Genomic DNA, 277,831 nt, shown 5'->3' with positions numbered 1-277,831 from the left:
TCTGCCTTCAGCTCGGGTCATGATCCCAGGGTCCTGGGATTGAGCCCCACATCAGGTTTTCTGCTTGGTGGGGAGACTGCCTTGCCCCCTCTCTCTGCCTGCCTCTCTGCCTACTTGTGATTTCTGTCAAATAAATGAATACAATCTTTTTTAAAACAAAAAGATTGTATTTACTTGAGAGGGGAGGGGCACAGGGAGAGGGAGAAGCAGACTCCCTACTGAGTAGGGAGCCCAATGTGGGCATTCAATAGACTGAGCCACCCAGGTGCCCCTGTTTTTATTTTTTGATGTGCAGTCTACGTGGGGATTGTGTGGGCCACAACAGGCTTCCTCTTTGTATCTTGTGCCTGAGTGTGGGTGGACTGTTGTGGGTGGAGAATCTCCTCTGAAGAATTCATTTCATATCTTTCTATTTCCTGTGAAATGCCTTCATGTTTCTCTGCTTTACTCAGACACGAATCCCCCTTCCTTGGGTCTCTGGGAGTGCTGCTTCCTTTTATGCTAATGTTGCCATGGCCGTCTTCAAACTTTTATTGGACTGTGGGCCATATTTTCTGACCCACCCATGAGAATCTCCATGGTCCCTATCCCACAAAGTTCTTTTAAGGCTAAATGAGATACTGATAGAAAATCACTTACCCCAGCACCAGGCACATTAGAGCTCAAAAAACACAGTTATCATTCTTATGGGGACCCTAGCAGAGATGGCATGACATCTGGAGGAAGGGCCTTTCTCCTTGTATGTGGGAGGGTGACAAGGCCTCCTACTCCCCTCCCGGGGGAAGACCCCGACCCTGGCTCTAGAGGGCCTGGCTGGGGTTGGGCATAGCCCTTCCCTCAGAAGCTGCTGTCACAACACCCCAGAGGCATGCTGGAACTGCCCGTGGTGCTGCCAGCCTGGGTGTACAGCCTTCCCATCCAGGGCGATGCTCACGGGCACGGGTGGCCCAGATTCTCCCGCCTCTCTGACAACAGGGCTCTCTGCTGTCTGCTGCACCCGGACAGGTCAGACGGTCACTCAGGCCATAACCAGGCCCCCTGCTACTGCCAGAGCACTGACTCTGGTCCTAGGCTCCGGGTCAACTGCACCCAGGAGCACTTTCTCAGGGTGTTGCCAGGGGACCCCGCAGCTCAGGGACAAAGCTTGCTGGAGGCTCCAGCAGCAGACTAGCGAACAAAGATCTCCCCCCTCCCCTTAATTAAGTTCATTAAGCTTGAATTTAATGCTGAGCTCAGGAGCCCTGGCTGCTGCTATTCGGTTACTATGGATGCCCCAGGCAGTCCCCGGCTTTCCTGCACCTCTCCAAGGGGGTTCTGGGCCCATCTGCCTGTCCTCAGGGGTCTGGGCAGCCTCAGATCTGAGTGGAAAGAGAGCTCTATACAGCAGCCACAGGTTTGGGACACCCCCAGGCCCCAGGAGGGTTAGGTCAGAGCAGGCGTGGGGGTTGTGGCTGTCCCTTCTGGGCAGCTCCCGTCTCCGGAGGTTGGTTATGCGCTTGCCTGCCCTCATAGGCATCCCCCCTCCCCGCTCTGCTCTGTCTTGTGGGGAGAACATTTCCCAGGGGCCTGTCCTCTGGTGTCCTGGCAGGAGATAGGAGGGGAGAGCCCAAGGTACTTCTCCGCTTCAGGCAGTCTCTCTCCTTGTGGCGGCCTCTGTGGTCCCAGCCCCCACCGACGGCCCCACCCTCGTGGTCCCCTGACCCCCTGGACAGGCCTGGCTATGCTGCCACTTCCTGTGGCAGGTGGCTCCCGATCCCGCACACTCGAAGCACGGCCTCTCCCCAGTGTCTCTCCTGCCTGAGGACTGGAGGGTCTGTTTGCTGTTGCAAGTCTCTGGGCTGTTTCCTGGGTCTTCGGGCACTTGTGTAGCCTCCTCCCTATATTAAATTTTTCAATTCAAAGCCCACTCCCTGACTGGCTAGTGACAGATATGTTGCTCAGTAGCTAGGCACTGGGCAGTGGAAATATGGGGCTCCCAGCTGCCCCTGCCCCTCAGGGAGTAGGGGTACCATCGCCAGGCCTCAGGGGGCTGGCCAGCTCTGGGAACTGGAGTTCTTGGGACTGCCCTCCAGCAGCCAGCAGCCAAGTGGGTGATGCCGCAGGGTCAGCGTCGGTGAGGGTCTGCTGGGCCGCCCCTAGTCCTAGCCAGCTGGGGCTGTTCCTGCAGGGCCAAAGCAGACAGAGACCCGAAGGCAGCTAGCTGCATGAGAGTAAAGCCAGGCTACGGGCGGGCAAGTGTCCCCTCCCTCCAGCCACAGTGGCTGGGGTCCCGCCCTGTCTCAGGAGGGGCAGTGAGCCCCAAGTCAGGGAGGCAGGAAGTGCAGGTGGGGCCCGTGGTTGGGGAAGAGGCTGCTTATCTTGATTCTGGGGTCCCAGGGCTTCGGGTGTCTCAGCAGAGTCTCTGACCTGGGGAAAGACCAGGGCCTGAAGAGAATCCCAGCAGCCTCTATCCACGACTCACACGGCTGCTTGAGGGCTCCACGAGGGAGTCCATTGTACATGATTAATTCCGTGCCTGGCACGTAGCAAGGTCTCACATGCTGTGTGCTAAAAACATACAAACAAACAAACACAAACAAATCTCACCAGCAGCCAGCACAGAAGAACTCATTCTGGAGGCATTTCATGAGACATGCTGGTGTCCTAGTTAGCATTGAGCCCCGAGCTGCTCCCCTGGGACAGAGCCAGGCTGGGAGCACAGATCCAGCTGCCAGGGCAAGGAAGAGGGTTAAGTCTGCTGAAGGAGTTGTGGGGGGGGGGGGGGGGGCGGGGGAGGGCGCAGGTGCTCCCAGCCTCCATAGGGCACTTGAGGACAGCGATCTCCTAGCATCCTGGCAGGAAAGAGATCAAGATCGGGTCAGAGACAGGGGCAGTAGGGGTACAGGCTTTGGGTTGAGGTTCAAGTCTCAGGCCGTGGGGACTCGGGGATCAGGCCTGATACGGATAAAGAGATCCTGGCAGGAGACAGGACTAAGAGCTGGGCTCAAGGTCAGAAGCTTGCACCCAGGACTGGATGTTGAACCCTGGGGTTTGGCCTAAAGCTGCTTGAAACCCCCCTGAGGGCAGAATTGGATCTAGTGAGCACAGTGAACTGGACCGAGGAGAAGGAGGTGCGGCCATCAGGAGCCCAGGCTTCCTGTTACAAAATGCCTGAGTTCAAATCCCAGCTCGATACTTAGCTGCTGTGTGACTTCCACGAACAAGTTACTCCATCCCTCCAAAACCTCACTTCCCTCTTTGTGGGCAAATAAGGAAATGGTGCTACCTCAAACGGTTGTTGGGATGTTGACATGGGAAAAGGCATGGAAGCATTGAGGTATGTGCTGTCTTGAGTGTTTAATGAGTGATTGATCCCTGAGCATACCAGCCCCCCACCATGGGATCCCTTCCAAACTTGGCAGGCAGTGACCCGGCGCCCAGGTTTTCTTTGTTCTGGGCTCACACTCCCTGTGCCTTCACCTCTTCTCTAATGTCTGTGTTCCTGACCCTTCACCACCTCAAACTCTGAAAAATACCCCTTCACTGTGTGAGCTCTTTCAAAACTGAAAACAAGTGGATGTCTTAAGAGGCCAAAGGTTGTTCCCCCTGGGAAGGTAACTGGGACCGCGTCCTCAGATACTCTGTGGTGATTGGAGGCGGCCATCTTGAATTACTTCCCGTTCTGGGGAGGCTTCCCCAGCAGCCGTGGGAGCTGTGGCAGAGAGCCTTGCTGATTCAGCCAGCAATGGCAAGTGTGCCTTCCCCTGACTTCTTTTTCAAATTCCTAAATGTTTTTACCTCAAATTCTTTTCCACACTCCTCCCTCTGGACCCCCACACTCCTCCCCCCCCTCCCCCCGCCAAAAACAAAGGCTGTGGGACAGAACACCAAGCATAAAATAAAAATACAAGCACAGTGATACACACACACACACACACACACACACACACACACACACACACACGAACACACAATTGGGAATAATCTCAACATCCATCTTCTCCTTTACACCACACCCCTGGCCACCTCCCAGGACAGAGATTCCAAGCAATGGCACACCCCTTAAGAGTCATGCCTTCCCACCCCCACCTGGAGAGTCACAGCCTCCAGCCAAAAACTCTTGGTGCAAATGTCCTTTCTGCAGTCATATTGCCATGATAATGAGCTTTTTGTTAATGTATCACCATATGCAGGTACCATGTTATTTTTAATAAAATTGAATACGGAGTTTGAATTGTATCACTTTCTCGCCCAGAAACCGTCATACTTCTTTGCATCCTTATGAGGTACAGAAGCAACACATACCTAGCCTGCAACCGCCACCCCAAAGCCCACAGCCTTGTCCTCTCAGTAAACGGCACCACCGTCCATTGGGTTGTTCAAGCCCAACCCCTGGTGTTCCCTCTGCTTCCTCTCTTCCTCTCAGCACCTTACGTTCCACTCCCGTCCACCCCTCTCTGAGGCCAGTCAGCCCTCCTGCTGTCTCTCCTCTTCCAGTCTCTACCACACTCCAGGTGACACAGCAGCCGCCAGACCCTAGCAGGAGCCTCCTAGTGGCCACTCCGTTCCCACCCTTGTCCTTTGCCCTCAGCCCACTCTCCACAGAGCAGCCAGTGGGATTCTTCAAAAAAGAAAATGAGAGAATGGCATATGCCCCTGCTTAAAATGGAACAAAGTCCCAACTCCTTACTCTGACGTACAAGGCTGGGTGTGATGGGCCCCTGTCTGCTTCCCAGCGTATCATGGATCGCCCTCCCCTTCACTCACTGTACAAGGTCACACTTGCCTTCCCTCTTTCTGTTCCTCAATTATTCTAAGCTCATTCCTGACTCAGGGCCTCTGCACTGGCCCTTCCCTTCTCTGGCCCCTCTTCCCCCAGATCTGCCCACGGCTTAGCTTCTTGCCAGGAAGGGCAGCTCCTTGGCGATGCCTTTGCTGCCCACACTCCATCTGGGTGGCCTCCAACCCTCCCCAGCCCGAGCCCATCACTCACTCCTGCATCATCCCTCTAACCATCATTACAGACTCTACCACTCCCTTATTTTCTTGGTTTGTTTGTTTGTTGTCTGATTCCCCTGTCAGAAAGTAAGTTCCTTGGGGGTCCTGGCTGGCTCGATTTGTAGAACACATGGCACTTGATCTCAGGGTTGTAAGTTCAAGCCCCATGTAGAGACTGGGTGTAGAGAATACGTAAAAATAAAAATAAAAACAATATTAAAAAAAGTAATTTCCTCCAAGGTAAGGATTTTATTATCCCTCTTATTTGATCCTAAATTAAAACACATGTCAGTGTGTCCCAAATAGGATATGCTTATACTAAAAAGTTATTTCTGTTTATATACAGATTAGATTTAACTAGGTGGCCTGTGTTTTAGCTGGTAACCCTACTTAAGGCCTGTGGTCCCACATCTTGGGAACGTGGTCCCATGAGAATGAAGCTGACATGTGAAGGGAAGAGAGAAAATGTACAGGGATTTGCCGAGGGCCACACAGATGTTAAGAACAGAGCAGGTTCTATACCTCCCTTCGTCTGACTCCCAGTCCAGGCTCTGTCCCCTGCACTCACCCTCTGACCTACCAAGAATCCCTATCGAACACAGATCTCCCAGAGTCACCCACTTTCCACCATCCCCACTGCCATCAAACCCTGCCCTTGGGGCTCTGCGGTGCTTACCCATCATCTTGTACTGGCCCCTGACGGGGTCTCCTGCCACCAGTTCCTTCTGTCTTCCTTCTCTCCCTCACAAGGCCACTGCAGGGGCCAGCCTTCAGAAACATGGATCTGAATCCAGATCCTTTGGGAGGTCCTTCCCTGGTAGGTTCCCAACCAACCGTGCCTTCATGGTATGGCCACCGTTTATCCCTTCCCCTCCTTGACCTCTGCACTCTTGCTGAACTGGATACGTTGCCCTCTCTGGCCTCCTTTGCCCTCACTCTTTCGTCTGGGTGATGCATCCTTCCCCACTCTCTTTCACCGTGCAAAATCATTCTTCAAGTCTCAGTGACACGTCACTTCCTCCATGAAGGCTTCCTTGCTTGGTTCGGGGGCTTCTCCCATGGGTAGCTCTAACTGGGGTCCTTCCCCCTCTCTGTTGAAATTGCCTCTTTACTTGAGGGTCTCCCCCACTGAGTTAGCTCCACGAGGGCAGAGGCTGTGTCTGCCTATTGGCACTGCAGCCCTGGAACCTCAGTGAGGAGCTGGGGAGTGAACGAGGCTTCCCTGAGTTATAGTTGATTGCACTAAGCACCAAGCTCAGTTTGCTGGTGCACAGTAGGCTCCTAGTACGTGTCTGTTCAATGATTTCTGGGTGAACGAATGAAGTAATCAACAACAGGACTCATCTCCTCTCTGCTTCTCCTCCCCCCCACCCCTCAGGGCACACTGGATTCAGTTCATCTCTCTGCTTTGCAGTCTCAGGCAGAATAAAAGGGATCTCGACTCCTGGTTTGAATACGATGGGGTTTTGAGTAGGAAAAAAAATAGTGCTCCTTCCACAAGAGGAGTTTCAGGCCATCCAGGCTTTTCTTCTTGGCGAAGGGAGGAGGGAAAGAAGGGGCCTCGGCCCCATTTCCGGGTGGCCTTAATTGGCCCCAAACTGCCTAATAAAGTGTGAAATTGGCTTTATCCTACACCATGTCTCCCCAGCCAATGTGTCCCCGTGGCATCTCCCTCTGCTACGACGGCTGCGCCCCCGTCTCCAGCCCCTCTGTCCCTGGCAGGCAGGTGGGTCATCATGCCCACACAGCCCCACGGCCCAGCGCTCTGCAGAGCCAGAGAGGCTGTTTGGCCTCGGGCCAGGAGAAGCTTTCAAAGCCAGAAGCATCCGATGTGGCATGTCTGACATCTGACGCACCTCCTAAGCCAGCCCCTGGCCTCTCCTGTCCTGATTTTCTCCTCTGGCACACTGGCTTCTAACTCAGGAGCAGGGGCTGAGGGGGACAGTGCATTAAGCGAGCTCTTTGAGACTCCCCCTAGCCTCCCCTGTCCCCGTTGCCTCAGATGCGAGGCTGGAGAGTCAGAGAGTGAAGAAATTGGGGAGCTCAGAGGAGCTGCTGGGTGCCTTAGGGGCTGCTTGGGGAATAACCAGAGGCTATTGAACCCCTCCTTCCACTAAGACAGGGCCGTTTTGGGGTCAGCCTTGTTTATTGGCTCCTGTTGAAGAGTTCCTAGGCAGAAAGGGATTCCGTGACTTTAGTTAAGTCCTAAAACCAGCAATCTATCCAGCAGTCATTCGCAAACTTGCCCATGAATCCAAATCAAGGGGATGACTTGATCAGAAATGTGGATTCTGAGCCTTGTAGCATGACTGCGCACTCAGCACCCATTCTCTCTTCCCCCAAGGAGAGCCCCTGTGTCACCTTAGAGAGCCCTCCCTGCCCCACATGCAACCTTGTGTGGTTCGGGTGGAGACCGCCCCCTGGATCTCTGGGGGAGAGCATGTTCCCTGGTCAGTCACGGACAGTGGTCAGCCCAGGGTCAGAGTGTGGCTGCTCTGGCAGCCCAGGATTTGGGCAGAGCCTTAAGGGAAGAGATGCTCTCTTTCCTCAGAGTCCCTAGGCTGTAGCTATCAGCTTAGAGCTGCTAGCTGAGAATAAAGGCAACACAGAAGCAGATCCTGATGGCAAGCGATCAGAGAGAGACAAACATTCCTCGTGACAGGTTATGAGCACCTGGATGCAGCCATGTCTGAAGTTTATCCCCCTGGGCTATTCATATACATGAGCCAATAAACTGCCTATTATTTTATTTATTTATTTATTTGTTTGTTTGTTTGTTTGTTTGTTTATTTATTCTGCTTTAGCCAGTTTGAGTTGGGGTTTCCGCTCCTTGCAACAGAGAGTTCACCCTACTACATAGACCTAGACCTCCGTCTCAGATCTACTGAATCATGAGCTCCCTGGATGGATTCCAGAAATTCAGATTTTTCAAAAAGCTTCTAAAGGAATTCTGATAAAATGTCACCACTTTGTAAGTCCTTGTTTGGACATCACTGAGATCCTGGTCTAGTGGTGCACAGATAAAAGTGATCCTGCCCTAAGCAGCCATTGATTCGTATGTCAGAATGGTGTATGTGGTCTCAATCCTCACCACACCGCAGTGACAAATGAACGTGTCATTCTTCCCATTTTACAGATGAAAACACTGAGGCTAAGAGAGGTGAAAAGTGTTCAAGGACACACAGCTAGTAAGTAATGGCTCTGGGAGCGTGAGCTTCTGAAGCTCATCCTCTCTCCAGGATTCCATACTTCCCAGAATAGTTTTTCAGCTTGCTTAGAGCCTCAATGGCTGGTGTTGAAAACGTCCTTTCTCTCCAGAAACTCCCTCAATAAGCAAAACCTATCAGAGTCACTTAGTGTGCTGTGGCTACAACAGGAGAAGATTCCAATGTGACTGACCTAAACAGTAAGGGAAATGTATTACACTGCATTCTCTTTTCTAAGATTTTAATGATTTATTGGAGAGAGAGAACATGAGAGAGAGTATGAGCAGGGAAGAAGGGAAAAGGGAGAGGGAGAAGCAGACTCCCTGTTGAGCAGGGAGCCTAATGCGGGACTCGATCCCACGACCCTGGGATCATGACGTGGGCCAAAGGCAGAAGCTTAACCGACTGAGCCACCCACGCACCCTACACTACCTTCTACCATGTCCCGATGGATCCAGGATTGTTTAATTCAGTGACTCAGTGCCATCATCAAGAATTCAGATTCCTTGCATTTTTCTGCTCTGTTCTTTAAGGGTGTCAACTGCCCTTCAGGCTGGCTTTTTTCTTGGTCAGAAGATAGCTGCTACACTTCAAGACATGGCAATGCCGGGGGTGCCTGGGTGGCTCAGGCGGTTAAGTGTCTGCCTTTGGCTCAGGTCACGTTTACAGGGTCCTGGGATCCAGCTCCAGGCTGGGCTCCCTGTTCATCAGGGGTCTGCTTGTCCTTCTGTCCCTCCCTGCCTTGTGCTCTTTCTCTCTCTCTCAGATAAATAAAATGTTCAAAAAAGAAAAAGGGGAAATCAAAAACATGACAATGATCGGGGCGCCTGGGTGGCTCAGTGGTTTAAGCCGCTGCCTTCGGCTCAGGTCATGATCTCGGGGTCCTAGGATCGAGTCCCGCATCGGGCTCTCTGCTCGGCAGGGAGCCTGCTTCCCTTTCACTCTCTCTGCCTGCCTCTCTGCCTACTTGTGATCTCTCTCTGTCAAATAAATAAATAAAATCTTAAAAAAAAAAAAACCTTGTATTAAAAAAAAAAAAAAACATGACAATGATCAGCACAGGTGGACGGTCTGTTTCTTCTTCTGAGGGTCCTTTCACCTGTGGGGTGGGGGAGGTTCCCCAAAGACCCCTCCTATCATTGGTCAGAATTGCATCACATGTTTATACCTAGTCCAGTGGCTGGCAAGAGGGGTGGGAGCATCTCGATGGGCATGGACCAATCACGATTCACCCTCAAGCTAGGCTGTGTAGATGTCGGAACAACACAGGACTCTTCCAGAAAGAAGAAGGGGACAGAGAAGGTTGAGCAGTGTCTGCCACACAACTCCTCTCCTGCTCCCTGAGTCTCCCTCCCTGATTCTAAGCCCAGAACGCTCGAGAACCATCTGTCTTTTCATTAGGCATGATCCTTGCAGGAAAGTCCATTTTCAAAGTTCAGAATCCTCCACATGGCTTCCTCGTCCCTTCTTCCAGACCTCTCACACAGCCTGTAAGACGTTCTGAGGAAACACAGGACTTTCCCTCCCACGTCCAGAGCTACTCTGCCTGGCTTTACTTCCCTCTGTCTCTGCTGGACTGATGCCAGGTGGCTGGGCTGCTGGGAGGATGGATGGGGCATGTGTACTGGTAGGCAAGTGCTATTTCCTGCCCATCCCCCATTTCCCCTGATTTTAATTAGAGAATGCCCATTGTTCCTTAGGGACCCGCCCTCTACCACTCCCAAACCACGTGGTGTAAGCCCCGCTGATCCTCAAGCTAACCCCAGCTCTGAGGAGTCTCTTCCCCTGCATCCTGGGGCAGGAGACTCAGGCCTGTGCAACCACTGTATTCAATGCCTCTTGCCACAGGACTTGATTTAGGCGGGATAATAACCCTAGTCTGCTCCAGGAGAGTACATTCCTGGGCCTTGGGCTTCAACTCTTGAGGTGAGAGAAGTTTTATTTCTACCAGGGTTGCTGGGCTGCAAGCTTTCAGCAACCATTTTGCAACTTCCTGGGGGAAAGCTGGCCTGAGAATGAAGCTAGCTAACACCGGGCCAAGAGATGGAGACGAGAGACCCTCAGCTCCTGGATCTACCTGGGCCTGATGCCAGACAACCCTGTACATCTCCTTTCTTGGTCAACCTGGTCTCAGCTGGCATTCTGCCCCCTTGTAATCAGAAAACAGCTAATATAGCATGTGTTTTTGAAAAGCTGAACTGTGCTCGCCTTTGGCTGAGTCATAAGTGTGTAAAGGGGAGTAATGGGAGATGAAGTTGAGAAATGTGGCCAGAGACACCATGGCGTGGGGCCTGGAAGACGTTGAGAATGGCCACCCAGTCTCTGTGATCACTGGGGAATGCAGGATCTCCTGACCCAGGAGGCCGGGTGATCCCAGGAGTTGCCAAACAGGCTAAGCTTTGCCCTTGGGATCAGAGTAATGTTTTTGCAGCTGCTGATAAAGTAGGATTCTTGACCTGCGCAGGACTCATCCTCCAGGCACACTTTTATTTTTTATTTATTTATTTTTTAAAGATTTTATTTATTTATTTGACAGACAGAGATTACAAGTAGACAGAGAGGAAGGAAAGCAGGCTCCCTGCTGGGCAGAGAGCCCGATGCGGGGCTCGATCCCAGGACCCTGGGATCATGACCTGAGCCGAAAGCAGAGGCTTTAACCCACTGAGCCACCCAGGTGCCCCTCCAGGCACACTTTTAGCAGGGGACAGTTGGGAGAGTTCTGCATAATTGAAAATGCTTGGAGGAAAGGAACTGTTTGAAGATCATCAGCGGCTCCTGGGGGCCAGGGATGATGAGGGTGAGGAGAAACCCAGTACAACTGATGAGAAGGTCTGGGGATGCCACCAATGGCGTCCACATCCCTGTTAAATTGCCTGGAATAGAATATGGGCTGGCCAGAGGAGAGGGAAAGACATCTCCTCCTTCTTTCTACAAGACCTACTTCTATTAATGCAACCTGGGATTGTACTCACTTTGGGGACAGCCCATTATGTTTTGCACGTAAATGGATAGCATATGCTGTCAGTATATTATATCCCCCCCCCCCCACCAGTCTCCTCAAGTCCTCCAAACCATCTCCCACCTGGGGAGAACTCCTCTACCCTCAACTCCTTTTCAAGACTCCATGAATCAGAAATCTTGCCCTGCGGGTGAGGTGGGATGTCAGGGCTCTACTACCACCAACAGGAGCTTGGAAACACAGTCAACACTACTGTAGGCCCACCCCCAGACGCAGTCCCTACTCCCTAACAAGACCAGTTTCTTGGTCAAGGTGCATTCCATTTGGCTGGTCCAGCAGGTGTTTCTCAGGGGGACCAGGGAAGGGTAAAGATATCTCCCACGTGCCTATGGCCGCTCCGTGACACAAAGGCCTGGACATCCAGTGTTGTGGCTGTTGCTTTATACACAGATCCTCAAACGCAACTGGTTTCTTTCCCTAGGTACACCAGCAGTGCTCTAGGGTAGCTGGGTTGGAACCAGGTTCCAGTTGGAACTCAGCTACAAACTGTCCCTAGAAGTAGCAGCCCCAGGCTCTTGCCCTCTCTGGGCTCGCTAGAGGGTAGCTCTTGGTTTGCAGCTGAGCCTGGAAACTGGGAAACCCTTTCCCTCCTTAGTTGCCTTAAGGGAAGTTGCCTCTCACTGGCTCTCTTGGGCAGCCATGATTCTTGGCTCCATCTTCCTACCATTGGCCTCCTCCAGTTAAAGCCAAGGGGTTCACTCAGCTGGGTGAATCAGTGGAGAACATGCCATCTTTCTCTGGACTTTGGCTCTGACAAGGGCCAGGGAAGAGTTTCTTTGGGCAGTGGCAGTGCTGGGGTCACCAAAGCATCCACACCCCTGTCCCAATGAAAAACAATGGCTGCTTTTCCTACTTCCTGCTTCTTGGACCTCAGAGTTCCCTTCATTCCCACTAACACAAACCTACTCTTGAGTCTTTCATCAACTGAGTAAGCTTCCACTGGCCTTCCCCCAAAGCCCCGGTTCTCTAAACCAACAAACCCTGTGTGACACAACCCCCAAGGAGGAGCTATCTCTTCCCCTCTCTCGCTTCCAAGACTCACCCCAAGTCCTTCCTCAGAGGATAGTTTGGGCCAGGGCAGGCCCCCATACTGCCATGTAAATCCTCATAGAAACAGCAAGCAAACACAAAAGGATATGCTCCCGAATGTTGTCACCGGTAGTGTGGGGCGCTGGTTACTAGAGGGCTTCATTTTCCCCTTTCCGCTCATCTTTTTTAACTGAAAAATCATTTCCTATGTCCCCGCGCTCCATTTATGGTTTTCATCATGACAACAACACTCATGCGTGTGTTTGTTCGATTGCAATCAGAGGAACCGAGACACGGAGCAAAGGGCAAGGAAGCCCTTTCTTGTGCTGAAGGAGTGAGCCCTGTCCCAGAGCGGGTGTCCTTGAGCAGGGGACTTGGTCAGCGTCCTGGCATGGCCAGCTGTTATCGCCCCACTGGTATGGGTGGATTTATTGACAGAGTCGAGTGCTGATATCCTGTTGGCTTTGTTGTACGCATGACTCAGGACCAGTCCTTGCCCGTCTTGGCCCCCAGGTCACCCCACATCAACAAGGAGAGGATGGGACTAAATGATGAGCTCCGCTGTTCAGCTCTGGGGTGTTTTTGAAGGTCATTGCCTGACGGAAGCAGCACCCAGGAAAGATTCTGGAATCCCACTCTGGGCAAGAAGGCACTGTAGATGTCCCATGTTTGGGCACTCTTGAACTGCACGTGGCAAACACCCACCTCCAACTAGCTTAAGTGAAAAATTGCCTCCTGTAGCTGAAACACTTAGGTCTAGAGTTGGGCTTGGCTAGATCCAGGGGGAAGAGGATGTCAGAGTACCTGGTCTCTATTGGTCTCTTCTTTTTTTAAAAGATTTTATTTATTTATTTGAGAGAGAGAAAGACTCATGTGAGAGCAGGGGGAGGGGCAGAAAGAGGGGGGAGGGGCAGAGGGGGAGGGAGAGACCATCTGAAGCAGACCCCTGCTGAGCATGGAGCCAATCATGGGGCTCATCCCATGACCCTGAGATCATGAATTGAGCCAAAGGCAGACACTCAACCGACTGAGCCACACAGGCGCCCCTCTATTGGTATCTTCCGTTCCCCTGCAAACGCGAGCTACAGCAACCCCAGGCTTGCATATGCCCACTTAGTGCCTTTTCCCAAGCCCTCCAGCAAAAGTCACAGGGCTTTTGTCACTGGACTCTGTTAAATGACATGCCCATCGCCGAACCACCCACTCACTGGCGCTGGGGTATAGATTCTGCTGATTTGCCAGATCTGGCCGTGTCCCTGCTCCTAACATTGAGAGGCCAGGTGACCACCACCCCCACCTATGGCCCAAGAGGTGAAGAGGGGTAGGGTAGTTCACTAAGCACAAGTCAGGGGCTGTTGCTAGAGGGGGAAGAATGCTGGCAAGGAAAGGACCTCAAGAGGTCCACTCAAGTTCATCTACATCGGCTGTTATCAAGTGGTGCCCCCACCCCCAAAATCGGCAGTGCGGACATCACACGGAAACCTGTTAGAGGTGCAGATTCGCAGGCCTCACGCCAGACCTACAGGACACACAGCACCCAGCCCTCCAGGGGATTGATTTGGAGGCCTGGTGCGGTTTGAAGACCACTCCCATAGACCAGTGGATCTTGTGTCCTACTTCAATTAGAATCACCTGGGCAGTTTGAAGTGGCGGGACCCCATCCCAACCAGTGTGATCAGGATAAGGGAGGGGATGGCGTCCAGTCCTTGGGGTTTTCGAAATGTTTCCCCAAGAGATTCTAATGACAGCTTAGATTGAAAGAACCCTGCGCTCAAAGGAACACTTGTTTCTGCTCCTCCAGACTTCTATAGCGACGATCAACGAGGATGTGGACAGTCCCTCCGCTGTGAACAGCAGTTTATTAAAGCCGTGACTCAGGAGGTGACAGCTCAAGCCAAGCCAAGTGAAACGACAGTGTGCAGGGGACATGTGACCCAGGCCACTGCGTGGAGTCTGAACCAGGAATGCCCTGCCTGTAATAAATTAATCTTTACCGTGTTCCCACCCCCCGACCCCAGCCCGGCTGATTGACACAAGAGGGGGAGAGCTGGAGGGAAAACATAGCAGGCATATGGTGGACTGAGTCCTTGCTGTGTGCCAGACCGTGTACTTGGCTCATTGAAACCTGACATAACCCTGTGAGGTCGGTCATACGAAATAGAACTGTAAGCCTGGGAGGTACGTATTATAGAGAAGAAGAGTCTGAGGGTCAAAGGGTAGAGTAAGTAGACCTCAAAGGCTGAGAAAGGATTTGAATCCAGAACTCTCTGATTTGATAACCAGGACCCTAACCCTTAGTCTGTGCTGCCTTCTGGGAGAAGCTATGGTGTCTGGTTAGGAGTAGAGGAGCTTGGCATAGGGTTTAGAGGGGAATCCTCGGATTCCACATGTTTTCAAGAAAGACACTGACCTGGAATCAGAACCTGAGCTACATTCGTAGTTCCACTCCTGGTTAGCCATGTGACCTGGAGCAAGTCACCTTCCCAGCTGGAGCCGCCTCCTCCTGGTCTGCAATGGGATGGCTTTAGCTGACCCCTAGGGGTTGGTTGTTTCTTTCTTTTTTTTTTATAAGATTTTTATTTTATATATTTATTTGAGAGAGAGAGAGAGAGAGAGAGAGCTCACACAGGGGGAGGGGCAGAGGTGGAGGGACAATCAGACTCCCTGCTGAGCAGGGAGCTGAGGTGGGGCTTGATCCCAGGATCCCCAGATCCTGACCTGAGCTGAACGTGGACACTTAAGCTTAACCAACCGAGGCACCCAGGTGCCCCAGGGTTTTGTGGAGTATTTTTGTTTTTGGTTTTGTTTGGTTCCGTTTGGGTGATGGTATCAGAATGTTTCCAGCAGAAGAACCTGCTTCCCAGGATCCTAGGACCTGTTTTGAAACGCATGCCAGTGTTCCAATACGACCAGATGTTCTGACCAATCTGACTAGTCATTCTGCTGGTTACCAAAGAATTTCTCCCCAAGCCAGTCGAAGACTTTTGATTTCTTTAAGGCTTAGAAGACAACACAGCTTAGACAGAAGCTCTAACCTTCACAATGAAATCTTGAAGAACTGAGCCACTGTAGAAATGTTGTAGGGTCTCAGACACAATTTAGAGGTGCCTGAATGACTCAGTCACTTAAGCATCTGCCTTCAGCTCAGGTCCTGGTATCAAGCCCCGCACGGGGCTCCCAACTCAGCAGGGAGACTATTTCTCTTTCTCCTCCTGGCTCCTGCTCTTTCTCTCTGTTGCTATCTCTCAAATAAATTAAATCTTTTAAAAAAGCCACACATGGGGCACCTGGGTGGCTCAGTGGGTTAAAGCCTCTGCCTTCGGCTCAGGTCATGATCCCAGGGTCCTGGGATCGAGCCCCACATCGGGCTCTCTGCTCCGCAGGGAGCCTGCTTCCTCCTCTCTCTCTGCCTGCCTCTCTGCCTACTTGTGATTTCTCTCTGTCAAATAAATAAAATATTTTTTTAAAAAACGCCACACACATTAGTCATGTAAGACTGCAAAAAATCACAGTTCCTCACTCACATGTATCAGCAGCTGTTGCTCTCAACTCCATGCCAGGCAGCATGGAGGATACAGAGACAGAAGGGGCTGGCCCCTAGCACCAAAGAGGAGGACAGCCATGTGCTAGGATGTGGCTTCAAGTCAACTTGACATTGATGAAGGAAAAGGCTTCTGGAACCAATGAAAGGGTTAATATCCAGGGCTGGCGTGCAGTAGTGAGATGAATACTGGAGTATACATTGGTGGAGCTTTTGCAGAGGGTAATTCATAAGATATTCAAGAATTTTAAATGTGCATGCTTCTTAATCGGGCAATTCTACTTCTTTGTTTTTTTGCTTTTGTTTTTTTTAAGATTTTATTTATTTGAGAGTGAGAAAGAGCGAGTGAGCATGAGAAGGGGGAGGGGCAGAGGAAGAAGCAGACTCTGCTGAGCAGGGAGCCCAACATGGGGCTCTATCTCAGGATGCGGGGCTCCATTCCAGGACCCTGGGATCATGACCTGAGCCGAAGGCAGATGCTCAGTCAGAGCCACCCAGGCACCCCCAGCCGTTCTAAGACTATCGTCAAGAAATATGTGCTCTGTGCACTGGGAGGCACAACAAGAATGTTCATTGCTTTGTTCTTTGTACTGGTAAATGGTTGGAAACAACCTAGCTAGCCATCACAGGGAATGGATGGACCAGGCTCCAGCTGCACTTGGCATTCTACATGGCATTTGCCAAGCACAAAGATCTACATGTAATCCCATAGAGAAAAGTCCAAGATCTAGAAATGATTTTTTTAAATCTCAGAACAATGTATTTGCTAAAAACACACATGCCCCACCATGAGATCCTGCTTTACCCCCAAATGGGGGGGCGGGGAGAACAGATGATGACAAAGGTTGGCGAAGTCGTGGAGAAATTCAAACCCTCATACATTGCCTCTGGGAATATAAAACGGTGCAGCCACGTTGGAAAACATGCTGACAGTTCCTCAAATGATTAAGCATAGAGTTACCATATGACCCAGTGATTCCACTCCTAGATGTATAACTAAGAGGAATGGAACCATATGTTCACACAACAGCCCATGCATGGATGTTCATAGCATTATTCACAATAGCCCAAAAGCGGAAGCCACCCAAATGTCCATGAGCCAATGGATACACGAAATGTGGCCCAGCCATACAGCAGAGTATCACTGCGCAGTAAGAAGGGATGACACCTTCTCCAGCATGACACCAGCTGACACCTGCTGGGGCAGGGATGAACCTTGAAAACCTCATGCTAACTGTCATAAAGACCACAGATTGTGTGATTCTATAGAAATATCCAGAAGAGGGGCGCCTGGGTGGCTCGGTGGTTTAAGGCTCTGCCTTTGGCTCAGGTCATGATCTCAGGGTCCTGGGATCGAGCCCCGCATCGGGCTCTCTGCTCAGTGAAGAGCCTGTTTCTCCCTCTCTCTCTGCTTGCCTCTCTGCCTACTTGTGACCTCTCTCTCTGTCAAATAAATAAATAAAATATTAAAAAAAAAAAAAGAAATATCCAGAAGAGGCAGAGAGACAGAGAATAGATTAGTAGTTGCCTACGGCTCGGGGGAGCTATGAGGCTATGAGGCTGATCGCTAAGGAGTGAGAGTTTACAGTGCCTGAAACTGATTATGCTGCCATGTCACAGCTCTGTGGACACACTAGAGGCCATTTAATTGTACACTTAAAATGGATAAATTGTATGGTATGTGAATGAGACCTCAGCAAAGCCCAAAACACACACACACACACACACGCGCGCGCGATTGGCTATGGAAATTGTGGAGTAAAATGTAATTTAGTGTACCAAAGGTAACAATGGAGAAGCTCAGTAGGGAATGAAGGAGTGTGATCTCGAAGACATAGCACAACATGAGAAAAATGAAGGTACAGGACAATGTGTGTTGTAGGCTCTCCTTGTGGAAGAAAGAGGGGGAAGAATATTCAGGCATATTTGCTTTTTATGTGTGTAGCCCGGGGTTGGCAAACTATAGTCCAAGGGCCAAATCCAGCCTGCTGCTTGTCTTGGAGTAACCAGCGAGCCAAGATTAGTGTTTAGATTCTTAAATGTTTGAAAAGCAATCAAAAGAAGAATACTGGGGCGCCTGGGTGGCTCAGTGGTTAAATGTCTGCCTTTGTCTCCGGTCATGATCCCAGGGTCTTGGAATCGAGTCCCACATCTGGCTTCCTGCTCAGCGGGAAGTCTGTTTCTCCCTCTCCCACTCCCCCTGCTTGTGTTCCCTCTCTCACTTTGTCTCTGTGTCAAACAAATAAAATCTTTTTAAAAAGAAGAAGAAGAGGGCGCCTGGGTGGCTCAGTGGGTTGAGCCGCTGCCTTCGGCTCGGGTCATGATCCCAGGATCCTGGGATCGAGTCCCGCATCGGGCTCTCTGCTCAGCGGGGAGCCTGCTTCTACCCTGCTCCCTCTCTCTCTGCCTGCCTCCCTGCCTACTTGTGATCTCTGTCAAATAAATAAATAAAATCTTTAAAAAAAAAAAAAGAAGAAGAAGAGGAATACTATTTCATTACATGTGAAAATGATATAAATTTGCAATTCCGGGCACCTGGGTGGCTCAGTCAGTTAAGCATCTGTCTTTGGCTTGGGTCATGATCTCGGGGTTCCGGGATTGAGTCCTTCGTCGGGCTCCCTGCTCAGTAGGGAGTCTGCTTCTCCCTCTACCCTTCCCCACTAAAAATTTGAAAGAAAGAAAGAAAGAAAGAAAGAAAGAAAGCTAGCTCACAATTCCATGTTCTTAAATAAAGTTTTATTGGAACAGCCATGCTCATTCATTTATGTATTGTCTATGGCTGCATTCTCAGTACAGTGGCAGAGTTGATTAGTTGTGACAGAGACGGTAGGCCTACAGAGCCTAAAGTATTTATGATCTGGCCCTGTACTGAAGTGGTTTGGTGACTTCTGTCTTAGCTTATCTGGAAGAAAGCACTGGAAACAGTGACCCTGGAGGCTGTTCTGGGAGGGCTTTGAGCCGCTGGGGGAGGGCGTCTTCACCGTGTGATAGCTTGGATTTAGTTTTTTAAATGTCAACAAAGCAAAATCTATACATTTTTGCATGTGCCCGTATTAGGATGTATGTATGCAAAAAAGACTTCCCAACTCTGTGCTATGGAACAACTGAGGAAGTAGGCAGGGCCCGTCTGGGAAAAGTCAGGTGGTCTCAGTAGCAAATATATTGTTGGAACATTTTACAAAGAGAATCACTTCGTGCATAACTTGTACGATTAAAAATAATGCAACAACACTTTCTAGATGGGTGCACCCTGTGAGGTTGTGGGCGATGCCTGCCTGGGGATTCACTGCAGCTCCAGGCAGGGGGTGTGGCCCATTGTAGGCGCTAATCTAGTTACTGAATGAATACAAAGGCCCACAGAGACCCTAGAGATGTGTATCTGGAGCTAAGGCGTACTCTGGGGAGGAACGAAGAGTTCCTCCACGGTTAGTTGGAAGGTGTTAGGTTGGGGATGGAAGGTGACCTAGGAAGAAGGGAGGGGAAGGGCCAGAGTGGCTGAGCTGCGACTTCCTCCCTGATGCCGCCCTTGCCCAAGGCCTCAGCTTCCCCTGGTCTTCCGCACGCTGGCTGAGGAGTCCCAGCCTTCTGGGGAGCTGGGGGCGTTTGAGCATCTCTCCCTCCCTCCTCCCCTGAGAAGGTTCCCCCACTTTTTGTGCTTTACAGCCTCTCTTGAAGGACACTAGAGAAATCCAGCTGGCAGCAGCTTGGACAAGCTCCCTGCGCCTGCTGTTCCCTAGACGTGCCTTTTCAGCGAGCACGGGCAGTGGCGTCGCCACCCTGAGAAGAGAGACTCCTTCCAGGGACCAAGCCTGTGATGGCCGCGGCTCAATAACATGCAGGCTCAGGTGCCCAGCTCTGGGGACAACTGGCCACAGGGATGTCTCACACGGATACACGAAGGACACCCCTGGTACCTGTCCTCACGCCTTCTTCCAGAAACATGCCCCCTATCTTACTCCAGGAACCCCTTATGCTCAGTTCAGGTGGCTTGGAGACCCCCGTGGGCAGAGGACACAGGCCTGGCCAATCAGAACACGCCATTTCCCTGGTCACGCTGATTGGTTCGTTGATGGGCGTGTGATCCCAGCCCGGCCTCAGGATTTCTGCCGGAGTTGGAGCTGCCTCCCAAGGGATGCGGAGTCCCGGTTGGGGTTGCCTCGTGCCCAGCTGTGCTGAGAGCTGCGGGCGTGACTTTTCGCCACAACGGAGCAAGCGTGCCTGAGAACAAAGCTAAGACAGAAAGAAGTCGAGCGGAGAGCTGGAGACAGGTTGATGACATTATTGAAACTGGATTCATCTACCTTCCAGCCTTTTCAGTCACATGAAGCAGAAACTCCTTTTTTTTCGCTTGGGCTGGCTTGTGGTGGCGAGAATCGTGACTGCTACCCCAAGCTGGCAGAGCCAAGATTTCCACCAGATTCTCCGAACTTTTTACGGAGAATTTCATTCCCAGCCCGGTTGCTGTGCGCGCAGGACCCTCTATGGAGGCTCTCTGGGCCGCCCCCAGGCTGTCTGCTCATCTCACCTTCCTCTCAGGGTCACATGTGGGCGCACCGAGGTCTCTTCTCTCTCCCTTGCCACCAGCCCACTCCTCTGGGTGTGTTTAGTGCTAGATCCCGCCCCTGATTACCCAAGCCTGCGGCCCTTAACCTTCATGCCCATTTGTGACTGAAATGGCATCCAGGATGTGACTGGTTCTGTTCTTTACATTTTTCTGAGCACTTCCTGCATGCCAGACTCGGTGCCAAGTACCTTGCATGCATAACCTCAACTACTCCTCTCAATAACCCTCACGGGTAGGTTTTGTGATTACTATTTTTTTTTTTTAAGTTTATTTATTTTCTTTAGGCATCTCTACACCCAATGTGGGGCTCAAACTCACAACTCCAAGATCAAGTCGCATGCTTTTCCAACAGAGCCAGCCAGGGGCCCCTACTATTCTTCAGAAGAGGAAGCCATGCCCTAGGGAGATGAAGGAACTGACCTAAGGTTAAACAGCTGAACCATGCCATGGCCTAAGGAGATGAAGGAACTGATGATCTAAGGTTAAACAGCTGAACCACAAGTGGGTGAGGCAGGCCTGGGACTAACGGTGGAGGGAGCCGGCCCTAGAGCCTGTGCTCTATGCCAGCACTTCCAACCTGAGCGAGCAGCAGCGCCACCTCGGACACTGGCAGTGTCCATTCCAGGGCCACCGTACTCTAAATGAGGGCAGCACAGACCTGTGTGGGATCTGGAGAGCACCTGCTTAACAAATGCCCTGGAGAATGCTGAGGCAGGAGGTACCCAGGACCTCACCCTGAGAGTAGCCCCCATCTCCCCATCAAGGACTGACCCTCGAAAGAAGTTCGGCATTGCCAGGCCTCTTCTTGCTGGAGCTGAAGCTCTACCCTCGTTTAGGAATGACTGCAATGCAAGACAAAGGTTGCCGACAGAAGGAAAAGAGAGATCCAGGGCATGTGGGATGAGCCACTCATGCCCAGGAGGAAAACAAAAAGCCACATAATAGCACCATGCTGCTCTTTGGGTATGGGGGTGGGGGGCGGCACAGGAGGCTGGTGTGAGTCTGTGGACTTTAAGAAAGAGAGGTGTGGGGCACCTGGGTGGCTCAGTGGGTTAAGCCTCTGCCTTCATCTCAGGTCATGATCTCAGGGTCCTGGGATTGAGCCCTGCATGGGACTTTCTGCTCAGCAGAGAGCCTGCCTCCCCCTCTCTCTCTGCCTACTTGTGATCTCTGTCAAACAAATAAATAAAATTTTTAAAAAGAGAGAGAAAGAGAGAGAGTTGTAAGCCAGGGCCTGGGGGAAATTCAATTCTATGGGCTTTCTTAATTTTTCCCCAAGAAGAAATGGCTTTCATGGCTTAGGGGTGACATTCAAAGTTTTTAACAAAGCTTAAAGCCCAGTTAGAGCTGGTTGTGTACTCTTGACACCCAGCTTTTAGGCACACTGTTCCCTCCACCTGGAAGGCTGTCTCTTCCTTTCCTCTCCTTTGCTTAAAAATCTTCTACTTTTGGGGGCACCTGGGTGGCTCAATGGGTTAAGCCTCTGCCTTCAGCTCAGGTCATGATCTCAGGGTCCTGGGATCAAGCCCCACATCAGGCTCTCTGCTCAGTGGGGAGCCTGCTTCCTCCTCTCTCTCTGCCTGCCTCTCTGCTTACTCGTGATCTCGCTCTGTCAAATAAATAAATAAATAAATCTTAAAAAAAAAAAAAAGCTTCTACTTTTTTTCTTCAGGTCCCAAAATCAGTTGCACTTCCTCTGGGACATCTTCTCTGACCACCAAATCTAGCTCTATGTGTCCCCTTGGCAGTGCTCTGTTGGCTCCCTATGGTATGTCATGATCTTACCCTCATATTGTATTTTATATGTCATCCCCCCACCACTAGATTATGAGGTTCCTGAAGGAAAGGCTATATCTATATTCTTCTCTATCATATTCTCAGCATCAGACCCCCAACAATGCATTAAAGGAATAAGTAAGTGAATGAAAGTTTGGGGTGCCTGGCTGGCTCAGTCAGTAGAGCATGCGGCTCTTGATCTCAGGGTTGTGAGTTCAAGCCCCACCTTGGATGTAGAGATACTTAAATAAATAAATAAATAAAATCTTAAAAAAAAGTTAAGGTGTAATGAAATCAACAGAAAGCTCAAGGCTGTTATTGCAGTAATCGTTATGACCACTAGATGGCACGCCACCATGACGTCTTCATTGAGCTGGTCTGGGAGTGGGAGTCACAGTGAAGAGTGAGCGAGTTGATGTGGTGAGGCCCGACCTCCCCAGGGGGCCTCCAATCTCATGCAGACTCACAGCTGGAGACTTTTGCAAGCCCTAACTGTGTATTTATGGTGATCTTTGCTCAGGTTTTTGCATCACTCCCAGTTTCCATCACCTGTTACAACCACACTTCAGATGCTTTTTCAAGTTCTCTAGGTTTCTTCTCTTGCTTACCAAAGAGTTGTTTTCTGTTGTTGTCATTGTGGTTGCTGGTGATCTCTTGATGTGGTTTTATGAATTGTTTTGTAAAGTTACCATTTAAAGAAAAAGGTGAACTTCACCACTTTTTGAGTCATACCCCCCCCCCCCGCCCCCGAATCCTGCCCAGATCCAATTTTCCGCTCTGAAGTTTATCCACAACTTCTTTTTCCTGGCTTAAAGATCAACATGAACTTAAACTTACTTCTCTTCCTCTTCCCTTCTCACACCAACACAAGTTGGCTTATTTTTCAAGGTACAATTTTTTTTTAATATTTTATTTATTTATGTGATATAGAGTGAAAGAGAGCATGCCCGTGCCTGTGCACATGAAGGGGGGGAGGGGCAGAGGGAGAGGGGGAAAGCAGACTCCCCACTGAGCAGGGAACCAATGGGGGACTGGATCCCAGGATATTGAGGTCATGACCTGAGCTGAAGGCAGATGCTTTACTGACTGAGCCACACAGGTGCCCAAGGAACGCTATTTTATAGAAGTCCAAGATTTGTTTCTTTGTTGTTTTTTTTTGTTTTGGGGGGTGTTTTTGACATCACTTCCTGAAGATTTCAGGATACCTGACAAGTGACAACAACAAAGTAATGTTGAACTGGAGCCACTGGGCAGCAGGTTGGGCTTATTACTGACTGGAGGCTAAGATTTCCAGTACACCAGCCTCTTGGGGCTGCGATGTCAATCTGGGCTTAGCAAACGCCACACCTGTACTTGCCAGGAGCATTCTGGTTCACTCAAATAATTAAAGCCAAATTTGGGGCTCCTGGGTGGCTCAGTGGGTTAAAGCCTCTGCCTTTGGCTCAGGTCATGATCTCAGGGTCCTGGGATCAAGCCCCGCATAGGGCTCTTTGCTCAGCAGGGAACATGTTTCCTCCTCTCTCTCACCTGCCTCTCTGCCTACTTGTGATCTCTGTCTGTCAAATAAATGAATAAAAATCTTGAAAAAAAAATTAAAACCAAAAATTTAAACTGAACGACATTAAGAGTCCAGAGTACCAAACTGGTGAGGACCTAGTCTGACCATAAGCCCACCAGTCCCGATATGGTGGTATTATGTGGAGAATTGTTTTCTTCTCGTACTGAAAACCTCAATTTGGCAGGAATTAAGTATCGGCCTAATGGGGTTAATTCTTGACTAACCTATTGATGTTCACATGACTATATTGACCTCTCTGTCTTTGCTTCCTTATCTCTCCGGTGGAGGCAGCAAGACGGCCAGGCCTGCCCCGTGAGGTGGGGTTCGAGCCTTCTCTTTGTACGAGTATTTGACCTGGAGCTGGTTCCAGACCTACAGCAGCAGTAAACAGTTACAAAGGCCTCTGGCAATCTCTCTTCGCCCCGCTCCCCCACTGATGCCAGTCTCTGCTCATTACAACCTTCGTATCTGAACAGTTTGGGAATTATTTAGAAACTGCCCTATTTGTACTTTCTACAATCCAGCTAGAATGACAGCCATAAAGATTGCTTCGTGGTTCCTTGAGTTGTTGATTGAAGGGTGTGGGAAACAAAAGCTGAGTTAGTCAAGGGCTTTTCCCCAAGGGTGCTCCAAGCAACACATGCATGGTGGGGGCCAGCCAGACTAAAGCCCAGGACTCCTGCCAGCCCAGAGGGTGCCTTCACCCTCCCCTGGCTGTTTCCAAGTGGGGTGTGTGTGTGTGTGTGTGTGTGTTGGGGGTTGATTTATTGATATGATATGAATTATTCAGTCACGATCCTCTCTCAGTGATGATGTCATGAGCTGCCCCCAAAATGGATTCAGTGCCAAGCTCACTGTTACTGGCAGGGGCGTGGGGGATGGAACAGAATGATGAGAGCCACTCCCTGGCCTCAGACAGCCTATAGTCTGGCCAAGGATGCAGGGTGTTAATAAACAAAAAAGATACTAATATAAAGAAAGTTCCTTGTAATTCTAGTATTAGCTGAGGTCATATGTCCTCTGTGATTATGTAAAGTTAGCTGGAGTCCTAGCCCTCCTCTATGGGAAGTGTGATGCCCTCTCTGGGTGTCCACAAGTTCCCAGGGGCTCAGTCGTCCCCGTGTCCCCATGCTCTGGGTTCCTGCTCTTTCTGAGACTATTTGTACTGCAGACAATGAAAGCTATCTTTCCTTGTTTGCCCCCAAAACTCCCTCCAGGGCTTGGGTGCAGCCAACTCTACCGATGTCCTGGTGTGGTCAAGAAGGCCAGGCAAGCAACAGTAATGCAGATCCCGGCCAGCTCTGGGCCTAGAGGCCCTTAGGCCACCCAGCCCAAGACCTCCTCTCTGGACACCACTTTCATGGATCTTGGAACTCCATTTGAGTGCTTGTCCCCTTAGTTCTCACCCTGGGACGCCCCCAGAAATGCAGTTTCCCTCATTGTATCACTGGGAGCAATGGATTCTCCACTCTCCCTTGTACCTACCTCCCTGCACACTCACAGGTTCATTAATGCACGGTGCCAAGGACATACCGTCCGTCTTCTGGATTTTATACTACATGCCGCTAGTATTACTCCCCTCAAACCAAGTACTTTATCAAAAGAGGCCTTCTTCTTGGAATCTCACCTTTACTGACAAGAAAAAAAAAAAAAAAAACAGAAGAAAAGCTGTGTGATTTCAGCCTGTTGTCTCTTCTCCCACCAGCCTCTCCAAAGAAATAAACCGTTTAAAGATTTATTTTTCCACTGGCAGGAATTAAACTTTCCTTCTTAGAAAAACAGAAGTCATACAGTGAGCTTGAGTTTTAAATGACATTGTTTTCTCACTCGGTTCCATTCGTAATATGCCCCATTCATTCATTCAGCAACAACACAGATATTGTAGGGGTTCAATAGAAGGGAGGAGTTCTTTCTGCCTAGAGCAATCAGTCAGGGATGACTTCCTGGAAGAAGTGGGAACTGACCTCAGTCATTAAGGCTGGGAGAGGCAGAATTTAGCTAGATGAAGACAGAGGGCAGAGCAGGTGGAAAGTGGAAACAGGGATTGCTATGTGCAGGGACTCAATCACCCTCCATTCAGCCAACAGGTGTTTCTGTGGCTCTGCACGTTTCTGGTCCTGCGCGGGGCCCTGAACCACAATGGCAAACGGGCACAGATAATTCCAACTGAGTGTGAGGAATAGGAGAAACACAGGGCTGGCGGGGCCCAGGGTCTTGGTGGGGGGCAGGGTGCTGCCTTGAGGGAGAGGGAGAGACTGCCCAAAGAGAGTGACATTTACACAGAGACAGGAAGAATGTGTGGGTGACGGTGAGAAGCACTGCTTCAAGCAGTGGGAACACTGTTGATGAAATTGCAGTCAGGGAGGGCCTGGTAAGGAAATGAAGCAGTCCAAGATGGCAAGACCCTAGGGTTGGAGCCGGCAACCATGGGGAGTGAGGCTTGGAGATGTGGGCAGGCAGGGCCTCATGGGCCCTCGAGGGAGGAGGGCTGGGATCCTGGGGGCTGTGGGGGACAGGGAGGGGTTTTCAGCCAAGAAGCACCAGGATGGGATCCAGGCTTTAGAAGGCCCCTGGGCTTGGAGGAAAGATTAAGAGGGTGGGGAGGGGGCAAGTGGGAAGCAGAGGGAGCTCTCAGGAAGGGCGGGGGTGGGGCACCAGGCTAAGGCGCTGGTGGGTGAGAGGAGCAACTTCCTGCTAGGGTAGGAGGGGGCAGTGGAGGAGCCCGGGACCTTACCCTAGGGAGACAGAGACCAGGGCGCTGCAAAGATGGCATCTGAGACAGATGGGGGGGGGGTGGCTGCGGGTGGGGGTGTTTATGGGGGTGGACCGACCTGAGGGTGGCCAAGGGTAAAGCCTCAGCTCAGCACGCAGGTTTCCCCAAGAGCAAAGTAAGCCCTGAATGGAGGTTCTCACAGTGAGAAAGTGCATCATTTTCTCAGTCCTGCAGCAGTCTTTCAAGGAGAAAGCCTCCTTTGGGAGCTGCCCCGTCTTTCACACCTCGGACACGGCCTATCCTCCCTTTTCACAAAGAGAGACCAGGCCTCGGGCTCAGAGCCTTCAGCAGGCGACAGTGTCTAGCTGGGGTTTGATAACGTTTCCTTGCCTTTGTTTTTAATGGCTGCCTTCCATTTATGGTAAGTGAAACCAGATTTCCAATTAGGGCAGTGAAATCAAGTTTCATTTTTAAGCAGAGGCATTTAAGCTAAGGGGAAAAGATGGGCCACCTTCAAAAGTACACTGATGGTCCAGGTGGCATAGGAAAGCGGCAGAAGTCAGACGGAGGACTTGCGAGACGGGAGGTCGGGAAACCCTGTGATGGCGAAGGGGGCCCTCGGTTTGCAGTCACGCCGCTATGGCTAAGCCCCATTCAGCAAAGGACCGGCTCTGCCTCTCAAAGTAGGGGTGACAACCTCACCGATTCCTGGTTGTCATGAGAACTGGTTGACATCGTGGCCAGGAAACTAGCTTTGGGACTCTGAGGTACAGCCAGGGACGGACGGCTCTTGGGACAGTCCTGGCATCAGGCTCGCAGAAGACGGTCCCTGCCCCAATCCTCCTGCCCAAGGCAGCTGGGCAGGTGCAGGCGGGAGTAGATACCTGGCAGGGGAGACGAGGGTCATTTTATTCAGGGCTCCGCGAAGAAATGTTGCTCCTGAAAAACAAATCTCCCCGAAGATCAAATATTAAAGATAAGGTGTCCCAACACTCCTAGGTAGACTTCGCCCTCCCAAAGTCATGTCCAAAACCAAGCCAAGCCGTAGGGAAGTTTTGAATGTCAAGCCGTCGTCGTGTCCACCTGGTTCAGTTCCCAGGCACCGAGGGCAGGCTGACCTGGGTTTGGGGCAGCAAGGGGAAGTGGTGCCTCTGTGGCTGGGGGATGGCCAGGATTGCAAGACTCAGCACTCCTGAGTCCATAAGAGGAAGGGGGCTTCCTCTTATGGACTTTCAGTCTTGGTGGTGGTGGGTGTGTGTCTGCCCACTCCCTGAGCCCCAGTGGCCAGGAGCTGGACGGGCTGCTGACCTTGCCAGACCAAAGTGTAGGGTTTCCCTCTGAGCACTTATACAGTCCCCATAATTGAATTCTTCTCTGTGTTTCCTGGTTCATTCTCATCACCCACTGGGAGGTAAGCAGAAAAAGGACAGAGCCCTGTTCTCACCCAAGTTCCCAAGGTCCTGAGTTCCCAACCCCTTTCAGGGTCTAACACTCCATACATGTCAAAGTAAATGGGAGGGGCCGGAAACATGGTCTTTGGCTGCTTCCCCATAGTGTCCCATGTAGACTAGTTAGAGCATCCTGAGAAATACAGAGCTGGGAGGGGATTAGGACTTGGTTGTTTCCTACCCCAGTGACCTCATTATCTATAAAAGGAACTGAAGAAAGAATTTTTTAAAAATGAAAATTTAGGGGCACCTACCGGGCTCAGTTGGAAAAGCATTTGACTTTTGATCTTGGAGTTGTGAGTTCGAGCCCCACACTGGGTGTAGAGATTACTAAAAATAAATAAATAAATAAACTTTAAAAAATCAAAATAGATAAAATGAAAATTTAAAGAATGCAGGGGCGCCTAGGTGACTCAGTGGGTTAAGCCTCTGCCTTTGGCACAGGTCATGATCTCAGGGTCCTGGGATCGAGTCCCACATTGGGCTCTGTGCTCAGTGGGGAGCCTGCTTCTCTCTCTCTGCGTGCCCCTCTGCCTACTTTTGACCTCTCTCTCTCTGTCAAATAAATATGTAAAATCTTTAAAAAAAAATAAGGAATTTGCCGTTGCTGTAAGTTCAGAATCTAGAACAGTGTTTTAGAAGCCTTGGTGTGTGTGTGTTTTTATCAACCACTTAAGTCACAAAAGTGTTCATGTTATAGTGGGATCTGGGATGAAGAGGGTTCTGAGTGGTTCCAGGGGATGATGGGGCTGGAGAGGGGTAGTTTGCCCTGTTTCACTTGGAGGAGGTAAGTTGACTAAACTCGGGCTAAACTCGGGCTCACTGGAGCCTAATTTTCATACCAAACCACCCATCGCTTTGCTTTAAGCTACGTTCAAATCCTGCTTCTGCCACTTGGCGGCTATGGGACCTTAGACAAGTCACTTGGCTTCCTAAACTTGGGTTTTCTCATCTGTGAAATGGGGATAATAACAGTACCTATAACATGCGGGCTGTTATTGGGATTAAATGAATGAGTGTGACGCCTTAAGAATAGTGGCTAGCAGACTATGGAAAGAACCTAGATGTCCATCAACAGATGAATGGATACAGAAGCTGTGGTATATATACACAATGGAATACTATGCAGCCATCAAAAGAAATGAAATCTTGCCATTTGTGACAACATGGATGGAACTAGAGGGTATCATGCTTAGTGAAATAAGTCAATCGGAGAAAGACAACTATCATATGATCTCCCTGATATGAGGATATGGAGATGCAACATGGGGGGTTAGGGGGATAGGAGAAGAATAAATGAAACAAGATGGGATTGGGAGGGAGCCAAACCATAAGTGACTCTTAATCTCACAAAACAAACTGGGGGTTGCTGGGGGGAGGTGGGGTTGGGAGAGGGGGAGGGTATGTGCTATGGTGAGTGCTGTGAAGTGTGTAAACCTGGCGATTCACAGACCTGTACCCCTGGGGATAAAAATACATTATATGTTTATAAAAAATACGAAATATAAAAAATATATATATATATACAAGAATAGTGGCTAACTCTCACATAGTAGATACTCAGTACATGTCAGCTTTAATAATCAGCTCCCCAGTTTTCCCTTTCTGGGATAGAGTGAGCCCAGTTCCAAGAACCCAAGGTACCGTAAGTTGTTCTGAGGGGAAAAAAAAAAAAAACACCCTGTGATTAACATTCACATAAAACCTACTCTTACAACAATGAGCTAAGTTTCAAGGGACAAATGTTGTCATCAGTGAGTTGGACTTTTTCCTCCTACAGTCTTGGCAACTTTCTTAAAAGACGTGTGGTGTCTCTTTATTAACCCTAAGCTCCCATAGCATTTGAGACTTTCTTAAAGTCAAGGGCGGGTGACTTCTGCTTCTCCACAGCCGGCGAGCTGAAGGGACCTTAGCAGCTACAGCTCTGTTTTTTTAAAAAAAATTCAATGAATTAAATCACAGATTTATAATTATTGCCTGACAATAAGGATTATGCTTTGAAATGCAATATGCTAATTGCGATCATTTGTGGTGAAATCAGCTTGTACATAATATATTTTTATGTCCCTCAATTAATAAAATGATTTTTGACCTAAAAAGGGATGGTACGTGTTTTGGTTTCCCTTTTCATTTTCATCTGTCCCAACCCCATCTCTTCCAAACGCAGCAGAATGCTTTCCCCATGGTGTCAATAGTAGAGGAAATTCTCATTTCTACCCTGGAAGACCTCCCACTTCCTCTGGGATTTGTTTCCCACGACTACCCGCATACACAGGCGTGTCTCCTCTCTAAAATTCAGCTTCCAGCTGGGCAAATCAGGAGAAACCAAAGTCCCAGGATGTGAGGATATTGAGCGTCTGGTCTGGGATCTTCTAGGTATGAGCTCTACCCATGTTCCTGTTAAGAGACACTTCTTATTCTCCAGAAACGACCAGCTTTTGGCTCTCCTCTAGGAGAAGGGGAAAGGGCTTGGTGCCCATGCCTCCCTCCTGTTCTGCCCATTCAAAAGGCCAAGCCCTACCATGAAAATGAATTCTAGAATTTGAACTTCTTGTGCATATCCTACAACCTCAATCCCCACTCTACGGGTGAGGAAAAGGTTAATGGCATCCTACGTAAGATTACACTGTCTAGGTCATTTTTTCCAAAGGGTTTTGCATTGTTTTGTTTTGAGTACCTTCTCGGGGCCAGGCCCTGGGTCAGGCGCTGACCACACAATGGCAAGCAAGACCCATCTGTGTTTTTCTGGAGTATGAATATCCTGATCTGTATAATGGGGTAATACTCATACAAGAATGACTTGGCCCTTCTAAGGGGGTTGTGTGGGGATCAGAGGAGCTAATGGATGTGAAAGTGCTTTATAAAATATTAAAGCATCCTATAAATATAAGAATGATCAGGTTGAACATGAAAGAAGAAGATGTTGGAAAAGAAGACTTGGTTTTCCGCATCCTTTCTTTGATGATGATAAAATGACAGTGAGTAAGCACCTACTACGTGCCAGCCATTTGACTTCTAGACCTGTCAGTCACGCCAACAAGCCCACTGACAGCTGGACAACCTCTTACAGGGGCAGAGCACCTTGCCCTGGATCCCAGCAACTATGTGGTGGGGCCAGACTGGGACTAGCTCAGCCAGATGGTTTCCCCCTTTGCCAGACTCTCTGTGGGGCAGGGCCTCGGTATCCAGGAAAGAAGGGTCAAGGGAAACCTAGAGGTGGAATTGAAAAAGAGGGGGTGGGTGCCTCTCCCCCTGGATCCCAGAAGCAAAGTTGAGGCCCAGGGGTTCCAGGGAACTTCTCAGAAAAAAAGACAGGAAGTAGCAACCAGGGACAATGACTTAAGGGTTTTGTAAGTTTCTGAACCACCATAACTTCCCCTTTTATTAGTTCTTACATTATTCAGGCCTCTTGCCTTTGGGAAAGAGCAGTGAGACCCATCCTTCAGTCTATACGTATTTATCAGGCACCTACTCTGTGCCAGGCAGGCCCAGGAGATGGGCCTGGGACATCTCCTTAGAGGCAGGAAGAAGGGGGGGTTGTCGACCAGTCCTATTCCACACCCACTATGGCTGAGTATGAGAACCCTGAAGGACCAAGAGTACAGGGGTGGGTAGAAAAACCGAGGGTCTCTGGGGTCCTCAGGAAAGAAGAAAAGGGGAACAGGGGCATAGGACCAAGCTGGTCCTGAGATGGGCTGGCCCAAGAAAGGAGAGGACTTGGCCCAAGAAAGGAGAGGACTTGGCCCTGTCCCTACAGGAGGCTGTCACAGGGCTGAGTTAAGGGCCTGGGCTGGGCTGTGTCCTCCCTGGCCCTCCAGGCCCTGAAGTTCCTCTTCCTCCTCCCTCTTCCCTCCCCCTGCTTCAGAGAGGCCCACCCGCATTCTTGGGGAATCATAGGCTAAAAATAAACAGTTGCCACCAGACTCTGGGCCCAGGGAATAGGTTCAACAGGAGCCCTGTGGACAGTGGGTTGGGGCTGGGCCAGGGGATGGAAGGGAAGACAGCTAAAGTCCTAAGACCCCCATCTGGTGATGCCAGTAATTCCGCCCACCCCCAAGCTGGCCTTTTGAGAGCCAGGCCTTGTAGCCTTCAGCTCCGTGACCTTCTATGGCTGAGGCTATTTGATCCCAAGTAATGTCCCTGTGCCTGCCGGAGAGATAGAACATGTGGCAAAAAATAGCTTCACCCCCTTGCAATATTCCTACCCATAACAGGATAGGGTGAGTCTTTATCAGTCCAAAGGCATACTCCCACGAAGCAAAGGTGCTTTTCTGGGAAGGCAAAACCCGTGACTCCTCAGCCCAGAGAGGACTTTGGAGGGTTCTCATTACTGACGGCATAGTTGAAATCCCTTAGATGGGAGTCCTGCTTTGGGGTAGGAGGCGGGATGGGAGTGGGCTGAGGCCAACCAGCAGCCCCAATCTGTCAGTTAAAGAGCCTCAGTGGGTCTTAGCTGTCCTCTACCCTCCAGCCTGTGTCACTAACAAATGTTAAGTCCACTCCCAAAACAAGCTTTATGTATTCAAGGAATGTCATTCCATCTGAGTAACCTGGATTTTGCCCACAGGAATCCCGAGGCTGGAAGACCCTCCCTGGGTCTGTGTGAACTCCATATTTAACTATAGAGAGACGGCACCTCCAGGGCCAGGCGCCCTGGTGTCCCTAATAATATTAATCACAACACAAGCTACCATGAGCCAACACCGCCAAAGTACCACGAGTCGTGATCATGACTTTGTGTGCATGACCTCATAAAACCTTCATATGTGAGCACCTGGGTGGCTCAGTGGGTTAAACCTCTGCCTTCAGCTCAGGTCATGATCTCGTGTCCTGGGATCGAGCCCCGCATCGGGCTCTCTGCTCAGTGGGGAGCCTGCTTCCCCCCCAACCCCTGCCTGCCTCTCTGCCTACTTGTGATCTCTCTTTGTCAAATAAATAAATAAAATCTTAAAAAAAAAAACCTCATATGTTGTCATTTTACGCCCATTCGACAGGAGGATAAAATGAGACGCAGACAGAATAAGTTGTTGCCCATTTTAACACACATAGTGAGCTCATAGGAGCCCAGGTCTGGTGGGTTTTCATTGATCTCACTTCTGATCCCACACCCTGAGCTCTCCAGGAAGTGTTCTGTTTCTCCTGCAGGGAGAGGGGAAAGGAGGCCACAAAGCCAGTGGCAAAAGTCCCGGAAACATTTTCTTGGAGACCTGTCATCGGGTCCTGTCCACTGCTGTGGCTCCAGCACCTCCAGTCTCCACCATACCCAGGAGCCACCCTGATGCCATTCCCTCTGCCTGGAATGCGCTTCCCTCCCCTCTGACCCTGGCCCAGTCCTGCTCACCTGCCCCCACAGCTTCATCACAGCACCCCCCCACCCACCCCCCGCCCCCCCGGGAAGCTGGCCTGGCCAGCTGCGTTCTCCCCACACCATGCACCTCTGAGGACTAGGCTTCAGCACAGTTGCTGTTGAATCGGCCGTAGAACCATCTCCAGTTAGTCACCTTCTCTGACGAGAATGGAAGCTCCGGGAGGGCAGGAACTCTATGGGTCTTGCTCACCAAGGTATTTCCACGGCTGGGCTCAGTGTCTAGCACAGGTGAGGTGCTCAGTAAGTGTTTCTCAGTAAGGAAGCAAGGAACAGACGAATGAATGATTTATTGAGTGTTGACTGAATGAGCCCAAACAGTGATCGTGAATGGCGGCCGGCGCAGAGCCGGCTGTGGGGAAGAGGCCACCATGACGGCAGCCTCCTTGGGGGTGGTGTCAGCGAGGGATAGCGAGGGCCTGGAGGATGTTTAATGAGCCAGATCACTCCGTCCCATCCGGCTGTGAAATGCTTTGACTTGATGTGAGGATGGCTGGCTTCCCGGATGTTAACCTTTCAAGGTCATTCTCCCCAGGGTCCTCCTTGTTTTCCTTGAACAATCAATCAGAGTAAATCCCACCATATGGGTTCTGAACCTTGTGAGGAAACAACTGTATGAAATTGCTTTGAAATGGTTCTGGTGGAAGCTTCTGTCAGTGGTTAATTCTGGAAGGTGGGATTCCTGAGGGCTTTTGCTTCTACACATATTTCTGTAATGATTGAATTCTTCCTGTCTCCCTCCCTCTCTCCCTTTCCAACAGAAATGCGTTACCTTGTGTGTAGAGCAACAAAGCCAGGTTAATAAGAAAGCCTTCTTTTAGGTGGAAGGTGCCTCCTCTTTAAGAAGTTTCTGGTTGCAGAGAATGAGAAAAAAGGAGGGAGGAGGGACCGGAAGTGAGTGGCTGAGTTAGAACGACAGTATCAAGGATCACGATTTATTTTTTGTTATTTTTAAAATTCACATGAAGGCAAATTGACTTTTGGGGTACATTTCTATGAATTTTAACATACGTGTAGATTGGTGTAACCACCACGGCAATCAGCTACAAATCCATTCCATGAGCTCCAAACCCACATGAAGTTGACCCTTTGCAGACCTAACCCCCTACCCCTCGACCCCAGAACCACTGATCTGCTCTCCATCACTCCGGTTTTGTCTTTTCAAGAATGGCACCGACGTGGGGTCACGTAACATGGGACCTGTTGAGGCGAGCTTATCTCCCACTCCCATTCACATGTGTTGCATGTTATCGATCGTTTGCACCTTTTTCTTTTCTTCTGAGCAGCTTTCTAGTAGAATAGACTTACACTGTTTACCTGTTCATCCTTTGAAGGACATCTGGATTGCCTCTAGTTCGGGGCGATTATAAATAGGGCTGCTGGGTGCCTAGGTGGCTCAGTGGGTTAAGCCTTGCCTTCAGCTTGGGTCATGATCTCAGGGTCCTGGGATTGAGTCCCACATCGGGCTCTCTGCTCCGAGGGGAGCCTGCTTCCTCCTCTCTCTCTGCCTACTTATGATCTCTCTCTCTGTCAAATAAATAAACAAAATCTTTTAAAATAAATAAATAAATAGGGCTGCTACACACATTTGTGTGCAGGTTTCGTATGAACCAAAGTTTTCATTTCTCTAGAGTAATCACCTAGGAATAGGGTCGCTGAGTCATATATCAAGTGTAGGCTCAGCTTTTTTTTTCCCCCCTTTTTAGGCTTAGCTTTATAAGAAAGTGCCAGACTGTTTTCCGGAGTGCCTGTACCACTTCACATTCCCGCCAGCAACATATGAGGATTGCGGTTTCTCCGAATCTTGTCAGCACTTGGTTTTGTCAGGTTTTTTTAAAGCCATTCTAGTAAGTGTGTGGTGGTGTCTCAGCATGGTTTTATTTTACATTTCTCTGCTAGCTAATATTGGCATTGTATCTTCTCACGGGCTTATTTGCCATCATGTATCCTCTTCAGTGAAGTATCCGGTCAAGCCTTTGGTCTATTTCTTAACTTGGCTGTTTGTTTTCATACTGTTGAGTTTTGAGAGTTCTTTTTATAGTCTGAATATAAGCCTTCTGTCAGATATGTGATTTACAAATGTTTTCTCCCAGACTGTAACTTGTCTGTTCACTCTCTTAACAGTGTCTCTCACAAAGCAAACTTCTCGAATTAAAAAAAAAAAAAAAAAAAAGATCCTTGAAGCATAGTTCACGTACATTGCTTTTTAACTTCAGGTGTACAATATTGTGATTCAAGAACTCTATCCAATACTCAACGTTTGCCGTAGCTACCATATGGCATTATTACAGTATTATTGACTATATTCCCTAGGCTGTACTTTTTATCCTCTCAACTCATTTATTTTATAACTAGACATTTGTACCTCTTAATTTCCTTTCTAATTCTGATGAAAACATCTATCAATTTTTTTTCTTTTATCCATGGTACATTCAGCTTTTCATCTAAGGACTCTTTGCGTAACATTATTATATTGTCTTAGCATTCTCATTTTTTGGATCACTTTCTTTGTGCCCGCCTGAGAAGCCCACATGGACCATCCCACTTAATCCTCACTGTGATTCTATGAGGTTGGTGCTATTTTTATATAACCTCACATTACAGATGAAGAAACTGAGGTAGCAGAGAGCTTAAATAATTTCCCCAAGGCTCACCCAGCAGAACTGGGATTCCAACCCGCATTTCCAGGACTTAAGAACCCACCCTGTTCACCACTTGGATCAGATTGAAATTCTGCCTGTGGAATCTCTCATTGGAACATCATCAGAGCAAGGAAACCAGTAACATTTGCTCCTACTTGTCATTCAGTTCTTAGCTTAAATGTCACCTCCTGAGGGAGATCTTCCTTGGCCACGCCATCTAAAATAAGCTCTCTCCCCATGTCCCCTCTTCTTTCCACCTCTCCTCCCTTACCCCCTCTCTTAACGGAGAATGAGGATCTTCAAGTCACGTCCCAATATCTCTAATGTGTTCGTTTTCTTCACTTATGTGTTTTCTTCTGCATAATTTATTTCTTCCCCACTAGAAGGTCAGTTGGGTGAGAGCGAAGACTTTATGTTTTCTCTGCTTTATCTCCAGCTTCTAACTTAGTGTCTGGCACAAGTGAGTGCTCACCAAATACTTGTTAGAGGATGTTAGTGCATGGATGGATGGATGGATGGATGGATGGATGGATTGACTCGGTTGGGGAATTTTGGTTTCTCAAGAAGAGAAATGTGGGGCACCTGGGTGGCTCAGTGGGCTGAGCCTCTGCCTTCGGCTCAGGTCAAGATCTCAGGGTCCTGGGATCTAGCCCTGCATTGGGCTCTCTGCTCAGCAGGGAGCCTGCTTCCCCCTCTCTCTCTGCCTGCGTCTCTGTCTACTTGTGATCTCTCTCTCTGTCAAATAAATAAATAAAAATCTTAAAAAAAAAAAAAAAAAGAAGAGAAATGCAACCTTGGAACTAAGCAGGTTCTGACTACCAGAAATCAAAAAGTGTTTTCCATATGAACATACTTTTTTTGTATATAGACATTATGGAGAGCATTTGCTGTTTAAAGAACAGAATATATACATGTATATACTAGTATATACTTTCAATATCTGGGGAAAGATACATAAGAAACTGGCAAGCTGTGTGGTCAGGATATCAGAGATAGAATGAGGCTCACTTTTCACTAATATACTCTTTCGTACATTTTTTTTTTTACCTTGTGCATGTATTGCATATCCAGAAAATACATATCATTTTAGAATAATCATGTTATGGGATTTCTTCCCCTTGGAAGGTTGGGCAGCAGAGCAAGTGAAGAGGTTAATCAAAGGAAGTTGTTCTGAAGACAATTAACACCTTTTCTGTCACCAGCAGCTTATTTGTAGGGCCTGCAGCAAGGTAAGTGTTAGAGCAGGAAAGGTTTCATGAGAATAGACCAGCGGGCAACTTTTATTGAGTCATTATCAATGAGCAAGGCTTATTATTTAATTTTTAATAAAATACATGCTCATTGTGAGGTGCCTGGGTGGCTGGGTCAGTTAAGCATCTGACTCTTTTTTTTTTTTAAGATTTTATTTATTTATCTGACAGACAGAGATCACAAGTAGGGAGAGAGGCAGGCAGAGAGAGAGGGAAGCAGGCTCCCTGCTGAGCAGAGAGCCCGATGTGGGGCTCCATCCCAGGACCCTGGGATCATGACCAGAGCCAAAGGCAGAGGATTTAACCCACTGAGCCACCCAGGTGCACCTAAGCGTCTGACTCTTGATCACAGCTCAGATCTTTATCTCAGGGTTGTGGGTTCGAGCCCCGCTGGGTGTGGAGCCTACTTAAAAGAAAAAAAATGTATGCTCATTTCAACAACTCAACTGCCTATCTGAAGCAAAACTAACACCCTCCAGTCTACCTCCTTTGACTCACTGTAATTAGAAATTTGGTTTTCCTACTTTTTCTTTGCTTAAATGAGTGTTCAGGGTGGTTTGGATAGGCTTACTCTGTTTTCTATGAAACTAGACATTATTCGTTCTCATTGTTTTTCTCTTCGTACATTTTGGAGAGAATTATAATCTGGCACACATGAATCTACCTCATTGGTTTTATAGATTTTATTTATTTGACAGACAGAAATCACAAGTAGGCAGAGAGGCAGGCGGAGAGAGAGGGGGAAGCAGGCTCCCTGCTGAGCAGAGAGCCCAATGCAGGGCTCGATCCCAGGACCCTGGGATCATGACCTGAGCTGAAGGCAGAGGCTTTAACCCACTGAGCCACCCAGGCACCCCTACCTCATTGGTTTTAATAGCTACATAATATGCAACTGTATTGATGCAATCAGAGTGTTTCTAAGTTCTCATTATTATAAAAATGTTGTGATACCTATTCTTGTGTCTGTTTCATTATGTATTATTGTTTTCATGTCTGAAAATTGCCACTTTTTTGTTTTTAAAGTAAACTCCATGCCTATTGTAGGGCTTGAACTCACATCCCTGAGATCAAGAGTTACACACTCTACTGACAGAGCTAGCCAGGTGCCCCACATATTTATTTTTTGTCATAAAATTTTTGAAAGTTTTTCCTAAAAGGCTGTAATTTTTTTTTTTTATGATGAGTGTAGTAGTATTGGTTTCCTTCTGCCTTCAACACCCATGAATGTCACCAGTATTTTTCATGTTTGCTAATGTTAGCAGATATGTGGGGGCTCACTATTTAATTTTCATTTCCCTGCTTATACATATGTGTGCTGACCATTTTTATTTCTTTTACTATACACCTTTTATGTTCTTTGCCCATTTTCCCATTGGGTCGTTTGTATTTTTCCACTTTATTTGCAGGAGCATTTTCACTCCAGGGATAGTAAGCCTTTGTTATGTGAAGTTTAAATATTTTCTCCTACACTCTCATTTATCTTTTGACCTCATTTGTAATGTCTTTTGTTATACAGAAGTTAACATTTTTTCCTGTAATCAGATCTTTCTATTTTTTCCTTCACAGTTATTAATAACCACAGTTGTTTCCATAACCCAGTGGTTTTTGTACCATACTCCTGACCTTGGAGTTTGAGGGAGGAGGGGTCGGGGGGATGAATGGATGTCAGGGGTGGGGTGAGTGGGGTTGCTTGCTGTGAGGGGCTCGCCCGCTGTTCCTTCCCCCTGTTGTCACTGATGGTTCATATGCTACCTCCTGTCCTGTAGTGGAGGAGGGCGTGGGATCTGGAGCCAGAGGTATTGGGCAAAATACTGAACCTCCTTGGGCTTGAGTTTAATATCCTGAGGATTTAGAATAGCACCCGCCCCAGTGGTTGTGCTGAAACTCCAGTGAGCTGATCCATGGAAAGCTACTGTTTCATTAGCACTCACCATGTGCCCCCCAGTGTGCTAGGCAAAGGACATACACGTATCTATCCTTACAAGCTGTCTTAGAGGCCAGCAGGATTATCCTTGTCTCACAAAGCAGGAAACTGAGGCCCAGACTACTTAGGTTACTTGCCTAAAGGCACAAGAGTAGCAAGAAATGGAGCCAAGATTTGTTCCTTGGTTTCTGGGTGACTTCAGGTCCTTTCTCTTCTCTTACCTACTCTCTATACCGCATAGATATTGACTGAGCCTCTACTCTGTTCCCATCTGGTGTTGGGCACTGGGGAGTCCAGCAGTGAACATGACAGTGTCAGTCTCTTGTGGCTGACAGTCCACTGGGAGGGGTAGTCGTGAACAACTAGACAACTTCAAATTGTGGGTCCGTGCCATTACGAGCCTTGCAGTGAGAGACAATATGGTGATCACTCTTTTTGACTGGGGGATCAGAAGAGGACTTCCTGAGAAAATTCTATTTGCCCTGAGACATAAAGAATGAGTAAGAAGCTGGCCAGTTGGAAACTGCATCGTATGGAGTGGGTAGGCTCCTTGGCAGGCTCCAAACATGGAGTCGAAGGTCCATATGGTGAGAAAGCAATCTGTTCCAGGTCTGAGGTGGAGAGGGAGAGGTCAGGGGATGCCACAGTGTGTGAGTCCTATGTGGGTTGAAGGAAAAGTTTGAATTTTATTCTAAAGGCATTGGGAAGCCATGGAAGGTCTAAGTGAGGAAATGGTACAATGTGGCCGTGCCCTAAATAGACCACTTTGCAGACGTGTGTACGCTCTATGATGAAGTAATTCTAATCCTAGGTAGGTACCCAACAGAAGTGCACAATTACATGCACCAAAGACAAAAATACTGACAAGTGCACCTTTGTCATAGCTGCAAATTATAAACCACTGAATTGCCTTCTGGTACTTGATCAAATAAATGTTGTTATAAGCCGATGCTGGAATACTATACAGCAATGAAAAGGAACATATTAGGATGGTATGAGATGCTGTGGGCGGGTCTGACAAAAGCAGGATGTGTGAATTAATGCAGATATAAAATAGTACCTGAGGTATCAACGCATGTATAGAGTGCAGAGGCAGACAAAACTGCTCTGCGGTGCTAGAAGTTGGGGGAGTGGTTATCCTGGAGGAGAAACGTGGGTGATTAGGAAGGGAAACACAGGGGCTTCTAGGATGCCGGTGGTGTTCTGCTTTGAGCTGGGTACTGGTTACCCAGGTGCATTCAGTTCATCAAGCTTAGCACTTATGATTTGCACACAACTCTGCATGGGTGTTCTACTCAGGCCAGTTTATGAGCCTTGAACTTGGAAAGGGGCAGGTATGGTCTGGGGGAGATCAGGTAGGGCTATTGCAGCAGGATCCAGGTGAGCGATGGCTAGTCTGGAGGCATGGCAGCGGTCATGGAAGCCCCAGGATGGGTTGGAGACATGCACTGGAGAGGAGCCCACAGGATTGGTGATAGTGGGGGAGAGTGGTGCCCCCAGAGCAGTGGGGATGGGGGTATACCAAGGCTGACTCTCCAGCTCTGAGCACGAGCACCTGGGTAGGAGGAGGTATCAGACTAAGACAGAGAAGGCAGGGAAGGAGCAGATTGAAGGAGGATGGCAGACTCTAGGGCTTCTTTCTGGACGTGTGAAATCTGAGATGTTCCCCAAAGGCAACATCATGGGAGCAGATGGATATATGGGTTTCATTTGGAGGAAGAAAAGACCTTCTGCTGCTTAAGAGAATGTCCTTTTACAAAGCACGTTCAGTTTCCTTACCTCATTCCACTTAACTACATGACAAAAATTCTTTAAAAAATTCTGAGTAGAGTTGACACATAACGTTACATTAGTTTCAGATGTACAACAGTGATTTAACGTCTCTATATGTTACGCTATGCTCACCACAGGAGTAGCTACCATCTGTCACCACACAACGCTGTTACAGTATCATTGACTGTATTCGCAATGTTGTGTCTTTTATCCCCCCCAACATCTTATCTGTATGTGAGGCATGGTGGGGTTGGGTGGGGGGTGGGGAACGTTTCTTTATGCAGAAAGCAGAGATCTATTTATGTGTCTGCTGCTACACGAGCCTGCTATATTTATCTGTTTCAGGAGCAGGCCCTGGAGGAGGGGCCTGGGCTTGACCGCGGAGGGCATCGGCCATGATGCAATGGCGGCTTGAGGCCCTGGATTTGGCTCTCCCTGCAGGGAGACTGAGCTCAGAGGTCTAAGACCCAAGCGTCGTGCAGAAAAAAGCTTTCAGAGAGCCTTGGGGCCCTGAGACAGGCCACCGGGCCAGAAACACGGGCCCTGTTACCTTTTGATTCAATCTGTCCCTGCCTCCTCCTGAAGAATGTGGGTCACACCTTTCCCCTCTTGTACCTTCCGAAGCTCCCCCAGGGCCCTCAGGCTAGAGTTCTTGGGCTAGCCAGGAAGAGGCCTTACCATGCCTGCAGCCTTGTCCTTCGCTCTTTCCTATCGGATTCTCCACATTCCAGGCCCGAGGGACTTTCTTTCCTCCTGCCAAACCCTCTACGTTCTCTGCTATTTCCAGGCTTTGGTATCATCTGTTTCCTCTGCTGGGAAACTTGGCCGCTCTCGTTCAGTCTTCATCGGACAGAACACTACACATCCTTCAAGTGTCAGCTTCATTGATTTTCTTCCGGAAGGCGTCCCCATTGTCTGAACAGGATGAGCTCCTGACCTGTTCACCCTAGGGATCCAGCGCTCCAGGATGTGACTCTCACTGCACTTCATGGGATGTCTCATTCACTGTCTTGCCTTTGTCACCAGGCTGTGAGCTCCAGGGTGGTGGGGACTGTGTCTGCCTTGCCCCCGTAACCAGGAACCAAGCTCGGTGCTCAGCACCGGGAGAGTTGACTGATTTGTCCCACGACCTCCCAGACCGAGGACCATACCCCGATCCCTGGCAGCAGGTGTCAGACCTGTCCTCACACTGACGATCTTCCCTTGCCTTCTGGGATAAACCTTCAAGACCTGGCCAGTGACTGTGAAGCAGGCATCCTCCATTTATACCTCCAGACCCAGCATCCACTGTGCACTCAGTGACTTGTCCTTGTGTTTACAAAATCCTCTGAAAATGCTCATGACCGTGACTGACCCACACCTACTTTTTCCAACAGGAAGCTTGGACAGAGTGTATGACCAAACTGCAGCCCCAACCTGGACCCGACTCAATGCAAGAACCACTGAAGGTCAAACTCACTGGGGCCAGTTCAATCTCACATAATGTAAAACCATGAAGGCGTCCAACAACCCATTGGATAAGGACACTGGAAAAGGCAATGGTCACAGAGCATGAAGAGGGGAAAACACTGTGTCACAAAGCCTTAAGAATACGAACACCTTTTGCTGTAGCAATTGTACCTCTAGGAGTTCATTGTAATAAAATGCTGCATGGAGCAGAGATGCGTTTAGGAGGATGTCTACTACCGTGTTTCTTGCAACAGTGAAAAAGTGGAAACAATCCAGAGAGCCAACAACAGGAGATTCGTAAGTAAAAACTCAGACAGTTCCCTGTCACCATTAAAAGTGATGTTGTACACGTGTGTTACTGGCGTGGAATCATGTCCATCACACATGTGTGTGCCAGGAGCTGTTCAATGACAAGTGACAGAAATCCATCTCAAAATGGAAAAAGCAAAGGGAGGATTTACTGGTTTATAGAATCCAAAGGAGAGGTGGACCACCGAGGTTCGGGAAGGACACGGTGTGACCAAACCTTAAAAACAACAGGAAGGTGGGATTCAGCTCCAGGGTTCCACATCTGTCTGCTGTGTTTGCCTCTCCCCATGTCCAGACTCACTTTCTTTCTGCGGACCAGATAGGGGGAAACAAGTTTTGGGTACAGGAAAGAGTCTACCCGAAGCTGTCTCTAGCCCCAAATCCAAAAAAATCTTAAGCAAGGAATATATTGGCCACTTTAGGTCAAGGATCCAACCCAGAACCAGTCCACTATGGGCAGGGTCCCTTAGCACTGTGGTTGACCCAGCTGGGGTCAAGACCTACCTCTCGGTCAATCAACTAAGACCAGGGGAGGGGACTCCTTGACCTAACAGGAGAGCTCCAGAATTAAGCAGGGAATAAGAGCGTCCCTAGGAAACGGAACTGGCCAACAATCTCAGTTAACCTCTCCTTAGTGTTCAAGGAAATGGTAACAAGACAGGAAGCACAGTGAGGCCCTATTTCTGTAAAGATGATGGAGGCTGGGCAATGGGAGAAAGAAGTCTGGAAAGGTATTCTAGTGTTGAAAGTGATTTTCGTGCAGCTGTGCTGTGTTTTCTATAAGGAACACCAATGATTTGTGAGATTAAAATTTTTTTTAAATTTAAATTCAATTAGATTTTTAAAAATTTACGAGAGAAAAGACATACTGACTCTGAGTATTCAGAATGTTGACTTCATCCTCCCTGCCTCTCCAGGGAGGCAGGATTTGAAAGGCCATGCTGGGTTTGAAACAAACAATTCTGTGACCTGCACACCTCACTTGTGTCTCCCGTCACCCATCCATCCAACTAAGGGGTATTGACGAGGGCTCAGTGAGTGCCAGGTAGCAATGCCTACTGGAAATGCAGTGACCAGTAAGGGCCAGAACCTGCCTTCAAGGAGCTCCCAGTCTGGAGGAAGAAACAGAAGAATGTGTATCAGTTATGTTTTAAGAAGCTCAAAACTGGGGCGCTTTGGTGGTTCAGTTGGTTAAGCGTCTGCCTTTGGTCATGATCTCAGGGTACTGGGATCGAGTCACGTCGGGCTCCCTGCTCAGCAGAAAGCCTTCTTCTCTCCCACTCCCCCTGCTTATGTTCCCTCACTCGTTGTGTCTCTGACAAAAAAAATAAATAAGATCTTAAAAAAAAAAGAAGAAGAGGCTCAAAACAAGGGCGCCTGGGTGACTTTGTCAGTTGACTCTGACTCTTGATTTTGGCTCAGGTCATGGTCTTCGGGTCTTGGGATCATGGGATTGAGCCCCTCTTGGGGCTCTGTGCTCAGTGGGGAGCATGCTTCTCTTCCTCTCCCTCTGCCCCCGCCCCCAACTCACTTGCTCTCTCTCTCTCTCTTTCTCTAAAATACATAAATGAGTCTTGGGGCACCTGGATGTCTCAGTTGGTTAAGCGTCTGTCTTCAGCTCAGCTCATGATCCCACCAGGATCCTGGGATCGAGGGCCACATCCAGCCCCACTGTGGGCTCCCTGCTCAGTGGGGAACCTGCTTCTCTCTCTCCTCCTAGCGCAGCCCTCTATGCTATCTCTCTCTGTGTCTCTGTCTCTCTCAATTAAACAAATAAAATCTTAAAACAAAGAAGAAGAAGAAGAGGCTCAAAACAGAAGCGTGAGCAACGTGTCAGGAAAATACAGACCAAAGAGCAACACCTCCTGTTTATGGGGATCTTGAAAGGTGGTTTGAGGCACTTGAGGTCTCTGGGCGTGTGCAAAGGTACAGGGTTCACCAGCCGTTGGCCAGTAGCTGGGTGTGGCCAGAAGTCTGAGGGGGCAGGCAGTGAACGCCACTCACTAAGCATTTAGTGAGCATCTATCCTGTGCCGCGCTTTTGCCTAAGGGCTTGCTGAGGAGATAGGAAAAGCATTTGGGATTCGATTCCAGAGGACCTTGAATGCCCTTCTATCTCTTCCAGTAAAACAAAATGGAAATTAAAATGTGGGCTTATCAGGCACCTCGGTGGCACAGTGGGTTAAGCGTCTGATTTCAGCTCAGGTTGTGATCCTGGGGATCCTGGAATGGAGCCTGGTGTCTTGTCTAGGCTCCGCGCTTAGCGGGGAGTCTGCTTGCCCACCCCACTTCCCCCTTCCCTGACCCCCTCCCTAATAAATAAATAAAAATCTTTAAAATGTGGGCCTGTCCGTTCTCCCCCAGGAAGGACAATGTTCCCGCCCACCCTGGGCACCCTGGAGTATCTTCAGCTGGTGCATCTCCACATTTGGGAAGGAACTGGGTGTGTGTATGGTGGGGAGGGGTGGGGAGGGCTTCCCAACACCCTGCTTCTGGGATCTGTAATGATGTCCAAGTGCCAGGGGCATTGGAACACACTATTGGGGAATTCTCTCGGGAAAGGTTACACAAGTTGAGCTGTGTTCAGAAGGTCCTTACTGGGCTTTGCAGTGGAGGCCTGGAGTCACCATCACGGCACTCAACTCTAAGCTCTGGGTCCCTGGAGGGGTTCTGGGGAAGGGGGATTGCTGCCTCTGAAGTGTCTTTCCCGCACTAAGCCAAGTGACCTTGGCCTGAATCTGGCTGAGGGTTATGTAAGATTAGGTAGCCACTTAGTCAAAAATAGCTCTCATGCTGACACCAGCCTGCGGAACAGCATCCAAGCAAAGGGGGCACAGATGGGCCAGAGCTGGGCATGCATGGGGAAAGTCCCTTCCTGGTCCTCAGCACTGGAATATCGTTGGAGGGTGTCAGATGGAACGTCAGAGCTGCCGACAGGTGATGTCACATGCCTGTCTGTTGGGCAGCAGCAATGTGGCCATTTTGCTGAAGCCCGGAAGCCAAGGACCACAAAGACAGAAACTCAGAGCAAACATTAGAATAATTTGAGTAAGAGAGGACAGCAAACAGAAAGAGCACTGAACTAGGAGTCTTCAGATCTGCTACTACCGCTGACACTCTAGAGCCGGGCACTTTCATTTATTCGCTCAACAAATACTGAGCAGTGACTACATGCCAGGTACTGTCCCAACACTGGAGACACAGCGGCAAGGACAGATCCATTCCTACTCTCATGGAGCTTCAGTTTGCGGTTATACCGTCCTGTCCCCCGTCCTCCGAGGGCTAACATGTTCTGAGATCTTCCCTGTGCCAGGTGCTTTGCAAGACATCGCCATTCCCGTGAACACAGTCCCTGGGTGCGCCATAGCTTATAGTCTAGCGGAAGAAATAGACAAGTAACAGACAAAACGAGGACCATAACACTCAGACAAAGTATCTTTATAAGGACAATTTCAAGATTTGCCAAGGGCCCTTCCAGATCTAAGAGGAGGACCTCTCTATTGAATGAATGGGCCTGTTGCTGTATTCTTCAAGGGTTCTGGCTGGGGAAGAGCACGCCAGAGCCCTTGCCCTCTCCCTCTGGAAGTGACAGTGGGGAGAGGTCATCTGGACTGTGCTTGAGGTAGAGATACCTTGTCCACTGATGTTCAGGGTGGCCGTTGCTCTGAAACTTTCGGGGGACAATTTGGCAACAGTCATCACAGCTTTAGGAGTATGGCTGTCTTCTCACCTAGTAAATCCACTTCTGGGGACGGATCGAAACGAAATAATTAGGTAAGTGCACAAAGATGTACATTATAATGAAGCTCACTGCATCTTTATTTATGGTTAAGAATTTAAAATAACTATGATAGCCAATATTAAGGGATAGGAACAAATTGTAGGATAGCCATTAAATGTGGTAAAATAATTACGTGGCCCTCTATGCCACTGACATGGCAATGTGGCCATATATGACGTTTAAAACATTGTGTGCAGAGATCAGACTCTTGTCCACTGTTGGTGAGAATAGAAAATAGTAGAGTCCCTGTGGAAGACAGCGTGGCATGTCCCTAAAAAATTAAAAAGAGAATTGCCGTGTGATCCAACAATCTCACTTCTAGGTGTGTACCCAAGAGAACTGTCAGCAAGTTCTCAAAGAGAAATTTGTTGGGGTTTTTAAAAATTTATTTATTTGACAAAGTGCACAAGTAGGTAGAGCAGCAGGCAGAGAGAGAGGGGGAAGCAGACTCCCTGCTGAGCAGTGAGCTCGATGTGGGACTCGAACCCAGGACCCTGGGATCATGACCTGAGCCGAAGGTAGACGCTTAACCGACTGAGCTACACAGGTGCCCTCAAAGAGATATTTGTATACTCTAGTTTAGAGCAGCATTATTTATAATAGACAAACCATGGAAACAACATGTGTCTATTGACAGGTTAATGGATAAGCAAATGTGACACACAGACACAATGGAACATTACCTGGCCTTAAAAAGGGAGGACACGGGGCGCCTGGGTGGCTCAGTGGGTTAAAGCCTCTGCCTTTCGCTCAGGTCATGATCCCAGGGTCCTGGGATCGAGCCCCGCATCGGGCTCTCTGCTTGGCAGGGAGCCTGCTTCCTCCTCTCTCTGTCTCTGTCTGCCTCTCTCCCTACTTGTGATCTCTATCTGTCAAATAAATAAATAAAAATCTATAAAAAAAAAAAAAGCTTAAAAAGGGAGGACACTGTGGGACGCCTGCGTGGCTCAGTGGGTTAAAGCCTCTGCTTTTGGCTCAGGTCATGACCCCAGGATCCTGGGATCGAGCCCTTCATGGGGCTTTCTGCTCAGCTGGGAGCCTGCTTCCCTTCTCTCTCTCTGCCTGCCTCTCTGCCTACTTGTGATCTCTGTCTGTCAAATAAATAAATAAATAACATCTTTTAAAAAAAAAAGGAGGACATCGTGACGTGTTATGACATGGATGAACCTTGAGGACGGTAGCGTCGATGAAATAAGTCCGTTACAAAGAGACAAATACTGGGTGATTCCATCTAGGAGAGTCACTTAAAGCAGTCAAATCATAAAGATGGAAGGTAGAGTGGTGGTTGCTACAGGCTGTGGGGAGGGGAGAATGAGGAGATACTGTTTCATGGGCCTAGAGCTCCAGTTTAGCAAGAGGAAGAGAGTTCTGGACGTAAATGGCGCTGGTGCTAGCACGTTTTGAATGTATTGAACGTCACAGAACTGTACACTTAGTGTATACTTACAGTTATGTGTAATTTACCATCATAAAAAGGTTAGAAAAAAATGGGTATAATAGCACTGAAAAAGATTAAAATACTTTGGAATAAATTGAACCAGAGGGATGCTATATACTGGAACTACAAAATGTTACGGAAAGAAATTAAAGATATGAATATGTGGGCATCCATGTTCATGAGCTTAAGATTTATTTATTTTAAAGATTTCTGTTTATTTATTTGACAGAGAGAGAGAGATCACAAGTGGGCAGAGAGGCAGGCAGAGAGAAAGGGGGAAGCAGGCTCCCTGCCAAGCAGGGAGCCCAATGTAGGGCTCAATCCCAGGACCCTGAGATGATGACCTGAGTGGAAGGCAGAGGCTTAACCCACTGAGCCACCCAGGTGCCCCAAGAGTTAATATTGTTAAGGTGACGGGGCACCTGGGTGGCTCAGTCAGTTAAGTGTATGACTCTTGGGGCGCCTGGGTGGCTCAGTGGGTTAAGCCTCTGCCTTCGGCTCAGGTCATGGTCTCGGGGTCCTGGGATCGAGCCCCGCATCGGGCTCTCTGCTCGGCAGGGAGCCTGCTTCCCCCTCTCTCTCTGCCTGCCTCTCTGCCTACTTGTGATCTCTGTCTGTCAAATAAATAAATAAAATCTTTAAAAAAAAAAAAAAAGTGTATGACTCTTGATTTTGGCTCAGGTCCTGATCTCAGGGATGTGAGATGGAGCCCCTGATCTCAGGGTGGGCTCCACACTCAGCTCAGAGTCTGCTTGAGAGTCTCTCTCCCTCTCCCTTTGCCCCTCCTCCAGATTGTGTGCATATGCTCTCTCTCTCTAAAATAAATAAATTTAATTTAATTTAAAAAAATTGTTGACAATAATTCCCAAAGCAATTACAGATTTAATACAATCCCTATGAAAATCTCAAAACCCCACAAATTCTACCTTTCAGAAGTGGGAAAACTAATTCTGAAATTCATGTGGAATCGCAAGAAATCCCAAATACCCAAAACAATCTTGAAAAAGAAAACTAAGTGTGAAGACTCACACTTCCTGATTTCAAACTTGCTACACAGCTACAGTAATCAAAATAGCGCAGTATTGCATAAGAATAGTCTTACACATAGAACAGTGGAATAGAATCAAGAGCCCAGAAATAAACCTACCTATTCCATTCGACAATGGGATTTCAATAAGAATGCTAAAACCACCATTCAATGGTAAAAGAATAATCTCTTTAATAAATGGTGCTGGGACAACTGGATATCTTACATGCAAAGAATGAAGTTCAACTCTTACCTCACACCATATGAAAAATAAACTCAAAACATACAAAAGTCCTGAATATAAGAACTACAAGAAGAAAACACAGAGTAAGTCTTTATGACCTCAAGCACAAGCTACAAAAGCAGAACAACACAGATAAATTGGACTTCATCAGAATAAAAATCTCTTGTGCATTAAAGGATACAATCAAGAGAGTGAAAAGAAACCCACAGAATAGAAGAAAACATTTGCAGATCACATATGTGATGAGGGTATTGTATCTGGGATACAGAAAGAAGCTGCACAAGTAAACAAGAGAAAGGCAAACAGCCCAGTTTTTTTAATGGGCAAAGGATTTGAGTAGCTATTTCTCCAAAGAATATAGGCAAATGGTCAAGAAACACATGAAAATATGCTCAATGTCATTAGTCATTAAGGAAATGTAAATCAAAACCACGATGAGATTTCACTCCACATCCACTAGGATGGCTATAAAACAAACAAGTAACAAAGAAACAAGTGGGAAGTTGCTAATGTTGCGAAAGATGTGGCGAAACTGGGATTTTCTTACATTGCTGGTAGGAATATAAAACAATGCAGTACAAAATAGTTTGTGCACTGTACAAAATAGTTGGGTATTTTCTCAAGAAGTTAAACACAGGATGACCATTCAATCCTGCAATTCTACTTTTAAGTATATATCCCCCCCCCAATCAAAACTAGGTGTTCAAACAAAAACTTACACGTGTGTTCATAGCAGCACTATTCACAGTAGCCAAAAGGAAGCTATAACCTAAACTGATGACTGATTAATGGATAAACGAAGGATGGTATATCCATTTAATGGAATATTATTTGGCCATAAAAGGGAATGAAAGTCCTGATAGAAGCCACCACATGGGTGAACCTTGGAAATATTATGCTAAGTGACACAAAAGATCATCTAGTATATGATTCTATATATAAGAAATACCTAGAATAGGGAAATCCATAGAGACAGAAAGCAGATTAACAGTTACTGGGGGCCGGGGGAGTGGAATAGGGGGTGACTCCTTGATGGGTACAGGGTTTCCTTTTGGGACAATGAAAACGTTCTGGAACTAGGTAGTGGTCATGGTTGTACGAAGCTGTGAAAGTACTAAGTGCCACTGAAATATACACTTGAAAATGGTGAAAAAATATGGTGTGCATTCCTGAAAAATAACAAGAACAGACACTAAAATGCTCACAGTGATGATTTCTGGGTAATGGTGAGTGACTTTCCACTCTCCTTTTTTTTTTTCCTGATCATTTTACGATTAAGCATGTTTTGTGTTAATAATCAGAGTGAATGAAAGCCACAATGAACTGTTTCATTTTAGAAAGCAAGAAGAAAATATAGAAGCAGGGGTGGGGGGTGGTGGAGAAGGAAGGAAAGAAGGAAGGAAGTTGAGGAGGGAGGGAGAGAGGGAAGAAGGAAGAAAGGGAAAGAGGAAGGGAGGGAAGAGAGAAAGAAGGCAGGAGTCTTTGAAACTCCAGCTCCTTGTCTCTCCCATCTACTTGGGGCTGCAGGCCTTGCTAGAGGGGCTGAGAGTTGTCTGGATTTCTGGTTAGACACCAAGAAGGACACTTTAGGTCAATAGGGGTGAGGTCACAGCTAATAGAACTCTTTACATGTGCCATAGAAAGATCCCCCAGATGTATTGTGTAAGAAGCAAGGTTTAGAACAGCGTATTTCAATTACTGTAAATACGCACACAATCACTAAAGAATGTAAACACATACATTTGCATTTGCAAAGCTACTCTCTGCCAAGATGGATTAAAAAAAGAAAACAGTAAAATCCAGTTTTCCTCTGAGAAGGGAACTGGTTTGGGCGCTCGCTTGGGTGGCTCAGTTGGTTAAGCCTCTGACTCTTGATTTGATCTCAGGGTGGTGTGAGATCTAGCCCTGCTTTGGGCTCTGTGCTCACTGGGGACTGGGGACTTTGCTTGGGTTTTCTCCCTCTGCACCACCACCTCCATGCCCCCCGACTCCCTTCACCCTGGGCCCTTGCACACGCTCTCTCTAAGAATAAATACAGCAAGAAAATGTTTTTTTAAAAAAGAGAGGGGAACTGGGTAGCTCAGAGTGGGCAGGAAAGGGAGCTGACTTTTCACTGTGTTACACCTTTTCATCTCTGTACCTTTTGAATTTGGTGGCATGTACTTTCAAAGACATACACTTATTTCTTGAATACTTCTTTGCAACATAAAAACAAGTTTTGGGAGTGCCTAGGGGGGCACAATCAGTTAAGCCCCAGACTTGGTTCAGGTAATGACCTCAGGGTCATGAGATCAAATCCGGTGTCTGGCTGAGCACTCAGTGTGGCGTCTGCTTGAGACTCTCTCTCTCCCCCTGCCCTTCCCTCCCCAAACTCTCTCCCTCTCTAAAAAATAAATAAATCTTTGACAAAAAACAAAAAAGAAAGAAAGAAAGAAAGAAAAAGCCCCAAACTAAGAAAACTAAAAAATAAAAACAAAACAAAAAAGCCAAGTTTCTAACACATAAGATAAAAGATACTCAAGTTAAAAAAAAAGTTTGTGGGGGCACCTGGGTGGCTCAGTGGATTAAGCCGCTGCCTTCGGCTCAGGTCATGATCTCAGGGTCCTGGGATGGAGCCCCGCATCGGGCTCTCTGCTCAGCGGGGAGCCTGCTTCCCCCTCTCTCTCTGCCTGCCTCTCTGCCTACTTGTGATCTCTCTCTCTGTCAAATAAATAAATAAAATCTTTAAAAAAAAAAATTTTGTGTGTTTGTTTCAGCCCTGTTTTATGTTTACCAGATTAACAGCAGACGTTACTTAACATGAGTAATGCAGATACTCCTTAAACATTCAAACAACACAGGAGTGTTTAAGGTCAACAAAACACTCCTCGCTTACTTCCAAAGAGAAAGTATACTTAATGATAAAATATAGCTGAAAATAAAAGAAATGTTTCTGAAAAATGGTCTTTTTTTTTTTTTTTTACTTCTTTTTCTTTTTTGTCTGAATTTTCTATAGTGATATCTATTATTTTTATTTTGGAACAGGTCTGTAATTAACCAAATTCTTGAACATAAAACCACTGGCTTTAGGCAGCTGGTAAAGCAGTTTTGGCCTGACCTTGACCTCCCAGCAGCCCCAGACCCTTCTCTTTGGCCCTGTTCTCTGCAGCTTTCTTGGCCCAAACCCTGGGCCTTCCCCTTTCTGCTGCCCTCAGATGGCCTGGCCTGCCTGCCAAACCGTTCACTCTGTCCCCATCTTGGGCTTCCTTAGCCCTCAGGACTCCCTTGTGGAACCAGGACATGGCAGAGGTCAGGTTGCTTCCGGATTCCTCTCTAGGAGGGGCGTGGGGGCTGATTTGAAGGTGTTTGTCCAAAAAGCACAGCATTTTCACTTGGATAGTATCTTATAAACAAAGTTTCCAAAAGAATTTTTTATCCCTCCTCTAAGTTAGGTTAAGTAAAAATTGTCCAGTTTTTAAAAATGGGCGTGCAGGGCGCCTGGGTGGCTCAGTGGATTAAAGCCTCTGCCTTTGGCCCAGGTCATGATCTCAGGGTCCTGGGATCGTGCCCCACATTGGGCTCTCTGCTCAGCGCTTCCCCCTCTCTCTCTGCCTGTCTCTCTGCCTGTCTCTCTGCCTACTTGTGATCTCTCTCACTCTCTCTCTATCTGTTAAATAAATAAATAAATAAATAAATAAATAAAATCTTTAAAAGTGGGTGTGCATATGTTAGTGGAGAGACCTGACCATTTTCCCCAGACCCCTGGTGTGGCCATGATGGGGAAAGCTTGATGTCTGCCGGCCCATCCCCACACTGCAGAACACAGAGGCAAGCAAATATGCCTCCAGCCTCCTTGTCCCCAGACATGTCATTGAAAATGCATCCTGGGCTGCCCCCATGGTCTGGGACCAGAGGTTTGGAAGTTTTCTCCTGAGGCTTGGTTTCTGAGCCTTAACCCTGCTTGGCTTCTCTGCTCTACTCTTCCCTGCACAGTTTTGAGGTAATGCGAGGTCAGACCAAAGTGGGCCGGTCAGAAACTTCCAGCCTTCTCTGGTGGCTGCTCTGGCAAGGTCCTTTTTACCCTAGATAACTCCTCCATTGCCTATCCTTCCGTTTGAGCACCATTCTCTTGCATTCTCAATTCTAAATACCTACTCAAGAACAAACAAAAAGTTGGGGCGCCTGGGTGGCTCAGTGGGTTAAGCCGCTGCCTTCGGCTCAGGTCATGATCTCGGGGTCCTGGGATCGAGTCCCACATCGGGCTCTCTGCTCAGCAGGGAGCCTGCTTCCCTCTCTCTCTCTGCCTGCCTCTCTATCTACTTGTGATCTCTCTCTGTCAAATAGATAAATAAAATCTAATAAAAAAAAAGAACAAACAAAAAGTTCATTTTCTCCTCTGAATTATGAAAATGTATAACTGCGTAAAATAGAAAAAAGTAGAACCTTCCCCACCAAAAGTCACAAAATAGCCATACATCCACCCAGTACCTAAAGAGAACCGCTATAATATTTTGGAGTATTTCTTTGAAGCCTTTAAAAATAAATCCCCGAGTCACAATGATGATCATTATTGCTTTATGTAGTTGTGATCAGTCCATACATAAACTTTGATCCTTTTTTAAAAAAAGATGTATTTATTTATTTATTTGACAGACATCACAAGTAGGCAGAGAGGCAGGCAGAGAGAGAGAAGGAAGCAGGCTCCCTGCTGAGCAGAGAGTCCCGATGTGAGGTTCGATCCCAGAACTCTGGGATCATGATCTGAGCTGAGGGCAGAGGCTTTAACCCACTGAACCACCCAGGCGTCCCAACTTTGACCCTCTTTAATACAAGCCATTTCAACAGAAGCATTTTTTTTCTTGTTATCGTAAATCCTGGCTCTGCTGTGCTTTTAACGATGAAATCTTGGGCACCTTATTTAATCTCTCTGTGCCCCGGTTTGCTTACCTGCAAAATGGGGATAATACTACTATTTTACCTTACAGGGCTTCTGCAAGGATTCAGTGAGACGATGCAAGCAAAATTCTTTATCAATAGGGAAATGCAATAAAGGTTAGCAATTCATCTATTGCTAGCATAGACATGGTTGATTTCATTTTTCAATGATCATGAATAACGCTACTATGAACACCTCTGTGTTTGGAACCTTGTCCGTATTGAGGATTAATTCCTAAGGAGAGATTCTTGGAAATGGAATTCCTGGACCAAGGGTTAAGATCTTTTTCAAGTTCCTGATCCAGATTGTTATTGACACTCCTGCGGGGAAAGACAAGAGTCCTGGTTTGATTTACTCTTCATTTATTTACTTGCTTATTTATTTCTAGCTTTCTGGAGATATAATTGACACAACGTTGTGTAAGAGCAAGATGTACAATGTCATGATTTGATGCACTACCAGTCTGCAAAATGTTTTCCACTATATGGTTAGTTAACGTGTCCTTTGGCTCACATAATTACCATTTTGTTGTTATGGAGAATACTGGTTTGAAGTGGGAATCTGTGCTCGGCTGGACAGGTAGGCAGGACGTGAGCTCCCGTCCCTTACCCCAGCACACACAACTTTAGTGGGTGTGAGTTTAGAAGCCTCTCTCTGAACAAGCCTGACTGCAAAGCCTGGTAAGTCATCTCAGAATCATTCAGGGACCTGGTAGAGTAACCCTCAGTCGAGCTCTTTGTAAAACAGAGGCAAGGGGAGCACCTTGGTGGCTCAGTGGGTTAAAGCCTCTGCCCTCAGCTCAGATCATGATCCCAGGGTCCTGGGATCCAGCCTGGCATTGGGCTCTCTGCTTAGTGGGGAGCCTGCTTCCCTCTCTCTCTCTTCCTGCCTCTCTGCCTACTTGTGATCTCTGTCTGTCAAATAAATTTTTAAAAAGGAAAAAAAAAAACAAAAAACACCCAGAGGCAAGGATCTGGGGATCTCACCCAAGGTGTGGTGAGGAATAATCAATGGCTAATGGCTGGACTGGACTTTTGTCCTGCAGGTCATAAAAGACCTTTGATTTGCTTGGCCACTTTTGAGTTTCTCAGGAAAAGTGATAACATGAGGCCAAAGTTCGTGCCAGTTGGTCAGACTGCCTCCCTGCAGCACCCACAAGGCTGCGGGGAGACAGGGAGGATTGCCAGCCCACGAGTGTTGGGCCAGGTTCATTGGGGTTGGGGTCACCGGGGTTAGGAGACGCTTCCCCATTGACCCTCCCACACATCATACCACAGGAAATACCCCATGTTTCCGCCAGTCTACACCCAGCCCTGACACAACAGAAGGAGGTAGATTTGACACACGGTAGACAGAAGACTTAGAATGAGATGAGGCTCTGCAGGGAGCCTGCCTCTCTCTCTGCCTGCCTCTCTGCCTACTTGAAATCTCTGTCTGTCAAATAAATAAATAAAATCTTAAAAAAAAAATATATATATATATATATATCTAGAGAGGGACTAGCCTCAATCAATACCCATGGGTATCCAGTGCTATCTGAGTATCATAAGGCAGAAGAAAATTTAAGGACATGGAAAAATGTTCACATTATGTTGTTAAAGAAAATAATTGGGTGCAGGAGGAAAAGTGTAATTGCTATCCCATTTTGGTCAAAACAGGAAAACATCTGTTTTGTCGAAATGTGAGGTTAAGGAGGGGCGCCTGGGTGGCTCAGTAGGTTAAATGTCTGCCTTCAGGTGAGATCGAGATCAGGGTCCCAGGGTCCTGGGATCAAGTCCCTTGTCGGGATCTCTCCTCAGTGGGGAGTCTGCTCCTCCCTGTCCCTCTGTGCTTTCCCTTTCTCAAACAAATAAATAGAATCTTTAAAAAAATTTTTTAAAGTAATGTAAGATTAAGGAATATATATACATATATATTTAGTTATTCATGCTTTATATTTTCTCTAATGAACATGTATGGGTTGGGAAGTTTAAAATACTGTGAGATGTTTGATAAGATGATCTGTTCTTACCAGGATTGACTGGTTGGTAAAGAAATGCTAGAAGTGAAGTGACATTGTCAAGGTCAAGCCAAGACTGAGTGATTCATGGCCAGTTCTGTGACCTTTCCATTTGACAGGGAAGCAAATACCTCCCCAATAGCGTATTGAGTGCTTTCGACACACGGCATCTGAAAGATCTGATGGCCTGGACTATTCTCTCTCCCACTCAGTCGCTTTTACTGGATTCCAGGGACCGGTCATTGTCTGGAGAGTGTCAGTGGCTATAAGCGCATTCTTTCTCCCATTTCAAAGTATGCTCACCAGGTTTTCTTCCGCACTTCAGGTCAGTAACATGACCCTCGAGCTCTTCTGGGCAGAGAATCATGTCAGGAGGACGGGCTGGGAAGCCTCCCGCAGATTGAGCCAGTAATAATCTGTGACTCATATCTGCAGATAACAGATTTCTAGAAAGGTGTCTTTGGAGTGAGAGGGACACACCGAGAGACAGAGACAGAGGGGCAGCAAAGCAACATGCCTAGACTTACAACTCTGGGACTGGAAGGACCCCTTCCGATCACCTGTCTCATTCCTGCCTGATCTGGGAAACAGGCCTGGGCTGTACAGGCCAGAAGTATAGCCAGGGCCAGAAACAGCTGGGGTTGCTTCCTGAACATCTGTCCATGCCATCCTTTGCTGTCCTTGCTCCCCACCACAGTGCGCAGGGATGACACCACTCCTCCCTAGTGATCTTCCTTCGTCCTGCAGCTCTGTCACCGGGGCCCCTGTAAACCTGTTGGCGGATTTGCATGTTAATCTGGGTCAATGAGATCCATGGGAGGATCTTTAGTGGGAGAACAGTGGGGTCAGATCTGCATCTCAGGAGGTCCCTGAAACCCTCTGACTACCATGGACAGACAGAATGGGTCATGGAAGCTAGAGTGGGCTCAGGGAGCTGCTGTGATTGGTCCTGGTGGGAGGCAGGGTAGCCTGGGCCACGACTGGGGCAGTGGAGATGGAGAAGAGTGCGTAGTCTCCCCACATCCTTTGAGCCCTCACTGATCTCCTCCTTCTGCGTCTGTAGTCAGTATCAGCTAATGTCATACCCATTTATGGGCTTCTATTTGTTAGGACTCTTTTAGGGGTGATTGCACAGAAACCTGACTTGAACCAGTTCAAGCTCAGCACCGTTGAGCAGGGTCAGGCGCATGGTAGTCTTCAGTAAATGATGAATGAATGAGTGAACGAATGAAGGCGTGAATGGCTCTTGACTCCTGGACCATTGTTCTTTCTATTACACATTAGGCAATACTGACCTTAAGCCTAGATTCTATAACCCTAAGTACTCCAAGGCCCTCTCTTCTGGGCTTCCCCCCAACTCAGGAATCCCTCTACAGTGAGCCTGACACATCCATTTGGCCTGTCTTTGGAATTCTCCAGGGACAAGATACTCACTGCTTCAAAAAGCAATCCATATTAATAACCAACCAACCAAATAGTAGTTTAAAAATCAGCTATTTGAGTATAATTTATGTAAAATAAAGTGCACAAACTTAAGTGTAAAATTCAACAAGTTGGACAAACACACAGTTCAATAACCTCCAGCACAATGCTACTTAGAATATTCCTAGCATGGGGTGCCTGGGTGGCTCAGTGTGTTAAGGCCTCTGCCTTTGGCTCAGGTCATGATCCCGGGGTCCTGGGATCGAGCCCCGCATCGGGCTCTTTGCTCAGAAGGGAACCGGCTTCTTCCTCTCTGCCTACTTGTGATCTCTCTCTCTCTCTGTCAAATAAATAAATAAAAATCTTAAAAAAAAAAAAAAAAAGAATATTCCCAGCAGGCCAAAAAATTGTGTCTGTCTTCTTTTATGGCCATTCTGGTCTCCCCACCCCTGGTCTCAACTTGCTGTCACTGTATTTTTGCCTTTTCTAGAATTTCGTTTAAATGGAATTACAGTTGGCTCTTGAACAACATGGGTTTAAACTGTGAGGGTTCACTTTTTTGCAGATTGTTTTTTTCGATAAATACAGTACAGCATTGTAAACCTGTTTTCTCCACTGTACAATTTTCACTGAACACTTTATTTTCTCTAGCTTACTTTTTAAAGAATATGGTACAGGTTGCATGTAACAAACAAAAAATGGTCTTAATTGACTCTTCCTGTTATCAATAAGGCTTCGGATCAACAAAAAGTTATTAGTAGTTAGGTTTCGAGGGGGTCCAGGGTTATATGCAGATTTTCAGCCACCCAAAGAATTGGTGTCCTTAACCCCTGCATGGTCCAAGTGACAACTGTACATGCTGTTCAGTCGTTTGAGTCTGGTATATTTCACTCAGCATAATGCATTTGAGAGTCGTCTATGTTGTTGCATGCATCAGTGGTTCGTCCCTTTCTATTGCTGGATGTAATGCCATTGAATGCATGTTACCATGATTTATTTGTTTATTCATTCAGTTGGTTTATTCAACCCACCCTTTGGGTTGTTTCCAGCTTTTGGTTATTGCTTTTTTTTTTTTAATATTTTACTTATTTATTTGACAGACAGATCACAAGTAGGTAGAGAGGCAGCCAGAGAGAGAGGGGGAAGTAGGCTCCCTGCTGAGCAGAGAGCCCAATTCGGGGATCGATCCCAGGACCCTGGGATCATGACTTGAGCCAAAGGCAGAGGCTTTAACCCACTGAGCCACCCAGGCACCCCTGCTTTTTTTTGTTGTTTTTTTTTTTTTTAAAGATTTTATATATTTATTTAACAGAGAGAGAGAGAGAGAGAGAGAGAGGGAACACAAGCCAGGGGAGTGGAAGAGGCAGAAGTAGGCTCCCCACTGAGCAAGGAGCCCAATGCTGGGCTGGGATCATAACCTGAGCTGAAGGTAGTTGCTTAATGACTGAGCCTTCAGGCGCCCCCAGCCCTTGGTTATTGTTAACAAAGCTTCTATGATAAGTCACATGTCCATCGTTACGTGGACATATTTTTTTAAAATGTCTCTTATATAAATGTGACGTCTGGGTTGCATGGGAGGTGTATGTTTAACTTTTTAAAAAGCTGCCGAACTATTTTCCAAAGTAGTATCTTGCATTAGTATCATTTTGTACTCTTACCAATATGTTATGAGGGTTCCAGTTGCTCCACAGTGTGGCGAACGCGTGGTATGATCAGTTTTTGAAATTATGGTCACTGTAGGGAATGTGTAGTGGTTTTGCATCGTGATTGCCATTTGTGGTTCCCTGATGACTGATGATACATGGGCTTGTTTGCCAGACACAGGAAATAGACGAGGTAGGGAACACGGGAGAACTTCCATGTTGGCTCTGAACTCTGCCTTCACAGAGATGCAAGCATGTTGTCATTCGTCCATTACACACTTATTGAGCACCGACTGTGTACCGCACGCTGTGCTGGCTCAGGGGATGGCCGTGAACCAGACAGACATGGTCCTTGTCTCATGGATCTTACAGAGTCAGGGTAACACATTCATTTCTTTTCCTCATGGCAGCTTATACCAAAAGTAAGTATCTACTTGTCAAAGAATTGCTGAGTGATTAGGAAACATCAAAACAGATAGGTTTATGCTAATTGTATATATTATATAATTTATGTTGATGTCTCATTAAGGTGTCTTTCATTTCAGATACAGGTACTTATTAAATATTTGGTTCTTTCACATGGGTTACCTTCAAGGAGGGATTCCATGTGGCCATCGAGGGGAGTTGGGATTTCTACTGCCTTTGGGAGTCAGAGGCCTGGAAAACTGGCCCAAAGTCACTCCAAAGGAGAGCCAGTCTTTGAACTCAAATCTTGGGACTTTAAGTCCAGATGATTGCTTTGAATAGTATCTGAGTACTGTTGGCATATTTTTAGTACATTTTTAGGACTAACATACTAACTATAATCAGTTAAAATTAAAGTCCAAAGGATTATGGTCTGGGTTATTTTCCAAAATGTTCTAAATATCTCTCCAAATCCCTCATTTAGCCTGTGTGTCCCCAGAGGTCCAGAGGGAATGGCCATAGAGTGAGTGGGAACCCAAGTCCATGCTGTTGTTTTGTGAAGCTCCCACCTCTCGGTGCTCACCTGTTTGCTTGGTCAGTCTCTGTTTATTTTATTTATTTATTTTTAAAGATTTTATGTATTTATATTTGAGGGAGGGAGAGAAAGAGCACGAGCCGGGGAAGAGGGAGGAACAGAGGGAGAAGCAGACTCTCTGCTGAGCAGGGAGCCCTACATGGAGTTCCATCCCAGAACCCCGGGATCATGACCTGAGCTGAAGGCAGATGCTTAATGGACTGAGCCACCCAGGTACCCCCGTCCCTGTTTATTTAGGCCATAAACATTTAAAGCAGTCTGTGCTGCTGTAGGGAGAGGAGTGAGGGAGGGTGGGGAAAGAGCTTTAAGAGACCGGGATGCAAACCTCAGCTCTGCTACTTCCAAGCGGAATGATTCTGACAAGGAACTAATCTCTGAGTCTCAATTTCCTCATCTGTGAAATGGGAATAATAACAGCACCGACATTAGAGAGTTGCAGAGAGGCATCACACTGTAAATGCATGGAAAGCCCTCCCCTTGAGCTCTGGATTTTACTATTTGTTGAATAAATGAAGGAATACAAGCACTTAGCTCCCTGCTGAGCTCAGAACAGCACTGGATAAATTACACAATGGCCAGCTTTTCTATTTAATAATTGCACTGAAATTACTTTTTATGAAGACAGAATTAAAGGATATTTTAGTAGAGAACATTTTTGCTAAAATCAAAATTCAAATACACTGTTTCATTTCTCTGTGTTTTCTCCAAACCTTTATCCCCTATTTGGAAATTGCATTAAAGTGATTTATTATTAAGAACCTGACAACAATAAAAAGGAAATCCTAATGGTGCATTTTTATATAAAACCCATGACTCAAAACACTAACACTTTTCATTTCTCCACATTGCCTTCCAACATTTATTCAGAAAATTTTTACTTTTTGGAATCAGAATGGCTCTCTTTGTGTCACTCTTTTTTGAAGACATTTTATTACTTGATGTTTGCTTCAAATTATTTAATAAATAAATCTGTTCGTGAAATTTATGCTGGTGATTTCTAATGGTTCTGGATGATTTTACCCAGTAGAGTGCATCCAGTAACCTACAGAACCTCAACCCCTGCGGGAAATTGTATCATATCGTCATATCATTATATTCCACAAAATCACTAAATACATACTATGCGACATTTGAGCATCACCGCAACCCATAAAATTTTAAGTGTTAAAATTAGCCCACTTCATTTTATTTTTTCAAAAATTTTATTTATTTATTTGAGAGAAAGAGGGGGGAAAGCACAGAGGGACAGGGAGAAGCAGACTCCCCACTGAACAGAGAGCCCAACGCGGGGCTCGATTCCAGGACTCTGAGATCATGAACTAAATGCAGAGGCTTAACAGACTGAGTCACACAGGTGCCCCATCCCACTTTACAGATGAGGAAACTGAGGTTCATATAATTTTAATAATGTGCCAGAATTCATACAGCTAGTGTTGCAGTAATCTATTGCTGTGTAACAAATTGCCCCAAATGCAGGGGCTAAGGCAATGACAGCAGCTTTTTGGTTCATGATTCTGCAATGTGGTCAGGGTTTGGGGAGGTCGACTCATCTCTGGTCCAAATGGTACTGACTGAGGCCACTTTACTGGAGCTGGAGGATCCATGATGGGTTTATTCAGATGCCTGGTGTCTCTGCAGGGAGATGGAAATGGGGGCAGGGGGATGGGTAGGCAAGCTGGTTTCTCTCTTCGTGGTCAGCAGTCCTCTAGGGCCTCTTTGCTTGCACAAGGTGCGTCTGGCAGGTCGGCTGGACTTCTTTATGGGTATGTGGCTTCCTAGAGACCGAAAACAAAAACTCCAAGGTGTCTTAAGTCCTAGGCGGGATCTCACGCAGCACCCTCTCTGCTGCATTCTTTTGGTTAAGACAAGTCACAGTGCCAGTCCAGAGTCAAGGGGTGGAAGACAGCCCCATCTCCTGCTTGGAGGAGTACCATGCATGGGGACTGGGGGGACTGTTGGCTGCCATCTTGATAGTTATGGAGCAGAGCTTCCAAACACAGACCTGCCTGACTCTAGGCTCCAAACTCAGCCGCCCCTTCCTCATTCTACCTCAGCGGATGTTTTTCCCTCACTAGCTCTTTCTCCTACTTTCACTATTTTTAGGTTGAATTCCTAGGAATGGGGAGATCTGGCTAAAGGACAGGCACATTTTTGGGTTCTACATTGAGACAAGTCACCATCTGCAGAGCAAAGCATATAGCTCAAGCCGCTCCCCTCCATCTCTTCACAAAGGGGATCCAGGTTTAATTTTGTTCATTCTGTTGTTGCATCTGCTTTGACGGAGGAAATCTGGGTCCTGCTATGGAGAAGCTCCTCGGGACTTTTGGGCAACAAAGAAGTTAACAAGGAGTTGTGCCAATTGGCTCCTCCTGCGCCATGCAGGATAGTGTTATCCCTGTGGGCCAGGGCCCTTGGGGGAAAGTAATTTGCTGACCTTGACTTTTCACAGAACTTGGGATGTGACAGAAAGAACATAGCTTACACTCGCCGGAGTTTAGCTCCCTTCTGAAGTGCAACCTGTGTGTCTTCATTTGCTGCCTCAGTTTACACCTGTTGTCACATATCCTGTCCTGTTTAGCATTTGTCTGGGGCCCAAACCTTCCAATGTGGACAATAAATTTTATATATGCCCTATATGCCACAGAAACTGGGGCAAGTATTTGTCTTCCCCAAGCCTCAGCTTCCTTATCTGTACAAGAGGCATAGCTCTCAATTTCAGAGACGTAGACCACCCTTCATCTAACCACCCTCCATGTGACAGGAGCTGTCCTAGGCTCTGGGGAACTGTGGGGGCATCAAGACACTCACTGTTCCTGCTCTCCTGTCTTGCTTGTCTTACAAGTTGACAAGCAATACAATTTCAGAGATTGAATTTAGATCAGATAGCAGATCTCAGATAGGGAGGCCTTCTCTAAGAAGGTGATATTTGGGCCAAGATATGAAGAATGGAAGCAGAGCCCAAGATGAAGTGAGGGTAGAACATTCCATGTCAAGAGAACGGCAAATGCGAGGGTCCAGACTCAGGAGATAACTCATTACAAGGAACAAAATGGAGCTCCTGGTAGGGTCATGTTCTAGAAACTGTGAAGAGTCCCAACAGTAATTATTCTACACTGGAGAGCTTTAAAATGCTCTCAACATCGTTATGATCCTTAAGTGATCCTCAAAATGATTCTAAAAATGTTGGAGAGGTGGGACAGTAAAATATGACTACTCCTGCTTTACGGAACAAAATATTCTCATGAATTGTCTTTCTGTATTTTCCCAAAATGATTCCACTATACTTCTATGCTTAAATTTAATTTCATTTATCACCATTATGTTGTATTGCTTTTGATGATGGGAACCTTCTGGGAACTAGAGACATCTTTATAAATCTCTTCCCATTATATTTAATTCTGTGGTTAATTCCTTAAGTGTACTGCTTTTGCATCTGTATTCCCAAGAGATATTGGTCTGTAGCTTTCTTGTGATGTCTTTGTCTGGTCTTGGTATCATAGAATGAGCTGACAAGTATTGCTTCTTTTTCTACTTTTTGGGAGACTCTGTAAGGAATTGGTATGGATTCTTCTTTAAATGTTCAGTAGAATTCACCAGTGAAACCATCCAGGCCTGCCTTTTCTATGTGGGTAGTTTTTCTATTACTAATTTCACCTCTTTACTTGTTTCAGGTCTGTTCAGATGTTTTATTTCTTCTTAAATTAGTTTTAAGAGTTTGTGTCTAAATCTATAAAGAACTTATCAAACTCAATACTCAAAGAACAAATAATCCAATCAAGAAATGAGCAGAGGACATGAACAGACATTTCTGCAAAGAAGACATCCAGATGGCCAATAGACAGATGGAAGTGCTCCATATCACTCGGCATCAGGGAAATACAAATCAAAACCACAATGAGATACCACCTCACACCAGTCAGGATGGCTAAAATTAACAAGTCAGTTAACGATAGATGCTGGTGAGGATGCGGAGAAAGGGGAACCCTCCTACACTGTTGGTGGGAATGCAAGCTGGTGCAGCCACTCTGGAAAACAGTATGGAAGTTCCTCAAAAAGTTGAAAATAGAACTACCTTACAACCCAGTAATCGCACTACTCAGTATTTACCCTAAAGATACAAATGTAGTGATCCGAAGGGCCACATGCACCCAAATGTTTATAGTAACAATGTCCACAATAGCCAAACTATGGAAAGAACCTAGATGTCCATCAACAGATGAATGGATAAAGAAGATGTGGTGTATACACACACACACACACACACACACACACACACACACACACACACACACACTGGAATACTATGCGGCCATCAAAAGAAATGAAATCTTGCCATTTGCAACGACGTGGATGAACTATAAGGTATTATGCTAAGTGAAATAAGTCAATCAGAGAAAGACAATTATCATATGATCTCCCTGATATAAGGAATTTGATAGGCAACGTGGGGGGTTTGGGGAGTAGGGAAGGAAAAAATGAAACTAGATGGGATTGGGAAGGAGACAAACCATAAGAGACTCTTAATCTCAGGAAACAAACTGAGGGTTTCTGGGGGGAGGAGGGTAGGGAGAAGATGGTTGGGTTATGTGTTATGGTGAGTGCTATGAAGTGTGTAAGTCTGACAATTCACAGACCTGTACCCCGGGGCTAATAATACATTATATGTTATTAAAAAACTAAAAATTTAAAAAAAAACCAAAATTTTAAAAAAAGTTTGTGTCTTTCCTGGAATTTGATTATTTCACCCGCGTTATCTAATTTATGGACATACAATTATCCATAGCATTCACTTATAACCCCTTTTATATCTGCAAGGTATTAATATCGCCTTTCATATCTTATTTTAAAGATTTTTTTTTTTTTTATTTGACAGAGAGAGAGATCACAAGTAGGCAGAGAGGCAGGCAGAGAGAGGAGGAAGCAGGCTCCCTGCGGAGCAGAGAGCCCGATGCGGGGCTCGATCCCAGGACCCTGAGATCATGACCTGAGCCGAAGGCAGCGGCTTAATCCACTGAGCCACCCAGGTGCCCCCATATCTTATTTTAATAATTTCAACCTTTTGTCTTTTTTTTCTAGATCCCTTTAGATAAAGTTTTGTCAGTTTTGTTGATCTTTTCAAAGAACCATCCATTGGTTGTATTGATTTTCTCTGTTGTTCTTTCATTTTGTTAATTTTGGCTCCAAGTCTTATTCTTTCCTTTCCTTTGCTTGCTTGAGGCTCAGTTTGGTTTTCTTCTTCCAGTGTCTTTAAGCGGAGGGTTAGATTATTGATTTGAGATCTTCTTTCCTGACACAGGCATTTAGTGCTTAATATTTCCTTCTCTTCTGCGTGCAATTGTTTCACTTCGAGTCTGGGGATCCCTCTAACCTTCTCCACCGACCCTGAAGGGGCCAGAGCAAAATAACCAGGCCTAGAGTCAGGAAGCCTTTGCCTGGTCTGGATACTGACACTTGCTAAGTGACCTGGGCTAAGGCCCTGCTTCTCCTGGGTCTTAGTTTTGTTTTTGTAAGACTTTATTTTTTAAGTAATCTCTATACAGAGTGTGGGGCTCGAACTCACAACGCTAAGATCAAGAGTTACACGGTCTGCAACTGAGCCAGCCAGGCACGCTTGTTGTTTCTTATCTATAAAATAATGAGGCTGGACCCATAACATCTCTGGGGCTGCTCTAGTCTAAAAGGCTTTGAGGGCAGGCTCATATCTGACCCATCTTTATAGGTTTTTGGAGTGGATATGTCGGCATAGTTGGTTTGATACCTACCATATTTCAAATAATGATGAACATAAATGAAACTTTGTTTTGAGATACCAATAACAACTGGGATGTGGTATGAAATGCCCGTGATTTTGACGGGTGACAAAGTTATAGATACTTTTAATGCTGCTGTGATATGTTTGCTACATTCATAACGGAAAGAAATGTTAAATTTCAATTAGAGGCTAGTGAAAAGAGAGATATAATTTTTTCCTATACAAATTAACGGTCCCTTGTTAAGAAATCTTTGTTTAGAAACTGGTTGACTCCCAGATGCAAAGGTAAGCATGTAACCCAGTACTGGGCCGTCAGAGCAGAGCCTGGCTTAGCGATAGGCATTTGAACCAAACTGATAGAATCCGAGTGAATCCTGGACTTTTGCTGGAAGACTGGGGCAGTTCCTTCTGCTGGATTTGCTAAAGAGGCTTGGGTACAGTCCTGGTTCATACACACCTTGCTTTCATTGGGAGAACCTGCCTCAGATGAAGCCAATACAGAGGAAAGCAAAGCTGAGAATGAACATTCACAACTTCCTGGCAACATTCCTCCTTTTAATGTGTTAATTACGGAAGCCAATACATTATCTGTTAAAGCTGGTTTGAATAGGGCTTTCTGTTCATTGAAATCAAAGCAGTCATAACTAATACAGTCCCCTAAAGCTTAGCAGAGTGCCTGGCACAAAGGAGGTTGCTCATGAAGGAATGATGAATGAATTTCAAACAACGTGGCAACATGATTAATATTATTTGCTAAATTCATCTGTACAGATCCGGCTTGATTGTGTATAAGAAGATGAAGGGTATACTTAAAGTAAGCATTCCATAGGCTTTGGTTGGCTGAAGGAATAAAAAACTCATGCATTGCTATTACTTTCTATCTTTAGCTTTGACTATTCTTCAGTGACGTAACTGGGACCATATAAACACCTGGAGACCACAAGTCTAAAGTCATGATGGGCCACAGTTACAGATCAAGTCTGTGGGCCACTCACTCTGGGGTGATACAAAAGAATAAGGTAGATCTATATTTGATGATATGGAAGTACATCTAGACACATTAAGAAGGAAATTACAAAATAATAATTACAGTAAGATTCCATTTTCATTAAAAACAAAGTCTCCCAAATAAAAATTGGGGGTTCTCTGTGAACATAACGAGTGCATAAATCAAAGAACAAAGTCCGGAAGGCCACTGTGAAACACTACCTTTGGGCACCTCTGGGGAGGGAGTGGTATTGGGTTGGGGTGGCCACGGAAATGTCTTTTCTCTCTGTTGTTTCCAATTTTTATATAAGGATAACATCATTATGGGTCACTTGTGCAATTTAAAGTAGTTTGTAGGGGCTCCTGGGTGGCTCAGTTGGTTAAGCTTCTGACTTGATTTTTGGCCCAGGTCATGATCTCAGGGTCGTGGGATTGAGACCCGTGTTGGGCTCCACTCTCAGCTTGGAGTCTGCTTAAGATCCTCTCTCTCCCTTTTCTTCTGCCCCTCTCCTCCATCCCTCCCTTCCTCTCCCCTCCTCACTCTCTTAAAAAAAAAAAGATTAAAATAATATTCATTTATAATGAAAAAATAATAAAACAACTGTGACAGAAGGTGGAATATTTCCTTTTTTTTTTTTAAGGTTTTATTTACTTATTTGACAGACAAGCAGGCAGAGAGGCAGGCAGAGACACAGAGAGGAGGAAGCAGGCTCCCCACTGAGCAGAGAGCCCGGTGCAGGGGCCCCATCCCAGGACCCTGAGATCATGACCTGAGGTGAAGGCAGAAGCTTTAACCCACTGAGCCACCCAGGCACCCCTGGAATATTTCCTTTTAATCTTTCTCCCCTGAGGTGTCTGTCAGTATTCTCAGGGAAACTGAAGATAGCAGGGCTGTGCCCATGATGCTCTGCTGAGCTCATGACATTGTGCCCATGATGCTCTGCTGTGCCCATGATGCTCTGCTGTGCCCACGATGCACTGCTGTGCCCATGATGCTGTGCCCATGATGTATTGCTGTGCCCATGATACGATGTCCATGATGCTCTGCTGTGCCCATGATACTCACTGTGCCCGTGATGCTCTGCTGTGCCCATGATGCCATACTGTACCCTCTCTACCTTGCCATGTTTGTGAGGCCATGCCCTTTCCCTGGACCTCTGTAGTTCTGGCTGCTCCAAGAGCCAAGGAGATTCCACCCCATATAAAACCCTCCTGGGGTGGCCTACTGACCTGGATTCTCTTCTCAGTATCCTGACTCCAACTGCCTTTGCTGCCAAACTACACACGGCCAGGATGATTTCTCCCGCAAATGGGAGAGAGAATCAGAGCATCTCACAGTCAGGGCAGAGGCCCCCCTGCGTTCGGGATGGCCAATCAGTCTATGTCTGTTGTGCAGAAAGGGAATCTGAGTCTTAGAGTGGGAAGAGAGTCCTCTGAACGTGAGTTTCTTGCCAGAGGGAGACTGACCTGTCTCCCAGTTCCGAGCTCAGTTTAGGGAGCGTGCCAAAACTTCCACCGTCATAGCTCTCCTTTATGCAGAGATCTTGTCTCCAAAATGTCCCCGTCACAATGCACATCTGGTACTTAAAGAACACATTCAGCACTTGGCAACCTAGTTTCCCAGAGGAGCTGGTTTTTTGGTGTAGAAAGCAGATAGCTAGTTATATTTTATTTATTGTAAAAACAAAATTGCATCAGCAGAAATGAAAATATTAAAATAAGTGATTTCTGCCAACCTCATCCTGTTTCATGTGTTCAGAATTCTTATGTCCCTCTAACCTATAGATTTTACATGTGCATTTCTGCACAGAGCTATAAGCATTTCATAAACATTTTTATAACCTTGTTTCACTTAATATTATACATTTTCCCCATACATTTTCCATATGGCCTTCTTCTGCCTTCTGCAGAGCATTTCATCATGTAAATAAACTGTATATACATAAATGCCTCTTCTGTGTTGTTATAAAATATTTCAAACATACAGAAAAGCATAGAAACAATACGCTGCGCAGGTTTAACCAACACTGACACTTTAAAAGAATACTTTGAGATTTTTTTTCAAGAAAACAAACCATTACAGGAATAATTGGAGCTCTCTTCTATGCAATGGACTCTAATCTCCCAAGACAAGCTACAGAACCTGCAATGCCCGGTGCAAAGTGAAAATGCAGGGACTTTTATTCAAAAATCAGAATGAATTTTGAGACCATGGCAGCGGAGCATTCAGCCAAGTGCAGAGTCTCTCTAAGCAGGTGGCACAGTGAGATTGCACGTGTCGCACGCTCCTGAACCCAGTCCCGATGCCCCCTGATGCCCCCCGTCACTTTCCTAAAAGCCATCTGTGTCTTTGCTGTCCCCTGTTTATGCTCTCACTGCTTATACATGTATTGAACAACATTATGGAGTATTATTTGATGTACTTCAAAATATTATGTAAGCGGCATCAGACTCTATCCTTAGGCTGCTTCTCTCCCTTATTGTTTTTGTGATTAATCTGTGTGGATTCATGAAGACGTTATTGATTTTCACTATCGTCTAATACTCCATTATGTGATCTCACCGGCGTTCATTTTTCTAGAGCCCTTCTCTTTTTACCATAATTACTAATGCTGCAGGGAGCATCCTTGGCCACAGCTCTCCATGCATGGGTGAGCTTTTGTCTACTCTTGGTGACGGTGATGTAGAATTGAATAGACACCGCCCCCAAATCCCCCCTTGGGAGACTTCCCTCTGAGTTGCCTCTCCTCTAAGATCCATCACCCACTGAAGCCAGAAACTGGGTATCCTACAATTTCCCCATCATTTCCTACCTATGACTGAAGCCTATTGGTCTAAAATACGGCTTTCACCCAACCACTCCTTCATATCCCTCTTGCTACTTTCATTGCCTTGGTTCAGAGTCCCAGCTCTCCCCCAGCCTCTTCTCCCAGCCCCTCCAGTCTCCAGCATCCCTATTTGTTAAAGAACCTATCACACCCTGGCGAACTGCAGGTTGACTTCTCTCCCCTGCACATGGTGGAGATCAGAGCTGTGAGTTATACAAGAACAAGGACTGTATCATGGTTCCCGTTTGTGGGCCTGTAGCACACTGCCTGGCCCCTGGCAGCTTCTAAAAATATCTGTTGAATCAAAGTATATGTAAACACCTTTCTGTAGTTTTCCCAGCTTTTCAATCAGACCCCCGGAATAAATCCCAGAAAGACCCCTATTCATGACTTAGGATAATGAATATAACACACAAAGTCCTTCGTAAGTGAACTTGATCTTCACAAAATTCTACGTTAGGCAAGACAGATAGGATGATCCTCGCCAAAGGGTCATTTTCACAAGGTCCCAAAGCCAGTAAGTGACAGAGTGTAAAGAACAGGTCCTTGGGTCTTGCCATCTGCTTGCCTTATTTGAGAGGGATACTAAATTTAGATGGTGCCCTTTAGTGTTGGGCCGCTGCCTCTTTAAATGCTGCTGTTCTGCTACACATATAACATGCTGGTAGAATTTACATCTCTGTAAAAACAAAACAAAACAAAGTAACCTTCACATTTATGAGCCTTTGTTTTAACATCTAGCAAATGGGCGTAAGGATCTTTTTACTCTGTGGACAGATGAGGAGGAAGCACATTTCTATCCCTCCCCTGATCTGTTGTTCCCATGCTCAGTGCCTATTTATGAGACTGAGGAGGGTGAATGAAATACAGCCTTTGCACGTGAGAGAGACAGCAGTAGCTGACAATATATTGACCGTTTAATGCCCCACACTGGTTGACCTGGAAGCTCTTTAATCATCGTAATACACAAAAGAGAGGTCCAGGCTCCTGGGTGGCTCTGTTGGTTAAGCAACGGCCTTGGGATCCAGTCCCACATTGGGCTCCCAGCTCCGTGAGGAGTCGGCTTCTCCCTCTGACCTTCTCCCCTCTCATGTTCTCTCCACTGTCTCTCTCTCAAAATAAATAAATAAAATCTTAAAAAAAAAAAAATCCTCTTTAAAAAAAAAAGGGGGTGGGGAGAGGTCTGCTAAATGTAGCCCCAAAGCGTACTGGCGAGTTTACAGGCTACCCCTACAGGAAGAAGAGGGCATCTACTAATGCCGGAAATGCCTTGCTTATGATGGATTTTCAAGTGCCAAAGACCCGCACCCCCAGCCCTGAGACCTGAGAAGGACACCATCTTGGTGAGGTCTTTATAAGCGGACCCCCCCCCCCCGCCCCCGCCGCCCCCGAGGAGAAATCCCCTGGGACACAACACACAGTCCGCAACCCTGGCTTCCAGTCCTGGCTCTGCCACTGAAGGGCTCTGTGGCCTTGGCCACGTTCTCCTACCTGAACAGTGAAGCAGATGGATAACACGCTCTCCACTGCCCCGCCGCAGCTCTAAAGTTCTATGTTCAGTGAAAGGTGGAGATGGTTCTCAGAATTAACAATACAAAGCAGGTAACTTTTTAGTTCCTGTTGGCTCTAGTTTCTGCCTCCTGGACAGAAACTGGTAAATAGGTGTGTTTCTAACTCCCTGGTCTGGTTCATAGAATCACAGAGTTGTGGGTGGCTGGCAGGAAACCTCAGTGATTATCAAGACCCACGTCCTAGCTCCCTTGCTCTTTCAACAAAAATTCACTATTCACTCATCGTGAATAGAATACAACCAAGTTCACTGATTTATCCATGGTGCCCAGCACAGTGGCTGGCACATAGTAGGTGCTCATTAAATATCGGTTGAGTGATGGGCAGGAAAGTCATCTAGGAGAGCCTCTTAAATGCAGATTCCTGGGTCCATGGCTGACCTACTGTATTGTAATCTCTGGTAACAGAGCCCAGGGGACTGTAATGCCCTCCAGAATTTGAGACATGGTTATAGCATCTGAATAAAGCGTTCTTCTACTATCAGAAGGGAGAAAATGCTGATGTTTTTAATTTGGTGCATTTGTTAGTAGTGACTGTAATAGTCAAGAGAAAAGGTTCATTTTTGTGGAGCCATTTCTGTGGAGCCTTGGACGAACCTGGGCTTTGCCTGGTGTGTGTGCAAGGCAAACTTTCACTTATCTCGGGAGAGGCAGGGCCAATAAAAAGGCAGAGCAGATAGGAGTGAGCCACATGAAGTTCAAGTTTGGCATTATTATTGCCCTTCATTTGGAAGTCATAAAATAAGAAATGTGCCACTGTTCCAGCTTCTTGGGAGTGGTTAACTGGTGGTGGTGGTGGGGTGTTTCTCAATTCCTTTCAAGGGTCTGTGGCTTGGACCAGATACAGGCTTGGGTTTAGATCTCAGCTGTGTCCCTAACTTCTTGGTCAATCACTTCAGTCCCTTGGTCAATCACTTCAGTCCCTCGTAAGCTTTAGGTTCCTCTGCTAGAAACTGGACATGAGAAGGCAGCCTCCTCAGGGCTGTTGGAAACAAGCTAAGACCAATACACATTCAGCACCCTGCACCTGTGCAGTGTGGAAAAGCTCAGTTCGGGTTGATACCTATCAACTACACTGTATTTGGGCTGGAGGGCTTAGTAGAGGTTCATTTAGCTCAGCTCTTTTGATTTAAAGGGAAACAGCCTCCTTTGCTTAAAGGAAACAGCCTGACAGAGGGCAAGGGAACTGCACAAGGTCACACCTAGCTCCTTAGGTTTCTGGAAGACTTCTATATTCAATGAAGAACTTGACATTCCTCTGTGGACCAGAGAGGGTGACGAGGCTGAACTCTGTAGGTGGCCTCTGATGAAAGCATTTTGAAATACTTTTGAAAAGAAAGTGACTTTATCTCAGGTGGGACGCCTTCTCACCTGAGTTGCTTGCCAGCCAGAAGCCCCTTCTGAGGACACAGGGATTGGTGAGAAAGTCCCTGAAGCTGGTCCATTTGTGGCTGTTCCTTCAACACCAGAGTTTTAAAGACAAAAGCTGATCTGGGTGAGCGGTGTTGAGGCCTTCCCTGGGAGGCCCTGTCTGGACTGCAGCTTTGCAGCCTTGGGGACTCTCCAGGTCTGGCTTCTCAGAGACAAAGGGCTCAGTAGTAGTCATGGCCATACTGGATCTGGTAGGGATATCTCAGGAAACTGGCCTGCAGGGCTCTGACTGGGGTCCATGGGCAGTAGCAGCAAAGCCATTGTGCTAATAGTGATGACCTTGGTGATGGTGGTGATGATGATGAGGAGTGAGGAACTCTCCTAATCGCCAGGGGCAGGGCCTAGCCACTTGTTTTATGTGCACAGATTCTGGCGACCCTCATAGGAACCCTACAGGGAAGAAACTGTGGCCCAGAGCAAATAGCCAAGGACACATTTTGAGGGAGCACCAAGATTCAAATCTGGATTTACTGGAGTCCAAGGCAGCCCGCAGCCCATGAGTGCTGGAAGAAAGGAAAGGAACACTGGCCAGTTCCTTCAAGGGACATGCATGTTACCCTCATTTTTATAGACAAAGAAACAGAGGAACAGAGTGTAGCTCTTTTTTCCGTGAGGTCAGGCACTGGGCCAAGCATTTTACATATATTACCTCTTCAATCATCATAATATCTCTATGAAGTAAGTAATTCTATGATCCTCACTGATGCAGATGAGGAAATCGAGGTCTGAAACTAGATGACTTGCAAAGGTTCAAAATTGGGCAGTCTGACCAGGGGGCCCATTCTCTTGACTTCTTGAGTTGCCCAATATGGAGAGAAGTTATAGCAGGGCTGGCCCAGGATCCAGGACGCCTCACTCCCAGGCTAGTGGTCCAAGGCTAGATGGAGGCTCTCTGTTGGGAATCATTGTTCCTTAAAAGCCCGTTGGCCTAAAGCCCAAAGAGTGAAATCACGCCCTGCGGTTCTGGGAACCTCAGACTGGAAAAGAAGGAAGTTCTTGCTCTGGTGTTCAAGTCTGAGCAGGTGGACTGAGGACTCTCCCCGTTTCCTCCTCTGGCTGGGAGGGAGCCCACGCAGGGTTGGCCGGGTGGGGCAGCCCTCCAGAGTGCCAGAGGGGAGGAGAGCAGGAGGCAGGCGTGCCCAATGAAACAGGCCTAAATCTTCCCGCCTTTATGCCTTTATTCAGGCGGTGCCCTCATCTGCTGCCTGGCAAACAAACAGGAGGGCATGATGGTGAGAGTTCAAGGTTGCAGTCAGGAGTCTGGTCCTGGCACCACTGACTCTGGGCAGTTTTCTTATCTGTTCAGTGTGTGGTGCCAGTGGTGGGGAATCCTAATCCTCTGGGTTTTACAGTTAGCACAGTATTTATTAAGCACCTACTATGTGCTGGGCACTGGAGACACAACAAATGCAAAGCAGATTCAGTCCCTGCTTTCACTGGTCTTAGAGTCTAGTAAGATCTAATCTTTATGGGAACAAATGTAAAATGGCAGCTGTGGCCTGTGTTTTAAGGGAAAGGCCTGCAGAGCTAAGGGAGCCCATGACAGCGGGTGGTGGGGGACGGGAGTAGAGAAGGAATGGGTTGACTGAGTGGCAGTGGGGAAGGATGCGCTGAAGATGTGGTTACTAGGTGAATGGGCCCTGCGCAAGGGACAGAACTGTGTGTGTGTAAGCCGGTTGTGAGATGGTTCATCGAAGGAACTGGGAGGCCAGGGGGCCTGGGGAAGCCGGCATGAGCCTGGGCACCTCAAGGCATTGTGGGCCACGGTAACAGAAGTCATTGAAGTTTGGTCGGGGGAGGGGGGGGTAGGGGAATGAAGGAAAACTTGAGGGAGACGGTCAAACTTAACCGAATATGGATCAATGCGTCCTTCGAGGTAAAGAAAAAAAAAGGCCACCCCCTCTTTGAGTCTTCCCTGATTTCTCCACCTTTGACCTATGGTGTTCCTCCCTCTCTGGGCTTGCAGCTCAGGTAGAGAAACTGGAATCGCTGGGGCAGTCAGACCTGAGCTTTGTCTTCCTGCCACTGACATGCACCGTGACTTCACACAAAGTCTACCTTCTCGGGCCTCAGTTTCCCCAGCTGTGCAGAAGCAGGTTGTCTCAAAGGACCCGCCCAGCGCTAACGCAACGTGATTCGCTCCGGCAGGAGCAGGGGGCTGCCCGCATTGCTGCGCAAGCATCGGGCTGCTGTCTGGGGCATCGTCACCCGGCTGCGGGCGCTTTCCTCCCGGCCGTGGGCTGCGGGCGAACACAGCGGAGCCAGACGTGGCGCAGGAAAGTGGGGGCGCGACCCCCGGCTTGCGCCGGCACCGCGCGGCCCCGCCCCCGCAGCCAGCGGCCCTGCGGCAGCCCGAGCCTGAGCTCCGCCCTCCGCCTCCCGCCGGCCTCGCTCCCTCCTCCCGCCTCCCTCGCTCGCTCGCTGGTTCCCTCCCCCCCGGCCGGCTCGGCGCTGACTCCGCCGCACGCTGCAGCCGCGGCTGGAAGATGGCGGGGAACGACTGCGGCGCGCTGCTGGACGAAGAGCTCTCCTCCTTCTTCCTCAACTATCTCGCCGACACGCAGGTACGGCCAGCAGGGGCCGTGGGCCCTGGGCCAGGGGTGCTGAGCTGCGGGGGCTGCCGCCGCAGCCGGGAAGGCCGGGAGGCAGCGGTGGGCGCACTGGGGGGAACGGGGGTGCCCGCTGCAGAGCCCCCCTTCCATGCGCCCTGCGATGCTCTGTTACGGAGACAGGGAGTCAGAGCCCCCCCTCCAGCACCGCGCAAGCCGGAGCGTGGGGGCCGCTACGGCCGCCGGGGAGGGTCTAACCTCGCTCGTTTGGAGTCCGCTCCCCCCGCCGGCAGAGGTGGGGGGTACCGCGTTTCCTTGGGGAGGTGGAGCAGCGCCAAGGTGTGGGGGACACTGAGGCTGGCCCTGGGTGCCGGAGGCGCGCCCTCAGACTCCCGGCACTTGCTGCCGTACTTTCACGTGGACTTGGGGCCCGGGCTCAGGCGCCTGTCCCCTGTCCCCGGAGTGCCCTGGTCCTCGGGTCTCCCGTACCCCGCGTGCTGCTGCTGGCCCCCCGCTGCTCCCGGTCGGCGCCCGCAGCGCGGAGTTTCCTGCCAGTTGCCGGCTAAGGGCTTAGGGGGCTGCGGGGCACGTGGACATGCCGGCGGAGATAGCACCTTCCTGGTTTCGCTATCGGCGGAGCCCCCCGGGAGGAAAGCACGGCAGGATGGGGGTGGAAAGACTGTCTGGGGGCGCCTGGGTCCCCCTGCGGCGCGCGGCCCCGGTGCGCGCTCGGCGATGCTGGGGGAAGGGAACGCGAGGCGGGGTCCCGGGCTCTGGCTGCGCCTGGGAGCCCCACCGGCGACACGCGCGTGACAGGAGAGGGTGCTCTGGTGTTCCGGGGCGGGGGGGGGTGTGTTTGCGAGGGCGCTGATGACTTAGAGACGGGGTGGGGGGGCTGCTCCTGGGACAAGCCGCCACGGAAAATGCCCGCACTAGGCGTGCGCGCCCCCCACCCCTTCCTTGGTTTTCCCCACCCCATGCCTGTTGCAGGCATAAAGTTTGGCCCCATAGTTAGGGTTTTCTCTCTGGGTGCCTGGCTGCGGGTGGCCGGGAGGCTGGGGATGCGTCGGAGGCGAGAAGGAGACCCCGGATGCGGGCGCACCTCTGGGCGCGGAGAGGGCTCGCCGGGCGGAACCGGGCGCGGCTCGCGAGGGCTGGTCTGGTACCTGGAGTAGGAGCGCCGGTGCCGGCTCGTTTTGCATAACACTGGAAGGGAGGGGGAAGGCGGAGGGGGGGGCGGGCGGTGGGAGGAGAGAGAGGGAAACTTTGCTTCTTGTTATAATCTGCCTGTCTTTGGGCGGCAGCAGCTGTCATGGGACCGGGTGGGCGGGGAGAGGCTTGCAAGCTGACTCCTAGCCGTGAGACGCGACTTGGAGGGGACGCAGCAAACCGAGACGTTCAGCTCCGGGCGGTGACTCCCGGCTGGCGGCTGGGACGGCGCGGCGTGGCGGGTGTCGCCGAGAGGAAGCCCGCCACGCGCCGGAGAGGGCCGGCTCTCGCTCGCTGCAGACATCCATGCGTCAGGGAGCCGCGGGGCCTCGTGGTCGGTGGCGGGCGTGCTGGGGTGGTTTCGGGGCGGGGGCCGAAGGGGTGGTGGCGTGTGATCGCGCATTCTTCGGGCCGGGGGGGGGGTAGTGTGTGATGAGCGGTCTGCGCGCGCGGGTGGTTGTTTGTGTGCACACGCCGCGCGCGCCAGGCGCGTACCTTTACCTCTGACGAAACTGCAGTGGAGCTCCCGCGGCGGTCACCGGGCGCCGTCGCCAGCCCCGCGCCCACGTCTGCTCGGATGGCAGATCCCAGCCCCAGCACCTCCACCGCCCTGCAGCCCGTCTCTCGTCCCGCGTCCCCTGTGCCCCCACCCCCCACCCCCTACCCCCGGCCGGCAGCCTGGGGCTAGAGGGACTGGGTGTGGGTGGGACCGAGTTTCCCCTGGGAAAGTTCTGTCTTCAGCCCTCCCACCTGCCTGGGGGGTGGGGGGGAGCTCCAGACCTCTGGACTGAAATTCGGGTGAAGGAGGCCTGAGATAGCTGGAGACTCGTTCAGGGACCCCTAGCAGGAGCTGTCCGTTCTGGACCCTGGTTTTAACTCCATCTTTGGCGTTCTTTGGCTCACCAATAATTAACTATTTGTCCTCTTAGGCGCCCAGCGGGCTTACTCTGCAGGGATATTTCACCCAAGGAAACTAGAAAATTGGGTAATCAGGTGTCAGCAGAAGCAGCGCAGTGAAAGTTAATCTGGGACGTTTGCTTTTTTTATTTGACCACGTGACGGGCTGAGGCTCCTCCGATCTTTGCCGGTGATCTTTGCCGGCCCAAGTTGGGAAATGTAATTGATAGGGGAGCTTTGCAGCCACCCCTAGAAGGTTCATAGAGCCCAGCCGGAAGAGGACCTGGGCGGGCCATCACGTGCCTCCTCATTTTACAGTTGGGGATAGAGGCTGCGAGGGGTGAGCGGCTTCGTACAGGACCACGCAGCCAGTGGGTGACAGAGCCACCCAGGGCTCCTGACTCCAGGTCCTGTGTGTTACCTCGAAATAGCACTGGACTTGGAGTCAGAAGGCCTGAGTGGAGTCGCCTTCCCCACTCTCTGGCTGGGTGACCCCAGAGCAAGCCATTTTAACTCTCCGAGCCTCCTTTCCTCCATCTGTCAAATGGGGCTGGTATTGCCGAAGAGAAGACCAGGTCGAGGTGGTGGGGGTGAGCAGTGCTTGCATGCGAGATGTCTGGGTGTTCTGGTGACTCCTCCAGGCCCTCCCTGACCCTCCCCTCCATCTCCCCCTGGGAAGTGGTGGGGAAAGTGAATAAAAAGGTAATTTATTGTCTTTATCAGAAAGACTTGTCTTCGGTGGCTAATCCAGAGTCAGATAGAGCGAGGACTTCTGTTTAGGAGACTTAACTTTTACCCATTCAGGCCAAAGTTCAGAAATACTGCAGACCAGGGATTGTGAAAGTTTCTTGGACAGGTTTGGGGCATGTCTCCCAGAGGACTTTGGGTTGGCTTCACCTTTACCCAGCCTGTGCCCCTTGCCTCCAGTGCCCTTACCCCCCATTGCTGCATGGCCTTCTCGAGCAGGCCTTCCTTTCCCGGCTTGCCCTGCTTTCTCTTTCTTTTGGTTTTCTTAGTCTATGTTATGCAACCAAGTACTTTTTTGTATGTGAGTCCTGTGGCTCAGTAGGATTCTGGAACTAGAGTTGTGCCTTTTATCTCTTTGTGCCCCCATAGCACCTGCCACCATGCTGAGTTCCTTTGCTCAGCCCTTGGCTAGGCATGAGAATTACAGACGGGAAGAGGCCAGGGTAGCCCCTGAGACAGCTGGGCAGTGAGTAATGCAGAGAGCTATAGCTGTGGGCCATGACTTCAGCTTCAGAGGCCACACAGTAAGCCCACACTAAATACGGGTTGTTTGAAGTCACTTGGGACATCAGCCATAGATGCCCCAAAGGTCAGAGTTGGCAGCAACTTTATAAATCATGTGATCCAATCTCTTATTGCTGAAAAATATTTAATAGTAGAGTTAGAAAATACTGGCAAGCATAAAGAAAATATTGAAAATATGTAATCTTATCCAAAGGTAACCACTATTAATTTTTATATATATTTCCAGACTTTTCTTTCCTATCGATTCCTATGGATTCTATTGGTCGCACAAAAATGAAGTCTTTCATTATATATTCATTGTAACTTGGAATCATACTGTTGTATTGCTTTTTTTCTCCTCCAGACAATATGCTGTGATTGTCTTTCCACATCAATAAATATTCTACTTCGTATCTTAATATCTGAATGGTTATATAGTATTTTATTGAGGGTTCAACCACAATGTATTTTAATCAGCCCTTTGATGTTAGTCATTTAAATTTGTTTATAATTTTTGTTGTTGTGCTTGTAAGTCACGTTAAATGAATGTCTCTGCATATGTCTTCTTTCCTTCATTGAAATTCCTAGAAGTGAAACTACTCTGTCAAAGGAACTTTGCAGGCGTTTGGTAAACACATTTCTGGATTGCCTTCTAGAAGGATTGTGCTAATTTACACACTTAACCAGCGTTGTGTGGGAATGCCTGGTTCCCCGTAGCCAAATAACTCTTGGTATTTTAATTGTTCTTCATTTTTGCCAGTCTGTTCATCAATAAATTCTTTTACCCTTTTGTTTTAATGTGCATTTCTTTGATCACTTGGGATGCTTCCCACCACCCCCCTCCCCCACCCCATAATTATGGGCCACTTCTGTTCTGTTCTGTGAAATGTCGTGTTTGTGAATTTGGCCCATTTTTCATTTGGGATCCTGTCCCCCTATTATTCTAAAACTGGATCTGAGTACTCAGAGGGGGCCCCATCACCCAGAGAATTGGGCACGTGGCTTGAACATCTAGTGTCCAGTTCCTGGGTCTGCAGTGCTGCTGTTCCCACAGCCCCTGAAGCCGGGGCTAACTTATATTCCAAGCCAAAGTTCCCGGCTCTGGAGGGGCAGGTTGAAGGGTAGCCTTGGCTGGCTGTCTTTGCCCACCCTCCACCTGTGTGAGAACAGGGGGAGTAACTTATTCAGACCTGAGCCCAGAAGGGGACAGGTTTGCTGGCCTCTTGTACCTGAGGCAGGGGCTCCGCTCTCACTGGGGCTCCCTGGCTGGTACTAATGGTGAGGATGAACCCAGAGAGGTGATGGCCCAGCAGCAGGGCCCTGGGGGCTCCTACTTCCCCTTCACCTTGGGGCTCTGCTCTCCTCAGCTGGTGCAGGCCAGCCAGAAGCTCCACCGCCATTGCTGGGGGATGAGTCACCCTTTTCCCTCTCTCTCTGGAATAATAGAAGGGATACTGGTTTGAGTCAGAAACAGCCTTGCAAATGGGGGCTTGGGTTGGAAGTGAGGTCATAACGTGAGCATTGCAGTGTTCACAGCTAGGTCTTCCTGCATAGCCCTCCACATTAGAGCCCCCTTTAGATGCCATGCGCACCGCCAAGCCTTTTTGCATGGCTGCATTTTATCCTTGTAAAGATTCTACAAAGTAGATGTGCCACGACTGTTACCGTTTTAGAGAGGATGATTTGACAGCTTCAGAGAACTCATTGTCTTGCTCAACACACCCTACTTGCTACCCTGCTTTGGAGTGAGTAGAACAGCCAGGATCAGAGGCCCGGTTCCAGGACCACATGACTCCAAGCTCAGAAGGCAGGGGCTACTCTGTTGCTGTGCACCATATTTCTAGCACCTCTCTTGCCCAGAGAGAAGACAACTCATAGGCCCTCTGCTTCTGTAGGCCTTGGTGTCTCAGTCTCTGAGATGGGGATCATAGGCGCTAACTCTCAGGGTTGAGACTTAAATGTCTTGTAAAATGAGGAGCAGCCAGCCGGCTGCTGAGGAAACTTGAAATTCTCTTCGAACGCCCTTTAGAAGGGCAGGATTAAGTATAATGCAAACTCCCCTTCGCGCAGTCTTTTTTATGCAAAAAAGGGAAGCATAATTCCTTGCAATCTTTTTTATGTAAAAACGGGAAGCATAATTCTTATTCTGTGAAGGTGAAGGAAACCCAGATAAAGTCATTTGGAAGAGAATGAGCTGGGCCATTTCCTATTTCTCTTCCTAGGTACTCAGGTGTCACTCATTGATGCACAATCAATTGGATTGAATGGCTTTCGGTTCCTCTCCTCTTATTCTCGTCTAGGTCCTTGTCCTTTCACGACTATGGGAGTCCTGCAGTTACTAGAGTGTGTCTGATGTCACTCCCTTTCTCACACATCACCCATGGCTCCCCAGTACTTTTACATTCATGCCTAAACTTGAACCATAATGTTCAAGGGCCTTTGGGTACTTGAAGTCGGGAGAGTTAGGCACTTTATCCTGATGGGTCTGCTTTCTCTTTGGGATGCGCCCACCCCAGGGGTGTCATGAATATTCTTCCTGGAAGTGTGGGCTTCTCTGTCTCTCTCCCTTGTGTCGGCCTCTGTACTCCCTTGGAGGGCAGCCTCTCAGGGTCTGCTATCTGCTGGCTGTGAGAGCTTTGGTGGGTCACATAACCTCTCTGCCTTTCTATTATTTAAAACTTGTGAGAAGTTCATGCAAACCCAGTGGCGACTGGATTTAAAGCGCCTAACACAGTGCGTGCCATGTAATAAGCACCAAATAATAGACATTTTTCCTGAGAGAGTTCCTGTGAAGTTTAATCATTTAGGGAATCGCTCGGGATTGTCAGGCTCCACAAGGGCGAGGGTAAGGGTTTTCGTCTGGTTTTTGTTCTCCGTCCCCCCCCCCCCCCCCCCCACAGTGAATAGACAAGTGCCTGGAATTCAGTCATTCTACGTTCTTGCTGAGTGAATGAGTGTTGCCCCCCCCCCCCCAGTCCCTTCAGGGCAGACACCGCTCCTCCTTTTGTTATCTGTAGTCGGCTGTATTCCTGAGAAGGGACAGTGTGATAAATGTTTGTGGAATGACCTGGAATATGCGCCCCCCCACAACTCCACCTCTACCATTTAAAGGCATTTGTAGCTCACCTGCACTTGAAGCTCCGCCCCCTCCCCATCCCCACACCTGTCCTCTAGGGAGAGCCTAACACCCAAGTGTTCTGCCTCTGCCCCTCACGTGGACGGCCCTACTTCCTGTGCCCCTGGGGTTTGCGTGCTTTTTCCCTACCGCTCGGTTGACAGCCCTGCGAGGGCAATGAAGTAGAATTTTTATCCTGAGCTGACTCTGTGGTTACCCATTAAGTAGATGATTTTGGGGGCAGAAGAGTGTTATAGATGATTAGATGTCAGGCTCTCTGAAGAAGAGTTCGTATGTGAAACACGTTCCTGTGGCAGATGCCCAGCACGTAGAGAAGGAGTGGTGGGGGTGGGGGGGCGGCAGTGTGCAGAATGGTGTAGTGAGTCCCCGTGCTCCCATCACCCGGCTTCAGCCATTTTGGACGCGTGGCCACTCTTGTTCATCCACCCACACACCACGTCGTGTTATCCGTGACTGTCTCGGCGTGTATTTGTGGAGAGACTTTTTAGTACCAGCACATGGTCTCTCTCTCCCAACAGCCGGGAGGTTGGTTCTGTTGTCCCCATTTTGTAAGCCCGCAGGGATTGGGTCCGCACATAGGGTTTTGCAGCACGTGAGGGTCTAACCTGGGACACTGGCCCCTGAGCTGCTTGGGAGGCTGGCTGGAGAGGATCCGCTCTCCCCTTGCCTTTTCCAGAAGAGGGTCACTGAGGCACAGATGGAGAAGCTATTCTAGCTGGAAGAGGCTCAGGTGCCAGGCTCTCAGGCCCTTTCTGTCAGGACTTTTGGGGGTGGTGGGGGGGGGTAGTCTCCACTTTGGGGACAGACAGGTGGATAGTCCTCAGAGAGACACTGTTGCCCAGGTGGCCTGGTCAGAAGCCTGGATTCACAGGACTGAAAGGAGGTATCTGACCTGAAGCCCATAGCCAGGCGGGGCTGTAGGCCCAAAATGGCAGCTAGACTTCCTGGGCTCCCTACCCTGCCCTTTCTTTTTTCTGGGCTCCCTACCCTGCCCTTTCTTTTTTTTTAATTTTCCCCCACCCTGCCTGTTCTTCAGGGCAGAGACTGATTTGCTGCCTAGGGGTAGGGTAGGAGACTGGAGAGACTTTTATAAATGGGAGGCTAAGGTCATTGATTAATTATCCCCAAAGGCCTGTAATTACTGCTCGGTCTTTTAGGTAAGAAAACAAACATTTGCTCTAATTATTTGTTTAGGTGGCTGAGAGGGCTTTGAGCCCTGGGGTCTGGTCTGGCTCTGCTTGAGGCAGTCCTGTGTCCTTGACACAAGGCTTCTTTTTGTCTGGGGTGTCCCTCCTGGGAAATGGGACTCAGGAGCGGAGTTTGGAGGGCTTCAGGGCTAGTTGAGATGATGCCTTGTAAAGTGCTTAGGAACGTTCAGTCAGGAGGGGCCATTGTTAGTAAGAAAACGGACACACACCTCGCAGAGCCTGCCATTTATCTTCCCACTGAGCTCTAGGTGTTGAGGCCCTGCGGTTTCTCATTCAGAGTATTGTGTTTTCTCTCCCCCTGTGCTTCTGGGGGAGCTGAAGAGGAATCCCATCCAGCCTTAACAAGGACGCAATATTGACTTTTAGAAAACCAAATCCAGTTAGATGCTACTTGAAGAGAGAAGTATCAGAAAGTGGTTAAGAGCTCTCTTACCTTTGGAGTTTAACTGCCAAGGATTTAAATCCAGGCACCTACACTTACTGGCTGTGTGACCTTGAGCAAGTGTCTTAACCTCTCTGACCCCAATAGACAATGTAAACACCCATGTAAAATTGAGCTCTGGGGGAGCTGGGTGGGCCTTTCAGACCATCTGACTCAAGTGCCCTTACCTTGATTGAAGTGAGGAAACAGGCTGGGAACAGACCAGGATTGGCTTCAGATCACCTACCCGAGGCGCAGGACCGGACTTCTAGCTCCTGTCTGCGTGGGCAGGGCTGACTCTGGATGGCAGACACTCAGCTGTCTGGGACCCACTGTCTGGGAACTCAGCCGGGCGAGCCCTGCTCGTCTGAGATGGATGTTCCTCAGCAGCTCTGCGGCCGTGTTTTTTCCCTGTGCTTGCCTGGCAGAACACAGCCATTTAGCAGAGGGAGAGCAAGGAGACGTTAGAAACCAGGCCCTGAGCAGTCGCGGCAGCCAGCCCACGAGTGGCTCCCTGAGGTTGCCATGGCAAACAGCCTTGGCAACGTGGCTGCTGGAGCCTTTATTTCTGGTCCCAACCTCCTCCCAGGAAGAGTGGTACCCAGGACATCAGGGAGGGCCCTGTCTTGGCTCCTTGACACCGAGGATGACCCGGTCTTGGTGCTGCTGGCAATCCTAGGCTGCAGCCCCGACAGCGGAAAATGTCTGTAGGCCCACCCTGCACAGCCTGCTGAGGCGAGCTCCTAGGTCTGGCATTCAAGGCCTCAAATGCCTGTCCATCTGTCAGTCTATTCTTCAGCTAGTGGGAGACCACACAACACTGTAGCCCCTGCTGCAGGGACAGACCAACACCATATTCTCAACATGGGCCTGGGATCAGAGGCTGGCCTCAAGGTACTTGGTCTGGCCCTGAGCTAAGTTATTCCCATAAATTATTCATAGTCACACGTCATCTCCAAGGAACCCCACGAGGTAGCCCCCACTCTTCTGTCCATCTCACAGTTGAGTAGGTTGAGGCTGACTCTGGAGGTCGTGCTGTTGTGCCACTCTGCAGTTCCTTCCCTGTACCAGGGGGCCACTAGGACTCCTCCCATGACGTATCTGTCTCCTCTCCCCACCCCTTCCCGGCCCAGCTCGAGTGCGTCGGCCTCTTCTCCTTACTCCTCTTGCGGGTGTGCCCTTTCTGCTCTGCGATCCCGACAGTCTGTTAGAGACCTCTCGTGTGCCCTCCCTGTGTACTCTGTCCCCCTGCTGAGTTTGACCTGCCCTCCCACCACTCCAAAGGATAGACAGGGAAGCTGGCCCAAAGGGAGAGCTTTGACCATCCTGGTCAGGACTTTACACCTGGCAGGCAGTGAGGAATCAGCTAAGGTTTTCATTAATATTGTTATTATTTGCAGTACTCATAGAAGACAGCTCACTTTCGATGACCGCTTGGTACATGCCAGGTGCTAGGCTGCGCCCTTTGGGGGCATCATCTTGTTAAGTCCTCAGGTTGAATCCATCCGGTGAGGTTGGAACTATGACAAAAACAAAAATGAGTGACTTGCCCTACATCCCTCAGGCAGAGAGTTGCAAGGCTGGGACTTGAGCCTCAGGGCACTGTCTTAACCTCTCTGAGCACTCAGTCTTAACCACTGCAGTGTGGCTAATCCTGCTCGGCCCAGAGAAGGGGCTGGAATAGGGGGCATGGGTGACATCTGCACTTGGCCTCAGTTGGGGGGGCTGGGTGGAAGTGATGTGGGATGTGGGAGAGACGGCATGGAGTGCAGGGGGCTCTGCGGCACCCCTACAGTTGAGGTGGGGGTGCGGAAGAGGAGTCACTCTGGGGGAGGATTTGTGTGGGGAGTAGACATTTACTCTCATTCAGGGCCCACTGTCCCCACCCCTGGCCTTCCCCAGAGCCTTGGTAAATGTGAAACTCTGGTCCCAGCTTGCAATAACCTTTGTTTATGGGTTTATTCTTGACTGTTCTCTATTCTACCCGCTAAGGACCAGAGATTGCTAAGGAAAGGAACCTCATCCATCTGGGTCGCCATCAGATCCCCCACCACCCCATCCCCCGGCTTAACGGTTGCAGGTACACTGTAGGCCCCCAGGAAATATTGGTCGACTGACTGTCTGAATGAACAAAATGCTATTTGCTCTTTCAGGAAGTTCACCAACCGTTTGCTCGGCCCCAGAGGCCTTTTCTCTGCTTGCAACAGTGCTAGGACATGTGGGTGAGGGGAGTTGAGGGGGAGAGTTTGGTACCAGTCCCCACAAGGGGCCTACTGCCCTTGTCTCCAAGATAAGCCTTGCACACAAAGAAATCAAAGGCAAATATTTTTTGGAGCCTCCAGAATCCCCTATCAGAACATGCCTCCCGGGGACAGGTCTTTGTAGAATGTTAAACTGCTGTTAGGAATCCAGTCTGTTCCAGGGCATTGCTCTGGTTCAACTGGGGAAGGCCTCAGAGACTTAGAATCTGCAGGGAGGTGTTTGCTCAAATTTTTCCGCACCTTCCGGGGAGATTGAAACCAGCACCTTACACTGGGCCTTATGTCCCTTGCCCATCTGCTTATTCCAGAGGGCCTGGGGTGGCTGGCCTCCACTCTGGAGGAAGAAAGGAAGAAATGCAGAGAGGTAAAGGACGGAGGGCACACTTGGGGACCAGGGACCACACTCTGCCCAAGAGGATTAATTAACTTGATGTCATATCAATCTCGCCTGGCTCAGAAACCACTCAAGGATCCTATTCTATATAATATCACCTCTCACACTTCCTACTTAGGGCCAACTCACTCTTAGCTTACACACAGTTCTTACAGGCTTGGCGGTCCTGTCCACACCTCATGACTTCGGGAGCAGTAAGCCGGTTCTGTTACTGTGTGTCCAGGCAGGCATGGGATGGGTGGGGGGTAGGGGGATACAGTTCTACCAGAGGCAGAAACACGTGGACTGTAGCACTGGGGGGCAAGGAGGCCCTTGTTGCTGAATATCCCTTATGAAGTTACAAATGAGCTCATGGGTCATAGAGACAGGGTCATCCCCAAGGATAGGTACATTCTGTTCAGTGTTCTCTTTTGGAGGAAGCAAGGGAAAGTGAAATAGATTTTGGTGTTACCATCTATAACAGGAAGTCAGTGAAAAACAGAAAGTTCCAGAGTTATCTACAAACTTCGCTTCCTGTGAGCATAAGTTATTCCCCCCTTCCCCAATAACGCCAGGTGAATAAGGAGTTGGTCTAGCAAAGCTTCTTTCAAAGCTTCTATGAAAGTTAATGTCGTCTCTTAATGTGAGATGTTCTTTTTTGTATTTACAGGACTGTATGGGGTAGCAGAAGTATGTAAGACTGGCTTCAAGAAATTATGTAGCCTTGGGGCACCTGGCTGGCTCAGTCAGTAGAGCGTGCAACTCTTGATCTCAGGGTCGTGAGTTGGAGCCCTATGTTGGGTATGGAGATCACTTAAAAATACTTAAAAATTGGGCGCCTGGGTGGCTCAGTGGGTTAAGTCTCTGCTTTCGGCCTAGGGTCCTGCGATCCAGCCCCACTCAGGATCCCCCTGGGGTCTGGCTCTGCTTGAGGCAGCCCTGTGGCCTTGGCACAAGGCTTCTTTGTGTCTGGGGTGTTCCTCCTGGGAAATGGGACTCAGGAGTGGAGTTTAGAGGGCTTCAACTAGCCCTCCCAACCTGCCTCTCTGCCTGCTTGTGATCCCTGTCTGCCAAATAAATAAATAAAATCTTAAAAAAAATACTTAAAAATTACTTAAAAATAACATTTAAAAAAAAGATTATGTAGCCTTGTGATTAATGAGAGCAGACTGCTTCAAATCTTAGCTGTGTGATCCAGGAGTTAGACGGCCTCTCTGTGCTCAAGTTAGCCAGCTCACACATGGGAATACTAATACGTCCTACCTTCCAGGGTTGGTAGAACTAATCAGTGGTTCTCAACCATGAGTGCGTATCAGAATCAACTGTGTAATTAAAAAAAATAATAATTATACGTCTGGAGCTGTCCCAGACTTGGTGAATGAGAATCTTCGAGAGCAGGCCCTTAAGCTTCTGTGTTTTTAGAAGGCTCCCTCTCATGACACCCCTGCTTTGGTCCTAAGCAATCAGATACTATTTGTAAAGTATCTGGCATTTACTCTGTCATTCCCTCCCGTCTCTGTCCTTTCTGCTTAGGCCCAGGCCACAGGGTAGCACTTAGGATACAAATGACCCAGAAGCAGATAGAAGCCCATTTCTAATGCCTGTATAAAGCAGGGTGGCTTCCCTATCTGGCATTTCCATCTATCTTCCCATTAAATTCTGCGTCGTAGGCAAGAGGAGGAGGAGAATATTCCCATTTTACAGATGGGGAAATGGAGCTTCAGAGAGTGATTTGATAGGATCCTGCAGCAAATCAGCTTTCACATATTGCCTTCATCCCTGTATCTGTCTTCCTTGATCCCCAGCCACCTACCCACTCATGGGGCCAATTAGGGAGTGGGGAGTTGGGGAACTGGAGGAAATCATGATTACTTTGAGAGGTGGGTAGGTTGAAAGAAGGAGAAAGGAAGGAGTTTGAGGGAGTGTAAACCAACTCCAGACCCTCAGATCAGGGATCTTTTGATTTATCAGGATGCTTAAAGATCAGAATGTTGGTCATGGTCCCAGACCATATGGTATTTAGGAGAAGCAGTGGGATTTGAACCCACTTCTTCTGATGCCCAGCTCGCTGTCCTCCCAGCTGTATGTGCTGCTTCTATGGAGTGGACAAGGTGTGGTTTGAGTGATAATAAAAGTCATCTTTGAGTTAATGTAGTGAGGCCTTCGCATAGGCTGTTCCCTCTGTCAGGAATCTTCTTCCCAGGCATCATGGCTTGCTGTTCCCTCTCCTTCAGATCTTCAGAGACATCATGTCCTCAAGAAAGACCTTCCCTGACCCTCCAGTCCTATCCACTTTCTATCCCAGCACCATGTTCTCTTTTCTTTAAGGCATACACCACTCCCAGATACTTTCATGTTTATAAATTTGTACTTGTTGGTGGCCTGTTGCCCCGGTGGGAATGGAAGGCTCCATAAGGCCTGGACATCGTCTGTCTGGTTCCCACTGTATCCCTAGCACCAGGGCCTAGCACGTGATTGGCACTTACTGAGTATTTCTTGAATGAATGAATGGATGGATGGATGAATGAATTTGTACCGGCCACTGTGGTAAGCTCACTTAAGTCTCCCAACAAACCCTGGAGATGAAGCCCCATTCTTCAGGTGAGGGACCTGAGGCTCAGAGGATGAGTGGTGGGGCTGGGGGATAGAGCGCCTTTACTGATCAGGCCCCGCCCCACCTGGGGCCAGCAGATAGGTGTGACCAGGGCCCTGTCCTGCAGGAGTCAAGCCTGGTGTTCCAGTGACCTCACACCACTTTCTCCCTAGGGTTGGGCAACAGCCCTTCTTTGTCCCATGGGTACGGCCATGTGTACCTGCTCAGCAGTGCCCTCAGCCTCCAGCCTTCTCCAGCACTTGCTCTTTGTTCCAGTGGCCGAGGGAATGGGCTGCCTGGCTTATACTTCGTGGACCAGCCACCAGCAGGAATGTGGTGGTCTTCCACCTCGGGGGATGGGGGTGGGGTGGTTTGCACCCTGGGCAGTGTAGCAGGTGGGTCTAGAGGACAGTGGTGGTCTCTTGCCAGAAGCTTCTCTCCCTAGAGCCACAGTTGGCCCAGATTAGTGGATCAAGTCATGGGGAGAGCAGAGTGGGCTCAGGGATGAAATGAAAAGCATGAGAGGGAGGAGGGAGGTTTAGAATCCACCCCAGAACCAGGAGAAAGGCCTCCTTTGCTCAGATGACCTCACAGTAAATTATTAGTGATCCAGTTGCAGGACAATGAGAGAAGGAGCAGTACCAGCTGGTTCCAGCAGATGGACTCAGCCTGGGGTTTGGGTTTGGGGGTCAGCAGAAGGCAGACTTGAACGGAGGTTAGTTAAGACTACAACTTCCAGTCAGTCTGAGTGCAGGATCTTTAGCAGCGGAGCTGCCTAGAGCATGTTCCTTAATCCGCCTGGGCCTCAGTTTCCTTACCTGCGCAATGGATCAGACAAAGCATTTCAGTGGGTGGTTGGAATGAGAAGGTGGTGATGTTTGAAGAGAGTGATGGGCCCGGGTGGTGGTGGTATCAGTAGTAATGACAATCAGTGACAGATTGGTGGAGGAACCTGGAAGACCCCCTGAATTACAGACCGTAGGTTATCATTTGATGCCTCTTTCTTTTTCTATCAGTGCGGCGATCACTCCCTCTCTGTAGGAAGCTGGGATCGCAGATTTGCATAAACCCTGCTCCTTGGCCTGGGGAGAACCGATCTGCAGATGGCCAGTGCAGAGGGAGTGTCCAGACAGCCTGTGTGGCAGACGGCAGAGTGTGGAGGGGTGAGCTGGAGCTGGCTGACACGGTGGGGAAGGGCATCCCAGGGAGAGACCAGCTTGTCATAAGGCCCAGCGTGTCCTGTGGCTGGTGAATGATCAGTGAGTGACTCGGGGGAGACAGGAGCTCCCTCCCCACAAGTGGAGGATTTGAGTTGGCCAGAGGACTCCTGGGAGGGTGAAGAGCATAAGGGATGGTCCAAGAGTCAGGAACAGTTAGAAGTGGGAGCTCTGAGATTTCCAGTCTGGAAAACTAGCGGGAGGCTGCTCAGGGGCATGGGGAAGGTGCCTAGGGCCTCCCAGGCAGGATGGATGAGCGGTCTCACCCTGTGGTCTGCAGGTGTTCAGGTCCTAGGCATGGAGCGGAGACGCAAGGAGAGATCCCAAGTAGGCAGAGAGGCAGGCAGAGAGAGAGAGGGGGAAGCAGGCTCCCTGCTGAGCAGAGAGCCTGATGTGGGGCTCCATCCCAGGATCCTGAGATCATGACCTAATCTGCAGGCAGAGGCCTAACCCACTGAGCCACCCAGGCACCCCACCACTAAAAAGGTTACCCCTTTTAGCATATTGCTGTGAAATTCTCAGTGCATTTCACATGCATAATCCATGTCCTCAGGAGGTTTTCGTTTCCATTTTACAGATTAAGAGCCTGAGGCCAGGGATGTTGAAATGTCTCGCCCAATAAGGTCACCATTGCAGGAACTTGGCAGGAATGTGGGACTTGTGTCCCCCCCAAGGGGAAAGTAGACTCGGGACCACAAGACCCACCACAAGACCCACCTGGTCGGGATGGGATGGTTTTGGAAAGGGCCTCTCAGCGCTTCCTGTCTGTGCCTTGTCTTGTGAGTTCCCAGGATTGTTTTGAATTCTCCCTGGAGCAGTGATCCCCAGTCTTCTCAGAGTTGCAACATCCTTCCGTGGTATGATTTTGCAATAGTTGCAACTCCCCCAGAAAAGTGTAATTTCCATTGATTCCTCTAAGTTAGAGTTAGGGAAGAGAGTTGTTTGGAGAAGTTTGTACGGGTTTCTGGTTGGCTCAGTTGGTTAAGGGTCTGACTCGATCTCAGCTCAGGTCTTGGTCTCCTGGTTGCGAGTTCAAGCTCCATGTTGGGCTCCATGCTGGGTGTGAAGCTTACTTTAAAAAAATTCTATATATATATTAAATAATTAAAAAATTTTTAAATTAAAAATTATATATATACACATATATATGGGGAGAAGTTTGTAGCTGGAGATTAAATGCCATTGTGACAGCATTGTACTTGGAAAAAGGTCTGGGCTCCATCCCTGCCCATCCGTTTTTGCTATGTGACTTGGACAAGTCTGGCCTCCTCTCCAGGCTGTGAGTTTCCCCATCTCTCCCATCTCTGCCATGCTGTGACTCATTATTTTTCTACTGTGGGGGCTGTCTTACCCATTCTGCTTGGGGTGGAACTGCCAGGTACTGGAGAGAGAGGGAGAAGGTTTGTTCCTGGAGACAGATGGAGCTAGGCAACTGTCACGGTGGGCAACATGATTTCCCTACATCCATTGAGCAAAGCCTGGTGCAGGTTCCTAACTTCCCAGGTTGTGTCCCCTTTCTGGGTGACAGGTGCTGACTTCTCTTTGAACTGCACGTTGGAAGAAATTTATCATGGGATCATGTGCCTTAAATGAGTGGGTTTGGAAGGAGGAGAAGGCGGAGGAGGAGGAACTCTAGGCAAGAGAATCCCCGATTTCCAACCTCCCCAGTGAATCACGGAACATTGGGCTAAGTCACTCATGGGGGTGGAAAGATGTGGCGAAAAATTAAGGAACTTCGGGCCAGGTTTCTTTTTTTTTTTAAAGGAGCAAATTATTCAGAATCCTTTACTGATAGATTATATCTAAAATTGATGTCTTCCTTTCTTCCAGAGTACTGTTTTATCCATCTTGAATGATTTCGTAGTCTATAAAATTGTCTTTTATCTCTCTTGGTTTCAGTTAAGAAATATTTTAGTGGGGAGGGAAGGTGCTGGTGAGGTCTGAGATACTGTGGGGGTCTGCAGACATGGCCGTGGGTGCTCTTTGAGGCTGAGATGGCCATCTTTGGGCCCTGAGCCCTGGTGTCTCTCATGCAAGCTCTTGCCTGGCTCTACCACGAGGTCTGTAGTTATTTAAGGAAAGCTCACATCAAGTGGAAAAAGAGCGACCACACTAACCATACCATGTGGCCAATAGGCAATTCAACACCAGAGCTACCCAACCCCCTCAGGCCCTCACCAGCTGCTGGATTTTGCAGCCGCATGGATTAGGTGACTGTGGGCCTGACGGGCAGGACCATATGCACACGCTGCGCGGGCAGCCTGGCCCACTTCAGCCCAGGAGACAGGATCTGCCTACATCCAGGGGAGGCTCTCTTCTGAGCCTCACAGAGCAAGTTAATGTAAAAGTTGTTTTTTTCAGGTCATAAAGGAAGCTAAAAATTCCGAGACTTAAAAACAATGATTTTATGTTAGTATAACTCAGATTTTTGTTTAACTGCTCCATAATTTGCTGTGAACCTCAGAATGTTACGAAGAGCTAACTTCCTGCCTTAAAATTCCTTTTTTCATTTTATATTTTGGTTGTTGGATCTGTTATATATATATATTTTTAAATTATTTTAAAATATATATATTTATAATTTTAAAATAATGTATTTAAAACATTTTTACACACCATGAATTTATAAATTATATTAAAATACATATTTTTCAATGAACGTTAAAATTTTTTTACTTAGAATTTTTTAAAAGCAATATTTAAAAAATTTCTAACATTTGGAACTAACGCGTCAGAAAAAAAGTCACTGCCATCCTGTAATCTCTTAAGAAACAACCAGTTTTATCAATTCAGAGTGTTTAAATGCCTTTCAACCAAATATGAGATTATCTGTTTTAGTTTCATATAAATTGTATTTTCTTGTTCTGAATAAGCTGCAGGTGTTAATTTATTGAAACTTGAGAGAATACAAATAGGCAAAAGAAAAAAAAAGTAATCCCAGCACCCAGAAATAACCAGTCAAAAGCAGTGCCTTTTTTTTTTTTTTTTTCCTTTAAAGTAACATTGTAGGTTCCCACCTCCAGCCAAGCTGCCCTCTTTGGGCATACTTTCCCTGCCTTTCAGCTGGCGTTTGTGAGCCAATTTCTGCCTGTGACCTTGAGAGGGGGAGAACCTCAGCTCCAGGCCTGGTGTGACTGTCGCCCACCATGTGACCTCTTTCAGCCTTTCATAAATGGGAACAGTCCCTGCATTGCTGTGAAAACGCACGTATCATGGATTTCAAAGCTCGTTGCAAGTGGTGGAGGCAGGCCACAGCGATTGCCTTTGTTTTAAGTGCAGACCGTGTCAGGTTTGGACAGTATCTGATCACCTCTAAGTATTCCACAGGACTGAGAGCTCTTATCCCAGGATTTGATCACTCCTGAGGTCTGGCTCTTGGTCCACACGACGTGCACCGCTTCTGTCCATCTGTACGTTTGTTAATATGAACAGAGCACGATTAACACCCTTGCTGGTATAAGAAAGGTATTCCAACCCAGCCTTCCTGATTTAGAATCTGTTACTTAGCTGGGCTGTTCGAAGTGTTAACTGATCCCCCTTGTGATTCGGGCTGCAGTTGGATCCGGGGCGAGGGGAAGGGATTGGTGGGGGTCCCTGGGAGCAGGCCCCGGGAAGATCCTGCTCCTTGACAAGTTCATTTCGTACTTGACAAGTTTCATTTTCATTTCAACATTCAGCGGTGTTCAGTGGGAAAGAGACAATAGATGTGCTTTTGTATTTCTTTTGAAAAGGTAATGCTCAAGCCTCCTTGAGGAAATTGTCAAAAGTTACAAATGGAAGGATCACTCCTGTTTTGGTGTTCCTGTGCCCTGAGGAGCCCCATTACCAATTTCTAACATGTTCTTCCAGAAAGAAACTGTGCAGACACCAGTGTACGTAGGGTCTGGCTTCCTGCCTTCATTTTTTTGCACCAGTGGTAGCAAGCTAAGTGCATCGCCGTGCAGCTTGCTTGCTTCCATTTATTTTTTTATTTGTTATTATTATTATTATTATTATTATTTTAAGATTTTATTTATTTATTTGACAGACAGAGATCACAAGTAGGCAGAGAGGCAGGCAGAGAGAGAGGAGGAAGCAGGCTCCCCGCTGAGCAGAGAGCCCAATGAGGGACTCGATCCCAGGACCCTGGGATCATGACCCAAGACAAAGGCAGAGGCTTTAACCCACTGAGCCACCCAGGCGCCCCTATTTGTTATTATTTTTAAAAGATTTTATTTATTTATTTGATGAGAGAGAGACAGGGAGAGAAGGAACACAAGCAGGGGGAGTTGGAGAGGGAGAAGCAGGCTTCCCACCGAGCAGGGAGCCCGGTGCGGGGCTCAACCCCAGGACCCTGGGATCATGACCCGAGCTGAAGGCAGACGTTTAACCGACTGAGCCACCCAGGAGCCCCTTTCTTCCACTTAATATTGGATCCTGATGATCATTTCATATCAGTATATTTAAAAAGATCTGCTTCATTTTTTTTACCTCGAATGTAGTTGATTTAACCAATTCTCGGTCAAGCATTGAAAGCATTCCTAATTTAGGCCTGCTGCTAGTCTGCGGGGAGCATCTTTTTGTGAGCGTCGTTTTGCACGTGTGTGATGGATGTGTGGGAAAAATACCTCCCAAGGGCAGTTGCTGGGTTAAAGGGTGTGTGCATTTAAAATTTGGACAGCTGGTAACGCATTCCCTTTCATGAAATTTTATCAGCTTTACATTCCCAGAGAGATGAATAAGAAATGCTTGTTTCCTCACACACCTTACAGCCTTCAACTTTTTTGATCTTTGCTAATCTCATGTTTCTTTGGAGTTTTAATTGCTGACTTTCTCTCCTGGTGAAGAGTCACTTGTGTTTCCTCTCCAAAGAACTGCCTGTTGTGTTGCTGATTTTTTTCTTGATTTATATAGGTCTGCTTGTTTTCCCTCACTTACCCTCACAAGACCCTGGGGTCTTCTTGGGCTCCAGCTCCACCGGAGCAGAATTGGGATCCGAACCCTGGTCCTGCTACCTTCCTGCTGTGTGACCTTGACGGAGTCACTTAAACTCTCAGAGTCACGGTTTCCCACTCTGTAAGTGGGGATGTTAGTTCCACAGCAGGGTTGTTGGATGAGTGAGATGATCAGTGTAAAAGTGTTTTACAAACTGTGGAAAGCCATAAAAACACAGTCCTACATTCATATTCACTTAGTTTCAAGGGACTGATAAGAGTTGAGATTCCTAAAACTTTGGAGGCAAGTCATCTGGTTAAACAGGTGGGGAAAGGGAGGCCCAGGGAGAATGGACCCGTCCCAGTCGTAAGGCAGAGGTGGGCCTGACTGGGACTGGGGCCCCAGGTTGTCTTGCTGTCGTCGGAGCCACGGGCAACATGCAGTTTCTTGAAGAGCATTCTGATTTTTATAGAAAATGATCCTGACTCTCGTCAGAATGCAGTGTGGCACAACCCTAAAAGGCTGCCCTTGAGAACTAAAAATACCTAGATTGGACCCCGGTTCTGCCAGCTCTTTGCTGCAGTCCCTAACGCCAGGTGACTTCACTTTTTTGGGGCCGCCATTACCTTCTCTGCGGAGGGCGGCGGAGGGATTACCGAGACCGTAGTGGTTGAGCCCTGCCCGTCTGGCGCCTGATGGGACTTGGTAAATGGTGTCATTATCTGTTGTTTGGCTTCGCAGGAGGCTTTGCAGGAGGCGTGGCAGCTGGGGAATCAGGGGGCCAGGCGCTGACGCTGGACACCCGGGTTCAAGGCCTTGCTGTGCCCTGCCTTGCTGGTTGGGCCGATTACTTCACCTCTGACGTCATCACCAGAGTCCTTGCTGCAAAGCTTTGATTTGAAGAATTAGTGGACTTTGAATACAAAGTGCTTATCACGTAGGAGGCGTTTCTAAATCGGTTATGAAGAAAGGACTTACCGAAGCGCCCGGATGTGGCAGGCGGTGGCCCAGATGTTGGGGATGTGGCAGGAAAGAAGCAGGGTGGTTGGCCTCGGGGAGCTTGTGTCCCAGATTCTTGTTTATGCTGATCGTTGTTCTCGGTCATGGTAACAGCAGTCTGGTCAGTGTCCGTAGACGCTGCCTGGCCTCTGTCTAGGAGATTTAGAACACACACTCTGAGGGGATCTGGGGATTTCCCCTGCTCCTGTAGACTCTGGATGACTTACTTCCTATGAGATGCTCTTTTTCCATAACTCTAGGGAACTTGACTCAGCCTGTCCCCCTCACCCCCCGACAAGGTCTGGGGGCTGAAGCCCTGTGGTCCAGTGGCTCGTTTGATGTTCCACCAACCCTGGACCTGTCTTCCTGTCCTCTCAGCTTGGGTCTCTTTGTTTCATGCATTGTTGGGCCATGGGCAGCTCCCCTCTCATCCAGCCCCTATTTAAGGGGTCTTGGGTCTGGGACACAGCAGCAAGCTCAGTCCTGCCTGCTGGGAGCTGGCACGGTGGCAGGAAACAGACGAGATGATTTCAGCTCATGATGCGCCCCAAGAGAGAAGCAGTAAGGCGAGGACCTCACCCTCGCCTGGATGGGGGTGTGTGAGCTCCGGTGGGAAGGGTGGTCTGAAGGCCCGTGTGAGTGACATTCATGCTAAGGCTGAGAAATCAGAAAGAAAGCAGGTTGCTGGAAAAAAAGATGTCCTAGGCAGTGGGGACAGCAAGGGCTTGTCACTCCCAGAATGCACTCACCGCCTGTCCAAACAGGATCCAAGGGGGAGGCCATGTAAAGAGAGCTGGTGTGCTTGAGCATCTTTTCAGAGCAGGAAGTGAGGTTGGTATAAATCAGAGCAGACCCTGTCTGAGGGCATCGCCACGTCCGGCTGGGTGCGGTGAGTGAGCAAATGCATTCTAGGCTGTGCCTTGAGCTTCAGTATTTGGAGCCAGTAGAATCCGCAAGGCCTTCGGAAGTGGCAGAATCGAGGCATTCCTGGATTCAGAGCAGCCCTGGCAGGCCCTCCTGACAGATGAGGACTTCCTTGCCTGCTCACCACCTCATGGTGTCAGCGCCCACAGCCACCGTCGGCAAAGTCAATTTCCACTCTTGGATCTGCGATTTAATGCCCCGCTCTGCGGAGAGCTGAGGTCAGGGAGCTAATTGGGGTGCTTTGTAGGAGGGAGGTTCTTAGAATTGGAATATCTGGGTCCCGGGCAGGGTCATGATGCAGAGAAACCAGCAGGGCTAGACTGGAGGCTGGGCTGGCCGGAGCCACTGGTAACAGAGCCAAAGTGACAGGGAATAACATGGAGGCTTTGGATTCCCCAAGGATGCCACTGCTCTGGGAGGGCGTCCTGGTGCCCTGGGAGTTTCTGTTCTAGAAAAAGGCCAGATGGGCAGCTTGGGGTATTTTCTGTCCTGGATTAATCTCTCCCAGTAACAGCCTGGGTGGTGGGGACATCTTTCCCTTCCTGCCCCCTTAGACCATGACCCTCATCCCTCATCCTGCACACGTACTGTCTGTGGTCATCTCCAGCTGCTGTTGGGGATAGAGCTACCGCATAATGGCCACGTGAAGGTACAGTTCGTGGTAAGGCTGAAGGTCACTTGGCCAACTCCTATCTGTATCTCTGTGGGAGGACTCTGTCTGGTCAGGTAATCCCGCCCTTGTTTTAGGTTCAGAATTCACTTGTTCGATCCATTCATTCATCCATTCATTCATCCGTTCCGCTGGTCTACCTAATCAGTCATGCATTCGTTCCTTTGTTTATTTGCTGTGGAGCCATAGTTCGAGTCAAGCTCTGGGTTGGGTGCTGGGGGCCCAGCCTTGACAGGGCAGACTGCCCACAGTCTCAGAGCGTAGAGTCTATGGGCTGAGAAAGAAGCAGATCCGTGCCTTGCACACACCATCATCATCACGGTTACCATTGTCACTGAAGCTGCATGTCAGTGACTGCTGGGAAATACACCTGCAGAGACCTGCAGTGGGGCCTGGCCGGGGGATCTGAATCCATGTGGGGCATCTCCCTGTGTTCCTGGGCCCTGGGCAGCTGCTGCCTTTTGGGAGCTCATTGCCGTGGGATTCCAGGATGACCCCAGGCCGGTTGTGCCCATGGACTTGGGCCTTCCTTCCCGTACCAACAGTGTCTTGTGTTTCTCCTATGAGTTTATATCATGCTTTAAAAAATTCACCCCTGGGGCGCCTGGGTGGCTTAGTGGGTTAAGCCGCTGCCTTCGGCTCAGGTCATGATCTCAGGTCCTGGGATCGAGTACCACACCAGGCTCTCTGCTCAGCAGGGAGCCTGCTTCCCTCTCTCTCTGCCTGCCTCTCTATCTACCTGTGATCTCTCTCTGTCAAATAAATAAATAAAATCTTAAAAAAAAATTCACCAGCTATTTAAGCATTATACTTTTTTTTTTTGCATTTGACTTCCAGTTTTTTCTTTAAAGCAGATATAATTAAAGAATTGGCTATTAATTTTATACCTTCACATAGTTCCTTTGGGTTCACATAAGGGTAGCTTGCCCTGCTTTGTTTTAAATTTTTTTATTTATTTAGAAAATATTTTATTTTACTTATATTTTTTAAAGATTTTATTTATTTATTTGACAGAGAGAGAAAGATCACAAGTAGGCAGAGAGAGAGTGGAAAGCAGACTTCCTGCAGAGCAGAGAGCCTGATGTGGGGCTCGATCCCAGGACCCTGAGATCATGACCTGAGCTGAATGCAGTGGCTTAACCTACTGAGCCACCCAGGCGCCCCATAGAAAATATTTTACTTATTTATTTGTCAGAGAGAAAGAGAGAGAGAGCACGTGCCCACACAAGCAGGGGGAGTGGCAGGCAGAGGGAGAAGCAGGCTCCCCACTGAGCAAGGAGCCCCGATGCAGGGCTCCATCCCAGGATCCCAAGATTATAAACTGAGCGGAAGGCAGATGCTTAACCAACTGAGCCACTCAGGCATCCCTCCTGCTTTTCTAAATATACAATAAAAATTTATGTGAACATTTTTTATTATGAAAGAATAAAATCTTTATTGAAGAAAATAACAGAAATAGACACACCCTCCCAAAGGTTTCACTGTCTAGAAGTGACCACCATCAACATTTCTTTTTTCTTTCTTCCCCTATACATTTATCCTTTAAAAAAAAGAAAAATCAGATCCTGTTGTCTTTGGGACTTTTTCAGTTAGTGTTATATTGGATAATGTATTTTCATTAAGGTCTTACTAATCTTTATGAAGGTTTATGGAAGGTGTTTTCCATGGCCTTAAATTTTTTAACTCACCTGTTTGATGACAGCAGTGTAATTTTCCTCGTGGCTTTAGCTCGAGATTCTGTTTAGGGTTTGTTCTGTCTTAGAGAGCCTGTTAAGTTTTACTCACAACTTCACGCAAGTGGTTGAGTTCTGTTTGCCTCTTTGTTTCTTGGTCAAAGTTGAAACAACGGTTTCTCCCTGTTGGCGTGCATGTCCTGGTGCCTGGTGTGTGCCCAGACCACAGCTGCTATGGGGGAGCGGGTGAGGAGGGAGGAGGGCTTGGTGGCTGGGAGCAGAACCTGCCCTAGACAGACGACTGCTCAGCCGACTTGAACTTGAGCAGCATAGATAGGGCAGTTCAGTTTAAGGATGGAACTCCTCTACTTGTCCTCACAAACCAGAGGAAGTGCATTTGGTTAAGAATAACCCAGTACTGGGTTATTTTCTGTCCTGGCATGCTTCCAGCAACTGTGTGGGGCAGCTGCTAGGCTGCTCCTTGGGGATTGGTGAGGGGCCTGGCCTGCAGGGGCCCCCCAAACCCAGGGCCACCCACACCTCTCCTGCATATGAAGGCTCAGAGAGACAGAGCTGTCCAAGTCAGGCAGGAGGTTGGTGGCAGAGCTGAGATTTGAACCCAGGATTTTCCTACCGTGCCTTCCATTTTAGGCTCCTTCACCCGCTGGGACGGCACATGTGTTATATGCAAGGAGCTGTGGGGGGCCAGAACTGGCGCACACATCACGCTGGAGATATGGCCAGGGTCAAGGACCCAGTAGGGGTGTCTGCTGGCTCGTTGCTTCAGCGTGAGCTGTGCCAGGCCCTGTGCTCAGCTCCGTGGACATAGCTGTGAGCACACCGATGGCACTGACCAGTAGGCAGCAACCTGTCAGCGGGTCGAGGCTGATGAGCCCAGTGAGGGAAAGAGCGCTGTGTAGACGGCAGGAGGCTCTGGGCTGCTGTCCCTGGGAGGAATTGCTGGAGGTGGAACTTCAGCTTGGGGTACTCTTTTTTTTTTTTTTTTTAAAGATTTTTATTTATTTATTTGACAGACGGAAATCACAGAGAAGCAGGCAGAGAGAGGAGAAAGCAGGCTCCATGCTGAGCAGAGAGCCCGATGCGGGGCTCGATCCCAGGACCCTGGGATCATGACCTGAGCTGAAGGCAGAGGCTTTAACCCACTGAACCAACCAGGCGCCCCAGCTTGGGGTACTCTTAACGGCGGTGCCCCAGCAGCTAGGGGAGGACCTTGGCATTGAATGCCAGCCGGTGGTAGCTGGGTCTGAAGATGCTGTTAGCTGACATGCTGTGTCACCCTAGGCAAGTTGCTTGGCCTTTCTGAGCCTCCTACCCTGGTTTCAAAAGGGTGCAAGAATGAAATGATAATAAATGGACCCAGTGTATCTGCAGCAGCCGTGCTCGTTATCTCCAGCTTCGTGGCCGCGGTTCCTCGTGGCCGTGGCAGCAGGTGTGCAGAATGGACCTGCCACACCAATAAGAGAGGGACTGAGGCCTGCTCCACTTGGCTACCCCTTGCAAGATGAGGAGGAGAGGAGTCATTTCGGGAATTTGCCCTGAGGTCTAAGAGGATTCCAGAGAATTCCATTTGACCTGGTCCCACAGTGCACACTGAGCATTCCAGGAGAGCCTGGCGGTCCTTGAAGTAAAGGGCAGGGGGCGGGTAGGGAGACACGGGAAGGCTTCTGGAGCCAGGCAGTCTTCTGCTGCTCTGGTTATTAGAGCAGCGCGGGGTCGGGAGTGTCTGGGTGAAATCGTTAGGGACTGATGCTGGCGGGGCAGCCAGCCCCTACCCACGCTCCGCAGCGTGGCTCTGCTCTGTGGGCCTGGGAGGGACCCCTTAGGGTCCTGTCCTGCTTCTGTGACCCATGCACTCGACAGACTGTGGGTCCCCGCTGTCCGGTCTCCTCACACATAATCAGGGGAGTGCGTGTTATTCTGGGGACAGCGGCAGACACATGTCGGTGGTTCCGTCCTCATCAGGGCATGGTGAAGCTCAGAAAGACGGAATTGCTTAAAGGACAGAGCTTAGTGCCTGCCTCCGTGAGCCCGAGGGTTTGCTCTCATGGGTAGGATTTGTACCCCGACCCTGCTGCTGCCTCCCTAAGCTCAGTCTGCTCTCCATTCTTACTCTGGCCAGGCCCTCGTCCTCCCTGGGTTCCCGTGAGGACTTCTGTGTGGGGGGAGGGGAGGGGGGTAAAAGGCAGGGGCAGTGACAACCCTGGGCGGTGGGGTGACTCTTGTCTGGGGTCCTCTGTGGCGGCCCCTGCATGCTTCCCTTTGGACCCTTCCCTTTGGCCTGACTTGCCCACAGAGGCCTCTCTCTAGGCGGCTTCCCTGCCTCCCCGGGCCCCGGTCTTTGCTTTTGTCCTGAGGAAGAATCCAGGGCTCTCAGGAATGGAAGAGATTGTTTTATTTTATCCTATTTACTTATTTATTTGAAAGAGAGAGCGTGAATGAGCAAGTGCATGAGCAGGGGATGGGGGCGGAACAAAGGGAGAGGGAGGAGCAGACTCCCTGCTGCGCGGGGAGCCGGAATTGGGGACATGGGACTCTATCCCAGGACCCCGAGATCGTGACCTGAGCCGAAGGCAGACGCTTAACTGACTGAGCCAGCCAGGCGCCCCGATGGGCGAGGTTTTAGAGGGCGTCTTATGAAACATCCTCCCAGGCGGGGCTTGGATCTTCTAGCTGCCGCTTGCGCACATGGAAGGACGGGGTGCTCGCTGTCTCTGGAGGCCCCTTTTTTGTTCGGAGGACAGTGTTGGTGATGTGTGGGTGGGTGCTGAGCCGAATCTCTTTCTTTTGTCCTCTGTCTCCATGGACTCGTGCCCCAATCCCCTGGGGTCCCTTCTGAGAGGCGAATGGCCCTCTGGTGCTCCCTCTCCCTGGCTCTGCAGCCTCCCTCCCTCTGGCCCTTGGCCCTGGTCCTGCAGTTCCCATTCTGGTTTCTTGGGGGGAGCTGAGCCCTCACTGGGGCCCCATGTCCTGGGGTGACTCTTTTTTTTTTTTTTAAAGATTTTATTTATTTATTTGACAGAGAGAGAGGTCACAAGTAGGCAGAGAGGCAGGCAGAGAGAGAGGAGGAAGCAGGCTCCCTGCGGAGCAGAGAGCCTGATGCGGGGCTCGATCCCAGGACCCTGAGATCATGACCTGAGCCGAAGGCAGAGGCTTTAACCCACTGAGCCACCCAGGCGCCCCGTCCTGGGGTGACTCTTGAACTTTGCTTCTTTTCTCCTATTAAGGATAACTCGCTTTGGCTCTTCTGTTGAATAGAAGGCCTCGAACACTTGGTGTGATTCTTTCTTTTCTTGTGGCAGGGGATGTTGGTCATGGAGTTCAGGGAGAAGTGAGGGTACTTTAAATCTCTTATTGAGGCCCCCGTGCTCTGGGTCCTGAGTGTGAGGATTCTGAGTGTGTGAGAGAGAACCAGAAGGCTTTCAGAGACCATCTCCACCTGGGGCTCTGGCTGTTTTGGGGCAGAGCCCCCTTCATTCTTTATGTAAGAAAGTCAAAGCAGAAAGGTTGGCATGTGATTTCATGGACCCTGAAGGAATGCCACATACGAGCCTGAACTAAGAGCTTCCTTCCACTTTCATTGTGCAGACAGAGAAACTGAAATTCAGAGAAGTACCCCCACACTTCTACTTATTAGTCGGCTGGCAGAGGGGGCCTGCGTGGGAGGAAGCACTAGGGTCCAGAAGTGTGGGATCAGGAGCAGAGGGGAGGTGGGGGGCTCAGCTTAGCCAGAGGCAAGGGCTCGCGGGCGTGCACACACAGGAGCAATATTCATGGGGAGATGAACGAGGAGGACTTGAAGGGACAGAGGCCCCACAGAGGAGGCTGGGTCTGTGCTGGAGGCTGGAGAGGGCTGGTGGGAACGGGCCAGAGATGTGGAACCAGTGAATTCGTGGTGGAATCAAGACAGGCTCCAGTACAAGGATGACGTGATCCTTGGCCAGTAAAGGTGCCAGACCCAGGGAGACCAGGCATTGGGTTGGAAGACCTCAGATGCTACTGTTCAGAATTTTCCAGGGGAGGAGCTGAGGACAGCAAGGGCAGGAGGCCGGGATATGCCTGTGAACGAGTGAACTCAGAGTCTCAAAGTGTGTGGCATGGGTGGCCTGCTTGGTAATTTGGGGTGGCATGTGAATCATGTTATTTCTTTTTTTTTTTTTAAGATTTTATTTATTTATTTGATAGACGGAGATCACAAGTAGGCAGAGAGGCAGGCAGAGAGAGAGAAGGAAGCAGGCTCCGTGGGGCTCCATCCCAGGACCCTGGGTCATGACCTGAGCTGAGGGCAGAGGCTTTAACCCACTGAGCCACCCAGGCACCCCTTTGTTATTTCATTTTTATAGCTAGGGTACTTAGGTGCACATTTGAGAAAATATAGCTGGTACATGTAACATACCGCTAAGGATAAATTTAAGGAGGAAACAAATGAGTGGATGTAAAGACATACCAGGTAAGAAATAGAAGAGCGGTACAAAGACAAGGTGGAACTCAGGCAGCTGGCGTGGGAACCTAGCTCTCTAGGATGACAGACGGATTTGACTCAGGCTGACCCCTGAGCCCTGAGGATGGGCTCCTCTTAGGGCAGAGGGTACAGTCTAAGTAAGTACATACACTCCTCCTTTCTTTCGGGTGGGCTGCTTCCCAAGAATGGTGCTGAGGAGGGACTGGGCAGATTGGAGCTACTTAGGGACTTTCCTCCAGGACCTAAGCCTAGGCCACTTCTAGCCCGTTGGTGCACAGTGGGCTCCGACCACAGATGTGGGGGCTGGGGTCCAGTCTAGGTTGCCCCTAGCTCTGCCGCTGAGAAGACGGGAAGGATGGGGCCGCACCCCCTGCTGATCTGTGCCATCTGGTGGCGGGAAGAACTGCCTAGAGCCTGTCCAGTGATGGGCTCAGGTTGGTCTCCGCTGTCTGGGCGTGGAGGGCACAGGCTGGCCACCGGATAGATAGCAGAAGGTGGAGGGGCTCTGCCTCGGAGGTCTGGTTGGTTCAGGGGGTTGATTAATTAATCTTTAAAAATATTTTATTTGAGGGAGAGAGAGTGCACACACACATATACACGCACGCAGAGGAAAAGGGAGATGCTGACTCTCCCTTTCCCCCACCCTTAGCAAGTAGCCCTGTGCCCTGTTGGGTGACCCTGAGATGGTGACCTGAGCTGAAGGCAGAAGCTTAACCAACTAAGCCACCCAGGCAGGTGCCCCCAGGGTTTTTTTAATTAAAAAAATTATTAGTATATTTTGTTTTTGGCTTGAAAGGGGTTGGCAGAAAGAAGGAGATCAGCTGGAAAATCTAAATTCTTAGGATTACAGGGTAGCCAAGAAGGACGGACTGACATATCTTTCCCAGGTTAACTACAGAATACCAGACCTGAGAGAGACTTAATGATCCGCTGATTTGTGTACTTAAAGGTACCAGTTATTACGCTTTCTCTTAATAGGCCAGGCAGTCTGATTCCAGTTTCCTTCAGACTTGGCTCTAACGGCCCCTCAGAGAGGCCTTGCCAGGCCGTCTCTGTGTGCCTCTGACTCGGCCACATCACCCTGTGGGTCTCCTTTGCTGCTTCAGGATGATGTCTGACTTAGTTGTGCATTCCCTGCTCATCATCTCTCCCCCCACCAGAAGGGCCGCTTCAGGGGGTGATGGGGGAGGGGGCATGAGAAAGTGCCGGTGGTTGGGAGCTCTGAATGGTAGAATCATGGTTACTGATAGCCAGAATGCAGGGGAGGGAGTTTCCTTCTAGGATCTGATAGAAGGAAACCAAGTCAAATCTTGATTCGAGAAGTAGGGAGGTACTAAGGGCGTGCCCTGAGATAATCCAGACATTCCTTTTTAAGGCAAAGGAATCCTAGGTACAAAAAGGAGGGAAGAGCCTGCTTTTTCACCTCTGTTTCTGAAATAAGAGGAGACCTCCTTTGGACTGGGAAAGGACAGACACGGGAGGCCTCACATCATCCTGGCCTGTGTTGCTTCCCACCTGGAAGGCACCGAGGCAGCCCACCAGCATCTCTGTTTGGTAAATGGCAAACCAGGAAGGCCAAAGGATCTTGCCTGGGGCACTTGGGATTGGCGCCACCCAGAGCTGAGGGCAGACCCTCAGGGCAGGAGGGAAAAGGTGCTCTTTGTTACCTGAGTCCTTTAAGCAACACAGGGTGCAGTGGCCTTGGGCATGTCTCTGAACCCCTCTGAGCCTTTAGTTCTTATTTCTAAAAGATTTCCAGAAATGGCAATAATAATGCCAGCTTCTACAGGATTGTTTTTAGGATTAAATGAGATTAAGCACCTGGCAGTATCTACCAAGAAGTTGCTGGGTATATTTAAGGCTGTTATTTTAATAAAGATGTTTTAATGAATGCATGAAGAAATTTCATGATGACTGATGGGTGTTATGTGAGCAGAGCTTTACCTCTGAATCATCAAGCAAAAATTGGGCCTTATAGCAGACCTTGCCATTGAGAGATCTGCCACCTTGTGGCCACTTACCCAAATTGCAGGTTCAGTGTTTTGTTTTTTAATTTAAAAAAGCATTTTTTATTATTATCATTGTTATTATTGTATTTTGGTTTTGGTTTGAAAGGGGTTGGCTTAAAGAAGGAGATCAGGTGGAAAAATCTAAATTCATAGGTTTACAGGGTAACCGAGAAGGATGGGCTAAGGTATTTTTACCAGGTTAACTACAGAATACTGGACCTGGCAGAGACTTCATGATCCACTGATCCATAGACTGAAAGTACCAGTTGTTAAGCTTTTCCTTAATAGGCCAGGCAATTTGATTAGCACTTTGTGTACATCCTTTGTAGTCCGTTCTAGATGGCAAGGATCAGCATTATTGGTACCATTTTTCAAAAAGGGAAACTGAGGCTCAGAAGTAACCGAGTAACTTGCTTGGCAGCACAAAGCCCACGTAGAGCAGAACTGTTATCTGAACCAGGCAGTCTGATTCCAAAGCCCTTGTGTGATCTGAGCCTTCGTACTGTCTCTCAACCAAGAGCAGGCCAAATCCCGGTCGTGCTTCTGGACCCTACAGAGGTCAGGGGGTTGTGTTCTTGGTTTCTGCCCACGGCTGAGCTCAAGAAACAGTATGTCACCCCAGCACCTGGGTTTTTACCCTATAGTCCTGTCCCTGTGCTTTACAGAACACCCATCAGGATTTCACTGGATACCACGAAGGCAGATGTGAGACGATGGAATGATCTGTTCATCTACTAGCCCCCACCCCTCCACCCCCCTGCCCCCACCCCCAAGTCAGGTGGCTGGTCTCTTCGGGAAGGTGGGTGTTCTCTGCAGGTTTTCTGCTTGTACTTTTGAGAACCTGAGTGTGGAACCCGCCCACCATGAGCGGGGAGGTGGCGGGAGGGTGAGGAGGAAACAAAAACCAGTGTGTTTCTTTCCAAGTCTGTTTGGTGGACGGTGCAGGCCTGGCATAGCCGATGTGGAGATGAGGACCTGGAGATGAGGACCGGTCCTGCGTTGAGTGGGTGGAGAGCTGTCCTGGCAACTCCCTGGCCCCCGGCAAGGATATCCTCCTGGGCCAGGGGAGGAAGTCTGCCCCAGCTAGGCGACAACAGGCTTCTTATACTAAAGTTGGACGCCTCTGCCTGTTTCCCACGCTGGCTTGGCTGGCAGGGAAGGGTGTGGGCTGGGGTGTAAAGTTCATGGCAGTGGGCTGGGACCTGAGGGGGTGTTTGTGCAGAGAGGTTCAAAAGCCCAAGGAGGCAACGCTGTACCTCCAGCCTTTGCGCCTGCTTCAGGAGACGTGTCTGGGTGAGGCTGACTGGAGATTCCCTAGTAATAAAGTAATTGTTTAGAAATGATGGTGTATTCAGAGCTCCCAGGGGAGGGGTCGTCTTCCTGCTATTGCTCTGAGTCCTTCGGATGCTAGAAAGCTCTGAGGATGTGTGGAGAGGTGGTATGGGGTCTCAGACTTTATCGAAGGGGAGAGTCAGATTTTACAACTTCAGGGGAATATAGAGCCTTGTTGTCAAGGTAAAACACCTAGAAATCTAGACCCTCTTAAGTCATGAATTTATGGATCTCCTTTGGTCTGACATTCCTCCCAAAGTGAGAACACTTCTCTTGGCATTCCTGGAAGACGGTGTACCCACTCATCTGTGCGCCTCCAGGGAGAGAACATTCACTCCCATGGGGGGAGATCCCATCCTTTTTGGACATCTGACAGCTTAGCTCTTCCTTTCATGGAGCTGAACTCTGATCCCTGGAACTTTCTAGCATTTGTTCACTCTGCTCCCTGGAATTTTCTAGCATTTGTTTCTAGCATTCTCTTACATAACAGCTCATACTCCACTCCCCCTCCTGCCCCTACCACGTGGGGCAGGTGGGTTCTTACAGGGACCGGAAGCTCGTCGAGGATGAGGAAATCACTGTGCTTCTTCTCAGGTAGCTCAGCTGAGCTCAGCTCAGCTCGCTCAGCTGAGCGGCCCTGGGCCTCTTCTTTCTCCCGGGTTTCAGTTTCTGTACTTGCACATGGATTGGGGCTTGAATCAGTGTTCTGTGCCGCTCTAACAATTTCACACCAACTTATGTCTTAATGCAATACACACATATTGTCTTCTCGTTCTGGGGGTTAGAAGTCCAGAAGGGGTCTCACTGGGCTAATACCGAGCTTTTGGCAGGGCTGTGTTCTTCCTGGAGGCTGGAGGACAGAATCCATTTCCTTGCGTGTTCCAGCTTCTGAAGACTGTCCGTGTTCCTTGGCTTGTGGTCGCATTGCTCTTCTTGCTTAATCACGCCTTCTGTGACTGTGACCCTCCCCTGATTAGGTGGGACCCACCAGATAATCCAAGATAATCTCCCATCTCAAGATCGTGAGCTTCTGTCTGCAAAGCCCCTTTGGCCCTGTGAGGTAACCACATTCACAGTTTCAGAGGAGGAGGACATGGACATCTCTGGGGGATGTTGCTTGCCGTAGGGATGAACTCCGTCCATCCTCTCCAAACCCTCCTCAGCTCTGCGCCAGCTCAGCGCTCCACCTCAGCTGCTCCTTAGCCTCCTTCCTCTCTCAGGGTTGTGGGAACCCCCTTCCTTTTGCAGAGTCTGGCTTCCTAATGGGGAGAAGTGCTACGGTCCTGCAGGTGCCTTCTCCAGCTGTCAGATTTTATTCAATTTCTTATGACTCAAGCCAAAAAAGGACTGCCTTCTTACCTTCCTTCCAGGAGGCTGATTTCTGTTGTCTGGTAGCCCCTCAAGGTTCAAAGAAATACATTATCTCTGCTCTCAAAATAAGCTGTTCATTCAGTTAGGAGGAGACGTAGGCCCCCATGCAAAGTCAAGGCCATTATTCGCTATGTGACCTTGGGAGGTAACTGACCATCTCTAAGTCTCAGTTTCTCCATCTGTTAACTGGGAATAGTAGCACCTTCCCTTCGCCCAAGGGCTGTGTTAAGATAAACATCAGAAAATATTATGGAAATAATAAGGGTTTATCGGAATGGCGTGAGATCCTCGAGTGATATTGGAGCAGTCGTTAATGACTTAGTGATTAAATGTGACACAGAATTACTCTAGGGAAAGCCAGCTGTGGTTGAGGTTAATGGGGCCCCCCTTTTTTTTTTAAGATTTTATTTATTTGATATATATAGAGAGATCACAAGTAGATAGAGAGGCAAGTAGAGAGAAAGGGGGAAGCAGGCTCCCTGCTGAGCAGAGAGACCGATGTGGGGCTCGATCCCAGGACCCTGAGATCATGACCTGAGCTGAAGGCAGAGGCTTAACCCACTGAGCCACCCAGGCGCCAGTGGGGCCCCCTTTGAAGATCGTCATCATTGCCAGATTTCATGTTTTTGAACCTTGAAGAAATGGGATGGCAGGTTTATTGAGGCAAAGACGAGAGTACAAATGAAGGTCCCCTGCCTACATATTGGGGGGGGGTCACGGGCACACGCATGTGGTGCCCTTGTGTGTTCAAGCCCCCATCTGCCTTTCTCCCCGTAGCCAAGCAGTGATTAGTCACCCCTTGGGCCTAATGTGTGCTTGCCATGCAGTTGTCCCCTAGATGGTGGACCCAGGGCCTTCTAGGCCTGCACAGGGCCTAGAAGCAGGCTCAGTGCCATTTAGGCAGGGCATTTGGGGTCTGGAGGAGGGCCAAAGTGATGCCCTCCAAGCAGCGAAGCCCAGAGCAGGGCCCCTGATTGCCCTGGTCTGAAGAGCTATTCAGGGGGCAGGCTAGTGGGCCTAGGTGTAGAGGTGGGCACTAGCTGGGTGTGGTCTCGGGCCTGTGAGGTTGGATTTTGAGGGTGGGGAAGAACCCACACAAGCCCTGTGTGCTGCATAAATTATAGTAAGAAAAGTGTTTTCTTTTCCTCAGCCAATTTTGCATAGAAAGACAGCAAGCTGTATTTCTTTTTCCTTGTTCTTTCTGTTTGCCTGCCTGGCAGCACTGAATGGATAACCCCGTGCTTCCTCTACCTTACGTTCATGGGTGTGTTGGGAAATGGGGAGCAGCCGGCTCTGGGGCGGGCTGGGGAGGCCCGAGTGTTAGGATTTGCCCATTTCCGTGATGTAAATTTCCCTACCGTGGCCGGTTTCGTGCTGCCGATGTGATGCCACTGAATGCTTCTCCACCCCGGCCCAGGCTTTCATCTGCTTTACATGTCATTTTAATCTTTATAACAATCCTGTGGGTAGGTGCCATTGTCCCAGATTTGCTGACAGGAAACAGACTCAGAGAGGTGAAGGTTTCTAGCCCAGGCCTGCCAGCCTCTGAACCCACGGGTGCTATACCGAGCCTTACCCCTGCTGTGGGCTTCATTCTATCCCCCCCATCATTAGACTGAAGCCCTCAACCCCAGTATGACTGGGCCTTTAGTACCATCATGAAAGTGGGCTCTCTGCTGGGCTGGTTATCCTAATAAGAGCAGGATGAGACGCCAGGGAAGAGGCCGTGCACGTATACAGCGAGAAGGCAGCTGTCCATAAGCCGACTCCTCCCCAGAAACCAGCCCTGTGGGCGCTGTGGACTTGGACTTCTGTCTCCTAGAACTGTGAGAAAATAAACATCGGTTGTGTAAGGCCCCCAATCTGTGCCCTTTTGTTATGGCTGCCCTAGCAAGTGAATCCGTTCTAATAACACGGTCCTAAAGCCCCAGGGCCATAGCCTGGTATCGTCCATTGATTCATTCTGCCAGCTTTTTCGCAGGAGACTTGGCCTTGCAAGAGGTGCTGGGGAACATCTACGCAGCCGGGACCAACTGGGATGGGCGAGCCAGGATGGCTGTCCCCATTCTACAGTCAGGGAAACTGAGGTCACCCTCTGGGTCCCTTTCCGGGTGAGTGGTACAGCCTCTGCCAGACGACAGGCCTTCCCTCTCCCAGCCCACCAAAATGAGCAGGGGTAGACCTTGTCCCAAAGGCACAGAGGGTTGCAGGGGCCTTTCTCTCCCAAGTCTACCACATGGCTCTCAGGAGGGTGGATTTAGTGTAGGAGACCCTGGGAGCTTCTTTTTTTTTTCTTTTCTTTTCTTTTCTTTTTTAAAAAACTCTAACCCTTTTGGTCTGCTGGCGGCTCTCTGAGGTCAGCCAGGGTGACAGACGGCTGTGTGTATTTGGAGAATGTGACTGAGACTTGGGGTGGGTTAGGGAGGAGAGGGGAAGGCAGGTCCCAGAGGGGCAAGAGCAGCACTGGGGGGGGCAGCCAGACTGTCTGTGGCTTCTGACCTGTGGCCGTGGAGTGTGGTCAGTGTGGACATCGTCCAGCGGGAGTCAGGAGCCAGCAGAGAAACAGATCGGGGTCATGCCAGCCCCACACTGGTGATTGGACGGAGAGCCCTCTGAGGGCAGCACTCTCGTGGGCTCTGGGTTGGGGTTGCCACATGACCTGTGATGCTCACGTGCGCGGGCGAGGCTCTCTGTTGGGTGCGAGTGTATTTGAGCAGCCTTGGTGATGAGGCCTGTGCTGTGGGCTTGCTGGGCTGCTGAGGGTGCCCTGTTGCTCTGAGGGTGTTTGGGGGGCCTGTTACCTGCCTTTTGTTAACACAAACAGACCCCAAAAGAAACACAGCTGTGCCTGCCAAGCCTCATGCCCCCCAGTGTCCCCTGCTATTCTGTCAGAGTCTCTGTCCTGGAGTCTTGGGTACGTGACTGAACCTGGCCATTGCTGCCCACCAGAGGGAAAAGTGCTCTGGCTCCTTCTCTGGCTCATGGGCAGGGGTGGGGCAAGGCAGCCTCTCCTCTCCCTGCTAGGCTGGAGCAGAGCAGGTGCCCTCCCTATGAAGGGCAGCTCCTCCTCAGCCTTGGGAGATTTGATATGACTGTTGAACTCCTACTCACTCTCCAAAGCCTAACTCCTCTTCCAGGAAACCATCCCTGATGGATTTTCTTTCCCCACCCCTGATTGATCTCTGCCCATTTGGGTTTTTTTTTTTTTTTTAAAGATTTTATTTATTTATTTGACAGAGAGAAAGATCACAAGTAGGCAGAGAGGCAGGCAGAGAGAGAGAGGAGGAAGCAGGCTCCCTGCGGAGCAGAGAGCCCGACGCGGGGCTCGATCCCAGGACCCTGAGACCATGACCCAAGCCGAAGGCAGCGGCTTAATCCACTGAGCCACCCAGGTGCCCCCCATTTGGGTTTCTGTCACCCAGCTCTGCATGTTGCCTCCCCAGTGGGATTTACTCCTTGCCTGAATAAGCAATATTTATTGAGTCCCCAGCATCCGCCAGCACTGGGCAAGTGAACAAAATGGCATCCCGCCTTCATGGAAAGAGATGAGGTGGGGGGAAGACAGACAGTAATCGAGTATCCACATCAGTGTGTGGGATGCATTGAGCAAGTGCTACAAAGCTAACAGATGTGGTGGCAGGAGGCTGAACAGCCCGGGAGGCCCGCCGAGGTGGCCCAGGCAGGGTGACTTTTAGCCTAGTTGGAGGCAAAGGTGAGGAGGTGGAGGCAGGTGGCGCGATGGGATCTGCCTTTCTGGGAGGGAGCTGGCTGTGAACTTCTGAAGGAGGAGACCTGATTGCCTGGGAGTCTCTGGGACTGGGTGACGGTGGACAGGGCCTGGTGTGCCAGACCCTCCTGCCCTTCCTGGTGTTTCTCTGGGATGCTGGTGCACTGTCCCCAGGATCCCCTGCAGCCCTGCATGGGGCCCTCTGGCAGCTGGTGTGCCCAGTCCATCAGAAAGGAGGGGTCTGCAGGTGTGACTCAGGGCCCTAGCCCGAGATCTGCCTGTTTTGGCCATTTTAGCACCAGTGAGGGCTTAGTGCTGGGTTCCCCTTTCAGCTCTGACCTGAAGCCCTTTGTGTAAAAACTAGGATCAGTAGGGGCATCTGAGGCCCAGTGGGAAGTCCAGGGGTGGGCGGTCCCTTGTAGCAGCCATGAAGCGGAGAGCCTGGCGAAGCCCCCGCCCCTCTCTGTTGAGAGGGCACCATAGTGTTGCTGCTGGCTAACTGTGTGCACTGAGCCCCAATTTCCCCACCAAAAGAGTGGGGCTAAAAATATTACATACTTATTGGGGGGGAGACACAGTTCTTAGGAAGTTTAAGGGGGATGACACCAGAAAAGCACTCAGCAGGGGGCCTGGCCCTGAGTAAGGGCTCAGGAAAGATTGGCTCCTGCCATCCTCCCTCTGGAATCTGGTCCCATGATGACCTGGGTGACCACAGTTGTCAGAGCTGAGCATTACAGGGTTCTGGGGGTGATCTCTCAGACTAGCAGCTTTGACATCGAAGCATTCATTCAGCTTGCAGGCTGCATCCCAGGTAGAAACCAGGCCTTTCAGGGTGCCTGGTGTTCAGGGATATGCATGACTGAGGGCCTGCCCCACGTGTGAGCTGACTGCTGGTCAGGGTGTAAGCCTCACCCCGTGTCCCCTCTGCCTCTCCCCTGCACTGCTTGCTCCCCTCTGTAGCTAGGCCCTGTTGGCTTGCTCAGAAAATGGCTGCAGTTCTCTACCACCTGCTCAGAGAATGGGGTTGCAGGGTTGAAAGCTGAGGGCTTTGGCCCAGGGGTTGGGTTCTATGCCCAGGTCTCAGAGTCCTCTGGAGAACTGGTTTACAGTGTGGATTCCGGGCCCTCTCCCAGGTATTTCCTTGGTCTGGCATTGGGTTTGGCCTGTGTGGGTTCATAAGTCTTGTGGGTGGGTTGCTTTCATGTAGCTGCTGGTTCACAGACTGGCATTGGGAGGCCATGAATCTGCACTGAACAGAGAGGAAACTGAGGCCCAGCAGGGGAAGTGGGGACTTGGCCAAGGCCCCAGAGTGGAGATTGATTGACAGAGCTAAAACCTCATTCTAAGACTTGAGGACTCCAAATCCAATGCTCCTCGCCATCCAGCATAGCCTTTTGGAGTGGTTCCTCCACCTTCATTCCTGACAGACCTGGGGCTGTGGCCCTGCTGAGCTACCTGTTGCCCAGGTCAGAGAGCAGGGTGAGCTGCGGCCGGTGTTTGCGGCTGCAGGGTCGGCACTGGTGATGAGCTGTTTACACGGCTTCCCCTGCACTGGCTTCCCCTTTCTCCTTTGGTGGGGCGTGTTCGTGCATAGTGAAGGGTGTGTGTGTGTAGGAGTGGCTCCCTGCCATGAGGCGGCTGAGAATGCATTTCTGTGGGGCAGGGGCATGGCAGCAAATGGGGGACAGATGGAGTTCCAGGTTCTCACCTCCTTTATCACCCACTGATTCAGGCAGTGTCCCTGGCCTTCATTTCCTTATCTTCAAAGCGGCTCAATCATCCGTGCCCTGCCCACTGCCCAGGTTGCTTGGAGGATAGAGTGAGGCCTGCAAAGGCTTCCTGGAAGGGAGAAAATCATGTCTGAGATGTCACACAAGGGGAAACTCCCCTTGCAGCGCCTGGGGCAGACAGAACTAATCAATCACTACTCTCTGTCCTCTGAATCTGGACAGATTTCCTTTGCCAAAACAGGGCTCTAGGCAGTCTTCCCAATCAATTGAGCTGGCACTTGAGACAGTTTCTAAGAGATCTAGAAAGGGATGCTGATTCTGCAGCTGGGCCCGTCTTGGCCAGGAAGTACTCAGGGCATTGGGTTGCTGTGGCTTTCTGGTCTGCATCTGTCTTTGGACCCCTTTCTTCCCTTCCCTTGTTCCCTCCCCTGTACCTCTTTCCACGGTTGGCACAGAAGGGGGTTGTGGTGCCAGATGCACTAGACAGTCTATAAGGGAAGTAAGTCAGGTGAGATGGAGATCAGTTAACAGAGATCTCCTTTCTCTCCCCCCTGCCAAGCCTCCCCTTAGCGGTCTGCCAATCCAACCAAGCTGCCTGATGCCAACATTGCCCCCTAGTGGTCAGCAGTGAGCATGCGCTGACTGCATCACGTACTCTCCATCCCTCCCTTTCTTTGCTGCCAAGCGGGGACCACACTACTTCCCCTCCGTTTTCATTGTTGGCTTCCTTTTTGACGCCTTCCACGCTTCCCTAGCTCCGATGGGTATCACAGAAAAGACAGCAAGAGCAGAGGCGATGAAGGCTACAAAGGGGCGCTGGACGGGGGTGGGGGTGAGAGGAGCTGTCGGCTCATTCCCATTGCTGGCCTTCTCTGTGACCACGCCAGATCCCCTCTGCGGGCCTTAGTTTCCCCATCTGCACTATAAAAAAGTTGGTTTATGCTCATTGTTTCCCAAAAGAGGTGTCAAAGCCTTTTTAGGCTGGACAGTTTTTCACTGCTCAGGACTGCCCATGCATTCAGGACGTTTATCATCCCAGGGCCCCAAATCATTGTGCCAGCCATGCTTGGCCTCCATAGACCAGGGGGTCTTGAGATATGTCCGAGGTGGACACCACAGCCTAGGATGCAGCAAATTCACTCAGGGGCCTTGGGAACGGGCTTCCCAGAGGCCAGACTGGAGAGTCACAGGGAGACTGTGGCTTAGTGTTCAGACCTGCATTCATATCTGCCCTCTGCCACTTACCAGCCCTAAGTCATCAGGCAAGTTTGAACAAGACTGTGGTTCTCAGGTGAGGATGGAAATAGCCCAGTAACCTTTTCCCTTTGGCTGCAGATAGGGGGTGAGGCACTCTGGGCTCCTTGTGCTCTTGCCTTGTTCCTGCCTCTAACTCCTAACCCCCCCCCCCCCCCGCTGCCCTGCCCCTCTAACACAGGAACGACCGTGTCTGGCGTGCTGTACTTTTTACGTGGCCAAGAGGGAGGCTGTTAATCCCACGTGCAGGTGTAGGACCTAAGGCTCAGGAAGGTGATGTGACTCGTCTTCAGGAAGCAGCAAGGTCAGGGCTAAGACTTGGTCTGAATTAATTTTTGTTGTTGTCATTATTGCCAAGGCAGTTGTGGTTTGTTTTTATCTCCTAGTTATCGAGCATTGAGTGTGTGCCCAGGGCTCTAGAGTGTTTTCCCAGTCATCTCAAATACACGCACACACATACACACACACTTTCTCTCTCTCTCTCTCTCTCTCTCGTACTCTGCCCACTTTACAGATGTGGAAGTCTCAGATGCATGCCAAGGCCTCCCAGGTGGGCACAGCCAGGATCCAAGGCCACGTCCTCTGTCTCCAGAGCCCTCTCCCCCTGCCCCCCCTGCCCCCTTCCCAAAGCTCCCCCACCCCCGGGACCATTTGCCAAGACACTCTCAGTAGTAAGGCCTGGCCTGAGTTGAGCTGACAGCCAGGAGTGGGAGGGGGCGTGCTGGGCTCTGTGCCCAGGAATGTGTTGGGAAATTCCTCCGCTGTCCCACGCTACCCTCCCACGCTGGAAGGGAAGAGTTAAGAGGCTGCCTCGTCCCTCATGGATCACGGAGGCCTCTTCACTCCTTTTACAGCCTGGGTCTCCTCAGGAAACTGCCTATGGCCCCCCCCCTCCCCCTCCATCCTCACTTTTTGCCTTCTTTGGTCCTCTCTCCCCGTGAGTACTGCATGCCCCACCCTCTCCCGGGGCTCTAGCTTCCCAAGAGGGGAACACTTGGAAGTAGGGATAGAGAGCTCTCTTCTGAAAACACACACGTAGCGTGCAGCTGCTCACATGCAGCCGGCACTTGCCTCGTGCTCATAAGGGATGGCATGAGGGAGGCCCTCCCCCGGACCCAGAGTGGTGAGGAAGCCCGTGTTCCTGGCAAGAAGGCTTTCACCTCTTTCGTACCCCAGCCTACGACTTGGCAGAAGGTGAAGGCTCCACCTGGACCTCCCGGGACCAGAAAGAACCCTGACGACAGTGGGAAGAGAGGCTCAGAGCTGAGCTGCAGGCTCTTGGGGTCAAGGGCATTTTCAGGGCCATCTCACTGAGCCCACCTTCTAGCCAGTGCTTGCCATCCCACCAAGCAGGCTGTGTTTGCACACACCCAGTCACAGAGCCCTCACTACCTCTAAGGCTGTCTGGGACCCTCTGGGGGCAGCTCTGGCTGTCCTGGGGCTCCCTCAGGATCAGTGAGCCACAGTGTCAGCTTCTACCCTGGGCAGTGGCTCAGCTTCATGGGATCTCACAGAAAGAAGCTTACCCCTCCCAATGCAAGTCACAGCCCTTCACACCCCATTCCTCCCAGGTCCCCCCACCCCCACCCCACCAACACACTGAGGCCAGACATCCTGGATGGGTAACTGTCCGGCTGTGGCTGGCTAATCTCAGACAAAACCTGGCATTCGTGGCCTCAGTTTCCTTGTTAGAAAAAAGGGAAGGGTGACTGTGATCTCAGAACCTTCCCTCCCCCATTTTCTAGGAGTCCACGGAAAGCGATTATCCAGAAGATTCTAGAAACATCACATAGGGGAGATGGCCGGTGTCCGGTGTCTGTGTTTGACAGCGAGTCTGTCAAACTACTTGTAGACCAGTCTTTTGGGGACTGGTCCTCGCAAGACCTAGTGTTTGTCACAGATTTAAGGGTCTTCATAGGCCCCTCCTCAAAAGGGTCTTCCCTAGATTTCTGTCGGCTACTAGATAGTTTCTGGTTCCTTCTCACGACACTAAAGGCCCACCATGATCTGATCTTCACCAGGCTCCGAGTCTGAGTACTCTGCCGTGAGAGAGTACTGAGTTTTGAGTCCCGGCTCTGCTGCATCTTGGCTGCACACTGCAGACAGACCGGGAAGCTTCTCTGACCTCAGAGCTCGAGTCTCCCCAACTTTTAGACAGGGGGGTCAGGGTTGCTCAGATCCACGGGATGAATGCATGTTCCTTAGGTGCCCAGAAACTGGAAAGCTGCAGGTGTTCCTGGGAGGGGGGGAGCGGCCTCTTCTGCCCTCACAAGTCAAAGTTTGGTCCCCCCTTTCCACCAGAGTGTCGCTGGATTGCCTCACGTACCACACAGCACTCAGGGCTTTAGGTTTTATTGAGCATCTGCTGCGTGCAGGGAACTGAGGGTCCAATGATGCATTCACAAGCTCTCTCGAGGCCCAGAAACGAGGAAACAAATCGGGAGATTGCATGGGGGCAAGTGAGCGGTCAGGGGATGCGCTGAGCCCCCTTCGTTGCGGTGTCCTGGTTCTTTGGTGCTCTATGATGTTGCCGGAGTGTAGCTAGAGCCAGCTCCCAGGCCCTCTGCGTGGGAGCTGCCCCGTTTCCATTGGCCTTTACTAATACTCTGGTTGGCAGCACAGGAATGACCATTTCCCTGTCCCCAGGCTGAGAGGAGATCTGGGTGAAGGGCCTTGGGTCCTGGGTGGGGTGAAGGGGAGGGACCTGTAGTGAGTGCCTGCCTGGGCCTGCAGGTGGAAAGTCTGTACCTGCTGCAGACTTTGGGGGTGGGTAGGAGTTGGGGAGCAGAGCCATGTGAGGTTGGAACGTTGACAGTGCACATGCCCAGGAGATCGAAGCCCCGAGTGCAGATTCTACTACGGGAATGAGCCCTGTGCGGAGAGCAGCTGGAGCCAAGTGTGGCCTGAGGCCTGGCCCCAAGCCTACAGGGTTCACATTCTCATCCTGGCCTGTCAACAGTTCTCAGTATGACCCAGGTTTGCTCGCCTGACCTTGAGTTGGGTGCAGGATTTCAAGTCAAACATTACCCAGTGTTTGGTGGGCAGAGTCCAGGACTGGGAGGAGGATACGAGGGTTCCGGTCTGGCTCTCTCAACTGTCTTGCCATTGAAGCTGATAGGACCCTTCTCACTCATCTGTACATGAGAGGCTTAAACTAGGGATCTCTAAGCCCCTTCTTACTCTGATACCTTGTAATTCTGGTTTATTCTAGTTTTGCAGGGTATTGGCAGAGGAGAGGTTTTTGGGGGGAGGGGAGTATATGTAGTATGAAGCATAATGAGTCTCTAAAACTTAGTGATAGTTCTAACATTTGGATATATTAATAGAAGTCTGGGCTCTAGAACTAGGGAGAAGATGGTTCTGTCACCACCATAGGCAAACAGATATGCTGTCAGAGGAGGAACATAAAGCAAGATGACTTTAAACTGTGTATTCTTCCAAAAGGTAGGGCCCATAGCCGTGTGCCACGCAGAGGAAACAAGAGTCCAGTAAGGGATGAGATTTGCCTGCAAATATTTGACGTTGGAAAGGGTGGTGCTGGTGAGTGGAGGTGGTGAGAGGTTACAGCTCAGGCTAAGGAGGAGCTTCCCAAACATCCAGAACTGCACCCAGGTGGAGTGAGCTGGCCTGCCTTGGATGGTAGGGTGTTTCCTGTCATGGGAGATCAGAGAGAGCAGGTGGGACAGTCACCTGGCAGGCTGGCTGTCCTTTGTCCTTTGGAGGACTGGACTGGATGATTCCTGCCAGTTCTGGATGGCTGCTATTCTGTGAACTCGGTTCAGGTTCAGGTCCGAGCTGGCCAGCTCCTGTAGCATGACCCTGGGATAATCCCTCAACCTTCGTGTGACTCAGTTTACTCACATGACAGGAGAGAGAATACCTGTGTACTCCTCGGGCTTGTTGTCCAGATCAGTTGCAGTGTAGATAGAGTCCCTTGTGTGGGGCCACCACAGATGTGAGCAAGAGAGGATTGTCATTTTTTTCCCCATTTGCATTGTCTGCTTGCCACCACGCTGACATTGGGGTGGGGGGCTGGGAGGGAGGAACCCCTCTCTCACAGCTTCGGTGACTGATCTGTATAACTGAGTTTGGGCTTTAGGAATCTAGTCTTCGGGGGTGACAGAGTGAAGAGTAAACACTGAAATGGATAGTAAAAACTGATCCGAGAGCTGACATGGGCGCCAGCTGAAATAGACATCACCAGTCAATCACTGCATTCGTCCTACTGATTTTGGATATGGCCTCATAATCCTTACACACATGATGACGGCTAGTACTTTTAGGATAGGGCCTGTGAGCTAAACTCTATTTGCTACCTCTAAATAAAGGAGAGTAATTATTAATGCCGTTTTTGGTCAGTGCCAAGCAAGTGAGTCAGTAAATGCATTAAGGGGAGTGTGTGCTGGCAGGGAGTAGGGATTGGGACAGCTGTGAGCTAAATTAACTTAGGCTGAGATGGCTTCTTGGTGAAGGTGGTAGTGGGCTAAATCCAAGAGTGGTGAGAGTAAGAGAAGAAGAGAGAAGCAGCAGGGGCATTCCAGGCCATTGGCATGGTGCCAGCAGAAACCTGAGTGGTGCTGGGCTGAGAGTCTGGTCAATGATCTGCCACCCTTTCCCTGTGTGGCCTTAGGTAAGGCCCATTCCATTTGTGTAAGGTATGGAGCACGGGTTCGTCTAATGTCCTTCAAGCTGTTAAGAAGCTCTCAAAAAACATTCTGCCAAGACCAGCATCCCTGACACACACACCCCCCCCCCTCCCCAAGCAGTGGGTTCCTAATGAATGCCTTGTTGGTAGCAGCATATTAAAGTGTGATCCAAATGACTCAGAAATCCGGGGGTTGGAAACAGTAAGTACACCAGGATAGTTACTGGGGAAAGAAGCAGGGTGTGGGCTGAGTGGCGCTTGGGCTTGACAGATCCCTGGATTTCCAGAGGCTTGAGTATTTTCCCTGAGGTCAGCAGCAGGTTCGGGTCCGGAGCAGCTGAGCTGGGTATCTGGGTCTCGGCATCATTTCAAGGCGCCCTTTCATTCTTGGCCAAGAGCGAGGGCAGGCTGGGTATGGGCAGGGGGGCTGACAGGTTCTCATCTATTTATAGCTGGGATTTGGGGTCACGCGGTCCTGGGTGCTGGGATGGCCTGATGCCTGGCTTTGCCAGCCAGTCACAGGGCGGCTGGCCCCAGGGTCCTGCACATTAGCAGGTGCCCTAATGTGAACCCGCAGGACTGGCCTGGGCTCTGGCCAGATGCTCAACATTCCCTCCTGACTCCCAGCAGGCCTCTGGGGGGCTGCCAAATGCCGGCTGGGGTAGAGGTGGGGAGCAGGGCAGAACAGAAGGGAAGAAGGGCTTGTGTGAAGGCAGCTGGTGGGGCTGTCCCAGCTGATGGTTCCAAGCTTGCAGGGTTTTCAGAAAGTCAGGGTGCTAAGGGCAAAGGTCCCAGAATGGGAACTAGAGCTCCTGGGTCCCGGTATGCGAGTCACCCTGGGATAAGAGAGAGAGACACCATTGGCCTACTCAGGCCTTCCTCACCCTTAGGACACATCTTTTCCCTTCCTGCAACACTGAGCCCCTCAGAGCCCAATTAATTAATTTCTGCCGAGACGCACGGCCACCAACAGGACTGGGGAACTTGTCTTGGCGGATCAGCATATCTAACCCCCATCTTGCCCTGTTGGAAATTCAGTTAAGGTTGTGCAGAGATTTTCATAGAGAGAGTAGCATGTCAGGGTAAAGAGGGTCAGTGACCTTAACAGTGACTGCCTGGAGCCTGGGAGACAAAAAGCATGGGCAGGAGTTGTGACCGAGGGGAACTCGTCCAACCTTTTTGGGTCATAGGCTCCTCATCTGTGAAATGGGGAGAACTCGATAGGATACTCTTGAGGACCAGATAAGAGTGTGTGTGGATCTGCTCTGTAGCATTAGACCGGAGTATGGCTGCAGTTGTAGTCCTGCTGGATGCCCGTGCACACCTGTGCGCACGTGCAGTCAGGGGCCGGCCTACCTGGGCAAGGTGGGTGGGAGAGACTCCCTGACGTGCCTGCCCGAGGCTGGCTACACTGCCCTCCTGCTTTTAGGTGCCCCACACTGAGCATGCCCCAAACAGAGCTCCTTTTCCATTTCACTCCCTACCCCCAGCCCTGAACTAGGGAGCCCTCCTCAACTTTCCCTTCTTCCTTACTCCCCACAGCCCAGCTGTCACCAAGTCTGTTCAGCAGAACATAGATCACAATAGGTCCAGGCTATTTGCTCCTCTTCATTTTACTTCTGCCCAGAGACCACTATGTCACATTGGCCGATAAGACAGTCCCTCTTTGGGCCTCCTGCTGCCATTTTGTCCCTGTCTCCACGTGGCAGCCAGAGCACAAATCTGTTGTGTCACTGTCCTGCAGAAGTCCCCCTCCATGGAGCCCCATGAGCTCAGGGCAAAGTCCAACCTTAACACGGTGGTTAGAAGTCTGGTCAGGGTCTGTCTGTGAGGACTTCTGTCTCATCCCTCCTGGTCTCCCTGGACCCTCACTCTGGCCATCTGGGCTTCTCTCAGTTTCCTCTCCCTGTGTTCTGATCGCCCGGGCCCAGGTCTGGGGGTGCCCCCATCGGACTAGATGGCCGGGACCCCATCTTTCTATCACCGCTGTATCCCCAGATGCATGGCGCAGTTAACATTGAAGTAACTGTTCAGGGAAAAGGAACGTGGTTATATTATATACTCTCAGGGCAACAGGAAGTTCACCATACTGATATCCAGGGTCCGGAGGTCTGGGGAGAAGCCTCACCCAGGGTAGCAGGAAGCTACCTGGGACGAGGTACGCGTCCTCTGAGACCTCAGTCTCCCATCTGTACACCAAAGGATTGGATCAGGTCCCCTCATCTAAGGGACCTTTTAGTTCTAATGGTAGGACAGAAAAAAGGCAGAGGCTGGTGTCATGGACGTTGTAGCCAGACAGACCCAGGTTCAAGTCTTAACTTTGATCACTTTTTGGCCCGGTGATCTTAGGCCTCTCTGAACCTTGGTTTCTTCGTCGCTGAAGGGAATGAAGATAATCATTTCTGCTGTCTACAGTATTAGTGCCTGACACTTAGTACACACACAGTAAGTGGGGGGCCCCTTCCTTTTTAGTTTACAATCTGACAGTGAAACGTGGCAGTTCAAATGACTCATTAAGAAAAATTCTTTTCCCCCCTTATCTTGTAGCACTGAGTATTTGTAGAGAGGCTGCTGGATTCCTGGTCTTGGCCTCTGCTCTGCCTCTCCTGAGATCCCTGTCCCCCTGCTCTGTACATAGGCAAAGACTTTTGTGGTTTCCTGGTGGGGCCACGGGAGTGGTCCGGGTGTGTCTGTGAAGGTAGTGTTGTGCATGTGGGGAGCTGGGCCCACCCCAGCCCAGGTGGGCACTAAATGAAGACCAGAGAACCCTTTGCCCACATCTGTGAGGTTAGCTGCCCTAGGGCCTGGGCCAGGCTCGGTGAGCCGAGGGAAGGCTGAGCCTGACCCCCATTCCTTTTTTTTTTTTTTTTTTTTTTTTTGGTTAAGGTTTTATTTATTTGTTTATTAGAGAACACAAGCAGGGTTGACGGGCAGAGGGAGAAGCAGACTCCCTGCTGACAAGGGAGCCCGGCTCAGGGCTTGATCCTAGGACTTTGGGATCATGACCTGAGCCGGAGGCAGACGTTTAACCCACTGAGCCACCCAGGTGCCCCTGTGACACCCATTCTTGATGGGAAGATGCCCCAGGGGCAGGAGCTAAGACCCAGCCAGAGTCAGGTGTCCGTGCAGATGCTTCCCAGACTCCCTGTCACAGGGGTGGCCTTACGTTCGACAACAGCTGCTTGCCTGCCGCGGACTGCAGAAACTGGACGTGGAGGCGGTTGAGGAGGAAAATCTTAGGTAGTAGAAAAGGTGAAGAAGAATTCAGAGGGTTGGAATGGGGACCATTAAACAACAGTGAATGTCAGCAAAATGAACAAAGACACAAATGAACAAATGAATGAATAAGAGTATTGTCTCCTTGCCTTTAGAAGCAGAATCCCATCCAGGCCTCAGAAGGACAGCCTTACCCCCTTGGCTCAAGCCTCATCAATTTTATTAGGTGCCTAGAGTAGAGAAAAAATGAGAAGGAAGCCATAAAATTAAGCTCAGTGATTCTCAGACTTTTTTACATCCTGTCCAGCGTGCATGTTGGAAGCCCAGGCTGGCTTGCTCCGCATGTGTGCCCAGGTTACCAGTTGTGGCATGGCGAGGAGAAGCTGCAATGGCCACGAACTTGCCAGATTTCTTTCTTACCCATACTGAGTATTTAGCCATCAGGATTGTTTTGGTTATAGGTGATAGACTGCTGACTCAAAGTCAACCCCTAAAAAAGGAATTTGTTTGGTTCCGTAAGTGAAAATGTGGGGCTCAGGTTCAGTTGGATCTAGGAGCTCCATCTTTCAACTCTACTTTCCTTTGTGGAGGGTACCACTTTCATACAGGTTCTTCCCAGTCAATGGAAGAATGGCTCCAAGGCTTCTCAAGGATTTGCGTTGTAACCACAATAGGAAAAGAGCATTTCTTTTCCAGTAGCATCAGCTCATTGTGGGACTGACTCTGGGGCACTGGGGTGCCCCAGACACTGTGTGACTGGGGGCACATGTTCAGCTCCGAGCCGATTATGATGGCTGGGAAACAAGGGCCTCGGATTGCCCAGGACTAGGTCATGGTGCTTGTGGAACAAGAGTGTGTATGTGGATTCAGCATCACTGACCTATGGGACGTAGAATGGGAAGGTACTGTTCTCCAGAGAAATGGTTAAGGGATTAAAAACTCCTCATGCCACTGAACGGCTCCTGTTTACATTAAAAATCAAATTGTCCTCCAGATTGGGATTTTTAAAAGGGATAATAACTAATCATCTGCCACACCTTTCACCGGCACCATTTGCCACACAGAGGAGGCCTGCCGATGTGGAATGCTGAGAGCATCTGCTTCTCCCACAAGCTGACATGACTGCCAGTCACAAAGGCGAGGCTGTGGGGCCAAGTCTAAGCAAGATGTCCATGTTGAGTAGTTTCTTGGATGTGGGGAAAGATGAATGCTGCTGGGACCCCATTCTGCCCACAGGGACACTATAATCTATGACAAGGATCTGCAGGGAGGTTGACGTGTGGTGAGTGATGTGATGGCTGTGGGAACCCCCACTTCCCCATCATAACTAAGTTTGGAAATAACCCAAGTTTGGATAGAAGAGTATCTATACAGTAGAAGGGTTGGGTATGATTATCCACCATCTGTGATCAGTTGGTAATGACTGTCAAGAGTGCTGTGTTGGAGAGTCTGAAGATGTGCTCTGGCTCAGCAGGAAGGAGGTCGGTGATGGATTGGCATTGTCTGCCATGGGCAAAGCCATTGAAGTGGTGGTGTTCGTCATAGGATGAACATTGCTGTACTTTTTTTTTTTTTAGCTCTCTCATTTTAGACATGAATCCACAGAACAAATGAGGGCAACATCCTTCTTCTCAAAGGAGAAACGAATGCAAATGTGGACTTGCCTTGGAAGTGACTTGAGAATTCAGAAACCTATACCGTTGGCTATGTGTCCTCGTGGAAGTCATTTTCCCTGTTGATGTTCTCTTTTCTCACCTGCAAATGGGACAAATGATCCAGTCCCGTGAACCAAGTAGGGTTGTTATGAGGATCAGATGAACTGAGAAATGTGAAATCGTTCTGTCTTAGAATTATAACAGCAGTTAAGTGACACTTTTAATGTTCCCTGTGAGGTAGTTGCTCTCATTAATCCTCATTTTAAAGGAGACAACACTTAAGCTCAGACATTAAATCACGTATCCACACAGGAGGCTTCCAGCCTAGGCAGCCTGGGTCCCGCCAGCGGCACGGCACTGAATCCCCTCGTTATGGTGCTTCTTACTGTAAACTGTGAAGTGCTGTACCTGAAAGGGATTGCCTTTCAGGTAGAAACGAAGAAGGAGTGCGTCTAATTTCTTTCTTGCCTAGGAAACGTCCCACTAACCCACTCCCTCCTTAACACCCACGGAGGTGAAACTGGCCTGCTCTGGTCTGCTACAGGGCTCGACGACACTTTTCCAAGCCCTGGTAGGCAGGAAGGAAGGGGAAGCAGTGTAAAGGGGTCAGCCCCTGATCCCCAGTCAAACCTCCTGGTTCTAGCACTCCCTGGCTGGGTGACCTCGGGCCAGTTTCGCAAGTGCTCTCAGCCTTGGTTTTCTCATCTGTAAATGGAGATGATGATTATATCTGCCATATGGGATTGTTGTGGGGACGACACAGCATAACATCAGAGATGTACCTGGTCACTTACTAAACAGTATGGGTCATGGGGGTAGAGAATGGGAGTGTGGGTACAGAGGCTAAAGGGGACCAGAAATGGTGGGCCTGGGCTGCCCTTCCCAGGACTGGGCCGAGGACCAGGGGCTTTCCGCAGCAACATTTAGGATGCTGCCCTGGACAGCTCTGAGCAGATTCTCCCCTCCTAGATGGAAGCGAGCACCCTCCACCCTCAGCCCCCAGCTTTGGGGCTCGCTCACCCCTCTGGAGTATGCCTCTGCTCTCACTGGCTCTCCCCCTTCAGATGGCTGCCCCACCCCTGGTCCATGCTGCGGCAGCCCCAAACCAGCCAAATCCAGAGTGAGCTGGTCTGCAGCCTGCTCTTTCTGGGGACCTTTGAGGCTTAAACAATTCTAATAAAAGGAGCACGGTCAGAAGCGATTCTGATACTAGGTGAGGCGCCTGGAAGTGTACAAGTGCCCTTGTTCTTGGACCAGATGTAATAAGCAAAACAGTAATTGTCAATGCTCATTGATGATTTGCTTTCCTGTCAGTCGGTCTGGGTACTTTTCCTTCTCTTGGTGGTGGGGCTCAGCAACCACTGTGAAATGGGACCAGGCAATTTAGGGGGAAGTGTGTGAAATGGATAGACACCTTGGCTGGGGAGGATTCCGCACAGTGGACAACAGCAGTTGCTTCACCGCTCTGGGCTTGTTGAAAATGGACCTTCCTGGGTTGCCCCCAGAGATAGATTCAGGGCCTTTGGCTAGGGTCCAGGAAATTGCATTTTTACCAGTTTCTCCAGGAGATGCTGCAGCAGCTGGTGAGTGAACCCAGCCTTGAAAATACTGAGTCTCTTCTCAAGAATATCCTTTGATTCTCTTTAGGTTTCTCCTAGGCTCTTCTCTCTGAGCCGCCCCACCTCCAACTCTCGGGGCAGCCGAAACACGCTGCCAGCTGCCCAGAGCTCCTGCTTTAAGAGATTCTAGATATGAGCCTCTGCTTGTGTGTGAGCTCCTCGTCTTTGGAGGTGTGCAAGGAGCTCCCGAGCATGCTTGCTCCAGACTGGGGCTGGTGACCCAGCCAAGTGCAGCCAAGCCTCCCTTGGTGCTGTGATCCTGTGGTCTCATGGCCTGGAGAGGCTCGTCTTTTATAGCAGGAGTCCGTTTGCAGAATGGGGTGCGATGAGAGAGTGTCCGAGCGGAAGGCAGTTGTTTGCCCGAGGGCTCCTTTTCTCCCCTCTGTGGACAGAACCTTAGCTACAGGCTCGCTGAGTGGTGGAGACAAGCTGAGCTGCTAGGACACATGCCAGCATCCCCTGGCCTGGGGTTTGCAGCCTCTCTGTGGGGGAAGTGATGCTAAAGCCACGGAGGGGTATAAGTAGGGCAGAGGGCGTTCTCGGGCAAAATGTGGAAGGGCAGTGCCCTGAAGACGTGGCACAGGGAGCAAAGTGGCCTGACAGGGCGGGGGGGGCGGGGGAAGGCTGGGAGCAGGGTGGAGTGGTGGAAGGTGGAACGCGATGTATGGAGGTACGGAGGTGGGACCGTTCGGAGTGTTTGGAAAAGGTGGGGAGGGGCAGGACAGGAGGTCATAAAACTGTCCGGAGTAAGGAGGCCCTGCTTGGAGAGTCCTTTTGGGAGCCAGCAGGGCTCTTCCAGGTCTCCTGAGGGAGACTTCCAACCCTTCAAGGGAGAGACCTCTTTAAAGACGCAGGGTCCCTCACTCATCAGAGCGGCTCGCAGAGGTGGGAGGGCTCCAAACCAAGACACTTTCCCGAAACGAATTCATTCCACTTTGGGGATGGGACTCGGATTCTGAGTGTCTTTTCAGGGATGCGATTTTATAGAGACCCTGGCACTAGGAAGCTGGGCTCTACTCCTGGCTGGCTGATGGCTCTGTCTCTCTGTTACAGCCTCTGAGCCTTCAGTGTTCCCATCTGCAAAGTGGGATGATAGTAGTTTCTACCCTGAGGATTGTGGTGAAGTCCGAGGAATATGCTGCTGAAACAGAAGAGAACACAGACTGATCCCATGGTCATTGATTCATTAAGGCTGTCTGCATTCTTGGGTGTGGGAGGACCCTGTGCCATGTCCATTGACAGCCTCCGTATGAATCCCAGCACAGACGAAGTCACCGCCTTCGTTAGAACATTTTTCCTTGTATGGGAAAAAATGTGACTTCCACCCATTGGTGTCTGGGATCTGCCCTTGGGGTCCCACAAAAGAAGTTGGTCTGTCTTTTCCTTGAACACCTTCAGGGATGTGTGGCGACAGTGGCCACAGCCTTGGGATCTGACATCCTCAAATACATTATCCAGTCAAGGGCACCACAGAGCCAGGTCACTGAGTTTGGTGGTGGGTGTGCCCTCCATTGCTCTGGACCTCCTGCCCTCAGGGTTGCTGGTCTGGTGACTCCCTCACAGGCATCCTGTGGGGAGAGCTGCTGTTGCCTGCTCTTTCCCCTTTGCCTTCCTGAGAACTGGGTGGAGGCTGAGGGGAGGCTTTTCTTCGGCAAGGGAGTGCCTTTCTGCCTGCCAGGAGGAGCCCCTGACTCACAGGAGATGTTTTCCTGTGAGAAGGGAGAAGTGGTTATATCACAACTCCCAGGGGAAAGATGGAAGGAAGTTGGTTCATCAGAGCATCCTCTGTCTTCCAAAAATCCAAGTGTGCTATTAATAATAGTCTGAGTGGACCCCTGTTTAAGAGAACGCGCTTGCACAGCCCCATTTGGTGTCCGTGCCACCCATGTGTGTGGGGAGGGCAGGTCACACCCTGGTTTCCTCATGCCTCAGACACATGTCATCCAGCAGCCTCTGCCTTCTGGAATCTCATCCAGAGCCTGTGGAAGCCAAAACCATTATGACAGAGGCCAGGAGCTGTCGCTTCCCAAACGATTCTCCTTCAGAGCCCACTTGTTCTGGCCTTATTATTATTATTTTTAAAGATTTTACTTATTTATTTGAGAGAGAGCACGAGCGTGGGGGAGGAGCAGCAGGAGAGGGAGAAGCAGGCTCCCCGTTGAACAGGGATCCTGATGCGGGGCTTGATTCCAGGACCCCAGGACCACGACCTGAGCCGAAGGCAGGCGCTTAACTGACTGAGCCACCGAGGTGCCCCTCGTTCTGATTTTAGGTACAGCCTTCCGCGTGGAGATTGGGTTGACCAGTCTGCCGCAGATTAGAAATGGTACCTAAGCAGGGAGGAGTGGAACTTGGCGAAGACAGCAGGCTCACAGCAGGAAAACAGGGATGCCGGGACTCCTATTGCCCCTGGGAGCTGATGGTGCAGGGTAGAGGGTGGAGGGCGGAGATGGACCACCCCAAACCCTGAGTCCTGAGGGAAGGGGCTGCACTGTGTCAGATGGCCGCTTTGAGGGGGTCGTTGGTGAAGATGATGGCTCCAGGGGTCAGCAAACTGAGGCCCCCTGGACCGAGTCCAGTCAGCTCTGTTTTTGTAAATAAAGTTTTATTGGAACCCAGCCACACCCATTGGTTTACGTGTTGCCTGTGGCTGCTTCTGCATCCCAGCCTCAGAGCTGAGCAGTTGACTTTCAAGCCACTAAAGGCTTGAAAGTCTCAAATACTTCCTATCGGCCTTTTACAGAAAATGCTTGCCAACCTCTGATGATTTGAGCTATGAAGGAAGGGTTAAAGTCGGGCCTCTGTTAGAGCAAGCCCAGGAGGTGTGAAGTTTCTTGGAAAAGGCTTTCCAGAATGGCTGCTGGTGGTGTCACTCACTGTTGGTGCTTTAATGAACGGAAAAGAGCCAGATTGAACGTTCGTATCATCCGGATTTCACAGAATTATCAAACCTGAAGGCTAAGACGGATATTAGACGGTGTCTGGTTTGACTTTCATATCCATATGGGGAAACTGAGGCCTGGGGAGGCCTGGGACTCACCTAGGAGCATGTAGTGGCAGCTCTCAGTCTCAGATGGAGGCCAGGGCCCTTGTTCTGATGTGCTGTGTTGTGGCACACGCGTGTGCATGGATCGCACAAGCGAAAATCTCTAAACAGCAGAATGGCAGAGATGTGTCTGCCTGTAAAGGGCAGCTGCTTATTTTGTCTCTCCTGCGTCCATTGCCAGAGCGTTTGGAGAAGTGGGGCCGGGATTCCTGCTTTGCCCTATATAAGGAGGCTGTTGTCCCGGCCAGGCCCATCCCATGGCAACAGGGCTAAAATGGAAACAGGGAGCTCTGTTTAAGGCAAGCTCCTGCGCCAGCCGCCCGCCTGCTGCGGGTGGAGCATTGTCTGCGAGCACCTGCCTTTCCTCGTGGAACCAGATTGGAATGCAGGCATAGGGGGCCGCGGTCCTGAAAGGGGTCCTTTATGGCGCCAGCACCCCCACCTGGGTGCCACCTGAGCACCCTGCCCTGTGTCCAGGGCCATGGGGAATTCTGCAGAGGCAGCTTGATCAGGCTGAGGGTCAGTCAGAGATTTATGCTCTCTGAGCCTCAGTTTCCCCCTGTGGAAAATACGAGGCTCAGAGACAGTTCTGTCCAAGGATTCTTCACGGTATGTTGCTCCCGTGGCGAGGCTCTGAAACCCAAAGGGCTTTGTTCTTATTCTAGCATAGAGGTGAGATAGCATGGCTTAGGGGTTCAGGTTTCTGGGTTCCCATCCCACCTCAATGACTGACTTAGCTGGGTGCCTCCCAGGGAAGTCAGCCAACCTCTCTGGGCCTTCACTCTAATCTGTAAAATGGGGACTCATCTGTAAACTGGGAATAAAAAGGAAACCTCCCCAAGCTCTTGTTTGGTTAAGGCATATGGTGGGGGTTGGGCTAATGGCTGTCAAGGTCTTTTCCTGCCTGGGGTTCTGTGGTTCTAATTCCAGCTCTGCAGCTTCTCAGGCAGGTGTCCCCGCTTTCCCATTGTTGACTGGGGAATTTCCAAGCAGAGGACACTCCACAGCTCTGGAAACCTGATCCGGAGATTAGAGGCCCGGAAAAGGCAGTTGTGGAGAAAGGAGCCATGGGGAGTTTCCAGGGCACTGCGGGGCAAATGTGGGTCCAGGTGTGGGTGCTATATCCCTGCCGGCCAGCACCCTTGGGCGGAGTGGTCTAGGAAGGGTGTGGCTTCTGAGCAGGACGAGGTTGCAGCATCGTGAGCCCTGGGGTACCATCCCTTCAGCCCCACCCCGCTGCATTTTTCTGCACAATCATCCCTCCTTTGACTTGTTTTTGGGGATGATTTTTGGAGGGGATACAGGAGAAGAAAGGAGGTTGTTTTTGTTTTGTTTTGAGCAGTACAATCCAGTGATTAAGAACCTAGCTTTGGAATCATATGGCCCTCAGCCAGCTAGGGAAACTCACTGGGCCTCCTCAGCTTCCTCCTGGAAAACAGAAATAATAGCAGCTGTGACGATTAAGTGACAGAATGTGTGGCAGCTCAGCCCATTCTCCTGCACAAGATCAGCTCAATCAGTAAAATCTGAAGAGCACCTACTGTGCACCAAGATAGAGGGGGAGATAAGCCAGACTAGTTTCTAGCGATCTGGAGCTTCCATTCTGGTGAGGGTGGGCAGATAACAAACACATGAGCAGGACAGACAGGATCATTTCAGACAGTGATGTGGATCATGAGGAAAAGAAGACAGGGCTGGGTAGTGGGCCGTGTGGTGAAGTAGGGGAAGAATACTTTATAGAATGTATGGTCAGAGAAGGCCTCATCTGGTCTCAGTGTCGGGAAGGAGCCAGCCATGCTGAAATGGCTTGTGCAAAGGCCCTGCGGCAGTGACCAACTTTTGAGTTCTAATTTATGGAAGAATGCCAAGATGTGGGGGGCATGGTGAGTGAGTCAGGAAGTGGCCAGAGAGGATGCTGGCAGTGTAGTTGAGGGCCTGATCAGCTATGGGTGTTTGGATTCCATCCTAAGTGCAACAGGAGAGTCTTTTTGAAGAGTTTTGAGTAGGGAGTGGGGCAACATGGTCTGATTCACATTTTCTTTTCTTTCTTTTTTTCTTTCTTCTTTTTAAGGATTTTATTTATTTGACAGAGAGAGAGACACACAGCAAGAGAGGGAACACAAGACAGGGTAGCGGGGTAGCGGTACATAAGCAAGGGGTGCGGGCTACGGAGAAGCAGATTTCCTGCAGAGCTGGGTGCCTGATGTAGAGCTTGATCCCAGGACCCTGGGGATCATGACCTGAGCCAAGGCAGGCGCTTAAGGACTGAGCCACCCAGGCGCCCCTAATTTACATTTTCTAAAGATGATTTTGGCTACTGTGGGAGAGACCTCCTCCGCAGCCCTCTAAAAGTCTAGGTGAGAGAAGTCGGTAGCATGGGCTAGCACAGTGACAGTGGAGATGGAGAGAGAGTGGACCAGACGGGCCGATGGACTGGGAGGGAAGGGGAGGTGTGCCAAGTGTTGCTTCTGAGCGGTTGGGTGAGGCTTTTGCCTTACTGACATGAGGAAGGCTTGAAGGAGAAATGGGCTTGGGTGGAAAATAGAACTCCATTTGAACATAAGGTCAAGGTGCCAATAAACCAACCAAGGGGAGATGTCCAAGGGCAGGATTTGAAAGGGCTCCTTTGCAGGAGTAACTGAGGACACAGCTAATGTGGGAAAGGAACTGCTCATTTTGAGCTGAGACAGCCCATGTGCACATCTAACTGGGGCTTAACCCTCTTCCAGTGCTAAGCTTCTGGATTAGCTGTAAGGACCTCCCTTTCTCACTCAATAGCCTTTCATGACCCATGTTCCTCCCCGACCACTCCTGGGCTCAGGGTTGCTCTAGCCACTCCCTGGAAGGACTCCTTATGGGCACACAGGTAAACCTTGGGCCCTGCTGTATGTGGGGGCAGAGCCCGAGCCAGCTCCAGCCAGCCAGGCACTGTATGACAAGTTTTAGAACTGAGCGACTTAACCTTCATGTCCACCAACCCTAGGGGTTAGAATTTGGGGTGGGGAGGTGTCTGTGAATTTCGGTAGAAAAAAAATTCTCTCTCTCTCCCTCTCTCTCGCTCTCTCTGCCTGCCTCTCTGCCTACTTGTGATCTCTCTCTGTGTGTCAAATAAATAAATTAAAAAAAAGATTATCTCTAACGTCTAAGTGAATTTTCTTTGTTATGCTAACCTCTAACTGAAATTTGGAATTTCCATTCACTATGAACATAGATGACAAACTGTGAAGATGTCAGTGGGACCTGTGACTTTTTCACCAGTGGAAGGCACAGATATTTACATATCATATTGCAGTTATCTGGAAATATTTATGCTGATTGCAGTTTGAAATGATGGGTAATTATGGGGCACCTGGGTGGCTCAGTCAGTTGAGTGTCTGACTCTTGATTTCAGCTCGAGTCGTGATCTCAGGGTTGTGGGATTGAGTCCCCGGTCTTGAGCTCCACGCTGGGTGTGGAGCCTGCTTTGGATTCTCTCTCTCCTTCTCCTTCTGCCTCTCTCCCCCTCCCTCTTGAAAGAAAAAAAAGAGAGAGAAAGAAATTACAGATAATTATTATTCTTGCTACTAGAGCTTATTATTTAAATTGTAATAAGGAAGCATGTTCTATTACTGTAACACAAATTTATTCTTTTTAATATTTTATAAATGTATTTTGATATTACTGCTTTCTTTTATAATACTGTTTTATTTGATACATTTTGATTACATTATATTTATTTTATGCTTTCATAAACATTCTGAAAACTTTATAGGCCTCACCAGATTGCCAGTGGGACCTGCCGACTCAAAAGAGATAGACTCCTGCTTTACAGGCATGAGCTTATCCTCCTCATTTTATAGATAAAGAAGTTAGGTCTCGGAGAGGGTGAGTATCTTGGCCAGGGACACAGAACTGGTAGAGTGAGTGAGCTGAAATGAATGCAGACCTTTCTGATTCCAAAGTCAGCATTCTTAACAGGCCCGTTGCTGCCCCCTGAGTAGCTCTGGCAGTTAAACCAACGACTGATTCAACAGAATCCATAGCGTATAAACCATTCATATCTTATCTGAAAAGATTAATACAGTTTTTGCATTCCAGTCCCGGGTATACCTTTGTTTGTTTGTTTTTTTTTAAAGATTTTATTTATTTATTTGACAGACAGAGATCACAAGCAGGCAGAGAGGCAGGCAGAGAGAGAGAGGAGGAAGCAGGCTCCCTGCTGAGCAGAGAGCCCGATGCGGGGCTCAATCCCAGGACCCTGAGCTCATGACCTGAGCCGAAGGCAGAGGCTTTAACCCACTGAGCCATCCAGGTGCCCTTTACCTTTGTTTTTTTGTAGTAGGAGAAAGTTTTCCTTCCCTGTGAAATGGCTTAGTTTTCCATTGTGTGAGATCTTGGGGGATGGTGTGGGGGATAGGGGTGGAGGTCTGAGAAGAGGCCCCGGGCCTGTCCTCCGCGTTTGACTATTCCTCAGCTCACCACTGCATCCCTGGTGGGCATGTGATGAGAGACAGAGATGCCCCACAGCCCCAGCTCAGTGGACTTTCATGCTGCCTGTGGGGAGCTGCCTAGCTCACTGAACAGAGGAGAAAAGTGAGGCCTCGGGCCACTGGGGGGCCTGCTTGTAGTCACAGTGCCCTAGCCCATGGAGTTTTTAGTTCACGCTTTTCCCCTCGCTGCAATCTTGGTCTGGTTTCAGTATCACTAACTTAGCTTTGTGATCTCAAGCACCTTACTTACCTAGGACTCCATTTCCTCATCTGTAAAATGGACTGGCCAGTGTGTCTGTCTGCCTTTACTTGGTTGTTGGACAGTATCCATGAGATGTCTGTAAAGTGTGTTCTCAGAGATCCTCAGGCAGGGGCTAGGTACGGAGGAAGGCAGGGACCCCCTTGCCCAGGAGGTGAGATGGGATCATGGCTCAGCTCCCACCAAGGCCAGGAGGCATGTCTGCTGCATGGGTCCAATCTCAGCTGCCGCCCAGGGGGCTTTCTAGGTGAGCAGTCAGGAGTAGTCGACAGGGGACAGGCTCCCTGCCTCTCATCTTTGTCTCTCTGTCCCTTCCTCAGAGCCCCGGCACCAGACGTGGTGGCTTTATTTCACGCGCCTCTGTATTTAATAAGCAGGACCATGACGAGATTTGGTGACCTCAGGGCCCAAATGGACTGTCTGCTGGCATTAAGCGGTGCTTGAGTCATTTCCCAGGGATGAGTCCTGGGCAGGTTTCCAGGAGCTGAATTTACCCTCCCCGATTCTCTGCTTTCCTCTTCGCCTCCCTGCCCCCAGGCTCCATTTTTGAGTTTCCAACTTCACTGGCTTTGGGAGGCCACGGACCAAGATAGAAAATGAAAATAGTTATTCATTCACTGAGGCTCCCCAACACCCTGCCTCAGCAGAGGCTCCGGCTCAGTGTGGGGGAGACCTTGGAGGCCCAAGACACTGCTTCAGGCTCTGGGGCTCCTGCCTAGCAGGGGTCTCCCCTATCTGTATGCACTGAAGGACACAGGCTCACTGACCCATGTGCCTGAGAGACGCAGGCAGAATATGGTAGGGAATGAGAGGAGGGACAAGCTGGGATAATCAGGGCAGGCTTCACAGGGGAGGAGGCATATGACTTGGACCTTAGAGGATGGGTTGCAGCATGTATATGATCAAATAAAAATAAAACCTTCAAAAAGTAAAGAAAGACTTAAAATAGAAAATAAATATTCTCGGACCTCTCCTGTCCCCAACCAGTTCCTTGTTCTCATTTCTAAACTCTTAATATTTTCTTGTGTCCTTCTAGCAACACTCAGAATATGTGAACTACACATCTGTTTTTCCTTCCATCCATCATTTTTTATTAAAAAGCACAAACAAGATTGTATAATGTTAACTTCCCCTTTTCACTTAACAACCTCTCTTGGTCATCTTCTCACAGCAGTGCACCTGGGGGCAGGTTGCTTTGACCGGTTTGTGGTCCTTGCAGGGGGCTGGGAACTCACAGTGTGTGCAGGGAGCTTTGGTGTGGGCACGCGGGAATCAGTATTGCCAAACGGTTGGGAACCAAGCCTGATGCTTTTGGAAGATCTGGGGTTGCATCCCAGTTCTGGCACTTTCCAGCTGTATGACCCCAGGCAAATTTCTTCACCTCTCTGAGCTTTGATGTCCCCATCTTTGGACTAGAGCTAATAATGCTTCCCTTTGGGGGGAGCAGTAGGCACTTGCAGTGAAAACACGTACCACTTGCAGAGGCACCTGGCAAAAAGGAACTGCCACCCGTTTTTATGGCTGTCGTAGTCATGTATCCTATGGGGTAGGGGCAGCCGATCCCTAACAGGTAGGGCCAAGTGCACGTGGGGTGTTGCGGAGCGACATTTGAAGAGAGGAGGGGCAATACATCGATCCGAAGCTTAAAATAGCCTGGAAGTGCAAGAGCAACAATAAATAAGTGGGTTCCGGATGCTTTTAAATCTTGGCATTTCCTGATCTCAGCTCAGCTGGTCCAGACAGCTTCATCAGCGTTTACTGCCGAGGCCCGTGGCGCACGCCTCCCCTGGCCATGTCCCAAAGCTGCTTTCAAGAAAATCAGATCTAGAAACATTCGGATCTCTGGCACTGGGCCAGAGGGTCATGGGTGCAGGTTGAAGATCAGGCAGCCTTGGGGTTTGTTCCATGTGCGTGAAAAGTTAAGGCTGAGGGCGTGAGTGGGTGAGGGGGTTGCCCAGGAATGGCGTTACTCATTCACCACCCGAGTGTTTAGTAAGCACTTACTATGTGCCAGATGCCAAGGATGTAACAGTGAGCATTAATAAGATGCCCATTCAAACAAATGTTTAATTACTGACTGTGATAAGCCCTAGAAGGCTCAGGAGCTCCAGAAGGCGGCGAGAGGGTGCAGTAGGGCTCCTCGGGGGGCCTTTGGGGTCAAGGAAAGCTTCCCCTGGGAAGTGAAGAGTGAAGGACAGATGGGACAGAGCTGGGCACAGCAGGTCTATGGGTGGGGGTGACGTTGCAGGCAGAGAGAACAGCACACATGGGACCCTGTGTAGGAAAAGACGCTGGCAAGTGCTGGGGTGAAAACAAGGCCGGTAGGGCCGAAAGTGGAGGTAGGGATAGGTTAATACTGGGACAGACAGGCAGGAGCCAGATCACCTGGGGCCTTCCAAGCCTCAGGAAGGATTTAGGAGAATTCAGGGGCAGGCTGGGTCTCAGTGGGATCAGATCTGCATCTTGACAAGATAGCTCTAGCGACTTGTGTCCAGGAGCTTGGTGGGGTCTAGAGTTGCTGCCGTTCACGTGTGAACTGATGGCAGTGTGGACTGGGTCATTGAAGGGGTAATTTAACCCAGTGACCCAGTGGTGAGGAAACTCTTAACAGTGAACAGCACAGAGAGGCTGCAGGAGTGCCAGCAATTGCTTCAGGATTCTTGTGAAATAGTCTCCCTAATGGTCATTGTCTTTTGAGCACTTAATCTGCACCAGACACTCCACAATGCCCTTCTCCTTAAACCCTCTTAAGAATATCATCCTCTGTTTTTCTGAGGCCCAGAAAGGTTAAATCACTCTGCTAAGATCACATAGATCAGCACCCCCACTGTCAAGCATGGTCCCTGGATCAGCATCCTCCAGTCAGGTGTGACCCTTCTCCGGGCTCGGCCTGAGCCCCTGGCTTCCATCTGGGATGCTCCAGTGACTGTTGGTATCATGTCCACCCTGGCCACAGGACCGGTGCACAGCCGACCTGGAAAGGCACTGTCACATGCTGGCTTGAGGGAACACAGCGTGTGGCTCTTGCTCCTCTGTCCCTCCCGGCTCTGTGGCTTCTGGCAGTGCTTGAGAGCCGTGGTGCAGGACGTGAGCTGAAACGGCCGCGTCTCCGGGTTTCACATGGTGCCTGCCTCTTGGGGATTCAGATGGTCTCTGCTGCATGTTTTTTGTTTACTTTTTTTGCTTCTTTATTTCCTCTTCTGTCTTCCTTCCCCTCTGCTCCCACCCTGTCCCCATCTGTTGCTGCCCCGTGGGGGTCTTCTCCTCACCTCCCAGATGCGCAGGCAGGACTCGGAACCGACAGAGAGGCCTTCTAGGAAGGAGAGGATCCAGCAGTTTGGGCCTGTTACGTGCTGGGCACTGGGCAGGCGCCATCTTACATAACCCTCACAGCTGTCCCTGGAGGGGTGCACGTCATTATCTGTCCTCTGCAGATGGGGATGCTGGGGCTCCAAGGATGGAGGTGCTGAGCCCACAACCACATGCTACAACCTGACTCGTCATTTAACAATGTTTGCAGTCCAACCTTGAACGTGCCTATGAATCATTTGGGGCTCTTGTTTAAATACAGGTTCTGATTCAGGAGGTCTGGGATTCAGCATGACAGTCTGCAGAATCTAGTAAGCTCCAGATGAAGCCAGTGCTTCTGGTCCGTGGGCCATGCTTTGCATAGCAGAGTTTGGAGACCAGGGGCAGACCATGCCCTCCTGTGACGCCCGTGCAGACACACACCACCATGAGCTCTATCCCTCCGTGGCCACCACTGTCTGCACCATCATTCCCCCTTGTTTGCCGCTGCTGAAGGGGCATCTGAGGCTTTCCCAGCATGCCTAGCTCATCGCGGGCTGAGTCTGCATGTCCCAAAGCCCCAGCTGACTGATCATGGTCTCCAGTGCTGGCCAGTGTTGGAATATAGGGAAACTGAGGCTCAGAGAAGTAGAGGGACTCATTCAAGTATTGCACATCAATAGCACAGAGAATTTGGGGTTGTGATCTCCCGATCAGATTCTCCATTACTGCTTCAACGAGGAGTCCGCCATTTTGGGGTTGTGAGTCCTGCTCTCTTTAGTTTTCTTTTCTTTTTTTTTCCTCTTTGAAGATTTTATTTATTTGAGAGTGAAAGCCTGATCGGGGGAGGGGGAAGGAGAAACAGGCTCCCCGCTGAGCAAGAAGTCCGATGTGGCACTCGATCCCAGGACCCTGGGATCATGACCTCAGCTGAAGGCAGACACTTAACCGACTGAGCCACCCAGGTGCCCCTCTCTTCAGCTTTCTGTGTGACTTTAGGCAAATTATTTCCCCTCTCTGAATTTTAGCTTCATCTAACGGAAAAAGGCTTAACCTTCGTTTTGTTGTGAGGATCAGATGGGAGAAGGTCTAGTTTAGAGCATAGAAGATTCTTAGGATCTGTAAGACCTGCAGTCCCAGTAGGGTGAGGGAAACTCGCCTGGCAGAAAAGCAGGTTCGAATGGCACTGACGCGGGGATGGCGGGAACTCTGCCCCCGGAGAGATCTCACCATTCTGTTTGAGAGCTCCCCGCTTCCTGCCTGTTTCCCATCAGGCTTTGGTGATAATTGAGCATCGTCAGACGGTTTCCCGTTCATAGTTGAGGCACGTTAGTGCTTACTGCTGAAGCCCTGCTGTGGCGGTGAAGCCGCTGACGGTCCCACCTCATGGAACACAGGAGAAGAAGGGAATGGACATGGAGGATTTGTCCGGACCCCAAATCCATTTTACGTTCCCAGTCAGCACACTTCTATGTAAGTCAGGTCTACCTGTGGCTGGTAGGAGCCAGCACCTCAGCCATGGGGGAATGTGAGGGGGCAGGGGTCTGCTAAGCAGGGCTTCTTGGCCTCCCTTCTCCTCCGGTCCTCGCTGACCACATGACCGAGGAGGGCCTGGCGGGGCCAGAGAGAATCTGTTTCCCACCAGCTTTATCTGGGAGCCCATGGGTCTGGGTTTCTCATCATCTGACCCACTGGAAAAGGAAAGGCAGGAGTTTCCATAAGGGAATAAATGGATATGGAAGGAAACTACCCCCTCCCCACCCCCAGGAGAGGCAGGGAATGAGTGGGAAGGAGACTTTGCAGGGATCACAAGACTGTGAAGCATAGATGCTAGACTGGGAAATGGGGGCTCTATCCCGACCCCCGGTCTGCCTCATCCATCCCACAGAGGTTTAGTGAGCACCCACTCTGTGCCAGACACTAGTCCAGGCACTGGGATTCCACAGAGGCCAAGCCCAGTCCCTTACCCTGGTGTAGTGTACATTCTGGAGGGGAGACAGACAGTCCCTGGGTTTGTGCTGTGGGTAGCAGTCACTGTGAGCCGGTGAGTGTGTCCGGTGTTGGGAAAGGCCCCTCTCACTGAGACTGAATGCTGGCAACATGGCAGGGGTCCCAGGTGGGAAGCCCAAGCCCAGAGGGTTTTGTTGCAGCGAGAAGGTGGCCACTGTGTCTGTAGTGTGGGGAGGGTGGGACAGTCCAGCAGATGGTGGGGGAGGAGGCAGGCCAGGACGCACTGGGCCTCAGAGTGTAGTGAGGGCTTCCGGTATTTGTCCAGGGCAGTGAGAAGTCAGGGAAGGCTTTTAAATAGGAGAGTAAGTGACTAACCCTTGCTTCAGCTCTGCCCCCTGCTCCCCTGCTCCCTGGTGATCACCAGGTGGGAGAACCCCGGCCCCTCAGATGGGGCCTTGGCTCCCTCCTCTGTGGGTCCACACCAGTGGCTTACAATCTGGCTTTCCTGAACCCAGAAAGATTCTCGAAGGTACTAGCAGGGCATTGAGAACAACCCCCCTCCCCAATTGTTTCAGAGTCTAGTAGGTGAACTTTCACAGAACGAGAAAAGCGCTCCCCACCTCCACCCCTAGTGTTACCGACAGCTGTGGTCAGCCCCAGCAGAGGCAGGGAGGTGCTTGCCGCAGTTTGGTGGCTGGGTCTGGATTCACGTTCTGCTTAGCAAAGTCCGGTTACCTCCCTGAGCCTTACTTTTTCATCTGCGAAATGGGGGAGTGCCCCCTTTGCCGGGGTCTCACATGCCCCTCGGGTGCTCTGCGTGGTGGACACCACCTGCCTGGGGACTGGCTTTTTAGGCTGAGGATTTAAGTTTACCTGCGAAAGCCCTCTCATGGCCCGTGAAATAGCATGTGTGCATAAGTCTGCATGAGTAGTATGGGGAAATGGAGAATTCATGTGCGAAGTATAATGTCACCAACTTTCTAATGTGAACGAAAGAAATAGAAATTTGGCTTTTTATGTATTTGTGTTTTGCCAAGCTCCTCATGTTGAATTCACTCAGGGTCAATAGGAGTACGCTGGGTTGCCACTGTATGGTTTTTAGTTAATAAAAATGGGAAAAAACGAACTAATTAACAGCCTCATAATCTCTCCCACTTCAAAGCCTGGGGCCCTGGTGGGCTGTGGGAGAGGTGATGCAGGGGGTTCCCCAGGGAGCCCAGCGTGGGAACCGCAGGGCCAGATGGGCTGCGAGGCCCCTCCCGGCTCCCACGCTGTGCAGCAGCCCCAGCAGGGGCAGTTGCCGCTTGAGCTGCTGGAACGGTGCTGAGTCATCTCAGCCTCAGCCGGTCCTGTGTGTTGGCAGACAAGCTGAGGCTGGTGGGCTGGGGGCTGAGCTCTGGCCTGGGCTCTTGGGGAGCCAGGCTGGGGGATTGGATCCTCAGTGCCCCACTACCTCTCCACCCACCCAGTGGTCCCGTCCCTGCGGGGAACCCCCAGGAGCCAGTCCCCTTCGTGCTGCCCTTCCTGGTAGGAGTGCTGCCCCGAGGTTCGCTGACATGAGGTTGGGGGGGTGGAGGGAGGTGCAGGGTTGCAGTCAACACTGGGCAGCACCGGCCTGGAGATGGGAGCTGGCACCTTGCTGGCCTGTTGAGCGTGACATTTCCTCAAATGCCACAAAGGGGCTGCCTGACCTTCACTCCCCTGCCAGGACCCCCTTTCTGCATCCTTCTGGGTTATTTATAACAGTGCTAACAGGCAAAAGGCCTTGTCAGCCGAGCCCTGGCCCAGCTCTGCGTCTGTCCTGGCAGCCAGGGTAGGAGACACATAAATAGAACCAAAGAACATGGACACTGTAGGACCCCAGAGAATACCTCCAGACGGAGTGTGCGGCTCCATTTTTTTGGTTGTTGTTGTTTTAGATCTCTGGGACTTTTTAATACTTGTTTTTATTTTGTGGTGGTAAAATATGCATAACATAAAATTGCACATTTTTTAAGGGTCCAGTTCAGAGTCGTTGAGCACATTCGCAGGGTCCTACAAATATCACTACCATCTATTTCCAGAACTTTCCTCATCCCAAAGCCAGGTGCTGTTTCATCCATCTCACATAAGAGGATGGATGTTTTGTGCCCCCACCCCATCCCACTGAGGAAATTCACATTTTGAGGAAACCTCGCAAAACGTGATGAGGAAGGAGAGCGCCGGCCGGTTGAGGATGGCCACAACTTGATTAGAATGTCGGCAGTCACCCTTTTCCGCAGCATGGAGTGGGCACGTTTCCCAGAGCGAGCTGAAACCCTCTGCCTTTCTTCCCATTCAGGAAGGGGGTCAGGACGGGAGGGGATGGCCTGGTTGCAGGGAGAACCCTGAATCTGCTCTAATCTCTTTCTTCCCCCGCCCCGTTCTCCTTTTTGAAAGGAGATTTATTTGTTTATTTTAGAGACAGTCCATGTGCATGAGTGCCCACGGTGGGGGGTGGGGGGCAAGGGGAGCGGGAGAGAGTCCCAGGTACACTCTACCCCCAGCATGGAGCCCGAGGTGGGCTTTGTCTTGCAACCCTGAGATCATGACCTGAGCTGAAATCAGGAGTTCACTACTTAACCGACTGTGTCCCCGGAGAGCCCTAATTCCTTTCACCTCTTTTTAAAATTTTATCTATTTGTTTGTTTAATTTTGAGAGAGCGAGAGAGCGTGTGCACATGCACAGGAGCAGGGCGGAGGGGCAGAGGCAGAGAGAGAAGTGGTCTCCCCACTGAGCAGGGAGCCTGACGTGGGGACTCGATCCCAGGACGCCCCAGGATGCCGGGGTGGCGGCCTGAGCCCAAGGCAGACTCTTAACCGAGGTGAGGCACCCAGGTGCCCCATCGCTTTCTCTTCTTAAGCAAAATTGATTCATTTAGCAAGCTTCACTCCTTTCATTATAAATAGGGCAAGGGTTTTGCAGCTCACTTTGGTGTGGAATGCTGCTTCCCGCTCAGTTGGGCCTCTTTCTATCTTTGATAAAAATTTCATAGCAGTTCCTCACATGCAGACGGCACTTTGGAGTTTTCCCAAACACATTGCCATCTAAAACACCACACTGGACAGGCCTGGGGTCATTCCACAGCCACTAGAGGGTACAGGTCCCTTGTAGAGATGTGGAAATGGAGGCCAGAGTGACGTGATCCCCATCATGATTGATCTCCCTTTGGGCACCGGCACGTAACAGCCGCTCACCATCTCTTCCAGGCTGGCATTAGCGTGAGGCGAAGGAGACACGTGGCTCCGGCACCAAATTTCAGGAGATGCCAAAAAAAGTCAGTCATCAAGAGAAATCACATTTCTTTTTTTAAGATTTTATTTATTTATTTGATGGAGAGAGAGCACAAGTAGGCAGAGCAGCAGACAGAGGGAGTGGGAGAAGCAGGCTGCCTGCTGAGCAGGGGGCCCGATGTGGGACTGGATCCCAGGACCTCAGGTTCACAACCTGAGCCAAAGGTAGATGCTTAACCCACTGAGCCACCCAGGCATCCCAAGAGAAATCATATTTTAATGCAGTGTTTAAAAAGAACGAGTTGGCACCTGAATATCCATGCAGAACAGACACCAAATCTTTATTTAAAGGCAGGAACGGGAAGAATGCCATACAGAGTCACATAGGTGCCTGAAGCAAAAAGGAAAAATCAGTATGACTGGCCCATCTTTATTTAGAATTCTGATATTTTGCTTATCTTGAGATTTTTGCATTAATTTTGATTTTTTCAGGGTATTGGGTTAGGCACGATCAGTCTTGATGATGGAGGTTTTTTTTGTTTTTTTTTTTTTTTGGTGCCCAAGGCGGGTGCCTCCCTCCCCTCATCCTAACTCTGGCTCTGATTCCACCTTCCGATTTCAGTGTACTAGCATGACAGGGGGCCCACGTCCGGCTTGCTGTGCGCCGCAGCCTTTCCAGCACTACCAAGAGTGGCATTTGCTCTCCGCAGTCTATTTCTGTGCTTGCCCTTCAGGGACTGATAAAATGTTGCTCTGGGTCGAGCTGATGTGTTGACATGGTGAGTGTTCACGTCAGGTGGTTTGTGTGATCCGATATCTTCATTCTTGACCTCACAGAGGGGCCTGAAACCAGGAAAGAAAAGGAAGGAGCTCTTGCTGGTGTTGCCCCCACAGAGTTGGACCAAATTGAAATCGTGATCTGGTCACAGAGGCGACCGGGCATTTTGGCCTTGTCTTGGGGCTGTTTGGGAAAAAAATATATTCATGCTGCCTTCTTCTTACTTTCAGGCCTGGTTTACAAGGCACGTCCACACTGATCTCATTTTGTTTATTGAACACCTACTATAGGCTGAGTATCTGCTCGATACTGGGGAAACAGCAGGGACCAAGACAGAAAGACAGACACAGGCCCCGCTTGCGGGGAGTGTCCAGTCGGGGGAGGTGACAGTGCAGGGGCCGGTCCGTGAAAACTGGGGATGAGCTGTGGAGAGGGCTGGTGGCGGCGGCTTCGTAACAGCGTCCATGTACTCCGCGCCTCTGAACCTAACACTTTAAAATGGCTAAAATGGTAAATTTTATTTCTGTATATTTTGCCACAATTTTTAAAAATTCTGAAGAAAAGCGGGGGAGGATCTCAGGGAACAGAAAGGGCTCCTTGAGGGCTTGGCAGGGGGGTGATGTTTCAGGAAGAGGGAGACGGGGGCCACTGCTCTGGGGGCCACTGCTGTGGGATGCTGTGGTCAGGAAGCCCCCCCTGGGGAGAGAGGCTTAATCTGCGGTGGGGACCAGGGGACATGAAGAAGCAACTAGACACCAGTCGAGTGACAATGCAAGGGAGAGGAGGGAGTCCAGGTGGAGGGAGTGGCAGCCGGCAGCGCAGAGGCCCCAGGCTGGAAACTCAAGCCCTGCAACCATTCCGTGGGGGAGTCGGGTCTCAGGAGATGCCAGGAGGCTAGGTGACGCCCCACAGCTAGCAAGGGATGAGCCAGAGCCAGCTCTGCCTCCACACATCTTAACAACAGATACCTGCACACGCTCCACAGTTTACCGAGCACTTCTCTTGCCACTCGCCTTTGAATTCAAGAGCCCTTGAACTCAAGTGCATAAAATGGACTGCAATTGCAGGCAGCACAATGCGCGGATCACTCTGTCCCTGGAACACCTTTGCTCACTCGCTCAAGTGGCAGAATATCCTTCAGCCTTTTCCTGTTTTAAAATCAAACATGCCGTGCACAGCACCTCTCTGGGCTCCGGGGGGCAGCCTGTGCCTTCTGAGAGGCAGCCCTGACAGGTGCCAGAAGGACGAGATGGTGGGGCTCAGGCGTAGCTGCCAAGGAAGAGGCACCTGGGCCCCACATGACCACCTGCCGGGGCATCCAAGAGCGTTTCCATCCACCCCAGGTGACCTCACCTGGGCACAGCTCCAAGAGACTTTGCAGATCTCTGTTGGATAAGGGGCCGCTTGAAGACAACAGGGAAGAAAAAAAGATGTAAGGGAGTAAGATAACACCCACCCCAGGAGACTTTGTGCCTCAGTTTCCCTAGCTGCAGAATAAGAGATTAGTTTCTAGAAGTCTCTCACAGGGTCCTCTAGCACCCTGGTTCTGTGCTGTGTCTGTAGTCCACGGTAAGGACTGACTTCAGGGCGGTGCAGGCGGCAGACCATGTACAATAGGTGTCTTTATCTGATGGGAGTGGGAGCAAGGGCGTGGTAGCCGCTGGGAAGGGGAATTCTTGGGAAGAAGTCATTGAAAGTGCAAAATGATGACACAGCATAATGAAGCCACAGGACGCGCACGTTTTTTCAGTCTTTTACTCTAGGGCTGCCTGTGGTGCTTGTGCCAAAATCCCGGCCATCTCTTGCCTGGGCCACACCCACAGCACCAGGGCGCTGGTTTCCAGATTGGGGAGTCATTCTTCTGTTGGATGGGTTGGGAACGAAGCATAGCTGACCCGCAGTAAGCAAGCAACCCAGCCAGTGGGTGCCCTAGAGAGTACCCCCTGCATCTCTAGGGCTCTGTGGATGTCAGTGGACGCTCTTGTCACAGGAGGAGATGAGATGGACAGTGTTAACGTGGCCAGTGGATTCAGAGAGTTCCATCCTTTTGCCCTGCCTACCGAAGGTCACTGGTATCTGGTCACCCTTCCTGGTGAGCGGGGTCCAGCCTGGGCTCAGAGCCCAGTTTGGAGTCCCGGAACCCGTTTTGCTCTCCAGGCTGGAGAACGCACTCTCACTAGACCTTCTGTGGGTCGTCTTTACATGAAACCCTGAGTGGGCAGCTCAAGGGGGGCGTTGAGGGGCTTAGCCTTGACTGTGTTGGTGGGAGGCCTTTCAGTGGCCTGGTTTATCTAAATTCTGGGTGTTTGTTCTTTTAAGATGGGCTCAGAACCCCTCAATTTTCTGGGGTACCTCGTTGGCTCAGTCTGTAAAGTGTCTGCCTTCGGCTCACATCATGATCTTAGGGTCCTGGGATTGAACCCCACATTGGGCTCCCTACTTGATGGGGAGCCTGCTTTTCCCACTCTCTCTGCTGTTTCCCCCACTTGTGCTCTCTGGCTCTCTCTCTGTCAAATAAATAAATAAAATCTTTTAAAAAAAATTTTCCCACTGATTCTTTCTGGAGCTTCACTTTGTGTCTGTGGCTCCTGAGTCTCATTTCAGAGGATGCTGTAACTACTTCTATGTGGACAAAGACCAGTTATTCTTCTTACTGTTCTCCTAGAAGCCTATTCAGGAGTTTTTTTTTTAAAGATTTTATTTATTTATTTGACAGAGATCACTAGTAGGTAGAGAGGGAGGCAGAGAGACAGAAGGAAGCAGGCTCCCCGCTGAGCAGAGAGCCCAATGTGGGCTCGATCCCAGGACCCTGAGATCATGACCTGAGCTGAAGGCAGAGGCTTTAACCCACTCAGCCATCCAGGCGCCCCAGGAGTTTTTTACTAATTTGGAAAACAGTGGGAAGATTAGATTTTTTTTTTAAGCGTAAGAGAGATGAATTAGTCATAACTTTTTCATTGATAGGTGATAGAAACTAGTACATAATCTGGAAAGGGAACTTTCTCACTCCTATAACTGTGGAGTAAAGAGAATATGCTGGCTTCAGGCACAGCTGGATCCAGGTGTTTAAGTTACTTTATCATGACTCTCTCTCTCTGCTTCTTGGCTCTACATTCCCTGTGCTGACTTCATTCTGAGGCAGGCTCTCTTCCCAAACAGTGGCAAAGATGGCTGCCAGCCTCTCCAGAATTAAATTCAGCAGCTGAGCCCCTTGTTTAAATGCTCTAGCAAAGTCTTGGTGTTCACTCTGATCCATCTCTGAACCATGTGAAGCACTTGTGGTCACTGGATGAAGGCTTTTAATTAGCCAGACTGTGCTTCCCTGGACCGTCTAGGTGGTACAAAGGGGCAGCTTCCCCAAGAAAAATCAGTAGGCTGCCACCATTAAGAAGGGAAATGGGTGGGAAACCAGCCATATAACAGAGGTGGGACAGAAGAAAACATCTGTTTAATGAAATGGCTTTGCAGGGACTTCATGAACATCTACCTTACTTCCTTCTTAGAAGGAAAGTATGGGTACAGAGTCATACAGTTCTAATCGATTAGCAGTGGCTACTAAGGCTCCATGTTGAGCAGGCTTGGGGCTCAGCAGGAAGTACGTGGTGTGGTGTTCGGTTAGTGGTATCCACCATAGTTAGGAAGGTGGGGAAGTTGACCCCACTGCCCACCCTAGCAGATCACATGGCTTGTCTGGCCATTCCTGATGGCAGTTTAAAAGGGAAAGATTGCCTCAGACCATCAAATACAGCTTCTTGTCAGTGGAGGAGGCTTTGAACTGGCAGTAGCGCACCACCCTAACTACCATCCTAATCTGGAGTCTCCATGATGGTGGTCAAGGGGTCTGTCAGGCCCATTGGTGGGTCCTGCGCCCCATCATCCCAGGCAGGTCTGGAAGGAGCCAGTGTAGTTTGGCTGTCAGGGAAAGGTTATTTCTCCCACAAAAACCATGAATGATGATAACACTGGGATCAGGGGGCTGATGGAGGTTGAAGGAACACAGAGTTGGAAGAGCCATAGGTTTAGGACTGAGGGGATGGGTCAGAAGACAAGGTCAAGCATTGACCTTCTGAGATCCCCCGTTTTTCCATCAGTCAAATGGGGATGCTGGCTATCCGACCATTTCCTGCATCTTGGGAAGATACCAGTGAGACCATAGCTATGAATGTCACTTGAAAGTCAACTATAGGGGCTGTATCTGTGACCACCATTCATGGGTGTCTGATGTATGCTAGGCTCCCAACCTACGTTGCTTTATCTTCGTAAGAACCCTATGAGACAGGATTCTTTATATTTTCTTATTTTATTTTTAAAGATTTTATTTATTTATGTGAGAGGGAGAATGAGAGAGAGAGAGAGCATGGAGAGGGGAGAAGGTCAGAGGGAGAAGCAGACTCCCTGCTGAGCAGGGAGCCCGATGTAGGACTCGATCCTGGGACTCCAGGATCATGACCTGAGCCGAAGGCAGTTGCTTAACCAACTGAGCCACCCAGGTGCCCGTGACAGGATTCTTTTTAATGTCTCCCTTCCTGTCAGTAGAAGCTGAGGCAGCCACAGTTATGCCCTGACTTCAAAGGATCAGCATTAAACAGCAAAGCCAGGGCCCAGACCTTTGTCTAGGCCTCTTTCCAAATTTCAGGACAGCCCTTCCCTCTCCACCTTTGTCTCCCCCTCGGTAAATTCATTCATTCATTCACTTATTAGTTAAGTGCCAGGTTCTACGTAGATACTTCCAAAAGCCTGTGTGGATTTCAGAAACTAGATTAGTACAGAATTGTCCAGAATGCTTGAACAAGAGGGGTCCAAAGGGTCTGTCTGTTGGATGCTCTTTTCTAGAGGAGGCAGTGAGGACCGAGAGGGCAGGTGAAGTGTGCACTCGGCAAAAGATGCACAGTGTGTGTGTGTGAACAGGCCCAGAAACCGACCTCTGTCACTGCAGGCTGCCTTCCCCCACCTCCTGCTTCCGTCCGCTCAGTAACTCTGACAGTGTGCTCTAGGCCAGGGACTAAGCTTGGCGATTCGCTGATTGTAGTCAGGAAAGTGGAGCCACCAATTTTTCCTGAAGATGCATTCTTTCTTAAGCAGGGAATCGATTTCCAACAAGATACACAGGCTTCCAGTGAAGTCACTTACGTGAATCTGTACAAAACACCATTAATCCACTGCTAGGGCCGTTTATCTCCCTGGCTTAGGGCAGCCACAGCCTTTTCAGATCAGGCATGTGATGCCGCTGGAGGAGTGGGTACAGAAGGCCCAGCAGCCAGAGGGGCATCCCATGGCAGTAGTGTAAGTGGACCAGTGGTGGGAACCAGAGTGGGCCATCTGCGGGAGGCCAGGGCCTGGCGCAGCATGTGTATGTAGCCCCAGGCCTGTCCCTGCACAGCCATGAACTTGCCGTGGGACTTGGATCTTTCTCAGCCCTTGTCCAAAAGCCCCCGCCTTCCCATCAGTAAACAGGAATAAATGGTCTCAAATGTTCCTTTCCACTTTCAGAAGCAGATGCCAGGCGATGGCACAGACTTGGCAGGAAGCAAAGAGACTTGGCTTTGAATCTCAGATTCACCATTCTGGGACCCTGGGTGCTGGGGGTTGAGTTGTGTCTTCCAAAAGAAGACGCGTTTGAGCCCTAACCCCCAGCACCTGGGAATGTGACCTGGTTTGGAGACAGGGTCTTTACAGAGGTCCTCAAGTTAATGCGAGGTCATTAGCATGGACCCTAATCCAGTCTGGCTGGTCTCCTTATCCAAAGGGGAAACACGGACACGGAGGCAGGCACCCGCAGAGGCAAGCCAATGGGAAGACATGCAGGGAACGCCATCCACAGCCCAACAGTAGTGGCCTTAGCAGGAACTGCCCCTGCCAACACCTGGAGCTCAGCTGCCCAGCCTCCAGACCCGGAGGATTAAACCTTCCTGTCATTTAGGCCCCCAGCCTCTGGTGCTTTTTATTTTTATTTTTTAAAAGATTTTATTTATTTATTTGAGAGAAAGAGAGAGAGAGCATGAGATGGGAGAAGGTCAGAGGGAGAAGCAGACTCCCCGCGTAGCTGGGAGCCCGATGTGGGACTCGATCCAGGGACTCTGAGATCATGACCTGAGCCGAAGGCAGTTGCCTAACCAACTGAGCCACCCAGGTCCCCCTTGGTGCTTTGTTACAAGCAGCCCGGGCAGACTCATACAACGGACCGGGTCTCAGGGTTTCCCGAGGAGTGACATGGGCACAGTGATACCGGCCCTGCAAGGGTCACTTTAAGAATCCCATAATGCGGCCCCTGACATTTGGTAAGCTCCGTGGTGGCAGTGGCTGTCATTGCCATGCTGTGCCCTCCAGTGCCACTAGGGGGCCTCCAGCGGAGGGCCGGGACCCAACAGCAAGGCTTTAAGTCAGTACCTTTTTTTTTTTTGACAGAGAGAGATCACAAATAGGCAGAGAGGCAGGCAGAGAGAGAGGGGGAAGCAGGCTCCCTGCTGAGCAGAGAGCCCGATGGGACTCGATCCCAGGACCCTGAGATCATGACCTGGGCCGAAGGCAGCGGCTTAACCCACTGAGCCACCCAGGTGCCCCAAGTCAGTACCTTTTAAAGGGAGCTGGGTCACCCAAGGCACCCCTTCAGAAAGCCTCTCTAAATATGGAGAAGGCCAGAGAAATCACTATTAATGCAGTGCTTAATGGTTTCCAGCCAGAGAGTGGCCTCAGCCCTAATCGACAAGGTTGCGAAGCTGAGGTTTCTTTATTTTTATGTCCTGGGTACACTTGGAGTATGTTGAGAAGCTGGGAATAATCAGTAAGTGCAGTAGTCATGGCCATTTTGTGGGTGTTTTGTAAAGGAGGCAGCATATGGTTCTGATGGGAAGGACACTCCTGGATGACCCTGAGCAAATCCATTAGCCTCAGTTTCCCCATCTTCCAAGTGAAGGAGGTAGACCAGCCAGGCCCGGGATTCCTAAGCTGCGTTTGTGAAGGCCTGGAAGTTAGTGTAAGTTTCTTGCACACACAGGCATTGCTCAGACGTATTTTATGGGGGGCAATAAGAGCTGTGCATAGCCCTTGTCTGGTTCTTGAAGGGGACTCGGATGCTGAGATTGTCTGCAGTGGCTCTCGGGGACAGCCTCTTATGGTTGCTGGTTCCTGGCCAGTTTGGGATTCTGGGACTCCGATTTTAAAGTGGTTTCTGAGCCTCAGGAAGCAAGTCCTACAGATGTGGCTTCTCTGAGTGATGGGATGAGAGGGCTCATGGATATCGGAAGGGCTCCCCAGAGAGCTCATCGCTGGGGGCTTTGCTGACCAGGGAGACCCCGGCTGCCCAGAACTCCTGTGTCTCTGCTTTGGCCCTCCCTCCCACTCCACGGGCCTTCCCTGTGGCCGAGTGGTGCCTCCCAGTTCCACCACCTGCCCCTCTCCTGGGTGCGGCACCCGCCTAACCCATCTGCCTGCTTGACGCCGGCCCCACCCCCATCACACTTGGAGTAAAACCCAAATCCCTTACAATCCCTGCCTGATCCAGCCTCCACCTGCCCCTCGGAAGGCATCTTCTCCCATCCCCCCTCGCTCCCCAAGCTGCAGCCTCCCCCACCCTTGGTCAGTGCATCGTGCTCTAGCCTTGGCCCACGCTCGGGTCTTTGCCTTGCTGGGCCCTCTGCCTGGAGTGTTCCTCCCCATGTCTTCCACTGCCTGACTCCTCCAAGTCTCAACTCAGATGCCAGCTCTTCCAGGAAGCCTTTCCTGCCCCCCCACTAACACAGACTTCCTTTCCCTCTGTTCTACTCCCTCTGTGCACCTGGCCTGTTTCCTTCAGAGCACGAACACAACCCATAAGGAAATATTTGTGTGTTTTCTTCCCTACCAAGATGTCAGCTCGTGAGGGAAGAAACGGAGTCTTCTGTTGTCCAAGTGCCTGGCTCATAGTAGCATTTAATAAATGCTGGAACACACTCACTCGCTTGGCTAAAATTAAGATGACTGACAACCCCAGGTGCTGGGGAGGGTGTGGGACAGTTGGCACACTCAGCACAGCCGGTAAGCGTGGACCATGGTACAACAGTTCTGGAGAGCAATTCTTTTTCCTTTTTACAAAGCCACATACACTTACTGTGTGACCCAGCCATGCCACTCGCAGGTTTCTGCCCAGGGGAGCTGAAGACGTATGTCGACATAAAGACTTGAACACACACGTGGCAGACCTGTTCACAATAGCCGAAGACTGGAAACAGACCATCTAGAACAGGCAGGACCGCAGCATCCCCACAGCCTGAAGGGACAGAGAGGAGAAGGAAGCTGAGAACCCACCACCCAATCCCGGGTGTTCCCTGGGCCAGGGCGGCTGAGTGGTGGTGACCGGTGGTAGTAGGGTATGTTGGCTGGGGCCTGGGGTGATCCCAGGTATGTCCCCGGAGACAGAGACTCACCGGGCACCCTGCTCCCTAGTCTGAGAGCAGGGGACCAGCCACTTGAGAGAACCTGACACTCGTGCTGCCCGTGGATACAGGATTCTTGCAAAACGCCAATTAAGACATTTGACCCAAATTCGCATAAAAGCCTTTTTCCTGTGTCAAGTTGAGCTAATAATATACATTTGTTCATAATTTATGAGGCTTAGTAAGTGGGAACAATTAAGGAAGAGGCCTGTGCAAAACCTATTTCTTTTAAGTGTCAGGCCTTTTCTTGTTCTCTAAGGCTGTTGCACCCTCTCTGCCTGCCACGAAACACTGCTGTTTTTACCGGTATTAGTTCTGATTTGTTGTCGGTCCCGTTAGCTACCATTTACTGAGCATCTCCGAGCCAGGCTGTAACATCACCTTATTCAGTCTGAGCTCTTGGGGTGGGCGTTGTCATTCTACGGATGAGGCTGTTGAGCTTCAGAGAGGAGAAGAGCTTTGCCCAAGGTTTCCCAGCTGGCGAGTGGGGACTAGGATTCAGGTCTGCCGGACCCCAACGCCTGTGGTCCGCCGTTTCTGGGTCAGCCTCCCAGCTTGGGCTATTTCTCAGTCTGCAGGGCAGCCCTTCTCCTGGTCTTTGTTAGATGTGGGAGACCAGGGTCAGAAAGCCATTGCCTTCTGCTGAGTCGTTCTGGGCTTTGGCCTGAGAATCTGCATTGTTTCTAACACGGTCCCTGCTGGTCTTGACCCTGCCTGTCCCTGGACTGCACTTGGAGATACGCTGGTTCAGTCAAGGCTGTTACCACAGTCCTCTGTGCTTCCCTCGTCCCCCACCCACCACGGTCAGGTGCGCTTAGAGCCTTGTAGACCTTTTCCTGGACATGTGCATATGTGTTACTGTAGGCAGAGAGTTATGTCGTTTGATTTTCCTCTTACACACGTGACATAACAGTCTACTGGCTCTAGTCTATAGTTTAGTTCTTATTTCCATTTAATGTGTCTTGGAGAGTATATATACCGCTGCCTTGTTCTTTTCAGAGGCACCGTGGTATTCTGTGTTTCAGGTGATTATAGTTTTATTTACCTATTGTCCTCGGATGGGTGGTCTTCCATGTTTAAGACATTACACCTGGTCCTGTGAAGTCCCGGAGAACATGGATGAGTGTTTCTCCAGAACATCGTCATCCCTCAATAATGTCAGCCATTTGGGATGCGTGGGTGGCTCAGTGGGTTAAAGCCTCTGCCTTTGGCTCAGGTCATGATCCCAGGGTCCTGGGATCGAGCCCCATGTCCGGCTCTCTGCTCAGCGGGGAGCCTGCTTCCTCCTCTCTCTCTGCCTGCCTCTCTGCCTACTTGTGATCTCTCTGTCCAAAAAAAAAAAAAAAGTCAGCCATTCTTATTGCTGGTTTTTGTTTCATTATTGATATTGCATTCCAGAAATCCCCTTTCAGGTGGGGACAGTAGTGTAAATGGGGATCTATTTAGAGCTTCTAATGAAGTTTTCAACACAATAGTTCTGGTAAGAAGAAAGAGGTGCTGTGGGGAAAGGGCTTTGAGGGGTGTGTAGGAGAGCGAAGGAGGAAGGGAGAGAACAGCAGGCAGAATTTGTATTGCCAGGGCCCAGCTTCATTCCTGCTAGATTCGACCATTGCTAGAGGGTGGGACATCTCTTGGTCACGTGGCAAAGTCAGGCCTTGGCCTAAGAGCTGCCAGCGTTCCAGGCTGGCAGCACCATGAGTAAGAAGGGTCCATGCCTGGATCCAGCAGGCCCAGCTCTGACTCACCCTCTTTCCTTCCTGTCTCCTCAGGGTGGGGGGTCCGGGGAGGAGCAACTCTGCGCTGACTTTCCTGAGCTTGACCTCTCCCAGCTGGATGCCAGCGACTTTGACTCAGCCACCTGCTTCGGGGAGCTGCAGTGGTGCCCAGAGAACGCGGAGACTGAACCCAGCCAGTACAGCCCTGACGACGCCGAGCTCTTCCAGGTATGTCCTCTGAGCCTCGAAGTATCTCTGTTCCTGAAAGGGTCTCCCTGCACCGCCTCTTCTGCATTTGCTCCTGCGAAGAAGTCCCATCACCCCACAGCTCCTGGGACCCTGCCTCTCATCTGGGATCTGCCGTTGATCTGGGAAGGTTCTCACCTGCTCGCTGGGCCTGTTACCACCTCTGCACAGGGAGGGCTGGGAAGGGCTGCTCTTGCTATGCCCCTGCAGTCAGGAAGGAGCCCCCCAAACCCCGAGACCTCCCTTCCGTGTATTATCTCACTGACTTCTCATCCCTACCCTGTGAGGCAGGCGCGATGATGAGCCCATTTTATAGATGAGGAGACTGAGGCTTGGGGAAGTTTAAGTCACGTGCCTAGGGCGATTCACCGAGTCAGTAGCTGATCTGGATGCAAACCCAGTTGGCCTCCCTCCTGAGCCAGGGCTTTGTAATCACAGCGACGCCATAATGGAGATGACTCACTTGGAGAGAACAACTGCGCTGTGGCAGGACTGTCCCTGTTGTGTCTATTAACTCATTGAATTCTCTTAACAACCCTTAGAGCGGGTACAGCTGTCTTCATTTTTCAGTTGGGGCCTAGAGATTCTTTGAAAAGAGGCAGAGCCAAGAACTGCTGTGCATAGCCATGCCTTTCCCCTTGCACACTCTGCGTCCAGTCTCGGGGGCCCGTGATGGGCGACACGTCCTTTAAGAAGCCCCCGAGTACGAAATACTATGATACATGGTGTTTGCTTCAGAATAGAGCAGGTTCTGCGCGCATTTGCGGGTGTAGATGTGTTGGGGAGGGTAGTACGTGAAATAAGTTGAGTGATGGGTGCAGTCAGATTTATTATTCTTTCCTTGAAATCTGCTCCCCCATAAAGACTGGTGGGAGGAGGCTCCCCCTGCCCGTCTGGCAATATGATCATATTGCCACGTGTCAGATGTCCCGTGTCGGGTGTCGTGCTGGTGTGCTGTGAGCGTTCTCTCAGTCCTAATGGACTGTAGTGCTCCTTCTAGAAAGGGAAGCTCCCTCCGTGTGTCAGGCACTGTGCTGTCTACAGTCTAGAGAGAAAACTGACCCTAGCTCTCCTAACGCAGAAACCGTGGTCATTGTGACATGCGCACAGAAGAAATGGGCCAGGTGTGAGAAGGGGATCTAACGACTGGGTGGTCAGGAGAGGCCTCTCTGAGGATGAGACGGAGTAGCTGTGTGAAGCTCAGAGAGCAGGACAGAGCTCTCCAGGCAGAGGAAGCAGCAAGGGCAGAGCCAGGGAGCGGGAAAGCTTGCTGTGTTGGGCAGCAGAAGAGCTGGTGGGTAGCAGAGGAACATGCCAGGGTAGTCAGAGAAGCTCGGCAGGGGCCAGGCGCTATGCAGGGTCTTGTGGGCCATGACAAGGAGTCTGGATTTTTCCCAAGTCTGTTCTAACCTATAAAGAAAGGCCTATTAATGACCATTTTACAGGTGATGAAAGTGAAACTCAGAGAGGTTACGTAACTTGGCGCCAGGTCATACAGCTAGGAAGGATCCGGTGAAGACTCAAACTGAGGAAGCCGTACCTCTTGGTACCGTATGACCTCTCTGCCAGCCCTGTGTGTGCAGAGCAGCAGGGCTGGGCTTCAGGTCCGACAATGTCCAGGGACCTGCCTTTTTTATTTGAACAATAGGGATGAGACCTACGCTGTGCTGCTTTCTTCCTGAGAGGGAGCTAACTTCCAGAAAATGCTTTCAGGTCATGGAGAGCTGATGAGTGAGAGGTTTAAAGGCTCCATGGAGACCACCGCCACCTGAACTGTACAGGCCCCTACTTTTCAGGTTGTCCAGACCCACCAGCAAGCCCCTGCCAAAATTCCCACTATGTGTGTGAAATGGTCTTGGGCACAAGTGAGCCTGTGTGGCCCTGGGGCTCCCAGCCCAGTGAGGAAGGCAGAACCCTCACAGATGGACAGCATCCTGGCCAACCTCTGCTCCCCCAGCCCCTCCCCCCTCATGGTCTGCACACCCTACCTGCTCTCCCTAGCCCAGGCCGGTTCTGCCCGTTACCATGGATGCACCCCTATGTGTGGGATTATAGGATTGGTGCCTTCTCCCCACTGCACACAACATCATAAACCCCATGACTGGGGATCACGATGGCATTGGGCACTCTTATATCCCTGGGCTCTTCACTTGTGGAGTGCAAGCCTGGCACTTGCTCTGGCCTTAATAAATAGCTATCAAGTGACTAAATCCTTCAAGGCCCAGCTCTCCTGTCGCCCCCTTAGGCAGTTGGTGAGTTACTCTCCTGGGCTCCCATCTGTGTGCACGCGCACATGGGCGTGCCTGTGTCTCTGTGTCCTGTAGACGGTGAGTTCCTTGAGGACAAATAGCGTTGGCTTCATCTCTGGGGCCTTCACACGTAAGGACTTGATCACTTGCGTTGAACAAAGGAACTGATGGGGATACTTTCTTACCTGCCATTCTACAAGCCTCAACTTGCATCATGGGTTCTCCCTCAGCCACAAGCCCGGGTTTCTCCTTTGGCCAGTGAGAATCCTGGGGCCATGCTGCCTGGGTCAGAGCCGTGTTCCCCCAGTCAGACAGTGCCACTGCTGTGGAAATAGACTTGGAACATGGAGGACAAGCCTCCATAACAGGGTTAACAGCCCCTCAGGGACGGGGATGGTACCCTCCATATGTCTGTGTTTCCAGAATCCTCTGGCCAGGACCACAACCATCACTAAGTATTTTTGGAGGAAGCAGGCATTGGGTTGTTCTGTCAGTTTGCTCTGTGGTCTTGGGCCAGTTGGTGTTGGGCCTCTGGGTTGGGCCTCAGTTTCCCCATGTGGGGAATGAGGAAGGAATGTGGTGGATTCTTGATCCGTGGAGGGGAGGGTCATCAGGTCCTTTTAGACTCTGATGAAATCTGTGTGCCCACTGTCGGAAAAAAAGGAGGAAAACTGATTCCCTGGCTTTTCTGGAGCATGGTTGAACCCCCTGGACAGGGAGGATTTCTGAGTATTCTTCTGGCTTGCATAGCAGAAATCCTGTTCCGTGTCCCTCTGGAATTCAGGCCCCTCCTAGGCCTTCAAAGTGAAGCATTTTCCCTGGGATTTCTTGAAGACTCCTTTTCCTTCGGCTTGAGAACAGCTCAGGAAGGCTGGGGTGGGGCCGAGGCTATTAATATCCCTTGCTTCCCTGATTAACTCTCCATTAATTTGCACTCGGCTTCCAAGGGGAGTAGGGAGAGCCTGGCCAGTGGGCCCGGGGAAGAGGAGAGGGTGGCACGGGCCCTGTGATCCATCGTCCTGAGTGCTGACGGACTCCGTGGACGCCGTGGGCAGATGGGCCTTTCTTCCCAGCAGGGTCAGGGCCTCCAACCCGGCTGGCCGTTCCTGAGCCAGAGCAGCCCAGGGAGGGGTGGGGAGGTCTTCTATTACTCGTTTCGTTTTGGCCCAAACTGTTGGGTGCTTCCCGAGGTCTTGGCTGTTTTGTATCCATTTTTGCACAGTGCCTGGCATACAGTAAATCCTACCCCCACCCTGACTTGACTGTGTGACCTTGACAAGTCTGTTTTCTGGACCTTGCCCTCACCTCCGCCCCCATAAAAAAAATGGCAAATAGGTTTCCTCGTAAGAAAATGAGGAATGGGAATTACTGCCTGGAGGGCTCTATTAAAGATGTTGGTATGGGGGCGCCTGGGTGATGCAGGCAGTGGGCGGGTCCGACTCTTGATTTCGGCTCAGGTCATGGTCTCAGGGTCATGAGATCGAGCCCTGTGTCCGGCTCTGTGCTGGGCATGGAGCCTGCTTAAGGTTCTCTCTCTCCCTCTGGCCCTCCCCCTCCCTTTCTTAGAAAAACCCCAGAAAGACACTAGCGTGGAAAGAACAAGAGCCATAGTTGGTGAGTGATATGGGGCAAGGGGCAGCAGTGGCCCACGGGGCCCACATTTAACAGCCCTGACCATTACATGATCCCTGAAGGATCCAGTTCTGATGTATGTGATAATTCGTAGTATCGCTGGGCTATTGGCTGTGGTCCCTGGGAGAAAGGGAGCTCTCATTCCGTCCAGTGCTGGTGACATCATTTCTGAAGCACTTCCCTCTAGAGTCTCTCCTTTGAGACGCTCATCCTCAGTCTCTCCCCGTGGCCAGAATTCATTGTTTGGTGCGTTCGTTGTCCTCTTCGGCAAATCTGGAAGCCACCTGCCCCAGATGCTGAGCTAGGCTTGGGAGCACCCTCTGGGGGAGCAGTTCTGTCCCTGCTTCCGGACCTGGCTTTCCTGAGCAGACGGTGGTAGGGGGAGGGGAGATCACGTTTTCCCATTTTACAGAAAAACCGACAAGGCTTAGAAGAGAGAAATGATTTGCTTGCCATCACCCTGTGTTGGCAGAGCCCCCTGTGGTCAGGCCCCAGAGTGATCACCGGGTCCCTGGTTCCGAGGTCTTACCTCACTGCCTGTCAGGCCGGACCGATCGCTCTGGGAATAGCGGGGACTCTGGCCTGAGGGGGGTGGTGGCGGCGGCCGGGGAACTGGGGGGAAAGCAGTCAAATGAGCCCATCGCATTCTTGGGCCAGAGTCCGCGGGCCCAGATCTGCCCTTGTGTGTCATTACTCTCCCCCACCCCCGATACTCCCCAGGGCCTGGGTCAGGCCCAACCAAAACCTTCTTTTGACCTTTCTTTTATTTAGCTCTGTTCCAAAAATGACAAACGCGTTTGTTCTCTTCGCCCCACGTCCCCCCTTCGAGTTACGCAGCTGCTGCGGCCGTTGTAAGGCCTGGAGCGGGCTGAGTGCAGCCAGAAGGCTGTCACGAGATGCGAATTTCAGATGCACTTCCTGAAGAAAGGATAAACAGCCTGACCTGGGATGGGAAAGAGTGCCGGCCGAGGCCTCCTGTGACCGCGTGCGCCTCCGGCCGGAACAGACCCAGCGGGCATGCTCACTCAGCGAGGGGCTTGCTGCCTTACCTGGGAGCCGTGCGATCACCACGCTCCGGGGCCTCTGGGCACGGGGGCCAGCGGGCTATGGGGGGGCGGACTGGGTACATGCTGACCCTCGTCCTTTTAGATCGTAGGCATCGGAAAAGCTCAAGTCTTGGCTCATCTGGGCCATCATGGGCTCGGGGGAGTCCTCCTTTGTCCTGGATTTGCTCTGCGACCCTGGATACCTTGTTCAGCTTCCACAAGCCTCAGTTTCCTCAACTGAAAAATGGAGATTGGAGTAGAACTCCCATCATAGAGGGTCTCCCCCCTCCACCCCCGCCCAGCTAGCCTGTGAATCTTCACCACGTTCTCTCCATAGCAGCTTCCGTTTCCTTTCTCCCTAGCCTTTCGTTCTCCGAAATGCTCATGTTTATGCCCTTGTTGGAATGTGTTCTCCGCTGGTGAGGACGCTCCATGGGGGCAGGGGCTGCACCTGTCTGGGCGCGCAGTAGGACAGGTGCCCCGACCGTGCTGGGCGCAGAATAGCCATTCAGTACGTGTGGGGGGGAGGGACGCCGCCACCACCACTACTGTCATCCTGGGAGTAAAGGGGGCAGTGGTCCGGCGTGCTTATTACACACCAGGCACCATTGATATGCAAGATACCAGGCATCTTGATATGCATTAACTCAACTGAAGTTAGGTCCTCAACCGTGACCTTAAGAAACAGGTACTGTTGTTGCCTGGGACAGATGAAGAAACTCAAGTCACTTGCTCGAGAACCTGTGGTTGATAAGTGTGGGATCTGAGATGCAACCCTAGCCCCAGAGCCCAAGCTCCTGACCCCTCCTGAGTGGTGAGCAAGGCCGAGGAACTCACCGGGAAGCGGCAGCTGTTTTGTTATTGCTCTGGTTATCACTGTCATGGCCAACACCACAGCTTCCAGCCCATACACGGCCAGCCTGGGCCCCAGCATTAGCGGGGCTGGGAGGCTGCCATGGGATGCTGTTCCCAGAGGCAGAGACCAGCTGCAGGGGCCCAGGGCTGGGTCCCGGGAGTTAGAACAGGAGGCTGTGGTGTGGAGCCGCCGTCTGTGGTAAAGAGGACAGCGGGTGTCTTTCATTTCAGGTGGATAGCCCCGTGCCCACACTCATGACAGCAGAGCCAGGATTGGGGTTCCCGGGGTGAGGCTCTTTCCAGGATCACCTGCTGCCTGCGTGCAAGCTTCTGTGATTCCTGGAGTCGATAACATATTTCTCAGGCATCTGCTGGCCCGATGATACTGAGCGATCTGAGTGGGGGGAGGGACAGGAGAGGACTTGGCAGTGGGGCGATGGTGGGGCAGCTGCCTGTGCAGACCAGATTCCCACTAAGGGGATGCGAAGCTGGCCGAGCCCCGGGTGCTGACTAACCGTGTCCCTCTCTGCTCCACACCGTGTGCTCCTCACTTCAGATCATCGACAGTGAGAATGAGGCCCTCCTGGCAGCGCTCACCAAGACCCTGGACGACATCCCTGAAGATGACGTGGGTCTGGCTGCCTTCCCGGCTCTGGACGGGGAAGACGCGCCGTCCTGCACTTCGGCTTCACCCACCCCCTCCTCTGCACCTCCCAGCCCCAGCCCCTCGCTGGAGAGGCCCCAGGCCCCGGCGCCTGAAGTGGACGAGCTCTCACTGGTGAGCACTTGTTTCTAGTGGACGTGATGGTGGTGTCTGGTAGGGGTCGTGGGTTGGGGGGAGACTGCACCAGCCCTTGCAGGGCTCTCTGTGACAGCCTGGAAGGGCTGCCGGGAAGGCCACTCCGGGCCTCACCTTTCCCACCGGTACAGCTGGACTACCACAGAGGCTCCCCCTGTAATCTCTAGGTCCTTCTGGATTTCATGGACTCACCTTCCTCCTGTGGTTAACCCTCAGAGTCACACGTAAACCTTTTCCTAAAGGTTACACGTATACATGCAGTAAAAATGCAAACGTGAAATGTGGATCCTTCAAAGCAAAACCTCCTTACCCGTCCTGCAGTTGCGTTCTCCTTGCCTGGCGGTAACCATGGTTACTGATCTGTTTTGTGACTTACCTCTTCCACCTTCTTTTTTTTTAACACTATAAGAGGAAGTCTGCATCATACACTGCTCTGCACCTTTTCTCAGTGAACTGTGTGTCTTGAACACTCAGATGAGCCCAGGTCGCTCTGCTCCATCCTTTTTGTCAGCTGCATAATGTTCTTCCGTAAGGACGTACCGTAACTTGTTGAACGTGTCCCCTGGTTGGTGGGGATTTCTGTTGTTCCAACTCTCACTGCAGCACTGCTGTGGTCAGTGCCCTGGCACAGCCCTTTGTCTCATCTCAGTGGAATTCCTGGGCCTACAGATACCCGATGTTTCCGTTTAGAAAGCTAGTTCCAGGTTGCCCTCCACAGAGTTCACATTGGTTGCTGCTCCCACCAGCAGAAGTTCAGGGCCATCTGTGAGGACACGTGGAACGGGGGAATGTGCACAGGGCATTGCAGTTTTGGGGGGAGAAGCTCTCAGCTTTTATCAGATTCTTAAAGGAATCCAGAGTTGCTGAAAGCAGTTGCCCCTAATTCTGACTGAGGGTTCTGGAAGCCGGAAGCTGAGAGGTCATGGGTGTGAAGTCCAGCTTCACTCACCTATCTTGGGCTCCCCACCCTGGTGCTGCAGCTCCTGGGGGCTGGCAAGACCCAGCTGGAAAATCAGAGCCTGTTGAGCTGGGAGGGGTCTCAGGTCATGGAAAATTCTGAGCAGAAAGGCCTTCAGTGACTATCAAGTGCAGCTCTGGGGAAACTGAAGCCCAGAGCAGGGAGGGATTCTCCTCTGGTCAACATAGCAAGTCGGTGTTCTGACTTCTGGTCCAGGATCCTTATCCTTCTTTTCCACTGCCTGCAAGTTCCTCAGAGTGGCGTGAGACAATTAGTAAGCACCTGCTGTGTGCTAGGCACGAGAGAATACGTTCAGTCCCACGTTGCAGCTTCTGCTGACGGGAATCTGACTGGGTTTGAATCTCAGCCCCACCAGTTCGTGCTTGTGGGTCCTTTTAGACCCCTAATCTCTCTGACTCAGCTTCCTGGTCCATAAGGTGAGGTTAATCATAGGGCTTATCTCAAAGGAGGAGTACAGAAAATGCACGGAGAGCATTTAGAACAGTGCCTGGCACATAGAAGTTGCTCGATAAATACTATCTAAGTAATAGAGCGGGCGGTAGTACTACCCAGAGGAGTTCTCTGTGCGGGTACTCTGGGAGAGGCATCAAACCCCAGAGAGGCAGAGAGCGACCCCTGCTGGCCACAGGGTATTTCTTCCATGCCTCAGACTGCCTTTCCCTCTGCTGCACACGTCAGGCGCTGTGCTAGACGCACAGGAAACAGACTCACCATCTAGATTCCCAGCATACACACAGAGTTCAGAAAGGCCCTGAGAAGGGATCCAGATGCCCAGTTCTTAATTGGGAGTCGTGAATCCCAGAGAGTCCACCGGTGGACTGACCGAGACCCATCATGGACCTCTACATCTCCATGCATCTCTCTGAGGTCAGCAGCTTCTGTCTTACCCCATGAGAAACTCCTCAGCCAAAAAAAAGGTTCATAACCAGTCATTTAGTGTTCTTGCTGCCATTACGCCCACAGAGAAACCAAGGCCTGGAGAGGGAAAGGACTCACTCAGTGTCTCACAGTAAATGGGGCTGAGCTGGACCAGAACCAGGTCCCTTCCCGCCAGCCTGGGGATCTTTCCCTGTCCATGTCAGAGAATCACAGAGCTGCCTGTGTTGGTTTGAGGTCTAGGTGGGGGTGGTGGGAAGCCTCAGCTCCTAAGGGAGTGAGGAGTGGCCTTTTCTCTGATGCCTGAGCCTTTGGCGCTCCTTGCTTGGGTGATCTGGGGGGCATATTCCCCCCCCTTTTAAAGATTTTATTTATTTGACAGACAGAGATCACACGTAGGCAGAGAGGCAGGCAGAGAGAGGAGGAAACAGGCTCCCTGCTGAGCAGAGAGTCTGATGCAGGACTCAATCCCAGGACCCTGAGATCCTGACCTGAGCTGAAGGCAGAGGCTTTAATGCACTGAGCCACCCAGGCGTGGGGGCATATCCCTTGAGGGAAGATCGGTGCTGTAGTGAAAACCCAGCTTGCTTCCTGACTTGTCCTCAGTCTTACTGGGACGGCATCGCATCCCTGCTGGAATTTCCAGGGGGTGCTCAGCTCCCTGCTTTTTTCCGGGGTGCACCGTGCCGCTGCCCTCTGGGTGCAGAAGTGTAAGCATCTCAGCAGTTCTTGTAGAAAAATTAGAAAAGCTACACAAGCTTGGGTATGCTTCTGCCTATGTAAAAATAGTCAGGTGTGTCGGAGGTGATAGGTATATTTGTTCTTGTGTGTTCGAATTCCACCTCAGGCTCGGGTCACAAGAAGGTGGTTCATAGTCATTGCCTCAGGGAAGGAGCAAGGGATACCTCAGGCAGGAGGGTGACTTGCTGCTCATCATTCACCCTTCGTATTTGTGCTGTATTTTTTTTTTTTTTTTACCATTGACAAGTATTACTTTTTTAATTTAAGAAATTAACTTTTAATGGTGTGGTGTGAATAACCAAAAAGAGCAGTTAGAATCCCATACCAAAGAACCATTGTGTGACTTTCCAGATTGTGTGTGTGCTACAGGTGTATGCAGAGCGTCCCAATTAAGTGTTCACATCAGGTTTTAGCAGTAGATCGGGAAAACATTCCCCGAGATCTGTGTGGATTTCTCCAAGTCACAGGTACTCCTCTTGGGTTGATAACTCCGAAAAGGATTTACCTTTTATGGGGATGCTTGTGTGTGTCTTAGATTGTTAGACAATCTGCTTTTCTGAGCTTCACGTAATGGGAACATATTCTAGGTAGTGAAATGCCCTCCTTGTGTTCTTCCCGTGGTCCTCTGAGGACCTGGGCTCAGAGCATGCTCTGTCCCAAGAAGCTGGCTGTGGGCTCTGGCTTCTCTCTGAGACGCGCGTCTTTGTGGCTCCTAGTGGAGCACAGCCCCCAGGCTCTTCTCCTCTCTGCTTCTCCCGCAGCTGCAGAAACTCCTCCTTGCCACATCCCACCCAACCCCAAGCTCTGACACGCAGAAGGAAGGGACCGCCTGGCGCCAGGCAGGCCTCAGGTCCAGGAATCAGCGGCCCTATGTCAAGGTATTTGTGCTCCTGTCCCCAGTCCACCAGGACCCCAGGTGGCCTCTGAGGGGTGCACCCTTCAGCTCTTACTAGTGGGTATCGAATTCAGTCACCTTCCAGTTGCCCTCCTTGTGTCTCACATAGCCCTTGTAGCTGGTGTGCTAGGTACTTCTGGAGGCCAGTTTGGGGTTCTGGAGAGAGCACTGGACTTTCTCCTACACCTCAGTATTCAAGGCATCGTGTTAGACATGGGGTTGGAGCAGGGACAGGAAGATGTAGCCTGCTCTCAGCGGGCTTATTCTGATGGGTGACACACGGAAACCTCAGGTCCTCGCTGGAGACCACAGTGAAGAGTTTGGATTTCTTCTGGGGGGAAGCCACAGGAGAGTCCACACCTCTGTTCTGAACACCAAGGAGCAAAGCAAATCCCTTTTCGTCCTTGGGCTCCATCTTCCAAGACTTTCAAAGAGGTTTCAGAGGTGGTTTCCCTGCGGGCGCATGACTCAGAGCCGCACTTGGTCCTTCTTCTTGGGTCCCTGGACACTCCTGCAGGGGACTGTTGCCCACAACCCCATGCCCTCAGGGAAGAATCAGGATTTTTTTTTTAACAGGTTTATGGGGGTGTCACTTAAATATCAGAAAAGACACTGATTTTGAAAGTATAATTGGGTGATTTGTAGTAAATGTACAGGGTTGTGCAGCCATAACCACAGTTCATTTTAGAACATTTGCCATCATCCCAGAAAGCTCCCCAGCACCCCCATGTACAGTCCTTGGCTGTTCCCGCATGCAGGCAACCACTGATGTAGTTCCCGGTGCCATTACTGAAGGGCATTGTGCAGGAGAGCAGGGTGGTCAGAGCAGGGCTGTGGTAGTGAAGCGGGAAGGGGCGAGATCCATGGCTGGGAGGCCTGTGAGGAAGCTGCTCGTTCCTTCGCTCCTCGTCACCCGAGCGCTGCCACATGCCACGTGAGCCCTGGCCAGTGGCTTACAGGTGTGGGGCAGAGCGGAGGGGGGCGGTGCGGGCCTCCCGCCTCACTCGGCCCTCTCTCTCTCCCTAGGTGGACGGCACCCAAGACAAGAGGGCCCCCACGATGCAGTCTCAGAGCCGGAGTTGTACCGAACTGCATAAGCACCTCACTTCAGTGCCGTCCTGCCCCCAGACTGCAGCCCGCTCCCCAGACAGGGGCGTGTGGCCCCCACTCGCCCTGAGTCCCCAGCTTCCTGCCAAGGAGGAGGAGGAAGCTGGGGAGGACTGCCCGAGCCCCCAGCCGGCTCCAGCCTCGCCCCAGGCCTCCCCAGAACTGGGTGGAGCGGGCCCCGGTGCTGAGCGCTCCCGGGACGACACGCAGGCGATGGTGCAGCTCATTCACTACATGCACACGTACTGCCTGCCCCAGAGGAAGCTGCCCCCCCAGGTCCCAGAGCCAGCCCCCCAGCCCTGCGGCAGCCACTCCACGCAGGCCAAGCCCCGGCCCCGGTCCCAGCACCCTTCCAAAGGCTCCTGGGCAGAATTCTCCATCCTGAGGGAACTTCTGGCTCAAGATGTCCTCTGTGATGTCAGCAAACCTTACCGCCTGGCCACACCTGTCTATGCCTCCCTCACGCCCCGCCCCAGGCCCAGGCCCCCCAAAGACAGCCAGGCCTCCCCTGGCCACCCATCCCCCATGGAGGAGGTGAGGATCACAGCTTCGCCCAGGAGCACTGGGCCCAGACCCAGCCTGCGCCCCCTGCGGCTTGCCGTGAAAGGACATGCCGGCCGGTCAGCCAGGCTGCGGCGGGAGGAGGAAGAGGAAGAGGAGGAGGAGGAAGAAAAAGAGGAGGAAGAGGAGGAGGAAGAAGAGGAGGAGGAATGGGGCCGGAAAAGACCGGGCCGAGGTCTGCCATGGACCAAGCTGGGGAGGAAGCTGGAGAATGCGGTGTGCCCCGTGCGGCGCTCCAGGAGACTGAACCCGGAGCTGGGGCCCTGGCTGGCATTCTCCGATGAATCTCTGGTCCCTGCGGAGCCCCAAGGAGCTCTGCCGTCACTGCGCCTGGCTCCGGAGGCCTACAACATGGAGGGGGCACTGGGCAGCCCCACGGACGAGGACAGTGGCCAAGACCAGCAGCTCCCACGGGGACCCCAGATCCCAGCTCTGGAGAGCCCCTGTGAGAGTGGGTGTGGGGACGCGGATGAGGACCCCAGCTGCCCACGGCTCCCTTCCAGAGGTAGTTGGAGTTGGTGGTCTGTAAGAGAGAGGGCAGGGGTGGGGCATGGCATACCCTACTGCACTGGGAGCCAGGAGCCCTGTGCTGGGCAAGTCCCTTCCGCTGTCTGGCTCTTGACTTCCCTTCCTGTGCAATGGGCTAGTTGGGCAGATCTTCAGAAATCACCCAGCCATCTCTGAGTTTTGCATCATGCATGGGCCAGGCAGCACTTAGTGGACACAGGGTGAGATGCCTGCCTTCGTGGGGCTTGTGTGTCAGTGGGCAGACAGGCAATCACAAAGTAAATAAAAAAGGGAGAGAATTACAGATCGTGCCACGTGCTCTAAAGGAGACATCCTCGGTGATGAGAGGAGTGAATCTGTAAATCTAGCTCCCTCATGACGTTGAATTTTAAATGGGAGCAGTAGTGGTGGTGATTATAATGGGTGTCTGTTGTATACTGGCTATCTCAGGGCGCTGGTCTAAAACCTGACACAGCTTAACCCCACTGACTCCTCACAGGGGGCCTGGCATAATCTCCATGGTCAGACCCAGAAACTGAGGCACAGAGGTATCCGTGACCCGTTCAGCTAGCAAGTCCTATGTCCATCTGTCCACCCCCATGCTGCATTACGCTGTTTGGCCACAAGGGGCCACCCTCATACCTATCTGCTCTTTCCCAGCCCTCTAGTAGTCTGCCCGCAGCTAATGTTGCTGAGACCCTGGGAATGAAGGTGGCATTGAGTTGTCCTGCCCTTCCCTGAAAAATGACAGAGGGCTTTGGGTCACATGCCTGCAGGGAGCCCTGCTTGGTGCCAGTGGGTGTTCAGGGTTTCCTCCAGAGGGAAACGTCTGCTAGTGATGCTATGTCAGGGAATCTTACTTTTTTCTTTTCTTCTTTTCAGACTCTCCCAGGTGCCTCATGCTGACCTTGTCACAAAGGTAGATTTTTGGAAATCACTGGTTTATTATTCCATGAGTTTTTGTCCTGATGGGTATGTGTATTGGGGGGAGGGTTGGGTGGTTTATCAGCTTCAGTGCCTGCCCCTGTCCCTATGCCCCTGCCCTCTTGCCATGTGGGGCCTTACAAGGGAGGTCTCTGCAGGCCCAGGGAAAGCAGGGAATTAAGGTTTTAGGCCATTTCATCAGCTGTCCTCTCCAGAACGGGGAAGGAGGGGAGGGGAGAGGAGGAATTCTTTTCTCTGCAGGGGAAAGCTGATAATGCTGTGTGGCTTTGAGCAAGTTTCCTCCCCTGTGCGGGCCTCAGGTGCTCGTGTGTAAAATAAGTAAGGTAATGATGCTTGCCATGTGTCTGTCTCCTGCGAGAGGTAGATGAGGCTTTCAGTCTCTAAGCCAGCATGGGGTTTTTCCAGAAAATTCTCCCCGGGACCCACCTCTGTGGGCAGCAGAACCAGGGTGTGTCACAGGGTCCCCCTGCCCTCCTTGCATGCTGGGGAAGTGGAGCCTGCTGCTGATTGGCCTCTTGCCTTTCTGTCCTCCCTGCCCCCAACCAGTGACCCTCCTTTTGGCAGGAAGAGCTTTGAGCAGACCTTGACGGTGGAGCTCTGTGGCACCGCAGGTGAGCCAGGGGCTTGGCTGGTAGGGTGCCCTTGGGGGAGCTGACACGACTCTTGGTGATGAGTCCCCCACATGAGCGGCCCCATCGAGCCCTCCCTGCCGTGGCACAGGGTCTGAAGGTACACAGGAGGGGTGTTGTAAGCGGGGGAAGGTCAGCCATTCAGCTGCAGACGGTCCGCACATGAGCTGAGGGCAAGGTTAGGAGAGGAAGAGACCCATGTCTTCCCCCAAAGGAGCCCACCACCTTCTGTAGGAGACAGACTCAGGCCACGCCGGGTTCTGTTCCAGGCACACTCATTCATAAATAAGTATGTGCCCATGCTCTTGGAGCATGGAAGAAGGGGTGGGGCAGGGCAGAAGTGTGACCCTGGGGAAGATCTGCAAGGCATCCAGAGCAGGAGGCTTCCAAGCTGGCTTGCGGGAGGAGCAGAAGCTGGGGAGACGAAGAGGCAGGAAGGAGATCCTTGGCAGCAGGATCGACAGGAGCAAAGGCACATGGGGTGAAATCCCAGGTGCCCCTGAGGAGGCTGGTCACCTGGAGTTGCTGCTTAGCAAAAGGGGGGTGGGCAGGAGGAAGCAATCCCAGAGGCCGAGAGGAATGCCAGGCCGAGGGTTTGATCTTGATCCTGGAGGCTGCGGGAGACCCAGAAGGAAGAGATCTTGAGCGTTTAACAAGTTCCCTTGGGTGCACTGGGGAGGATGGAGGCCAAGGTTAGATGCAGGAAACGAGGATGGCACTGCGGTGGTCCTGTCCAGGTGGGAGAATTGACCTGTGGTACCTGCCTCCTCTCCACTCTGGGAGACATCAGAGGCAGTGGAGACGGCTTATTGAGGGATTGGATGATACCTCAAATGACCTCAAGGTTTGGGCTGCCGTGGTCAGGCTCCAGAGGGACAGCAGGGGGATTTCATCACATGCCTGCTCAAGATTGACCGTGGACTGTGAGAAGTCCCCGGCCCCACTCAGGCGCAGCCAGCAGTGCAGCGATCGATTAGTTATGCCTGCCATTCATTCCGCTGGGGAAGTGGCAGTCCCTGTGCTGTTACTTGCCTTTCCAAACTAGAGTCTCTGTCCATTGGAGAAGTGATCTGTCTCTGCCTCACAGGGTTCTCCTCTTGCTTGGCTAGGACTCACCCCACCCACCACACCTCCATATAAGCCCACAGAGGAGGACCCCTTCAAGCCAGACATCAAACACAGTCCGGGCAAAGACAGAGCTCCCAGCCTCCCCAACCTGGAGAGTCTCCAGCTCGGGGCCACCACGGCGGCTGCCCACAAGCTGCCAAAGAAGCACCCAGAACGGAGTGAGCTCCTGTCCCACCTGCGGCATGCTTCAGCCCAGCCAGCCTCCCAGACAGGTCAGAAGCGCCCCTTCTCCTGTTCCTTTGGAGACCACGATTACTGCCAGGTGCTCAAGCCAGAAGGCACCCTGCAGAGGAAGGTGCTGAGGTCCTGGGAGCCATCTGGGGTCCACCTTGAGGACTGGCCCCAACAGGGTGCCCCACGGGCTGAGGAGCAGGCCTCCGATAGGGAGGAAGACAGAAGCTGTGATGGCGGTGCCCCCGCCAAGGACAGTGTGCTACTGAGAGACCACGAGATCCGTGCCAGCCTCACCAAACACTTTGGGCTCCTGGAGACCGCCCTGGAGGATGAAGACCTGGCCTCCTGTAAGAGTCCCGAATACGACACAGTCTTTGAGGACAGCAGCAGCAGCAGTGGTGAGAGCAACTTCCTCCTGGAGGAGGAGGAGGAGGACGATGATGAAGAGGACTCAGGGGTCAGTCCCCCTCGCTCTGACCACTGCCCCTACCAGAGCCCACCAAGCAAGGCCGGTCGGCAGCTCTGTTCCCGCAGCCGTTCCAGCTCTGGTTCCTCCTCCTGCCGCTCCCGGTCACCAGCCACTCGAAGGAACTTCAGGTATGGATGGGTGGCCTCAGAGGGACAGTGGGCAGCTGAGGACCCTAGTTCCCACGGGTGCCTCAAAAGGGAGGAGCCCTGAAGCTGTGGCTGTCTCCCCGTGTGGCCCATGTCCTGGTCAGAGGTCCCGGGGGTGGTCTCCTGGGGGGTTGTGGGCAAGTCCCAGGGGCAGGCAAAGCTGGCTGTGTGATGGTCAGGAGTCCCCCAAATTTCTGGCCCTGGAGAGAGAAAGAAAGCCCACTTCTGGCCACTCATGGCGTTATGTATAAATGAGCTTGTCCCTTACGCATCTGTGTTTTCTGCTTTTACATTTGTAAATTGATCCGGTGTATTATCTGTGTGACATTTACACGTGAAAGGATGATCAGCAGAATTCTAATCTGTGTTGTGAAAAAAAAAACAAACAAACAAACAAACCTGGATTTAAAGCAGCAATAAGGTTTCATCCTATTTCTGGGTGCCGTCCCCCTGGGAGCTGCTTTACCTTCCTACAGCGATGATGCGTCATGAGCCAGTGTGCTCATAACATCTTGGCTCCCTGGACTGGTCCGAAAGAAGGAGCTGGTCCAAACGTCAGCGGGGAGCCAGGCAGAAAGAGTGGAGGTTTGGCATATGTTGGTGGAGACAGGCTGCTTCTCTCCCTGATCACAGCAGGCCCTGATTCTTCAGTGGAGGGAGGCCTGAGGAGGGTCAGTGCAGGTCCCAAACCCTCCACCTGAGATGAACCTGAATGACCACTAGATGGTGCTCTTGGGTCTAGAGCCCTGCAGCAGCCACCTGGCCCTTGTTTCCCTGTGGACAGCCGGCTGGACCCCACCCGCCCAGGGTCTGATTCTGTACGTCTGGGGGTGGTGGTGGTGGGGGGGAAATCTGCATTTCTGACTAGTTCCCAGGAGATGATGATGTCCCCAGTGTGCCATACTCTGAGACCCAGAATTCAGGTGATAGAAAAATATCTTTTCTTAGAGAAACTCAGCTTTATATATCTACGCCAACAGCTCATATCTGTTTGAAAATCTGAATCAAGCAAATACGCATCTTCCCTTTAAAATGTATGTAGACCTCTAACTGGGCATTCAATTTTAGGGGGTTTGTAGATTCTCCAGACACTAAGGTTAAGATTCCCTGAGCTACCTGTTACTCAAAATGAGTTCCCTCTCGATTTCTCTAAAAGCCCTCTACGTAATAAGCCAGGGTGATTGGTCAGACCTCTCTGAGCCCTCTTTCTGGCTCCATTCTCCTTTCCCCAGGGGTCACTGTGAGCTAAGTGACTTGGCATCGGCATTAGGCTGTTTCCTCTGCAACATTTAGTAGCTCAGAAGCTGCTAAGGCTGTCTTCTTTTTGAAACACATCCCCCTAAGGCTGGAGCTGGAGCTTCCTGGCCTCTGCTCCCTCCTGACCAGCTCAGGCTGTCGGGGGAAGGCCTACATTCATGCACTCACCTGCAGAGAGATGGGAGCCTCTGTAGAAACTCCCATGGCTTCTCCTTTTCCTTCTCTAGCTTTTGGGCCAAGTTCAGGGCTGGCTTTTTCTGCTCCCTAGAGAAAATTAATGGGTTCACTCTGGTCTTGCTCAGCTGACAGAACTTGGCACCTGGTAAACCTGGTAAACTAGTCATCCTCCGTCTTCTCCAGACCCACATTTTTTTAAACCTGTTCTTCTAGTACCCAGCATTGGTCCACAGAAGTTTTTTGAGCTGGTTTCATAACAGAAACCCCACAGTACCTTCCGGTCGCTCTCAGCTCTTCAGGTGATGCAAATGGATGATGGTATTTGTTATTTATAGCACTTTTTTTTTTTTTTAATTGGAGAGAGAGAGGATGGGGCAGAGGGAGAAGAAGAGAAAGAATCGCAAGCGGGCTCCACGCCCAGTGTGGAGCCCTCCTAGGTCTCATGACCCTGAGATCCTGACCTGAGCCAAAGTCAAGAGTCGGACGCTTTCCCGGCAGAACCACTCAGGCACCCTCTGTTATTTCTAGCACTCTAAAGTTTGTGAGTCACAGCCCCTTCCGTGACCCTGTTTAGCTTCACAGAGGTACTTGGAGGGCACATCTGCTTCCCCATTTTGTAGGTGAGGGAGCTGAGGCTCTTAAGAGATGCAACAGAAAGGCAAGCCAGCAGTTACTGAGTGGCTCTTGAGATCAGCGTTTTCTGATTTGTGCCTCATCAGTAGCCAAGGAGGCGGTGTAGTCCGTTCTCCCCGTCCTACCGTCAAAGAACCGCAGCGAAGGGGATGTAAGTAACTAGCCCAAGGTCAGCCAGCAGGGAGGCGATAGATCCAGGATTCAAACGCAGGCTGCCCGACTGGACGATGTGCTTATCCTGCGTGCTGAATTTCCCGCAGACGCAGACGGGATGTGCAGAGCCGGGACTCCCCTCCGGCTGCGCATGCCATGCTGGTTCCACTCCGACAGCTGGCTCCCTGGAGGAGGAGGCAGCATGCAGACAGCCGAGAGGACGCAGGCGTGTGGCATCCAGGAGTGTCATGGGACTGTGCGGGCTGACGAGCCTAATGGCCAGCGTGACTGTGGGGACTGCGACGGCTGGGATCGCCCCTTGGCTGGGCACCAAGTGCTAGAGAGCAGGCGTCTAGGGTCAGCAACCCTCCTCCTAGCTCTGGCTCCCCCTTGTCCTAGCTTTAGGCAGATGCCATATTGAACCTGAGCCTCAGGGTTTGCCTTTGGAAAACGGGGAAACATACGACCTCATAGGTTGCTTTTCCCCCATCAGGGCAAATGCAGTAATGAAGCGAAAGGGCCCTTCCACACCTCATGGCATAAAAAGGCAGGGCCCCGAAGGGTGCTGATGAGTGACACGGTAGTTCCCAGGGATCCAGTCCCAGAAGCTGGCCAGATCGTGCACACCCACATGCAGCCCTGGGCTGTTGCTGCTGGCGGGGAAGCTGGGCTTCCGCCGGCGCCCTCATGAGTGAGTTCTAAAGAAGCGTCCCTTGCTTCCTGGGGCAGCTGCCCCCCACGCCCCCTGCCGTGCCCCTCCTGAGAGTGAGTGCCTCTGCTTTGCTTGTTCACTGACAGATGTGAGAGCAGAGGGCCGTGTTCAGACGGAACGCCAAGCGTCCGGCATGCCAGGAAACGGCGGGAAAAGGCCATTGTAAGTGATCTGGGGCCCCGGAGCCCGGAGCGAGTGGGGAAGAGCAGGGGCATCAGGATGGGCCGGGGCTTCCTAGACCCGAAGCCCTTTGAGGCTGGCTGTGGCCCCCACAAGATAATTCCATTTCTCTGACTTCAAAAAGCACCAGGGTCCCCGAAGGGCATCAGAGGTGGCGCTGTGCAAAGTACGGCCACCGCAGTCGGGGGTGATTTTAGGGCTGAGCACCAGCAGCTTGACAGGGCCAAGAGGGCAGGCTGTGGTGGGGGAGTGGGGGAGCAGAGCTGGGCCAACCAGGCCACAGAGGAGCCCTGCTACCTCCTTCTATGTGACCTTGGGCAGGTCTCCCAGCTTCCCTAAACCCTAGTTTACTCATCTGTGCACAGGGAGTTGGGCCTTGTCCTTCCCAAGACTTCCCCAGCTTTATCAGGGCTAAGGGACCAGGAGAGCCCGCTCCTTGCTTCCCACTGACCTCCCTCTTCCTCCCCCAGAGTTAGTCTGCGGGCCCAAGCTGTGCCAGGAAGCAGCAGAGGGGAGCTGGAACCAGCCCCTCCACAACACTAGAAAGAAGGGGAGGGAAGTAAGACGGGGCACAGAAAGACAAACCGACTTGCGCTTGATGGCCTTGCCCCAGGACAGGGCCTCGGGGCAGAGGTGGGGGGGGGGTTCAGTGAGGTGCATGTACCCCAGAGGCATACAGGTGTCTGCCAGCAGGCACTGGCCACCACAGGCTATGCCTGGAGCATCTTCTGGAATCTGTGTGTGACCATTCCGCGGTTGTGACGTGCTTGGCATGAGCGAGACGGACGTGGTCCCCATTCCTGTGGCTGGGGCAGAAGGGAGAGAAGGGCAACAGACTCATAAACAAGGAATAAACACTATAATCAGAGATGGGGAGAGGCACGGTGGAATTAATCATGTCAGGCTGAAGCCTCTGAAATAAATAGTCGTGTTTTGACTGTTGGGGAGGGTGTATTTATGGGGCGGACCGGGAAAGGCATCAGCAAGGAGCTAGACTCCCGATGGAGGAAAGGAACCCCGAGGCAGTGTTAGGAAGACCTCGGGGCAGAGGCCGCGAAGAACCTTGTCGGTGGAAGGAGCTGCCAGGCGCCTGGGTGTGGGGGAGGGCGTTCCTTCTCTGAGCAGAGCCCAGTTCCCTGCGGCTGACACCGCAGCCCACCGGACACCGCAGCCCACCCGTGGCCCCTGGGCCTTGCTTCCCCCCCTGCCTTCTGTGAGATGAGAATGGGAAGGCTCCAGAGTCGCTGGCCTTACCCTGTTCCCAGAGAAACCTGTCCAAACCGGAACCTGCCTATTTTAGCCATTCTCCCTTCTGCCCCAGAGCACGGCTTTCCCGGAACGCCGCAGGAGCTGACGGAGTGGGTCAGAGCAGCCCTTCTGCCAGCAGTGGCTTGAACAGGATCCGGTCACAGATTATAGAGGAGACGAGGGGACATTCCAGTCTGGGTTTCTCCCCACCCCTCTCTGCCGGGCTCTTCTAGGGGCCCACAGCATGGCACCTAGCTCGCCTGAAGTGATCTTAGTCCCAGTGTCTACACGCTGTCCTGGCAAAGCCGAGGACGATGGTGGCCCTGAGCCCGAAGGCCTGCATCCCATGGCCTTCTCTCCCAGCCCACCGTGACCCCCACAATGATCTGGCTCCCCATCCTTGCCCATTACCCTCTAGGCAACTTGCCTTTCTACCACAGCCTCCCCCACTGCCAAAAAAAAAGTCCCAGACTCAGACTGCAACTCTGGAAGTAGGCAGTTCCATGAATGATCATGAGTACCTCTCCTGTCTCTGTCCCTCCTCTGCTCATTGCTTTCAAGTGAGCCGTTGCTTCCTTTGGGAGCCATTCCCCATCCGACACTCAGTGGCCCCTCCTTCAACAAGGCCGGTCTTCTGGGATAAGGATCGTCATCGTCCTCCCTCTGACTCCAGCCCCACCTGCCGTCACCTGCTAGGCCAGGTGTCATGGGCTGAGGACGAGGACTCCACAGGAGCCCACCATGAAGGGGGTCCCAGGAAGCCAGACAGTGACTGGGCCTCTCTCTGTTTTTCTTCTCGAGCAGGGCGAAGGCCGTGTGGTGTATGTTCGGAATCTCTCCAGTGACATGAGCTCCCGAGAGCTGAAGAGGCGCTTTGAAGTGTTCGGTGAGATTGTGGAGTGCCAGGTGCTGACCAGAAGTAAGAGGTGAGTCGGCTCAAGCTGTTGCAGGAGAGTGGGGAGGGAGTGGGGAGGGGCAGAGGGCCCTGTCCGGGGCTGGCTACACAGAAGACGCCTGAGAAGATGGGATGAAAATCTGATGATGCCGCCGCCTGGACCTGGAGAGTCAGGCCCCTGAGAAGGTCCGGTCATGGTCCCGCAGTAAGCCCATGGTTTGCTAAGTGCCAGGCAATTCCTGTGCGTTTTCTTCAGCCTTCTGACAAGTCTGTGCCCTGGGCACAATATCGTTCTCCTTCTTGGGGAGCTCAGACAAGTTAAGTGAGCAGCTAGTTAGTGAGTAGCAGACCTGAATCCGCAGCCCATGGATCTGCTTTAGCTTCTCTACCCTGGGGCTGGTATAGGGCATCAGGCAGTCCCTGAGGCTTAACTGCACACGTGTTCTGGAACATCCCTGCTGCTCACATCCCTCCGTTCCTCCGAAGCAGCGAGTTTCAGACCTTGTATTCTGCTGGGAATCTTGGCTTTTCCTCGCTCTCCTGGGATCACAGTGGTCATCTGCCAAGGGCTCTGCTAGACCAGGTTGCATGTTAAATGCACAACTTCGATGTCAAAGCTTGGCTGGTTTTGAGATAATTTGGAAGTATCTCCCATTGCGTTTGCCGAATAGCTGATTAAGTTTTTTAAATTCTAACTTAACGCTATTTTTAGAAAGTTTCAATGAGAAAATAATTTCTGTGTAGGGATCATTACACACTTCATATTTGTTAAGGCGGCTACAGAATATTCCGGGTGTTGACGAGAGTGAGTGGAAATCAGAACCCTTGTGCACGTTGGCGGGAATGCAGACTGGTGTGGCGGTGCCTGAAAAAATGAAACGGAGAGTTACCGTATGATCCAGCAATCACGCTGCTGGGTAAATACTTCAGAGACTGGAAAGCAAGATCTCAAAGAGATATTTGCACGCCCATGTGAATAGAAGCTTTATTCACAATAACCAAGAAGTGGACACACCGCAAGTGTCTGTTGACTCATGAACGGATTAATGAAATGTAGTCTTTGCCTACCATGGAGTATTATTCAGCCTTAGAAAGGGAGGAAATCCTGTCTTGTGCTGCAAGCATGGATGAACCTTGATAATTGTAACCTCCTTATGCTCCATGAAATCGGTCTTCTCAGAAAGACACAGGTTGCATGATTCCATTACGTGAGGTATCTGGAGTCAGGCAGAGTCCTGGAAACGACAAGCAGAGAGAGGGGAGATCCGTTCTCAGCCACGTGAATGTACTTAACACACTACTGAACTATATCCGCTTGTTCTAGAGGTGGTGTATTTTATGTTTTGTGTTTTTATCACAATTAAAAATAAGAAAGAAAGTCATTGTACAAGTAGAATCTAAAGATGGTACATTTCATGTTTGGTGTTTTTATCACAATTAAAAAAAAAAGTCACTGCACAGATAGAACTGTTTGGAGTTTTGTGCAGTCTTCAGGGCATCAGATGCAAAGAACATGAAAAACAGAGTGAGCAGTCCTGGATGTTTCAGGAGGCAGAAGGGTCCCACTTTGGCCTGGTTCAGAGAGAGGTCGGGAAATGTGATTCAGCCAAGTGTTTCTTAGGCTCCCAGTGTTGGTGAGCCTGTCCTGGGCGGTAGGGGGACTCTGCCTTATCTCTCTCCTGAGGAGTATACACAGCAGAGGGACTAGCAGCCAGGATGCTTTTTCTTGCTGTTTGTGGAGCTGAACAGCTGCGGGAAGAACTGACCTCAGGCCCCCCTCGCCTCAGCATCGTCCTCATACAGGCTGCCCTTCGGTGGCAGAATGGCTGCCTAGAGCTCTAAGCTGACCTCCTTCCTACCAGGGAAAAGAGAGGTCTCCCTCACAGTTCCAGCCAAGAGCTGGCATAGAGTCTTTGAAGTTCTGCTTTGGGCAGCAGGGTCATCCTCATACGAGTCGCTGTGAGCACAGGGCACCTTTGTCAGAGGAAGGGGAGTGGGTGCTGAGCAGGCAGAGTTGTGTACCCCAGAGGACAAGATGTGTACACACACCTGCTATATTAGGGGAGGGGGAGGCCATGTTCGCGGCCAAGGGGGTGGTGGCCAGTGCTGGCTTCGAAGGAGGCTTGAGAGGTAGAGTGGGGGTAGAGATGAGGCAAATAAGCTTTCTTGGTGGGAGGCCTGAGTTTGAATATCCTACCCTGCTACTCACCTTCGGGCAAATTCTGAACACGGAGCTGGTTTCCTCATCCCTGAGGGGCAGACCATGCCAGGAGCCACTCACAGGGCGGTCTGAAGGTGGAGGCGCCCTGTCTGTGCATCACCTGCTCTTACTGTTGCTGGGCTGTGATTGCCGTCCTCTGTATTCGGGGACCGTGCGACACGGTTACTGAGTCAGTGTGGGTCTCCGCTCGGCACCTCGTCATGGGTGCTCCGAGAATGTCGACCAAGCTGACTCAGTAACGCGCTCCCCCGACCTCTCCCCACAGAGGCGAGAAGTACGGCTTCATCACCTACCGGTGTTCTGAGCACGCGGCCCTGTCTCTGAGGAAGGGCGCTGCCCTGCAGAAGCGCCATGAACCCTCCTTCCAGCTGAGCTGCGGGGGCCTCCCGCCCTTCTGCCGGCCCAGACACACTGACTATGGTAAGTGCACAAGGCCCTGCCACACTCCGGGGACACCTAAAGCCCCCTGTGGACCCAGCTCCCACACTAAAGTGTGCCGATCGGTAAAACTTCACGGGCTGGAGGCTGCCATCTTGTTTTCCTTCTGGTCTCTGGTCCGTCTTGTCCTGTCTCAAGACTGGTACCAAGAGAGAGATTCAAGGCCCCTGTGGCCTCTTGGAAGGTCCGGTCTTGTGTTCACAGCCAGCTGGCAGAACCAGATTAACTGTCTCTCTGACCTCACAGGGCCCGTGGCTGCCCTGCTGCTTTTCGGGGGCATTCCTCGGTGGCCCCATCAGGCAGCAGGCAGCCTTGTCAGTTCATGGGCCACAGCGAAATGATATTGTCACCCCACCCCTCACCACTGGGGGACGAGTTAGTGAAGAAGGACAGACACGTACTATTTACGAGAGAAGGCTCTGTAGAGGGGAATCTGACACGGCCTCCATAGTATGGGGCTGAGGGTGAGGAAACGCAGAGGGCCCTGGCCAGGCGGTGTTGCACCTGGCTGCCTGTCCACACACGTGGGCTCTGGTTCCATCTCTGCACCATGAGGGCGTCCTAGCTTCATAGGCCACCTTATGTGACTCTGGCAGTGGTCTCCTAGTGGCAGGAAGCTCTTAGGGAAACAGATGTATAGGATATCGGAGCCAGAGAGGAGCTCCAGGGCGTGCTAGTTGGGGCCACCACATTCTGGAAACAGGGCAGCCCCAAGACACTGATGACCGGGCAGAGGGGTCCTGGTCGGCTGGCAGGGGGTAGTGCTTGCTGTCTGGTGCTGTCTGAGGCCTTGGCCACTCACGCTCCACAGGGCTGACCCTGGTGGCAGATATTCTGACCGTCCAGCCTCTCTGAGTTGCTCACTGCCTTCCCCTCTCCTTGACTCCTCCACCCCCTGCCCAGATTCCAATTCAGAAGAGGCCCTCCGTGCGTCCATGAAAAACAAGTACGAAGCCATGGATTTTGACAGCTTGCTGAAGGAGGCCCAGCAGAGCCTGCATTGATAACAGCCTTAACCTTCGAGGAATACCTCAATACCTCAGACAAGGCCCTTCCAATATGTTTACGTTTTCAAAGAAATTAAGTATACGAGAAGGCCAGAGCGCGAGCGCATGAGAGAGAGAGAGAGAGACTTGAAACTGCTGTCCTTTTAAAAAAAAAAACAAAATCAATGTTTACATTGAACAAAGCTGCTTCTGTCTGTGAGTTTCCATGATGTTGACGTCCCACTGCCACTGTAGCGTCCTCGCTTCCGGCGGGTGGCCCCGGGCGCGCCCCCCAGTGCTGGGTCAGTCCCCCACGTCCCTTCTCTCCCTGACCAACTTCTCTCGTAGACGTGCAGCCGTGTTCACCATAACATTTCTTGTCCGTAGTATGTGATGATGAAATTGTTACTCGTGAATAGAATCAGGATTATATGCTCATTTTTAATTGAAGAAAAAAAAGTATATCCTTCAAATAATGTATTTATGGCTCAGACGTACTGTGCCTGGGATTATTGTATTGCTTCCTTGATTTTTTAACTATGCACTGTTGTGAGGTGTTTGCCACTGAGCTGCTCTGCTCCCTCTGCCAGAAAGCCCTAGAGGTGCTGGGTGGCTGGTGGGTTGGTCCCCAGGGCAGTGTGGCCTATAGCCATAACTCGGAGCGGTGGAGAGAGGCTTTTGGGACTTGCCTGCCAAGTTCTGCCCTGAGTCTCACTGAGCATGCACAGGTCCAGTTCCAGTCAGAACCCTCACTGGGCGCCAGCTGGTGCTCAGAACTTGGGCCTGGCCTGGAGTGCTGGGATCCTGGCAGACCTCATAAGGCAGGCGGGGTGAGCTGCCTAATCCTTGCTTTTCCAGGTGAGGCGGACAGTGCCCCAAGAGGTGATGGGCCTTGCCTGAGGTCCCACGGCCAGTGACAAGGCAGAGCAGTGACCCAGCCTAGGCCTCCTGATTACTGGTCCCATGCTCCTGCAGTAGCTTTGGGTAAAAAGGCACAGTTCCAGGGGCTAGTAGAGGTGAGGCCAGCTACGCTGGGCCACAGGCTAGAGGCCCCTGGGCTTACTTGGAGGGTTAAGTCAGCAGCTGGCTCGCCAGCATTAGGCAGGTTTAGGCTCGGCGTGCGTCTTGATCTAGAGGGTTCTGTGGTTTGCCTACACCTGTGGACATGCTACCAGAGCTTTAGTGACACACCTGGAGTGGCACAGGCAGGTGATTGGGGAACAGTCATCCTTCAGGGGCCAGCCACGAACCCATCGTCCTCTACCAGCTCATCTTTCCCATTCCTTCACGTGTAGGGTGGTTTGGGTAGCATGGGGCAGAGGGAGCGAGGCGGGGGCATGGGAGGACCGGGGGTGGATAAGACAATCGCCAAGGTCCTTTCCAACTTAGACAACATTCTAATTGGGCTTTACTTTAAGTTTTGTGTTCTTGAGTGATGTCAAACCATGTCTAGCTGCGATGCTCTGCGGGTGCCTTGGGGGCCATTTGTGAGGGCACGTGTGGACAGGCAGGGTATGAGCTCGTGACCGCTGCTTCAGAAAGAGCAGCTCCAACTTCATCTTGTTCAGATGTCGGGGTTCCTTGGGAAATTTCTGTATTAAAAAGAAAGAGAAAAGTTCTGCTTGCTTTAAACATGTTTGAAATTAACTCATTTGAATTTCAGTGTGTTGCTCCTGCCAGGCTTAGAACTTTGAGAATTGGTAGTTGATTATTACTGTTATTTTTAAGGTGATCAAATTCCTGAGTAGTAATGCTGGGCCAGTGAGCATGTCCTGGGAGGTGCATACTCCAAGCCCGTGGAGAGGGCTGGAGGAAACGGGCTTTAGAAGGAATAGGGAATTTGAGCTCCCTTATATCCCTCCTGGGCCCCCACTTCTTTTCTGTGAAATGGACTGAGGGGGAAAAGTAGGCAAGTTGATCCCTAAGGTTCCCTGCCAGCTCTTAGCTTCTGCAAAGGTGGTATCTAGCTCAAGATGGCAAATACATGACCCATGTACCACTACTTCCACATCCTTGGCCAGTGGCAGGCATAACTAATCACATAACCACAGAACTCATGTTCTTTGAGCTTGAGAGTTCATTTAGAACTCTGAGCACAGTGCTCTGGGCAGCCATTACTAATGGATCAGAGTTTATCATTTGACATTCTGGTCTGATCTTTCGAAAGGTTTCTATCATACAGAACCAAATGGTGGCTGGGATTCATGCTGCCCATCCCTGTCTATCATGTCCTGATCTATGAGAGAAAATTTCCCTAAAACCATTCACTGGCAGGGACTCCCAATAATACTGTGACACATAACCCCTACTTGAGTGTGGAGCAAGCGGAATAGCAGATATGAAATGTTTGAAGGAGGTAGGGTTTATGAGGATGAACCAAACAAAGGGACTTCCACAGCACAGACCTGAACATTGTAAATTCCTTTTATAGCTATTCACTGCCTAGCACACAGTAGGCACACAATAAATGGTTATGGAATGCACTAGAGTAGAATTTAAATCTGTCTGCTGCCTCTCCTAAGTCCTGATTTGCACTGAGGAGTACACTGAGGGTTCGTCCTGTGGAAGCCAGTAGGAAGGAACTCGAGATTCAGAGTCTGGAGAGCTGCGTGGAGTCTTGGCTCCCCCAAGAACTTTGTGACCCTGAGTCTTACCTAAGTCACAGAATCCGTCCCCCTCCCCTCTGTTGCAGAAGGAGTTGGGCTAGAGGTTCTCTAAGCCCCTCCTACTTGCTTCTTCCTCGATTTGCCCTAGGTCAGAGATTCTCCCCTGGGGAGGTGGTACGGGAGGGTAAAGAAAGGCAGATTTTTAGTGGAAGACCAGTCTCTCCTCCCATCTTCTGGGTCAGCCGAGGCTCCCCATCCACTTCAGATGAATACAGGGCACTCGAAGTTACTTAGCCCCTGCCCCTAGAGCAGAGCAGAGATCCGAGCTTGGCACCGGGTGGCACCGTGCCTCAGGTCAGGGCTGGCTGCAGGGGGAGAGGATGCCGGCGGGCCAAGAGCGCCAGGCACTTTCTGCTTGCCATCCCATCCCTGCAAGGCTACAAGTTCAAAAACTGACCGAGCCTACGACAACCTCTATCCGGAAGACTCAATTCGGTGCTGTGTATTACAACCAAGGAGACTCCAGGGTCTCTCCAGGAAAAGCAGTCCACCTTGTTCTCTTGCCCACCATATTAAGGAGGAACCCAGAGGGAGCAGCTGCCACTGGCAACCACCTCACTGTAGCTGTGTCCTAGTATTTGCTCTGGATGATGTTTACATGTGATTGCCATAAAAGCTTACTGTAGACTGTGTTGACAGCCGCCCAGGCTGTACTGTCCATCTCTGTGCCGTGCTGGTGTTTCCAGAAATGTCCGATCCAACCGCTAAGTGGAATTCTTCATCTCCTTCCTCAGTCGGTACCAGGCTGAATCAGAATCCTCACTCTTGGGGGTTCTGGTTACCGAAGGAAAATGCATCAAAGACGTAAAGAATATGAGTGGATGGAGTGCAGAGAAGCCCCCACCCCACCCCCGCTTAGCCCATCATGCCTTGCCTTGCTCCCAATCCAGGAAACAGCTTTTGAGTCAAAGAGCCACGAGTCAGGTGTCCGCGTCTGCTGTGGGGCCTTGCGGTGTGGCGTGCTGACCGTGCTCGGGAGGTGGGGGGGCTTCGGGGGCAGGAGGAGGAAGGGAGGAGAGCTCTGAGCTGCAAACACTTGGTACCCACGTCCTGGTGTAGGAAGAGATGCACTTAGAAGCCTTTTCATTGCATAGAACCTGTGCTGACGGAAATTTTGAGAGCTGTTTCTTCCAGGCATGTGCAGCCTGCCCGCTGAGGTCAACGTGCGGGTGGTGAGAGGAGATGGCACGGAAGGCCTTGATAATGTGATCCTTGTGCAGGGATGGGGAGAACCTCACCCCAGGCCTTGGGTTCTGTTGAAATCTCAACTGAGCCTGAGAGAGCACAGATCCCAGATGGCAGGTTGCTCTGACTCATAGAGTCAGAAACCTGTAGTATTTTTTTTAGCATCTGGGATGCAGTGGTTACCTTCAGATAGGACTAAGGGAAGAAATGGGATGCTGTACAGAAGCAAATAAAATGAACCTCATGGTTTTGTTGGCCAAAGAAGAGGGACCCCCTCACCCCTTCCCACTGGGGCAGAAAAGCAAGCGGCTAGTGCTTCTGTGCAATATGTTGAAGCTGGGCCCCAAGTCCCTGGGGGGATTTGCCCACAGAGGTGGGATCCGGGGCGGTGTGTGGAGTCCAGAGGTACACAGGGTAAATGGAGGGGGAGCTCGGGGTCTGGGAAACCCACAGAAATGCCCTTGGCCCAAAACAGACGCTGGGTGGGGGGCGGACCCCCGGGAGCCAGCTGAAGGATGCTAGGAAGTAGGCAGAGGCTGACTTTGCATTGAACCAATAAAAGCACTTTGAGAAACCACAACATTTCAGCCTGGCTCCGTGTTTCTACGCTGGCAAATACGGGTTTCCTTCGGCTGTGTGAGGTGCTCTCCTAGGGCTTGGGCTGGGGTTGGGAGGGGGGCTGGTCAGAGAGGGGAGCGAGATCCCTTCCTAAATAGTGGCAGAGTCAAGCCTGGAGACCCTCGAGAAAGGGAACAGTGAGTTTAGATCTCGGTACCTATTTTTACGTACGTATAAAAAGCTAAAATAGTCCAGCTGACGGAAATGGGTTTACAGAGCAAGTCTCCTAACTATAAGCCATCTCAGTGAGAAACCTGACACTTCTCACTTGCCATGTGATCTGGGGCCTGTGTTCTCTCCACTAAGGAAGGAGAGCGTTGGACTGAATGAATACCAGGGTCCCTTTCGAACTCCTGGGGTTCGCACGCAGGAGCATCGGGAGTCTGTCACTTCCCTGTGAAACCGATCTCATCCTCAGGCTGCGTCCAGCTTCAGTCCCGGGCGAGAGTTCTCCGCAAGGTCACCAACCAGCAGCAGGTTCAAACCCACACGGTCCTGGCCGAGTTCCCTTGTATGAGGAGGCCAGCTCCCCAGGCCAGATCTAAGCCATAGTTCCTCATGGGGATGGTGAGAAGTTCGACCGCAGCTTGGCTAGGTGGCGGTTGCACATCTCACGTTAGCCTTGTCATCGTCCCCACCGAACAGCTTTTAATCCGAATGTTGTGACCGCTTGGCTGTTTCTCTCTCGCTCTCAGACGATACTAGCAATACACTTGTTTTTTTCAAAACAGCTTCACTTAGGCACTTTTCACACATTTCCTTCAAATGATTGTAAAACCTATGGGGCAACAGGAGGCACTGATCACGCTGCATATGTTTAGGGCAGCTTTTGCTTTTCGTTTCTTTAATAATCCAGCTGTGCTGGCCGAGGCTTTGAGGTCTCGGGGGACAGATTTTCAGAAATTCCGGTTCTTCCAGATGATGCCTTGCAGATTTTGGAAGCAGCATAGAAACCCAGCTCCACGAGCCGGGGGCTTGGAGAATAGGGTTTTGTAGGTGGTCCATCCCTGGGCAGAGCAATGCCTCAAAGACGTTTCTATAGCTAAACCCCCCTCTGTGCTGTATGTTTTGTCAAAGGATCCTGCAAGGCACCCCAACAGAGCCTCCTTTCCCACTTGGCCAGCCTTGCCCCTGGGTGATTTGTAAAGGGATTGGTCAGCGTCCGCCTCAGCACTTTGCCTTATCAACGTCTGGTCACCCTCTAGTGGCCAAAGACTGTATCCACCAGCTACCCAGATGGAAGGCAAATAAATCCTTTGGCCACCTTGCTGACCAGCACCAGTTTGGGGAATTAAATGTCATGGCCTGAGTGAATCATCTGTGTGCTTAGGATCTGGTGTAACTCCAGTCAGAAGACTCCAGAAGCAACCAGTTAGTAGACTGGCATAGACTGAGAAGCACACTAATTACCCTGTGGGCAGAGGAGACAGGAATGGACCCTGTGTGAGGTGCCCAGGAGGGGTTTACTGTAACCGCAATACTAGCAGCCCAGCTGCTGACCTTGTTAACTGAACCTCTGGTAGGTGGCCCGCACCGTACCCTCGAGGTGAGCAAAGAGGTTAGGTGTGAGGATTCTGGGGCCAGGGATTGGGGAAGGGGCCTGGCCATGGCCTTTGATGTGGTCCACTGAATAGCCAAACAGGTTTGGTTTTTGTTTTTGTTTTTTTTTTTTTTTTTTGGTTTGGTTTTGTATTTTGTATTTAAAAATGTTGTCAAATGTTTTTGTGTTAGGAATAAAAAGTCATAAACTCTTTCCAACTTTGTTTCTTGAGGGGCGTTCTGAGTCCGATGGAAACAGGTTGGAGATCTCAAGGGGAGTGTGGTCAGTGGAACAGGGAGGCGGATGCCTGAATTTCCAGATGGTCTCTGGGGAGGACGACCATGCAGAAGTCCACCTCAGTGCAGCCTGCTCTGGGAATTCACGCCCACCTCCTCGTGCCGCGGTATTAGCATTGGCTTCGAGGACCTGTGTCCTCCAGGGGCGGCTGCTAAGGTTGGAACCAACACAAGACCCCTCTCTCCAACCCCAGGTTTCTAAAGAGACGGTGTCTGTAGCTAGCCTTAATCGACTGGGCAAGGTGGTCCCTGTGGTCCCTTCCAGCATTTCCAAATCTTGGACTCAAACCCTTTCTCTTGCAGCCTAGAGAATTCTGAGCAATAGGAAGCCAGGGCTTTCCCCGGCTCTGGGACAGGGTCAAACCAGGGAATGGCTAAACTTGTTTGGTTTGGGCATCCCCAGGGGTACTACTGTAGGGGGCATTATTTATTGGGAAGCTCAACAAGGTAACTACAGCCTGGGGTGCGTGAGCGCAAGGCTGTGTGTGTGTGTGTGTCTGTGTGTGTGTGCGTGCGAACGTGTGTCTGTCTGCTCGTGTGCGTGCCTGTGTTTGTGTGTATGTGTGGAATTACATTGATGCATTTCTTGAGAAAGGTGCAAGAATTTCACCTACACAGAGGGACACATCTGCTTTGTTATTTATAATAGAAAGCTAAATTTTAATTTTTTAAAGGACACTGCTAATGACTGAGAATCGAGTTTTTAGTTTTGCTATTTTTTTTAATTGGTAGAGGATTTTTATATATTTTTTCCATTTTGTTGGGTTGTGTCCTTATTTATATAAATACTTTATCTGTAACAGGCAAGGAAGACACCTTCTTTGCTTTTAATTATTGTGGTTGTCATCGTCCCTATTTTATTTCTGGTGTGATTTATCTGTCTTACCTTCTAAATAAGAAACCGTTTTCCTGTATTTGTACATTGTCAGATTCTATAGTTTCATAGATAATTTAACCAAATTGCTCTATGTATTATTATTCCGTGAGTATAAAGTTCTATTTTAACGTCTGTAAATACTTCAGAACTGGCTTCTTTCCTCAGACTCCTACTGTGGGGTTATTGTTTACATCACAAAAACTGTAGAATCTCTATGCTCATGTACTGTAAATAGTGAAGTGATCTGCTTATAAATAAACTTAACAAATACACTATGGAGATTAAAAAAGAAAATACCACCCACAGCCCCATCCCGGTGTGTCTTTATTTGTCGACGTGTTTGCTGAGGGACACCCCGCCCACTAAGTGGGAAAAGGATTCCGGTTTTGGGCTCCCTTTCCTGGAGAAAAGCCTGGTCCAGGTGGGCCCTGCAGCATCCCCCCCACCCCCACCCCGCCAGCCCTCTGAGCTCCCTCTTCCTTCCTTCTGTCATATTGCATGGAGATCATGAACCAGTCAGACAGAGCAGCCGTTCATGACCAGCTTCTCGTCATGACTTTTCGAAAATTCTCTCGCTTTCTGCACAAGGACTTCCTTGTCTGGCTACATTGCCTTTTTCACAGGAGCGCACTAAATAAACATGCAGAAAGTGATATTTTGACATGTTTTCAAGCAAAAACACTCACCAACTGACAACTGCAAAACAGTTTCTGGTCCTCAAAAAAAAAAAAACCAAAACAAACCCACACACACAAAAAAACCGTTTCTGGCCAGAGGGTCTGAAGAACAGACCTGAACTGTGTGCTGCATGTGCGTGCCTTTGAGCTGTTTTCCTGTGCCCTCTTATCCCCAGCAGAAGTGAAGACGGGACTGTCTGTCTTGGACGTGGTGTCATTTCCTTGGCTTCAGGTTCTCGCAGTTTAGCCTTTATTTTGCCTTAAAGCTGCTTTAGCTTTATTTTCTAGGTGCTGTCTGAGGGCAAGAGCCCCACGGATCTCCATGTGCCCACAAAGGGTGGAAACATTGGTGAAGAAAATCATAGACACACAAGAACAAGTACAATAAGCCGTTCCTTTCTGTGTTCTATGCAAGCTGTTTTCAAGTTGTTGATTTCCTGCATAAACTCGCTCTCGTTTTCTGGTGATTTATTTTCCCTGTCTGGAAACAGTTTGGATTTCTGCCGTTGGAGAGGAGCCTGTCATGATAGTTCCTATGTGGATGAACGGGGATGTTTCCGCTGGGCAGCAGGGTGCTGTGACTTGGGCTAGTGTTTAGAGAGGTTATCCATGGGACTGGTTGCACAGTTTCTGTCACCGCCTTGCTTGATGGTAAAGTCCAGGAAAGCAGGGCTGTTTCTCTGTTCATGGCGGGCTGCCCAGCCCTATTGCTCAGGAATTCCTGAATGGATGAGTGAATGGATCCTATCCGTGGCCTGATGACTGGACACGGCTAGGGAGGCAGCCAAGCCACGGAGTCACGGAAATAATCCCTTCAAAGATGCAGTCAATGATGTGGGAGATTTGGAGGCTCGAGACCCGTGTTTGAGACCAACTCCGCCACTCCTGTATTGTGCGAACTTGCGTTAAGTCATCTCTTTGGCCCCTGGTTTCCCTGAGTATGAAACGAGATGATCTGCTTAGAGGTCCTTTATGTTCTAAAACAAAGCTGGTTCTCAGAAGCACTATGGTGCAGGGACAATGGTGACAAGCCAGGGGTCTCTGTCAAGCTGTTTGGCTTTGAGTCTTGACTCCACTTACCAGCTTGGTGTCCTCAGGCAGCTTTCCTAACTTGAGTCTCGTACAGATGTGATAAATGGGGCTAGTGGTAGTTTCGACCCCGTAGGATTGTGAGGGTGAAATTAGGTCGTGAACAGTACGTTGGACATCTTGGAAGGTGCTTAATTAATGGAAGCTTCTATCCTCCTGCACGGTCTTTCTGGTGCTAACCATAGCCTGGTGAGCGGCATAGCAGGGACTGTGACTCTTGTGTGACAGATGGGGAAGGCTGAGGACTGGGGAGAGCAGAGAGAACCTGCTCAGGGAATGGAGCCAGGACCAGCATCTGTATGTTCCTGAGTGACATTTACCTCTGTTCTTTACTCTGCCACATAACTGCTACGTGTGGCAGGCTTGGGGACATGTCTCTGTTTAAAGACTGAGAGCGTCAATTTCAGGAGGGCAGAATATCTAACTCAAGAGTTAAAAGATGAGGGTTCCAGACCCAGCTTCTTAGTGCCATCCCGGCCTGCAAACATGGGCAGGGCTCGTGTGCCAGGAGCCGGGAGTGATGAGCCATGGCTGTCACAGGGCCATGTGCTGGGTACACTGTGTTCTCTGACTTCGGCTGTCTGGACGGAAGCCAGGGAACTGCGCGACGAGCCTGGCCCAACTCATCCCTTCACTGGCCGCCACTCATTTATGTAGAAAGGGAGGTTAGAGGCGATCCCTGGTTTACATGGAGTTTGGAGAAACCTTTTGGTCCCCTCCTGCAAGCCAGTGTTTTAACACATTAGCTTCTGCTTTGATATGTTCTCTCTGGGAGGAAGAGAAGTTCTAGAGCTACCGCCCACCTCGAGAAGAACTGGGGACAGAGGAGCATGTCAGACACCAGCACAAGGAGGCAGACGGGTAAATCCAGAATTATGGGACAGCTGACTCTGTTTTCGCAGTAAGTCATTGGCAAAGGAAAAAGAAGGGAGTGCTTTTGTAGGTTGAAAGAGGCTTAAGAGACATAACCAGTTAAAGGGTGAAACTCATTTGGGTTATATTCAAGCAAACCAATTAATTTGGACACTTTTGCAACTTGTAGGGGTGAGGCGATGAAGGACAGATGTCCCCAGTTGGGCTCCCCAGAAAGGATCCTCTGTGGTGGTCTTGGTCTGCAAAGTGTTTATTAAGGAGTGGGACCAACACCCTGGGAAGGGAAGGGAGTAGAAAAGGGCAGAGGGAGAAGCTGAGCTGTGATGGAGCTCTGGTGGCGGCCTTGGTGATCCCACGAGGATCTAGTCCTGGGGCTAGAAGGGCCCTTTGCCACACCTTAATACCTGGTATGGCCCTGTCCTTGTGTGGAGGCCATTCTGGGAGTGACCTTGGGCAAAGTGTCTCCCTGCAGCTGAGGTCATGTCTGAGGTGGGACAGCACCAAGAGCTGCAGGACCGCAAATCCTTTACTCTTCAGGAAAGTGTCTGTACAGCTCATCACAGCCTCTGCCACGACTAGATGTGACGTGTTCATTTGCTGCGTGTGATCATGATGTGGTTATATTAGAAAACACCCAGATGTTTTTAAAGACATGTAATGGAGGAGTGAGAGGATAGGTCTGAAACGTGCTTGTAAATACTTCAGCTAAAGGGCACCTGGCTGGCTCCTTTGGGGAAGAGCATGCGATTCTCGATCTCAGGGTAGTGAGTTTGAGCCCCACGTTGGGTGTAGAGATAATGTCACTCAATAAATACACTTAAAAAAAGAAAAAGACCACCATAAATGACTCTTAATCTCACAAAACAAACTGGGGGTTGCTGGAGGGAGGTGGGATTGGGAGAGGGGGAGCGGGCTAAGGACATTGGGGAGGGGAGGCGAACCATAAGAGACTATGGACTCTGAAAAACAACCTGAGGGTTTTGAAGGGTCAGGGGTGGGAGGTTGGGGCAACCTGAGGGTTTTGAAGGGTCAGGGGTGGGAGGTTGGGGGAACAGGTGGTGGGTAATGGGGAGGGCACGTTTTGCATGGAGCACTGGGTGTTGTGCAAAAAGAATGAATACTGTTACGCTGAAAAAATAAATAAAATGGAAAAAAAAATTAAAAAAAAAAAGAAAAAGACCATCAATTTTATTTTCATTTTTTATTAACATATAATGTATTCTTTGCCCCAGGGGTACAGGTCTGTGAATCATCAGGCTTACACATTTCACGACACTCACCATAGCACGTAACCTCCCCAATGTCCATAACCCAACCACCCTATCCCTACCCCCCCCCCAGCAACCCTCAGTTTGATTAATCGGGAGATTAAGAGAAAAGACCATCAATTTAATAAAGAAAAATACTTCAGCTAAGAGGAAAAAGGTGCGAAAGAAAGGTAAAAGGATGGATGGAGCAAATGTGGCAAAATCTTAATACTGGAACCTGGGTGATGAGGAGGGAGGGACTGGTTGTACAGTTCTCTACTTTTGAGGATGCTTGACAAGTGTTCTAAGAAAACATACACTAAAAGTATAAGAAAGAAAATGATTCTAAGCAAGCAGGTGAGTATGGCCTTAATGAAATGCTTAATTGATGTCTCTGCTGGCTAGCTGGTGGGTTTTAGCTCAATAAAATGATCAAAATTATTAAAACTGAAAAAAATGTGTGAACAACCCTAGATAGGATGTAAGCTAAATTATCTTCCAGCTTTCAAATCCTATTATGCTTTTACTTTGCAAGCAGGGTTTTGGTTTTCCGCGGGCTTGGGTAATCTCTTTCCAGAAGGTTGGTGCCGTGCCGTTCCCTGGATGCTGGTCCGGGTTACTGGATACAGCAGGACTTGGATGCAGGTGCGCCCCCTGCTGGGCCAGAGTTGCCACCCGGCTGATTTCCCGCAGCGGCTGCAGACAGGAAAGAGGACCCACCAGGTGAGAGGAGGCTACCATACACTTCCCCTTCGCCCTGGTTTAGACCAAGAGTTGCAAACTCAGGGGCTTTCTGAGGCCCACAAATAATCACACAGGCAGAAAGGAAACCAAGAGAAACCACGAATAGGAAATAGAATAAGAAGCCCAATTTAATGTAAACGGCAACCAGCACTGGTCACTACTGTCTGGGAGACAACAGGGAGTGCTGGAGACTGGGGCAAACTGGAGAGATCCCGTCCTGTCTGAAGGGTGCAGTTGCCACTCAGCTCCAGCTCCTTGTTGTCCTGTAGAAATGCAGACTGGTGTGGCCGAATACTGACATTTTATTTTTTAATTTAATCAATTGATTAATTAATTTACATCTTATTTATTTTTCAGAGAGAGAGAGAGAGCACAAGCAGGGAAGCAGCAGACAGGGAGAAGCAGATTTCCTGCTGAGCAGGGAGCCCAATGAGGGACTTGATCCCAGGACTCTGGGATCATGACCTGAGCTAAAAGTAGATGCTTAACTGACTAAGCCACCCAGTCCTCCTCGAATACTGACCTTTCAAAGAAGAAATGCTAGAAATCTAGACTGGTTTTTTAAAAATTTGAAATATCCTAGCTTTAAAACATGGACAGCAAATTCACATTAAAAGAATGCAGGCCAGGGATGCCTGGGTGGCTCAGTGGGTTAAGCATCTACCTTTGGCTCAGGTCATGATCCCAGGGTCCTGGGATCGAGACTGGAATTGGGCTCCTTGCTCAACATGGAATCTGCTTCTCCCTCTCCCTCTGCCTGCTGCTCCCCCTACTTGTGTTCTCTCTCTCTCTCTCTCTCTCTGACAAATAAATGAAATCTTAGAAAGAAAGAATGCAGGTCAAAAGATACCCGCAGTCTACACATCTGCACAGACCTGCCACTAACCCAAACGACAATTAGTAAATTAGAAAGAAATGCATCTTTCTCAGGACGCTTTCTGCCATCTCTGGAAAATTAATTACCATACAAATCTATGATGACTAGGGGGCGCCTGGGTGGCGCCTCTGGCTCTTGGAATCAGCTCAGGTCGGGATCTCAGGGTTGTGAGATCGAGCCCGGCATTAGGCTCCATGTTCAGCACAGAGTCTGGGGTTCTCTCTCTCCCTCTCCCGCTGCCCCTCCCCCTGCTTACACACACACTCTCTCTCTCTCTAAAATAAAATAAATCTTTTTAAAAAACCCCAAATCTACAATGAGTGTCGTATCAGGACTCCCTGGGGCTGTGCGAAATATCAACGGTAGCCCCATGTTTGCAGCCACCGGTTTTAGAGTCACCCCATGATGCCCAAGCAGAGCTGAAGCCAAGATGGGGTCTGTGTTAAGAACAAGGGTAGAGGGCAGGTGTGCAGAGGCAGGCAGTCCGATCGGGGTCAGGACTACAAGTCATGTCCTGTCAGGAAACTGGACTCATACAACCCGCAAAAGAAAGGACTGGAGGGAAGAAGAGTGTGCTGTCAGTCAGGAACCGTGGGAGCAAACAAATCCCCTTTGGTTCCTGAAGGCGGGACTAGGCCGCTAGGCGGAGGTTTTACCAGGGAGAAGAACTGCTGTTTAGGGAAGAGCTTTCTAACAGTGGTACTGAGTGAGAATGTCATGTACGGTAGTGAGCCCCCCGTCACTGGTAGTGTGCAAACAAAGGCTCACAATAGTATAGACAGCATTCAAACACCAGACAAAAGGCCAGAAATACAGACCCTCCAATTCCTTCAAACAGTAATTCTAGGTTTTCTCCTTTGCCCCAGGTTGGGCTCCATGCGCACAGCCCTGGAACTGGAATCTGCCCTACATCGGCTGGGGGAGAGTCGGGGACCCTTACTGGGAGTCTCAGGCTTTCGAACGAGGCTCTTCTGCTGACTGTGGCTTGGCCTTGGCACTTGACCTCAGCGAGCCTCAGCACCCCCTCATAGGCAGAACAAGGGCACTAACGGGGGGTGGGGAGGCCTGAATGGGACCACACAGACGGGGCTTGGGACCCAGGCCAGGCACGCTGGGAGGGCTCCGTGTGCCCTCAGACCTTGCTTGGCTGCCTCCTGCTTCTGCTTCTCCTCCTCTAGGGCCTTCATCTTGGCGTCGTATTCATCCGCGAGCGTCTTCCACTCCTTGCGGTTGTTGGTGATCCCGTCCAGCATGGGAGTGATCTCCTCGTGGAAACGCGAGAATTCCTGGAAGAGAGAGAGCCTCTGGTGCAGGGGCCCCGCCCCGGGGTCCACTACAAGGGCGAGGTGAGGCTGAGAACGCTGAGGGGCTACCCGTCACCCCATGGTTTGGTGCTGACGCTGTGGGGCCTGCAGTCAGCAAAAGCCCAGCTAGCCCTCTCCCGCTGAAAACCCTCCTGGGGCAGCCCCTGTCCCTCAGGACGAAGTGCAGACTGCTTCCCATGGCTTCCCAACCCTTCCAGAGCCGCTGCCCTCGTCCCTTCACCACTGTGAACCGTCTGGGTAAGTAGAGTCTTCTGTTAGAATCTCCCAAAGCCTCTCTTCCGCGTCTCACTTTGTCCTAACGACTCCCTCTGCCTGTGTCCTCCCCCGGGCTGTGGCCTTGGAGAGGGCAGGGTCAGCGGCGCCCTGCTCACTGGAGTGGCCCTGGCCCAGCACAGGGTCTGGGGCCTAAAGACACCAGGAAACACTTGCTGAGAGAAACGGGTTTGTGAAGGGGATTATTAAGGCCTCTTAACTCCAAGAATACAAATAATGCCTTTGAGCCCAGCACACTGTAGTTTATGAAGCGCTTTCTCTCCTTGGATCCCCAGAAATGCCTGGGAGGGGGAAACAGGATGCCTCCCTCCTAGATTTTCAGGGAAGAAATCAAGATGGAGGTTGATGGAGTCGATTAGTATAAGGTGAGAATGGCGAATCCAGGACCCACTGCAGAGTTCCAGGCAGAGCCGGCTGTGCTCAGAGCTGCTTGGCTTTGGACCTAGCTCTTCCACAAGCTGTGTGACCGTGGAGAGGCGACCTACAGAGCTCAGCATCAGCCATAAAGTCAGGACAGTACGTAAAGTCAGGACCTCACAGGGTTGTGACTGTGCATGTAGGGGGCACTCGGCCTCGCCTACCTGGTTTAGTAATCTTGCCAGTGACAGTGGGGAGTACGGTTACGCTGCCCTGTTGCTCTGAGGATCCCAATTAGCCATGGTATAGCAGAGACACACCAGTCCTCCCTAGCACAATAGAGAGAGTCCTGGACTAGGGATCAAGTGTCCTGGCTCTAGTCCCAGCTCCTAGCTGACTCCCATGATGCTAGCCCTGTCATTTCTCAGGTACGGCCTCTGCCTCCTCAGGTTACACACGACCAAAATAAAAATAACAAATGGGAGGTTGATGGTAGCACAAGTCCCACGGAGATGGGAGCAATGGGTTTTCAGTGGGTTTTCTCTGAGCAAGAGCTCAAAGAAATTCCAGCTGTTTCTTTGACAACTGGTCTACCTTAACCTATTACGTTTCCACCAGCTAGGGAAGTTAGGAGGGTCTATAACTGATATGCCTCCCCCTTTCCCATCTGAAGCCACATTTAGTCATCTGTCCCTGTGGTGTTGGGCAACTAGAGTATGTGAAGCTCCAGGATCTAGCCTGGGTAGGTGATCACTCAGTACCCCATCGGGCTGGACTGAGGACCAAAGATGAGAAAAGCTCTTTGTAAACACCTACCAGTCACTTGCAAAGGGTTTAGGATTCCTAATAGTGTTTGGGAATCCCGGGTTTATCAAAGACACCTTGTTGGGCCCAAGAACGCCCACCTTGTAGACCTACCTTGTAGACAAAGGTGCAAACAAAGTCAATGAAGCCAACCTGAAGCTTGGGGAGTTCATCTGCCTTGTTTCTATCCATCATGGGCTGTCATGGGCGAGAAAGAGTTAACTGTACCAGGCTCCCCCTGGCATGATGCAGTAAAAGGGACCCACCCTGCCTAGGAAGCATTCTTGTATTAAGACAAAACCAAAAAACCCAACACAACCTGAACGCATCAAGTTTCCAGATCTGACTGGCGGTTTGCAGGAAATACAGGGATAAAGGAACATATTAAATAACACCATGAGGGCGCAGTCAGCTGAGTCCAGAATGTGGGAAACTACACAACAGAAGGCCCATGGTCTCAATAAATAAGTACATGGCAGATAAAAAGGAAAAAAAAAAAAAAAAAAAACAGGAGAAAACTGCTGTGTATGGAAAGAGACTCAAGAGGCAGAACAACCAGAAGTGTGGTCCATGACTGGACCCTGATTTGAAAAAAATGAACCTAATTATTTTTCTCGCTCAATCAGGGAAGTGAGCAGAGATTGAGGACGAGATGATAATAAAGAATTATGACCGATTTTGTGAGCGTCACACTGGTATTTGGTGTGTGTGTGCCCATGTGCAGGCTGCGTGTTTTTCTTATCTCTGAAGAGACCCATACTAACATCTTTATGGAAAAAATGACAACATCTGGAATTTATTTTAAAATATTCCAACCAAGAGATAAGAAAATGCCTGAGGGTGGCGGTTAGATAAAACAAGAATGGCTGTCACTAGTGATTGTGGTGGAACCTGGCTGGTGGGTCTCTGGTGTTCGTCCACTGGAGCCTCTATGTGTTTAAAATGCGGAAAAGAAAGAAGAGATATCCAAATCCGTGGCTCCCTGCTATTCAGGTTGGGAGGTCCCTCCTCCCTTGCACTTGGGCTTACACACCCCTCACTGCCTGTGCCCTCCCTTGGGCCCCCACGTGGGGGCCCCCACATCCTCAGCACTGCCCCAGGCTTTACCCATCCCCATCTCGATCAATGGCTTTGTTCCCACAATGTCGTGCCCTCCTACCCTACCTCTGCTTCCCAGCCCTGTCCTTGCTCAGGGCCTTAGTGAACCTCTCACTGGCCTCCCCGTCTTGGTGACTCTTCTAGCCAAGCCTACTTTCAACATTGGTGGGGTTCAGCTTGCCAGAGTCTTCCAGTCATATGCTCCGTACTAGTACAACAGGGCCTGGGGGCATGGCCCCCTAGACTGTTGGAACCGGGAGGAAATCTATTTTGGGGTCCCCTTGTCTGCCTCTGTTTAGCCGAGAATTCCCATTTCTAATAAGTTCGCAAGTAATGAAGTTGATGGTAGTCTGGGGACCACACTTTAAGAACCAGTGCTTTAGGAAAAGATCGTCTCTGCGGAAAGATCAAACATGCCTATGTCGAGGCACGCCTGTCTATCAGGATAAGATCACACACACCCAACATCAGGCTGATGTCCCCCCCACACTCCCCCATTACTCACAATGGGGTTCTGCTGCAGCACCGTACGCTCAAGGTCACCTTGTTCCCAGAATTCGGCAGCAACCAGCAGAGCTACCTGCAAAAGGCACACACCCCCCGCACCCCCCAAGTCAAGCCCCAGCCCAGATCTTTCTACCTTTGCTCCCACCCTTCCTGGCTTTCCAGCTCAGTAAAAAGTTAACCCCCACCCCTGCCTCACTGCCCGCTTTGTTGTCATCACTAAAGTGGTCTCGGTGTCTCAGCAGATGAGATAAAGGTGGGCTGCTTCTGGAGCTGGAAGTCCAAGCAGAATCAGCTGCTGTCACGATGGTGGGACTCCCGTCCTCTCAGATCAGGAGGGCTCCATACCTTACTCTGCACCTCCCAGGGTTTGGTGATGGCTGAGAGATCACAGGCGGTCATCATCATGGCCCTGCACATAAGGACACCATCCATCAGCCCGGAGCTAATGAAGGCTGCAGGGGCTGGTTAATTCCAACTCTCTCTCCTTTCTCTGCACCACGTTGCAAGGAGGGGCCACTGCTGCATGCATCTGGAGGTCGGGCTTTCAAGTCAGACGGAGGTTAAAATCCTGCCTCTGTCAGTTGCCAGTTAGTTTGGCGTGGGGCAATTAAACCAACCTCTGTAAACCTCAGTTTCCTTATCTGTAATAATAATGGTACTTTCCTCATGAAATGGAGGCAAGATTAAATGAGATAAAGCATGTAAAAATCTTCGCAGAGGGTTCGGACATAGTGTGTGCATGATAAATACTGGTGATAATCGCGAACGTCTGTTGGGTTTTTCTTAAGTGACATGCACTGTTCTAGGTACTTTGAAACATAGATTTCATTTCAATCTCAGCACCTCTTCAGAGCACTTCTCTCCTGCCTAGCGGAGACCAGTGTTTCTCAAGCTTTATCTCATCGTCCTCCACTTTCCACATCAAACAGCCTCTATACACGTGTTTTCTGTAATCAGTCCACCATGAAATCTTAATATCGTAGACAACGCTGTGTATCTGTTTGGAGGGCCGCTGGTCACTGTGATACCTAAGGCTTTTTGCTCCATCTCCAGGAACTGCTTTTTGCCCACGGCAGGGTGTAATATCACCCCCATTAAAAATGCACGGAAAAAGAAGGACCACGTCAGTCATTTCCGGAAGCCTTGCATGAAGAAGTAGAGGGAGGAATTGGGGACAGAAAGGATGGAAAGATAAACTCTAAAAGCGGTTTCACAATAATAGGAAGAAGGTAAGACAGGTATTATTACCTAGATAGGTACAGTCGAAGACAGAAAAGGAGGGGACAGGGACAAAGAACTGGAGGGGAGGGGGCGTTGGAGAGGGTGTTTCAGACTTGGGAGCACGGTGGCATGCATGTCCAAGATGGGAATCCAGGCTCGTGTGGTGTGAACGTGACCTTCCAAGCTGGGAAGTGGAAACTGTATCCGAGGAGCCGTGGAGAGCTATTGAAGGTTGAGGACCCGGGCATGACCTCTTTAGAGCTATGCTGCAGGAAAGCAATCTGGCAGTACCTGGAGAACGGAGCAGAACGGAGGGGGTGGGAAGGAAGGAGGGGATTGTCCGGGGCAAGCCACCTGGGTGGGCTCCGCCTGATTTGGTGAGGCAGGTGGGCAGGGGCTGGGGAGAGGGCATAGTTGGAGAAGGCTGGGGGCCTTGCTATTTGGATGATTTTATAGTTAACCAGCTGTATCTGGCAAAATTTATATAAGCTGGTCTGGGAAGCCTTCGGAATTACTCAGGGAACAAAGTGGGTGTCGCCGGAGGAGAGGGGCTGAGGGAATGAGCAAAAGTGGGGAAGGGGAATGGGAGAGACAGACTACTGAGGGGATGAATACGTCAGGAGGGCGAAAGGCACAGCATAGGGAATACACTCAGCGGTATTGTGACAGTGTCAGATGTGACAGATGGGAGCGACACTTGCGGTGAGCACAGCGAAACCTACGGAATTGTCTAATCACAATGTCGTGCACCTGAAACCAGTGTAACATGGTGTGTTGACTCTACTTCAATAAAGAGTTATTCACGAAAGAGTAACAGGCTGTTGTTACCTCTCACTAAGTAAACCCTCAGAAATATGGGGGATTCTTTGAGTAAATAAGCTTTCAGAAATGCATACAGTTCTTGCAAAACACCTTCATGCTTTGTAATATAGCTTCAAAACACGTGCCCTCTGTTTCGTATCAAGTGTCATAGACCCGTTACCATCAAATAAACTGAGCAAATGGCTATCTGGCCAAGCACACAAGAGTCCCTGCCCCCCGGTTACCCATTTTCAGTCCACAGGTAGGTGCGGCCTCAGGAGAACCCTGGGTGTTTACTTTCCTTGGCTGGAGGGTTCATGTGAAAATCACGCCCACAGCTGGGGAAACACACCCAGTGTTCTCCGGACAGAGACTGCGTGCCTGAGAACAGGGGAGTGAGGACTTCTGGGCACCAGAAAAGCAGATCCAAAGCCTTGTGCCCTGAAGACAAGGCATCGCATTCACTTCAGCACCCCTTCCTGAGGTGCTGTGGGGTCAAGGTGCTACGCGAGGTCTTGGGCACCCAGAGAGGCTCCCAGAGAGCTCACAGTCACTAGAGAACAAAGAGCAAAAAGCTATCATCACAGTATGCTGAGGGAGATGGCAGAAAGAAGTATAAGATTTGAGAGGAAAAAAAAAAAAATCCAAAGGTGAAAACAACTAACTCAGCTCAGGGCATGCAAGAGATGGCGGTGGAACGGGTCCCTGAGGGGTGCATAGGAGTTCTCCAAGAAACGGTAGAGTAAGCAGAGATGTAGCGGAGAGTATGCAGGATTGCTACAGGGTAGAGGGCCATCCAGGAGGGGGACTGCAGGGAGCCTCCATTTATCCCCCCTTGTACCCATATGCAGACGCCAGGAAGGGGCAGGTTCACAGGTCCCTGCTCTCGGAGAGCTGACACACACGTTGGGGAGTCATGCATTTACCACACTAATGGATGTGAACGTGTAAACAAAGTCTCTGAAGGAAAGGAATTCCATTCTAGGAGAACAGGTCTGAACCGTCGGGGAGGGCTCCCTCACGGAAGTGACCGTGGGCTGAGGTCTGGAGACCGTGGAGCTGTCTATTTGGTAAAGCAGTGGCAGGACACATTCCTGGCAGAGAGAACCTACAGCGCAAAGGCCCTGGTGGAAGGAAGTCTGGGACATTCAAAGAGCTAAGAGGTGGGAGAAGCTCAGGAAGCAGCAGGAAAGGGAGGAAGACGAGGTCTAGAAGACAGCCAGGGCAGGCCCTCGGAGCCTGGGCCGTTCATGCCAAGAACAACAGGAAAAGCGTGAAGCAATCAGATTTGCATTTTACGGGGTCACTGTGGCTTTCGTGTGGAGGGGACAGGAACACCAGCAGGGAGACGAGCCAGGAAGCCATCAGAGGACCGGGACAAGTGTCCGGATAAACAAAGCATTGAAGAAGTAAACTCAACAGGGCGTGGGAATAGATGAGACATGCAAAGTCAGGAAGCGGGGGTTGGTGACATGAGGGAGGGCAAACGACAACGGGCTTAATAGGCAGAAGAGAGCAAAAGCCACGAAGTCTTTGTATGTGGGGACATGTGAACCTTGGCCTCTGGGTCAGCAAGAGGCATCAAGAGGAGGAGGGCATGGAATGAATGGAGAACAGTCTATATAAAATGCCACGCTGGTGGGTGCCTGGGCGGTTCTGTCAGTTAAGCATTTGTCTTCGGCTCAGGTCATGATCCCAGAGTCTCCCTCTCCTCCCTGCTCCTGCTCTCTCTCACTATCTCTGTCTCTCTCTGCAATAAATAAAATCTTTAAAAAAAATGCCATGCAGGGCTTTGGAATCAGCAACTAGATCTCTGCTCTTCTTCTTACTTGCCGTGTCCGGGCAAGTGACTTCGTGCCTTTGAGCCTCTGTCTGTTGCTTTGTGAAAAGAGATAATCATATTAGATTGCATCATGAAATTCTGACTTTGTGGGTCAAAAACAGTCAAAAGCAATTTCACATGGTTCGGTGTAATATATGCCTCCTAAGGGCTACTGTGCCCATCACATAAGATGATCGTGTGAGTGCGCACATTGTCCTCATCTTCTTCCCTTTTTTCTTTTTTTTTTTTTTTTAGATTTTATTTATTTGATAGACAGTGAGAGCAGGATCACAAGCAGGGGGAGTGGGAGACAGAAAGCAGGATTCCTCATTCCACCCTAAAACAACAGAATACTCATTCTTCTCAAGTGCACATGGAACCTTCTCCAGAACAGACCACATACTGGGTCACAAAGCAGGACTCAACCGATACCAAAAGACTGACATTATTCCCTGCATATTCTCCGATCACAATGCTTTGAAACTGGAACTCAATCACAAAGAAAAGTTCAGAAGGAACTCAAACACCTGGAAGCTAAAGACCACCTTGCTTAAGTTCTGTGAGCTGCTCTAGCAAATTAAGAGAACCCAAAGGTGGGGTCGTGGGAACCTCCAATTTATAGCCAGGGGGTCAGAGGCAGAAGTAGCAACCTTGACTTGCATTTGGTATCTGCAGAGGTCTTGTGGGACCAGCCCTTCACCCGTGGGTTCTAGTGCTATTTCCACATAGACAGGGTCAGAATGGGGTTAAATTTGTAGGACATCCAGTCTGGGTCCACCAAGAAATGGAGGAAAAAAACCCCATCAGGCTACCTTACAGTCCCAACGTCATTTATGAACTTAGCCCTTTCTTCGCTGGTATAAAATCCACTTTTTCAAAAAGTTTTATTTATTCAGACAAACTCTACACCCCACGGGGGGCCAAACACACAACCCTGAGATCAAGAGTCATGTGCTCTTCCGACTGAGCCAGCCAGGCGCCTATAAAATCCACTTTTAACACAGGCATAGCCTTTCGAGTCTGCCCCATGGACCTGTCCCACTCATGTCTAGGACCGAACTGCCTTTCATTCTGCTTCTTCCTACCATTACTCTTGTATTTCAGAATTTTCTGGCTGTTTTTGCTTCTCATAAGAATTTTGACATTGCTTCCTAATGATCCTCAAAATAAAGTCGATATTTTCCTTGGAATCACCTTAAAGGAATATTTATTAGGGAGAATAGACGACATTTAATATTAAGTGCCCCTACCCAAGAACAGGGTGTGCTTCCCACTTGTTCAATTTTTCTGCTGCACCATTTTGAAATGTCCAGTCAGGCAGTGTCGGGTGCTCCTGGGAGCAGCCATAGCCTGAGGGTGCCCTGTTACTCGGTGGGGGCAGGTCGCACAGCTCCTCAGGATCAGGGGATCTGCCTGACTGGCGGACTGCAAGTGAGAAAAGGGCAGTGTGCCATTTTTCTCTCTTCCCTCAGCCTGTCCCAGCAGCCACCTCTTCTCTGTTGCCGGGACTTGCAACATTTGTGATTTAATCAAGCCTCCTCTTCACAGACGCATCTGGAGATAAAACCTGGTAACTTCCTTGGGAAGGAGGTCAAGCCTTGTCTTCCCTGACCATAGATACTTAGGACTCAGCACAGGGGAGCCAGGGGCCCCTTTGGCTTGGGCCACCAAGTCACCAAAGGCCTCAAATGTACACGTCTCACCCCGCCATCATTTGAGGTGAGTGACAGAGGCACAGTGAGGCAACTAAAAGAAGATAGTCAATAAAAACTTAATTGTGAGTCCCATTACCACCCTTCATGCCAGCCAGGCACTCTAAATTTAATATAAATCACGTACCTGATTTGTGAGTAGCAGCGCTATATTGTAGGACATTGCCACATATGAAGGAATGTTTAAAAAAAAAATTAAGCCTACATATTTTGAATGACACATAGCTATCACTCAAATAATAATTGGTATAATGCTTTGTGTTTCATCAAAACCTAAACGTTTAAACCTAAAACCTTAAAGTCCTATCACTTTACCACCCAAATTCTGAATCTTATGATAGAAATACTTCAAGTATTGTGCATTTTATATACAGAGAAATAAAACAATAATATATTATCTTATATTTTAGGGTTAAAATAAAAATTAAACATATGCCATAATTTCTGCAATTCCACGAGGGCAGAACTTCATTGTTTCCAGATGTTGGCAACCTCCAGAATGGCGGGTGTCCCAGGGTTCTCTTGAGGGCAGCAAGGCCTGTCAGTGCAGCATCTCACCTCAGGGGCCCTGGGCTTAGGAAAATCAGCGGTTAAGCCCTGTCTTACTCACATAACAATTTCCTTCCGTGTCTGCTCCAGCATCATGTACTGTGTCCACTCCTGCTGGGATTCATATGTCTTAGACTGATCCACGATCTTTTGGAACATCGTCCTTTTCCTGTAAAACACACCAGTTCGTTAAAGGAGCTCATCTTAGAATAATGCAGCCCCCAGGCTTCTAACACTGGCTGTTTCAGACCAAGGCTTCTGAAAACAACATAATTAACAAAACAAAGTGGAAACAACTGAGGCCTGGGAGTGAAGACCTAGGTTCTAACCCAAACTCTGTCTCCTGCGTGTCACCTGATCTTACTTAGCCAACCTCTTCCCCTGGACTTCAGTGTCTCATGGATACAATAGGGATAAGACTGTCTAACTCCCAGGGTCGTAGTGAGAATTACTGTTCCACAGCACAAGAGACAGCGCACAGAACATATTGAATCATTGGCTCTATGCTGTTTATTATTACAGTCACTGTTATGGTTATTCTTGCTCTTAAAATGAAAAGAAATACCAACTTGAAATACAGGGCGAGGTCTGTGGCAATGATCGCTATGTCCATCATGTGGATGGCGTGCTCGTGCTGTCTGCGATTGAGGTTTTGAAAGATATTCAGGCTCTAGAGAGAAAACAGTAGAAGAGACGCGAGAAGTGATGTTGGCAGGAGAGACACGCAACTACTGACGACGACCCCCCATGGTGGGAGAGGAGGCCCAGGCCGATGGGAAGAGTGCCGCCCAGCCACACGCAGGCTTCTAGTGAGATGGGGGCTCCCAGCAGGCAATGTGGAGGGCCCCCACCCATCCTACCTCATCTCTCAGCAACGTTTTGCCGAACTCCAAGTGGTGTCTTTCCAAGATGGAGGACCCATGGAGCTTGGCCAGTGGGTTCTGGGATCTGAATGGAGACACACACATAAACACACACACACACACACACACACACACACACACAATCAGCATGGAATGGCCAAGATGGAGGTTACAGACATCATCTAGTTCTGCCCCCTCCTAATTCTGCAGGCAGAGAGGCTGACGGCCAGCCCTGAGAAGGAGCTTGTCACGTGATGAGAGAGTGGGAAAGAAGACGTGACATCGGGTCCCCTGACTCTCAGGCTTTAGCTTTCTCCACAGCTGATTCCGAGCCTCTCTGGGCTCATGGACTCCTTAGAGAGGCTGTTGAATAGCGTGTGCCCCAAAGGAACACACACACAGGCACACACAATGACACAGGCGATTTTAAAAGATTTCTGGGTTCCCGTCGTCATCCGTGGACATTGGCCCCAGGCCATACTTTAAAGATCACAAACCCTTGATGCAATCCTTGAGTCTCAGGAGAAGCTACTGAATTCCCACAGGCGGTGTGTTTATTCATGTCTCTATTCAATAAATATGTGCCAAGCTCTGAGCTCAATACTTAGCTTCCTGTAAAGTATAAACACGACCTCTAGCCTCAGAGCAGCATGTTCTAGCCTTGTTTATGACTTGTAGGCTGTGGGTCCTGGGCAGAGCCTCAGTTTCCTCCTCTGTAATATGAGTACAACACTTGTTCCTGCTCTACCCAGTAAGGACCATGTTTCAGAGGCTGTGTGGAGTGTAAGCTCTGTGAGGACAGGGCCTCTGTCTGTTCTGCTACCATGGTACCTCCCTTGCCTAGCACAGGGCCTACCACACTTACATTAGGAGCATTACAAATACAAGGGGAATGAATGAACCTGTGTCAGTTACTAACATTTGGCTTAAAGTCATTCAGCAGAGAGGGAGGGAGGATAGGGAGGGGTTTCATATATTGTTGCTAATTACCATAAACTTAATGGCTGAAAACAGTAAAGATTTATTATCTTATAGCTCTAGAGTTCAGAGTCCAAAGCTTTCCTGCAGAGCTGCTTTCCTTCTGGAGATTCTAGAGGACAATCCATTCCCTTGGCTCCTAGCTTCTAGAGGCCACCTATCTTCCTTGGCTTGTGACCCATCCTTCAGCTTCAAACCCAACAGTGTGGTATCCTCTCTTCTCTCTGACCTCTCACTTTCCTCTTAGAAGGACCCTTCTAACTACATGGGGCCCACTTAGATAACCCAGGATAATCCCTATATTTCAAGATCTCTAATCACATCTGCAAAGTCCCTTTTGATTATCATGCAACACATTCCCAGGCTCCAGGCATGGTGACATGGCTATATTTGGGGTCATTATTCTGTCTGTCACTGGAGTTTACTCAGACCCACAGGGCAGGAGGAAGTAGGAAGCTGTGGACAGTGGGACTTTCCCTTGGCTGGTGAATCTGCCTGAGAGCCTTTCAGATATGGGTAATGAATCCTGGGAGCGGGAGGCAGAGAGGAGGGACAGGAGGGGCCAACTCACTTCATCTGGTAGAGGTTGTTAGTGCCTCTGTGGTCAATGTCATGGCAGAAGGCAGCAGTGACCATGGCCAAGGCCTCTAGGTCCGTGAAGTAGCGCTTCAGCTTTCCGGTCTGGAAGAGCAATCAGAGGTGCCACTCACTCCTTTCTTGCAGAGGTTGGAAGCAGAGCAGGTGTGAGGGGGAGGGCCTGGAAACCCAGTTCTGATCTTGGCTCTATCCCGGGCACAATAGTGTGACCAGAAGTTGACCTGGGACTGGGGCGTTTTTAAGGATATGGGACTTTCTGTACTAGTCTGGAACAGTCCCAGGCAGACGGGGATGGTTGGTCACCCTAGTCTTGAGCGATCTTAACTGGTCCGGTCTCCCTCTGGGCCTCAGTATCCCAGTCTGCACACTGGAGGTAGAGGGCACTGGACTAGGTGATGTTTAAAAAGTTGTGGCAGTCAGGTTTTAGGATCTGTCGGGTTTTTGAACATGCCCAGACTGGCAAGCAAACCCTACACTGGTTTAATCACAGCCCAGAAGAACCTTTCCCTGAGCTTCCTTCAAATACTTAGGGTAGTCAAGTTCATGGAGATAAAAAGGGGAAAGTGGTCACCAGGGCTGGAGAGAGGGGAATGGGGAATTGTTGTTTAATGGGGACAGACTTTCTAGTTGGAAAGATGAAAAAGTTCTAGGGGCAGATAGTAGTGAGGGTAGTACAACACGGTGAACGTCTTAAAACCCCTGACACTTGGGGCACCTGGGTGTCTCAGTGGGTTAAAGCCTTTGCCTTTGGCTCAGGTCATGATCCCAGGGTCCTGGGATCGAGCCCCACTTTGGGCTCTCTGCTCAGGAGGGGGCCTGCTTCCTCCTCTCTCTCTGCCTGCCTCTCTGCCTACTTGTGATCTCTGTCAAATAAATAAATAAAATCTTTAAAAAAAAACCCGACACCTAAAAACCATGAAAATGGTAGGTCTTCTGTGTTGTATATTTAACCACAATGAAAAACTAAACATATGGAGACTGTGATTGATACAGCTTCTCAAATGAAGAAAGCATGTTTTACGGTATTATTATTCATTTGGTTGTAAACAAAACACACTCTGTCTGTGTAAAAATGTGTCTCGAAGCTTCTAGAAGAGGATTTGGAAGGAGTCATGCGGTGGTTATTTCTAAGTAACTGCACTGGGCTTGGGGGAGCCTGCAGCTTTCCTTCACTTTTTTTTTTTTTTTTTTTTAAGATTTTATTTATTTATTTGACAGACAGAGATCACAAGTAGACAGAGAGACAGGCAGAGAGAGAGGAGAGAGGAGGAACCAGGCTGCTTGCCAAGCAGAGAGCCCGATGCGGGGCTCGATCCCAGGACCCTGGGACCATGACCCGAGCCGAAGGCAGAGGCTCTAACCCACTGAGCCACCCAGGTGCCCCATTTCCTTCACTTTTTATTTTACACAATCCTCTCCTCGGAATTCACGTGTGCTAAACGTGCACTCCTCTTGGGTCTTTTTTTTTTTTTTTTAAGCACCGAAGACAGCAAGGCAGCTGCTTCCTGGTGGAAGTGGAGAGGTCTTCTGGCATGACCTGAGCCCCCCGCCGTCCCCTTCCTTCCACGCCGCTACCCCAGCTGCGACCCCCTCCCCCCCCCCCGCCCCCGCCGTACCACCAACAAGGAGAACATGGTCTGCCCCACGTTGAAGCCGTGCCGCCAGTTGTGGTAAGTGATTCTGCGGTAGCCCTTGCTCAGCGAGTACATGAACCGCACCAGGGCCTGCAAACACAGGCACGGGGGTTGGGGGGTGAGGCCTGGGACCCTGCGTCCTAAGGGAGGCCCTCCCCATCCCCTCCACGGGCCCCAGCCAGCCAGCAATGCCCGGAGAGTACTTTGCAAATGGCTGAATACTAGCAAAATGGACGTTGTTAGGAAACCAGGTGCACGTGCGCCCCTCCACTTACTCCAGTAAATGGAGCTTCATCAGTGTTTCCCAAACTCTGCCCCGGAGAGCTCCCAGGGAGGAAAACAAAAGGGGTCTTTAACTTGGTGGTTCTCCAACGTGAGTGCCCATCAGAATCACCCAGAGGGCTTGTTCAAAGGCACACTTCCTGATTCATTAGAACTGGGAGAATGCATGCGTGTTGTGTGTCTGTGTGTGTGTGCACAAGAGAGAATTAGTGCTTCTGATACATTGGCACATGGTGCTGATGTGGTCTGAGGTAGCACTTTGAGAACTGCTGCTTTAATCAAACAAGTCTGGGAAATTCTGAGCTTAGCCCCCACCCCACCCCAGTACCCCCTTGCCCGTCCCTCTCCAGGCCACTAGATTCAAAGCACACTATAAGGAATCCTGCAGGGGGAAAGACCTGTTTAAAATGACATCACCCACATCTCCCATGCCTGTTTCACTATTGGTTCCCATTGATGCCTTTGGGACTCAGCGCCTCACAAGCCGCCTTGAGAAGCCAGTGAGCCGGGAACAGCACAGTTCAGAGGAACTGTGTGTCTCTTTTCTGATAAATGAGTCACCTGCGCAGTGTGACTAATGCTTTATAGCCTCAAAGCTGAGGGTGCACTGTTTACAGATTGAGCTGGGGAAAAAAAAAAAAGGAAGCAAGCAAGAAGAAAAAAGGAAATGGAAGGGGTTTCTTTTGCCCTTACCTCCTGAGGGATGTGAAATTTATCCACCACTTTGAGCTCATAGTACATCTGTATCCCACATTTCACCAGCTCCAGTTCTGTGAGGGGTAAGTCACTGAAGTGGAACTTATTGATTTCGTATTTCTCTGCATCTGGCAGCTCTCCTTGCTGTGTAAGGAGAGGAGTCCTGGGGTTGGAGCACATGAAGCGTGCCTGGGTCTTCCCCCTGCAGCCCCCAGCCCTGTCCCCATCCCAGGATCAGAGCAGGGTGACAAGGGGCGTGCTTGGCAGAGGCAGGGCCCCCCCACCCTGCCCTGCGCATGCTCAAGGTGCACCTTGCGTGTGTTCTGCCCTGCTCACCAGGATCTCAGCGAGTTCCTCTTCCTCGCATTCCCACGGCTCCTTCCCATACACCTCTCTGGTTTTCTGCCAGCGCCCAAAATAGCAGAGAGAAACAAAATCAGTTAGTGCAATCTGAGGTCTGAATACGCCTCGACTTTTCCATTTCCATTCTCCTCCTTCCTCCACAGTGCTTGCAGCGGGAGCCACCAACTCAGAGAGGCTGCCCTTCACCATCCAGTGATGGGCAAATTCAAACTCCTGGGCATCGGGCAGTGGGGACCTGCCTGCAAGTTCGAGCTCTGCCACTTACTAGCAGAGCTACTTAACACCTTCGGTCCTCCATTTCCTCACCTGTAAAACGGAAATAATGGAAGTACTTAAGCTTAGACTTATGCCAAGTCATTTTGAAAAAACATGTATACAGCTAGATGGACTAATGCATGCTAAGTCCCCAGGGCAATGCTTGGCACATAGTAAACACTCGAGTTAAATAATGTTGTTGCTGACATTCTTATTGTTATTATTACGGACTGAGGAGTCAGAAGGTCTTGCTCATGGTCCTGGCTCTTCCTCTCACTTACTGTGCGATTGGGGCAAGTTTCTTCCTTCTCTAGGCCTATTGCGCTGTGCACATGCCAGAGGAGGGGGACCTGGACTCAGTTACTTGCTTCTGATTTCTTGACCCAGAGCATAGCCTTCTCACTTCTCACTGGTTCACTGAGGCTCTGCTTCCAGGGGGCCCATATATCCATTATTTGGCTGAAATCATCGACTGAGACAAGCAAACTGTGCGTCAATTTATCCAAATTTGATGATTTCTCCTCTGACTCTATCAGTGATTGGGATGAAATGATCGAATTCGTTGTGCTATCTTCCCAGCTTACGATATCACTTCTGAAAATATTGGCCTGTATTGTTTCAACTTGTGAGGTCTGTAACCAAGGTCTTGGGAGCTCAGCTGGGTATCTTATCCAATGCCATTTGGCTAACTCAATCGACTTCTAAGATCATGATCTCTTAGAGAACCAAATCCAAGGAATAATGAGTCACTAATTGCCACATATCCTTCAAAGTATCTTGTCCAGGTACGTAGGACTCTTCTCTATAGCATCCCTGATAAATGATCATCCAGCCTCTATTTGGATACCTCTCTTGACGGGGTGCTCACTACCTCAGGAGGCAGCTCTTTCAGAAGAGTAGTAGAGAATTTACTCATTATCCTGATAAAGGTTAAGTGAGACCTATTTAATAAGCCAGTGATTAGGGGGCCAGTTACTTCCCCCTTTTGGACCTCAGTTCTTCGTATCTATAACAGGGATAGAAGCCCTTACCCTGCCCACCTTAGTGCATTCGTTGTCGTGAGCATCAAAAAATACCCTAAGTGTGAAATTGCCTTATAAACTGTAAAGTGATGAAACTGAGTGAGGACTCACTACTAACTTCTGATTCCTTCTGTCCTACTTCTTTGCTCACCACCAAACTCCTCTGTGATCCAACTGGGTTTCTAAGTGAGCTGACCCCATGGAGGGAGTCTCTGAGAAGCTAGCAGTGTTCATGAGCTGTCAGAGAGAGCGTCCTCTCAGTGTAAGGGCTGTGGTTGGGTGACTCCCTCTCTACGACCAAGTCAAGCCTCGGCACAGTGAAAAACAGAGTTTCCAGAGCTGTTAAGCCCACATCTGGCCCCATGACTGAGGTGGCATGTGCAAGGGACAGCTGTCGCCCAGCCACACAGATCAGCCATATGGGATCCATATGACTCATTGGTACTCGTGGATCCATCCATCCATCCGCTGACTGTGAGGGGCCCGGAGCATCCCGTGTAAGGCCAGCCCACCCACCTCTGCCTTCATGGAGCTTGACTATTGCTCTGGTCACATTCCCGGGGCACCGCTTCTGCTAGAGCAGAAACATAAAAGAACTTCACCCACCAGGATTTTCTGGATTTCTTCATTGTCACACTTCACGTGATATTTGACCATGTCCTGGAAAATATCCTTCCTGTTTTCCAGTTTGTTCATTGACTCATAGGTGTCAGGGTTTAAGACAGACCAGCCCAGAAATTGAGCCAAAGACTGAAGGGAAAGAAAACAAGAATCAGAGGCAGAACATCCTGGTTTGATCCTGCCTCTGTGACCTAGGGCAAGACTCTAGGGTTCCATTTCCTCAGCTGTAAGGTGGGTTTGATCAGGGGGTTGCTGCTGTACTTGGAAGAGGTGCTTGAGGATGAAGATTGAATGCTGGGTGGGAATCCACTTTAAAATAAAGCACCAGGGTGCCTGGGTGGCTCAGTGAGTTAAAGCCTCTGCCTTCCGCTCAGGTCATGATCCCAGCGTCCTGGGATCGAGCCCTACATCAGGCTTTCTGCTCAGCAGAGCGCCTTCTTCCCTTCCTCTCTCTCTGCCTGTCTCTCTGCCTACTTGTGATCTCTGTCTGCCAAATAAATAAATAAATAAATCTTAAAAATAAAATAAAGCACCAACACGCAAAGCAACATTCTTATGTGTGATAACTTCACCCAAGTATGTGTACCCACGTGGGCACAGGAGGCCTACGGGAACTCTGTACGTTCTGCTCATTTTTGCCATGATCCTAAAAATGCTGAAAGGTAAAGCTAATTGATCAAAATTTGTTTTAAAGGGAATGTGGATTTCTCTGACAGCACATGGCAGTGCAGAAGTGTGAGCCAAGAGAGCAGACATTGAGGCTGAGTCGGGGGCGTGCCGACAAGGTGAACTCCCCACCCCTCCCCAGGTGAACCCTCTTCACCCCCCTCGCTGCAACAAGCCCTCCCCGCAACCCAGCAGTGAAGGCCTCCTCCTGAGCCACACCTCCATGAGAGTCTCGTCCATCTCATCAAAGGGCTTCCCATCTTTGCGATTGTAAAACGTGGCCACCCCCACGATTTCTTCCTTCTTGTTCACAATTGGCATAGACAGGACATTCTTAATCATCCATCCGGACTCATCCAGAGGCTCTTTCTACAAGAGAAGCCAGAGAAGGTTACAAATTGGTTATTGTTCAGAGGCCCTTTCATTCGGAAGTCGGGATAGACCTGGCCCTAGAAACAGCGGTCAGAAAAGGACTCGGGAACAGCAACCGTTGGCTTGTTACCCACACCACAGGCAGCAACAGATGGGGTGCAGAGGGGTCCCGATGAGTTTAAATACCCGATAGTTCATGGGCCTCTGTGTGTCAAAACTTTCAGACTTTCTGCCCCACCCACTATTTAGGTCTATTTAGAAAGCACCTGTGCTTTCCAGATAATATTTACAATATGAAAACTGCAAAACAACTAGGGATTCTGTGGGTAGGTGGTAAACAAGCCTATCAAACCAGATTGTAGCCATGTCAACAAAACCTTTGGCTTGAGGACCGGCTCTGTGCCTTGTTTTTCACCTGCCTGAGCTGGCACGAGCTTAAGGTAACCTGGAGAGTTTCACCGTCTTCTGAGGGGTCACCATCTCCCATTCACTGTGTCTTTCACAAGCCATAGGTGCTGAGATATGCCTAATAGAGCTACCATTAAACATCTTGTTTGTTTGTCTCTTGACTCTTTTTTTTTTTTTTTAAAGATTTTATTTATTTAGGGGAACCTGGATGGCTCAGGGGGTTAAGGCCTCTGCCTTCGGCTCAGGTCATGATCTCAGGGTCCTGGGATCGAGGCCTGCATCAGGCTCTCTGCTCAGCGGGGAGCCTGCTTCCCTCTCTCTCTCTGCCTGTCTCTCTGCCTACTTGTGATCTCTCCCTGTCAAATAAATAAATAAAAAATTTTTAAAAAGATTTTATTTATTTATTTGGCAGAGAAAGAGAGCAGAAGCAGGGGGAGTGGCAGGCAGAGGGAGAGGGAGAAGCAGGGTCCCCACCGAGCAGAGAGCCCAATCCCAAGACCCTGGGATCATGATCTGAGCTGAAGGCAAATGCTTAACCAACTGAGCCAGCCGGGCGCCCCTGTCTCTTGACTCTCGGTGTGACTTCCTGTGATACTTTTGACCTGTCAGTGGGCCTCAGCTGTCTCAGCCCAGATGGGGGTGGTAGCAAGAAGCTGTGCCTCATGGAGCGAATGAGACAAGGGCAGTGAAATCTCTCGGTCAGTTGTAAGGTGGCCTTTTGTGAGCCATTTGTCATCTGTCTGAGCCTCTCATTTTATCATTTATAACACGGGAATGACCAGACTAGGTCATTTCTAGACTCTCTTCTCATGAACTGGTAAGTATTAAACATTTTACAATGTGCAAGGAACCGAACTAGAAACTGAAAAAACCGAGGCAAAGGAGGTACAAAGGTTATCCACAGGTTGTTCATGATCTGACAGGTAAGCAAGCAACTGGAGTTTCTTATGGTTCTGGGGGAGCCAGAGGAGGGAAGGAAATCAAGGAAGGCTTCCTGTACTTGGAGTCTTCCAACTTGAAAGTTCCAAGATTCTTTTTTTTTTTTTTAAGATTTTATTTATTTATTTGACAGAGATCATAAGTAGGCAGAGAGGCAGGCAGAGAGGGAGGAAGGGAAGCAGGCTCCCCAGTGATCAGGGAACCTGATGCAGGGCTCGATCCCAGGACCCTGAGATCATGACCTGAGCCAAAGGCAGGGGCTTTAACCCGCTGAGCCACCCAGGCACCCCAGTTCCAAGATTCTTAAGGTGGTGAGATGATGATGATGACGATGATGACGATGATGTTGATGTGATGATAATGATGGTGATCATTTCATGAACACTGGAAACCAGTACTTGGTGGGAAAGTGACTCCAGGAGGATGCAGATTACAGCCCAAGGAACAAGGGGCTGTTGGTCAGGAAACGAGTTCCAGGTCTGCCTTTTCCCAAGTCTCCACCTAACCTTCAGTGAGCCCCTTCTTTCTAAAGGCCATGATAAGGAAACAGGTTTTATTGAAAGCCAAACGAGAAAGGATTCAAGGTTTTTAAGCAGAGAAATTACTGTACACAGCCTGAGTTTTGAAAAATTACCCAGGCCACTTTGTAGAGGATGAGTTGGAGAAGAAGCCTAGAATCTAAAAACGAGATCAGATTTGATGCTTTAATGTGGGTAAAGTGAACTAATTGGGTAGAGATCAAGTTCAGTGCGGTTTTAATCAGGTTAGCAACTCTCAGCAACAATTTGGGCTCCTCACGTGGAAATGAGCAAAATCCCAACACAAGTCATACAACTCTAACTCTGGAAGGATATTCTCACTACATTCTTTCATGAGGTTCTTCAAGGAATAAAAAAAAAAATAATAATTCACTAATTTTTTAAGAGTCATTTTTATTTTCTGATTGCTAATGCCTTGTTTTTCTTCTATCTGGCGTGCAACACTCAACAAATATTGATTGGGCACCTACAGCTAGAAATGTTACAAAAGATAAGGTCCAACCGTTGACCGATATTTTCCTTTACCGGGGAATTAATCTGGAAGCAAAGAAGGGTAATAAGAGATAAAGTAAGAGGACTATAGTACGGGGAACTAATTCCCTGGCAGGGCCCTCCAGGCCATGTGTCATCTGTCCTCTCCAGGTATCATCTAACTTTGGTCTACTTCTCTAGGATCTGCTCCTGCCACTCTCCACACTGTCTCTCACTCAGATTCATTGGTCTGCTCTAGGTCCTTCCAACAAGCTCTCTCTTTCCTGTGGTCTTCTCCCCTTTTTCTCCTGCCCTAACATAATTTCTCAGGGACACATTCTTTGATTCTTTCCAGATTAACTCAGGTCCCTGGAAAGATTCCTTCCTCTATCCCTCTGTCCTTCTCTGACCAGCACTCCATGGCCTTTCTCCCCATACAGTCATGAGCCCCCTGAGATAAAGACCACATCTGTCTGGTCCACCATTGCTGCCAGTGTAGACTGTGTCTGTTGCTGGCACAGAGGATGCCCTCCATAAACATTTGTTAAAAAGATGGACAAAAATCATATGGAGTGGTAAACAATATGCCATTAAAATCCCAAGGAGAGAGAAATTATATTAGCCAGAGGAAACAGACTAAGACGTCATAAAAGTTTCATAGCATTTGAGCTTGTACTAAAGAGCAGAGAGTATTTGGGCAGGACCGGATGGTTTGGGGGTAGGGCAACAGCATAAGCAAAGGCCCAGAGGCCAGAAAGCAAAGCGTGTGAACATTAAAACCAAATGGGACCTTGGAATTTACCAAAGTAACTCCCTCCCCACTTCCATGGACATATGACTTTTTTCCATCCATGTTTTCACTTTGTTGAGACTGCTTCCCAACAAACAGATGGACTTTAACGTGTTCGAACCCTCTCTGGGGGGAAAAACATCAGGTGACTGAGACCAAACAAGTAATGACTTACCTGGAATGCAAAGAAGTCCTCTGCAGGGGCGTTCATGATGTTGCAAATCTGAAAACCATGAAGAGGAATACTGAAGCCGTGATTAGACTCGACAGCATACCCAGTGAGCCCTGCGTGCTATCTTCAGAAACACTACGTCCTTGCCCAAGGCATTCACATTCTTTTCCTCAGGTAGACATGCTCAAGATGGATTTCAATGATTAACTGAGGCTACTGGACAGAAAAGCTACCTTATAAACATTATTTCTTGCCATTTGCTTCACTCCTTAGTCATTTCTAAGCTTTGAAAAAATTGAGGCTACAATTTGTCATTTTAATTGCTACATTGTATCTCATTTTGTTGTGTCTTTTGTTGACTATTTGGGTTGTATCCAATTTTTGTCATTATTAGTGTAAATAATGCCACTCTAAGCATCTTTAAGTCAATTACATTTAGGTTTGGTATTGCTTGTTTTTTAAAGAAGGAGTTTTTTCTTGGGGTATATACTCCAAAATAGAATGAGAAATAAAAGGTATTGTAGCTCTGGTCTTATATTGCAAGATTCCTCTCCTAAAAACTGAACCAGTATACCTTATCATACATATAGGACTTACCTGATCACTCCAGGGCCCTGCCCATGGGGCCACGTGTATAGTTGCATAGTGTGTGTACTGCACAAAAAGCATATCACTGAAAGGCTGATGGGGAGCTGAAATACAGCCTGTTCTTGACTTGCAAAACCAGAATCCTAGTCTTTCTCTTTTGGTCCATGAGAGGGGTAATTTTTTCTAGTTCTCAAAAAGGCACCCTATGGGCTTGCAGTAACCCTGACTGTCCCATTGGCCCTGACCATCCTGTGGTCTCAGGGGGTGAGCTGTCTCTGCTCCTGTTCCAGAACTGCTCACCCACTGCACCATCCCTCTGGCCTCTCTTTGGACCAGTTCCATCAGTTGCCATCGTTCCCTTCTGATCTCTGCAACATCTCTGAGGGCTCTTTGCCCTCCACCATGAGCTTGCTTGAGTCTCTCTCATCCTGGAAAATGAAGTCATCTCTGGACTCAAACATGGTCCCACTAGCAACCATCTAGGCTTTCTCCTCTTCTTCTCTTTTGTGATTTTCTACCTCCTCATTACCCAGCCACACCTCAGCAGACCACGTGCTGGTCTCCTCCTCACCTCACCACCAAATCTGCTCTCCATTTGGGATCTAATTGATCTAATTGCCAATGATCTAATTGCCAAACTCAATAGGGTTTTCAGTTCTTATCTAGATACCTCTGAGCCCTCCTTCTATTCTTTCCTCACATACTCCTCTTTCTCTACCCAATCTTTAAACGTTGGCATCCAACAATATCCCACCCAGGTCCCTCTCACTCTCCCTGGTGACTTCATTCACACAGAGTTTCAAGTACCCTCTAGTCCCGATGTCTTCCAAATCCCCATCTTCATCCCTCCTCTCTCTCCACACCTCCAGAGTCATCTCTTCATCTGCCTACTGGACATTTGCTGTCAAAAAATGTCTTAGGGGCACCTTGTCTGAAACTGACCTCCTCATCTCGCAGCCAAAGCTGGTGTCAGGCTATTCATCCAAGCCAGAAGCCCAAAATGGGCTCTGATTCTTCTTTCTCCCCACTCTGTGCTCACAGTCACAGAGTTCTGCCCCTTTTATCCTCCTGGGGTTAGATCTGATCCCTGATCTTCCTCTCTCCATCTCATCTCTGTCAGACTTGTGTGAGTATCACGTGAGCAAGTATATTTACCGTATGGCTCGTAGGCACTCAATGGCTGTTTGCCATAATGATAGTACTCTCCACGTCTGTTCCTTTGTTGAGATGCTTATAAGGATGTACTTTTTGCTCTGCCCCTTAATCCCTTCAGATCTCTCAGAGTTATCTTTTTAAAAAGAAAATTGACTCTGCCAATCTCCTGCTTAAAAAACTCTTTGCCTATAGATTAAAGTCCCACCCCTGGGGCCTGGGATCCAAGGCCATTGTCATCTGGCACTCCCCTTCCCCTCAAGCCTCATCTCTTGACCTCTTCCTGTCTCACACCTAATATTCCAGCAACACTGGACTGCACGCACCATGCCGTTCAAACCTCCAGGCCTGCGTTTGCTCAAGTTGTTGCCTCCACCAGAAATCCCCTTTCCTGCTCCCACTGGCCTAATACCTATTTATTTAAGACTCAACTCAGACCAACACTCTAGGAAGAAAAGCCTGACTTAGACACCTCCTACTCTGTGTTCCAAGAATATGCTATGTATATCTCTCTTGTGCCCTTATCACATCAGAGTATAAGACTCTGTTTAAAATATCTCCCCATTTGATTATGAGCTTCAGAACAGAAAGTGTATCTGATGCATCTATCTTTCTATTCGCAGAGCCAATTACAGTGCCTGGTACCTAGAAAATCTTCACTATATAAACTTCTTGCTACATGAGCAGCATTGGGTAGTGTGTGCCTGGAGAAGGATAAAGGGGTGACCAGGCTCAAATATGGGGGTGATGTGCAGCCAACAGACAAGACCCTTCTCTCTAGGGCAGGGGATGCTTACTTCATTTTTGACCTCGAGTGGGTGGGGCATGGTGGGAGAGGGAGATTTGAGCTCTGCTCTACATGGTACAGCTGGAAACATGGCAGGGATGAGGGGTAGGGAGTGGCAACTAAGTCTCTGGAATGAGAGGCTGGGACTTGGTCTGTGGTGAGCCTGGAAGACCAGTCTGCCATGCTTTTGCCCCTGACAATGTGAGCAAGTATCTTCAGTTGTCAGTAAGACTAAGCAACTTCCTATCTAAGGATTATTTCTCTGTGTATTTCATATTTCCTCAAATGTCAATTCTCTGTCCATGTCCTTGGACCAAGTGTCAAGTGAGTTGAGAAATGAGAGAATCAGACTTTTAGAGACCCACACTTCCCATCGTGTTTCCCGCTCTCTCGATCTGAAATCCTTTCACTCTTCCAACTGGTCCAAGACTCTCCCCCTTCCAAGTTGTATTACTTACCAGGCCATTCTGGGCAACATATGTGGGCAGACCACTTACTAAAGCCCAATGATCAGGAGGTGGATTCCTGTAAAGGCCAAAGACAACTGGTAACTTTTCATATAGGGACAGCTGGACTAAAACCTTGAATCTAGGTCTTTGCCCCCCTCTACTCTCTTGGCTCTCAAATCCTGCTTCTAAACACTATGCCTGAAGGAGCCCCAAATCTTCTGTAAGCACCTTAATGTTTCAAATTTAGAAAAGGAAAAAAAAAGCATGGTGAATACATTTTATGATGGCACACTGAGTTTGATTTTCCAAGCGAAGGGACAACATTCATTCAGCCAGTCATTGATTGCTGAGCAAAAGCAGACACAATCCTTTCCCTCCATTAATACTTACACAAGAGAGGTAGCTTAATTCCACAGACAGAGAGAGAGGGGGAACACATCTACGGTGAACGCCAACAACGTACTGAGCACTAAGCTGGACTGCACGCACCATGCCGTTCAAACCTCCAGGCCTGCGTTTGCTCAAGTTGAGTAATTTACATATTTATTCATCCCTCACAACAATAGTACAATTTTTGATAATATTATTATCTTTTATTTATTGTAAGATTATACTTGTTTTTTTGTGAGAAAAGATAGAAATGTGGAAAAATGTGTTAAGATCTTCATAAGCCATTCATTTGTCTTTTTCTATGTTATTAATTTCTGGGATTATGTTTATTTTTTTCTTTGGGCTTGTTTTTTTTTTTTTTTTTCCAGTTTGGGGTTAATTTCTTGAGATGTTGTGATGGATAGACAGCTCCTATCTGCCCCTCCAGATCCATTCTTGAACCCTCTCCTCCCTGTTTCAGGAGGCCCGCCTATATGGACTACATCAATGGGGCCTTTGGCCTTCTAGCTTTCCTAGTTGCCTGTGAAGATTATTCTAATTAGTTTTTTGTTATTGGTTTCTAGGATACTTACATTGTGATCAGGGGACATTCCAAGTATTATTTCAGTCTTTTGAAATATATGAAGTTTACTTTGTGGCCCATTATATCACCAATTATTATAAGTGTTGTATGTATGCTTAAAAAGACTGAGTGTCCTCTGGTTTGGGGGATGGGATGCCATAGTCTCTCTATAGTTATTAGATTAAGTTTAATTGTGTTATTCAAATATTCTATATTCTGTTTTAGTCCGCTCCTCCTATCAACTAGCAAACATGGATCTGCCTATATCTTATATTGCTATCAGCTTTTGCATTTTTTTTTGTTTGAGGCCATGTTATGAAGTGTATACAAATTTAGAATTGTGATATCTTCCTGTAAAGCCAGGTGAATTAACCCCTTTATTATTAAGAAGTGACTGTATCTCTACTTGTGTTCTTTGTCATATTGTCTAATTTTATCTGATATTAATATAGTTATATTAGTTTTTTCTATTAGCATTTGCATGGTATACATATTTTTCATTCCTTTACTGTCAACCTCTCTGTATTCTATCTTTTAGATGGGTCTCTTATGAACAGGAGGTATAGTATTTCTTCATACCTAGAAAGTCAACTGTTCCTTGACAGATCATTTCCTACATGTAACTATAAAGATAAAACGCTGCCAGTTCATCTGTAACACAATGTTTTGTTTTTTGTTTTTGTTTTTTTTTTGTAACACAATGTTTTTTGAAGTTGTAATTATTACTCTATTAATAGCAAGAGCTCTTTTAGAATATAGAAATCGATTTTTATATTCCACAATTTTCCTATCTTTTTCTGCCATTCAAAGCAGCTTTTTGTTTCAGTGCTGCATTATGGTATATAATCTCTTCAAGTTACTTTAAAGATAAAGATCATTTATCTGAGAAAGAGAGAGAGAGTGCAGAGAGGAGGGGCAGGGAGAGCACAGTAAAGGGAGAGGGAAAGTTTTAAGCAGACTCTGAGCTGATCAAGGAGCCCCATGTGGAGCTCATGACCCTGAGATCACAATCTGAGCCGAAACCAAGAGTTGGAGGCTTAATTGACTGCTCCACCCAGACACCCCTCTTTAAATTACTTTATATGGCAGTTAAATTCAATGTGGGTACAACCAAGAGTGGGCATAACTCAACTGAAGTCCTAACAATATGAATGGTCATGACCAAGTTCATGTGTAGACAGGCCATAATACGTACATCATGACTGCCATCTGGCTGACAGCGATCATACAGAGACATTGATTCTATTCCAGCAGTGTCAAAACGTAGAAAACTATGCATCTTAGAATCAATGAAATGCGATAGATTTCTTTCTTTTCCAGGCTGACAATCTCTGCCATTTAACTGGCATATTTAGTGGATTTACATTTGAAGTAATTATCAATATATTTTCGGTTAGATATTACCTTAATGTCCACTTTTTATTTTTCCACCTGCTCTATGTTCTTTCTAAACATTACTTTGTCTTCTTTTGGTTTGACTAACCCTTTATTTACCATTCAGTTTTCCCCGCTCCTCGTTCAGATGGCATGTACTTTGACAGTCATTTACCAGAGTTTCGAATATTCTGGCTCTCACTCCTGGCCCATGAGAGGGTTGGAGTCTCTGCCCCCTTGAGGTTAGTTGTGGCCAGATACTGACTCTGGCCCATGAAATGTGAGAAGAAGTGAAGAGCGCCACCTCCGGAGCGATGTTTAAGAGCCAGTGCGTGCTTTGTCGTGTTCTCGCTTCCCTCTCGCAAGATTCGAAATGGTGCCTGCTCTGTCAGCTGTGGTCCCTGCCTGGCTACAGCCCATACGGGATCCTCTGGCCACACCCACCAACCAGCAATTTGCATGGAGTGGGATGATAGATAAATTTTTACTGTTTATACCACGTAGGTCTTAAGGTTTTGTACCATAATACAGCCTGGCCTATTTTAGCTGATAGAAAAATTGCTATCTGGAACGGGGTATTGCCATAACAAAGAACCTAAAATAGGTGACATCTCTTCTGGTCTGTGTGGAAGGTAGCAAAGTGAGTGTTATCAGAAGCTAGAAGGGTGTGATGCTTGATGAACAGTGGTAAAACACTGCGGAAAACGGTGACCTGTAGTAACTCATAACACGGATAAGGAGTTTAATAAACTTATATCTCTAGAAAAGAAGTTAGAATGGTTAAAGATTATGCATTTGACAAGGTTTAAAAAAAACAACAACATGGATGCCTCAGTGGCTCAGTTGGTTAAGTGTCTGAATCTTGATCTCAGCTCAGGTCTTGATCTCAGGGTCATGAGTTTAAGCCGTGAGTTGAGCTCCACGCTGGGTATGCAGCCTAACAAAAAAGGAAGGAAGGAAGGAAGGAAGGAAGGAAGGAAGGAAGGAAGGAAGGAAGGAAATGAGGGATAAGCTTAGAAAAGAATCAGTTTTCATGCAAAAAGGAATGAACGAGAGAAGCTCCAGAAGCTCAGGACCTTGAAGCAACTCTCATCCCCAACTAGTTACAGATAAACCTGTGAACTGGGTTGTCTGTGTAATGGATTATTATCATTCAGTCTGGTGATGACCAAGATTAACTCCCGTTGTGGCCTCTCATACTCACTGTTTAAAGATTCAGGTAACTGATGGTAAATCCCAGAGTCTGATTTTGGACTGGAGGTGTCTGGAATTCAGTTTAGAAACCCAGTTTCTGGATGAAACTGTGAGCGTGCCTCTTAGCACAGAGAGGATTCAAATAGATAACAGGACAACTAGGTTTCTGACAGTCATCTACTGACCCCCAAAAAGTACAAAAAAGTACAAACTTCTACTAAAGTAGGTTCTTAACTGTTGGACTCTTAAAATGGCCTTTGAGTCCTTACCACGTACAGGGAGGCGGAAGCCTCGCACTCTGGGAGTTCTTTTCTTTCAATATCCTCTGTGGTCCGGTAAGAAGAGAAAGCACTTTCCTTGTGCCAGCTTCTTGCCTTTGCCTCACCCCCAGATGTGCCTTCACAGGAAACCACTGGAAAGCCCTGATCAGAACCCAAGGTCTCTTTCTGTAGATGGGGAACTGAGGCCTGGGACTGGGACTCCCAGATGCTGACTCAACATCTAGCCTCTCTTCCCAGCCCCTGTGGTCTTTCCACACTTCCACCCTGTCTCCTTACTGCTCCCCCTGTCTCTGACCAAGTGTGTGGCCTTCTTGGGTTTGCTTAGTGTTGATCTTGGAATGAGTATCAGTGGACATTGGTAACATGCTTACCAGTCAATATGTTTTGAGGAGAAACTTACGGGATTACTTTGATGTCTTCTTTGCCATGTAGGATGTAATCAATGACCTTGTAAAAGTTGATTTCCTAGGCAAAAGAGTTAAAGAAATTTGTAACTTGAGAGCCAGAGACACAACTTCAGCATGAGGGTATCCACGACACAGGGCTTGTTCTCTACTTAGTTCCCTGTGGTTTTCCAGAAACACCAGTCTGGCCCTCTAAGGACATAATCCAGCTGCTTCTGGAGCTTATTGTCCTCAGCTGACTCATGATTTAGCATGCTTAACCTTCAAACCAGCTGATGGTGGCCAGGTAGGGGGTGGGATCTTGGAAAGAAGGATAGGAAGTGTTTCAAGGGGAGCTGGGGGTTGAGTACAAGGAGAAAGAGAGAAAGACTGCTTTCAGGAGTCCAGGGAGAGAGGGAGGTGGAAAGGAGACTCCTGTCCCATTTAGAGCTGTAGTCAACTCAGCCACCCCTGCAGGGCTCAGCTCCATGGTCCCAGCCCCCTTTTCTCCTTGATTCCCATCACTCAGCTGCGCTCTTTGCTGTGTCAGCCCCTCCAGACCTGTCTTCCGAATCTTACTTCATTCTTCCAACTCACTTTCCACTTCTTCCATCCTTCCCACCTCCTTGCACAATGGAAAGTCCCATCTCTAAAGCAGATCTGTTCAGTTACCTGACTTCCTAACATGTAGTGGGATATTGGCAGTGGGATATTGGATATCCCCCAGCTCTTCAGGGGAAAATTCGATCACTTTACTAGATCCTCTGAACACCCAGCTGTGATGGGCAGGTTAGAAACCATTTTACAAATGGGAAAAATGAAACCCAGAAAGAAGAAGGAAGGGACTCATTTATAGTAGACAGTGAGTCAGGATCAGAAGCAAAGCCCTTGACCCCTACTCTCAGGGATCTTTCTGTGATGCCACTTAAGGTTAATCTTATATTAACCTAAGACAGTATTTTATTCTCTGCATCACTCTTACCCAGAACAGGGCTATCTGAAGCATGGACCCTGGACTGGAACTATCGGCAAACAATTTGGTACCATTCCATGATGAGATAAAAACAGGAGTGTTTAGAAACTTGTATATAGCAATTTGAGCTACATTAGGTCTGTTGAGACTAGCAAAAGAAGGGAAGGGGATTTACATTTTGTATGTCTTTGAAACTTAAAATTTTTCTAGTTGTATAGTGTTACTGCATTTTGAAAAGCCTCGGCCCAAAGTGGATTGGAAATTCAAACAAACCAACCAACAAAACTGTTCCTTGAGTGCAGTATTTTGGGAAATACTGCTCTAGAGATATAAATCTTGGACTCCTGACTCACAACCTCCACAGAGATAAACTCCCGATCCAGTCAAATGTGTCTGAACGTCCATTTAGTTGCAGGTGATCATGACTTTCTTCAGGTTCCCGAAGGAGAGGCTCTGCTCCTTCTCACTAGCAGCCACTGTGACTCATGCTCTAGTTTTGGTTTTACTTTGTGCACTCGTAGACGCTCAGTTTCCCCAGCTGGAAAAACCAGTGGTGTGTGTTTGTTTGAGATACCCAAATGGGGGCAGAGCTGGGCACATGGAGATCCTGTGTCTCCCTTTGTTTTCTCTCACTGCCTCTCCTGTCCTTCTGCCTTCCTCAGTAGTCCCTGGCCAAGGCAAGCACAGTGGACATGAAGGGGTCTAAAGACAGTCAGAAAATTTTAAAACCTAAATTAGATAACCCCCAAAGTTCTTCCCAGCTACGATTCTAAGATTGTGATTGGATGGTTAGCCATATCCCTCATAGATGAAAACACATATCTTCTTTGACCCAGCAATTCCATGCGTGGTCATGACTCCTAGAGACACATTTCTACATGTGGGGAAAAGCATCCTTTGCCCCAGCCGGGGGTCTCTGAAGTCTGAAGACAGCATAATGTTGTCATCAGGAGAATGGCTGCCCAGTGCCTGCATCCAGGGGATACTCTACATGTCTCCAGAACAATGTAGCTGTATCCGTGCGCATAGTAGAAGAAGCCAAAGAGGAGTCAAGCCGGGAAAGTAAGGCACAAAACAGAAGCATCCCATTTGTTGAGGGTGTTGCTGGTGGTAGAATTCTAGGAGTATATGGGCATCTGTAGATGTTTCTGGAAGGATCTAGACTGCTCGCACCTGCTGCTGCAGGGGAGGCTTGATTTCTATGGTGAATCCTTTTGTACAATGTGAGCTTTTCACGTGCACATGTATCACTTTTTCAATAAATGTAAACACATTGCGCTAAGGACATCGTTTAAAGTGAAGCTATATCCTGCAGGCAGTTCCTGAATGCAAAGGTGGGGGCGTCATCTGCTGAGACCTGGGTAGAGCTAAGTGTCCTCCTGTGGGGGAAAGGAGGCCGACTTCTATGACTTTCTCGACCTTCTTCAGGTCTTTCTTTTAGGCCATCTGTCCTTGGGTCTGGGCTGCTCCCTGAGGCAAGCTGCTGGCTCCCTGGGCCCCCCAGCTTCTGTCTCCAGGGTGTGTATGAGGCTCCTTTAGAAAGTTTAGAAATGGAATTTTTTTTTTTTTCCTGAAGCCCACAGGAGAGTCAATTTGCTTTCACAGAAAGCAACAAAAAGATCACTGTACTTGGGGTAAATAGGGCTTTTTCCACACACGGCAGCTCAACCCAGTTGCCTTCAAGGCCATATTCATGTTAAGAATTAACCAGGCTTTGGAAAGTCAAAACTGAGCCATCAATGAGCAGCTTTGTTACCTTCCACCTGAGCAGCTAAGGCAACAACACAAGGGGCTTTGAAAGAGCCAAAAATACAGCCACGGTCCTGCGTGGAAATATGCCAGTTTTGAAACGAATGCTGTTTTTTGTTTTTTTTCCATGAAGCCCAATCAGCCTGTATCAGTTTTTAATAATGAAAGCACACACATGTACAACGCTTTCTTTACATAAGGGGATGAAGGGAGGTGTAGCTGCTGTTGGCAATCTTTAGACTCACGATTTGCAGAGGTTAATTTGCTCAAAGTCCAGACCAAAGCTTATTTCTCACATGAATGTGGCAGGTAAGGTGTGAGGCTGTTAGAAGGCCCGAGGGAATGCTAAAAAGCCGGATTGTAATGACTTACCAGAAAGAAAAGCATCCTGCATTTCAATCCGCGAAAATGAATTGACCCCTCATAACCTCAATCTCCTCAACCGTGAAATGGAAATCATGAGGATACTTCCTTTATGAACCCGTTGAGAAGAGTAAATAACACAGTCCAGCTAAAGAGCTGTCCGATAATGAGATTGAACCCCGGTAGCCACGATGACTGTTTGCTTGTGACACGTCAGCCTGTGCTTGGCGGTAGCTACCATGGCCCAGCCAGGCCATCTTGATTATCCAGGCATTACAGATGAGGAAGGTGAGGTTTAGAGACATTGCCCAAGACCACACAACTGGCTGATGGAGCCGGGATCTGAACTGAGGCTTGTTCCTTCCAAGCCCAGTCTTTCTGAAAGATCCACTTTCAGCCAATCCTGCCCTGCTGGGTCTGGGCCCCAGCTATGTGTGTGTCTCCTCCCCAGCTGTGTCCTAGACCTAGAACTGGCCTTGGAGATGAGTTCAGTGACAGATAGATGAGAAAATCCAGGACCCGAGGGATTATTTAACTGAGTTCACCCAACGCGTTAGCAACCAACGCAAGCCAAAGTCCTTTGCTCTCTGGCCTTTTCCATCACAACCTATGCCTTATACTCTTGTAAGGACTGAGCCCTTGCTACCTGAGATGTTAGAAAGGTTTCTGGGAAGGACAGTCTTCACCATAAGTGTCCTAGTCATCGCAGGGAAACCGATCAAGTGATGGGCAGCATTTCCTGGACTGGTGCTTAGTGAGAACATGTTCCATTCAGCTCCATCTTGAAGATTGGGGTGCTCGAGGTTGAAGAGCTCGGTAATTCAGAGCCCAGCATTTCTCTGGCCATCCTGGAGTTGGAGATGACCTCTGAACTCAGGGCTCCGCTCAGAGAGCTGAATCTTAAAAGCAGCCTAAGAAGTTGAAGTTAACTGAAGCTGGTGGTGTCTGGAAGCCATGGTGACCTCTATTCCGTGTCCTCCACTTCTGCTTTCCAGAAGATACACACCCGGCTCTTGCATGAATTGGAGAGAAAGCTCCACGGTAGCACGGCAACTGGGCCAGCACAAAAAGCTGTGCTTAAAAAGAAAAGTTGTAGGGCACCTGGGTGGCTCAGTGGGTTAAGCCTCTGCCTTCGGCTTGGGTCATGATCTTAGCGTCCTGGGATTGAGCCCCACATCTGGCTCCTTGCTCAGTGGGGAGCCTGCTTTCCCCCCTCTTTGCCTGCCTTTCTGCCTACTTGTGATCCCTCTCTCTGTAAAATAAATAAATATTAAAAAAAAAAAAGAAAAGAAAAGTTGTCCCCAAGTTGCTTTCCAAGAGCAATGTAATCCGATGTGACACAGTGCTTGAAGCCTCAGTCTTCCCAAATGAAATCATGGAATTGTGGGGCTGGGACAGTGGTGTGAAGTGGAACAACAGCAGGTTAAAAATTTACTTTGGAGAAAGCCCAGCAGATGACGTAGATTTCCAGAGTGAAATCTTTTCCTGGTGTGTTCATGAAGCTCACAGCCAAGGGTATTAATTTTGAATTCTCAGAGTTTGAATTAAGACTAACTAAAGTCCGTCATACGCACGTATTCACCCGCGTGCTCTCACTCTCACACACACACATGCACATTTTAATTTGGAGTAGGGGTAGGGTTGGCTGGGTGGAATGAGGCGTCCTGGCAGAAATTGATACACAATTTCAGACAGGCTAAAAGATCTTGTGGGACATGACTCTGCTGCTGGACTTGACTCTGGGCATGACTCTGCTGCTTACTTGTCCTATGTGGCCTCAGCTAAGGTCATCCATTCAGTCTACAGGTTCCATAGGCTGTTTGCGTGACAGATCTGTTTACCCTGCCTCATCTTTTCCTCCCCACAGATACCCTTTCAGCTTCTCTAAGGTGTTGATGCCTCATCTTTTAAAATAAAGCAGTGGGGAGCACCTGGGTAGCTCAGTCGGTTAAGTGTCTGCCTTGGGTTCAGGTCACGATCTCAGGATCCTGGGATGGAGCCAGCTGAGTGAGCAAGGAGTCTGCTTCTCACTCTGCGCCTCCCCCCACCCCTGCTTTCTCTTTCTCAAATAAATGAATAAAATCTTTAATAAATAAAAAATTAATTAATTAAAGTAAATCAATGTTATGAAAGCAGAGTTCACAAATTCTAGTGCCTGGAGAGATCTGATAGAACCATAAATTAGAGCAGGGGCTCGGGGGCAGGGGAACACAAGGGGAATGGCGGGGACTTTGGCAAACTAGCGAGCTCAGACCAGGTTCTAAGGAGGTAGATGCCATTCTGCTCCCATCAAATTTATCCTGTGGGAGTGCCTGGCTGGCTCAGTCCGCAGACCATGTGACTCTTGATCTTGGAGTTGTAAGTTTAAGCCTCGTGTTGGGTGTACAGATTACTCAAAAATAAAATCTTTTTTTTTTTTTTAAGGTTGTTTTTTTTTTTTTTTTTTTTTTTTGACAGACAGAGATTACAAGTAGGCAGAGAGGCAGGCAGAGAGAGAGGAGGAATCAGGCTCCCTGATGAGCAGAGAGCCCCATGCGGGTCGATCCCAGGACTCTGGGATCATGACCTGAGCCGAAGGCAGAGGCTTTAACCCACTGAGTCACCCAGGCGCCCCCTTAAAAATAAAATCTTAAAAAAAAAAAAATTTACCCTGTGGGATTGACTTTCCACTTTTTAAAAAGAAACTGAGAATCTAGATATTTATAGGAAATATCTTGATTTTTTAATATTAAGCTACAAATTTTTAAAAATTTAAGTAAAAAGAAATAATTTTAAATGTATGCAGCCAAATTGGTTTGTCTATTGGCTGGAACTGACCTTCTAGCCATCAATTTATACAATCTCAATTAGATATATTATTTCCAGCTCTAATTGTCTGCAATTCTAAACATTTGGTGGATGAATCTTTGAGCAGATAGCTTTGACCTTTTTGGGACTCTTTCCTTATCTGTGGGATAAGGATATTAATTATTCCTTAGTCAATCCCACCAGGTTATTATGAAACTCTAGCAAGATATTAAAAATTCCTTATAATTACAAGGCGTGGCAATTAGGAACAATTATCAGACCTTCAACGGAAATGACCCAACCCAGAGAAGATAAGTAACTAAGTGAAAAAGAAATGTCACCAAGGTCTACAGTGACTTACATTTGCATTTCAATAAACATTAGATCATACAGGCCAGACAGAGACTTACCCTTCCATCTGGAGTCCTGGGACCAGAATATGGTGGAGCCTCCCCCATCAGCACAGGCCAGACATCAAAAAATTCCTAGGAATGAGAAAGACAATAATTACATGTCTTGAAAACAGGTCAAAGAAAGGAGATTAAGAAAAGAAGACCCACCCATATAAGTCATCTATCACTGAAATTTGGAAGGTGGTAAGAGCTCACTGAAAACTAAGCTTAGAAGGGAGGCAAAAATTTATTAGCCTTAGAGGATGTTGTTAGAGGATGTTGGCCATGTCTGTGCTTCAAAACATTGATGAACTAAGCCTGTCTAATCATTCAGCAATAAACAGGAGCTGAGTTGGAGTCCCCTCACACTCCCCAGGCTGTAGGAGTGGATATGAGAAGGAAACCGGGCTCTCTATGTCTAAAAAATTGACCTTAAGGACATGCTAAGCATGTGACCGAAGGTTTAGCTAAAACGATGTCCTCTGCAGCATCATTTACAGTAGTGAAATGTTAGGACAGCATAAGTGTCCAGTTAAGAGGGACTTACTAGACAATTATGGTACATCTATTAACGATAATGCTACAGACCTCTATATGCAGATTAAAAAGATGTCCTTGCCTCACTGATGAGTGAAAAATGTGAGGTGACAAAAAATATAGATCATTGTAACCACAATGCTTAACTATGTACATAGAAAATGCTCTCACTCTTAATCTCACAAAACAAACTGAGGCTTGCGGGGGGGGGGGGGGGGGGGGGGCGGCGGGGGGCGGGGCGGGGGGAGGGAGAGGTTGGTGAGGTTATGGACACTGGGGAGGGTATGTGCTATGGTGAGCGCTGTGAAGTGTGTAAACCTGGCGATTCACAGACCTGTACCCCTGGGGCTAATAATACATTATATGTTAAAAAAAAAAAAAGAAGAAAGAAATGAATTTATAATCATTAAAAAAAAAAAGAAAATGCTCTCAAAGAATTCACAACAAAGCATCAACAACTGGTTTTCTCTGGGTAATTGCAGTGAGACTCTATTTAGCAATTTTCCTATAATCAAATTAACTGCTTTTGGAATCAGGGGGAAAATATCTTGCTTAAATAAGAAAAAAAAAAAAAACCAAAAAACGATGCCAAATATGGACCTGAGCTCCAACAAGAAAGGATGACACCCATGAGACAACTTTTAAAGATACAGGCAGGGAAGAGAGAAAAAGCCAGCCTCAGAAGAGGAAACTCGCTGGGACACCGCACGAGCTCTTCCCTGCCATTTGTCTACTGGTTTCCTGGGGCCTGGCAGAGGAGGCCTCCATCCTTCACTGCCCTCTCTGTTCATGCCTCTGTTGCTACTTAGGGACAGTGATCCACACGTGCGGGGTCATTGTGGGTAGGATGCTAAGCCCTTCCGCCTTTGGCCTCGTTCTCCTTTGAACAGGATGGGTTACCTATTCCGTCATGCAGAGCACAAGCGGAAGAAAGTCCACATGAAACTCAAACTCCATGTCCTTAAGCTTCTGCCCAGTTGTACTCTTTATCTTGACTACACAACAGGAAGCAATTCAGTTATGGGGAAATGCGCATAGGGAGCCTACCCGAGCCCGGCAGCATGTTTGCTACTAGACACACAGAGATGAATAAGGCAGAGTTCACACAGCAATAAGGGGATCTTGCTGTCCCTTGTAGGAGATAATCAAGTACTCAAGTAACAATAGGCAGACAGGGTGTGAACCAAACAGTAATGGAAAAAGAACACAAATTTTAGAGGAGCCCAGAAGAAAGACAGATAAATCAGGCTGATGCCCTCTGTGTCGAACACTGAGTGGCTTTGAAAGAGTGTCCCAGAGAGAAGCAGTGGGCTGGGTGGAAGCAGGGCACATTTACACTTGCTTTCCTCGCTCTCAATCTCTCTCTCTCTCTTTCTTCTTTCTTCTATTTTTTAAACAGCTTTATTGACAGGTAATTCACATGCCATATAATTCACCCAGTTAAAATGTACGATTCTGTGGTTTTATTGATTCTTTCATCATGTTAATAGCTCAGATAAGAGCTTAGCTATCTGTGGGGGTTGGGGGGGCAGGTCATTAGAATGATTGTGTGCAGACCAGCCCATTTCTAATTGCTAGATTTTTCCATCTCTTGGGGGTGACTAAGGCAGAATATTCTTTTTTAAACGTGACTATCCTTTTTAGAGGGAGTTCAGAAGAAACACAACCACACACGGCAGCCTGCACCTGGGGTCAGATCCTTTCAGGTGTGAACTGGGCACTTTTTGAATTCAGCTACTCAGAAATTCTTTCGATTAAGAAATAACCATTCATTTGATATGATTTGTATGATATACACCTGTATATATGTTCTATTCATTTGCTACTTCCTAAAGGTGTGTCAAAGGACTTATTGCTGGACCCCGTGATATTTGGCAAATATTTGGTTCAGAAGTATGAAAATTCATATGGATATCTGTACTAAAATCAGAGGTTCTCTAAAATCACTTGATACCCCACTTGCACCAAAATCACATACGAAACTATTTTAAAAGCAAAAATCAGAATAATAGAACTATGAGTATATGGAGACATGATATATAATAAAATAGCATATCAAAATAATGTCATTTTAAAACAGTCAAAAGGTAGACTATTCTTTAACTGGAGAACAGAAACAGAAAAGGTAGACTATTCTCTAACCGGAGAAAAATGAGTGAGGGACAAAATTTATCCCTACCTCAAACCACACACATTCATAATTTCAAGATGAGTAAAAGATTAAAATTATAGCACATCAGATTATTTCAAATTGTCTTTATAATATTAAGGTTGGGGTTTAATATTAAACAAAATCCAAAACTTGAGTGTCCAATATATATAGACACTTGATTGATGATAGAGGTATGTTAGGGAAAGATGATATTTTCAATAGGACAGAGGAGAAAGAATGATCTTTTCAGCAAATGGTGTTGGGTCAATTGGATATCTATATGGAAAAAAGTTAATATTGACCTTACCTCACACTGTACATTTAAAAATTTCCCAGTGGATTATAGAGTTACACATGAAAGTTAAAACAATGAAATTTTAGAGTTAACATAGATGAATATCTTTATTACCTTGGAGCCAGGAAAGGTAATAAAGGGGACAAAATAAATAGGACAAAAAAAATAGGACAAAAAAAATCAATAACCATTAAAAAATTGATAAATTGAACTACATTATAATTTAGAATTTACATTCACTGAAACATACTATTAAAAGAATGAAAGTACAGGGTGGGAGAAGGTATTTGTAATGTGTGTTATTCACAGGGAACCCCTATCTAGAATGTATAAACAATGCCTATAAATCCTAAAATTTAAAAAGACAAAATAATTTTTGAAAATGGAGAAGAGTCTTGAATAGGTACTTCTTCTGAAGATATCCACCTGGTCAATAAATGAGAAAAAATGTTCAACCTCATCAGTCATTAGGGGAATTCACATTAATACCCAATGAGATAACACAACATGCCCACGAGTATGGCTAAGATTAATAAGACTGGCAATACCAAATATTTTAAGGAAACCCTCATACATTGCTAGTGAGAGTATAAAATCATTTTGAAAATCAGATGGGCAGTATCTATTAAAACCAATATCCAGAAATTCTACTCCTAGGTCAACATCTAACAGAAATGGGTACAATTGTGTACCAACAGATATGTACTATAGTGTTCATAATAGCAATATTCATAATAGCCCAAACGCCCATCAACAGTAGAATGAATAAATACCTTGAAGATTATTCATATAATGGAACATTCCATAAGAATGAAGATGAGTGAACTAATGCTATGTGGAGCAATAAAGATCGATCTTACAACCAAAATGTTGAACAAAGGGAACTAGATACAAAAGAGTATATATTTGTATGATTCTGTTTATAGGAACTTCAAAAAAGGCAAAATTAACATGACATTAAAGGTGAGTGATAAGGAAGTTATATGTAGGGTGCAAACCAGAAAAAAGAAAGTTGCCAACTTCAGGAATTCTCAGAAAATGCCCTCTAAAGCAGCCATAAACCCTCTCCACGGTTTGTCAAGACTACAGCCCACCTGGGACTTCTCTAACGAAGTCATTAGGGTTATAGTGGTCACCTTCAGGGAGGAGGGAATGGAAGTGAATGGGACGGGGTAAGCAAGGGGCTTCTGAGGTGTTAGTTAGGTTCTATCTCTTAATCTTGGTGGTGGTAACATGGAGACGTTCACTCTGTATAACTGATTGACCTATTCATCTGCAATTAGCACTCACCTCTGTGTGTATGTTCTATTTCAACATAAAGGCTTATTAAAAAGAATCCACATGTCCACATGTACTGATGGAGAGATGTTCACAAAATATTAAGTAAAAAAAAAAAAAAGGATACTATTAGGAAATGTGGCCTTGCATTTATTAAACAGTGCCTTAAAAGATTCTGACTCAAGTCTGGGAGCCCCTGGACTAGACCCAAAGTCTCTTCCAACTCCAGATTCTGCAATTCTTTAATCACTAAACCAAATATTTGAAGGGTCTGCTTTGGTCAGTGCACCACACTCAGCACCAGGCCCTGCAAAATGACAGGAATCCTGGATCTTGGCTCTTTGGGATAAGAAATCACAAACCTAGGTAACTCTGGAACTCTAGTCCAAGGCTGAGAATGATGAGTTGCGAGAAGCAGAGACAGGTAGAGAAAGAAAAATGGGGAATTGGTTGGGGAAAACCTGGCTGAAAAATATTGCAGGGGGCCCTATTGGTCTCTGCATCTTTGGCCTCTGCAGCTCTGCTCCAGATGCAAACACCTGCCTCCACTTTAATTGCCCAGATGGGCCATGGGCTTGACAGACCATGGTGAAGTTTTATGCCCAACTCTGAGTGCATTTTCTGAAAATTCCTGAAGTTGGCAACTTTGTTCTTTCTGGCTTGCACCCTACATAGAAACTCTTTTATCGTTTTCCTTCACCACCTCATCAAGCCTTCTACATATGCTTTCTTTTCCCACGGATCAGGGAAGACCAGGTTGTTTTCACTCACTGGTGCCCTAGATTGACTTTTCCACTTTAAAAGTTGGTACTCCATTCTCCAGGGTGAAAGACCTGTAAAGACCTTCTCGCAACCAGCCACATCCTCCCGGCCTCTTCCCTGTGAACTCAATGTGTGACCTAAGTTTGGGTTCTGCTGTATATTTAACCTGTTCTTGGAGATGTCTGCTTCTGAAGCCTTCTCACCTTCTGCTTGGTCATGTCTAAGAGCCCCACGGAATATCTGTCGCAATTGAGGAAGGCTCGGACCGTGTACAGGGCTTTGTGGAACTGCCTCTCGATGTCCGTGAGCTCTTCGAAGACTTTGCTCCCAGACCACAGCAGTATCTTAACAAAACACAAAAACAGAGTCAGAGTTCATGAGGCACAAAGCAGCGGCTCGCAATAACCCAGGAACAGAGACAGGATAATTATCCCCATTTTATAGACGGAGAAACTGAGGCCCAGAGAGCTGAAGTAACTGACCAGCTTATACTGGGTCCTATTCTTTCTGTTTTTTTTTTCATTCCATAGATTGTTAATAAGAATAGTAAAAACAAACACGGATTGAACACAAGTGCATTATCTCATTTACTACTAACAATAATCTTTTGAGGGTGGAATGCATCAATATTAGCCCCACTTTTCAAATGGGGGAGACTGAAGCTCAGACAGGGGAAGTGTTTTGCCCAGGTCTTCGAGTTGGTAAGTGACTTAACAACTTCATTTAGGTTTCTTGACTTGAAAACTGTGCATATAATCACTCTGGGATACAGCTCTACAAACATTGGCTACCTCATAAACACTTCAGATGCTGGACAGAGACTCTGTGATGGTTCGGGCACTTTCATCAGCCCTGCCTTTCCAGCCTGACCACAGTGATGCATCAGCAAAAAGACTTGTCCAGCCCATTCTCCTGAGTCAAGCCCCTTACCTGGCCACGCCGAGTCTCACAGTTGTGCAGGTAGCTCAGGTGGTACACCTTCATGATTAGATTTGCAAAATTGAGGTACTTGAGAAGAATCTGGAAATCAAATAACATGAGGGGAAATTGATGAGAAGGGGAAATACCTCCTCTGGCCACTTCTACCATCAGCAAATATTTGAATATTCTAAAAGCATCAGAGGTGATTTGAGCAGATGGATCATGCAATGTTGACTCATAGAACGTTGCACCGTAAGAGAGTAAAACTCATAGAACGCAGAATGTCAATGTTCATGGGCTATGTTAATGAAAAACTGTTACTATTGATTGAGTTTGCAGTCCCCGTGATAAGTCAATTAGGTATGTTATCTCATCGGATCATTGCAGGTACCCCGAGAGGTGGATACTGTAAAATTAGGCCAGTTTAATGGATAAGAAAACTGAGGCTTAGAGGTGCCTGGATGGCTTAGTTGACAGAGCATCTGACTCTTGATCCCTGAGTCCTGAGTTCAAGCCCCATGTTGGATATGGAGCCTGCTTAAAAACAAAAACAAACAAAAACCCCCCTGAGGTTTAAAGAAATTAAGTAACTTGCCCAAGTCAAACAGGTAGGTATTAGCAGAGTCAGGACAATTATCCTTGTACTCCTGGCTCCAGAGCCCAACACCCTAACCATTACCCTGTCCTGTCTGCCTCGGAGAGCATCACATTAATCCTGTCTTACAGATGGGGAGACCAAGGCCAGGCCAAGTAACAAGTTTCAGGGAAATTCTCGAGCTGGGTCACCTGCTAGCATGACCACCCTGGCAGTTTCTAGAGCATTCTTACCTCCTCATCTGTCTTGGTGAAGTGGGGCCCGTCTACTTTATTCACAGCCATGATTACGGCCACCATGTCCTTCCCATTCATTATGGGGGAAGCCAAGATGTTCTTGGTCTTGTACTCTGTGAGCGTGTCCACGAAGTCACAGAAATGCTCATCCTGAAGGGAGACAGAGACATGCATGGGTAGGGCAGAGGAAGAGCAAAGACAGTAAAACAGCCCAGAGCCCCATGTGCCCATGGTAGAAGGTGGGAGGAGGGGACTTGCTATTATTTTGTTGACAAGAGAACGAGACATTTCCATCCACTTCCATTCAGCCAGGGCAAGGCAATCAGGGATGATTTCTGCCCTGGAAGCCTCCGAACACCTGTAGGAGAAAGTCTGAGATACAACTTAGTCAGGGTCTGTGGAGGGAGATGCGAGCAAAGCTCTGAGGGGGCCTAAGGATGGGAGGACGGCCTTTGCCTGGGGACAGGGCTTTGGGGAAGGCTCCCTCTAGGTGATGGCAGTTAAGCCCCAGATAGAAACTTGAGCGAGGAAGAGATTTAATGAGTATAATGATCACACCTGCTAGCAGGCATCACGGGTGGTGCTTTGCTTACATCAACTCACTTTCATCCTATGAGAAGGGGACCGCTAGTAGCCCATTCTCTTTAAAGGGAAACTGAGACTCCAGAGGTGAATGTGACTTGCTACGTATGTGTGTGTGTGGGCACATGCGCGCACACACACGTGGGTGTGTGCTGCCTGTACCCTTTGCCGCCTTTAAGGGAAGCCTCGGTTACAGGTAGACCTGGGTTCTGGTCATTGAACAAAAGAATTCCAGCTTTTTGAGCAATTCAGTTCTAACACCACACAGCCAGTCCAATGGATATCCCTCTCCCACAGGTCTTACTGGAAACCGCGTTGTGTGTCAGGCTTTACGCTGAGAGCTAGGGATCCAAGGGAGACTAAGGTTCATGCCAGCTCACAGACAAATCAGTAATGGTAATACAGGTCCTAGGGCTTGGCTCAAAGCTGTGGGAGTACAGAGGAGTATACATCCCAACCCTCCGCCCCTAAAGCAGCCTGGGAGACCAGAACAGGGTAGAAAGATGAGACAGAGCCCGAATTGTGGTCTTAAATCCAAAATAATCCACCTTTCTGTTTCTTGGTAGCACTATGAGTTTTCCCAACCAACAGCATTGCTTGGCATACAAGCCAGCCCAGATATGCACAGTTCGTGCTGTTCTGAGAAAGGAAGTGAATTTCATCGAGCTGATTCCCAAGGCTTTTCTAGAGTTGAGTGTGCAGAACCTTTCCCACGACAGAGAAATTCAGAGCGTGATGTTCTGCATCTATGGATTTCTTCCCGTTGGAGTGGGATTAGACAGGTGACGGCACTGTTGTCGGTGAAGGGGTCTCAAACCAGGTGAAGGGTACAGGAATTAAGAGAAGCCTGTAGGGCTCTACTTGAGTTAGCATCAGAGGATTAAGCAAAATCTCTAAAGAGGCATTAGTCATGAAGGGTTTTCCATGGCATTCTCTAAGGGCACCGATAAATCCCTAAACACAGGCCGGGGGAGGGGGGAGGGCCATGCTTGGATTCATTTCACGAAGAAGCCATTCTGTCTTGCAATACTCACTTCTATCAGGGAAAACAATGCTTGGCCCTTACCTGCCTCTGAAGCAGATGTTACTAAATCCACCAGAACCCTCTTTCAGGGTTCTGAGAGCCCCAGAACTCTCTCACAAATAATACAGCTGTCAACCGACTGGCGTTCACACAGTCATTGCCATCCTTATATTTTCAGCATAGAAAGCGTTCCCTATACCCGTGTCACGGAACCTCAGGTCATCAGAAGCAGAGGGGGCCTTAGATGCCATTTAGCTCAAACTGCTTATTTTTAAGTGCTGGGAATCAGATGTCTCGCTTAGGGAAAGCCCAGAGTCATCCATTCATCCAGTGAGCACTCACGCAGTGCCTTTATGTCAGGCACTGTTCCAGACCCTGAAGCTGCAGCCGTGAAAAAGGGGGGCGTCTCTGCAGAGGTGATGCTGAGAGCTGAGGTTCTAGGGAAGCCAGGTGGGTGAAACACATTCTAAGCAGAGAGTGCAAAGGCCAGGAGGAGGCCATGAGTTGGCCCATCTGAGAAACAGAAAGAAGACAAGGGTAGCTGAAGCACAGTGAGGGAGAGTGGAGGGCAAGGAAGCCCTACAGGTGGGCAGAAGCCCCACCTGGCTGAGCCTTGCAGGCCACTGTGAACAGGTTAGATTCTATTCCAGTGCAATACAAGACAGCTTCTCATTCTCAGAAATCCCAATTCCTCTTTTCAAACCTTTATGGGGCCAAGCTCTGCTGTGTCCCAGGGTGAGATCTCCTGTTTATGGGGCAGTAAGGATATACACAGCCCTGAACCTGATGACTTAATCTGTTATCTCATTAACTCTCACAGCAGCCTGGTCCCATAAAACTGTCACCTTCCTTGTTCTATAGACAACTCCCTCACTGGCAAGTGGGACAGCCAGTACTAGTTTATAAACAGATACACTGGTATCATGTACTGGTTTCTATAATGATACACTGATTCATTCATTCATTCATTCATTCATTCATTCATTCATTCATATTTACTGAACACAGGCTCTGTGAGAAGCATTGGATATGCCAAGACCATTAAGAAAGAGGAGGTTGTCCTCACTGGGTCCTCACAGGATAGTGGGAGCATCACGTAAAACATGAACCCACAATTCAAACCGTAACACGAAGGATGTCCCCACAGGATGGGTGAATAGGAGGGAGGGACTTGTTCTCTGAGGCTTCAGGGGGTCAATCAGTGCATTATCAGTAGTTGAAGATTCTCTGAGCCTCCGTTCACCCTTTGGTAAAATTAGAGTGTTGGACCGGGTCCTCCTTGAGGCTTCCTTCCAGTCTAGCATGCTGGGCTCCAGGTCTCACACGCAGGGAAGGACAACAGCTGTGGGATTCTCTGGAATGTGCTTTCACATTCAGTCTTTTTTTTTTTTTAATATTTTATTTATTTGACAGAGAGAAATCACAACTAGGCAGAGAGGCAGGCAGAGAGAGAGAGGAGGAAGCAGGCTCCCTGCGGAGCAGAGAGCCCCATGCGGGGCTCAATCCCAGGACCCTGAGATCATGACCTGAGCTGAAGGCAGAGGCTTTAACCCACTGAGCCACCCAGGCACCCCTCACATTCAGTCTTTAGAAACGGGAATTGTCGAATGTTGGAAAAACTCCCTGTTCTCCTTTCCTCTCACTCTAGTAACACACCCACGCCACTCTGACACAAGATACGTAGGTGTTTCTCCCCCACTGACCAGCTCTCTGACACCAGCTGACTGCCCAACGGTTCGGTTGAGTTCTGACACCATCTGTCCGGAGTCAGAGTCAGACCCCTAGGCTAAGAGTTCAGTCCCACAGGACTATCCCCACTTCAGATACCAATCCCAAGTCCCACTTTGTCACCTATACTTCTGTCGGGCTGGCTAGAGCAGGGTCCCCAGACCCCCTCCTTGGGTTTGATAATTGGCCAGAACAGCTCACAGAGCTCAGAGAAATACTGACATTTACAGGTTTATTGTCTGATAAAGGACACAATTAAAAGATAAGGATAAACTGTCATGTGAAGAGATACAGAGGGTGAGATCCTAAAGGGTCTTGAGATCAGGCACTTCTGGCCCCTGGAATTGAAATGTGCCACCCTCCTGGCATGAGCCCGAGCTCACCACCGGGAACTCTCTGAGCCCTGTCCTTTTGGGGATTTTCACAGAAGCTTCCTCACATCTGCATGATTATTAGCTCATTTCTAGCCCATCTCCTTTTGTCAGAGAATGGGGAGGTGGGCTGGAAGTTCCAAGTTTCTAATCATGGCTTGATCTTTCTGGTGACTGGCTCCAACCAGGAGTCTACCAAAAGTCATCTCATAAGAACAAAAAACCATCTACCAGACAGGAAATTCCAAGGAATTTAGAAATTCTAGTTCAGAAGCTCCTATCACTTAAGAAATTATAAGAGTCTTAGGAGTTCTGGGTCAAGAGTCAGGACAAAGACCAAATAAATATTTCTTTTTATAAATCACAATATCACAGCCAACTGGGCAAGGGTCCTCATTTATTAATTCATGCAATGATCTGTAATGAGTCCCCAATCTGGCCCAGGTACTGAACTAGGTGCTGGGGACCAGTGGCACATAAACCAGACAGGAACAGGAAGGGATTGTGGGCTTTCCTAAGGAGAAAGGATAAATAATAAAACACACACAAATATTGAAGGGCTAGTAGGGTTGCCAGATTTAGCAAACAAACACAAGATGCCTAGTTAAACTTGAATTCCAAGTAAATAAACACTTTTTAAAGTACAAGTATATCCTAAATATTACATGGGACATACTTATACTAAAATATAGTTCTTTGTTGGGGTGCCTGGGTGGCTCAGTGGGTTAAAGCCTCTGCCTTCAGCTCAGGTCATGATGTCAGGGTCCTGGGATCGAGCCCCGCATCAGGCTCTCTGCTCAGCGGGGAGCCTGCTTCCTCCTCTCTCTCTGCCTGCCTCTCTGCCTACTTGTGATCTCTATCTGTCAAATAAATAAATAAAATCTTTTAAAAATATATAGTTCTTTGTTTACCTAAAACTCAAATTCTACTGGGAATCCTACATTTTATCTGGCAATTCTAATGGCAAGTCTTCCTGAGGCGATCCCAAAGTTGAGCAAGAATTTGCTAGGACATGGGGAGTTACATTACCACCCTGGGAAACTTTCTCATTCACGGTTTCACATTTCAAAAAAAAGTGATTGTGACCTTGGCCCAAGTGTTTTGAGGGTGCTGAAGGCTATCAGTTGTTGATGGTGCAGGGTCAACCCAGACCAAAGTCTATACCATCTTCCTCCTCCCCCACTCAGCCTCCAGTCACTATCCAGAGTCCTGAACAGAGCAAGATTCCTCAAGGAGGGAGCAAACACAGGCAAGTGCTGAGTATCAAGGCTTGCTGGTCTGGATGAACTTCACCCCAAGGCCAGAGTCACCTGCCAGGGAGACTGAGCCAGCCTTGAAAGCTTCTAGAGAAGCGCAGGCATTCCTTCCAGATGAACTTTGGGTTTGAGCAGGAAATAGTGGGCGTTCCCTTAGCATGGGGGCTCAGCAAACTCTTAGACCAGGGAACGTCAGCATCAGAGCACCTGTCTACATTCTCAGTCCCTTAATACCAGGATCGACAGAAACTCTTAGCACCTCTCTTCTGTTTTTCCCACCAACAGCCTCTAAACTGCAATCTCCAGGAGGGCAGGACTGGATTCTTCTCCAAATCCTACACAGACCTGATACACAGCATCCAACCCTTAGAATAGATCCTTAACAGCAACAGAATAGTAATAATAACAGCAAGGAGCAGGAGAGGTTAATAGCAGCCGCTACAATGTGCCAAGAGCCTTGCTAGACAGGAAATAATTCTCTCCTTTGATCGTACAACAACAGTACGCAGGAGGAATTCTCGTCCCATTTTATAAATTAGGAAGTGAGCCCAGGCAGACTCAACAATACGCTGAGGCCACTATTCTTGGAAAGTCACAGAGTCCATGATTCACACCCGGATGTGACCTCAAAGCTTAACATCTTCATTCTCTACTGTATGATTTGAAATGATCACTGGGAAACAGCACCTAGTTCAATGCCCTCATTTCATAGATAAGGAGGAGGTACGGAATTAGCAGATTAGCGAAAAATGTGGGCACAAGGCCAGAGTGCCCGGGGTTCAAATATCTGCTCTGTCACTTTCTGTCAGAGTGGCTCTGAGCAAGTTATTAACCTTTCTGGGTTTTAGCTTCACCATTTGTGAAACAGGGATAATTATTATGTTATAGGACTGCAGTGGTCCATGTGAGCTACCATTAAAGTCTAGAGAGAGTTGAAGGGAGAATAGGCTCCAGTCTGGTTAAAAGCCCTCTGGATGTAGAATCATTCCCCCCACCCTCGGATGTCCAAGGGGAAACAGGGGAAAGATGAGCCCCCATGGGAGATCCAGCCCAGTGGATTCCAAAGAAAACCATCTCTCACAGAGGCCAAAGTCTGTGCTTCTCTTGCCGAGGAATCCAAGTCCAAAAGACAACCTGTTCGAATTCCTGCATTTGTGGATATGAATCCTGGCTCTGCCCTAATTCCCTGGTCACTTTGGACAAGCCCCTTCTCAAGCTCTCCTGACTCTAGGCTCCTCAGCCATTAAATAAGGCAGATGGATGAGATAATTCAGGAGCCTCCTCTCTCCCCTCTTAACCTTATGACCCTTAATCTGAAATAAGGCCACAGGTAAGGTGAGCACAGTAACAAAATGTCCAGGCTGCATCTTGGAAATGCCTGAACACAGGCTCCTGGTTTGGTCAGTGCTGCTGACCAGGCTTGGGCCCTGCTATCATGGGGCAAACATTCTCTGGGGCAAGACAGGTGTTCAAGGAATTGAGCATAATTACCTGATGGTGAGTCTTTTATGCCAAGTGTTTACTGAGCTCCTGCTTTGTGTCAGACATTTGCTGGGAGAAAGTGGAGAATAAAGCAGGCATAGATAAATGGTCCCTGGCCCCCCAGGCTTATTATGATAAATGGTTTAAGGAAGGAAATTGCAGCAGGGGGATCTGGCAAGGCCTCCCGGAAGAAGTGACCTGTAAATTGAGATCCAAAGGATAAGTAGGAGTTGGCCCCATGGGCAGAGAACCATCAAGAGAACTGTATGAAGGGTTTTGTCCCGGTGATCAAAGAGGTCTTTATCAGAACTGCCCATAGAATCCCATATGCTGGACTCAGAGACAAGAGCCAGGTGCTTAACCAAGTGGTGCTATTAACATTTCCAGGAATGAGACAGACTGCCATCATACCTCTTCTGGTGTAATGCACAAAGATAACCACAACCTCCCTTCTAGGATATTCTTGTTAGAAACGCATGACGTCGAATCTCATCAGGAAAACACAGACAAAGCCCAAATGGAGGGATATTTCTGCAAAGTATTTGGCCTGCCCCCTTCAAAAACATGAGTGTTGGGGAAAACAAGACAGACTGAGGAACTGTTTCAAATTTGAGGGACTAAAGAGATAGAGTTATCTGGGTATAATTGAAGCGACTGGCAAGAACTGAGTCTGGACTGTTCATGAGATAACAGTCCTGCATCAATGCTCCAATTCCTGAATTTGATCACTGTACAGTGGATACGTAGGAGATATCCTTGTTCTGGAAATAGATAGCACATTGTCTGCTTTTGACTCCCAAATTGGTCAGAAAAAAATGGAGAGATAAAGCAAACGGGGCAAGGAACAAACAACTGGTGAATTTGGATGAAAGATATACAGTTGTTTGTACTATTCTTAAACTCTTCTGTTAGGTGTGGGTTTGTTTTTTTTCCCAAATAAAATGTTATAAGTAAGTTAAGAGAAGTGCCAAATTGTCACCAGCCCAGGATTGATGGCCACAGCTCCCCACCCCACTCGCACCCCCCCCCCACCAAGACTCCAAGGAATAATGCCTCCCTGCCCCCCTTCTTATGGGGAAGAGGGTACCTCTTCTGTGTTGAGGACGTTGGCGATCTTTTTAGAGTGCGCAACGTGACCCACCACACCCATGTCCAGGGGGAACACAATCTCTGAGTCCGGCACCACCAGGCATTCCTCAAGAACTGCATCCTTGTGGACGTTGAAGAGGCGGGTGGCTAGCTCTGCGACGCCATTTCGGGCCCTGTACATGAACAGGCTCATGCGGTCTGCCCGCAGGAGGAAGCACAGCTTTTTCATGACGTTGAAGATGCATCTCTCTGCCTGCAAATTCTCCTGAAAGTCACGCAAGAGGTCGAAGATGATTTCACTCTCCTCCACGCTGCTCAGCGAGTGGTAGTCACTGAAGTCCACGTCTGCCTCCTTGGCCCCCAGCATGTCTGAGATGACCTTGGCCCGGTAGCGGAGGTCGTAGTACTGTTTGGCAAACCTGATGTTGGAGTCCAGGAACTTTTCCACCTGGTCCGCCGTCACCTCCCCCATGGCTGGAATCCCACTGGCTGCTTCCGTGGAGAGGCTCAAGCTGGCCTTCCAATATAGTTTGTGGCAGGTTTATAGTTTGTGGCAAAATGGAGTCAGGAGGTGTGTCGTGCCAAGCTGGGCTTCTGTGGGTCTGGCCGGTGGATCTCGCTACTATGGCTACAGAGTTGAGGGAGACAGCTCCGGAGATTATCATTAATATTTCCCGAGAACAAGGATTATGAGAGGATCAGAAGGCTCCAGATGCTGCCGGGCCCCAGATGGGAGAAGGTGAGAGTTTCTTTCACCTTGGCCTAAGAGCTGAAGAGGGATTTCTAGACAGAGCAGGAGGTGGGCAAAAGTAAAAACAGCCCCGAAGCAGGGTCCACCTGCTATTGTAGGTGTGTTTTCTCTGCCTGCTGGGTGTTTTCCTTCAACATTTCACACGGAACCCTATATACACTGGTTAGGAGATTTTCTTCAGCTTCTCTTGGAGAATCGGAAGATCTAAGAACTCTGAGCCGGCTATCCTCCCTGGAGCAATGGCTAGAGCTGAGAGGGACTGCTCAACCCACTCCCATCCCCCTGCCCCCTTTCCCAGAGCCTCCCCAGCACGACTTCACTGCGCATGCTCACCATTCAGCCTGCTTCCCTGTGTACATTATGGTCCGGCACCTGTGGGCCGCAGTTTCAGAATCTGCATCAAAGTCCTTCCCAGCTTGAGACGTCAACGACCCTTTAGTTTTATTCAGATTAGGAGGGTCCCTAGTGAAAATAACATTGTTCACATTTTTTCTTTTATTACAAAAATACATGTTCACTCTAGAAAATACACGAAGATCATTGAAGTCACCATAATCTTGCTACTCAGAGGTAACCTCTAGTGAGCACTTTTGTTTCTGTCCTTTCTGGAGAGTCTTGCTTTTAAAATCTATTTCCCCTAACCTCCCTCCCCCTCCCCCAACTGCCCCATCTTTCTCTTAGCACTTTAATGTGGTTTTTCTGGATACAATCTGTACTTTTTTTGGATTGTCAGTCAGAAATGCACACAGAGTCTAGTTGCTATTGGTTCTTTTTGAATCTTGAAATACCACAATCGTCAGTGAAGTGCCCTCTAGTACCCTAGGGGAGGAGGAGAACATTTTCTTTCTGATGAAATGTACATTCATTTCCGTGAATATACCTGTGAAAGTCTTGTGTCTCTATATTGTAAACACTGTGGAATGCAGGCTAATGGACTCTTGCTGGTACTCTGAACTTTGCAAATGAACTTTAGTATATGCTGCCGAAGCAAGCACTGCAAATGAACTTTAATGGAAAGTAGATTACTTCCTTTATTGTACTGTGCAGTAAATTCTTAGAGTATTGTGCCCATTCAGCGCTGTGTACACAGGTGACCCCTTGGCTGGCCAGGCCACACAGCAACCTGAATTTCTACATTCTCACCATAAATAACGTGAGCCCTCTGTCTGGAACGCTATTCCCCAGCTCTCTGCACACCAGCTCCTTCTCAACCTCAAGATCTCAGCTCAAACTAGTCATCCCTTGTCTTACCCCGAGTAGACCCTCCCCAGGGGCTGCTTGTCACATCACTCTATTTCTTCTATTGAATTTATCACTGTTAAAAAATTATCTTGCTTATTTTTTGTTTCTTTGTTTGTTGTTTGCCTTCACATCTATATTATGAGTTTCAGGAGGCAGGGACCTGCCAGGGCTGATTCCCTGGGTTTTCCACCGCTACCTGGCACATTCTTGATGCTCAGTAAAGAACCAACTTATCTATAAAATTAGAATGCTTTTACATGACTGTTGTGGAGATTAAGTGAGAAAGCCTATAGTATAGGGCCAAGCTATGTATTACCCAGTGCTTTATTAAGCTGAACCCTATGAAATTGCCCCTATTTTTGTCCTACACAAACAGCAATTTCATAGAGTTAATTTAATAGTAGTTATCCAATAACTTTCAGAGATCAACCGGATTTCCTTGAAGACAGTGCACTCCCTTGTCCTTAAAGGTATGCAAGCTGAGGACTGAGCAAAGAGATTCCAAACGCCAGCATTAGGAAGATGAGTCTGGGGCTAGCAAGTCAGTAAGGACGCTGTTGCAATCTTCCCAAAGGAAAGGAACAGGTCTAGGATGGGATTTGAGAGAGTGAAGAGAAGGAAGTGGGCATAGACGCAAAAAGAAGGGTGTAGAAGACATCCTGGCTGACTGGGAAAGAGAGACCTGAGAAAGAGTGGAGTAGGCCAGGGTAATTTGTGTGCTGTTAGGGCCCTGTAGGAAACTTGACACTGAGTGGTCCCCTTCAGCACATTTTGTTGGTGTCCAATGTTGACTTAGTCTCCATTTCCTGGTTGAAAGCTTTCCTCTCCTAGCTTGCCAAACCCCAAGTCCTAGGTGAAGCCACAAAGAGAAGGGAACTGGCTCCATCCTTGTAATCCCTGAAGCAGTCTGGTTGGTCTCCACCCTCATTTATACTTATCTTGGCTCACTCCCTTGTTTCACTTGTCCTTACCCTTGACCTACAGTTGTTATCAGTTCCTAATTGTCTGGTCATCTGTTGACTTAGTAAGTTTATTCAACTACTTGGCTTACGTGTTGATCAGTCCCCAAAACTTGGCTTATCTGTGATGTTCTCCTTGTTTGACTTTGAGGGTCTATAGTATGGGTCAAAGAATGAACTTGGTAGAAGCTGGTCCTAAGTGTGTTTTTACCTGCTGTGCATTTTCCTAAAGCTCGGATTCTGAAAGAGATCTGTAACTCAAAAATAGTTAGGGACTCTGAGGAATCCTGAAAAGACAGGTAAAATTAGATCCTAAATACCTGCCCTGTGACCATAGCAGTAGAAAGGCAACAGGCAGGAGCGTACACCTGGGCTTTGGATCCAGAATGGGTTGTGTTTGATTCTCTTCCTATCATTCACAAACTTGGACCTTTGGCGGATTACTTAATCTCTGGTCCCAATTTTCTCATTTGCAGTTTGTGGATAACAATGATACTTATAGAGCTGTTGTGAGGATTGGAGGCGGTGATTCTATTGAACTTGCTTGATAGACAGTTCCCAATAAATGTAACCTTTAATAATGATCACGTCAGGGGCACCTGGGTGGCTCAGTCATTAAGCGTCTGCCTTCAGCTCAGGTCATGATCCCAGGGTCCTGGGATCCAGCCTTGCACTGGGCTTCCTGCTCAGCGGGAAGCCTGTCTCTCCCTCTCCCACTCCTCCTGCTTGTGTTCTCTCTCTTGCTGTCTCTCCCTCTCTGTCAAATAAATAAATAAAATCTTTTAAAAAAATGATAATGTAAGCAGAGTATGAGACAGTAGTATTCGTAGAAAGCAGTAGTAATGCAAATATACCTACTTTCCTGTTCTTTTGTTAAACAAACACTCTAATTTTTCTCTTTATAAAGTTATACATCTTGGTGCTCTAGAAAATTGAGAAAATACAGGCAAATAAAAAGAAGAGAATGGTTACCACCCAGAGAAGCATTTTGATGTACATCCTTCTTTTCTTTTTTTTTTTTAATTTTATTTATTTGACAGAGATCACAAGTAGGCAGAGAGGCAGGCAGAGAGAGAGTAATGGAAGCAGGCTCCCTGCTGGGCAGAGAGCCCCATATGGGACTTGATCCCAGGACCCTGGGATCATGACCTGAGCCGAAGGCAGAGGCTTTAACCCACTGAGCCACCCAGGCGCCCCTACATCCTTCTTTTCTAACCATATAAATGTAAGTTTATAACAGAAATGTGATGATGTAATATGCATTTTGTTTGTTTAATAATACATGTAAACATATTTCTGTGCCATTAAATATTCTTCTTTAATGGCCTAATTGGCCTCCACTGAGTGGCTGAATCATAACTTGTTTAATGTATTTCTAGCTCTTCGTTATTTAGGCTGTTCCTAATTTTTTGGTACTCTCAATGAATATTTGTGTAGTGACAACTTTGCATGCTTAATTGGTTATTTCCTTACTTGTTATGTAAAAACTTGCCCTGAAAAACAGAACGATTTCACTATTAATCTTTGAAGATGTTGCTTTGGCTATCCCCAAATACAAGAGTTTAAGTAAAGAAATAATGGGGAAGTCAACATTTTAATGCTAAGATCATGTTCTATTTTGAATGACCATCTCCCAGTGCACTTGGAACATACCCATGAAGGAAAAAATCTGGGATTCTAGGGCTTGTGATTTCTGGGACAAGTTAAATAACAGATCACTTTCTGTACCTAAATATTTGTAGGAAAAGTGACTTATGCTCGTTCACCCTGGTTAAAAGTCACATGCTTTTTCTTTCTCCAAATTAAATGTTCTATGTTCCCAGTCTCCATCCCACAGTGCTGGCAAGATATCAAATCTGGGTAATTATTGTTACTGCTGCCCCAGCCCAGGTTCATGTGAAGGCCTGTTGGTCTAACTCAGTGCAGCCAGGGAAAAACCCTCTGGCCTTCGTTCACACTGATACCATAAATGTGCCCCTTATTCAGGTTGGTATGAACCCTGAAAAGCTAACCATTCTGCTCTTCATGGAGGTTCAGAAGTCCTTTAACCTCCCAGGCAACCCATATGGGAGGCTTTCCTCCCTTCTGCCCAGGGCAGAAAGAGGCCCAAATTCTTGCCACTCAAGTGTCCTGCAAAGCCTACCCCCATGGCTTGGCCTTGGGGAGGCTTTCAAAAATCTCCTTTCTCCCTGACTACTTGGCTCTCCATTCTTTCCTTCTGGGACAGTTCAGCACAATTTCCCTCAAAGGCCCAAAGTAGGAAGGGATCTCTTCTTGAGCCTGAGAATGGTTATTTCCTGTCCTGCCACACAGTGGCCTGAGAGGTGAGTGAACAAAAGACCAAGCCCCTTCTAAGGAGTCGGGTAGGGGACAGAGGGAAAACATCTATAATAGTTCAAAGCACCCTTTGTAATATTAAGAGAATGGCAACAACAAAAATGTCCCTCAGTGCTTAAATGAATGACTGTGAATCCAAACACTGGAATACTATTCAGCTGCTGTGGCCAAAGATGACCACAATATTTCTTTCTTTCTTTCTTTCTTCCTTCCTTTCTTCCTTCCTTTTTTCCTTTCTTTCTTTCCTCCATGCCCAGTGTGGAACCAAGTCTGGGGCTTGAACTCCAGATCCTGAGATCAAGATCTGAGCTGAAATCAAGAGTCAGATGCTTTATCCACTGAGCCACCTAGGCGGCACCCCTTGGTCAGGCTTTCATGACTTTCAACCAACTAAGAGCAATAGAAGTGAAGTCATGTGCCTTTCTAGGCTAGATTGTAAAAGACGATACAGTGTCCTCTTTGTTTGCTGGAACACTGGCTCCTGAAATCCTTAACTGTCATTTAAGCACAGACTGCTCTGAGACTGCCATGGTAGGAGGAAGACCAAACTAGCCCACACAGAGAGCCATGAGGAGAGGTCCAGACAGCCTTCCGTTGCTTCATCCTTATGTCCTGTCCCCATCTAGGCCACCATCTGACTATAGGTCTATGAGACACCACCCAGTCAAGCTCTTAGCAAATTCCTGACCCACAGAAACTGCAAATTAGCAAAATGATGACTGTTGTTTTAAGCCACCGAGTTTTGGAGTGTTTTGTTACTCAGCAGTAGATAGCCAAAAAGCAGCTCTTTATGCACTGATATACAACAGTCTTCAACATAGAATATTAATTTTTAAAAAGTGTAAAATAGTGTATATTTTATATTTCTTCTGTGTAAAGAGACAACGTCTTGTATCTGCATAGATCACTGGTTTGCCAACACTCTGTGTGCATAAGAATCTCCTGGGGGGCTTTTAAAACTATCAGTGCCCGAGCTCACTGTACTCGAATTTGATCTTAATATCTGGAATGGAACCCAAACATTGTTATCTTTTAAAAGTTCTCCAGGAGATTCTGGTGTGTAGCCAGGATTGAGAACTGTTGGTATAGAATAACCGGAAGATAACATAGGAAACTGGTGCTATGCTTGCCTCCAGGAGGAACAATGGGGTAAGAATGGATAGTGTAGGAGAAAGACTTACTTTTCATCCTAAACTCTTTTGATCTTTTAAATTTGCTTGTACATGTTATCCGCTTTCAAGAACAATCAAACTTAAAAAAAGAAAGTGACACCCATAGCAGTGAATATATCAGAATAGCAAATTGGGAATAGCCTATTTGATCATGGGAGTCAGCCTGGGGCCCACTATAGCCTCAGAGCAAGTGACCTGCCCCACCTGGGAAGGGTGTCTGGTCAGGAAGTGCTGCGGAGGTAATTCCTCAAGGGGCCTCTCACCTGAAATGACTTACTTGTTGGCCCATAACACCCTCACTTCAGTTACTTTTCGGAAAGCAGTTTGGGAGAGAGTAATGGCTAGAATACGTGACCTCCAGCTGCCAACACCTCTGCGAACTCCAAGACCAATGGGAGAGAAAATGCCCGAGCTTATGTGGCTTCTGGCTGGCTGGGCTGCTGACCTGCTGTCATTGAGGAAAAGCAGATGAACAGGGTTTGGCTTATGTGTTTCACCTCTTAGATTCCTGCAGCAGGGACCTAGAGCATGAAGGTGAGGTAGGAATGGCAGACCAAAATCCGCTTCCAGGGGCCCCTGGGGATGTGTGCTTGGGGGGCAGGCAGAGAGGTCCGCTGCGTTAACTAGCAGTTGGAGATGCTCACCTGGGAGGGAGAGAGGCACCAATGACTGGCCTAAAGCTTCCTCTGTAGCACCTCCCTCTTGCAGTGGGTCATAACCATATGTTCTTGGGTTTTGGCACCTGGCAGCTCTCAGTTTGACCTCTGTTTGATCTCAGTATGATCTGAGATCAAAATCCACTTCTGGCCAGTTGCATGACCTCTTAAGTAACTTAATATTCTGACCCTCAGTTTCCTCATCTGTAATGTGGATTAGAAAGTATGGAATAAGAGAAAAAAATCATAGCCATTATTAAATTATTAAATAGACATCTGTTTTTACTGTTATCTATTAGAGGCAAGGATGCAAGGTGGATTCTTACATTTGACCAGCACAGTGGGTATAGTGGGTAAGAGTGGGTTTTGCTGTCAGATGTAATTGGGTTAAAATCACATTACTATCAGGGGCGCCTGGGTGGCTCAGTGGGTTAAAGCCTCTGCCTTTGGCTCAGGTCGTAATCCCAGGGTCCTGGGATCGAGCCCCACATAGGGCTCTCTGCTCAGCAGGGAGCCTGCTTCCTCCTCCTCTCTCTCTCTGCCTGCCTCTCTGCCTACTTGGGATCTCTGTCTGTCAAATAAATAAATAAAATCTTTAAAAAAAAATCACATTACTGTCACTTACTAACTGGGACCATGGGCCAGTCACCTTACATCTCTGATTCTCATTTACTCACCTGTAAAGGGAGCATCATAATATAGCAACTCCTTGAAAGCTGCTATTAGGGTTAAATTAAATAATGAATGTGAAGACTTTTGTGCACCCAGAGGTATACACCCAGGGATCAGCATCTGTTGCCACTGTGTGTTTCGCAGCCTACAGGTAGTTGGCCAAGTACTTGACACTCATTACCTCACTTGACCCTCTCCAGGACTGGGAAGGAGGGCACATTAGGTGTTGGGGGGGCCGTGGGGCATCAGCTACCTTTGGAGAAATGAGAACACTAATAGTTACTGGCTTATCTCCAGTCACAAGGGACAGCATCAGGAGTAGAACCCAGATGTTCTGATTCCCAGAACTTCTGGAAGCTCTAGATCTGATGGTTGACAGAAACTTGAGGATCATTTCTAGACAAGAAATTGAGTTATTTAAAATTACCGTGAAGAGGTTCGCTGCAAAGGGAGAGAAAGGAAGTTAACCATTTTGCTTCTTTCACCGGTGTTCTTGACCTTCTACTCCCCTCTAGTGCGCCCTTCATTCCTCACAAGCCCCCCCCCCCAACAGGCTACAAACAAGAGGAAGACAGAATGAATAAACATGTATTCAGTATCAGAGAGTGTCCAGTTAGGGGGCAGATAATTAAAGCAGGATGACACGGTAGGATGTGACTGGCAGGGTAAGTAGGCCTCACTGGGAGAGAGAGGGGACTTTTAGGCTACGACCTGAGACAAGAAAGACAAGAAAGTAATCAGGCATTCGGAACCTGTGTTCGGGTCCCAAAAGAGAACAAGCTTGGCGGGCAAAGGGTGGAGAGCAGAGGGGGAAAGACAGATGTCCAGAGCATTCAGGGAGGAATTTGATTTTATCTATACATGTCAAGAAAACCCACTGATGATCTTAAACGAGGTTGGAATTATATTTCATATTTATTCTTATATTTTTATTCACATCTTAAAAGGCAACTCTGGCTGTTGGGACCTTCAGCGGAGAGTAGCTTACACTGAGGGCAAAACCCCTTAACGTCCCAGCTGACCTTTCCCCATTCTGGGCCTTCATTCCCCAGCTACAAAGCGGAGGTGGGAAGGAATGGGGTCCCAAAGAATCAGCGATAAGGACCTTGCCCCTCCCCCGCAAACGCAGAGCACTTTACGGCTCTCGACAGAACGCTTCTGTATTTCTCCTGACACTTTTTCCTCCCTACGCTTTCACAGTTGAGGTGGAAAACCCGTATAAGACCTCGCAGACGAGTCGAGGAGGACTCGCCCTAAGAAACTGGGACTCGTGGCGGTGCTGCCCGGAGCAGCCAATCGCGAGGAGAAGAGCAGCCAGGGGGCGGTACCCCCGCGAGGCGCGCCGCGTCATTGGCTGGCGGCCGCGTCGCTCGCCGGCGGGGCCACGTGACTGCCACCTACGGAGCGATTGTAGGGGTTGTGTCTTCCGCACCTCTCCGGCTGTAGCTCCCGGCCGCTCCACGCGGTCCCGCCCGGGCCCCGCCTTTTTCGGGGGCCGGGCGATGGGCAGGGAAGGGGACGCGCGGGTTAAAGGGAGGCCGGTCCGGGACCGGGCTATCCCTGCCCGCGCCAGGGTGTCCGCTCAGTCTCGCCACGGCGGAGGACGTGCCGCGAGCCCTCGGTGAGCCGGGAGCCCCCAGACTGAGAGGTGAGAGAAGGGGAAGGGGCGCGAGAAGGGGGGAGTGAGAGGTGCCGGCCTGCGCGCGGTCAGAGGGCCCCTCTTGGGGGCATCTCGGCCTGTGTCCGAGGCGTGGTGGGAGGAAGCCGGAGCGTCGTGGTCAGGCCGTGGTAGGTGGGCGTGCGTCGGGGTTGCACCCTCGGTCAGCAGGGCCGATCAACCCGGTTCTCCAACCGCTGCGATCCCGACCCTGCTTCTCAGCAACCCACCCCCTACCCCACACACATCCTGCACCTCCTACGGTGCTGTTCTTCTGCCAGAGTCCTCATCTAGCCGTCTGGAACCCAGATAACAGGGAGAAAGACCGAGGAGATTGGAGTCGCCACCACTACCCAGCCTCCCATCCTTGGACGGATGGGGAAACTGAGGCTTGGACACACAAGAGGACTTAATTATCTTGGTTTTTAAAACCACATACACCTGGTTAAGTGAAAATCAGGAACTGTACTTCTTCGTAGACTAAGTTGAAATTCTTTCACTGGATGGATGGGACCACTGAAAGGAGGTTTTGCCTTTCAGGAGGAGAGGGCCAGATCCTTGCCTGACATTATACAGCAAGTCCTTTGCAGAGCTAGGACTTGTACCCAGCTCTCCCAAACTCAGAGAATATCAGGCTGGGCCCTTTCTTTGCACAGCTTGGGGACCACGTGAGTTAGAAGCATATAGAACTTAAACTTTCCGGCACCCATTCTAGTTCCTTTTTTCCATTTCCTTATTTCTGGTCCTCTTTATATAAAATCTGGAACTAATGTGATATCCAATATTGGATTAAACAGAAATTCTCGTTTTTGAATGTCGAGTAAGAAATGGAGAGCCAAGCCTGTTGGAAGAAATAAGCCCATTTGTTTTCCTTTCAAGAATCTCCAAGGACAGCCTAGTAGCTGTCTTTTTTTTTTTTTTTTGAACAAATGCTATGTGCCCAGGCACTGTGTTAAATACTTGGGTTAGCTTTATACAACTTGCAAGTTAGCCCATTTTATAGGGGAGAAATTGATGCTGGGTAAAATGAAGTTTTTCACCAGTACCATGCAGTTGTTGAATAGTGTAGCTGGGATCTGAATAGAGATCTGTCTGACTCTAGTACTTACCCAGTGATTCTCCTAGTGTGGCTCTCACCTCCCTGGCTCTGAGTCACCCAGGGTGCAGTCTTGGATCTCATTCCTGAATTTGCCTGAGAATCTGAATTTTAAAAGATCTCCGTATTTGAATACCATTGTACTATAATATGCTGCCTCCCCAGGGAAGATCTAGAGTTTACATATTCTGGGCTTTGGAGAGGTCTAGATTAGATCAATGAGGGGGTGAGCATTTTGAGCACTGACGTTAGTTTTACTGAGCATAAACCACCAAGCAGATGGTTACCAAACTGTAATTTCTTGACATGGCTTAGTTACGGTGAATGGAGGTGGAGAGAGAGGGGTCACAGCTTTTTCTTTACTCCATAGCTGTTAAGCTATCATTCATCCATTCACTCAAGAAATATTTGTTAAGCACTGGTTAGGTGCTGTACATGGGTCAAGGCATAGGAGATACAGCTGTGAACAAAACAGAGCAAGTTTCTGCCCTCATGAGAAAGACAATTAACCATGAATGAATGAATGAATGTATATAGTGCAAAATGGTGAGAAGGGCCATGGAGAAAAAATAAAGCCAAGTAAGGGGGATAGGACTGCAGGGCAGGGATGGGCCCAGGAAGGAGGCATGGTCATGGCAGGGGTGCTATTTTAGAAGTTGTGTGCGGGAAGGAGCTCATTAGGACAGTAGTTGGACAGAAACCTACAAGAAGCAAGAAGCAAAGCCGTGAACATAGCCCCAAGCAACATTCCAGTTAGAGGGCCAGCAAAAGTGGATGGAGGTAGGAACCTGCTTGGCTTGTTTGACTCTTGGCTGGGGTATGAATTATTCTAACCAAAGTGTAGTTACAGAGGTAAATTTTACATTGTTCTTCCTGACAGAAAATGAAAATGAGAATGTTACCACTGCATGGGTGTCATATGAAAGATAAAAGTAATTTTATTATTAATCCTTTACCAAACCTGCTTCAATAATGTGCATATTGCTTCAAGCAGTTTACCTTCACTTAGTAAAATTAGTAAGGTTCAGAAATGAGTTGCGCACTTAACCACGAACTGTTGATTTGATCTAGCTCTTAAAACTTCATAGCAAGGAAACAGACTTGGGGGTAAAGTGGTATTTTAGAAAGAGAGGGAACCCTGGGAATTGGAAAATGAGGGTTGATAATCTGGTCCTACTAGTTGAGCAAGTGACTGGAGGCAAGGATTCATAATCCCTTCTCAGATTTATTAAGGAGGCAAATGGGAGATGCATATGAAATCTTTTTGAAAGCAGTGAATTACTGTTAAGGAACTATTTAATAGTTCGATCCTTGTTTTACATTAAGTTATTTTCCTCTTGGGTATTTTACTTTTCTGTCTTACACTGGGCTTTATACCAGAAATAATACGTCATAGCGCCTGTGCTACTCGCATGAGCTTTATGGTGGTTCTACTTTTTGCATCACAGGCATAAGTGAACATTGTTAATCACTGGTGATGACTGGGAAGTAAGACTTTTTTGTCTTCATTACATTTACTTGAAACTCCACCTTTATTTCAATAAATATAGATATACCACTGTACACCAGTGGGAGGCACTGTGTCAGGTCTGGGGTTATGTAGGAATGAGGATGACTTGGTGTTTGCCTTTAAATGTGTACTCTAGTTTGAAAGACATGTGACTTTAAGTGCTAAGTAGTTATATGGAGTATGTCAGGGTAGCGTAGCCAAAGAAGTTTTAGCCCCTTTGTCCTCTGACATTTGAGGTGGGCTTTAAAGGAGTAGGAAAAGGACCAGGATAGATGGAGATAGAAGCAAAAGGCATTCCAGATGAATGAACAACATGAGCGAAGACCTAGAGGATGCTTAATATTTTCATGGCCTGGTGACTAGAACCGTAGTGCTTGGAAGGAAGCAAAAGAAAGGCAGGTTCAGCTCATTTTTGGAGAGAAACCTATAGGAAACTTTTTAGATTATATGCTGTAGAAGGTGGGGAACCATTGCAGATTTTTGAAGAGTGTATGCAAATGGTTTGCTCTCATGTTGTTAATGAATGCTGCTTTTGAAGAAGAGGCAGCATACCTGGTGGTTCAAAAATGTTGGTTCCGGGATGTCTGGGTGGCTCGGTTGGTTGGGACTCTGCCTTCCGCTGAGGACCTGATTCCGGAGTCCTGGGATCAGAGTCCCAAGTTTGGCTCCTTGCTCAGCAGGGAGCCTGCTTCTCCCTCTGCCTGCCTTTTCCCCTGCTTGTGCTCTCCCTTTCTCTCTGACAAATCAATAAAATCTTAAAAATAAAAAACAAAAAAGTCCCCAAAATGTTGTTCCCATTAAGTTTTTAAGGCTAAAATATGTCTGTAGTTTTCAAGTAGTTGAATGGAAAAAACCCGGAACAGGTCCATTTGGAGAGTGCAAAAGTGCAGATGTAGCAAAACATTAACAGTGGGTGAATTGTTAAGTCGTGTCATAAGAAATGTGAATATGCCAGTGTTCTATGTATCATTCTTTTAACTTCTCTGAAGATTTGAAAAGTTTCAAAATAAGCAGTCCGGAGACAGTAGGTGTGAATCAGACAGACTTGGGTTCCAGGCACCGTACCACTGCTTACAACCAGTGTGGGTCCTGGGATATTATTTCCAGACTACACAGACCATGCCAGTTACAGCCTCGTTTAGCTGAGATTTTTCCATAAGTGAAGAGAGTCTTTTGGTAGAGGATTTGTTCACATTAATATTAGGTTAAGACTTCTCAAGTTTTCCACAAACTTTAGATATAGGTTATTTTATATGATTGCTACTTCTTTCCCCTTCTCTGTCTGCTTTTGGATTATTCAGTATTTTCTGTGATTCTGTTTCTATCTCCTTTGTTGTTTTATTGGCTATAACTCTTTGTGATTAATGAAATTGCATCCTTAATTTATTAAAGATAAATTTATTAAGGATAAATAAATAAATTTATTAAGGATAAATCCTTAATTTATCACAGCCTACCTTCAGTGATAGTAAACCATTTCTTGTGTAGCATAAGAACTTTATAGTACTATGCTTCCTCTCCTACTTTTGTTTATGTTAAAATATATATTATGTTAAAATATATATTAAACATAAAATTCGGGGTGCCTGGGTGGCTCAGTTGGTTAAACGACTGCCGTCGGTTCAGGTCACGATCCGAGGACCCTGGGTTTGAGCCCTGCATTGGGTTCCCTGCTCCCTGCTTGTGCTCTCCTGCTCTCTGTCAAATAAATAAATAAAATCTTAAAAAAAAGTAAAATTGGCCATTTTAACCATTTTAAACTTACAGTTCAGTGCATCAAGTACGATTCACAATGTTGTGTAACTGTCAGTAGTCATTACTTTTAAAACTTAAAGCAGAGACTGTAACCATTAAGAAAGAAATCATTCCCTGCAGTCCCTGGTAATCTCTAATCTATTTTCTGTCTCTGTAAATTTGCCTATTTGTAGATGCCTCATGTACGCAGAATCATACAGTGTTTGTCCTCTTGTGCCTGGCTTCTTTCACTTAGCGAAACGGGTTCAGAGTTCATCCATGATGTAGATGAAGAGTATCAGAACTACATTCCTTTTTAGTCGCTAAACACTATTCCATTGTATGGCTTGTGCCACAATGTTTATCCATTTATCTGTGGGTGGATACTTCCGTTGCTTCCACCTTTGGGCTGCTGTGAATAATGCTTTTATGAACGGTGGCATACAAGTATTTCTGTCCCTGTTTTTAATTGTTTGGGGGGTGCTTATATACCTAGGAGTGGAATTATTGGGTCATGTAGTAATTCTCTTTACCTGTTTGAGAAACTACCAGACTCTTTCCCACAGGGGTTGTACCATTTTATATTCTCACCAGCAGTGTGTATCAATTACCTTTCAGAGAAACAGAACTCAGATTTTAGAAGTCAAAGGTAATTCTTTTTGGACTTTTTTTGGTTAAAGTAACTTTTTTAAAAATAGAAATCAATCTGTCCATAACAAAATATTTATTAAATGCCTTCTGTGTGCCAAATTTTATGCTAGGTATTGTGAGAGTTTGCAAAAAGTTTAAAACATCTCCTTGAACAATTTTTAATCTAGTTGAGAAGGCAAAGCATATATTCAGCTCATTCATTGAACATCTAAACAATGGAAATTCAGAGAAAAATGAGATACCATTTATGTGCTAATGACCAACATACTCTTCCTCTCCTCATTTATTTTTCCAGTTTCTGCTTCCCTCTTGGGGTCGACAACCCATTTCTTTCTTTTCTTTTTTTTTTAAGGTTTTACTTATTTGACTGACAGAGGTCACAAGTAGGCAGACAAGCAGGCAGAGATAGAGAGGAAGGGAAGCAGGCTCCCCGCTGAGCAAAGAGCCCAATGCAGGGCTCCATCCCACCTGGGATCATGACCTGAGCCAAGGGCAGAGGCTTTAACCCACTGAGCCACCCAGGTGCCCGACACCCCATTTCTGAGCGCTCACTGGACATCCTCATTTGGACATCTAAGGGAAATGTCAAACCTGTGAAACCTAAAGTCAAACTTTTTGTTGTCTCCTTTCTTTCCACTTCCTCCTCCATGTTCCTAGACATCATTCTTCCTTTTGTGTGTGGTCCACCTCACGATTTGTGTTAGACTTGCCCTTCTCCTTTATTGTCTCTTGTCTGGTTGTACCTCAGAAATGTCAAACCTCTTGCACCCCTGCCCCGCCTTGGAGTTCATGCCTTTGTCAGCTGTAGCACATGGGATGAAGTCCAGGCTTTTTGGGATCAAATGAGAAACTAATCTTTCAGACTAGTCTTAATCTCCTGCAGCTTCACCCCAGGAATCTGGCATTCTAGGTACCGTTTTCCTGGGTCTTGGATTATCCTGGGACCTTTCATTGGCCTGAGTTTCCTTTCCTTTCTTATTTGCAACTTCTTCACATTGGCCTGCGCCCTATGCTCCACTCTCCAAATATGCCAGACCTCTGTTGATGGCACTTAGATTGTCATAGCTCATCATTTATCATTGTCTTAACCCTCTGATTGTGTGGAGAAACTGGAGTTCTTATTCATTTTAGCAAGAAAATACTGATCCTTATGTGCTAAGCATCGTTTTTGTTACTGGGGATACTGTATGTGTGAGAAAGACTGTAATAGTTTCTTTAGTTTATAAGTACATAGTATAATAGTGCTATGAAGAAATAAAGCCAGGTAGGGGTTTAGAGAATAATGGGGTGGAATATTATTTTATTTGGAATGATCAAGGAAGGTATCTCTAAGGAGATAATACTCAGTTGAGATCTGAAGGATGAGAAAAACCCTGCAAAGATCTGGGGGTGGGGCGCCTGGGTGGCTCAGTGGGTTAAAGCCTCTGCCTTCAGCTCAGGTCATGATCCCCGGGTCCTGGGATCGAGCCCCACATCGGGCTCTCTGCTCCCCAGGGAGCCTGCTTCCTCCTCTCTCTCTGCCTGCCTCTCTGCCTAGTTGTGATTTCTGTCAAATAAATAAAATATTAAAAAAAAAATCTGGGGGTGATTATTCCAGGCAAAGAGAACTTGAGCAAGTGCAAAGACCCTGGAAAGAGAATCAACTTGGCATGTCCAGAAACAGCAAGAAGGGCAGTAGGAAATGAAGGTAGAGAGGTGGGCAGGGCTCAGATTTCATAGGCTATTAGAGTGGCCCAGATAAGATGGTGGAGGGGGGTGAAAAGTAGTTAGATTCCAGGTACTTTGGGCAGTAGGGAAAAGATGGGTAACCTGTCTGAGATGGAGCAGACAGGACTTGTTTATGGATCATATATAGGATTAGTGGGGTAGGGAAAAGAAAGATTGACCCCTTGGTTTGGGGTCTAGGTTCTGATGCATTGTGTCTAGCACAGTGATTAGCTTATAGTAGGTGCTTAGTAAATATTTATGATGTAATGAAGACCAGTACCCAATCTCTAGGAGCTCCCATAGAAAAGTCAACCAATCCAGCAATGGAAGGCTTGTTGACACTAATGAACATTTGTAGAATAAGCAAAGGTTGCAAATCCACGGAACAAAGATGGGTCTGAATTTTCATCTGATGGGGAACAGTCTTTCCTTTTGCTTCAGGAGGCCTGCCCTCTCACAGCATTAGTTTCTCAGTCGAGGGCCTGGAACAGTTTGCCTAGGCTCCAGCCGTCCTGGCTGCAGGTACCTGTGAATAGGTTGGAGACGGATATGGAGCTATGATCTTCCCTGGATTTGTCTGGCAACAGTGGGTTGGAGGACCAGATGGCACTGTGTAAATGGAGACTCTGCCTTAGTTGTACCTGTTTATGGTTTAGTTTTTTTTAAAACAATCTTAAGTTCTTTCTTTATTCATAAAAGACAAAAAAGGTAAAATATTAATTGCTTAGTAGGAAAAGAAATATTAGCATAACAGAATATGTAATAAGATAACATATAATTGTTTATCAAATGAGTGGTATTTTAAACCCTTCTCAGAAACCTTCAGGTTTCTGTACTGCCTGCAGATCAAAGTCAGCCTTTTTTAAGCTGGCATACAGGATCCTCCAGAATCTCTCCCAGGTACCTTTGCAGCTTCCTCTTAAACCAATTTCCCATGTGCATCTGGTGCTGAAAACATTCTAATTTCTGATTCTTTTCTGCCAATCTCAGAACAATCTCTGAGTTTTCTTCTCCCTCATACATTTTCCAAGTCCTCTCTTACTCTTTCAACTCTGACCCAGACTTTAGAGCCCAGGTGAGACATGAGACAGGTTCTTCCCTTGAAGCCTTTCTGAACTCTTCCAGCTCCTGGAGATTTCTCCCCTGTGCAGATGCTGTGATCATGGTGGTTGGCGGCTTCGGTTTTATGTGGCAGCGAGTGTGGCATGTACAGACAGGTCGAGCAAAGCATGACTATGGAGCCATTTTGTTTCAGAGGCTGACTTTACCCCTCTCCTCTGAACATAATTGCCGTCTGAAAGCGCATTTCAGTTTCACGAATTGCACAACTGTTATATAAGCGATTACCAAAAGTAGACATTGTTTTGCTTATATCCAAATCTTCAAAAGGAAGTTTGTTGATTGCTGTTGGGCATATACAGAAGAGGTGTAACCTCTCTTCTAGTCCATTGCTCTAACCTCTCGGTAATTTCACAGGGATATTGTGCCAGAGCTGCTGGTAGTCATCTGGATCAGACCACCTTCTAGGTGGTCACAGCTGCATGTGTGCTGTTGAAGAAGGAAGTACAGAAATGTCTTTCCTTTTTGTGTTGCCTGAGCTACTGTTGTTTAATGTATGCATATGTAAATGTATTTTTCAAATGTTTTTTTTAAAAAGATTTTTATTTATTTATTTGACAGAGAGGGAAGGATCACAAGTAGAGCAGCAGGCAGAGAGAGAGGGGGAAGCAGGCTCCCCGCTGAACAGAGAGCCCAATGTGGGGCTCGATCCCAGGACCCTGAGATCATGACCTGAACTGAAGGCAGAGGCTTAACCCACTGAGCCACCCAGGCGCCCCTCAAATTTTTTTTTCCCCACTTTGGATTCCTGCAAAGTTCGAATGTTTTCCTCTTGAACCTTTCCTCTTCTCACTCTCAATGATCAGTGTTATTAGAGGGAGAAACTAACCTAGACGATACAGTAGAATCATATTTTGTTAAACTTCTTGGAATGTATAGTTTGTATTTCAACCTCCTTAAAATGGATGTCTGGCTATAAGCTCTATTCCAAGGATAAACACTGTCATTTCTTAATGTTCATGGAGCAATTGATGACTGTTATAATTGAAAGCAGCAGTTGTCTTGGGGAAATGAGAGGATTTTTGTGCAAAATGGTATTTGAAAAATATGTTCCTGAGTAGATATTTCCACTTGAAAATAAATATTGCTTTGCATCCTACTTTTTTTCTGTATTTGAGTTATTTGGTTAGCCAGTGTTGTAGTTCCTATTTTAGAAAGCATATGCCTGGACATTTTGGAGGATACAAAGACTACTTAGAGTGTAACTTGTTCCCAAGAGCTTAGTTTGTATGAAGGTCTTACCTACCATTTAGTTTAAGACAATTTTTAATGTAGTTTTATGTTGCTTTGGGTTTTAAAATAGTGTGAAAGAGAAAAAATATATAGTGTTGAGGAGAATTTTAGGAGGTGAGTAGGACAGATGATGGAGACTATAGATGGCTTTTAGATTCAGACTGATGGCTGTTATCGGTTCCACTTCTAGGACTGTTTAGCGAATACCTAAATTTTTGAGAGCTAGAGATAAAAAAGACCGTGGCCAAGATTGTAGTGAATGGAGAGTAAGGTGCAACTTTGTAGTTACCAGTGCTAGGTAGCAGGTAGGTGAAAGTGGGATGTTTAGAGTAGCTGAATTCTGACGTGTTTGGAAGTATCTGAGGTTAGAGAAAGCTAATTAGATAGGTGGTAGGAATAGCGCCATGCTCAAAAGGAACTATGCTTCGAGTCCTAAAATCTGGATTTTGTTACCTGGCTCAGTCATTTACAAGCTAAATAAATTACTACATTAGTCAAGTCCTTTCACTTTTATAATCTATCTATATTTAAAGTGGGTCTCTTGGGGTGCCTGGGTGGCTCAGTTGGTAAAGTGACTGACTTATGATTTTGGCTCAGGTCACGATGTCAGGGTCATGATATCTAGCCCTGTGTCAGGCTCTATGCCTATCATGGAACCTGCTTAAGATTCTCTCTCTCCCTTGCCCTTCCCCTCATGCTCTCTCAAAAGTAAGTAAGTAAGTAAATAAATAAATAAATAAATATTGGGCTTCTTATAAATAGCATATATAGTTGGGTTTTATTTTTTAAATCTAACCTAACACTCACTACCTTTTAACTGACATGTTTAGACTATTCACAGTTGTAATTATTTTTGTTTGTTTTAAATTCTGCCATCTTGCAAGCTGTTCCCATTGTGTTCCACCTACGTTTGGTTCTTTTTTTCCTCTTTCTTTGGGACTGAAAAATTTTTATGATCCTGTTTTCTCTCTACAATTGCCGTATTATTTATACTTTTAAAAAATTGGTGGTTACTCTTGGGTTTACAATATACATCTATTATCAGAGCCTGCCTTCAAATAATAATTTATCACCTCATATCTAGTTTAAGGCCTTACAATTCCCAATTCCTCCACCCATTTTTGTGCTATTTTTATATAGTTTATACATTTTTACATTTATATATTTTATTTTGCATATGCAAATTTTATTTTTGCATATACAAAATACATTCCTGTTGTTACTTAGAGGTTTATCTTTTAGAGCAATTAAAGATATTATAAATTTTAAAATGGATTTTATTTTATTTTCATGTGTTCCATTCCTGGACTTTATTTCTTTTATTTCTTTCTTGTGTATTGCCTAGACCTATTTCTGTCTGATATATGTAAATACAGTAGCACAGGTCTACTGGAAGTTCTCTTAGTATTTGTCTGAGAAAGCTTTTATCTCTCCATCTTTTAAAAGATATTCTCTGTGGTTATAGAATTGTTGACAGCTGTTTTTCTGTGATAAAGGCATTACTCTGTTATCTTCTGATGTTTCAAATGAGAAATCAGTTACAATTTTTGTCTTTGTTCCTGTACGTTTTAATTTGGCTGTCTCAGATGTTATCTTTGTCTTCAAGATTTTATCTTTGCTTTTAGCAGCTTAAGTATGATGTATGTAGGTGTGGGATTTTGTTTTATTTTTGTTTCTAAATCTGTTGTTTTTGGTATTCTCTGAGATTCTTGGATCTATAGTTTGGTTTCTGTCTTTAATTTTGGAAAATTCTTGGCTACTCTGTCTTCAAATATTTTTTTCTGCCCATTCGTGTCCTCTCCTTTTGGGATTCCAATTATACCTAAGTTAGATTGCTTGATATGTCCCATAGCTCTTGGATATTCTCTTACATTATTGTTATTGTTTTTTTTTCTTAATTCTGTTTTTTTCTTTCTTTTTCAGTTTGGGTAATTTCTTTTGACTGGTCCTCAATTTCATGGTTTCTTTCTTTGACTCTGTCAAATATGTTGATGACCCTGTCAGAGGCATTCATTCTTCATGTGTTAACTGTGTTTTTCACTTTTAGTATTTCAATTCAGTTCTTTCTTACAGTTTCCATCACTCTGTTGCATTTTCTAGTATTAACTTTTATCTTTTTCCTTCCCAGATAGCAGCCATGTAAGGCAAGATTAGGATTTTGTTGGTTTTTTCTTATGCCTCTTTTGCATATCTTAGGTTTGGAAAAGCCTTTTGACCCAGGAATCACCAAGAGCTGTTCCAAAATAGGACATAAGAAATGTACTCAAACTAGCTTGGCCTGAGTAGGAAGTAAGAAGAGAGTTAAAGACGGGTTGCATTGAGGAATGAAGAGCTGCTGTGTGTATCCATAAATCTGATTGACTTGCTCAGGGTAAGTGGTCATCTAAATCTGTTCTTTTCTTCTTTATAACTTAATAAGATCATAAAGTAACTATTATTTCACTCTCGTTAAATGGGATGACCAGCTATAGCCCGTTCATCCAAACAAAATTAATGTGTGTTATTTTTACAGCAAAGGGTGTGTTTTTCTGCCAATTCCAAAACAGGAAATTTTCTGAGTCTTCCATCTAATATATTTTATCTCTGTTTGGCCACAGTCATAAAGTTGTGTATTCATTTGTCCTTTGATTCATTCAAATATGTTGTAAGTCTCCTGTCTCAGAGTTGTTGTACATTTGTTGGTAATTACAGTGGTGAACAAGATATCCTTTCCTCCAGGAACTGGAGGGACTCTTACTTTACTAACACAAAAGTGTGATTAGTACTATTATGAAGCTGCAAAATGCTATGGGACACAGAGAGTATAGTGATTCACTTGGGCTAGGGGATTGGTCAGTGCTTTGTAGAAGAGGTAGCATTTTAACTGGGTATAAAAATGATTAGAACCTTGATGGTCAGAGAGGTTGATCGCCGTTCTAAGCTAAGCAAACAGCTAACACAAAGACATTCACATGTGAAGTATCTGGTAAGCAGTTTATGGTCTGTTATAAGAAAAGGACCATCTTAGTTTCAGGGACTTGCAGGTAGCAGTGAAGGTTTGAGACTAGATCCTGTTTTGTGGTATACCAGGGAGTGAAAAACTTGGAAAGAAGACAGTGATAGTGGGAGGGGACAGGCCATCCTGATACCTTTTCTGGACGGGAAAACTGCAAGGGGAGCCAGGCAGAGAGGGAGAAGAATTCTTGATAGTTTATACTTTGGGAAGTCCCATACCTAATGACTTATTTGCTTTGACTTGGCGATTTTGGTCTAGTTTTGTTTTTGTTTTTGTTTTCCCTGATCAAGATATATGAGGCTCAAGTAAAGAAAGTGAATCTGATACTTGCCCCAAACTGAACTTCCTCTTCACTCTCACAAAAGACAAATAGAACTGTTAAAATGTGTGAGCACTGAGAATTACTTAGTCCATTAATTCTGGTGTTTTCTTCAGGGTAGAAGGCTGAAGCGTCTGTCTCCAGAAATGTCTTTGGAAAGTGAAGAGCAAAGTGATCTGTCACCCAAGAATTCAGTTGAAGAAAACCACCAAAACTGTTCTCTGTCTGATATGCATCTGGAGCTCGAAAGGGACTCAGGTACTGCCTTGAAGCAATTTGAAGCAAGTGATCAAAGCACACCTTACCGTAGGATCCACATGGAGCCTCAAGAGAAGTCAACTACTGACTTGAAGCAATTCGTCATTAAAAAACTGCACAAGAGTTGCCAGTGCAGTCCAACCAGAGCCAAAAATATGATTTTGGGTTTCCTTCCTGTTTTGCAGTGGCTCCCAAAATACGATCTGAAGAAAAACATTTTAGGGGATGTGATGTCTGGCTTGATCGTGGGCATCCTATTAGTGCCCCAGTCCATTGCTTACTCTCTGTTGGCTGGCCAAGAACCTATCTATGGGCTGTATACCTCTTTTTTTGCCAGCATCATTTATTTCTTATTGGGTACCTCCCGTCACATCTCTGTGGGCATTTTTGGAATATTGTGCCTTATGATAGGTGAGGTAGTTGACCGAGAACTACTCAAAGCCGGCTATGACACTGCCGAGGGCGCGCCTTCTCATTTCGGGATGGCTTCAAATGGGAGCGCGCTGTTAAACCAGACATCGGACTGGATGTGTGACAGGAGCTGCTACGCGATCGCGGTCGGCAGCACGGTGACCTTCCTGGCTGGAGTTTACCAGGTAAGAAACCGTGGCCCGAGTGGTTCTTTCAAGCAAAAGCAGTCACTGTACTTGAAACCTCAGATCTCTCAGGGGTCTCAGAGCACTTAATAATTAAAGTTGTCATTCGTTGAATGCTCAGGACATATGAGGGATAGAGCCAAAATTCAAGCCCAGGTTTGACTCTGCAGGTAAGATAAGGCTGCTTCTCTTTTCTCAGCGTTAGGCTGCCTCTTAACCAAGGAATTTTAGTCAACCAGACTGTCATTATCTGGTTGTAAAAACGTTGACCAGCTAGGGACCTCAGATCACTCAGGAAAACTCCGTCATTTTACACGTTGAGAAACATTGGGCTTGCTTGTGATGTTGCGTGGTTGCTTATCCACAGAGTCAGCATGAACAAGCCAGGAGGAGGGTAACAGGCTGCGGGTTGGCAAAGGGAGGAGGGCAGGTGGTTTCAAATTGCAGATGGCCCCCCCCCCCCCGCCACCTTTAGATTTGATGCTCTGGTGAGTGACTCTCACCAAAGATGGCAATTTTCTTGGACTTCTGGGGAACATTTGAGAACCACCATTTCGTATTATTAGCCAGAAGAAAGGATTAGAAAATTAGATTCTCTTCGGGTCTCCCATAGAATCTGCTAAGCGACCATTATCATCCTGCCCCTGTCTTTTGGCCTCCAGGAGTCAATGCCAGCATTAAACCTCTTCTCCGTTATAGGCATTTGGTTCCAGTGTGGGCTGGGGGAGGGAGAGTAGCTCCTTTCGTGTGCTGTCCGGTGAAGAGGAGAGGCAGAAGCGGGTGACAGGCAGAAGAGTCGGGGGCTCTGCGGGGTCTGTGTTTGCTTTTTTATTAGTGTGTCTTACCAGTGAGAATAGGCTCAGTAGAATTCTGAGGAATCATTGGGAAGAGGAAAAAATAAAGAAATGAAAAAGTTTTGTCTTTGAGGATGCAGATTTGGTTTGGGAGGCAGTTTGGCATCAGCATATATACATATATGTATGTATATATCATATATATATGTATATATCAGCATATATACATTTCTCGGCATGAGGTGTACGAGTGTGCGCTATAATAATTTTAAATAGATTCTTTGATGTGAATCCAGTTTTTTATTTTATCAGTTAAAACTTCACTTTTATGGTACTGATTTGTAATTTAATGAAAACACATGGTTTTTTAATTAGGAGAATTTTTCCAGGTTGAGTTTTTATAATTTCTTGTGGATCCTTAAGAATTCTTTCTTTTCCAAAGAGGTCTGAACTTTATTCATGCTTAAGAAACATTGTAGAAGAAGGTAGGAATCTTCAGTTCTTATCTCATCTGGGCTGAGTAACAGTGTGACTTTGGTCTAGTTTCTTAGCCCTCACGTGTCAGTAGAATGAGAGGACTGATGTGCAGTTGCATTTCTTTCCTACCTCTGACATTTTGTGATGCTGCAGGTACATCTCCATGCAAAGCAATGCCAGGGTATTTATTTAGAGGGTTTAGAAGCTCTTTTCCACTTACATTTAACACTTATATATCCTTCCTTCCAGGTAGCGATGGGCTTCTTCCAAGTGGGCTTTGTTTCTGTCTACCTCTCAGACGCCTTGCTGAGTGGATTTGTCACTGGTGCCTCCTTCACTATTCTTACATCTCAGGCCAAGTATCTCCTTGGGCTCAGCCTTCCTCGGAGTAGTGGTGTGGGCTCGCTCATCACCACTTGGATACAAATCTTCAGAAACATCCATAAGACCAATCTCTGTGATCTCATCACCAGCCTTTTGTGCCTTTTGGTTCTCCTGCCAACCAAAGAACTCAATGAGCGCTTCAAGTCCAAGCTTAAGGCACCAGTTCCAACTGAACTCATTGTCGTTGTGGCAGCCACGTTAGCCTCTCATTTTGGAAAACTAAATGAGAAATACAATATCAGTATTGCTGGGTCTATTCCCACAGGGTTCATGCCACCAAAAGCCCCCGACTGGAACCTAATTCCTAGTTTGGCTGTAGATGCAATAGCTATTTCGATCATTGGTTTTGCTATCACTGTATCACTTTCTGAGATGTTTGCCAAGAAACATGGCTACACGGTCAAAGCCAATCAGGAGATGTATGCCATTGGCTTTTGCAATATCATCCCTTCCTTCTTCCACTGCTTTACTACTAGTGCAGCTCTTGCAAAGACCTTGGTTAAAGAATCAACAGGCTGCCAAACTCAGCTTTCTGGTGTGGTGACAGCCTTGGTTCTTCTGTTGGTCCTCCTGGTAATAGCTCCTTTATTCTATTCCCTTCAGAAAAGTGTCCTTGGTGTAATCACCATTGTAAATCTCCGGGGAGCCCTACTTAAATTTAAGGATCTGCCCAAGATGTGGAAGGTTAGCAGAATGGATACAGTTATCTGGTTTGTTACCATGCTGTCCTCTGCACTGATAAGTACTGAAATAGGCCTGCTTACTGGGGTTTGTTTTTCTATGTTTTGTGTCATTCTCCGCACTCAGAAGCCAAAGACTTCATTGCTCGGTTTGGTGGAAGAGTCTGAAATCTTTGAATCCGTGTCTGCTTACAAGAATCTTCAGACTAAGCCGGGCATCAAGATATTCCGTTTTGTAGCCCCTCTCTACTACATAAACAAAGAATGTTTTAAATCTGCTTTATACAAAAAGACTCTCAACCCAGTCTTAGTAAAGTCCGCTCGGAAGAAGGCCGCAAAGAGAAAGATCATGAAGGAGACAATGATTCTCAGTGGAATCCAGGACGAAGTTTCCGTGCAACTTTCCCATGATCCCTTGGACCTTCATACCATAGTGATTGACTGCAGCGCAATACAGTTTTTAGATACAGCAGGGATCCATACACTGAAAGAAGTTCGTAGAGATTATGAAGCCATTGGCATCCAGGTTCTGCTGGCTCAATGCAATCCCTCTGTGAGGGATTCCCTGGCTTGCGGAGAGTATTTCAAAGAGGAAGAAGAAAACCTCCTCTTTTATAGTGTGTATGAAGCAATGGCCTTTGCAGAATATCAGAATCAGAAAGGAGTATGTATTTCCAATGGTCTGAGCCTTTCCAGTGATTGACTGAGAAAGTAGATGGAAAGAAGAATGATGTCTAGCCAATAGGTTAAGGTTTGAAGTATGTAACATTTTGTAGTTCCACCGTGGAAACTGTTGCACTTGAAATTTTAACCTGGGGCGCCTGGGTGGTTCCGTTGGTTAAGTGTCTGCCTTCGGCTCAGGTCATGATCCCAGGGTCCTGGATGGTTAAACATCTGCCTTTGGCTCAGGTCATGATCCCAGGGTCCTGGAATCGAGCCCCATATCGTGCTGCCTGCTCAGTGGGGAGCCTGCTTCTCCCTCTCCCTCTGTGTGCTCACCCTCGTGTGCACGCTCTCTCTCTCTCTCTCTATCTCAAATAAATAAATATTTTTAAAAAAGAAAGTTTCACCTGTTTGTTAGACATTATTCCTTTGATGCTGATGGCCTCTGTAGATAACACAAATGTGGCAAAGTTTATAGTTGGGCAGAATCACAAAGAAGTAAATAATGTGGTTTCAGGCTTTCTTGCAGATATGAGTATTCTTGGAATTACATAAATACTGAATTGAACTGTAAATTAGCCCTCAAACTCAATTACCATGCTATTGTAGAAGATAAGCGTCTGGACTCTTCCTTCAGAACCAGGAGGTAAAGCCGAAATTGACGTGGGAAGTGCTGGCACCCACTTGATGTGACTCTTTGGAGAGGGAGTAGAAAGGGGGCAAGGAAACAGTGTTGTGCCTGCCCTGATAGCAGCAGGTCAGGAGGCTTCTGGGGCAAAGGGTTTGTTCTTGTACTTCTCTTTCCCAGTCTTTGCTCCCTAGACATCAGTAGCATCTCTGGCTTGGTGTAGGAGAGCATCATTCCTTAAGGCAGGGAACCATGGGCACAGTGTTATTAGGGATTTGGGTCCTGGGCAGGCTTGTGAAATCCTGCCAGCTGGCCTCATGTTACTTAGAGCATTATTCATGATACATTTGATGTTTTTAGTCTTGCCTATTTATTTAGGGTAAGTACGTAAGTGAAGAGCTCTTCTTAATCAGCCAGAATAATAGGAATCTTCCCTGTCTTTTCTTGATCTCAGTCTGTCCGGGTTTCTGAGTATTTCTCCACCATTAAGCTCTATGGTAGCTTTCATTCACTTAGTGTTTCTCATGGAACCTGTCTTAGAGTGCTGTGGATTACCAGCGACAAGCTTGCCAGGTAAGAGGCAGAACGCTGAGTCCACAATTCTAGGCAGCCATTTTAAATGAGCCTGAGGCCACTGGTAAGGATGGATTGAAAAAAGGAATGATTGATGGTTTCCTTTAAAATTTGTTTACTTAGCAGTGAATTTTTTTTTCCCCTTCCCATGGCATTTTAGCAAGGGTCCCTGGGGATTGACAGGCTTCTTCAAATAGAAGGTAACTATTCATCTTTAGTCTCGCAGGAATATTTTATTGTAACCAATGGAAAGGAGTGCATGGAAGTGATAAGATGCTTCCAAAAGAACATCAATAATTAATTGGTAGATGTTTTACTGAAAACAAAGCTAATGCTTACTGCCATGCACCTATTAATGTACAATAAATATGTATGACAGTGGCAGCTTTGAACTCTCTGGGTTACCTAAAACTATTATGCAGGAGGATTTAGAAACATCACATTCATACATCCCATCTTCTTTGTATATTATTTATGACAGCTGGCCACAGGTTATGGCCACAGGAATAGTTCCTTTTTAAAAGCAAGAATGTCCGACATTAAAATCTTATCATTCTGTATGTGGACCTTGATAGGCAAGAAAAAAAAAAAAGCAGGTTTTCCAAAGTTAGGACTAGGAGACTAATTTATGTGAGCTTGAAACATTTAGCCACACGAACACAAGCAAAATAATAATTACAGAAATGCAAATCATTTTTTAACCTCCTACTACATTCTAAACAACTTAAATATTTACGAGAAGCGAGCCCTATGTGTAGGGCATCTGTTGGAGTGGGGCACCTTTAAACATATTTAGCTTCCTTGTTGGCTCCAAAAACTCCCAAGTGTTGCTACTCTATTGGTAGAACTCTGCCCATCTGTTTACATGGAAAATGCTTTTCTATTATTAAAACAAAGCTATTTCTCAATTTAAAAAAAAAAAAAAAGATTTCTGTCTTGGAAGTGATTGACTTCATGGTTAAATATAATAAGTACTAAATTTTGACATCCTTTTAGAACTTAAATCTAGAATTTCAGAAATATTAACTGCTATTTGTTATTTGTGGGTTTTTTCCTACCCTTTGTTGGGTTTTAGCCACTACTTGCCCTTTCTATCCAGTTTTAGGAATAGTAATAGTGAAATCACAGTGTCTTGGTTAGTTGTTTGTTTTTAATCCCTCTTAACTACCCTGCCAAGCCAGGTTTGAATCCAGACCATTACAGATGTCTAATGCCATGTGAGAGAGAGTAAATGAGTACATGTTCAAGATAACCCTATAATTTAGCAAACATTAGCACAGCAAAAAAAAAAAAAAAAAAAAAAGTGTCCAAAGAATCTGGAAAATGCCTTGGAATGGAGGAACAGGATCTGACTTTGACCTGACTTCTCTGACCATATGTGGATATAAACAATTCTGGAAGTTCATGCGATTAGCAGATTCTTGAATTGTGTTCCAGTTTGTTCCTCTTCGACCCAAGCAAGCAAACAGGAGAATCTACTTTTGGCATCCACTTGTAAACACTTTCACTAGAATTTATACCTCACTTCTCTGCTTGGGTTGAGGCCCTCCTAAACTGACACACTGCTGATTGCTAGTATTTAAAGAAATCAAATCGGAAACCAAAATCTTAACTCACCAACAAAACCATTATTTCCATTTTTTTCTTGCTCAAGGCTTGGACTTTAGTTAATAGCTGATACTTTACACACTTATTGATACAAAAATATCTTGCTTACCCTAAACTTTAGAGTCTAAAAGAAGCATTTTCTCATTGCTTATTCACAAATGTATAAAATTCCAAATATCTTCAAATGGTCATTTAATTGAAACATAGTGTCTACGTTCTTGATGGTTAAAACTCTCAGAGCTGGAGGGGTGGGGTATGCCAGGGCACAGAAAGAGAAAGGATAACATTCAAGAGGAGTGAAAGGAATACACCATTGAAAAAGCCTCTGACCAAATGGGGGAGAAAGGAGAGGGACCCACTTGAGTAGGATCCAATCCCCGGAGCCTCACACAGCAGTAGGGAGAGGAGGAATAGGAGCCACACCTTAATTTGACAGCAGAGTCAGAACTGGGTTCTGTTCTAGAAAGGGAGGGCAGATTCACCAAAGCTGAAGGAGCTGAAGAGCCTGTGGTACCCGAGGGCTGGGGCAAAGGTGCAACTGACCTACTCTGGAGCATAGACTGAGGGACTGTAGCCTCCGATGGTGGCTAACAAATGTCTAGTTGACAAATTTTTTGTTGTTGTTGGAGTGGGACCAAAGGAAAAGAAATCTGAATAGTCCAGCTTAGCTTTTAAACAATAGTCATGGAGGGAGTGCCTGGGTGGCTCAGTGGGTTAAAGCCTCTGCCTTTGGTGCAGCCACTTTGGAGAACAGTGTGGGGATTCCTCAAGAAATTAAGAATAGAGCTTCCCTATGACCCTGCCATTGCACTGCTGGGTATTTACCCCAAAGATACAGATGTAGTGAAAAGAAGAGCCATCTGTACTCCAATGTTTATTGCAGCAATGACCACGGTCGCCAAACTGTGGAAAGAACCAAGATGCCCTTCAACGGATGAATGGATAAGGAAGATGTGGTCCATATACACAATGGAGTATTATGCCTCCATCAGAAAGGATGGAATACCCAACTTTTGTAGCAACATGGACGGGACTGGAAGAGATTATGCTGAGCGAAATAAGTCAAGCAGAGAGAGTCAAGTATCATATGGTCTCACTTATTTGTGGAGCATAACAAAGAACACGGTGGACATGGGGAGATGGAGAGGAGAGGGAATTGAGGGAAACTGGAAGGGGAGATGAACCATGAGAGACTATGGACTCTGAAAAACAACCAGAGGGTTTTGAAGGGGCGGGGGGGTGGGGGGTGGGAGGTTGAGGAACCAGGTGGGTAATAGGGAGGGCACGTACTGCATGGAGCACTGGGTGTGGTGCAAAAACAATGAACACTGTTACGCTGAAAATAAACAAATTAAAAAACAAACAAACAAACAAAAAAAAGCCTCTGCCTTCGGCTCAGGTCCTGATCCTGCTCAGCAGGGAGCCTGCTTCCCTTCCTCTCTCTGCCTGCTGCTCTGCCTACCTATGATCTCTGTCTATCAAATAAATAAATAAAATCTTAAAAAAACCCAAAAAACAAAAAAACCAATAGTAGTCATCGAAACCCAAATTTGGGTAAATTTCCAGTATGATAAATGGTGTTCTTTAAACATGTATCAAGATGTTAGATAAGTTCATTAGACTACTCCAATGCTAACGAATATGTTTCAACGAACAGTTACTCTCTGCAGGCGTACTTTCCTAACAGTTTGTCGCTGAAGAACACATTGCCTGGGAGTTAGTCCTGCTCTTAATATAAACGTGAGAAAAACGCAGTGAATTTCTTGGGAACTTAAATGGAGTCTGGAAGTTACGATGATAAATTTGAGCTCTGGGATCTTTGTTAATGTTATTGATGAATTGTTTTCCTCTCTGTATTGCGACAGATGAGCTATAGGTTCCTTCTGCACCCGTGTAGATAACAACTCAATACTTGCTGAGACCCGTGCAGGGGTCTAGGGCCCTGGGCCGGGCCCTGGGACTCTGGTACTCAGTCTAGTAGGTGGGCTATACAGTAACTCTCCTAGGTAGCACCTGGGGCACTTGGAGGTGCTTTATGGAGGGGCTAAGCTGAGCCTGGACCGAGGTCTGAATAGGAGACTGGCAACTGAGGCAAAGGAGGCATGGGTGCTCCTGGTCTCTTCAGGGAATGATTCCACGGTGAGATGGCAAAAACCCACTCAGCAGGGTTTAGGCTTTGTTTCGTTTTTCTGTTCTTTGAGGTTTCTCTCTTTTTCCCTCTGTTTTCTTTATCTGTTCTAGTGATGCCTTAATTTGAAGCTGGGTTTTCAAAACTGCAAGGAGGAGGAATTAGATCCAGAAGGCTTTTACGCTTTGAACTAATTTGGATTTTTTTTCTTTTGTATTAAGATTTCATTAGATAACCAAGATTGGAATCATTATGATTAATACATTCTTATTAATGTACATTAATATATTCTTAATACAAGAATGAAAAGTATAATGGAGGGTGCCTGGGTGGCTCAGTCAGTTACGTGTCTGCCTTTGGCTCAGGTCATGATCTCAGGGTCCTGGGATCGAGCCCAGCATGAACCCTGTGTTGTGCTGCCTGCTCAGTGGAGAGTCTGCTTCTCCCTCTCCCTCTGCCTCTCCCTCTGCTCATGCTCTCTCTGAAATAAATGAAATCCTAAAAAAAAAAAAAAAGAGTGAAAAGTATAAAGGAACATGACAAAATAATAAACCTACTGCTTTGTTATCATAGCCTGTTATTATTAACGTGAAATACTGTTGCAACATTGTAAGTTAAAGGTACATTTTAGTTTTTTAAAAAAATGTTAGTAACTTTAGTGACGGAGAATTTAGATGTGGGAGTAGGGGAAGATTTATTTTTATTTTTGTAAGGTAATTTTTATCCTGACAAGGACTATTATTTTTAAAAGTGTTTTGCACCTAACATTTTTTAAGTAAACATGTTAGAGTTGGAAAAGTTAAATAAACAATACACTAAAGAGTGGACTTTTTAAGGTATGTATTCTGTTTTTCTGTTCATGATATAAAATGTGGACAAACTGAGTTATGAAAACTAAAATAATGAAGGACACTAAATGACTTTATTTGAGATACCATGTTTGCAAGCCTACAGTGGAACCTTGTACCTTTGTTAGACTTGAATTATGGCTCTGAAAAAGGCCAGGTTATTATAATATTATTACAAAATATCAATGACAAAATTTTCTAACTGAAGGATTTTTAGTTGGCAAGTAGACAAGCAGCCTTAGCCAGAAAGGGTTTTTAACTGCAGCTTTAATGAACTTACTTTAGGGAAGTTCTCTCCCCTTCTTCCTCATCCCCCATCCCTAAAATAATAAGATACTGGGAATCAGAAAGCTCTTGCTTTGTCCATTCAGATCAGTTGGGAAATTACTATTTGAGTTCTGATGCTGCTGTGATTTCTCAAAAATCCGTGAGAACAAATCAATCCATATAAAATACTATGTTTCTTTGGTCTCCTTTGCAATTTTATATACAAATCAAGACAGATGAATGAACATAAATTCTCAGTTTTGTCAATTCCCTAAAAAAGTAAACTGCTCCTTTTAAAAAAATTATTCACAGCTAATAACTTTTAGGAGCATGTTTTATACCACATATCTTTTTTTAAATTAAAGCAAGTGCCTTGATGCCATTCCATATAAATCAGGCTTAACCTTCTATGGGATGGGGATGAGTTGATGGGTTGCAGCCTGTTGTAGGAGGTGGGGGGGGGTGGTTAATAGCAACTGTTTTTCTTTCGGGAGGATATATTCATGTTTATTATGTAAGATACTATATGTATTGAGATCCAGAGGTATCATTTCATTTCTGCTAATAAATTGTTATGCTAATAAAATACTACTCTGTGTCTAAATTATTTAAGTGCAACTAAGAAACACTTGTAGGTCACCAGTGAGATTTGGAATACCATTGCTTTACATTTGGAGAGTGATTCAGTCATTAATTTTTCCCAACTATAACAAGAGGATCTGTCCTTATAGAAGGACATAATGCATAAAAAAATGCATTTCTTTCCTTTTTTGCTTTGTTGTCCTGAGTGAGTACATTAATCCTTCAGGAACTCGATTTTTTTCATCAATGAAGAGGGGAGGAGCACGAGATTGCTTGAGGACCTGTCCAGTTCTCATGTTGCATGACTACTATTCTGTACCTTGTGGGAATCAGAAAACCCCAAACTGGCTCATGTTTTACTACTCCTAACTCTGAATTTTGGTAAATGAATTTTGAGCCATCTTTTCGCCATCAGTAAGTTGAGGCTACCACCTTGTACGCAGGTGAAGGAGTTGGACTAAATGGTCTTCGAAGGGCCCTTCGAATTTTACCATCCGGTATACTCACCGTGTGTGCACACAGCACGTGGGACCTGGAGCCATGTGTGGTGCCTCATACACTCATTCTCTGGCATCTCTCCAGCTACCTTGGAGGGCTCTGCTTCCCCATCTCCTTTCAGTGCTTGTGTCCTTGGCCTCTTCTCTCCTCATTGAGCACCATTGCTTAAGCTTTGGATTTTCAGATCTGATTGAGCCTGATGAAAGTATGGCTCTTCTTGGAGAAATAACACATGTGTATGTATACATACCCACAATTTATAAAGAGGCTGGTTCATGGCCCCGCATGTCATGAATACTTTGCATTATAAACTCTCTCCAGATGACTACATCCATGGCCTCAATTGATTTGTTATCTGTGTGCTGATGGCAGCCAAACATGATTTCTAGCCTTTCTAGAACACCAGCCAGCGTATCTGTCTATACATAAATCTCCAGAGCTGTCCAGTAACAGCCGGATGCCCAGAGGCACCTCACATAGAATACAAACTCATCTTCTCTTCCCCTGTTAACCCGTCTTGATCATGGCATGACTCAGCAACTCAATCCAGAAACTTAGAAGATTTTAGAATATTCCTCTTCAAATCCATCTACCTGGTGAGACTATCAAATCAAACATCTCTTGCCCTCAGTGTTCATTTATCTTCAGGACTATGCCACAGTCTACCTAATTAATCTATTTCTCTACAACTCAGCCTCTACACTAGTTACCGATTATTTTCTTTAAAAAAAAAAAAAAAAGACCTTTGTTACTTCTAAGTGGTTCTCCAGTGTTTTCAGAATAAGTTCAGAATCAATGCTATAGCCAATAAGACCTTAAAAACTTTGCCCTTGGGTGCCTGGGTGACTCAGTTGTTAGGTGTCTGCCTTTGGCTCCCTGTTCGGCAGGAGGCCTGCTTCTCCCTCTCTCACTCCCCCTGCTTGTGTTCCCTCTCTCTCTCTGTGTCTTTCTCTGTCAAATAAATAAGATCTTAAAAAACAAAAAACAACCCAAATAAAAAAAAGTTGCCCTTGCTTGCATCTTCAGCATCTTGTACTGTCACACATCCCTTTGCTTGACCAATAAACCTCTGACCTTAGGTGATCCCAAATGGGCCATTTTAAAATGCCCCAGGCCTTAATATATGCTGTTCTTTCTTCCAGGAGTAGCCTCCCAGCCCCATATGTGTAAACTTTTCTACTCTTTCCAAATACTTCTTACTAAAAGTCCCTTGCTCTTGGCAACATTTCCTATTGAATTCCTCTTCTCTATGCAGAGTCTCCTTTGGAACTCATCTCTGCATATTCTCTAAAATGGCATTTACCACTCTATTATTTTTCCTTCTCTATCTCATCTGCTAACTGGACTCCCTGAGGATAGGGCTGTGTATTTCATCTTTAGAGCCTCTGTGGCCAGCAGTGGGTATCAGTTCCAAGCATGGATATGTTTGGTGGATATTTATTTCTCTAAAATTGGTTCATTGACAGAGCATGTCTTTCTGTCTTGGGTCAATTACATGGCCTGTGGTTATCAATAAGTTGGAAAAAGTCCCTGGTGAAGGGGTAAGTGTGTAATGGGGTTGGATTAGGTGCTCCAAGGCACAGTTGTTTCTTAGTTAGTTGCCTGAACAAGACTCACATTCTATGTCTTTTCTATCTTTCCTTCTCTTCCTTTTCAGTCTCTACCATGTCAGAGAAATTAAACATGGCTGCTTCTAAGTGTTCTGGGTTGGCCCAGTTGTCTCTATTGTGTAATCTCTCTCTGCCCTCTGGTGGCCAGAATATGCTACCACATTTCACCTCAAGGAGGTATGGCCTCTGGTAGCATGAACAGTCAATAGGTATGCAATTTTAGAATACATTGCTTGAGCCTATTTGTACTTTTGCATTACAATCTTTTGGCAAGATTAAATGATAAGGAGTAAAATGGTGAATGGCAAGTAACAGACAACAATTCTTAGCTTCCTCCCTTTTAAATGAAAGAGCCCATCTTAAGAACAGGGCAAAGAAAACTTGAGTTTTATCTAATGATCAGCCTTGGTGATCTAAACCCCAAGATCTGTTAGTGAAAGGGAGGTCTGGAAAAGGAGGTCCCTGCTTCGAGACAGTACCTGTAAAGTTTCAAATAGGGATGGGTACTAATGACATAGCACTTATAAACTTAGTCTGTGTCAGGTATATATTTTTATCTTCATAACAGCTCAGCTGAGCTAAGTCCCTAGTTCCAGAATGCTGGCCTACTGAGAGGACTGGTCAGCTGGGGCAAACTAAATCCTCAAGTGGAGCAAGAGGCACCAGAGAATCAGGGAGAAGCCACAGAGAGCCGGACGAAGACAGCCAACTCAGAAGGGATAATATCTTCTTTTAGTTTTAGAAAACAAAAGTATCAAACAAATAAAACCTTAATGTCCCAACAGAATCAAAGGTCTATTTAGCCAATGTAAACCAGACTGTAAACACTCTCTCTTTTGGATATGATTTTCATCTATAAGGATCTAATTCATTATGATACATTAAATGAGTCAAGAACGTGAGATTTCTTTTTTTAAACAAGTTTAAGCACATATCTACCGAATAGTACTATGTGCAAGGCACTTAAATGAAGCCTTTCATACCAAAGTTTTGTGTGTGCAAATCCTACAATGGCTTTATGTGGAAGGAAATACGCTTAACTTTATATATTGGAATTCCTCATTATCAAAGAACAGATGATAGATAACCTGGACTGGAATACTAGTTGAGGCAATGACATTCGTGGAAAAATTTACAAATTCCTTTACAGGGGACAGCCTTACCCTATCCTCAAGTAGAATCAATGCTTCATTCAGCCTTAAAGAAAAGTGGTGTTGACACATTAATGTATGTATCCGTTTATACACAACTGTTTATTGAAGTGCCTATGATGTGCCCAGCACAGTGCTAGGCACCATTGAAGTTACAAAGGTCCTTGCTCCCATAGAACTTACAGTCTACTCAAAGAGGCACAGGACACTGATAAAAATGTAAGTGCTTAGGTAAGTGGTAGAGACAAAAAGTCCTAAGGAGTTGAGGGAAGGCTGGAGCAGGTGTGAAGTCTTTTTAAAAGCTGGGAGAAAGAGGACTCCAGTTAGTTCCTGAAAGGCCTGCCTTGGTGGAGAGCAGGGAGAGGCATTCAGGTGAAGGCACGCTAGCACACATGGGTACAGTGAAAGGAAACGGCTTATCCAGGGGTGGCACTGATGGGACTGAGCAAGCAAGCAGAAATGCAGGTTGTAACCAACTCTAGAGGGTGCTAAAACTCAACTGAATAATCCAGTCTTGTATTTATTTATTTTTTTAAGGCATTTGGGAGCCACCACAGACAGACACTTGGGCAGGGGAAATGGCATGATGTCAAGAGATCTAACATTATGTGCCAAATGGACTTCAGGGAAAAAAAGGCGAACAAAGGAATTCAAAATCATGTTAGTAATCCTGACACGAAATGACAGCAGTAAAGGTGCTGCCAGTGCATGGGGCCACAGGACTTAGCTAGAAGACAGTTCTCCTCTTTTAAGTGTTAAGGACTTAAAATATGTAGAGCACTTTTAGTTCAAATTATACTAGTTTGCTAAAATGAAAAATATACAAAATAAGCTTTCAAAAATCCATTTAAACATCTGCTGGGGTTTTAAAAAAAAATTGTTGTTGGGCGCCTGGGTGGCTCAGTGGGTTAAGCCGCTGCCTTCGGCTCGGGTCATGATCTCAGGGTCCTGGGATCGAGTCCCGCATCGGGCTCTCTGCTCAGCGGGGAGCCTGCTTCCCTCTCACTCTCTCTGCCTGCCTCTCTGCCTACTTGTATCTCTGTCAAATAAATAAATAAAATCTTTAAATAAAAAAATAAATAAAATTTAAAAAATTGTTGTTTTGTTCAACCCGGAAGCAGTCTATGATTAATCTGTTTTATATGGGTTTCAGTTAAACGATTATAGAAAGAAAAATAACTGAATTTCTATGGGTTTCTGAAATAACCACAAAATTAATCTGTACTGGGTGGGGGAACTACCCTACAACACTGACAGGTACTGTATTTACCTTCTAAAAATGAAACAGACATTCGTCTTGCATATTAGAAACAGATACTAGGGTTATAAAGGATATTAAAAATGCCTTCTTTATAGGAGAAAAACTTCGATATAAATCTGATTATAAATTTATTTAGTTCTAAATAACTTAAGATCAACTCTGCTCTAACAGATGTCTCTGCAGGACAAACAGAAAGGAATAAAGGTGAAGTAATTTTAGCAAAGGCAAACAGTGTGCCTTCATGTTAATCACAAAGTCCAGGCTGGATTACTCACAAGTGGAATAATCCAAATAGGGAACGATCCAAATCCTGTCACACGTGTCCTTTCTCCCACAGACTTCCCTCTCACCTTGTCTGGAAAGTGAGAGGTACACTGGGCTGTATGTCCTCTCCCAGAATTTTCTGATACACAAGGCCCCCACGTTGTATCATATCTCCTTTTTAATTCTCCTCATATTACCCTGTGCCCCAGCTCCCTCTGACTAATAAACATT

The 277,831-nt window shown here is 48.5% G+C and overlaps 3 protein-coding genes across 9 annotated transcripts; 2 read left to right on the top strand and 1 right to left on the bottom strand.

The window, feature by feature from the left end:
• Positions 1–74,672: 74,672 nt before the first annotated feature.
• On the top strand, positions 74,673–184,107 carry PPARGC1B (PPARG coactivator 1 beta). 3 transcript variants are annotated; one of them, XM_045999253.1, is made up of 12 exons: positions 74,673–75,141; positions 153,133–153,306; positions 159,663–159,884; positions 163,263–163,379; positions 164,423–165,569; positions 166,454–166,490; positions 167,081–167,127; positions 168,255–169,044; positions 172,081–172,156; positions 174,224–174,348; positions 176,804–176,958; positions 177,880–184,107. In XM_045999253.1, the coding sequence occupies exons 1-12, from the start codon at positions 75,064–75,066 to the stop codon at positions 177,978–177,980; spliced, it is 3,069 nt and encodes a 1,022-aa protein (XP_045855209.1). In that variant the 5' UTR covers positions 74,673–75,063; the 3' UTR covers positions 177,981–184,107. The 3 variants fall into 3 exon arrangements, with proteins under 3 accessions (XP_045855209.1, XP_045855207.1, XP_045855208.1); XM_045999251.1 differs by having other exon boundaries at positions 74,675–75,141; positions 167,063–167,127; XM_045999252.1 differs by having other exon boundaries at positions 74,677–75,141; positions 167,063–167,127; positions 174,227–174,348.
• Positions 184,108–189,067: 4,960 nt separating this feature from the next.
• Positions 189,068–240,992, bottom strand: PDE6A (phosphodiesterase 6A). Of its 4 annotated transcripts, XM_046000841.1 has the most exons (22): positions 240,519–240,992; positions 232,986–233,138; positions 232,167–232,256; positions 231,440–231,580; positions 226,231–226,305; positions 219,966–220,030; positions 215,774–215,840; positions 212,792–212,839; positions 209,317–209,466; positions 208,417–208,560; positions 206,507–206,572; positions 206,168–206,314; positions 205,175–205,282; positions 203,533–203,642; positions 201,981–202,068; positions 201,690–201,790; positions 201,182–201,289; positions 195,361–195,424; positions 195,014–195,088; positions 193,525–193,608; positions 191,790–191,937; positions 189,068–189,726 (listed from the first exon to the last, which is right to left on the bottom strand). In XM_046000841.1, the coding sequence occupies exons 1-22, from the start codon at positions 240,990–240,992 to the stop codon at positions 189,647–189,649; spliced, it is 2,586 nt and encodes an 861-aa protein (XP_045856797.1). In that variant the 3' UTR covers positions 189,068–189,646. The 4 variants fall into 4 exon arrangements, with proteins under 4 accessions (XP_045856797.1, XP_045856798.1, XP_045856796.1 ...); XM_046000840.1 differs by lacking the exon at positions 189,068–189,726 and having other exon boundaries at positions 190,915–191,937; XM_046000842.1 differs by lacking the exons at positions 232,167–232,256; positions 232,986–233,138.
• Positions 240,993–249,753: 8,761 nt separating this feature from the next.
• On the top strand, positions 249,754–266,453 carry SLC26A2 (solute carrier family 26 member 2). Of its 2 annotated transcripts, none has more exons than XM_045999740.1 (4): positions 249,754–249,957; positions 261,213–261,387; positions 262,447–263,184; positions 264,705–266,453. In XM_045999740.1, the coding sequence occupies exons 3-4, from the start codon at positions 262,477–262,479 to the stop codon at positions 266,220–266,222; spliced, it is 2,226 nt and encodes a 741-aa protein (XP_045855696.1). In that variant the 5' UTR covers positions 249,754–249,957; positions 261,213–261,387; positions 262,447–262,476; the 3' UTR covers positions 266,223–266,453. The 2 variants fall into 2 exon arrangements, with proteins under 2 accessions (XP_045855696.1, XP_045855697.1); XM_045999741.1 differs by lacking the exon at positions 249,754–249,957 and adding an exon at positions 258,494–258,538.
• Positions 266,454–277,831: the final 11,378 nt, after the last annotated feature.

Source organism: Meles meles, chromosome 3, assembly GCF_922984935.1.
Source record: "Meles meles chromosome 3, mMelMel3.1 paternal haplotype, whole genome shotgun sequence".
Classification (NCBI taxonomy): domain Eukaryota; kingdom Metazoa; phylum Chordata; class Mammalia; order Carnivora; family Mustelidae; genus Meles; species Meles meles.
This window is presented reverse-complemented; position numbering and strand designations above follow the sequence as displayed.

Excerpts from the sequence above, each read along its gene's own strand:
- SLC26A2 (XM_045999740.1), top strand. The coding sequence starts at position 262,477 with ATGTCTTTGGAAAGTGAAGAGCAAAGTGATCTGTCACCCAAGAATTCA. Across the intron at positions 263,185-264,704 it reads TCCTGGCTGGAGTTTACCAG|GTAGCGATGGGCTTCTTCCA; the intron begins GTAAGAAACCGT and ends CCTTCCTTCCAG.
- PPARGC1B (XM_045999251.1), top strand. The coding sequence starts at position 75,064 with ATGGCGGGGAACGACTGCGGCGCGCTGCTGGACGAAGAGCTCTCCTCC. Across the intron at positions 172,157-174,223 it reads AACGGCGGGAAAAGGCCATT|CAGGGCGAAGGCCGTGTGGT; the intron begins GTAAGTGATCTG and ends TTTCTTCTCGAG. Across the intron at positions 174,349-176,803 it reads GTGCTGACCAGAAGTAAGAG|AGGCGAGAAGTACGGCTTCA; the intron begins GTGAGTCGGCTC and ends CTCTCCCCACAG.
- PDE6A (XM_046000840.1), bottom strand. The coding sequence starts at position 240,992 with ATGGGGGAGGTGACGGCGGACCAGGTGGAAAAGTTCCTGGACTCCAAC. Across the intron at positions 231,581-232,166 it reads GTGAGACTCGGCGTGGCCAG|ATACTGCTGTGGTCTGGGAG; the intron begins GTAAGGGGCTTG and ends TGTTTTGTTAAG. Across the intron at positions 201,290-201,689 it reads GACCTCGCCCTGTATTTCAA|GAAAAGGACGATGTTCCAAA; the intron begins GTTGGTATTTCT and ends TGTGTTTTACAG.